Consider the following 236,091-nt stretch of genomic DNA (forward strand, 5'->3'; position numbering starts at 1 on the left):
CATGTACACATGCACAGAGACACATGCACACTCAAAGATAACGTGAACGCCTCCACTTGGGCACCCACCTCCCAGCAGTGGAGCACTACCTCAGACCCCCACAAAGGAGATAACTCCACCTGTTCAATTCCAGTTTTCTGATAAAAATGCTGTCTTTGTGTCACTGTTGTCTTGGCTGTTAAAACACGCGCCCCATGTACAGAAGCCATAGTCCTCGTTGCAGATTGGACTCCTGGCTTCAACACTTTGCTTGCACATCTTCCCCGACTCTACTCCCCACACTTCCTGTCTCTCTTCAGCTTTACTGTCCAGTAAAAAGCGAAATGTCAATAAAGTGAAGAAAAAACTATCCGCTGTAAGAAAGTCTAAAAAGGCCACACAAAAACTTGAACAGGCAGACACGATGTAGAAAAATTTGATGGTCAGATCCTTTGTGTGGGTCTGATCCAAGTTGTTGTTCCTGTGTTTGTGAATATAAAAAGTTTGTAGGAAAGTTCCTTTGTACTTTTTATAACTTGACATTTTTTGTTTTGTTTGGTAAAATTATGTCTTTCATTATTTTTTGTAGTAACTGACATTAAGATGAACAGGTGGCACAACAATTGTGGAAGTAAAAGATCGTTCCCCAGGTTAAACTTATAGGTTCTGTTCCTAGAATCTGTTTGTCAAGTTAGATTCTGAAGGTGAGTTTTTTTTTCCTCTAAGGGTTGAAATGACAAAATGAACAACCACTCTGAGAAACTAAAACCTGAAAATTGACAAATTGATTATATTTGTTCTGGTACAAACTTTTTCACATGAAAGAGACTTAAGAGATGATAAATGAATCTCCTCGTCTGTCTCGTTGCCTCTCTGGAAACTAAATGCTGGTTTTGAGCTGTACTCTGCTTCGGGTGGGTTCTGGCTTTCCAGCAACCGAGCGCACCATTCAATATTCATGCTGTGTGGTGGCATCATGTTTGTTTGTTGTTCTATTTACTGATTCTGTTTTATGTCCTGCTGTGAGACTTGTATTATGCACGCGTGGTCGTTTTATCTCAGCGGCGATTTGCATTTTTTTCACAGGCATTTACAGAACATGGAGGCAGGCAGTGGATAAGAGCATGTGGGCTTCTGACAAACTGCTTATGGCTTCACTTAAAGTATTTCACGAGGAAATGACGCTGTACAGCACAGCTGGAACCATGCTATGGCTGCACTGGAGGTTTTATTCATTAGAGTGTCAACTTTTTGACTTTTAGACTGTTTGGCTGAAAAATTATCTCTGATCTGGTTAACAAACACCTCTTTGGCTGCAGCAGCTGAACACAAAGAGAAAGTTTAGTTTATCTCCACAGAAAGAACAAATTTCTCCTCTGCAGTTTTTGCTTATGAAAACTTTGAAACAACATAACTGGGTTGAAATTAGACAGGGCCATGGGGGAAGCAAAAAGACTGATCAGATTATAGATATGTGATAGGTTACAGTCTCATACAGGCCAACATTTTGTCTGTTTCTGAAACATTCTGCTCAGATTGATCTATTCTGGGTTGGGTTTTTCCATACGGACTGTGTTTGGCTCTCCGAGGGAAATAAAATCACCCCGCAGAGAAATATATGCACTGAACCGTTATCACACTGCCTTCATTGACATTCAGCTTTGCTCCCTAATCTAATTTGAAAGCAGGTTGCCTCGGGCTGGGTTAGTAAGTTTGAAAGCCTTATCAAAGTAATACAAATGGAGATCAGTGGAGGAGAGTGTCCTGATCTTCACTGCATATTGAGCCCTGGAGATTTTTGGTCTGGTTTCTGTTATAATGTCATTATTTTAAAAGAGTATCATGACCCTGAGCTTTGGTTTTTGTTGCACTTCAGCACTTTTTATCCTGACCGTCTCTGTACAGACATGAAACACACAAGCGAGGAGGGGATATTTCTGTCAGGCTACATGAAAATTGGGACATATGTCTTGTCATTTCGTCTCTGGCTGTCCTCATCCACATTTATAGGCAGTGACACAGCTGTCACCTCCATCATACGAGTGTGTGTGCGTGTTTCCGTGTGTGCAGTGATCTTGCTCTTGCCTCCAGGTTTAGTCATCATGCAAGATTATGGCCCACCAATCATTCCTGCTGCCTTCCTGAATGACATTAAGCTGTGTTTGCTGGAGCATTTTCACAAATACAACCCTTCAGTGAATGCAGAACGTGAATGCAGGGTTGGACATACAGGGGTCAGGAGGCTCTGAAGGAGGGCAGAGGGGCCATTGTCTGAGCAGAGGTGGAGGGGCTGTCTCACTGCCTCCTCATGGTGTGGAAATATGACCTGAGGGCTCCTGCCGGCTCCTGTGGGATCACATGTGACAGCAGAGAGCCACCTCCATATAAATCTCCTTCTTTATTGCTCTTTCTCCCTCCCCTTCATCTCTCCCTCTTGCTCAATATGCAGCGTCCTCTGAATGAGATAAAAATAAATCACATGTTTATTGTCTGCCTTTGCCTCACTCCTCCTCCTCCTCTCCCTCAAGTAGTTCAGTGCTTTGCTGTGAAGGTTATAGAGTCACGGGTCTGTTATAGATATATATTTTAAATTATCGCTCTGGACATGACTTTTTGGATAAATTTTCTATTGCATCCAGAAAAGATATAGAAAAATACACAATCCAAGTCAAAGTATTTGTTTTTTTGTACTCAGAATTAAGACTATTTTAAAAATAATTTGTATGCCAGGAAGAAAAAAATCTTTTATTAATGCTAGGTTCTGTTTTAGTTAATTATCCCAGGACTTCATACTGCTGCTGGAGCAAAAAACAAAGTGACATATAAGGAGAAAAACCCTCACTATGTTTCTCCTTGAAATGAATGGGGTGTCTGACCACCAGGTGTCACTCACCTACTTAAAGACTATTACAAAATTGAAACTAAAAGACATTCTCAAAAAGTAATTAATTAGAACACTTACTGCAAATGTTTTGTCTCCAGTGCTAATTGTTTTTCAACAAACATCTCAATGCAGAATAAATTGGGACTAAATATGTTGTTATTTATTTAAAGATAATTATCTTATTTTCTTTTAGCTCACAGCATCTCAAGCCCATTTCTGTGCCCTGATAATGAAACAGAAAACATATTTTCCAGTCCGCCGGGGAAAGATGCTGCTCTTTGACACATCATTAAATTTCATTTATTCGATTCAGTTCACGCCCGTTTGACAACGACTTATGCTGCTTTCAAGTGCACCTCGGAATATACCACTTCAACAGTGGCGGTACGATTTAGCCTACTTGTGCAATATTTTAATTTGTTAAATATTACTAATGCATTACATAACGAGGAGTAGAAGACGGCTGAATGAATTTTTATCATTTTATTATGATGTTATTTTGGGCAAATTTGGGCATAAAAGAAATATATGTCGGAATGGGCGGACGTGCATGTTTATGCTTTCCCGAGCTCTTTAATCTTTCTTAAACTTAAGACTGCAATACTTACATTTAGGGAATGGTGATTTCTTTTTGGCAACTTAATTGTTCCTCCTAAACTTAGGATGACGGTGCTGGTTTTCCTAGTAAAAAGGTTTCTTTGACTGTATTGGCTGAGGACAAGACCTGGTAATTATCTGTTTTGGCCTTCATAAATCAAATTTATTTATTTATCTATTTTAATTAAAGTTTTTTTTCACAAAATCTAAGCTTTACAATGCAACCTTTATAACATGAGAAGAAAGGAGAGTTTATATATATATATATATATATATATATATATATATATATATATATATATATATATATATATATATATATATATATATATATATATATATGTATAATGTTTAATACATCTGTGTAGACTTGAAACTCAAATAAATATGTGTAACAAAGGTGATTGAAGGATTAAAGGAACAAGGCTAATGACTAGCTCATGTTAACTCATGATGTTTTTATTTTTTATCTTTTAATTTTAGATTTTTATTAATCTGAAAAAATAAAAAAAATATGATTAAAATTTAAATTTTATATCAAAGTATCATTTTTTTCATAATGTGACACTCTTTCATAATCTACTACTGTAAAAAATGAAATGTTAAAAAATACTTTAATACATTTGTTTTAATATTTGCGCATTTAAAAATAAAAACTTTTAATGCTTATTGGCAATCTTTCGACTTGTTACTATGTATATAACACCCCCTCGCGTAGTTTCCTCGTTTCCCGACAGCCCCTGAAGGCCCCACACTCCCTCCCCCTCTCCGCTTGTTTCCAGCAGCAGAACAGAAGTAGGGACTAGCATGGCGGTGGGTGCAGTTGGAGTTCCGTTGTCTCTCCTGTTTCCTTTTCATGTTAGGTTTTATTTAAATTTATAGTTGAAGTGTCTTTGTGGTAAACCCTGCACTTCCTGTAAGAAAACATCTATAGGAAGAAAACTTGTTTTTTTGGGCGGGTACTCGGTAGAAGTGGCTTGTAGAGAGCTGGTAGCTTGCTAACTAGCAGAAATTGGGAGATACGAGGCAACAAGAGGAGGAGTCCTGTTTTGGAAGAGGTAAGGTGACTTACATTTAATGGGATATTTATGTGAAATTGTTACTGTTAAATAACGGAAATTTTAAAAGTGTTTCAAAGCATTGCTCAAAGCTTTAAGCCTTAAAAAAAACTTTTAACTACTTAAAGTATGACAGCATTTAAGTAGTTCCCCGCCAGAGCAACTTTTGCTGGTAAACTTTATTCATTTCCACGCTTAAAATTGTCTTTCTACTAAGAAATAAACTACAGAGCTTCATAAAAGTGTAATAAAAGTCTTAAAAGTTTCGCTTCATGTTTTTCATGCTGTTACGTAATATTGACATTTTCTGAGTAACGTTACGCTCCTCTTTAAAAACCCTGAAAATGAGGATTTTATCTCTGAAATGCCCTTTTCAGTGATAAAATCTCACCAAATCGGTGATATGAGGCTGATTTCCTCGCAGTCGTATTGAGACAGTGACCTGATGACACTGTGGGTGAAATTCTTTGCATGTTTCTGCCTCGTAACTACAAATCACAGTCCTCCACTTGCCCCGTTCCTGCAGGTTTTTCTGTTTCTTCACGGCGTGTAAATCCCGCAGGAAGTTCCCGGGTCTAATGATCCAGGATCACAGTCTGCAGGTGTAGTTATCCGTGTCGACTAAATTAGATTAACCTGGAAGTAAATCCGTCAAGGCACACAACAAGACAGTAGTTTTGACTGTCTGTCTGTCACGATGCTGCAGTATTACATGTGTCAGTGAACGCACCAGGGCTGTAAGAAAACATCGATTCACCGGATTCCCTAAAGCGTGATCAATTTTTCATGAATACTTCACATGAGAGACATTATGTTGATTCCTTTGCTCAGATTTCAGATGCAGTTGTGTCTGGTGTTGTGGAGACTGTCATAAAATGCTGAAGCGAATGTTTTATTGCATCAAAATACTCATATTTTATGCATTTGTGCATTATGATATATCCTAGCAGACCATTTGTTACCATGCATTAACATGCACTGATCACAACAGAAAAGCAACATTTTCTCGCCTGAATTTGGCTTTTCAATTTGACATATGGACTTTTATTTCTAGCTGTTTTACTTTTTTAACAACACACAAGATGATAGATGCTCATATTTTACCTATAACACACATTTTTGATGTAGCTTTCTATAAATTCCCTCTACTTATATGAGCTTCCTCTTGTTAAACCACCTTTATTCTACATATCATGTACAGATTGTTGGCCTGACTAGAGCTGAGACGATTCCTCGAATGATTCGAGGTACTCGATTACAAAAAGTACTCGAGTAATTTTCTCCGCCTCGAGGAATCGTTTAATTTTTAAAAAGATCAAAGAGTGGTATTTCAAATAGAGCTGAGGCCATATTAAGAGAGTGTTCAGACCCCTCAAGCTACCTCTTATACAAAATAGCAACTAGCAACAAATCTAGCTTCTTTTCTGGAGTTTGGAGACTAATGGGTCATCCTACGAAACGGGTGCCATTTGATGAGATGTACGAGGCACAAAAAATGTGTCAAAATGTGTTTACAAACTTTGGAGCTACCAAAGCAAGTGCTCTTATTGACATGCTGTATCAGAAAATTCTATTTCTAAAAGAGAAAAAAATCATTTGAAAAATAACTGCTCTTTAACTAAACAAAAATGTATTTTATTCGATTACTCCATTAATCGATGGGATTTTCAGTAGAATACTCGAATACTAAATATTCGATAGCTGCAGCCCCTAGGCCTGACTTTAAGATATTTGGAACTTCCATCTATCTTAATGCTTTAAAGTCACTTAAATATTGTTTTTAGAATACAGTTTAGCTGACCCAATGTTCCCAATGGACTTGAGTGCATGTCAGCTCAGCTCACAGCCCCCAAAACACCCAAGGAATAGTGCAGATGCTCAGGTTTTTAATGTTTATTTACTTTATTTTCTTACTCAGATTAATTTTGGACTGTTTGATTTAGAAAGGAGGGCAGCTCCGTCAAAAATCATGTGAACACTGGAAACAAAAATGTCAGTAACATGTTGCAGATCTTGGATGTTTAATTGTACAACAGTGCAGCTAAAAAGTAAAATACACATGTCGTTGTGACACAATAAGAGTCAGTTTGGCGTCTTTTCCTCTGATGTTTTGAATGAGCGGCTTAAATGAAGCTCCAGCACAGTTTGAGCCTCATGTGATGTCTGCTCTGCTGGGTGCATACCATGACCCATTTCTTTGTTTTCCCTGATGACTCATTTGCATATCTTGACCCCGCTTAAAGCTGATGCAGATGCCATGGCCACAGCCGAGGAATGGGAGTGACATGACGGCCCTGGTCCCCTTTCTGCTGAAGTAGAGGCAGATCACGCAGAGAATGGACGAGTCGGTGTTGTTGGATTTACTCGAGTGCCCTGTTTGCCTGGAGCGCCTGGACGCCTCTGCCAAGGTCCTGCCCTGTCAGCACACCTTCTGCAGACGATGCCTCCAAGGCATCCTGGGCTCACGTGGAGAGCTGCGCTGCCCAGAGTGCCGCACGCTGGTGGAGTGCGCCGTGGATGAACTCCCCAGCAACATCCTCCTGGTGCGCCTGTTGGACGGCATCAAGCAGAGACCTCGCAGGGCTGGTCCTGGGGCTGGGGTCTGCACGAACGGTACGTCGGGAGCCGTGGCCAGGGCGCACAGCAGCGCGAGCAGGGACCAGGGCACCCCAGGAGCGCAGCCGCAGCGGGCTCAGGCTAAGAGCACCCTCGTCCGGGTTAGTATACTCACCATGAGTGGGCATGGATCGGTGAGCATGAATGTGTTTCCCATTGTTAGGGTCAAGCTGAAACAAAACAGAGAAAATCTGTGTGGATTAAAAGCAGCATGTTGCATTACTGGCTCCCTAATCTCACTGTGGATTAACGGTTATCATGGTGATCCCCAGCCAGCCAGTTGACTAGCAGCCCAACATTATAATGGCAGTGATTGAGAGCAGTTAATAGTTGAGCCAACAAATGAGTCTGCTCTGTGTGCCGACTGCAGCTGCGCTTTACTCATGAGAAGGCTTCTCAGTTCTTTCTTAGTCACAGACAATGCTGTGTGCCAAAGTCTTTCCTCGCACTCGAGATCCCTGCAGCAGTGTGGCCTGTGGATGTACGTGAGAGAAGCAGGGTGGGACGACATGGTGGTTGTTTTATCTGCATTACTGAGAGGAGGAGTTGTAAAGTGTGGTGAGAGAAGGGAAAGAAAAAAGTGGAGTGAAGGGAGCCTCGCTTCAGATGAAACAGAGATTATTTTTCTCCACAAAGACTCACAGAACAAGAAAAACAACAGCGACAAATCCTTTTCTGTTTGTTTTTGTTTGTTCAAACTAACACAGGTTGAGTTCAATGAGATTTTAAGGAATCACACGGTGGGATAAGGTGTGAAGGATATTAATGTCTCACATCTGGGAAAGTTAAACTCTGCCTTCTTGGTCTGCCCTTTTCTTCCTAAATCTCCAAACCACAGATGCGTGATCGTGCTAATTTCCTTAAGCTGCTCAGACTTTGGTGTGTGGAGTTTTACTGAAGCTAGATTGTTCACGTTGCTTTGTCAAAAACTCACTTCTCATATCATTCTGCACCAAACTGGTCTTTGTCTGGCTGACAGATTGAATAACTGTGTCGTAAAAACTGGAATGATGCTGCAAAAAGTAACTTAACCCTTGCACTAACTGATGGTAACCACCTGTTTAGTGAAATTCATCAGTTACGACGCCATCTAGAGAATCTGCTTTCATCAGAGGTGCAGGATATGGATCAGGTTTGAGCTGCTGATCTGAAGACAATGTAGTTCTTGTGTTTTCTGCACACCTGAGGGTGAGCAGTGACTCAGGATGCTGCTCCACAGATGCTATTAGCTGGGGAAATCCTTGGTGCGTCATCGAGAGCTGTGAATCCACTGATTTTGTCATCAGTTGCCTCAGCTTTGGGTTGGCTTCAATAAACTCTCTTAAGTTTTTGTTTCCTGCTGAATGAGCTCGACAGCATAACTGTTTTTACTGCTTTTGCTAGTTGTGGCCTCTGCTGCTTTGTTTACCTTTGATACATCGTTGTTGCACTGACGATTTTTCAAGTAACTGTAAGATTGCTTGTGTTCAGACTTGGGAACTTGTTTCCCTCTTCTGTCAATGCTCACAGCACAACATCCACACCAGTGACATCACTGATACTCTCATGTCAGCTTGATGCTATTGCACTTGTTCCTCTCTTTAGCATTAATATGCCTTTGACTGGATAAGAGAGGACAGTGGATTCGAAACCTGGGCCACCTGCGCAAGGGCGAACCTCAAGGGAGTGCAACCTAGACCACCAGGCCATCAGCGCTCCACTTATGTCAGAATTAATGAGCTTGTTCAGAAGTGAAAGAAGCTCTAATGTTTTTTTTTGTAAGATAAAATTGTCTGATTGAAACAATAATTTATTAAAGTCCCTGTGAGAACTTTATAAGTGATGTTGCAAAAGTCTCACCTCCAGGTATATGGCTGATCGTAATCCACAACTTAAAACTAGGTTATCAACGCCAAAATAGATCATTTCTAAATGCTGTAGATTTATGGCATGTTGTGGATTTGTTTTGTTGTAATGTACCTGAACTGGAGCGGAATTGTCAAAAAGAAAAAGGAGGTCAGAGCAGAAGTAGACTAAACAAGAGAGTGATAGAGCACGAGCTAAAACACGAGTTAAGCCGTTTGCAGTTATTCTGCGGTGGTCTGTTCCAACTTGAGAGTCTATCAATAAAAAGAAGAGTGAGGTTATGTTAGCTCTGCTTGGTGAGTTTGGAGTTGGTAGATGAGCTCTGGTAAGACAAAACCAGGATTAGATAATGTTACATGTTACGGACACGTCTCGGAGCACCGGGCTGTGAGGAACACACATTTTTAACACACGTTTCAAACAATAGCTCAAGGGCTGGGGCAATGTGCTGTTCTCCCGATTTGATTCTATTACGATTTTGGGGTCGCTGATTCAATTTAAATTGTGATTCTTCGATCGTACGATTTTTGCGATTTTTAGTTTGCTTTTTTAACACCGGACCACGGGAAAAAGTTAGATAATGATGATAGTTTCTACAGAGCCGTATTTTCCCACACATCATGTGAGTCAGAGAGAGAAACATTTCATGCTCTGCTGGAGAAAAGAGGTAACTTTTTTTCAATCCAGTTTATGAAAAATTTGAATTTGAATTTGAAAAAAAAAATGACAAAAGGAAAAATCCTGATTTATCAAGTTTCATTTTTTTCTTCCACTCCCTATGTAAGGGGTAATAAAATCATTATTTTGTCGCTTTGTATCCTGAGAAAAGTTGTTTTGAACAAAGGAAAGTAGACTTTAAAAAATCTGCTTTGTCTTCGTTTGCTTCAAAACACACACAGAGTCACGTCTTCATGACAGTGGTTGCTTGTGCTCATGGGAAACAGAGTCTTTATCCTGGAAATACACAATTTTTCCAGACAGTCTTCACGGAACCTTTAAGTACGCTCTTCATTGAGCAGAACAATTCCTATTGTGTGTCCCCTTTCTTTACCATCATCCTCTATCTGTTAAATGAAGAAAATCTGTATTGATCCTACGCGCCCCACAGAGATTTTTTATAATGGCGCCCATGAGGATAATATAACAGGTTCACATCAGGAGCAAAGCCATGAATATAACATCATCATCATCATTTTACTTATTTGAAGCTTTGACTGTGCAGAAATCGAGTAATGGAGAGTATTTTAGTGCTACTTCTGTTTACTGCTGCGCATTAAAAACCTGCGAGCACACAAAAATGTAGAAAATGCACCCCCACCTCTCCCTCTTTTTTGAGAACTGGTCTCCACGTAGGGAGGATAGTTGAGATGAAAAGATGTCGAGGTCTTGTGTAGAATTACTGGAATGTCAAAGAGCTGATAATGTGTCTACTTGGCCATGCAGGTACCAAGATCAGAGACCTCGCTGTAAAATCGCTACCGGGGGGACCCGCCTCATTTACCACACTGGTATCACTTCACAGTATCCGTGCTGGTTTCAAAGCTGTTTGTGCCATGTGGAATTTCCCTCGACTCTCAGGAGCCTGTTTGTTGGCGATAAAGAGGTGGACACTTGAAACTGGTGCATTCTTTCACCTCTCTTTTGTGTTTTTCTGGGATTGACAGTCGATTGTAATCCCTCAGTGTAGGCATGTAGGGTAAAATCCTCCCCCATGAAAGTGTTTTGTCTGAGTGTGTAATTGTGGAAAGTGCTCTAAAGCTGTTTCTTTAGTTTCCTTCATTTTTGCAGAAAGCACAAATGGCGTCCCTCGTGTCTTATCTTCACTCCTGAGGCGTTCTGCTGGTGACAGAGAACAAGAAAGGACACGGCTGTGCAGGTGTAACGTTTTTACAACATAAAAGGCAGAGATCAAAGCTGTCACTGATTGCCAGTCTGATCTGTGCTCAGCGCTCCGTGGGGACTGAGCGCTTCACTGCCCCTGGGTGACACCCTCAAGTCCCACTTCTTTATTGTTCACCGCCTGTCACCCTGTTTTTCAGGGGAATTTGGAGGTTTCAAGCAGCTCCTCTGGTGTCGTGCCCTCTGTTCAGGCCGAGCTGCACCTCACAATTCTTATACGACAGGGAGGGGAGGGAGGTGGAGACCGCCTGACAGATGCACAACAGGGTTTTGTCTGGAGCCCCCTCTGATCTTCACGACTGACCGACACGTGTAGAGCGACCAGCAGAGATTGTGTGTGCACGCAAGGCTTCTAGTAAGAGAGGCTGATGAGTGTTAAGTGAAGGCGTCAGGACCAAAAGGGACAAATGTTTCGTGAGTCAGCTTTCTGCCCCCTGCTCTTACTATCTCAGGGCTGCAGCAGTTGTTGGACGCTGTGCTGGCGTTTCTTTGATGAGGTAAACGTAAAGGCTCGTCGTGATTGTTCTGTGGTCGTCTGAACTCTCCACAGTCAGGTCGGTGACTCATCTACATGGTGGTGCTCTGTTACAGAGATGTTATGTCTTCCTCTCTGCCTCGTTGACTCAGACAAAAGGATATTATGCTCACGCAGATTCAGAACAGAAAGCTTGGTGGTATATTTTGTGTGAGAGTGAAGCTGTTGAAGCCGTCTGTGAACCAAAGGTCAGGGTTCAGGAGTCATGACTGCCAGGGGTCGAAGCCAACCATCAAACGTCGAGGTGGGGGGGTTGAGCTGTATTCACACACATGCAAAACTCCTAAAATCTCACTTTTTAAGATCATACAGTCTTATTTTAATCATAATTTCATACTTTTGAAAAGTTAGCTTGAGGGCTCATGTTAAAAATCATTTGTTTGGCTGTAGCACAGTTACTTTATGAGGAATTCATTTGTTTGAGATGAAAAGTTTGTGTATTCTGTGAACTTACAAAGTCAATTCAAAGAGAGAAGTACACACATCGTCATGTAAAATGCAAGTTCACACAAGAACTTTTTGTGACCCCATTAAGGCTAGCAATCTCCTGACATTGCATCAAAAATCTTTACTCTAAAGTGTGTTCAAAAACCTGACCTCCTTCAACAGTCACTGCGTACAATCCATCAATTATTTAGATAATTCCCCACCTCCTCCACAAACTTAAGGAAATAGAAATCAGTCTCATCTTTGGTAAAGTTCCTCTCAGAAGTCTTCAGGACTCTTTAGTTCTGAATCTCTTAGTGCTGCACCTGTTTCACCAAAAACTGGCAATTGTGCTGTCTTTTGTTATTGGAGTGTTTTTATGTTGCCATGGACATTCATTTGCCATTTAATGGCAAACAGAGAATGCCAGAGAACAGTGGTTCTCAAATGGGGGTACGTGTACCCCTGGGGGTACACAAGGGCACTCCAGGGGGTTCGCAAGATTCAAAGATGTATATTCAAAAATAGCAACCAAGCAAAATTCCTTTATCACCATTTATTTAATCAATGTTTGAATCCAATATAAGTTTAAGTTAATAAATTTGGTATTATATCTAATAGACACTATCAATAGATACACATCATAGGGGGTACATCACTGAAAAAAGTACGAGAACCACTGCCCTAGAACTCCCATTGGCCTATTAAATGCCATTTAAACCAAGGGCTGGTGAAACAATTGAAAAAATGAATGTTTTAAAAGTGAGATAATCATCACATGAACTTTTCAGCTTTTTCACTATCATACAATTATTCACAACTGATCCCTAACTTGTAGACCTTATTTGTACATTTTGTTAACACTAGCAAAACCTTTTCCTTTATGCTACCATGCGGCATAATGATTGTGTGTTGATCGATCAGTCAGCCAATCGATCGGTGCCGATTTCCTCATTTTTGGGGAACAGTGATAGGGATGGGTACCTTTCACATTTGAAACAATATCGTACCGATGCCCGGTACCTGGCAATCTGTGTCAGTACTCAACGGTACCACTTTCGGAACTTTTTTGTGTTTATCTGGTAAAAAAATATCAGTTTTTTCAATAATAAAGTATAGATTTTTTTTTCAATTTAATATGTTTATTCTTCAATATATAACCTTGCAAAGCTGTGTTCATGTCCAGCATGGAAAATAACCTACTCTTCCACTCCCTCACAGTCACAAGGATGCGTTTAGGTACCTAAACATGGTACCTTTTGATTTTACATGAATCAATACCCGGTACTTTTGACAGAATTCGGTCGGTACCTGTAAAAGTACCTAATTTGGTACCCATCCCTAATCAGTGATCAGCCCATCCTTACATATGAAACTGATCTTATATACCTCCGGGGAAGGTCTGACAGCCAGCCATTGTTGCTTTTTGCTCTGAGACCTGAAACTCAGGACTCTTTATTGGTTGTTTAAGTTACAACAAAAAGATTTTATTATTTCACAAGTATTGTTCAATGATTTTCAATAAAATAAGATTGGAACATTAAAAGTATATGCTGTCAGTTATAAAAAATAAAAAAAATAAAAATTGATATCGACCCAAATCGGTATTGGCAGGTCAGGCTTTTTAAAGATCAGTGACTGGTGATCTGCCAGATAATTGTGATTGGTGTGCCCCTAGTTGTTAGTTTTATTTACACTTTAGATATCTTTTTAAAAACAAACCCTAATCTCAGAGGGAGTTTTTGGTCTTAATTTGGACTTCACGGCAGAGTGACTGTGCTGTCTTTGTTCAAAATGATCTGCCACTGTTAATTCAGATTTTATGTATTTAAAGTACTAGTGGTATCGGTACTCAGTATCAGTAAGTACTCAAGAGGGAGTATTTGTACTGGTATCTGTCTGAAAAAAGGGGTATCGAACATCCCTTTTGTTAATGTCTTACACTGCTTTGTGCAGACATATTTCAGTTTTGTTTGACCAAGAGTAGTGAGGATTTAGATTTGTGCATGCTGCCTTTTTCTGTTGTATCGTCTCGGATACAAAATGAGTCATAGATCTGATCAGTGCTTAATTTTCCTAAATACAAAGCTGACTGCACCAAAGCTGTTTGACAATTTGCTCTGCTTTTAGTCTGACACATTTTAATGTGTGTAATAATGTTTTCTAATAGTCTTTAATTGACGATAACATCTCCTTTCAGCTGTTTAATAGACATGAGTGTGTGAGTCTTTGTGTGTTTAGTAGATGGGAAATGAGACACTATTCTTTGCTCAGCTCTTGGGGATATAATCAGGCCATTGTCTCTCCTTTGGTAATGAGAGCTTTATTTAAAGAAAGCTGCCTCTCTTTTTATAGGCCTCTAACGTTGATTCCCAGTCCAGCTGCTTTTAATTCTCAAAATCTGTATCATTTCTGAACAGATTGTCCACAAGCAGAAACTAACAGCAGCTTTTTCAGACGGACATTTGAAAAGTTTTTCACCACAAGTTATTTTTGTGTCAAAGTTTGTTCTGTGTTTGGTCGCGTCTCTTTGTTCTCGACTTTTTCTCCGGAAAAGAAGAATGTTGTTTATGGCTTCCTCATGTGGAGGTATCTCATTAAAATTCCTCTGTACCTCCTTCGTCTGAGGTCGATGAGTCACGCTGGCCCTCTTTGATGACATCATACTGTTGTTGAAGTCTCTCCTCTTGGCCGGCTGGCTGACCTCTGCCTGCGCGACACAACCCCATCATTACACCCGCACACTGCCCACACACTGGCAAACACATACTTACTGCTTTCTACTGGGAACTTCTCAAGAAAGAGTCTCAGTCTGTCCATTCCTGCTCTCTCAACACGCTCACGCTTTTCTCTCGCCTCCTCTCCGTTTCCCACGGAGGTCTACAAGTAGCCATGACCTTCTGGACAGTTAGTGTCGGTGGATTTAAGAGCTACCTGTAATTTTCTTTTACAAGCCACTGACACCAGCTGTATTTTTTTCTCATATTTCTGCCATGTAGGCATGTACCTCCTCCCTGTGTGCTGTCTGATCCAGGCTGGAGCCTGTTAAAGGTCTAATGAGATTAGAGTTTATTAGACAGTGAGTCGGCACTGCTCCCTGTTCTCCTCTTGCTGCTGACTCTCGTTCTGGAGAAACAAAACACTTGTTATTTAGTTAAGCTACCTGTGCGTCTGAGTCTCTGCTGGTGCCATGTGTTTTTACTCACTAATCTAATATGCCTTAAGTCAGCTTGTTTGTATTTGTTTTCTGTGCAGTTTTTTCAGTCAGAGATTAGAGTGATATTTTTAAACAAAGTGAATAAAGTATCTCGGAAGAGTGTGGAAGAGATTTACAAGCAGAAAAAAGTTCAGCATTTCATTAGACATATGACCTGTGGCCACCAAATTAGGATTGTTCAAAACATGTTTGCCGTTCCTGGTCTCAAAGTCCCACGTTGCTAGCCTAAACCATCAGCTATCCATCTATTTTCTTTCACCTAGGCAGGTAAAGCAAATTAGCCCCATGTTCCCCTCCCCGGCAACATTTTCCAGCTTTTCCCAGGGGACCCTGAAGTGCTCCTCAGCCAGGTGGGATAAATAATCCCTCCAACAAGCTCCGAACACCCCTGGGCCTCCTCTCTGTTGGACGTGCCTGGAAAACCTCTAAAGGAAAGCATCCATGAGGCATCCTAATCAGATTCCTGAACCATCTTAACCCCAGAACCTTTCGATGTGAAGGAGTAATGGCTTTACTGTGAGCTTCCTCTAGATGTTGAAGCTTTTCACCCTGGCTCTACAGCAGCTGAGTGCAGCCACCCATCAGGAGGGATGCAGATTTTAAGCATTTAGTATGGGTCGATCTTTGTAAAAACAATCCAGCCTCGTTAGTCTTGGAACAAGAAGAGAACTGTAATATAATTTCAATTCTCTGCCTATTTGTTGTTGTTCTTAATAAATATAAATGTGTTCAAATAGACAAATTGGTAGTTCAACCAGGTCAGAGTTACAGAAAATACGCTCAGGTGTTGGTGGTCTGCAGACATACAGGTGCTCCAGCAGCTCCTGTCTTTCAGATTTGTATCCAATGATGGGATCATGTCTGTTGGCTGTTGGCTGTCGTGTATTGCTGTCCCTAAAATGAGCTCATGGTGCAGCCAGTAATCAGTGTCCCTGCTGTGTGCAGCACCTCTTGCCAGTTAGCCAGTTGGAAACATGCTTTCAATCGTAGTATTGTGCTATTTTTAGTTTCATAAGAGTAGCATCACATGAGTACCAGCTAAAAAAGAACAAAAACAAAACGTTTTTCTCACCCTCGTGTTTTAGATAACCCTTATTTCAGCCTCCACCTCAGCCTCTTCAAGGCTCCCTAACCCACAAACCCTCTTCCCTCCGGTTGGTCAGCCCTCTGGAAGCCTGTCGAGGGCAGAGCTATAGGCAGACCTTGGTGTTTGAGGCCCATCGCTCCAACATGAGAGTGGTTCTATAATTAGGGGTACATTTCAGGTAAACAAAAAACAGCTTTTTTGTTTCATATTCAATTTGATTACAAATGAAATACCATAAATGTACTTAATCATTAGCAAGCTTAAGTTTGAATGAATTTTTAAATATATAAGTAACAAAAAAACCTTTGGAGCATAATTTCGTCAACCGTGTTATGGACAAAAGTTGTGACTATAAATCAACATAAATCCATAAAATACTGAATTTAGAGTTATTTGACATTTCTATGCAAGACTACGCTCCCTAGAAATGTCCCTCATCATTTATATCACAGTTTAGCCAAAACTTAGAATTATGGCACAAAAATCACATGTAACACTGTTGACAATACATGGTAACACAGTTGACAGGACAAACCTGTCTCTACAACATTAAACTCTATGATGGGTAACACGGTTAACAGGTAACACCTGTCACCATTTTTTGGCTCTTGTGCTAACTGCAGACCTTAAACATGTCACCACCTGACCTCAATCCCCTCGTCGTTCCGTGCATTTTCTTCACAGTTCTAAAAAAAAATTATCGAAAATGTTGGTAACACAGTTGACGAATAATCAAAGTGCACCATATACAGACAATCATTCTGATGAAATATTGATGAGGAGGAGTTAAAATACAACACTTTCTTCATGGTTCCCACCAAAAAGGATGTGACTTCACTTGATGTAAGTCATGTGACTTTGGAGTAAACTGTAGCTGATTTGTGGGCCTTTTTTCAATGGGTAACACGGTTGACCCTGATTTCTCGGACACACACAAAATGAATTATTTTATCTATATGAATTATTGGAATAGTTTTTGAAACACCTTTGCCATGTTTTAATGATCATTATACAGAAATAATACTGGAAATAATATTCACAAACATGTATTCTAGTGTGAATTTTGAAGAGCAAACTTGATATTTGAATAATCGGACAGCACAAAAACAGCAAATCTCAATACATAATTTGCATTTTTAGCTTAATAAATTATGGAACCTACTCACTTTTTGTATTAAATGAAAGAGAAATATCACCCACATGACCCACTGTAGGATTGGTCATTGTTTGAAACTAATACTTAGTAAAATTGATGAGTATATCCCATGGACATGAAGTATACTCTAAGTATAGGATCACTCATGACATGAACCAGCTTGGAGATCCTTATGTGATGACCTCATCAGTTCAGCAAGTCTCATAAAGATCTTTTGCCATTTTTAGAACAGGCAGCTCTGAGCAGTTTAGATAGATTCAGGAATTTCTACAACATTTAAATATGTTGAGGGTTGAAAATCTGCACACAATTAGTTTGAACATCCAACATTGTTACTTTATATCCATGTTTATTATAATATGAGAAAGCAGAATGCCCCCTCTTTAAAGTTAAAACGCCCCTCTGATAGTTGAATATAATATAAGACTGCAGGTTGTTTGTCAATACCTGATGGAATAACAGAAAATGTGTGTTTGATATTTGATTAATTGTTAAAATCCTTCATCTCTGCTCTCATTCTTTCAGTCTCAACCCAAATCTCTAAACCACAAGTGAGAGTTTGAGCACAGATCGACCACTAAATCAAGAGCTTTGCCTTCAGGCTCTGCTCCCTCTTCACCGCGCCAGTCCAGCTCAGCGCCTGCTTCACTGCTGACACCCCACAGACACCTTTGTCAATGTTTCGATCCAGAACTTTTACAAATCCACAAAAACCAGGGCTCTGGAGAATAAGCCAAGGCTGATACTCCGGCTTTTAAACTTCTCAAGGGTGGCTGATACACCGAGACAACAACTGAATGCTAGAAACTGTTGCTTTGCTGCACTTTTTGACCTATAGTTGCATAAAATACTCTTGGCTGTGTGAGTGATAAGTTGCTACAGTTGACTTCAACTTTTACAGTTCGGAATAAATAAAAGATGTTCATTTTTACAAATCATTTTAACATATATTTCCTGTTGGGCACGTTTAAGAAATTGAATTTAAAAAACTGTGAGTGAATTTGGGTGATATTTAAGCTTACAAGGCTTCTTCCTCTGTTTTTGGTCGTTGAAGTGCCACCATTAAAGAAAGCTGTGTTAAATTGTTTTCGATCTTGGTCCAATGTTTTAGATTCAGGCCATGGAAAAAGGAAGTTCTGGGTCTTTCCTCCTGCGGTCAGTGCTTAAAATATGAACATCCATCCCTGAGGAGTGTAATGATGTTGAGCACAGAAGGTTATGAATCTATTCAAATATTGATTTCCTGTCTGGGCCATCCAGCACTGAGCTGCTGGGTTAGAGGACAGGAGCCTCCAACAGGTCAACAGTCAGTCATCATCCATCACCACTTTCACACCTATTTGCAGTTCTCACATGCCTTACAATTCAAACCATGTTGTAGAAAACATATAGAGAATGAGTAAGTGGCCACTTATGCTGTGGAAAATTACTGTCCCCCTTTTGTGGGTTTCCATAATTCCCAGGGAGAAGTTCAAAAGACTGAATCATGTGATGAAGGTGCAGCCACAGCCCCCTCATTGTGGTGAGACACTGCTCCCCCGGTGAAGGGTGTGTGCCTTTTCTTTGTCTTTGTCAAGATTTTCCAGACTGTCAGAGGAAAGGGTTAACTTGTTGAGCCTAATCTCCTTTTAACCTCTTTCCCCCAGACGGAGGAGGATGTTTTGTGTGAGTGTGTCTCTGAGGAATGCCATGAGTATTCGCAGGTCACTGTTTTTACTCCAAACATCGGGCCTGCCTGATCTCGCCCTGCTTGCCAGCTCACGTTCACCCTCTTCACTTCACCTACTCCAAGTGTCAACATATATTTATGTGTACTTTCTGATTTTTTTGTTGTTAGACATGCAGGAAAAATTGGTCATCTGAAAGGACGTGTCTGTCACAGTCACAGTCTGAAGTTTCGGTGATGATCCTGCGTGCAGTGACGTGTCTGTGCACCTGAAAGCCCCGGGGTGGGCTCAGCTGTAGCAGTCGTATCTTGTTGCAAGGCATCTTTTCATGCTCATCCAAAGGGTTTCCCATCTGGCCGTCATTTTCAGCACAGTTTGGGCTGTCAAGTAATCTGATAATTACATTCAACCTTCTTCTGTGGTGTTTCTAGCAAAGAAGTGTTGGTGTTTGTTGTTATTTCCAGTGTGTTGTACACTGAATTCTGGGTGGTCCTCTCTCTAAAAATGCCACATTTGTCATTAGCCTCCTGCTTCCTCTGTCCATATCTCATCCTCTGCCCCGTCTGTCAGCAAAACAATAGTAACAGAGGACGCCATGACCTTTCTTCACCACCTCTTGTTGCACCTGTGGGGGCCAGTGAATCCTTTCTTTAGCTCCCCTTTAGTTGTGTGGTCCGCTGTTCCTGAGGGAAAATGTTATACCTAAGGCTGGGCGATATGGCCTAAGAATGAAATCTCCAATTTTTTCACAAAAAATTCAATTTATGATTTTTTAACCTTTTTTTTTTTCCTTTAAAGAAAACAATAAGTACAAATGACAGAGATAACTCAAAACCACTTTTTATTTTAATTTTGTCAAAAACTTAATGAAACTAACCTCTATTTGACTCTTGGAATTGAATTTTCAGCTTTTCTTCTGTTTCAGTAACTTCACTTTGTAGTTTTAAAAGAGGCAGACTTATTTACATTCACAGTGAAAGCTGCATCATTTTGTACATTTTGAATTTAAAAATACTGCAAGGAAAAGCGTTTACAGTACTGTTTCAGTGCACTACAGCACTATTCAGTTATATTCTACTTTTAAATGGTTTATAAAAAAAACCACTTTGTTTCTGTCTAGTTTTATTTTTTTAAGGTGAAGCCTGTTTATCCTTTAATTTTAATACAAATATGTAAAAATAAAAGCTATTTATTCAAGTGTGGGCTCACAAAATTTATGCCTCCCTGCATAAATCACTGCCCTGGTTGGGGCACCCCAGTCTAAAAAGTCTTGTCCGCCCCTGTTTAAAAGAGCGCACCTCGATGCTGGTTCATTATGTTGCTCTATTCGTCAGCGGATGGATTTTTGCTGAATGGAGGATTTAGTTGGTGGAACAGAGGGAGTTGCAGGGAAAGACAGAACTCAGCTTTACCCAGGTAAAAGTTTAACAACTTCTCAGTCATGTCTGTCCGAGCAGCGCGCCGCTCTGTGCGATCGCCCATCGTCGTCCCGTCTCCCACCCCGCAGTCTACTTTCACAAATCATGATCCATCCAAATCACCATAAGAGGGGATCTTCTTCGGTAGAGTGAGGATGTTCTGAAAAAAAACGAATGTATATTTCTTTACTGTCTAAATCTCAAAATGATCAGAGTGTTAACTTCGAAGAGCAGCAGGTTTTACGCGTCAATCACATCATCAATAATCTGCAGGTGAACGTAAAGGGTCCCGGCTTTGTAAATGTTTTAGTCAAAGATCTAAACAAACTCCTGAAAAGTGACAGATAGAAAACAGACGATTGGAGAAAACGGATTTGAAAGTTTGCTGACGAGAGGTCTACTCTATATTAACCTCTTTGGGCTGTTGATACGGACCATAAGGAACACGTCTCCGTCAAGGTGCTGGGTGTCAAAGACGCACAAGAACATTTTTATGACATTAAGGTTTCTGTTGTTTTGTTAGTGAACTGTTAAATCACGAGACACACATGCAGAGTCAGCGCTTGCTGCGGTTAAAAAAAAAAAAGAAGGTACGCAACAGCGGGGAGTAAAAAATCAAATTTTTCATTTTACAAATCGTTTACAGGGAAAAATTTGAATTAATCGATATAATCGATGTATCGCCCAGGCCTAGCCTCAAGTGTGAATACAAACCTGTGATTCTGTTAACTTTGTGGCAGCCTTCCTGCTGGAAATGGTGTTGAGTGTTGACACCAAGAAGTTTCACAAACACCTTCAGTGGAATTTATTAGTTTCAGTGTTTTGTCAGCTGTCTGCCAACATGTGTCTCACTGCGTCCCCCCCTCTATTCCCAAGGTGCCCCTCATACCTGCCTGGCCCTTACAGAGCAGTTTGACCTCTCACCCTGTGTTGTGATTGGTGGAGCAGGAGTGGTCATCCACGGGCCGTTTGACTGGTGGCATGTTAAGTGTTCAGTTCCCATCCCTGAGGCGGAATCAGGATTTGCTGGGAGTTTCATTTTCAGTTGTTTGACCTTTGACCCTTAGCCTTATAACTGGGTCTTGATGCATCTTAAAGCAGCAGGCAGCGGCCCCTGGCCCACCTTTAAGCTGCATCACAGTCGTGTAATCCCAGACCTCCTCCTGAGATTAATGATCCTATCAAATACTTCTCGCTTTTTACTCAAATCTCTCTCCTTTCTTCTGTAAGCTGGATGTGTTTGCTGTTCTGATATGAGCGGAGAAGTTTCCTGTTTTTCTTGGAGGCCCAGAGTAGCAGTTAATCTGCATTTGTCCCCTGAGTGACATCTTTGTCCCAGCTGTGAGAGGGAACTAGGTCTACAGAACAAAGTCCAATCCATTGCAGACTATAATTCAAAGCAATTATGTTTATTTTTGTGTATTTGCTCAAATTAGAAGAGTCTGTGTTACTGCCAAGTCTGGTTTCAAAGCTGAAAGAAATCTGTGACAACTTATCCTCTTTTTTTTGTTGTTGTTGTTTGTTTTGTTTATCCCTGATTCTGGTTTTGTGTTTCAAGATTTGAGAACATTTTGTCATCAGAAAGTGTCTGAGTTCTGTTTGAAGACCACATTTTCACCATTTTCTCACTCATAACTTATTAAAACTGAATCCAACCTAATTTAATCCAAGGAGTAATTCTCTGTTTTAATCAAAGACAGTGTTGTAACAGAGACCCCAGCCTCTCTCTGTGTCTGTGTATACGTGGGTGGCTTTAGCGACACTGTTGGTGTCAAACTCCTCAGTCTTTGGAGTCTTTACAACCAGCTCATAGTTCAGCTGACTCCCAGCTGGCTTTTTCTACTAACTAAATGGCCAACAGCACTGGTGACACATCTCACGCCGTAAAAGCAGCTGTTTGAGATACAAGCTCAGTCGTAGTCATGTCTTTTCTCAGGTTTTAGTTTAACTTTGAGGTATCTTATGTCTCATATTTTCAACACAGCTAAAGTATAAAGCAACAATTAAGGGTTCTAATACTTAAAGGCGACACATCATGCTGATCCGGGATTTAATACTTGCATATAAAATAATAAAGTTGAAAACAAGACCTTTTACCCCCTGAATTTTCAAAAAATGAGATATTGCATTTTTTCTGATATCCTAGAACGAGATTTGATGCCTCTGAAAATAGGTCATTGACATTTGGCTTCGAGATTTCGACCTTCATGACGACACGAGGATCCTCTCTTTTTATTGGAGTAATCTGATAAAGCAGCTTCTCCTCTGTGAAGTCAGTTAGTCACACAACCGCCACCGAGGGATACACCCACCAAGAGCAGAGTATAATCCGGTATAAACTATACATGTTACAGTACCGGTTTGACTCACCACACTGAAGTGTCCTGAGATGATCTGTGTCGAGGTGGATTTTCTTCCTCCTGAGCTGCAGAACCGTCCAGGTCTGACTCGGGATCCAATACAAAAGGACGTATCCTACACTCTGCCATTTTATTAGTGCTATCAATGCCTTACAGTGAAGTTTTGGCAAACAGCAAACTCACTCAGTCTGCTCCATTTAATGTGGCGATTTTGTAAATACTGCAATGCTGCAAAAACCGCCCCCTGGCTCTACCTCCTCTGCCCCTCTGATAGAACTGACCAATCAGAGCACAAAGGGCTGTGACGTTGCGAGGTTACTGGAGGTCATTCTCCAAACGGAGCATTTCAACGAGATCTTCAGAATGGCCTAAAATGAGGATATTGAGAAAGCTATTGTGGGGCAATGAAGGAACTAAATGACTTGTACTGAGGGCAGAAATGCTTTACAGGCATCCTAGTCTGGCATAGTGAAAAGGAGAAACAAGCATGATATGTGCCCTTTAACGTACAGATTTTCTTCCAACTGTTACACATTCTTGTGTTGTAGAAGCCCCTGGTCATAACGCTCTATTTAAAAAAGGAACTGGAGATCCTCACAAGACTTGCTGAAATGATGAGGTCATCATGTAAGGATCTCCTGATGAATTTCCTCCCCTGGAAATCAATAAAGTGCTATCTTATCTTGTTATCTTAACAGGTTTATGACACATGTAAGGGGCGGGCCTGAAACACCAAGGTCTGCGAATAGCTCTGCCCCTGACAAGCCTCCTGAGGGCCAGCCAATCAGAGGGAAGGGGGTTTGTGGAGCCCATTATCAGTAACTATTCTACATAAGATGAAATCACACAATCCTTATTGAGTTTGTGTTAACATCACAATTGTTTTTTGGCAAAGAGTCTTTGAACTGGTTTTTCAAACTAAAACGGCAGGATTGTTTCTGTTTGTAAAAAAAAAGGATTCTCCACATTCTCTGATCCAACAAAATAAAGATGTTTCATTATTTCAGCTTTAAGAATTAAAGGGATGCTTCTTACCAGACTTTTCATTAAGAATTTAATATTCAAGTTGTTTTTCAAAGCAACAAAATCCTGATATTTTTTAATAAAGTGAAACTATTTGGAATTTTTTGGAAATTAAATTAAATTTAGACAAGCAAAGGGTTAGAAAATTAGTGATTTGTTGTTTTTTGTATTTGGGAACATTTTTGAAAATTTTTTAAATCCAGCCTCTGAAAACGTGAGTTCTCAGCTCCTCCACATGTGTGGGGTCTCTGTGTCTGACAGTGTGTGATTAATTACTGAAGTGGGCTTGAATAGGGGAGAGCTCTGACAAAGACTCAGGGTCTGGGCTTTTATTCATGATATGCTTTCTGCACAGACATCCCCAACATGCACTGACTCGAGAACTATGTTCACACTCCTCTCCCATAATAACTGCCTGTTGGAAAACGTACTCTGATCCTTGTTATTTGACACAAAAACAGACCAAACCCTCAGTGAGTACAGCCTGACCAAGCCAGGTCAATGTTTGTGTTAATGACTCACAGACTGATTTCAGATCTGTGTGGGCCCTCATGCAGCTCACACCCACAAAAACACAGGTGTGTAGACTGTACACAAACCGATCTGTGCCAACACAATGACGAAATGTCACTGCAGAGCTCTGCCAGCCAGGCAGCCTGTGTTTATCCCCTCCATTGTGGAAAAGGTGTGATCTCTGAGCTCACTGTGTGAAGGGGAGCTCCATTAGCCCTCATGTTTATTGACACCTTGATTAGTTCTGAAGCCACCAGCATCTCTCTCTCCATCCATTCAGCGCTTAATGGTTGAACTGTGTAACCGGAGAGACCACAGTGACCTGGGATGTTTGCACTGTGAGTCTGTGCCAGCAGGACTGTCTTGTAAAATGTCTCAAGTCTTGTGTTTGCCTGTTTGTGGACAGTCAACACCAAGAAATGCATGAGAAGCAGACCAGGGTGTTTAATAAGTTGGTATTTTAATGAAAACTTGCATTTACTAGACAAAACTGAAGAAGGTGTGTTTGTTTAAGTGTTTTTGAAGCTTTCAAAGGCAGCATCCTTCAAAGACTGCATCCTTCTATGGATGCATCTTTGGTATCCTGCTGAGACCACTCAGGCTCAGCTGAAACGCTATGATGAAAGCAGTCTTGAGTGTGTTCTTTGAAGAATGCAGCTTCTGAAATGGGACACAGCTGTCTTTCTGTATGTCACACTTATCTTAAAAAGGGGTATGATCCTTTCCCCCTTTTTTAAACATGGATATAAAGTAGTGATGCAGATTTCAAACCTTTATATATTCATATGTTGTTAGAAATCCCTAAATCTGTCTATAAACTGATCAAAACTGTCTGTTCTAAAAATACCATGAGATCATCTGAAGACTTGATGAAATGATGAGGTCTAGGCTGGATCCCCTTACTGGTTCATGACACATCAGAGGGATGGACCTCAAACACCTAGGTCTGCCCATGGCTCTGCCCTTTTCAGGCCTCTATAGGACTGGCCAATCAGAGGGAAGGGGGTTTAAGTTGACATCTCCTTAAAGTGATTCTCCGGGATGGAACAAGTTGGTTCCTATCACAAGGTTTAGGGCAGAAATTACCCCTACAGCAGTGATTTTGTGCAGCCGAAGCCCAGGGCGCTGACACCAAACACCCCCTCCCTGCTCTTCTGCCGGTTTCCTCTGCACTCAGACGGGGCCATATTTTACTTGACCAAAAACACAAATAAACGGACTCCCACCGAAAAAATCTGATATCAGTCTGCATTCACGCTTTATTCAGAGAATTTTCAGCATGTTGCTTTCACACAAAAACACAGCTAAATAAGGCTCTAGTTCTCATCGTTGTGTAAAACGGTGCTACCTCCGCTGCAGAGCCACAGCTGTGTACAAGGCGGCTTAGTGTATCAGTCCGCGCACACGGCGTGCCAGAGTCTGCTAGGACGAAGAGACACGATGAGAACTAGAGCCTTATTTAGCGGTGTTTTTGTGTGAAAGTAACGCGCTGACAATTCTCTAAATAAAGCGTGAATGCAGACTGATATCAGATTTTTTCGGTGGGAGTCCGTTTATTTGTGTTTTGGTCAAGTAAAATATGGCCCCGTCTGAGTGCAGAGGAAACCGGCAGAGGAGCAGGGAGGGGGTGTTTGGTGTCAGCGCTCTGGGCTTCTGCTGCACAAAAACACTGCTGTAGGGGTAATTTCTGCCCTAAACCTTGTGATAGGACCCAACTTGTTCCATCCCGGAGAATCACTTTAAGGAGATGTCAACTTAAAATAGACAGACAATGAAACAGGGGTTTTCTTCACCAGTGAGAGAAAAATAGAGATTTTTGTTTTAGATTTTAATTGTGTAGAACTGCTCCGGGACACCAGAGCAAAAGTTTATAACCTCAAAAGAAAAGGGATGGTACCCCCTTTTTAAAGGTAATGTCTGCAGGAGTTTTTGTTACTTGTTAGTAAACACAAATTTAAACCAGGCTCCTTCTTGTTGGCTCAGTGCCAGCAGCAGCGCACACCCAGCAACCACCTGTAGCATCACGTTTCTACATGGGAGAGACTCGAGAGCCGTGCACCTGACTTGGCATGTTAGCACAAGCTAATCACAGGTATTTGACACATACCTGGTTAGCGGAAAGCCGAATTGCGTCGCTCTCTGTCCTGCGCTGTTCTCCAAGTGCCTGAAAGCAGGGAAAGTCAAGCCAAGCTTCACTCTCATTTTAAAAAAAGGTTTATCTGTTTGGTGTCTTGTTTTCCTTTGGTTGTATCTACGTCTGCCTCTGTGCTACGTCCACTATTGTAGCTACTCTGATTAGCTTCTTCCATTCACAATCATCAACACACAAAGTCACTTGTAAACTAGGCGCTCTGTGATTGGCTGATGTAACCATGCTCCACACAGAAATGTCCTGATACAACCAAAACATCAGAACATAGGCTGAGGAAGAGGTTGAGACAGACACAGACACTGACGCACATGCATAGAGGCCCGTGACGGTTAAGCAGGAAGAAGCTGAAAGCCTCCAGGGATCTGTCTTATAAGCTGGGTGTTGTGTTTTTGTGCCCTTTCATACTTCTGAAAAACTGAAAGTAAAATTTCTCATTCATCAACGACTCCCCCTCAAAACCTCTGTTATTCTCACTCTGCTGATAGCATAATTTGGCACGACGTGGTTCTGACACTTGACATTCCTTATTGTCAAGTAAAAATCTAATAATCTTCCAAAGCATCAGCCGGAGGCTTTTTAAAAAAGAGGAATGACTCAACCGCCTAAAATGAGAAGCTGCTCAAATAGTGTAGTCCATCATCTGAATGGGGCCCTAATTTTTTGCCAAATATCCTGGGACTTCAGCACTAGTAATCTTTATTTGAGACCAATGCTGCAATAGAGTGTGTTAGCCATAAAATGCACTGTTATTGGTGGCACTGCAGAGCATTTTTTTAAAAGAGAAGTGAAAGTTAGGAACAATGGCAAAGGTTCCTCATATTTTCCCCCTCAGGAAAAACATCCATCCCTGACACAACAGAGAATCCTCCATCATGAGAAGCAGTGTTGTGATTGTCTGAAGATGTATACAGGCACTGCTTCTCCCCAACAACAGATTGATCTTCCCCTGGTCGGGGGTTCTATAGTGCAGAAGATGCATGCTCTCATGTTCAAGTGCAATTTCTTGGCCAAGGCACAAGTGACAGAATTTGATGCAACAGTTCACCTTCATCTCCTCTATTTCTTTGATATTATTATGATGTGTCAGCGTTTTCTGGACTCACCTTTCAGTTTAACTTTGCCGAAGAACAAGAAACTGAAAAACAGAGGGTTCCTTGAGTTGCTTCTTTCTGCTCCCCTTCAGTACCTCAAGCCTCACTTAGCATTCAGCGGAGATAAAGGAAGCTAGCAGCTACATGTTACATCTGGGCTGAGTCGAGGGTGGAATGGACAAACACACTTGGACACTTTCTTGAGGAAGTGAAAAATGGTCAGTGCTGTGCTGGCTCTTCAGTCTGAGAGCAGATGCAGTGTTTGTGCCTTGGCCTTTGGCCAGTTCTGTGTCAATATCCTGGCTCTGTTTGTCCGCTGTAGAGGCGTACAGATACCAGCCAAGGAAAGCAAATCTGCAGTTGCCCACCAGTCTGACTTACAACACTGCACAATTGAATGATAAGGCGGCAAATGAGGATCAGTGAGACATGTAATAACTGGAGAAAGACATGTAAGAGCTTCTGTTGTACGACACTTATTGGAGTTATCTGGTCAGATTTCCTCTGGACTTGCATCTCTCCGCTTGAATCGAAGTCGGCCTGAGTGGAGCCGAGCAGGTGGCTCACCCTGAAAGACTAGGAGGAACAAAAGGCCACAGACACTGCACGCTTTCACCCGCACAGTGGAGAGTAATGTGAGGAAATGCTTAGTATTCAGCTCATATTGACTGGTACTCAATTCTCAGATACTGTGACATTTGTGAACTAATCCCTCTGTAGCTTGGATACAAGCTGACTTCCTCTGCTTCTCCTCTCAGTCCTGATTGTTTATGAGATAACTGACAGGCAGGCTGACCCTGATTTTACCTTCTTGATGCTGAGCTACAGAGTGGCTCTCAGTAGCACTGGATAATTATAGAATCTTACATATTCTCTCTACTGACATTTAGCACAATTCACTGTATAGATTGATCTTGCTGCCTGGATACACTTTATTAAGATCCTCTAGGACACATTTTAAAGGCGCTGGTACCACAGACAGATCCTTCTGTGTGTCCTTCAAAAAGCAGAACGCACCATTCAGGAGAACTATGACAACTTCTAGTTATTTAAAGCTTCTTTTGCTGCATGGCTGAGGAATTTATAGCACACAGTTCAGAAGATCCTTTGTTTTGCATCTTTCACTGCAACGAATGTCAGACAGTTAAACAGAAGTAGGGTAAGATTTATCGTCACACACACACACACAGGACAGCAATATCTTTGAAATTATTAGTATCCCTTTCCCATTGAGTGTCCCCATAGCCGCTGTATGTAGGGATGATAATAAGAAGTGAAAACACAGAATAAAGCCTGTCCTGAGAATATTCTTTAAGGAAGTTAGGGAGGGCTGAGCAGAAATGCTGCCTTGGCTTCTTTTGTCAGCTTTTCTTCAGGGATGTCAAGATGAAAACGTATCGATATTCTTTATAGTTACTGTGAGTTACTCCTGTGATACAAAAATGTCTTCTTCACATTGAAGGCTTTATTGTGTTCCAATATCATTAGCTTCTGAAATCTACATTAGAGTAAGGTGCGTCATCAAGTGCTGCAGATTCTGTAGATTCACAGAGCTTATCAGAGATTATTTTAGCATTGGCTTGTCTCTAAAAATCATTCTGCTGTTTTCAAATGCCTGTTGAGTCGTTTCATTACTCACTGTTCATATTCTTGTGCTCATGCTAGCTGTAGCTCCTACTGCTTCATATTTCTTCTACATCTTCTTTGCTATGATATCTTTTCACATGACTTAAAGTTGTGTTTTGTTAAATCCCATTTTTTGTGGCTTTTTCATAACTCTGAAACAGTGACAAACGTCCACACCAGTGATGCCATTTGAATTCTTTCATCAGGTTGTCGTGACTTTGCTTGTTCTTCCTCTCTGTATTAGGGATGGGCAGTGATTTTCGAATATTTGATAAGTCGTTAACATAAAAAAAAAATTGAATGGTTCATGTGACGATTGCTTTGTCCTGTCTGCAGCAGATTACAGTTTTATGCAGGATGGCAGAGCTGTTATCCCTCATCTTCACATCATCTTCAAAGCAGGTTGAGTTGAGTTGTGCACGGAAAACCATCTAAAATGCACGATTACTTAAAAAAAAAAAAAAAAAAAAACGTGTCCCATTTAGATCATATTTAACTTGACTACTTCAACAAACTGACATAATGAATGGAGATAGACCAGAAATGAAAATGTTGGATGGTTTACAGCCAAAACAAGAACAAGGAGATGTCCAAATTTAGGGATGGGTACCGAATTAGGTAATTTTTTAGGTACTGACCGAATTATGTCAAAAGTACAGGGTATCGATTTGTGTAGAGTCAAAAGGTATCATGTTTAGGTACCTTAACACATCCTTGTGTTAACTCTTCGCCTCTTGAGGCAGAGTAAGCGATTTTCCATGCTGGACATGAACACAGCATTTCAAGGTTACATATAAAGAATATATTTGTTAAATTGTAAACAAAATATATACATATTTTATTATGAAACAAATTGATATTTTTTACAACAAAACACAAAAAAGGACCGAAAATTGGTACCGTTTAGTACCAGTACCAATTGCTAGGTACCGGGCATCAGTACCGTATCGTTTCAAATCGGGATGCACGATATTGGATTTTTGCCGATATCCGATATGCCGATATATCGAAACCCCTTGTGGCCGATACAGATACCGATACCGATACCGATACTGATAATCACAAGTTTGTTTGTTTTTTTCACTGTAAAGAAAGCTAAGTCTATCCTGTACTGGAATTCATATGTTACTCTAATTGTGACGGTCTTATTTGTTTAAGAAACACACATAAAACAAGACAAAAAACATTTGATTTTACCATAAATAAGAAATGTATTATTTTTTCAAACTCAAGACATTCAGTATTGAAATACAGAAAAATAATTTCTTTAGATCACATGAACTTTAAATGTACAATGCATTTTTAAACATAACCAAGTTGCATTTGATTATTTTAGAGCTACTATAACAACCTGGTGACAGACAAAGAGCTCTGCAGTGCAAATAAATGAAGTGCTACATTTTATTTAAGGAGCTTATTTTTCAGATGGAAAACAATAATAATCCTAACTGAATAGCACCTTATCGGCTGTGCATATCGGCAGAGATGTTCACATCTGCAGATACCGATAAACGTGTTTTTAAGCTTTTATCAGCCAATACCGATATTGTGCCAATAATATCGTGCATCCCTAGTTTCAAATGTGAAAGGTACCCATCCCTATCCAAATATGGGTTGGGAAGTGCAGGGAACTCCATCAAAAAAATGAACCAAAAAGAGGTACAGTGCAAACTTTGCAAGGTTAGTTGGGCATAGCACAAGTCATGAACAACTTGTCGATCTTCTAATAATTTTTGAATAATTACAAGCGATTATCGAATAGCTCTTTTGCTTGAAACGCCTATTGCTACTCTGTATGTAACATGGCAGATCACATACAGATACCTACTTTGTCAGAATGTGTAGGCTCAGTGGACTGAGTACCAAGGCTTGTCACTGACTTTCTTTAATGTTCTGAGTCAAATCAGGAAACAACAATGGAAGTACGTCTTGTCAAAGTGTAAGGCGTTCACTTTTCTTTAGCATAGCTTATGCGCTGTTTCTTCTGGCACTTTCTCACTGAAGGGGTTGAACCAACCAGCATCTGCTGTGTCTAATAAAATTACCAGGGACATGTAACTCATACAACCTCACTTCACTTGGGTCATGACTAACGAAATGAATTGCCAAAAAATTGCAGCAAACCATGAAAAATAAAAATTTCAAACTGCCTTTACTAGAAATGTCATGGCTGTATCCCTTATAAATATAAATCTAAAAAACGTGATGATGTGTATTCAAAGTAGGAAGTGATGTGGATTGTAATGTTTTGAATGTTTACGCTTTATACTGGATTTCTGCTGCTAGAAAGGAAGGAAACATTGCAAAAATGTTTAAAAATGCAATATGAAAGTCTAACTTCTCAGATTTCACATGCAAAAGGAATAATGTATCCGTCTTATTGGGCTTCAAATCTACCACCAGCTGAAACTTCATCAGTGCCAGCGCTACCTGAGCTGTAAGGGTTAAACACCAGCTATGACAGCTGTAGATTTTTGTCTACTGCTGATGTTGACTTGATATCAGGAGGGTCTTGAGCTGAACAGTAACAGGCAGGATGTCTCCCTTGTTCATTGTAAATATGTGCAGAGTTCTGTGGCAAAATCATGAAGATGTATTTTCCAACTAAACATCTGTTTTTCTAGGAGGTTTTTTTGGCTTTGTATGCTGTGGTTCAAGCTTCTGTTAACTTAAGCATAGGTTTTGTCTCTCCTTACTTCCAAACGTCCATTAAAACTACAGATTAAAAGGACAAAGGTAAAAAAAAAAGTCTTGTCTGAATGTCTAAGCCACAAAACCGTATCATAAGTTCAGGTTCAGGTTCAGGACGGCAAGTCTCTCTTCCTCCCCCTGTTTCATTTTCTCTTCAGTCTTTTGATCTTGCCCTGTTTCTTTCCCCGTCTCTCCTCTGCTTCCTCCCTCCAACGCTCTCTGACGGCTCTGAAATGTGAGTGGGCTCCTGTGAGAACTGTTGTTGAGCCAAGTGTGTATGAACTGGCACAGAGTTAAAGAGTTGTTCTTGCACTTTTTTAGTCAGACACACTGACTGGGTGATCCCAGGGCCACCCAGAACCAGCCTTCACCCTTCATCCGAGGCCAGCCAGGTAAAGAAAACCAGCCTGTGCTCATGAGGCTGTGTTTGAGATGTGCCAGCTCATGTGCAGGTGGTTTCGTGCAATTGCATTTTCACAGCAGAGCCTAGACATACACCAAAACACACGAGAGCTTCATGAAAACCGCATGTGTGACAACCCTCTAGTGTGTTTTTATGCTCTGCCATAAATCCATACTCGCTTCCTGCTGAAAAGCTTTCTTTCTGATGATTAATCTATAGCTTACCAAGAGCACTCAGCTCAGAAACGTCTTGATTGTACGACCATGTGTTGAATGTTTTTATAGACCCACCACCACCTTGAGACACAAATCTCAATGTTGGTCCTGGTTTCCGCACATGGCAGCCTCATGGGGCCAGCGATCAAAACCTTTTTTCTTGGAGTTTGTACAGTCTAGCAGAAAGATTCCCATGAGCCTCCAGTCTGCACCTACAAGGTCGTGAGCTGGCGTAAAACTGAGGTCAGAGAGTGGTTAGCCTCAGACGTGTTTTATAACGGGCACTCCGGGAAGCTGAGGCCATGGTCTCTTTTAGTGTCTGGTGTTGGCTTCGCCTGTGCTTGACTCGGAAACGTCATTCACAATTTGGGATAACTCTGAGACTGTGGTGTTGTCTTATTGTTTTGTGAAATAGTTCTGAATTTAAGGCTGCGTGTTGAAATAAAAATGACGTCCCTGTATGGGAGGAAATTTAAGAGCATTGTGTTTGCAGTATGTCCAAAAAGTATAAAGATAAAAACCCAGAGAATGACTCAGCCTGTGGAAAATAAAATGTAGAGGATGTGCCAAACTTTCACCCCCTGACGTTTAAATAACGCCGTCACACAGGGACCTTCAGATTAGACGAGCAGCTCTTGTCACAGCAGAGTCTCATGACACAGTTTACTCATCTGGAGCTGTTGTCTCGCTCTCCGTCTGAGACAAAAGAAAAACTCCCTTTCTCTAGTTTCTATGGAAACTCCACACAGGGGCACTTTTTGGGGGGCTATTTATGGTCTCTTGACAGTGTTGTGAATCCTTGGAGAAACAGACATTTAGAATCCAGCCATTAGTGCGCTCTGAGAGAGCAACCACCCTGAGTTAATGGGCTATTGCCTCAAACAGTTACTTTCTCGGTTCTGGAAATGCGCTTGTTTCCTTTCTTGCTTTCAGGCTGGTAACACAATCATGTCTGTGAGCTTAAATATAAGACTGCTGGAGACAGTCAGTCAGGTAGCACATCCTAACACAGACACAGGGAACTTCGGGTCCTGTCACACGGCCCATTTGTACCGTGCCCAACCCTAAAGTCCAGTTCATTCGGCTGCTCCATAGTGTACTCAGGTACGGTATACTTCCTTGGCTTTGACACACTTTGGAGAGGTGTGCTTGGGCATGATACACTTTAGGGCTGAATGATTTTGAAAAAAATAAACTAATTGGGATTAGATTGGGGGGTGTGTCTTCTGCATTATTCACTAAACACAAGCAATAAATCATTCTATAGTTTGACTAACATGACAAAGAATACTGTTAACATACAAACAATTTAGAGCTGAAACGATTCCTCGAATGAGTCGAAGTACTCAATTACAAAAAAATACTTGAGTAATTTTTTCAGCCTGGAGGAATTGTTTAACTTTAAAAAGATCAAAGAGTGGTATTTCAAATAGAGCTGAGGCCATATTAAGAGAGTTTTCAGACCCCTCAAGCTACCTCTTATACAAAATACCAACTAGCAACAAATCTAGCTTATTTTCTGGAGTTTGGAGACTAATGGGTCATTCTACGAAACGGGTGCCATTTGGGTCCGCAACATTTGATGAGATGTACAAGGCACAAAAAATGTGTCAAAGTGTGTTTACAAATTTTGGAGCTACCAAAGCAAGTGCTCTTATTGACATGCTGTATCAGAAAATTCTATTTCTTAAAGAGAAAAAAAAATAATTTGAAAAATAACTGTTCTTTAACTAAACAAAAATGTATTTTATCCGATTACTCGATTAATCGATGGGATTTTCAGTAGAATACTTGAATACTAAAATATTCGATAACTGCAGCCCTAAAACAATTCTTTCCTGTTGGCCAGGCCGACATGTTAAGATGAAATGAGTGAAAATAAGTATATTATTTTCTTGTGTTTAAGGCAGCAGCCAACAGTTCAGTATCAGCATTGACTGAGCAGTGAGCACTACGTTGGACTTGAATACAAACAGTATGACTAAATATTTACTCTGACCTTTTTGAATCCTGCACCTGGTTAAAAAAACTAAAACTAAACTAAAACTAAGCCTTGTTGCAAAAATCACAACTAAATAAAAACTAGAATGCCCGCTCTAAAACTAATTAAAACTCAACTGTAATGGAAAAAAAATGTCAAAACTAACTAAAACTAAACTACAATGAGAAAAACAATGTCAAGAACTAACTAAAACTAAACTATAATCACAAATCCAAAACTATTATAACCTTGTCTATTACAGAGCTAAAATGCAGAGCTAAAACCATTCACACAAATCCTCACACCTTGAGTGCCAGAAAAAAACAAAAGTAGGGAGTGCTTTGAAATTTAAGACTTTCACTGAAACATGTGGAACATGTAGGATTTTGACTTTAGCAGTATGTGTCCATTAAAAGAAGCTGTAGTCTCATCGCATCAGTCACTACGTGGAGACCTGGCCTCAACCATATGCTCCATGTCATCCCAACTCTACACCCTCAACACTGTCTGTCACTCTTCAGCTTTCATATCTAATAAAGGTAGGTAAAAAATAAAAACAACTTTAAAATAAATATTAAAAAACAAAACAACAGAGAAATTAAATATCAAAATGATCAATTGAGGTGAGAACTAGAAGCTAGATTTTAACTCTAAAATACTTTACTACAACCTATCTTAAGGTTTTTCCTAAACCATTCCATCAATGGATAAAATAATCATTGTCCAACTGAAATACTAGATTTGAAAGGAAGTAATTTCACTGGCATAACAAATCTGTATATCTGGTTAAATGATGAGCCAGAGACAATTTTATTCTGAAAAGTAGCCATGTTTTTCACTGGAGCTCCCTCCCTTCTGCCGGCAGAATCTAATAATCAGTATCAATAAAAAACCATGCAACACTCAGCCTTTGTGAAGTGGGAATTATTTATCAACTAGACCACAGTTTGTAGGGAAAGAGAAAGAGAGAGGCAATAAACCAAGCTTTCCAGGATCTTTACTGTACGACAACTAACTGTGCATGTTTGTTTCCCTCACTACATGGAAAATGAGGTCCCACACATTAGTTTACACGCACAGAAACACTGCGAGCAGTCTGGAGGCCAGATGGAAGCTTGGATCACATCAGAGAGGAACAGGAAGTTTTCAGAAACCCTCGAAACTCTCCTCCTGTTCCTCCGCATGTTCGACAGTGTTGCTAGGTCAGTGGAAGCATCTTCTTCATTAGACTAATAAAGGAAAGCCCAGATAGTCCAGAATCAACTCTCATTTTGTCAGCTAACTTCATGCATGTTACTGTTTTTATTTTCTGTGACTGTTAACAGAGAATCACAGAATGTAACTCATAGATGAGTTTCAAAACAACCTTTTTATTGCTCTTCTTTATGAGGTTTTTACTGGGGTCTTTTGACTGGTTATTTTAATCAACATTTAGGAGGCAGCTCAAAACAATAAAATACAAACACAAGCCTCATTTCCTAACATATGTGTATAGCCCGTGTCCACCAAGCAGTCTGGTTTGGATCAGTACTGTTTGATACAGATCAGATCTGTAAAGCTTGATCCTGTTGGAGTTTTCACAGCCAACCGTGCCCCCTCTTGGTAGGCAGCGTGTAAGCCGGATACCGATAGGTGCGTCAGCTACATGATAGCGTGACAGCATAGCAGCACAACACATTGTACCTCACTAACAAATCCAACAAAGAAGTGATGCAACACGAACTGCAGTGTTTGAAGCTTCACCTTCTATAATCTCATCAGTTTGTCTGGCACCCCAACAGAAGAGAATCAAAAAGTGGGGCGATATAGATTGGTTATTCGGGGTCCCAACAAAATGTATTGTATCAAGACTAACCAAACTGAACTGCTTGGTGAAAACAGAGCTTGAGAGACCTTAGATGAGCAATTGGTTGATAAGAAAAGAAGTAAGTTTAAGAGTTTTCCACTGGTTGAGATTAGAGGTGTCCCAGTCCGATATTGATATCGGATATCGGTCTGATATCGGCAAAAAAACAAGTATCAGTATCGTATCGGAATGCATCTAAAATGTCCGATATAAGCAGTTTCTGTTACCCATTGGTTAATAATAAATAGGTCAGTTTTTCCTCATACCTACTGTTGCTGATTACTGTTCTTTGTTTGAATAATATCACTTAATCAAGCCTTTTCCAACATGACAGACATACTACAAAATAAGTAATAAAAGTATGCATGTTTAATGCTGATATCGTATCGGATTGATATCGGTATCGGCCAGTACTCAATGCTGCAGTATCAGTAAGTGAAAATGTAATATCAGGACATCCCTAGTTGAGATAGTTTTAGTCCCCCACTAATGCCTCTTTTTGCCCTAAAAGTGAATTAAATTATTAGCAACCATCTATTTTCTGATTATCTGTAAAAAAGCTTAGTCTGTGTTTATTTCTCACCTTAAAGAGAGTCTATGATTAGAGCTCAGCTGGTAAAGTTTGGCAGTGAGAAAGAAGTTATCACACAGGAGTTATTCTGTTCTGTTCTCATTGCCTGACAATCTGGACCATTACTTGCACAAATGACGCCAAAGCCTATGCACATGTTACAATTTGGAGGTGTAAGCAAGGTTATAAAAGTTTTGCATTTGTCATTATAAATTAGTATTAGTTAGTTTTGACATTTTTTTTTCCATTACAGTTTAGTTTTAAAGGCTATTAATATTGTCAAAAACTATAACTAAGGACATTTTGTCTATAATTTTAGTTAATTTTGGTTAGTTTTGTGAACATAAGATACAGTTTTAGTTTACTTATCGTTTTTGTTTTCTTTTCTAGTTTTTATTAGTTTGAGTTAACTGCAATGTATTTTAAATTTTAGTTTTCGTTTTTAGTTTCGTTTTTGTTAACTACTATAACCTTGGGTATAAGTCAACCTCTCTGGAGACGGTGGTTACATTATAGGGATGGGCATTTTAAGCTAAAGAGCTATCCGATATTCGCTCTTAACAATTTGAAAATTAATTGAAGATTGTGCTGTACCACCCCACCCCGCAAACAGCCGCCGCCACAACCTGCATACATGTACCTGCTTACAGCCTTACTCTATAGCTGTGCATCATTGTTGACAACTTGTGATATGCTGGCCTAACCTTGAAGAGTTTCCACTGTACCTCGTTTTTGTCACGTGAACTATTCGATTTTTTTCTTGTTAATGACTATTCAAATATTTGAAAACCGTTGCCCATCCCTGCTACGTAGATCTATGGTGCAGGGTAAAGAGTTGAACTAAGTACTTATTTCCTCCACCAAGGAGGTTATGTTTTTGGGAGTTTGTCTTTGAACAACATAACTCAAAAAGTAACAAACGGATCTTGATGAAATTTTCAGAAAATGTTCAAAATGGGATAAGGAAGAAGTGATTAAATTTTGGAGGTGATCTGGATCACCGTCTGGATCCAGGATTTTTTTAAAGGATTGTGAGATAGGGCCGTTTTCACCTATATATATATATATATATATATATATATATATATATATATATATATATATATATATATATATTATTACTCCACGATATTACTCCACGATAAATGGTTGAATTGCTTTGCAAAACAATACAAGACAGAGTCACCATAATTTCTGACAGATGTAAAAGAATGATCCAGATCCTGGTAATATTCTGGATACTAAGATCCGTAATATGAAATTTGTACTGGGTCATCATAATTTTCAGCACTGTCAGCTAACAAATTTTCGTACAAACCTGCAACTAACACCAAATTGTAGCAGACAGTCTGCTGAAAGGGAGTATAACATTAAAGTAGGACTAAAGTGTTGGTGACAATCACAACATGCTTGGCGGAGGTCTGCACTCTCTGAGTGCTTTTCTAGTTCACAGTATTCTGAGATTAATTGGGACACCTGCACTCAGGTCATGACACTAGAGCTGTGCCAGGTAACTTTAAACTGTACATCATTGGATGTAGTTACAAATCAATACAGGATCTTGTTACTCTTCATGAAAGATGAACAAAGGAAAGTAGGATTTTAAAAGATCTCCATTTTATCCTTTTTCTTTCAACACAAATAAAACACGTTTTTACTCCAGCAGAACTGTGGGATACATTGTCTTCAACTTAAACAAACCCTAAAGATTTCATCCATCCATAGTGACTTTAAATGAATTTGTGGAAAGGACTAATGAGTGTTTAGGTGGGAACACAGACACATTGTTGGAAACAGAATCACTTACAGGATTGGAGTCTCTGTTGTGGTTTTGTGAACATGAACACTCACAGTTTTGTGTTTGGTCAGTTTTGTCTGAAAAGGTCTCTCTTTCTCCCCGGCTATCGCTCTAATAAGCTTGATATCGCCGCCCTTTGTCTGGCTCTCTTTGTCTGTGGCCCAGTTCCTGCATTTTACGCCAAAAAGCCCTGAGGTTTGTAGACGGTGTGGGGAAGTCTGCTCTACAGTGGTCATTAAAAAAGCCATTAGGAATCAATTTAAACTAATGCTGCTCTAATGGAATCAAGATGGCCTCTGCTACTGGATTCTCCTCTCACATCATGTGTCGGTGTTCATGCCACGATGCTGGTGGCAGTAATCTTTAATAAACAGTGACTTGGTAATGAATCACAAATGTCCTGTGACGACCACCTGGTCACTGTGGCAGATGCTGCTCCCGCCCCCGGTGTCTGACATGTCTGGTCCTGGAGATGTTTGTGGAAGGGCAAACCAGACAGACTCCCCCTCCTCATCCTGCACTCACTGTTTTGGCAGTAGTGCCCCCCTGGCTCATTCTCCGCCTCCTGCAGAGCTCCTGGAGGTATCCATATGGGAGTGGAGTCTGGCACATACAGGGCTGGGATAAAGGTTTATGTCTGCTGTGGTTACACTCTACATGTCGCGAGCTGCTGACGGGGCAGAAGTTGGCGTGATGTTTTCACTGTGCAGACAGGCCGTTGTACAACAGTTCTGCATGTCAGCTGTGTTGTTCGGCCTTAACTGTAATTTCGTCCAGCTGACTGATTCTATAAACCTTGTTTAAGTGCTCCATACCTGACGTAAAGCAGTTTATTTCTTTATTGTTCTCACAGCGTCTCCTGCAAACATAGCTGTGTAAAGTCAAGTTGTTAAAGTCATTATCCCTGTTTGACCCAGTCTTACCTCCACAGCTCTGCATTTCGCATGTGTTTTTATGCACGTCTGCTCGCTGGTTGTTGACATTTGGCTGTGCTGCAGAGCAGAACACTTTGTTAATTCAGTTATAATCCAGTGCTGTGGAAGAGAACACTTTAACAGCCAAATCCCTTTAGCACACAGGTCTAATTGCATTATCTGCAGTACAGGAATAATTGCACACGCACCAGCTGATGCTCCAAACGTCTGTCTTCTCCTCTCACTGGTTTTTATCTCTGTTCCTGTTTGTCTGTCAGCCTCGGACTCACACAGGTACAATAACAGGCTGGACATAAACAGAAACAGAAAAGAGGACAGTTTGGTCTTTATTGTGACAATCTATCCCTGTTGAAGTTTCTTGAGTGCTGTGACCGACTGTCAGCCACTGGCACATGTTGGCCCATCGGTGAGCATCTGAGGCCACACTTTTTGCAGTCTGTTCCACACCACTGGCACCAGTTGGCCCTTCTACGGTTTTTGGCTGATTGAGTTTGTTGAATCTGCAGGGGAACTCATTGTGAGAGAAGTGATTGACACTCTGATGAGAAGATTCAGTGTACAAGAGGAGAAACAAGTGAGGGAGGCAAGAAAACCCCTTTAAAGTTGTGTCACATTAAAGCAGAATCTGTGCTGGGATGTTTTCAGCGTGGGAAGTCTCCTGCTTTGTAGTCTGAACACTTTCGACCAGTATCAGCATGCTTTGGAGTAAGCTGGTAAAAAAAAAACTTTGTATCAAGCAAACCTGTGGTAATCTGACCTTGATCTGTTTACTTATCCCTAATTTATCTTCAAATAAGTGCTGCTAACAAACCGTAGTAGATTAAATTTTTCAGTCTGAGAGACAAATTCTGCTCAAAGCTGTTTTTCAAAATCCAATAAGCGGAGAGATTCCCTGACAACCTGGAATGCTTCAGCGATGATTAATCCTGCCTCTATCAAGCTTTAAAAGTGTTTTCTTCTCCTTGAGGACAAACCCGACAAAGTAAGACTTTTAACTCCTAAAAATCTTTATCATGATGCTAGGTTTTTTTCTGCAAACTCATTACCCATTAATTGAAGCAAATCACAGGATTGATTTTTTTATTTTCAATTTCGGGTTAGTACCACTGAAATAGTCATGAGTAATTCACTCTCTACCATCGATATGAGTGGTTCTTGAAGCATGTAAATGTGCACTCCTTTAGTGGATGCAATCCACCAAGAAAGGAGAAAATTTACAATAGGGGTGGGCGATGTAGCCTCAAAATTATATCATGATATTTTAAGGAAATTTGCAATAATGATATTCATAACGATATGGGAAAAAAACGACCCTCTTATTAGCGGTTGCTGCTTCTGAATAACAGCATTTTTATTGCGCACACAGTATGAAAGACACTTTTCTATCATTTACCACTACACAAGCTTAAAATGTAAACATAGTAAGTAGGTCAGATCCAGAGGAAATCTGTCATTTTTGAGGAGGAAGAGTTAATCTTGGAGGTGAAAAACTTAATAATTCTATACGACAAAACATATTCTTTCTATAAGGACACCAACAGAAAGAAGAAGGCATAGATTGAAGGTGCTGAAGTTTGGGGAGGGTCAGATGAGCTTAACATACTAATTGATTACCATGAGAGTACGTTGTTGTGGGTGGGATTACTGCAGGAACATGTGGTTCTCCTGTGATCTTGTGATCTTGGATAATAACGTAGCTTTCACATCCTCCTCATGTGTCTTCATAGCCTGGTTGTATTCGGCCGTGTGTTTCAGATTTAGGTTGGTGGAACATGTTTGTGGTGTTGCCACTCTTCACGGTATGAGTTCACCTGCGAATATTGTCAAATGACATATTTATATCATCAAAAAAAATATACCGGTATTATTGTTGACAGTATGATAAGGCAGACCCCTAATTTGCAGTATGATGCAAATGTAAATGTGACACAGAAAATAAGGTCTTGGCTGGTATTTGTTTAAAGGGGAGGTATTCTGCTTTATATTCTAAGGATGGATATAAAGAGACAGGCTGGATGTTCATACTAAATGGTTGATAAACCAATTCATGCACTGTTTTAGAAAAGACCAAACCCCTGTGGAAAATCCTGCCTCCATTGAGACCATGGATGATGAAGACTGGATGAGCAGGATTTGTATCGTTTCAAGCTTTGATGAAGAACAATGTTGATAGTAACAACACTTTTATAAGTTAGTCAGAGATGGTTAAACTACTGTGTAGAAATCCTTGGATACATGTGTAAACTGATCAAAATGGTCCATTCTGAGAACAGGAAGAGATCTTCAAGAATTGTCTTCAAGAAGCGGACCTCAAGGACCTGTAAAGCATAAACTAAGCTTAACTGGTTTATGACTAGGGATGGGTACCTTTCACATTTGAAACGATACGGTACCGATGCCCAGTACCTGGCTATCGGTACTGGTACTCAATGGTACCAAGTTTCGGTACTTTTTTGTGTGTATGTGGTAAAAAATATCAATTTGTTTAATAATGAAATATAAAAAAAAAAACATTTTAACAAATGTATTCTTCAATATATAACCTTGCAATGCTGTGTTCATGTCCAGCATAGAAAATCCCCTACTCTTCCACTCCCTCACAGTCACAAGGATGGGTTTAGGTACCTAAACATGGTACCTTTTGGTTGTACATGAATCGATACCCGGTACTTTTGACAGAATTTGGTCGGTACCCATAAAAGTACCTAATTCGGTACCCACCCCTATTTATGACACATTAGAGGGGCAGACCTTGAACAGCAAGGTTTGCACATAGCTCTACCCCAGACAGACCAATCAGAGCTACTGCAGAGACACCAGGGGGACAGTGACAGCCCCCAAAACACACAATATCCCCCTCTCAAATGCAACTTTGAACTGAAATCGAAAAGGAAAAGCTTGACGTTAGCAGACAATGGGTTCAGAGATGGGCGTATCTCTAGACCCGAGTCTCTGATTTCCCTTGTTGAGTGGATGTTAAATACTTCCACCCCCTGCTGGTGTGGAGTTATTTACTTTTATCATGTGCACAAAGTGGATGCTCTTGGTCCATCATCTGTAGCCTTTGCAGATTAGCCACTTGCAACTTCTTGGCCCAGATTCAGTGAAGCAGCAGTTGGTCTTTGTCACTGCCTCTTCAGTTTTGCTGCCTAAAGCTTTAGGCTCATCTTCGCAGAGACAAAGTTTCCACACATGCTTGTTGCAGTGATTTGTGACACCAAAAACAAAGACATAACCCTAAACCCAGCTGTCCTCCTCTTTCTGTGGTTGATGTCACAAATTGTGCACTAAAGTTCCTCTAAGCTTCCTGTCGTACTGTGATGCTGCGGTGGAAGCTTTCAGGTTGCAGATTTTCTTAATACCCAAGCTGGTGTTAACGGGGATGATGTTTCAGTCACAATAATTACAACTCCTTACAAGTATTAAGAGTGCTAATGTGGTGTAAGGGGGAGGTTGTGAAAGCAGTCGTATCTCATTCTCTGTTTATCCAGCTGATAGGAGTAATGACTCATTAAATCCTTAATTATGAGCGGGAAGTCGTTTATCTACTATCTGAGTTGATAGTCCACATGAAGTTGGAGACTTTCTGGCTCCTGGATGGCATCATACTTTGCATGTTCTTGAAAGTATGAGGATGAATAAAGGTGCACTCTAAGATTTTTTTTCCTTTTCTTTGTTTTTCCAGGTCGCAGTAAATGTCGCAGACTTAAAGAAAACAACCCCCTCTGGGATCTACAGACTGTTCTTGGTTGCTCAGAGTTTAAAAGGGTTGTTGTGTCTGTGGCTTTTTCTTCTCTAAATCATTAAAGAGGCCCCAAGTCAGAGAAGTTTTACAAGTCTGATAAAGCAACCAAACAGTGGCTTTTGTAGCCATATAATTAAAACCATAAACCTTTGCCCCTGATGAGAACAAATGAAGAAAAAAAGCTTGTGTGCCCCCCGTCAGACTGGACCTGAGCTGTCTGCTGCTGATGCTTTATGGTGTCTTGAGCTGAACTAAAGATTGGGGGTTTTGTTGAAGAGACTCATGGTGAGATGCTTGTTGGTGTAATCTCTCAGTGCCCTTTGGGGGAGTTCAAAGTGATAAAAGCGTGGAAGATCTGTGTGTGTGTGTGTGTGTGTGTAACTGTGCGGTTGGCAGCTGCGATTAGATTTTTTTTCAGTGGTTGCAGCTCTCGAGCTGTCTTCTGTTTGTTCCTGTCAGCGGCACAGTCTCGTCTCTGTCTCCAGAGGGGGTCTTCAGTCTGGACTAAGGCTGCTCCTACATACAGGTCCACGACAGCCACAACAGCTAAGTCTCCACGGTTGGAAACCGGAAATTAACCCCCCCGAGCCATCACCCATCCCCAGTTTCGCTCTGTCTTGCACACCACCTCAAAGGCCCCCATAGTCCGTCTTGATTTTCTTCCTCCCTCCATGTTAAGTCAAGTGAAACATGGAAATGTACGTCTGCTGACAGCCCCTATTCCGTGAGGCCGGGACATGGAGATCAAAAACAACATGAGAGGGAGGCAGTAACAGTGTGGGACCAAAAAGTATTACGCTGTCTGGGTAGAGATTGTTTGAGGGCTGCCCACAAAATGTCAGCACTCCAATTACAAGCGCAGAAGAAAGCGAGGTGACTCATTTTGTTAGTCGAAGAGCTGTGTTGTTGTACATGGTGCAACACAAGAGCAACAGCTCGGCAAGTTTAAAGTGACAGAAGAAAAAAGCTTTGCATATCTATTTCATAGAACAGGTGCACAGAGGAGTGTGACAGTCAGCGTGTGCTAACTCCAGTAACTCATAAAAGTGTTGTTACTATCAACATTGTTCTTCATCAAAGCTTGAAACGATAGAAATCCTGCTCATCCAGTCTTCATCATCCATGGTCTCAATGGAGGCAGGATTTTCCACAGGGGTTTGTTCTTTTCTAAAACAGTGCATGAATTGGTTTGAGTTAAAACCACAGACCATAACAAATAGATGCGGTCTCTGTGATGCCACCCATTGGTTTTGATCAGCCAAGTTTTGATCTCTGTTGTCGCAAGTCATTGTATTAAAAACGCTGACCTAACTTAGGGACAGCATAACGAGGCAGTGGTAAAGTTTAGTTTATTTTAGTATCTCAAAACTAATTAGAGAGGAACTTGGTTGTGTCTTTTGAGAAATTAGCTAATCAGAAATGAGACTGTATCTGGTTTCTGCAGCTGGCCTCAAGTGGACACTCAGAAATTATAGTCTTTAACACTTCTGCTATTGGCTGCATTGGCTTCGTTTCTCCAGCATGGAGGCAGACGCTTGGGTAAATCCAAGCAGCCACCTCTGCTCTAAGAACATGAGACAATGCTGAAGTGCTAAAATCTTCTGTTTCTTGAGTGTCTTCTTGAGGCTGGCTTCGGAAGTGCTAAAGTCACGTACACACCAAGCCAAAAAAAGCAGTTTTCAAAGCAGAAATTAACCTATTTACAGCCTGGTTCAAAAAACGTCTCCTGTCTGAGTCGCTAATTTTACTATCGGCACCCAATGTACAGGGGGTGAATTTTTTTCTAACTCAGCCATTCAGAGGTTATTAAGGTTGCGAGCTTACCCAATCAGAGGCACAGCTCAGGGTCACGTGACCAACAGGCGCCCTATAGCTGTACACGAAACCTTTGCCACTACCAATATGGCCGCTATAGTCGATGTGCTTCATTTACCGTCCCAGAAACAGACGGGTGATGTCGGGGAGACTATGTCCATGTTTTATACAGTATATGGTGCTGCCCAGCCGACCAATCAAAGGGCTTGTAGTTTGTGTTGTTTCAGTGCATGGTTACCCTTGGAAGGAAGTATAAACCAGGCTATATTTGATAAACTGATGATGTTTCCACCTCATCTGTTTCAGTCTTTGTGACCGGTCTGACACAGGAAATGAAGTTTGATGTATTTTAATTGTTGCTAGTATTTAGGGCTGCAGCTATCGAATATTTTAGTATTCGAGTATTCTACTGAAAATCCCATCGATTTATTGAGTAATCGGATAAAATACATTTTTGTTTAGTTAAAGAGCAGTTATTTTTCAAATGAAAATGTTTCTCTTTAAGAAATAGAATTTTCTGATACAGCATGTCAATAAGAGCACATGTTTTGGTAGCTCCAAAATTTCTAAACACACTTTGACACATTTTTTGTGCCTTGTACATCTCATCAAATGTTGAGGACCCAAATGGCACCCGTTTCGTAGAATGACCCATTAGTCTCCAAACTCCAGAAAAGAAGCTAGATTTGTTGCTAGTTGGTATTTTGTATAAGAGGTAGCTTGAGGGGTCTGAAAGCTCTCTTAATATGGCCTCAGCTCTATTTGAAATACCACTCTTTGATCTTTTTTTAAAGTTAAACAATTCCTCGAGGCGGAGAAAATTACTCGAGTATTTTTTGTAATCGAGTACCTCGAATCATTCGAGGAATCGTTTCAGCTCTACTAGTATTCCTTTCTCTTGAAATGTCATTGGATCTGCGTGTGTCTGTTTTTTCTCGGTAGGGTGTAAAACTCCTACGCTGTGAACATCATTTCTCTTGTTTAACAACAGAAAGCAATCAGAGTTTGTCCATCAGAAGAGTTTTTCACCAGTTAGGTTTACTAGTTTGTTAGTGTTCATTAATGCAGCACAGATAAACAGCTGAACACTGTCCATGGTGCATTACTGGCTGATGTACCAATGTCTGCTGCTATTCTGTTTTTAGGTGCCGAGCCGGGTTTTTGGCCAGGACTCCTCAGGTGTTCATGGTTCTTAAGGTTTAATCCTGTCCACAAAAACAGACGTGGATATAGCAAGAGACAGCAGGGGCTGCAAACAGAGCTACCACTTAGTATCATACTGCCTTGATCTCAAGTTTAAAGATACTATTAAAAACTGGAGGACGTGACACTCATGTGGGCTGATAGATGAAGTTTCAGGTTGTACAGCCAAATCGGACTTTTCATAGAGCTCTTGTTTTTTTCTGTGTCCATCCAAGACTCCTGGAAACTTATAGTCTAAAATGATTTAGTTGAAGGATGTAGGAAGTCCCACCTGGCTCTCAGAGAGGACGTGTTGTTCTTGTACAGTGTGGCGTACGTGCTAGACTGTTGACTGACACCTTTATGAGAGCAGAAGTAGGACTTTAATGTGCAACACTTATTACATAACAAAACTGACTTTGGACACTTTGCTTCAGCTGCAGGTTTTATTGAGTCTTGGCCTCGGTGCACAGACATGCTCTCACAAACTTTGCAATTTCAAGGTGGACAAGCGTGTTATATTTACCATGTAATTAGATCATATTGGTCCTGTGTAAGCCTGAACCTGTTCTGTCATTTGCCACAAAAAATGGCAGAGCTTCAACTTTCATTTGCATTTTCATCACGAAACTCCCTGCCAGGCCTGGGTGGGCTCAAAAGCCCTGTTTTCCTCTGAAAGGAGGCCCAGTTCCAGTGCAGTGTTGCAGGGGGGCTGCAGCTCCCCCTCCTCCCTCCTCCCTCCCTCCCTCCCCACAGGCTGGACCAGCAGAGCCAGGGAACGATTGGCTCTGTGCTTTAGGCTGTGTGATTCTCTGCAGCAGGGTAATGTCACCCTGGCTCACCATCACAGCTCATTCTGTACTTTTATTCTCTGAGCCTTTAAACGGTTCATTAGCCTTTAACAAGACTGCAGAGCCAGCTCCAAACCCTGTGTTAACCCCTCTCTATCTGGATCTTGCTCTTCTCCAGCTCCAGACATTTTTCTCATCTCATCTCTGTCCATACTCCTCATCAACTCTGCAGTTTCACCTCCAGAGTTGAAACCTAGTTTGTGATTCTGATCACTGCCAAAGATGTCTAACAGCACCGGGGATAAATGGTGGGGGGTTGGTTTGGACTGCAGCCTTCTTCACGGACACCCACCCTGAATGGAGTACATTGATGCTTCTCTATCCTGCTACTCCCCCCCCTGCTTGCCCTGTCCCTCTTTCCCGGGATTGTCATTCCCTGAATGGGCCTTTCAGGACTCAAGGCTCGCAGACTGAGATACAAAACCTTCCTCTGCAGATAAAGGGACAGAGCCCTGGGCCTTCTGAAGGCGTTAGTCAGCGAGTCACAACCAGAGGGACTCATCACACTGAAACTGTGAACACACAGCACAAACTCTTTAACCATCAGGAAACAAACAGGGCAGTTTACTCTGCCTGAACTAATGTGGGCCATGAGGAGTTGTTTTTATCACCACAGTTCTAATGAAGCTCTGCAAATCACTTAATCCCTATTTTTCCACTGAAAAAAGTGCAAAGACAACATGTCAGATACATGAATCAAAAGAAATGTTGACAAAATACACATGCTTGGCAAAAGTTGGGCAATTCTTGAACTTTTACAGAACAAAATCAAGGATCATTGAACTGTTTTCTCATGCAGTCTCTCACAGAGCAGTGATCCTGTCTCTGGTCCCATTTTAACTTGAATTTACGACTGAGAGATTCAAGCCTGGTTTACGTTTTTGCAGGGTCTGCTTCGCCCTTTTTGGACACAAAAGCCCCCATGGCCTGACACACGCCAAATTTTATGATGCTGACTGCAAGCTCTGTGTTTGCTCTTCTGATTTCCAGATCACATTCCCTGTATTTACAACTTTTCCAAAACCGCATACATCAGCCACATGATTAATTTCTTCTCCGTCCTTTCATGTAGTTGTTGCTGGCGTGATATATGGCAACATGTATCAGCTCAAATGTATCATCATACACTCAGAATCAGGAGTCAACCCCTAACTTAAAAAAAGCAGGCTTCAAAAAAGCAGGCTCCAACCTCTCTGGAGTGTCCTTTTTAGACCCAGTCATTTTACTAACCTGTCGATGATTAACCTTGTTAGTAGGCAGATTTTCCTCTGATAAATAAATTTTTTTTGGGCACAGGTCAGCTTCTTCAGTGTTTTGTTGTCTCTGTCCCAGCCTTTTTGAGCTGTGTTCCTGGTGTCATTTCATGAGCTTCATACATTTTTGTCACTTAAAAGATTAGATTTAGGCTTTTTTATACTTCTTTTGTATGAATAGAACAGGTTTTCTATACATCCGTATGTTACGGTGACAGTTCAGACAGTTCATACAGTATTAAGTGATAAATCCTTCGATGTTTTGTACACAAACCATTTTTCCCATTATTACAATAATGTTTCTGCTCATAAATTAAGCGATGAAGTCAGTCTTTACATATTTTTAGTTTTTAAACATGATATTTGTCCAGTCAGTCTTTGTTGGAGGATCGGGTTAGAGTTTTTTATGTTTTATAGCCGTTTTGCTAGCTGCTAATTAGGGCTGCACGATTATCGCAATCGCAATGTCAGCACATGCAATTACGTAATCGCAAAAGAGGTTATCGCAATCGCAATGTCAGCACATGCAATTCAGATTTTTCTCCATGATAACCAAGCAAGTCTGCAGACTCATCATGACACAACTTTTTTTAGTAAATCGCAAGCACAATCGCAATCGCAATATTGTCCACCTAATCGCAAATCGCACCTTTTCCCCAAATCATGCAGCACTACTGCTAATATAACCTTTGACAAGAAGGGATGGGTGAATACTGCTACATAGTGGCCGATACCAGCCTTTTTTCAAGGCATCGGTACTCGTGAAGGCTGCCAATATCAGCAGCTGATACTCAACGCAAAAAAATCGTCGAGCAAGTCCTCCTCACCAGTAGTTGCCGCTACTTGCTTGCAGTCAGCGTTGTAACATTTGAAAGAAGGCGTTTGCACTTATTTTAGCTAAATAACCCAGGCTACATTTGAACATTTCCTGTCTTTTACATTTCATAGTGATCAATCTGAAAAACAGCTTGTTGAATTTTAATAAACAAGACCACAGCAAATATGCGTCAGCTTCTGTTCAGACAATATGAATGAACCAGGTAGAGTTAACAGTTAAACAATTTTATTTTGCACTTCAGTTTATTAAAAAAAAAAAAAAACTAAAGCTCTGACAGTTTTAAGTTTTATTTTGCACTTTTGTTTAAAAAGAAACAAAAGGTAAACTCAGAAACAGTTATTTGTGTTTTATTTTGGTCTTAATGGCAGAGTGACCGTGCTGTCTTCATTCAAAATGATCTGTCACTGCTAACTGAAACTTTATGTATCAAAAGTATAAGCAGTATCTGTACTCAGTATCGGTGAGTTCTCAATAGGGAGTACTCGTACTGGTATCTGTCTGAAAAAAAGTGGTATTTACTTTTAACAAGCTATTAACAAGTATTGATCCTTCTTTGACAGGTAAGCAGCAATGTTACCCAGATAGATTGTGGAGAATGACCATTAAACCTGCTCTTACAACCATCCTGAGCAGCGTCCTTACTTTCTGAAGTAGCAGATCTGTCTGTGTTAAAATCTGATGGCTGGACTGGTGTGAATGAGCAGTGCTGCTTTGGAGTTTTTTCTTGAATACTTTCTAGCTCACAGTTCTCTGGCTCTGCTCTGGTACCTCTGTAAAATGGGCCTTTGGTGTGTGATTTATTTTGTTTGAATCAAACTAAGCCTGAACACAAAGAGAAAGCTTAAACCCCAAAGTTGTGTCGGTCATTATTTATTTAATTACTTTTCTTCACTAGACTTTGTTTTCCTTCCTCCATTGTTTCTTTCTTGCTGCTTTTTGTCGATTTCCAATAACTCCTTTAGTTCAGTCATGATTAGAATAAATTTGCAGTTCAGTATTGATTGAAGATGTGTTCTGCCCAAAAATAAGGCAACTTTTTTCTTTAATCCGACGCAAAGACTTGAACAGATTTGGGCTCATGCCAGGAGAAACAAACTTTCATACTCAAGCCTGAAATATTTATGGGCCTGTGTTGCATGAACTTTTCTACAAGGAGAATCTTCTGACCTCCTGAGGTTGAGTCAGAAATGGTTCAACCCTTTTTTAAAGACCATGAAGAAAAATCTTTGGATGTGTTATCTTTGGGATGCACTCCAAAACCCTGAACTCTTACTCACTCTGAAAATCTGTGTTATGTTGCAGTTATTTTGGCATCTTCTCAATCTGCTCGTTGTGTGTATGTCACAGGGAAATGTTTTTATTTTGGGTTCATGCTTCTGAAATAGAGCTCCAGCCAATGTGTGACTTAGCTCACCAGAGAAGAAGGATTTGGTTTCACAGCTGGAACAGAATAATAGTGTTTTTTTCCTACCTGAGGACTCCTGGTGCTGATCTTGGTGGATAGGTCATCATACAGCTGAAAGTGGCAACGATGTGAATCCAGAAACAGTTTTTGACAAGGCAGCTTTGTATATCTCAGAGGCACATTAGGAGTTTTAAATTTATATGTAAAGGTGGATTATTTTGTTTGTTTAACGAACTAAATCAACACAAATGATGCAGCTGTCAAACATTTAGGGTAAAGTGAGGTGAGATAAAGTTTGTACACGTCCATTCTGCCCTCTAACTCCCTCCCTCTGCTTTCAGGGTGTCCCACAGCTCCCTTGTGCCAAAGCGCTCTACAACTACGATGGCAAGGAACCAGGAGACCTCAAGTTCAGCAAAGGCGACATCATCATCCTCCGCCGGCAAGTGGACGAGAACTGGTACCACGGAGAGATGAGCGGCGTGCACGGCTTCTTCCCCACCAACTTTGTCCAGGTCATCAAACCGCTGCCACAGCCGCCACCTCAGTGCAAAGCTCTGTACGACTTTGAGCTCAAAGACAAGGAGGCAGACAAGGACTGCCTGCCTTTCTCCAAGGTGAGACTCTGCAGCACTCACAGCTCTGCTACGTGGTCTCTGTAGTAAAACAAAAATACCTCTCATTACTCTGACACTCTGTCTTCTAGGCACTCATTTTCTGGAGTTATGTCAGGGCTGTTAGCTAAAACACATAGAGGAGTGCTTTATATGTGAGCCAGACGTCTTGATGAACAGCTGTAATTAAGCAGCAGAGAATGAATGTCATACGGAGTGAAGCTTGGCTTAACAACAGTAATCAGGCGGTTATATCTGTCCAGCTGTTTGGGTTAGACTTTGAGCTTTTTGTATCTGTCATCAGTTGTTTATTTGCCACATGAGCAGAACAGAAACAAGCTTACTCAGTAGTTTTCCAAACAGTTAAATGCTTTCGACCTCTCTGTTTTCACTCGAGGGGATGTCCCTTTAATAGAACGTTGTCCCTGCCTCATTATTTCTGTTCAAGGTTTGTTCCTCCAGGATGAGAATCTCTCTTAGCTAGCAGCATCCTTAATTAGCTCCTACCTCATGCAGTGCTCTTCACTTTCTGTCTTGAATTTGCAGGATGATATCCTGACTGTGATCCGCAGAGTGGATGAGAACTGGGCAGAGGGAATGCTGGGAGACAAAATTGGAATTTTTCCCATCTCGTATGTTGAGGTAAGGAAACCAGACGTCAAAATGTCACCAGTCGTCAGGGGTGTTCTTGCAACATGAAAACGGCAGAGATCCTTTGAACTACTTTCCTCACACACCTTGCGAGCTGTGTACCACACTTCTGCTCTTCCTTTTTGAAACATTTCACAGAGCCACTCAAGGCGTCTTTGAAGATTCTGACAGTCACGGTCTCTGGCTCCCTGAGCTCCACAGGTCTCACTTAAAAGCTTTAGGAATAATCCCGACATAAGTATGAAGTAAATCTTTGTCCTTAAAGATGATTTCATTTTCGGTATAAACGCTGTCAGTGGCGGTGTGCCTTCTTTTGTTGCTGTGAATATTATCAAAACCTTTTTCAGCACAAAGAGACTGAGAATAGCGCCGGAGTCCAAATAAGAAGCAGCATTGACGTGTTTTGTTGTCACTCCAAAGAGAAGCTGTGACACTTTTCTTTATTCCTCTCTTTCGTTTTCACTTCTTTTAATATTCATGTATTTATACACCACAGAATAAGGCAGAAACAGAATGCAGGCTGTCTAAAGCTATATAATGTTTGGTTTGTGCACTGCAGGAGCCGCTGAAGCAGAGGCAGAAGCAGCAGAGAATATTTTGATGTCTTCAGAGGAGATGTGGTTTAATATTTCAGCTGCAAATGCAGAACCACCTCCAACATACAGAGCAGCTGAAAATGTTCTGTTAGTTGTGCACAATCACTGAATATCCAGGCCATTGTTTATTATCGCCTCAGGAGCTTTTGCTGCCGTTTCGGTTGTTTATTCTCCAGCTGCCCCTCTGAAAGTTGAAGATAAAAACTTCAGTTGAGATGACCCAGAGTAGACTTTAAATTTGTCAGTCCAATCTCTTCACTTTTTTTATTCAGCATTTTTGTGCACTCAGCAACACAGGAGCAAAACATGTCAGGCTGTAAACTTGGAGCCAAGTCTCAAAATGACCCTACAGTGACCATCGTTCACGAGGCTTTTATCAGGGGTTGAGTTATCCGCAGAGGTCTCCCCTCAGCAAATAGAGCAGCCTGGTGATAAAACTGGCAGAAACACTGAATGAAGTAGTTTCATGTGAGACATCAGGGCTTTTCTGACACTCTGAAGCAGCTGAGGGGCAACAAGGGCGACTGTGCTCTTCTTAAAGCTGCAAGATTTAGGTCACTATCTGAGGAAAAACTTCACTTTGCCCAAAGATTTTTTACCAAAATGACAGTGAGGTGACTTTAACAGAGGGAACAGTCACCTTGAAACACTTTGTGTCCTGCTCACTAGGGACAGATACCTTTCACATTTGAAACGATATGGTCCTGATGCCCGGTGCCTGGCAATCTGGTACTCAACGATACCAATTTTCTGTACTTTTTTGTGTCTATGTGGTAAAAATATGAATTTGATTAACAATAATAAATATATTTTTTGGAATTTAATAGGGATGCACAATATTATCGGCACAATATGGATATCGGCTGATAAAAGCTTAAAAACACGTTTATCGATATCTGCTGATATGAAAATTTCTGTCGATATGCACAGCCGATAAGGTGCTATTCAGTTAGGATTATTGTTATTTTCCATCTGAAAAATAAGCTCCTTAAATAAAATGTAGCACTTCATTTATTTGCACTGCAGAGCTCTGTGTCTGTCACCAGGTTGTTACAGTAGCTCTAAAATAATCAAATGCAACTTGGTTATGTTTAAAAATGCATTGTACATTTAAAGTTCATGTGATCTAAAGAAATTATTTTTCTGTATTTCAATACTGAATGTCTTGAGTTTGAAAAAATTAATACATTTTGTTATTTATGGTAAAATCAAATGTTTTTTGTCTTGTTTTATGTGTGTTTCTTAAACAAATAAGACCATCACAATAAGAGTAACATATAAATTCCAGTACAGGATAGACTTAGCTTTCTTTACAGTGAAAAAAACAAACTAACTTGTGATTATCGGCATCGTTATCGGCCAAAAGGGGTTTTGATATATCGGCATATCGGATATCGGCAAAAATCCAATATTGTGCATCCCTAGAATTTAACATATTTATTCTTTAATATATAACCTTGCAATGCTGTGTTCAAGTCCAGCATGGAAAATCAGCTACTCTTCCATTCCCTCACAGTGACAAGGATGCGTTGAGGTACCTTAACATGGTACCTTTTGATTTTACCTGAATTGGTACTCAGTACTTTTGACAGGATTTGGTCGGTACCTATAATAGTACCTTATTCAGTACCCACCCCTACTGCTCACGGCCATCTTTTATTGAGAAAACATGTCAAACTATTAAAAATTAATTGGGACGTTTGGTGCAGCGATGAAAAACGACAAACAAAAAGATTCTTTGTGATGAAAAGTTAAAGTTAGACATGATCAACAACACAATTCTGAATAGACTTAACTCCTTTACTCATTAAAATGACCTGTTTGTACTAAAAAGATGGTTCTCCGCTTGATATCTGTTTCCCAGTTCTGCGTCTCTGGCTTAAGTGCTGACATGTCAGAGATGAACCTGCACAGGTTTCCTCCTGGATTGGAGTTAAATGCTTTGCTTTTATGTCCTAAGTAGAGGGAGCTGCTCGGGGCGATGTGTGACAGCAAGTGAGAGCACCCTGTGATTAACTCAAACCCTTTAGTGCACCTCCTCTGAATTTTACCTCGCAGTTGCACATTACAGTGCCTGAGAGGGTCCCACAGTCTGCACTTTCAGGCCTGACCTAGAACCATCAGCTCCCCCAGACTGTTTCCTGTGAGGTTAAGATCTCAAAGATCACACTCCCAGTCCCTGTTTTTACTGACTGGATCAGGACAGAGATGCTCCACATCAATCATCTGATGGTGGTGTGAGAGTGACAGTTGTCATTATTGTTTTAATACTCTCAGCTCCGTCACTTCTGCCTATCTGTCTGTTATTTTCACCTTACGACTCTGTTCTCATGGCCCCCCGCCTCTCTTCCTCTCTCACAGTTCAACTCAGCAGCTCGTCAACTTATAGAGTTGGACAAGCCGTCAGACTCCAACGGGGACTCTGGTGAAGGGGCCTCCTCTGGGCCCCAGAGCAACGGCGCTCAGCGGGCAGGGGAGAAGAAGAACAGCAAGAAGCGACATTCCTTCACCTCACTCACCATGTCCCACAAACCCATGCTCGCCCCTCCTCCCCAGAGACACTCCATGGAGATCAGCGGGCCGGTCCTCATCAGCTCCAGCAATCCCACAGCAGCCGCCCGGATCGGAGAGATCAGCGGGGGGCTTTCCTGCAGCGCACCTTCACAGGTAAGATACTCCAGGGGCAGGGACAGCGAGAGCTCTGCACTTACAGCTGTGCTAAAAGAAAACCGTCATATTTTGGAGTCTAAAATGACGTCACATAAGAACACTTGAGGCTCCTGATTTTGGCACTGACAGCTTCAGAGTAACATTGTGAAAAGGGAAACATGTCTGGTAACATTTCAGAGACTGACCTGTTTTTTTCAGAGTATGATAAGATGCTTCTTGTACCCAGATACAGCAGTTACGTTTATCCATAATAAACAAAATCTTTTTGTTGCTCCTGCTCCAGTGTTAGCCAAACTTTACTGGTAGAGTTCTAAATAAAGGCAGTTCAGGGTGGCGGGGGTGGGAGGGGGCGACACACAAACACTAAAGTTCAGTACAAAGAAACCAATACCAATCCAGCAGTCCCAGATAATCTCATTTTACTGTGTGTGATTTGTGTAGAAATCAGAAGTTTGAAAAGAGTGATGAAATGGCTGTTTGTGGTTTACGAAAAACTGGGGGATCTTGTCTGTCATGTTTTTTTTTACACTGAGAATAAAAATCTGAGCCTGTGAGTGTCAAAAAACAACTTTAATCCCGCTGAAGTATGTCAGCCGGGTGTTTCTTTTTTGTCGTCAGTTTGGCTAAAATTGACATGAAATAGACCCCGAGGTTTAAGAATACCAGAGTCCCTCATTCAAATCAGTGAACCAGATGAGTGGCTTCTCTTAACCAGCTAATTTGTCACTATCCTGCTCAGTGGTTCTTAATTGAAGCCGTGTTTACAAAACAAAACAGACACAATACACATTCCACCTTCCTTCTCTCACTTCCCCAATCAGTTTGTTTCTTCTCAGAGGCTCCACTCTCCTTCTGTCTGCAATTAGGCTGACTTCCCTTCTCCCCGTCATACCAAACAGGCCATTGCTCCATCCAAGCGTTTGAAATCAGGGATGCGTGACTCCACTCGTCCGCAAAAACGACTCCAGTTCAACCCTCAAGGTTTCCACACCAATCCTGACATGACAGGAACTCACAGCTGCTTTATGGTCACTAGCTGCTGGAGATCAGAGCTCGACAGACAGAACAAGGGATTTACAAGCGTCCTGCTGCTTTATCTCAATCTGAGGCTTTCTGTGCCTTTAATTAAATGTACAAGTTATAACAGTAGCTGGTTAGAGGCTGTTACCTGTTTTCAGCCTATTTAGAACAACAAATTGCATCATACCCGCTCTGTGGCTGTTTTTAATCTCTAAACAGTATAAAGACATCAGCTCTTCCACAGTTTATAACATAATACTCAGATTTCATGCTTGTTGTCTCACTTCAGAGCTCTGGGACTTTCCTGTTTGTATCTCCGACCGTATCTTTAAATCTCTTTCACTTACTTCTTTCTTGTTTGTTTTCACTCCTTGTTGTTTTTCCCTCTTGAATGTACTCTCTGTGTTGTCCCTGTACAGCAGACTCTCTAAAATGCCATGCTTCAAAACTCCCTATTAGGCTCAATCATTAATCTTTCATCTGTGGAGTGTTTATATGCTTCTCTGTGAAGAGGAGAGCGTTTGTCTGCAGAGCGAGAGGATCTTGAAGTACTTCTTTCTTTTCTCTCCCAGAACATTTTTAACTTTGGCTGCACAGAAGATACAACCTTGTATTTCTTTACCTTAAGTAGTTTCCACACGTCACTGTGAGGAGGCTTTAAGACGAAAATAATCTTATATCTTCACCTCTGAACACATCCTCCCAGCTGTTGGATTAACGGATCTCTGCTGTTTTTAATAAAACACAATAAAGACTCCTCAGGTGCTCGATGCACTGCTCAGTCCTCTCCTCTGCCCCCCTTCACCTTCTACTCATCGTCTCTCCTTCCAAAGCCCAGACAAAAAACAACAAAGGTAATACCCAGCATCCTTTGGGGGTTTGGAACACTGTCTCGTACATGAAAACAACTCCCATTTATTTAAGCATGAGACTGGAGTAGAGGCTGGTGAAAATATGAACTACTTCCAGCACTGATCAATACCAGGATTAGTCTCAGCTTAAATGAGAACACGCTGCTAGTTTTAAGCACAAAATAAAGAATTAAGTTGGTGAAAGTGCACAAGTTTAGGTTGTATCAGTTGTTGCCGAGTAGTCAAATCCAGTTATAACTCTACCAGTTTCATGGTAAAATGCAAATCAAATGTTTATTTATCCCTGAGGGGAACTTCAGGAGTCACAGCAGCAATCAAGAAAACAAAAGTAAGAAAGTGTATAGAAAGTGCAAAAAAGGTCCATAAGAAAATAGATGATGACAGCTTGTCCATCATTCTCCAGTTCAGCCAGCCTCCACCTCCACAGGGTCCAGGACTGAGCTTCTTCAGTCATGCTCCATCTCTGTCTCCTAGATCCTGTCTGTTCACAGCAGGTGAAGCTCTTCCAACGTGGCGTTTGTGTCTGATATTAACTCCGTTAGCCATGTCTGTGAATAGCATGATGCTACTCCGCCCTCTGGTATTCCCTCTGTTGCTGGGTTAGCACAGCTAGCTCGTCCATCTTATTGGCGAAAGATCTTACTTTCCCAATATCGATGGATGGAAGGACAGGTCCATGTCGTCACTTCTTAGCTCACACCTGGAAATCAGCACGTTGTCCTCATCTCCTTCTTCCTCACCTTGTGGGAAGACATCAGGCCTTACACCAGTTAGCATTGACATGCGGCAGGCTGCTAACAGCTGAGTTCACATGTAAACAATGCAGCTATGGTTGCATGTAGGATCTCCAGACAAACACAGGAGAATAAGTAGCAAAAATATCATTGAAGACAAAACCAGTTTGTTGTCCATGAACAGCAATGAACCATACAAAATAAGTAGTTAGTTCAGCTGTACTGCGTGCTCTCATCTTGACAGTGCTGAACTGTATCCATGTCTGACCAGCTGATTGAGAGAAAAAGTCCATATTATTTTATCATGGTTTCAATTCCTGACAAAAAATGACAGATTCAACATTCATCCAGAACTAGCTTTAAAAAAGCAGCTCATCCAATTAAAGAGATAAGTGTTAATAAACACTCTGTCCACAGCCCGTTTCAGCAGGGATTGATCCTCAGAGAGCTGCAGACCAGATTTAACTCCTGGTTATTTTGATAACAGTAATATCAGAATACTTTGAACACATGTTACATACACATGACATTTTCAGCTCATTCAGAGGTGAATTGTTGTTCTGATCACTCAAAAGTTAGAGTTCAACTATGTTAACATTAAAGCAAAGTTCCCACCAGCTCTGAGCAGGAGGTTGATACTTCACACTGAACAGGCCGGGCCGTCAGCACTGGTGTTTGTTTGTTAGCTGTTATTTGTAGTAAGGCTCATTTAGATGAAAATATTTTGCTTGAACTGAAAGTGTAAAGCCTTATTATATGTATGCAGAAAACAAAACTCGCACAGATCCGCTGCTTGCTTTGCAGGGCAGTTTGTGGAGCATTTAAGGGTTTGTGTGTTTTGTGAATTAGACGATGTCTATTTGGCTCATTTGCACAGGTTTTGTGGTACTGTGCCTGAACTGCTGATAAGATTTGCACAGATTGTATTTCAGACGCTTGTGACTAAAACTTTTATCCTGTTAAAGAATCAGATGTCAGTGAGCAGAATATAAAAAAGAGGACATTTTTGCACATTGTAATAGTCAGATAGAAAAGGTTCTATGTCGGGCATGCAAGCTAAACTCTGCACACAAACCAGCTGTTTTCCTGTTCATGTCTGCTCTGTAAGATATTGTTTACATTTGTTTAAGTTTAAGTGATGTTGTCAACATTTTTTCACACCAGGCTAAAAAATTTCAGGAAGAAAGATGAAGGACATTTACTCCAACTAAGAAAAAGAAAAGTATTCAAACCTGCTCTGTAGTTTTATGTTTGAAGCAGCTCTGTCACGTACAGTGTCACCTTTGAGCACACTTTAACATTAATGCTCTCCCCGGCACACCCAGTGCGCGGCTGATAAGGACAGAGTGTAGATCGAATCTGAGGCTGGCGTGCCCTCTGGAAGGTTCACCTTTACAGGCGGCTCTGTCTGGGGCAGTCATGCATGCAGAGCGAGCACCGGCTACAGGGAGATATTGTGTGTCCAACAGTATGGCCTTGTTACTGGGACAGCACCATGACTCACGTGGATAACTGCTTTGAGCAGCCGCCTCTCTTCACATGTCCAATGAAATGCCTGGTTGTGGTCAGCTGGTTTCCTTTATCCAATCAGATCCATAAGACCACCACTGTGGTTATGGCTGAGGCACCAGAGACAGTCCTACATGTATGCAGCACAGTGCTGGATGATTCATTTACATACTCTGTGACAGGAGAGTATTTTTAGAGCCATGTTTATTCTCTATGAGTGAGTGGAGCTCGCCCTTTACATTGGATTCATTGTGGTTTATTTAACAGTCCTCGTTTCCCGTTTGTTGACAGGTTCACATTTGCACAACTGGACTAATTGTGACCCCACCCCCGAGCAGTCCTGTTACTACCGCAACAGTCTTCACATTTCCTTCAGAGACAAGCTACACATCTATCCCTGTGGTAGGTGGAATCCTTTGCAGGTCTTATAAATCTTTAACAAACACAAAACCAGAGCATGTAGAGAAAGGTTTGTCATCAGGAGAGGAATTGATTTAGGCTAACACATGACAGAAAGAGAGAAAATACATCCATCACAAAGTAAAGAAAGGCTTTGCTCACACTGCTGACTCATCTGTGTGTGTGCCTGTGTCATTCTTTTGTATTCTCTGTTACTTTTAGATACCATGTAAATCAATCCCTGGTAATTTTACACTTTTTAAAAGAAAGAAGATTAAAAACTAGAAAAGTACTCAGAGGATGCAGACCTCCATTAAGCATATTGAGATTGTGACACAACACTTAAGTCCTACTTTAATGTTATACTCCCTTTCGGCAGACTGTCTGCTACAATTTGGTGTTAGTTGCAGGTTTGTACGATAATTTGTTGCCTGACAGTGTTGAAAATTATGATGACCCAGTGCACATTTCATATTCTGGATCTTAGTATCCAGAATATTACCAGGATCTGGATCGTACTTTTACATCCGTCATAAATTATGGTGTATGGTTGTATTGTTTTGCAAAGCAATCCAACCATTTATGGTGAAGTTATATACAGGTATTGTGAAAACAGCTCTATTTCATAACGATAAAGAGACTTAGAGAGGAAATGATGAGAGTGAGCTTTACTAATGAAAACAAAGCAGTGAAACAGAGAATTGAGACTTTACATACTGTCAATTTCATGGCGTCTAAGCTCTAAGTACTAAATTAATGCTCTATTTTTCATGCTGTGTTTCTCTTTGCTCTCGTCTCCATCACAGTCATAGCTTGTATGAAGTGTTCACACCAGACCCATATAAGTCACTGACTTGCCTAAATGGCTTCAACTTTTCATGTTTGCTAGCTTGGTTTGTGAGAATAACTAGCTCCACTTGTGAAAACAAAGAAACATGAATCAGGGGAATGAAAGGGGGGGGGGGTTCCTTCAGATGCTACCCCGATCTGTTGTCATCAAACAAGGTTGATCTTGTCTTCTCTGTGAGGTGACACCAGTTGGGCTAATTAGTGGAAGCAGCACAGCCAAATGAACCTCCGCTGGTCCGTTGGCATCACTTAGCAACAACTCGCCTGGACTCTTGCTTTTATATTCACTTGTGCAAATGATCATCCTCGGTATGAATAGAGTTTATTCAGTAACTACACTACTCACTGATACCATCAGAAAGACTGTGTTATTAAATCCCTTGGAAGACGGATAAAGATGCACACATTACATTTGCTAAACACTAACCAATCTAACTTCATTTTAACATCTGGTATTCTTGACAAACCCAGTTTATATCGATTTATTGCACTTTTTTTTTAAACAACATTTTATTAAATTTTGACATGTAATGATAACAAATACAAAATAACATAGACCCCAGCAATTTCAATAATGAATTACTGTACTTTATTATAAAATAGCATAAGATAATAATAAAAACATACAGAGACAGGGCTAAAAATAATGACCAAATAATAATGATAAGAAAAATAATACTAATAAAATAAAAATTGACAACAACAATAACGATAGAATAAAGTAAATTCAAACAAAAACAGAACTGAACTGAAAAGGCGGCAGCAATGGCAACTTAAAGACCTCAAGTTAATACAACTTTTTCATCTTTGAAAAATTCCTAAAAAGGTTTCCAACTTTAACAAACTGTTCTCTTTTCCCTCTATCAATATATGTAAGGCTTTCCAGTTCAAGATATGATCCAATTTCCTTCAACCATAGTTTTACAGAGGGCAACTGCATGCTTTTCCAGAAAAGAGCAATCAGTCTTCTTGCTTGAAGAAGTCCAAAATCAGTTAATACTGATTGTTTCAAATTGACAACAAAAATTTTCGGATATATACCCAGGATACAAAGTTTGGCTTGTAAGGAACATTTTTACCCACCATCTGGGAAATTGCCCCATCACACTTTGCCAAAATGATTGTTCTTTTAAACATTCCCATACACAATGGATCATTGCTCCCTCTTCTCCCTAACACTTAGGGCAAATATCTCAAATATTTGGACAGATCTTAATCAGTTTAACTGGGGTGATATAAGTTCGCATAAACCATTTTTACTGAAGCAATTTCAATCTTTTAGTAATTGTACTTTGTTGTGCCTTTAAGCATGTTGCTTCTGAGTCTTCTTCAAGTATATCCTCCTCAATATCGACTGTCCATGCTTCTAATCTGTCTTTCAATTCAAAAGTTGATACTTCTTCCTACTGTTTTCATTTTTATTTTTCTGATTACCATTTATTTGTATTACTCACTGTTTAACTTTTCATCTACATGAATAAAATAAAGTCATTCATTCATTCAAACCAGTATGACCCACAATGAAACAATATTAATTGTTGATAAAGAATAAATATTGATAAAGATGTTATTAGCCATCACATTTTTTTAAATTTCAGTACAAGACAAAAACAATATTCAAGAAATATGACAAAAACAATCTCATTGGTAAACAAACATTTTAAGTTGTGTGCATTTGTACACTCTGAATATTTTAATGTGGTGTTTTTTGAAGCAGTGCGAAAGAAATTTGATAGCTTTGGCTTCATCAGATCATATGCTTCACTGATTATGCAAGTTTTGTCATTTATGCTCCAGATAGTGTTGGATTAATTCGACATACATTTAAACTGGATTATGTGAGCAGCCAGCTGCCAAAACCAGATTACGGTCACCTCCTGCTGCCAACCACTTTGAGCACACGTGGCTGAATGAGTTCATCAGTGAATGAACCGCAGTCAGCCTTCAGTAGATTCACCTGATTTTTTTTTTTTTTTTACGGGACCAGTTCAGAGAAAAATATTTTATCAGTGATCTCCTTTAAAATGTCAGAGAGTGAGGTTATCAATGCACAGTTGGATTGTTTTTGATCAGACAAGCCGTCTTATGACATTTCCCCAATGATGCCAACATGTAACGTAGTAACTTCAGACTGTGTGAATGAGAAACTATGTTAGTCTGTTGTTCTGTCGTCTGTGTGGAACAAGATACAGTAACTCTATTATCTCTCTGCAAGGGAACAGACTTGAAGATAACATGGATAAATCTTTTAAAGCGGAAATTACCTTGTCCCTGACACACTTCAGCTGTGGGAAAAAAATCCATACAGCTAAAAATGTCCTGAAATACCTTCAGCCCACTCCAATCAGCAGGCATGATTCCTGTCTGTGGATGTGTATGCTCGGGCATTTGGAGTTTTTGAATGAGCAGGAATGTGTACACAAAAGGTTGTGCTCTCCGCTCCACTAGGGAACCCTACATGATGTTTTCGTACAGATGATTTCTCTGGCCTGCAGGCAACCTAATTATCTCAGCTCAAGCGTCGGCACTGAACCAAAACGCACATCGACACTCGCGCGTACACATGGGTCTAAACACATACCACAGGGCAGTCTGAGTGCCACTCGGCTCCAACATTGTGTCATGGAAGCTATTACTCTGCTGCTCTGTGCTGCCAATGTTTGGTTTGGAAAGACTTGTCTCGCTCCTAGGTTTGGGAGTTGTCTTCATTATCCTTCGAACATGTTGTTCACAAAAATGTGCTCAGTTTGACGTTGCTTTACGTTGACAAAGCAGGATTAAGAATATACCGCTGTATGCAGCATGCATCATACATGTTTATTATATACAAGTCTTTGGATTTCTCCTGCAGGTCAGCTCAGCTGATATTAAGGGTCTGTGATGAAGTGATTTATTTTTAATGGCAGCACATATTCCTCTAGAGGCAAATGTGTCTGATTGATCTAATCACAGTTTTGCCGCTGACAGGATCAGATTTTTGTGCAAATTCTCTTGCAGCAGTCATGTGCTGCATGGTGCTGCAAAGCTGTTAGCATACATCAGGTCAACGGTTGCTTGTCAGACGCTGTCCCAGACGCTTCATTTCCATGATTGTAGAGTGCAGAGTGAAGGATTCTGGCCTGAATTTTCAAGGTGTACAAGAAGGAAAAGAAGTCTCAAAGTATCAAAACTCCAGAAACCTTTCTAGTATGAAGAGCAATACTATTCTGAGAATAAAGGATGGGGATTAACAACCCTGAGGGAAATTTGTCTCGGACCAACTATGGCTGCCGTCACAACCTTTACATCCATTAGATTGTTACATTAAAACACAAAAGAGTACAGTTTGACAACGGATAGAAAACAAAGACAAATACCTGCCAGTCCACTGTCACACCAGTAGGTCTTCTCTTCAGATGTCAGAGATGTCAATGCCCAGTTTATAGTCAATGCCCAGTTTATAGTACGCTGTCATCAATCGCTGTCGCCTGCTTCTTTTGGAGAATTATATTTTTACAAGGAGCCTTAGTGAAAAAAATAAAGATACCAGTAAATAACACATCTATAAAAGCAGCTTCAACACAAGAGAGAATAAAAATAAAAAAACAAGATAAAAACATGGCAGTTACATGGCATGACTATAAGCCACAAAAAGAGTAAAAGGGAAATAATTCAGTAGAAACCGTGTGGAAAAACAAGATAAAATCATAAAAAGAGGTTGAGCACTCCTAGAGTTTTTATTCTGACTTCAAGTTTTGTTTTTGTTTGGCAGCAGAGGACCAACAGCTCCTGTTTCCTGTGAGAGTTAGTCAATGAAGTCTGGTAGCTTTGAAGAGTGTGATGTTGCAAATGCTTCTAGTTAAAAAAGAAAAACATCCTAGCATTACAAAAATAGTCTCAGGGATCTGGGGGATCATCTCTGTAGGGATCATGTCTGTTTTGTTGTTGAGCACTTAAAGAGGGGGTATTGTTCTTTTTTTTTAAGGTTTAATTCCTGTCCCTCTGGTACCCCGTTATTTACAGTTCAAAAAAACTCTGATTATCTCATACTTGTGTTTTAGAAAACCTTTATTTGAGCCTCTGTCTGAAACACTTTGTTTTAGCTGCTGTCTCTTTAAGACACCACACCCCCTGACCTGATTGGTCAGCCCCCCAGGGCCTGAGTTTTAGGCACACTTGGTGTTTAAGACCTATCCCTCCAGGAGACCTTTACATGATGACCTCATCATTTCAGCAAGTCTTATGTTATTTTTAGGAACGGTCCATTTTGATCAGTTTACAGATTTAGGGATTTCTACAACAAATTAATATGTAGCGATTTAAAGAATCTGCACGTGTTAAAGTAAAAACATCCAGAATCGTTACTTTTATTCTATGTTTAAACCATAAGAAAGCAGAATACCCCCTCTTTAAAACTCCTAACCATAACAAAGAGGAGAAACACGGCTTGCACACTGCTGAGCTATAATACTGTCATTTAATTCTCCAAGTTAGGGAGCGCACATGCTATTTATCCGCTCTATGTTTTAGATGTGTAATAGTTTATCTAGCACAGCGCTCGTGGGACTCCAATGCCAACCACACTAGATAAGTTAGGTCAGGGAGTCAACATCAGCCACATCTAACCTGCTGATTTAAGTTGGAGCAGTGGAGCCCTGCAGCGTGCGAGCCGTCCTTTTCTTTGTCGTGCTTCGTTTAAAACTCCAACTGGACTCGGCACCTGCCCTCTCAGTTTTGGATGTGCGTGTTTTTCAACTTTTGCAAACTTAAATTTACAATCCCAGCCTGTCAGCGGCAACATCAGGAGTGGACAAACTTTGATTGAGGACAATTCTCTGCAGGGATTACAAGGCAACCATAACAGCATGTTTCATGGGTGCCCACTGAAGCATTTTTCTGGAACGGCTCCAAAACTTTGTGTTCCTATTAATTATTTAGAGCCCAGAAAATGTGAAATGAAGGCCCAGGTTTAAAAACATCTAAATTCCTCTGTAATTATAGTCGTGTAATCCAGTAGCACACTGTTGTAAGAAAATGTCAGGGCTCTTTGAAGAGCGGGCTGTGATCTCCAGCCTCTAGTCGAGAACCAGGGTTTCTTCTGACATTACAGACGATCAAAAAGAGAAAACATGTGAGTCATGCTGAACTCGCTCATGCTTGGTTTGAGGGTTGCTCTGAAGTGTGTCTTCAGACATTTTTTTTTTGTTTCATATGGTCCCAATTAAACGCTGCAGTGGGTTTAACTGTAGCTATGTGTCTCTTAGCAACAAATAAACAGGCAGAAAAGGAAATTCTCAGTTGCCGGGGGAAGTCAGGGACAAGACTCCAATATCTGCCAAACCAGACTCTCCCTTCAGTGTCTGCAAAACCAGAGGGAATATCCCAGATGACAGATGATCTCTCATTCTCTTTTCTTCTTTTGTGGCTCATAAGCAAACTGGTTTCTCTTCTTACGCAACACACACTCTCTTTTTCTGAAGCTTGAGTTTCTTGTTTTTGTCTTTCTGCTTCTGCGTGAGAGGAGCGAAGTGATGAACTGTTGTGCTGTTGTAATTAAATACCGACTAACTACTAACCTGATCTTCTGTTCTTCTTTTACAGGATGCTCTCCCACCACCCCCTCCGCCTCCCCCACAGTCCTCCTCTGATGGCGCAGCGTACTCATTGGCCGGGGGACAGAGACCCTCCCCCAGCATAAGCGACCAAAGTGGGAGACAAAGACCCACAGTGTGAGTTATAAAAACAGTCCCACAGTAAAATATGCAGTCTTCTTAAATGTGCAGTGAAATGTCAGAGTCAGTTTGTGCACCGCTGGCTCAGGGCTCTGATGCAAATGCTGGATCCAGAGGGGGGGTTAGTCTCCGTCTGTCTGTGCCTCCCCACCCCCTTCAGCTGTCAGTGTGAGGCTGCTGAGCATGAGCATGTGCACAGGTGAAGGGGTTATAACCTGTGGAAGACTGTCTCCTGGGTCCTCTCGGAGATCCTCTCCGTTACCCCTGACTCCTGACCCCCCTCACCTTTACCCTCATTACTCCCTTTTAAGACCCCACACACCTGACAAGAATTAGATCCACTCATGCCTGCTCTCCGGCCTTCGTCTGCCGTCATCTGCCTGTGCGTGCATGTCAGACTCCGAGGCATTCATGTTCCCTTCCCCCTGACAACACTGAAATCAGACTGAAAACATCCCAGCGGAGACTGTTCACTATCTTATTGGCTGCCAGTTCCAACTGCCTGCTCAGGCTCTGCTGTAGAGAGATGACCCGCAAATTGTTTTGTCCTCCAGTGCTGATTTTCACTGGGTCAGGGGCCACAGTCCCTGCTGGAGGGTCTCAGAGGAGATGATGACAGATGTACGGCGAGGCTGCGGGATAAATCCAGAACAAATGGCACGCTGTGACAAATTGTAAAACTGCGCTTATTCCACCATATGGGGAGAGAATCCTCATGGGAGCCAGTGTTAGCTACATGTTTTGTGTTTTTTAAACTCCATAGACAGTAGAAAACAGAAGTGAAGCCTAAAGATGAGGTAACCATATTCAAAACACAGACTTCAACTGACTCCTGGCTTACATAGAAACCAGCAAAAGGGTGAAATTAAGCCAGCAAACATCAGACACAACAATCAAACAAAAAGCATGAAGTGAGGTCCTGTAGAAAGTGTCGCCACACATGCAGCCAATCACCAGAGTCGACATATTTATGTGCTCACAGTGTAACTATTCACATGCTTTATGGAAATTAAAGATGTTTTGAGTTTAGTTTTAAAGTAGAGCCAGCTGTGATGGACCTTAGGTCAGCAGTTTTGTTCCAGAGAGAAGGAGCACAGAAACCAAAGGCCCCTTCACTGGACTTTCAACTGATTCTGGGTCCAGTTTAACCCCTTACTGCCTGAATTGATTAACAGTTAAAAAAAGATTGTTTTTATTTGTTTTTGCATTCTTACAGATGTTAAATTGAGTGGAGGTTGTAAATTTGAGTATATTACATACAATAGTTATAACTAAATTATATTTTTATCTATAGACATGAGAAGTTTACCCTCTGACCAATATATTGTGACATAATGGATCTGATATGATCTTTGGTATGTGTAGAATATGAATCAATATGTAATAATGAGATACAAAGGTCATTTCAGCTGCATCAAGATCTGACGGGGCATGTCACAAATTTGCAACAACAGGCATCAAGGGGTTAAAAGACTATTAGGGGCCGTTTACACGACAACTCAAAAGTTTTGTTGCGTTTCAGCCTCGCGTTTACACGGAAACGGAGTTTCAGCCGACCTAAAACGCAAACTTTTGAAAACGGCCTCCGGAGTGGAATTTTTCTGAAACACTCCCGACACCGTTGCCGTGTAAACAGTAAGCCGGCGTTTTCAGTGGAAACGCTGACGTCACACTCCGCCTCGCGCGCATTCAACAGGACAACAGTACCGTTGGTACGATCGTCGCGAACTACCGTGTTGTGCTGTTGCTGCTGAATCTGCTGAATCTGCTGACTGTCTTACAACAAAATAAGCATCTTTTGCTCCACTTTTGAACTTAGTATTCCCCAATACACCAGATGATCGGCTCAACTCTACTTCGGTGGAGATCTCCCAAAAGCTGGTTATGGACAAGACAGTTATGGCACCACCTGCAGGCCTGGCATGCTTACTACAGCGTTTCCAGTCCATCAGCGTTTCCATGTAAACGCCGAATTTTTTTTCACTGCGTTTTAGCGTTTTCAGATGAAACGTTGTCATGTAAACTGGGCCTCAGTTTGTGAGCAAGTCAGAAACATACTCAAGAGCTGGACCACTCAGCGCTTCATGGACTGGTAGAAGAATTTTGAAAGTGATTCTTTGTTGAACCGAGCCAATAAAGTGTTTTCAGACCAGGGTGATGTCTTCAAATTTACACATCAGCAGTTTACAACCTTTAAAACAAGAAGATATTTTTAATAAAGCCCTTGAATTTGGCCATAACACTAACATCCAACCAATGAAGACCTAAAAACTGCAGTTGCTCAAATGTCCACTTGAGGCTGGCTGCAAAAGCTCCAGGAAATAACGTTAACATGTTTACATCCTGAAAGTTGTTTTAGTCCAAGTAGCTCATTTCTTTATCGGCACGTACTGTTGAGGTGTTGTGTTTTTTACAAGTTGTGCATCAGGTGTACAGCTGACTCAGTTGAATTTGGGCACACTTTAGCTCTTACCAAGGAACTCAAAGTCTGCCTCAGCACCTCTGTTTTGCTTAACCAAAGTTTGGTTGTTCAGCATTTCCACAACAATAAGCGTCAAAAGTCTGCTTCAGAAACTGATGACATTATGGGGACTACATCCATGTATTTTAAAGTCTATAGTTTGGAGCCAGCATCAGTTGGACGCTTTAGAAAATGCTTTTATTTTATTTTTTACCTCTGCATTTTCAACAGTAAAGGCTGCAGTTTGTTTAGTTCCTCATTTTTTTTGTGTCCTCTTGTTCCTCATCCAGCTATGTGGCCATGTTCCCCTACACTCCCCGCAAGGAGGATGAGCTGGAGCTGAGGAAGGGAGAGATGTTTCTGGTGCTGGAACGCTGTCAGGACGGCTGGTTCAAGGGCACCTCCATGCACACGGGCAAGATCGGAGTCTTCCCTGGGAACTACATGAGCCCAGTCAGCAGGTCAGTCATTAATTCATGCTGAGTCATTTATTATTGTCAACATGCTGCACACTTATACATGCCTGGTGTCACATTTATTTAGGAATAGATTAATACTTCCATCTATAACACATGTGTTATACAGTTATTAAACTAACCTTATGAAATGGTCTCTCACTGACGATCATCTGAGGTTTACGCATTTTTTTCTTAATTCAATCAAAAATTAAACAGTTTAGTTCACAGAGCAGAGTAGTAGCTCTTTAATGCGGCTAAAAGGCTTCATTTGTTTGCTATTAAGATTACATTCATAGATCTCATTACTGTGTTTATTGCTTTGAAATACACTACATAACTATTGATTAAGTAGCGGAAACCCCTCGTAATGTAATAAAATTCAAACAGCTGGAAAAAACTATATAACCCATGAAAATTGAAGTTTCTCGTGTTTGGCTGCTGGTGGCCAAAGCCTCTTTTGTTTGAGTCATACATGGGTTGACGACATAGTGACGTTGAGATATGGAGACCGCTGAACACACTGATAACATATGACCCGTGACGTGGTTGTGGGAAATTCCTCTTCATAAAACTGTATTAATTCTGAGTTTAAATAGAAACCATGATGGTGAGATCATTGCTTTCGTAACTAGGTTTAATTTTTTTTTTTAATCTTTGTTTTGATGTTGGAATGTGCAAATTTGTTTAAAGTTACCTTATTTTTTAGATAATGCATAGCCATAGGAAAATCGTTCAATCTATTGACATCATTAGCCTTCATGGCCTTATTGATTGTTTACATTATGCCAGAGCTGCCGGACCTTAAGTTGACTGTTTTCCCCAGCTATCTTAGCGTAGCAGGCTTTAAAAGAAAACTCTGATTCAGGATTTTCTGCTTAAAGTTTTACTTAAAAAATGAACACACAAAGAAATGTACGTTACTCTCTCACATGAGATTTCCTTTCAATGCATTCAACTTTGTATACATCTCCTCATTTACCAAAAACAACGGGGAAAAAGTAGTGCTAGCTTGATGCTAACATGTAACAGAAATTGCTTTGATATGCCAGTGGTTAGCATACATCTGTATTTTACAACAGAATTTCAACTCTCATCAAAGAAACACATCATAATGACTCTTTGTAAACAAGACTGAAAACTCCAAATGTCAAAATACTAACAGGCAAGTGTTTTCCAAAATGGATTATTTGAGAAAAAGATTTGTGCAGGCTCATGGCTGACTTTAGCCTAACTACGGCAAGCTTACTGTTCAACTCTAAGCATTGCTATACACACTTCAAGACACTAGAAGTCTATGTACGTCTCGAAATATCCAGATCTAGTGACCAGTTTCATATTTATTTACTCTAACTTCATAAAATGTTGACACAGAAAACCTGAAAAGCTGCTTTTTATACAGAAAAAATTCACAGAAGGAATTCCGTGAAAATTGAGATTGATAAAGAATTTGATTGATAAGCAAAGTTGAAATGGACATTGGTATTAATAAAATATCATCAATACTCATCCATAAATATACATCACAAAAGTGTATAACTTTATCATTTAAGTCTATTGATATAACTTTTGTAACTTAAAACTTAAGTGTAGAGATCCCAGGAACACGTAGCATTTCAGTTTATGCAGAAAGGACATCAATCAAAAGAAATACTTAACACAACTAAGCTTATAGAAATATTCAAAGAAACAACATCACAATAAGCACAAGTATGCACTGCCTGGTCTCACCTCTCTTTATATCATCTCTCCTCAGAACTGCATCTGGCAGCACGCAGCCCAAAGTGGCAATGAGTCTGTGCACTCAGGCGGGCAGAGGGGTCACCATCGTCAGCCCCTCTTCTGCCCCACTTGGTGCAATTGTTCAAGGTCCTGATTTCAACAAACCCCTCGCTGTGTGCTCCAGTGCTGTACCTGCCAACTCCCAGCCTGCAGCTGTGGTCACAGCAGCCCAAACAGCCACGGGTCAGCAGCCAAAAGTCCCTCTGCACGTCAGCTCCCAGATGACTGTGAACCAGGCCCGCAATGCAGTCAGGACGGGTGAGTGTGGCAGGAGGGACATGTCTGAGGCACGACACCCCTGGTTTATGAGAGCGGGTTTTAAATATGTGGTTTTATTGTTGCAGCTGCTTGTCACAGTCAGGACCGACCCACAGCAGCAGTGACACCCATCCAGTCAGCGACACCTGTGGCCTATCTCCCACACCTCGCCGTGTGCTCACAGCCTCCCCCTGGTCCTGCTCAAGGCTGCAGCCGGGCTGGAGTGGCAATGGGCTGTGCTGCTGCCTCTCTGACTCCACCCAACGTCAGCGCTGCATCCCTGGAGGGTGAAGGGTTGAGACCTGTACCTGTGCTCGCAGTGCCAGTGAACAGCTCCGCTCTCAATTCTGCGTCTACTAGTGCAGCTCTCGCCTGTCGACTGGACAAGGAAAACAAGGTTAGGAAAGTATAGGAGCTCAATTCTCAATATAAATAATCAACTTTTTTGTTGTATATGTGCATGCGTCAGCCTGGAGGATCAGCGTTCTCTGAAGAAGTCTCCAGATGGTGTCAGTTGTTGGGAGTTTGATATCTCTGGTGGTTTATCTGAAGAAGCTAATCACACAGGAGAGATTCACAAACAGTAATCAACAGGGGAACTCATGATGCTCACTTTGTTTCTCTTTCCTTCATTTCCAAGCAGACAGTTGCCGTGTTGTTCTTATACTTCTAACCACAGTTTGCAGCCTGTCTGTGCTAAGAGTAGGGATTTCTGCCACCACATCAGTGTCTGACAGTGGTAAAGAAGCAGACAGTATACCTGTCTGCGGTTTCTGGAAATTACTTGTGCCTGTATGCCTCGGGAGTTGTTGCAGTCCTCTAACAGGAAAAAAAATCTGTTACTGCAGAGGGAAAAGAAGAGCCTGCTGAAGCTGCTGTCCAATAAGAAGAAGTCTCGTCCTTCACCACCCTCCTCACCCACCCTGGAGGCGGAGCAGGCTGCCGCTGGAGAGGTGCTACATGGTGCAGTGGGCCCTGAGACCTCCCCTCCCTCTGAGCCGGAACCTGCTGCTGCTGCTGCTGTCGCCTCTGCCTCTTCATCATCATCATCCTCCTCCTCTGCCCCTGAGCCCTCCTCCCATCGGAAGAGCAGCCCTCTTGATGGATGTGCACCCATTGCTCCTCCCCCGCGCCAGCCGTGCTCGTCTCTCTTATCTCAGCAGCATGACGCACGGCCCATCATATGTGAGAGGTACAGAGGCTGAGATCCACGTTTTGATTCACCTTATTTGTAGGAAGTCTAAAAGAGCGCAAACTTTTTTCTCAGTGTGATTATAAAAAAAGTTTAGTGCAATGATGCAACTTAGAGCATTTTTCCATCATTCAGTTAATATCATGAGATTAATCTTTTAACTTGAGCAGAAGTTCACATCAAGTCAAGACTCAGAAGCCCGCACGTGAAGGGTCTCTTGATGTCTTGCATGCAGCATAGATGTTGGAGTTCTAATCAAAAACAAACATCCAATAAGCTCTTGGCAAGACTTCAACAAAGCATCCTGTTTTACTCCTTCCTGATGAGGCTATATTTACTCATTTTATTTAACAGTTTGCTGGAGAGCAAAGTTTCTTCACTTAGCGTCTCCTCAACAATGAGTCAGACTGCTCATGAGAGTAACAGACAGGTGAATGTGATTGCTAACGCTGCACTGCAAAAACTGAAATCTTATCAAGTGTTTTTGTCTTATCTTCAGTAGAAAATTCCTTTTTAGACTCAATACGAGCCACATTCACCTGACCAGTCCAGAAAAATGTCTTGTTTCAAGTTATTTAAAGACAAAAATGAGGTCTGAGTTGCTTGTAACCAGTAAAAAAATCTGCCAATGGAACAAGACAAAAGTTACTTGTATTAAGACATTATTCTAGTCTCAAGGTTATTTTCAAGCTATTTTTTCTTGTTCCATTGGCAGATTTTTTTATTGGTTACAAGCAATTCAAACCTCATTTTTGTACTCTGATAACTTGAAACAAGACATTTTTCTGGATTGATAAGTTGAAAGTGGCTCATATCAAGTATAATAAGACAATTCGTACTTAAAAAAAGACAAAAACACTTGAAAAGATTTCAGTTTTTTGCAGTGTGATGCTGTCTTACTAGGGATTAGTACCTTTCACATTGAAACAATATGGCACTGATGCCCGGTACCTGGCAATCAAAACCAGTTATCAATGGCACCAATTTTTGTTACTTTTGTGTGTTTGTGTGGTAATAAATATTAAACTGTTTAGTGATAAAATCCCTAAGTTTTTTTATTTAACATATATATTTCTCAATTTATTAACTTGCAATGCTGTGTTCATGTCCAGCATGGAAATTCGCCTACTTTTCCACTCCCTGAAGGTTACAAGGATGCGTTTTGGTACCTTACCATGGTACCATTTGATTTTAAATGAATGGGTACTCAGTACTACAAACAGAATTTGGTTGGTACCTATAAAAGTAGGTTAGGTAAAAGGGGGTTGAGGCAGACACTAACACTGACACATATGTATTGAGGCCCAGAAGTGACAATTGAGTAGGATTATTCCACCAAGAATTGACTCTTTTTGGATGATCCTGATCCATTGTAAAAGAAAGCATGAACACCAACCATAATGCACCTGTGATAGACCTATATCAGATGATAATGGTTTACGGGTCTTCAAACTCATCACTTGGTTTCTAATAGCTTAAAGTTGTTTTTAAGTTTAGACAAAGTTCCTGGTGAAATTATTGGAACACATCTTTGGTGATGTTATGCAACCAGGCCCAGCAGTGTTTCCCTTATTGTCTGAAACCGGGTGTTATTTCTGTCTTGTTTACCAATTAAAGCAAATAACACAAGTCCCCCTCAGCGAATAATCTTTTTGCTCTCAGCATAACACTATGAAAGTTTTCTGTGTCAGTCCCTGACTGTGTCTCTGCCCGTCCTCCACAGGTACAGGGTGGTGGTATCGTATCCTCCCCAGAGCGAGGCGGAGCTGGAACTTAAGGAGGGCGACATTGTGTTTGTTCACAGGAAGAGAGAGGACGGCTGGTTCAAAGGCACACTGCAGAGGAACGGCAGGACCGGACTGTTCCCTGGCAGCTTTGTGGACAGCATCTAACACCCATTCACACACACATACGCACACACATAAGTACAGTGAAACACTCTCACCATGACCCTGCTGACTGCTGCTAACCTCTCTACAGTGTGTCATCGCACAGACCAAACCCATCAGCTCTTAGGAGGCTGCTGGGACAGAACCGTGGTGTTGTGAGAGCGCTGCAGAGATGAACTTAACGTGTTAGCATTGAAAGCACAGAGGACAGAGTACGAGGAGAGCACACTACTCATGAACTTTCTCCTTTTTGTTGGTTATTTATATCTTTGTAACAATTCAGCTGTTAAATGTGTGCCTTGTACTGTGTTCCTCACTTTATTGTACATAAGGACACAAAGATGATTAGTCCTAAAACAAGAAGTATGAGCTGTGGATAAAGATATATTACGCATTTTAACTTATTGCATAGATTGGCCTTTTTGTAGGTGGTGCAACACATTATGGGGTTAAGCTGGCAAATGCCTTATGCCATTTATCCGTTACTACTTCTGCTACTTACTTTCCCCCTTTCTGACCGATGAAGGTTTTAACATCTTTTCAGTCCAGGAGTAGGACAGGGCTGGGCATTTTGCTGGAACATCAGTAGAAACACAGAATTTCAGGTTAAGAATCTGTCATTTCATCATTTTTACCTGGACGCCGGCGCTGTGAGCTTAGCTGTAGCTAAAGTTAAATCAGCTCATTGCTGGTTTATTAGGATGCTTTGATTTAGAGAAGGTTGATCGAAAAGTCTCAGTATGAAAAGTGAGTACAAAAAACGCAAGTGTTTCTCTGACTTCTGGAGATGATGAGGGGCTGTGAGCCAAGCTGCTGCTCACAGCAGCTTGCTTCTAGTTTGCTTTCTCAGTTGTAAATTGTTAAAGAATATTCAGCAGCAGCAAAATAATTCCCCTTCTTCGCCAACCACACAGATTAAAACCTGCAAAAGTAAAAATTAGCAAAGCAGTTGTCATAAATATTCAGTGTTTAAAACCTCTGGAGGGGCTGCTAACAGACCTGCAGCTACATGATTAGTACTTCTTCAGCAAGCAAAAGAATTAAGAGGAAATAACCAGCCGCATTTTGCATCCAAAGTCGACCACATCATCTGATTTGATGTCCTAAAGAGGGCATCCTGCTGCCCAGCCCTAATGAGTCAGTCAGATCTCCCAGATCCAAACAAACGAGCAGTGTCGCCATCACTTCTCCTGCGCTGTAGGAAAACCCCTCTGCAGGTCTGATGGCACAGGATTGATCAGCAGCATTGCACAACTCGGAGCATGTGAAAATTGCACACTTAACAAAACATCTCCCCTGGCCTCTCCTCCAGTCGAGAAAGTGCCAAGAACTGTTACCTGCAGCAATCAAATATTTGCATGCGAGTAGCGAAGCCTTGTGCAGGAGATAAATGTGGGCTGGATGTGTGGCAGGACTGTTTGGTAATGCCTTTTTAATATGCTAAAAGCACTCCAGGACAGACTTCACAGTCAGATATTGCTTACTTTGTACCTTCTTTGTATTTACTGACCATGAGTAGCTTCTCTCTCACACCCAGACGTAGCTCTGCATCACGAGGGCGACAAAAACATTTCAGTGACGATGCACAACAGATTCATTTCAGTGTATATTTATGTTTATTTACAACTCCACAGAGGCTGACGGCTGCTGCTGCTCTCAGAGAAACTAACCTGTTTTTGTTTTGTTGTACACTATTACTCATTCCTAATGTGACTTGTGGCAATAAAAACACAGCTAGCTAAAGCACAGAATGTTTGCCTAAAGGAACATATCATGGTGTCACTCCACAGGAGGAGGTGTGTAGTGTAAAGAGACGGTTTTGTGGAAATCTATCTCTTTGACCCCCCTTGTTTTTTTGTTTTTTTTTTGTCCTTGGGTTTCGGCGTACATTTCATCTATACAGGTTATTAAATCTTAAGTGTTGTAAGGACTTGAATCACTGTAGGATGTTATTGTGGTTGGAGGGCTTTGATTTGTAGTTTCGGTGTTTGTTGAACATAAGGACTCAGAAGTTGTAGAATTAATACTCTGGAGGATTAAAGCAGATCAGATTTAATTTATGTGACATTAAATAAATGAATAAATTCTCCAAAAGAAAGAAAAACTGAAGTAATGGGCTGACCCCACAACACTTAATGTGATGTGACTTAATCATCTGATCTTCAGTGAGTCCTCGAGGCTCGAGGGGGGATTTAAACACTTAAAGTTGAGGCAATTTGTCCCAAGAATGAACTTACAGACTGAGTTGGACCCGTAGTTTCCAATTTTTTGAGTCTTTTGATGTTAATTGAGGGGGACCACTGTGTAGCTGACTGCTGGAATATATTGTAGTTTGTTTGAGTGTGGAGGAGGATGGTACAAATCACTGTTAGGGCCTGTTTTTGTCTTTCGTCTTTCTGATTTGATTCTTGTGTAGAATTAACCTGATATGTTGCATCGTTGTCTTGGCAATCACCACACCGACCTCAGGCTCTGTGCTCGACTTTTCCTCTGAGTGTCTTTTCATTTCACTGTTAAGCCTTTAATAGAAACGTCTAACTTAACGCCAACTCAGATGTTACACATTTATGCACTATAACGACATTTCTAATCGTATGTATTGTTCATGCATAGGCTGCACAGTTCTGAAAGCATCAAGCATTTTTTTTAAAGGAGCGTTCTGGTGTTTTTTAAACTTGGGCTACAGATTATGTGGGTGCAAAAAGTTTCTGAACTGCTTCTGAGGATTTTTGTAGGATGTAAAAGCAGCAGAGTTACCCTCAGAGGGCAAACGCACAAGATCAAAAACCTGCATGCTGTTGCCTCTGACAGGCTCAGATTATTGCTTTAACTGTTTGACATCATCACAGAAAAGATCCCACTCTGTTAAACAACCAGACTCCACTAACGAAAGCAGCCTTTGTGCCCTGCAGAGCATGGGACTTGCTGATCTGCCATGGTGATTTGTTAGTTTGTTAAAGCATTTAAGTAGCTTTTATGTTTTAACGGACAAATCAAATACAGTGCAGTATACTTCAAACATGATGTAACAAAGAGGAAAACATCTGATCAAGCCTGAAGTAGAGCAGTACAGTGCAGCAGAGGCTTTTCTAAGTGGAGTTTGGTGGCTTTGATGAACAGCTGATTAACTATTTGGGGAAACAATGTCACGTTGATGACACACACTTAAACTCCTTCATAATATCTGTGCCTGTCAGCAGGAAAACAAGTGATGTGGTGTCACAGCTGCAGGTTTTAGAAACATATTTTGAGCTAATTCAACCTTCAAAGTCATTTAGACTCAAAATGAAAAAATAAAATAAAATAAAACCCAGATTTAAAAAACTGGAACCTCCTTTGACAGTTAATAAAACATATTTTCACTTATTGGGACGGAGGCAACAAATGTTTGCCTGATTCAACACAACAGATTTTCCTCATGCCAAGGTGACTTACTTGATTTTTTTTTCTTCTTTTTGTCTGTAGTTAGTCTGTTGTATGTCTGAAAATGGTGAAACTGAAATCATCTTATTTGGCACAAGTCTCTTATGTGAAAAACATTCTGAAGTATTTGAGGGAATAGCACATTTTGTAAAAATCGCTATAACAATAAAAGCTAATGGTTTCCATAACTCCTTCAGGCTGACTCATTGTTTCATGACTGTAATGAAAAGCTGTTTTCTCTGCTGAATGTCTGTTATGTTGGTCATTTGTTGCCGGGGCAGAAATGTCTAACCGCGGGTTTTGTCCAAGATGTAGACCTTTGATGACAGGACTGAGTAATCGTGTCCTTGTCGAGCTTTCTCTCTTTTTCCTCGCCACAAAGCTGGGATGGCCTGAAACATAAATGCTCTGAGCTAGACTGAAAGTAAACACTCATACCATAAATTAACAATAAACAACACTTATTCCTCATTAAATATGTTTGGAGAAAATCTCGCTACATGTGTTGATAAATGGTCCTTCCTGTACAGGAGCTCCCCCGGTGACTTGCAGCAGAGCTGCGTGTTGTAACGAGAGGTGAGTCTTCCCAGCGTGTTCAGCCGGGGAACACTGACAGGAACTGACAAGCACCCAGAGAGGTCATTGTGCTGCACACGGGTCCCTGTGGAGGATGGGCTACCATGGAGAGAAGTTATTCCAATGTCTGATCATCAGACTACACTGAGCAGAGACAAAAAGATATTTCACAGCCCGTCTTTATCTGTGAAATGACACATTTTCTTCATAAATTATGATCATCCAGTTTGTTTCCATCTGTTTATAGCAGACAGTGAAAGCAGATGCATGTAAGTGCATCTTAAATCTACAACGTGTGTGTAGATAAGAGGCAGTAATATTGGTTGCAAAGGTTGTTCAGAGAAGGTCAGAGATTTCTCAGTGATGTTGGATGCTTTGAGCGTGCCCGCTGGTTCATGTCACTCAATGAAAGGTCAAGTTCTCCTGGAGCTGTGTACTCAATCAGATAACAGATAATAGGTCAGACATTTGGATTCCTTCAATGGGTTCAGGTTGAACTTGTTCTTATGATGTGAAATTCCTCAACTGATAACCAGAAACGGACAGAAGTACATTTTTTTAAAGTGTAGTTTAAAGCTCAGGTAAGGAACTTTATGTTTGTTCTGTTCTTGGCGCCCCCTATGGGCAGAGCAGCCATTGCTGCTTTCACACATATGTTTTGACTCTTATGCCAAGATAATTAAGAATCTGCGCTGAGGAACATGTAAATATAAGCTGTATCAGCTCAATGTGACTCCTCCCCTCACCAGTGGTTTCGGACATTAAAAATAACTTCATAAAAATTGACACTGCTGTTGTTGTTATGGCCTTTTGTTGCTTTTGCAGGTCATACAGAGACATCATTACTAAACAAAGTCCTTTTTATTACAAACTAAAAATCCTTAAAACAAAGACAAGAAATAAAAAATAAAACAGAAACAAACATTTTATTCACTACATACCAGACCTTTCTATGTACAGTATATAATCTTTTCTGATCCTAAAGTGTATTTTCCTTAAAGTTGATTTCCAATATTTTAGATCCATTCTATGTCCTTTTTTTTACACACATAAACTGATTATACAATTACTTTTTAACCTTTTTTGCAGCTAAATGTTAGTCAACCAAATAAACATTTAATCATTTCCAATATCCATAAATATTTACAGGAGGCAATCACGTATAAACCAAAAAATGTCATTACTTATCGTCTCAAATCTTTTTTCTTAATTATACCTCTTATATTTCCACACTTTATTCACTAATTGATCACCAAGTTTTTTAAATTTAATTTTGTTTATTTATTTTACTTTTTAAAGGTTATTCTACAGTTTAAAACCCTTGACGTTCTTTCAATACCTTACACAGTTTCTCTTTTGAACAACACAATGACGCCTTACATAAGAAATACTTTAAAAAATAAACAGTAGTCATGAGTAATATGATGAGCTGGAACCTGCTCTCAGGCATATCCCCTAAAATTTCTTCAGAAAATCCCAGAACAGAAATCTTAAAGGTTAGAGTCCTGCAGTCTGAACTGAAGCTCACTCTGTTTGGTTTGTGCTCAGCTCAGCAGGTCATAAATATCAGAGTTATCTCAGGATACTGAAGTGATAAAAAGGGTTTATATTGTGTGTCTAATTCTGTACGTGCATTTCTAGTCACAGGGCTGTTATGTGTGTGTGCCTATGCATGCATTTGTGTGTTTGTGGATGAGACAGCAAAACACAGTTTTGTTGACAAGAATCATGAAATCACAAAGGTGTGAAAGAGGATAATAATGCCTCGTTGTTCATGGAGCTGATCTGAATACAAATGAAGCTCCGTCCCTGTCTCCGACACACACAATGACAAAGTTTAGTCATTAACACTCATATTGAATAATTCATGCAAATAAAACAGTTAGTGTTGGTGGTGTTTTTCTCTGCTGCAGCATGTGTATGATTCATTCTGTCAGCTTCAGTGTCACAGGTTGGGAATGTGATTGAACGTCAGAGAATCAATCCTGCAGAATGTCACAGCGTGATGGACCGTCCAGGTGCAGGCCGAGGCCACACATTCACATCAACATTACTCACTGTTTCACACCAGTGACAGTTCAGCTGCATGAGAAATATGTTTCCATCAGGAACAGTGATGCATGAAGCAAACAGGAGCAGAGACGGCTGCAATTAACAATCAGTGAGCTATTACAGCACGCAGGATAGGACACTCCGGTCAGGACAAATAATTAATCTTCTTAACTCAAAGAGAACCTATTAATCCTGGAAAATATGAGCTGTATAATAATAACACAGTTCATGTTCGTGTCCTTATATAAAAGCAGTCAAGGAATGTTAATGAGGTATAATAAAGTTACTGCAGACATCAATCATGTTGTATAATGCCACCTGTGACCTTTTAATCATGTATCAGATAGCATGCATATCCAAAGGGTCAGTAATAAACAGCCTGAGAGTTTGACTCCATTAGCCTATTGGTAACTTAAATGTGGGAAATGTCTTTTTTTCTTTTTGTTTGTATTGTTAGTGGTCACTCTTGACATGCTGATATGTACTTTGGTTATTTAATTTTTTCCCCTTGCAAACCAAATATTTCAGTCCTTTAAAGAAGACCACGTTTATTAAAGAGAACAGTTAAAACGTCAATGGATGAAACTGACATTTTGGCAATGCCACGTACATGTAGGCTACATGTTGCTGGAGTTACATGTGCGCCGTCTGTCTGTGCTGCTGTGTGCTCACTGCGCCATCTATCGGCCGTAGAGGAGCAACGCAACAACGGTGGAAAAACAAACATGGCGGCGTCCACGAGCTGCAGCAACTCTGATATTCTGAATGTTGAATAAACTTCTTCACAGGTGAAGAAACCAGGTCTGGCTTATATTATTTCTTATTATTTAGGGTCGGAAAGGAGGTAAGCTGCGGCTAACGTTAGCTTATTGTAGGACTGTTGTTATCTCAGTGTCAGACGAAGAATAAACCAGGTAGAAAATGACCCTTCAACATAAACAGCTGCTTCAAATAACTAAGACAGTTCGTTATCATTACGCACTAATTAAAAAATCTAAGCTACTAAATCCTGTCGTCTTTTATTAGGTAGTTTTTATTCTACTACTACTACTATTTCTGTTACTACTGCTACTATTTCTACTGCTACTACTACTAGTAATAATAAAAATAATTATTGCATATTCATAAAATGATACCGTCATATCAGCAATGGTGGCCTTTAAGGGTTGCAAAAGGATGCTCTTTACACTTCTCCGTCATTTTTTAAAGGCATTCTTCACTGCCTATTTCACATGCCATTGCCCATTTATTTATATGAAGTCAGTTCGTAAATGCTAACGTTTGTATTTGTCAGTTATTTGTCAGGGGGCAGAAAATGTAACTTTTCAGAAACCTGCTGTGGGAAGTTAAGGTTGTGATATTTGGAAATAATCACAACCATTTTATTAAAATTGACTTGACTACATGTAGTCCTCAGGTGGTGCCTTCAATGATCTTGTGCTCTGGGCATCATGCACAGTGCATGAAGAGATGTGACTTCAATGGCCCTGCAGTCAGCAACGTGCTGCTATGTGGTGGAAAAAATGCTCTTATATAAATATCTCCATTATCTAAAGTGAAATCTCCCAGTTGACTTTTTATCCAAACAGCATTTCAACACCCTGACACTCTTCAGTTTAGTCATTACTGACAAAGAAAGCTGCTCATCCTATTTAATATAAGCTACAACCAGCTCTATTTGACACATTTGCTTCTCTTTCATGGTACAGTCCTTCGCTAACATGTTGCTATGCTTCCCTGCAGTGAGGAGTAGGTCATGTCCCGTCTGGCAGTGGTGTGTGGGGGCTCCAGGGGCATTGGGAGGGCTGTATCCCGCCTGCTGGCAGAGAGAGGCTGTAGGGTGGCTGTTGTTTCCAGGAACGAAGAAGCTGCCAGGGCCACTGTGAAATCACTACATGGAGGTAAAGGATTACCAGGTTTCTGCCAATTTCTCTTTCTCTCTTTTTCCAGCTAAAGACTACACAGACACTGCTGGATCACAGCAACCCTTCTCTTTACTAAAGCCTCTTGTAAGGATATGATAGTCTATAAAAAATACTGATGCCTATTTTTGACCTACAAATGTTTTAGCAACTATACGATAAGTATGGGAGCTTTTTTTGGTAACTATTACCTGACAAAACATTTTGTGTGATCTTCAAACCTCAAGTATTGCTCCGTGGCTCTCTTGCTCTTAAAGTCTTGTAGCCCTGATGCTGACCTACAAAACCTCCACATGCTATTACAGAAATAAATCTTTAGGTGGTTTTTGTTTCCTCTCTTCAGCAGACCACATGGCTCTGAGCTGTGACGTGTCCAAAGAACAGGAGGTGCAGAAAGCCTTTGAGACGATCCAGAAGTCCTGTGGTAATATCTCTTATCTTGTGAATGCAGCCGGCATCAACAGGTGAGCATCATGTTATCCTGCAGGACTGAATGGTTAGGCTGACCTGAACCATACCACCTCACGGGTTTGTTTATGTTTAATCAGGGATGCTCTGTTACTGAGGACCAGGCCAGAGGACATGCTGGCTCTGCTGCACACCAACCTGCTGGGCCCCATGCTGACCTGCAGGGCGGCGCTGCGGAGCATGCTGCACACTCAGGGAGCTGCTGTTGTTAATATAGGTATGAAAACTGACAGACTAACAAACTTTATTGATTGCAAAAATGGTGACAGGGAGGACATTATCCCCCAGTTTCCCATGAAATACAAACAAATGCTGATATATTAAAGCAGTACTCATTGAATGTTGAAACTTAAAAACCAAATGCAAACACAGCAAGCTTGTAATAGAGATTTCTGTTAGAGTCTACATTTAGTTTTTATGACTTTTGCTTGAATTTCTTTAATATCTAAGGTTTTTTTTGTTTTATTTACAGGTTAAAAGTCACAAAAAATAACATTGATGAGTTTTCCTTTTTGTTTTTGTCAGGTTACTATGTGTGAACACTGTGATATAGATAGTAGAGATCAACACATTTGATTACCCACTGTGCATCTTATTTCAGGCAGTGTGCGATTTCACAATATTAAGTCTCATTCTTCATTTTTATCCAATTCAGTCTCTGGTCGATGTTAAAAACCCTGGAGGAGATTTCAAATGGGTTTTTTAAGTCAGCTTCCTCTGTGCTATATGGAATGTGCCAGTTTGGCCACTAGATGGCAGTGTACATCAACATTCCCTTTCTTCAAAGCCACTTGGGTTCTGAGAGTGTGTGTCACAATTGCATATTTTCCACCAAGTTTACAGCATATATGTCATGACTGTGTCTTGTTGATACACATTTTAAAAGTTTTGAGGTTCAGAGTGACAGTTTGAATCACCTTTTTGTGTTGCGTCCTGGGAAGCTGCCAGGTTTGCAGGATCTGAGTCCAGTTGTGTCTGGAAAAAAAGCTAAAAAAAAAAAAAAACTAGAAGTTTCATAAAAAGAAGTCAAAGAGTTTAGAGTAATTCATCCAAAGTCTTTGTTAAGTCATTAACAGTGATTATCAGACTGTATAGGGCTGTTAGAAATGGAAAGTTGCTAGTTTTAAGCTAACCATATAAGAAATAACCAATGTAAAGAAGGAAAGGATAAGGTGCTTTATTTCTCAGACATGATATTTATGTCTCAGTTGCAGATTTTATTAATATGACAGAAGAAGTGAACACCAGTTGCTGATTCATTTTTTGACTCTATCGTGCTGTTAAATAGATCAGTGTTTGTATAAATCAGGTTTGATGTCTGAAGTTATCTTTAAGCTGTTTGTTTTAAGCAGCTCCATCCTGACAGTGTTTAATAGTCTGAGTAGTTTGAGTTGATGTGTTTCTGGTGTTTGTAGGCTCTGTCGTTGGCCTGAGAGGGAACGCCGGTCAGTGTGTGTACAGTGCCACTAAAGCTGGTTTAGAGGGCTTCACACGCTCTCTGGCTAAAGAAGTCGCTTCACGTAACATCAGAGTGAACCTGCTGGCTCCAGGTATGTGTTGACTTCCCTCTTGTTCCTCTGTCGCCTCTCCTCTCAGGCATGCTCTTGTATTTATGTTCCTTTCACATCTCTGCCCTCTGTGGCCTCCAGGTTTCATCCGCACTGATATGACCTTGGGGCTGAAGGAGGAGGACAGAGTACGCTCAATCCCTTTGGGAAGATATGGCGAGCCAGATGAGGTCGCTCAGGCTGTCCTCTTCCTTTTGGAGTCTTCCTACGTCACAGGACAGGTGCTGGTGGTGGACGGAGGACTGCAGCTGGCCATGTAGGGACTGAGGCTTTCCTCTGGGCTTATCTCAACACTTAAAACAACTGAGCACAGTGCGGCTGCTGAAGCCTTGCTCTACCTTTTCTGGACCTTTATGTGTCTCGATTAAAGCTGCTGTGATGAGTTCTTATTATGAAACAGACTGAAACACATGAGGAAGACCCACAAAAGCAAACAAGGTCATCAGCACAAGACTGACTTTACCTTCAAGTCTTTTTCACACCTGGAGAAACAGGAAAACTGACATCACGATGAAGATCAAATGTTTTTGTTTTTTGCTGAAGCAGACTGTACAATGAGTGATCTACTTCAGTGGTTCCCAACCCCTGGGCTGCAGACCAGTACCGATCTGTGGGTCAATTGGTACTGGGCCGCACATAAAAAAATAATCAACATACATTATTTCAGTTTGATTTATTATCTGATTCTGGAAGATGTTTTATTTTGAAAAATGACAGGATTCTCTCTGTCATACCCATAAACTGTATATAGAGTGGACAGCGTGGCTCCGCCATTTATCATTGTATGGTTTTGAAGCCAAATGCCCCCGTCAAAGGCGCCACCATTGTAGCAATTGCAGCCAGAGTCTGTGCAGTAGAGGCGATGAGGATTCTGGGAGAATCTGAGTGGAGCTGGGTGACAAAAATAATATATATTTTTTTTCTTTTGAGAATCTAATCACTTCCTGACTCTACCTCCCAACATATTTTACAATCCCCGAAAAAAATACACGAGAACGTAAGCTGTCAATCATCGTTAAACCTTACGTAAAGCCTCGTTTTTAACCTCGTACAACTAATGAAAACAAAACTTTTCAGTAAAAAGAGGTCTTGAATACAAGACAACCAAATAATATCTTCAGATCACCACAACAATCGGACGTGAGAAACATTTCTACGAGGTGTATTAATTTTTTTAAGTTTGACTACAGCCCATCTGGAATGACTGGAGAGCCAGATTTTTTAACCTATACTGCAGCCAGCCACTAGGGGGAGCAGTTTTTGTGGAGACCTCACTTTGATCCGAGCAAGCTGACGTCCAATTTTTTTACAGTCCATGGTCATACCCATTTAAGACTCATTCTTGATACATGTCTGAATTTTTTTACAGAAGCTAGTGAGGAGACAGAAGAACAGTCGGTCCATAAAAATATTATCCGGCATTAAACCATTAGTCCGTGGTGCAATAAGGTTGGGGAGCGCTGATCTATTTGACAGTTAAAGAGGAGGATGGACCGTGTGTCAGCAAAAACGTTGCAGGTACAGGACATGATCAGGAAAGAGGTGATACCCATCACTTTGTTTACAGGGGTCACCAAAAGCACCTGACAACAGCTTAAAGTCACGAAAATGTATATGATAAAGAGGCTTCAGCCGACATTTGAATGAGAGAGGCCCCTAACCAATCAGAAGAGACTTACATTTAGAGGCACTGTCCAGTGTTTTAGACCAGTGTGTATTTTGGAGTTTAAATGACCACCAGGTTACAAAAGTTTGAACTGCCCTGTGTTGTTACGCCAACACTGTAAGAGTCTGCAGCTCATTTGTGATGTTCAAATGTGTTTGGCAAAGTACTTCACTTAAGTTTCTTGTGCCTTGACTGTTACCAAAGGTGTCTAGTAGCACTGAAAGAAGCATCTCACATTTTTCTTCAGGATGAAGAAACTTTTGTAAAAGTCAGCAGAGACTCCACTGATAACTTTATCTCTAGGATCCAGACAGTTGCTGACCCTTTATCCAAAATTACTACTAAAAACACCAAATACAATCTGGGCAGTGGTAGACTGGCAACTCCCATTTTTGTTGCGGTATTTTGGTGGTTTAATGAAAGTTGTGTTATGTCAACAGTACCCTCTGTTTGCTGGTTATTGTTTTCTGTAATATTCTCTGAAGCCTGGAGGAACAGTATAACTCAATCTGAGGCAAGGACAAGAACTTTTAGTGTAGTGGATGTTCCCTCCAAGTTTTCAGTTCCAAATTACAAAATAATTTCAGAAATTTCGAGGTCATGACTTTTCTTGTTCCCAAAATAGAGAAATTCCTCTCCGGAGAGGCCTCATGGTTCACCCGCGGCCTGGTGTGAGATTGTGTGTCATATTTGATATCAGCTGTTTTCTTGTTAAAATCTCAACGCAAAACATAGAAAGAGAGAACAAACTCTCAAACTATCTTTCAGAGCATCTCCGTCCTGAGTCTGTTTGTCATTCTGCTGAGTCACTGCGTCCCACCACAGCAGTCCAGCCCTGATGTTTGTGTGTGTGTGTGTGTGTGTGTGTGTGTGTGTGTGTGTGTGTGTGTGTGTGTGTGTGTGTGTGTGTGTGTGTTTGACACTCGGTCATGACTAACACTGCTGACTCCAGAGTGTCTGGCCCAGTCCGGACCTCTGTATCCCCAGCCCCTAAATTTGATCAGTTGGTCTTTTTCCATGACTGTAAAGCGCCGAGCGTGTTTTTTCCCCTCCCTCCTCCCCTGGGAGACCCCCTCTCACTGACGGCACATTTCCCCCTCCACCAGCGGCCCCCTGAGCCCACCTCTGGAGGGGCCTGTCGTGGGGCCAGCATGCTGTGCTACACCTGGAGGAAATTAGGAGTGGTGGTGGAGGTGGGGGGTATTTTTAGCTCGGGGAATGTTTTGAGTGTCGTGTTACAGCTCAGGACCTGCGGCGTGGACGGACGGGGTCAGAGGTGACTGTCACTGATCGGAGATTGGAAAGGCTGTTTTTTTTGTGTTCCTTTCATTCAAAGATACTCAAGAGAAGAAGACACTTTACCTTCTCTTTGTGTTCATGTGCTTTTACATCCTCTGTGTTTCATTCTGAGGACAGGAAGCAGTGAGACTGTCCTTTGATTAATAATCCTAGAGAAGCTGATGTTGTGATTTTTGGCATCATCTCATTGTTTTAGGAGGAGTCTGCCGGTCTGTAAAAACACCTCACGCTTTCTCTGAAGAGTTTTATTAACTTTCATAACCTAAAATAATATCAGGAGAACAATCCATATACAGGCATTGATTGGCATAGAAATGTGCAAACACAGAAACTGTCGGCTGAAGCCAGACAGGAAAGTCGTCCGTTTTGTCGAGTATTACAGAGGTCATGAAAATAGAAGATATAAATACCTTTTGTTAACTCTTCACCAGCTGAAAGAGAGTATAGTTGTGTTTTATACATCCTGTTTGGCACTGTACAAGTGTCTGAAAATAACATGCAAAGAAAACAGTGTATGGGTTAAACCTACAGGTGAGTTAAGGCTGATGTGGATATATTTATAAAACCTCCTAAAACAGAAATGAGTCTTTCATCTGTGGACAGAAGGCTGCTGATATGATTTATGCCCAGATTGCAGGTAGAGTCTTGGCTTTCATACAAAAACAAAGCGGACAATCTGTGGACGTGTGTGTGACAAAAACACTGAAACCTCAGCGAGAACGTCTCAACTCACACTCCGAAAAATAAACCGTTAAAGAAGAAAACTGCAAAAACGACCCAAAGTCACCAAAGTTATCGAGCTGTCGTCTTCACCGCCGTGGCTGTCTCTCACATCACTGAAACCTGCTTCTCTTTGTCACTATACGTTTTTGTGTCCGTTTCATCTGACCAGCTTTAAAGGGAGAAATTTGTTTTTGGAAACCAAAACCGTTTTTCAAATAAGTGTCTTAGGCCATGTCCACACGTAGCCGGGTACTTTCAAAAACGAATGCCCCCCCTCATTCGGTTTTAAAAATACTTCCGTCCATACGCAGCGGGTAAATCCAAACCCATAGTGGGCTTTATACCATGGTCTGGGTGAATACTCGATTCTGAGTGGCTGCAGGGTGTCCGTTAAAAGACGATAATGGATCATAGACTGTATAAAACAGTAATGGACACCTAGAAAAGAAGTTCGGGTCAAATAGCCCGATGGTTCGAAATTACTGCGCTGGATCAAACAGTAGTTAGTAACCGTGGCAACGGAAACGTAACATTGCCTAGCTAATAGACAGAAGACAAAGGAACTATTTCACGGTTTCCTTCAACCTGTTTGGTGAATTCGATCATTTTGAAGACGGATGCAGAAGGAGAGAAGAGAAGAGAAAAGAATATGAAAAAAAATAAGGAGATGATGACTTTGATTCTTTGAAAAAAATCGCATCATTCTCTGGATACACATACGATAAGAGGTGCACTTGCCCTCTGAAATCACACTTTTTTCACGTAAGATCAGGCAATCATCGCCTAACAACTACGGCCGACCGAGCGAGAAGAAGAAGAGAAGAGCGTGGAAACTAAAATGTGAAGAAGACATGCCTCACAGTGGGTAGAGCGCACCCCGCCCACGTTGAGGCATGCAGACGCGTTTAACCCCGCTCACGTTGAGGCACGCCTCGTTCTGCAGGCTGCAGTCAGGGGTAGTTGGACCGAGCTGCAGGTTCTGTGGCCAGAGGACGTTACCTTAGCAACGTGTCACAACGAACGACATTAAATAGTCCGCTCAGCCGCTTCTTGTTTAAAAGGAATTATTTTAATGGTATAAAAACAACATTAACGTGTTAATAATTGATTAAATATGTATTTCTTTCATAAGTGACCATGGTATAAGCAGGATAATGCCCTCCGAGGTGTCCATTATCAGACATTAATGGACTTCGCAGAAGCAACCGTCGTCGGGCATTATCCCTTACGTATTTTTCAGACGTAAAACCGGTGTCAGCCAACCAGAATGAGCCCCCGTCATTCAGCTGTGACGCTCGAGAACTGAAAACTCCGTTTACCGGCGTCTACATGAAACCATGAAACTGGTGTTTTCCAAAATCTTTACTTTGGCCGGAGTTTTTAGAAAACATCGTTTTTGGTGACGTAAAACAGCGGCTTCGTGTGGACGACCGGCGTAAAAGCATAAAAATATATGCGTTTTCCTAAATACCCGGCTACGTGGACATGGCCTCAACTACCTACAGGTATGACAAGTTGTGGCTCTGCTCCAGCCAGCAGCTTTGAAACAAGCTGTGACGCCGCAAAGCAATGCTGGGGGGAAATCTACGCCCACTAAAATGTCTCGTTTTTGCCGCTGACACACTCAGATTGTTTTATTTAAAGTCCGACAACATTACAGAAACAATCCCTGCAGAGATCGACCTCCTTGTTAAAGAATAACGGGCTCCTTTTCTAACAGAAAACAGCTGTTACATCACTCTCCTCAAAGCCACCAGACTTCATTCACAAAAACAGCATTTTCACCCAGCAACACACGATCAGCTTCATCAGTATTTTTTTATGAGTGTGTCTTTGAGTTTAACAACAAAATTTTGCTCAAATTTAAGGAATCCACTTTCCTTTGTGACACCATGATATTTAAAAGTAGGGTTTAAAAATACCTCACGTCCCCTTTCTGCTTCCCCCTTCAATCATTTCTCTTCACAAACCTTGTTTCCTTTCCTAACATCCCAACATCCTAACGTCCTAACGTAAGGCCCGGCCTTTTCAAACCTCTGCCAGCAAACCCCTGACAATCTTTAGACACCAGCACAGTGCTACACAAGCCCACAACGTAACAACACATTTGTGATCTCCTTCGTCAAAGCCACCGCGCTCTGAGTCATTCAGTCTCCTGTAAAGGAGCAAGGTGCTACGTATAGATACAGTTTTACTCTGTGTATTTCAAATGGCACCACTTAAACATGCATAGTAACTCTATGTTTTATTCTTAAACCTGCTTTTTTGAAATCTTTACAGACATGAAGGCACTTAAAAAGACAACACAGTCTCATGAGAGTTTGTATTTTTCTGAGCAGTCTTTCCTCGTCAATCTTTTTCCAGGTCCAGTTGATAAAATGAAGCTCGTGGAAGAAACTCGATGAATCCGTTATATAAGGGGTTGTGTCAGACTATAAAACAAGCGATAACCACGACTGCACCGGCCCGCTTTGCCCACCCTTCAGTTCTGAGCTGGACAGGTTATATTTGTCTCCGGTGTGCTGGAGCGAGGTGCAGCTGTCAGGTTTTATTTTATTTTGTTGGGTGATGTTGCGCGAATCCTCACGCTGCGTCTTTACAGGTCGTCACTTTCCACCAGGCCACCGGGCAGCGGGGTGGAGTCAGGGAAGAAAGCCGCCTTCACATCAAGGCCTCTCTCTGTCAGTGCGGCGTAGCGGCTGGTGGAGGGACGCACCTTTTTGGGCTTTGGGAGGTTGGGCTGCTGCCACTGAGCTGGGGACGGAGAGGAGGAGGAGGAGGGTTGAAAACATATGCTTTGTTCAATGAGTCATGTGCAGGAAGGAAGAAAAAAATCTGTAAAATTGTAAAAAAAAAAACCAAAAACTAAAAATGTACAAAAAACACAACAGAAATACTTCACTGCTCAGGATAATTCTGTCCATGTAAATAGATTTTTCTTTAAACTCTAAAATTAGGAATCATTTCCTGAAGTACTTCAAAAGTTTTCATAGTTTGCCATCTAGTTCTACTGAAATTATCTCAAACTTTCTTATGCTGCTGTCTTGGCCAGGACTCCCTTGTAAAAGAGATCTTACATCCAAATGGGATTATTTCTGGTAAAATAAAGGTAAAATAAATACAAATATCCATGGGGGGGGGGGGGGGGGGGGGGGGGGGGGGGGGCGGCAGACCATTGACATATCTTTTGGGAGTGCCCAGTGTTAAGACCCTTCTGGATAGAGTTTTATAAGACGTAACAAAGTATGCTTAATATTGACTTTTACAACATTGTTCTTGGGCGGCGTTGATCTTCAGGCTAGGCCTACTGATAAGTACCTGTTTGTCATTTTAAGCTGTGCTTGTAAAAAAGCCATAACAAGGCGTTGGTTTCTTCCTGAACCTCCCACAGTGAAGAAATGGATCGATACAATAAATAATATTTACATCATGAAAGAATGATTTTCTGTTTAAGATTGCAAAGTAGCCCCTGTGATACTCTCTTGTCTCAGCTAACTGTTTGTTTGTTCTGTTTTTTTTTTCATACTATCTGACAAGCATCTCTCTCTCTCCAGAATTGCTTCTGGCTCACTTTGATACACACACATTATCTCCCCCAGGCTGTGAATGGTTTAAAATTTGTAAAAACTGAAAACTGAGGACTGCAACGCATAAAAACACAACTCATCTATAAAAAAATCATTGACTGATCCATATTGCACTTTTTGTTAACCGTGTTTGTAGGTCAATAAAAAGATTGTGACTGAAAACTTACTGTGGACGTCCAGGCGTGCAGTGCTGGAGACGATGCCAGCGTCATTCTTGGCTGACACCGTGTACCAACCAGCGTCTTCTTTCATGGCTGGCTGGATGATCATACACAGGTAGCCACAGTTGTCCTGGTGCATGCTGGGAAAGAAAATTGACACAAGTTAGAGATGCATGGTTATTTACCATCTGTGCTGTCACCCAACTCATCAGAAGTTCACTCCTCTCTGCATTCAATGTTTCACTCACCTGATTCTGTCCGTGTTGTGAGTGAAAGATTCGTTTTCTCTCTTCCAGAAGATCTGAGGGTAAGGAACTCCTGTGACCCGACACTCCAGTCGCACGGGATGACCCTCAGCCACACTCGTGTTCTGCAGCTTCTCCACGAATGAAGGGGCTTTGTGCATCTCTTTGGCTGTGGAGACAGTTTGTTACTGAGGTGTTACCTCGCTCCACATCGTGCAAACACGTCTGCTCAGCTGTTCGTTTCTTTCTGCGTACCTGCAACAATCAGCTCCAGGTTGAAGGAGTTTTGCCCGGCTCGGTTGCTGGCGATGCAGGTGTAAATACCTGCGTCACGACTGGTCACGGGCTCAATAACCAGAGAGTGCACGCCATTTTCCCTCACCAGCATCTTGTGGGCGGAGTCGGGGCGAATGATCTGTCCATTCAGCTGCCAGATGAGGTCAGGAGTGGGCAGGCCGCTCACCTAAAGAACACAGAGCCGGATAAAATGAGCTCAGTGTGTGAATGCTTATATTTAGAGCTTGTTTTCATTGGAGGGAATGAGGCAATCAGCTGCATGTGTGTATCTACTGGGAGTATGAAAACAGGGATGTTTGGTTAATCCCTCTGTGTTGAGTTTTTCTGCACGCTTTGTCATGGGAACAAACTGCATTGAGCAGAGAAACCCGACACCTGCTCCACCCTGCTCACCTGAAAAACATGCCACCGTGGATAAACCAACAACCATATTCACTGTTATCACAAAAAATGCAGGGTCAACTATTTTTGGAAGCTGCGTGGTTCATTTTTAGGAGTTGGGATGTGGAAAGTTTGCAAAGAACCACAAACGATCTGGAAATAAATATTTGCTTTAAATATCTTTGGCATTAACTCCTCTGAGGGAATGGAGACTGGGTTTAATCCCAACCAGCATAAAAAACGTTCTTTTTATAGCTGGTTAATTGTGGGTCTGTTTTAGTTTATTGCATGTACCAGTTTTCAAAGAGTTTCAACAAGCTGGAGGCAAGACAAGGTGACGGAGAAGAGGATAAAGAGCGGGAATAAGGTGAGAGGTGGGGGAGGGAATAAATGGAGAAAAACTTGATCCCACTTAATCCCCGTAAGACGACACCTCAGACGTCTCTGTGCTCTTTTAAGTGTTCACAACACGAGGGAGGAAGTGATGAAACATTTCTTTTATTCCCTGAAGAAAGTGGATCGCGTGTAAAGGGAAATGTTTCTGCGGCAGAGCAGACACGGAGCCTCCCAGAGAGCAGCTCAGACACTGAATTAAAGGGCAGATCTGAAATGGCTTTCTTTATAACTATGATTAACATATTCTCTTTGGTGCTGGCAGTTTTTTCTACAGTCATGTCTTAGTTTGATTCTCAAACCATTTCTTCATCTTTCCCCTTTATCAGAGGATAAAGATCAGAAACTGGGTTCATGTGCAGAACGGGAGCGTTTGATATCATGCAAACTTTTTCATATTCTTAATGCACGACTGCATCTGTATGCTGATGACATTCTGCTTTATTCTCCTGCAGATTATCTGTGTCACATCCTCATACCCTCGATTGTAAGTCTCATTGCTTTAAAACCTCATTCTTACAGCAGCACCTTTGATTATATCTGCCTCTTTCTGGAATTTTGCACTTTTTAATTAATTAATTAATTAGAAACTCTTGCAGATACAGAAGTCTGAATGTGCTGTTCCTACTATTTGTCTCTTTTCTTCTATCTTTCTGCATCTCTCTAACCCTCTCCCAACCCTAGCATGGTCTCAGCAGATGTCTGTCCAACATGAGTCTGGTTCTGCTTGAGGTTTTTGCCTGTTAAAGGAAGTTTGTTCTTGTAGCTGTAACTTGCTAAATGCTGCAAACATTTCTACTCAAGGTGAGTTAGGATATGATTAAATGAGATAAGAACATTTTTCTGCAAATTCTTCTGTATAATCCAAACCTCTTACCTCTTAATATTGTGAATCAACGCTTGTTCCTCTGTGTATTGAACCTTCATCAATCTATTGGTTTAGAGTGTCCCTGTCCATTTTGCCTAAAAATTCTCTAAATGCTCCGAAACTGTGAACAGCTCAAATTTGAGCACTTATCAGATGCAAAATAACTTGAAACACTGATTTCCAAATGTTCCCTGATCAACGTCTTATTAGATTGTTTTTGATCAAACCTTAAAGTAAAACTGTGTCTTTACGCTGACGACACTCTGCTTTATTCTCCTGAGAGTTTTAACTCAAATTTGATCATTTTCTCACTCGACATTGTTCACCTTTGCCTACTGCACAGACTGGACACTAAGGAGCCTTAAGGTGTGTTTTTACCTTGCAGTCCATCCGGCACAGTCGGCCCTCCTGAACGATGAGGTCACCGGGCGCCTGCAGGAAGTGAGGGCGGAAGTGACGCTCCTGGATGTTATCATTCTCATCGCCGCTGTCTCTGGATCTGGATCTGGGCCTGATGGAGAGAAAAGATTTATTGTTTGGGGTTAGGATTTCAATCCTCAAATGTTTTGAAGGATATTTTCCAATTTCCAGTTAGGTTGTTTGAATGCACTGGCTTCGCTTGAGTTTGTCAAAAAGAAAATTTTTCAAAATGATGTGAAACTTTGATCCCTAGGTTATGATACCACATATATCACATCATACCATCAGATATGAAATGATGTCAAACTATTCAGTATTATTAAAGTCTGTATCATACCTTTCGTTTAAGGAGATCCTTCTATAACTTTTCACTTCTTTGCTCCTCTCTATAAATTCTCATTTCTTTGCTCTCTCACCGTTTCTTTTACTCATGACCCTTTCTTTTCTCATCACCTGTCACGTAATCCTTGCACTTCTCTCCCTCCATGATCTCTGAAACCCTCAACAGGACCCAGAGGTGTTCCTGTGACTGCCTCAGCACACTGACATAACCCCTTTACCTGCACATCAACCGCTGCAGGAGAATAAAGAGAGTAGAGGACACTGATTTTTATCTCAGTCTCACCCAAAACATCTCAGAGCTCAGGGAGTGTTCATCTAGATAAGAGACTACAGGTGTTTCATGTGTGTGCTCTCAGAGGAGGCTGTGATGTGTTTTTATCATATCTTGGTTGTGGGTGAATGCACGCTGTATATACAGGGTGATTAGAGCGATGAAAAACAGGACGGCGCAAACAGGTGTTCCCTCTCATTAGTGCTGAGCTTTCTCATTGAAAAGAGCGTACAACAAAGGAAAAACTGTGATTCAGCTCACAGCAAATATTTGAGTAAATAGCAGCTCTGTGGAGCATTTTACACCAGTGTTAAATCTGTGGGAGCGGGTACAGAAGTTGTGCAGATGGTGAACAGCTTGCTGAACATGTGCGCGCCAGCCTGCAGCTCCAGGTTGTAATTAAAACAAACCAAAACCTTTACTCTGCGTTTCCTCTCCCCCTCCTGTCAGTCAGAGAGGTCTCACCTGCGCATGTGTCCAGGTGTTGAACGCTGGCTCCGGCCGCGCTGGTTCACGGCTTGAACCATCATCCTGCCGGTGCAGCTCACTCTGCCCTGTGAGAGAAGGAAGAGACATGAAGAGCAGCAGCTTACGAGGTGTTGACACTCGGAGCAGCAGTCAGACGGCGAGGAGGAAATAAACTGTGAGTGTTGGAGCTGGAGAGCTGCTGGAGAGCCTGAAGCACATGAACTTTTAACACTCATAAGGGCTTTAGTGATTTCCTGTCTCATTCAACGCCCTCTTCCTCTTTAGACTGCAGGCGTTATCTTGATACTCATAATTTCTCGCAAATGGGCTTTGTCAGACGTGCACGCTTTGTTTCTTTTTTTCTCTGGAGTCGTGCACAGACTTCTACTACACTTTTCTGGAGCTGGTTTCCAGCTTCCTCTCTGCGTCCGTCTGCTCACCTCAGGGTTGCCTGCCATGATGGTGTAGTTGCCGTCATCATCCAGCGAGGCTGCGGCGGTGTGCAGGGAGCAGGTTCCATCGGCGTCACGGCTGATCCTGTAGTGCTCGCTCCTCTTGGAGATCTGTTTGCCATCTTTGAACCAATAAACCTGGAAGTGCAAAAATCGGATAAAATCAATCAGACAAGTCGACTTAAAGACTGAATGCTTTCATCCACTGTTCTACAGTTTAATTTAGCAGACGCTTTGTCCAAAGTGACATACAACACAAGCAAGAATTTAGACAGTAGGGAAACCTAGTTAACGCAAACAAACAAAATTCACTAAGAGTTGGGTCTGAGACCTTCTGACTACCCATGAGGACAAAGAGGAGAAAGGTCAGATTAAGTGCCCAAGTGTTCCCTGAACAAATGAGTATTCAGACATCTTTTAAAGTAGAAAAGGACTCTGCAGATGGTACAGAGTTAGGTAACTCATTCCACCATTTGGGCACAACAGAGGAAGAGTCTGGCTAGCGATTTAGAGCTGTGCTGGGCCGGGAGCACCTGGCATCTTTCACAAGCAGAGCTTAGTTGGTCAGAAAGAGTATAGACCATAGACTGTATAAAAAAAAATAAACGTCTGCTTGCTCGGCTTGAAGTGAGGTCTCCACAAAAACTGCTCCCCCTGGTGACTGGCTGCAGTATAGGTTTAAAAATACAGCTTTCCAGCCATTCCAGATGGGCTGTGGTCAAACTTTAAAAAATTAATACACCTCATAAAAATATTTCTCCCGTCTGATTGTTGAGGTGATTTGGAGATATTATCTGGCTGTCTTGTATTCAAGTCCTCTTTTTTCTAAAAAGTTTCGTTTCCATTAGTTATACAAGGTTAAAAACGAGGCTTTATGTAACGATGATTGACAGCTGCCGTTCTTGTGTATTTTTTTTCAGGGATTGTAAAAAATATCGAGAGGTGGAGTCAGGAAAAGATTAGACTCTTGAAAGAAAAAAAAATATTATCACACAGCTCCACTCAGATTCTCCCAGAATCCTTCATCATCTCTACTGCGCAGACTCTGGCTACAAACTGCTACAATGGTGGCGCCTAAGACGGCAGTATTTTGGCTTCAAAACCATACAATGATAAATGGCGGAGCCACACTGTCCACTCTATATACAGTCTATGGTGTAGACCTAGAAGAGGGACCCCAGGTAGACAGGAGCGGTTCTTGTCAATGTTTTGTAAGCCAGAAGAAGAGCTTTGAATTTGATTCGAGCTGCCACTTTATTGTCCTAATGTAGAGCTCACTGTCTTCTTGCTCTTCTATCTTTCTACTTTTCGTTCATTCATCAGTTCATTCTGCAGCCTGTCATCACCGTGTCATTAATGAGGACAGAACCAGGCAGTCAGCCCAGATCACTGCAGAGGGCCTCCCTTATCACAACACAGAGCCTATCTGCACGATATCTGCACCCTCTGTCATCAGCATCACACATCAGCAGCTCCCCAGCACGGACACCAGCATTCTTCAAATATTTTATCACATATTGATAACGTCAAACAATATTTGCTCCTTCAGGGCGGTGACAACCTCCCACCTTTGGTTTGGGGTCTCCGTGGACCTTGCAGGAGAAGGTGACTGGCATTCCCTCAAAGACTTTGTAGTGTTTGAGCTTCTGGTCGAAGGAAGGCGCCACCCCCTGGCCGGCAGAGTCTTCGTCGTGCTGAACATCGTCGTCTGACTCCTCCACTGGGGAACGCTCCAGACGGAACTCAATCTCACTGATGAGGCGCTGCTCAAAGCTGGAGACTTTGTACTCCTACATGAGAAGAGGGGAGAAGGTTTAGAGAAACATTCCTCTAAGTTTGTACAAATACGACCGACTGAAGCAGATCTGAAGCGTGCAGAAAGCTGCCAATAAACCCTGAGTGCCCTTCACTCGATCTTTTACGCACACATTAACCTGTCTTCATTGTCACCCAAACTACCAACTTTCTCCCAATTTCCAGATTTTCTCTGCCCATATGAGCCACCCCTCCTTCCCTCCATCAATCTCTCGTTGCTGCGGCCCCGCTGAGGCACAGAGAACATCTGTGGAGCATCGTGGTCTGATGACACATCACACAGATAATGACAGGCCTCGGGCACAGCTGCGCAACCAGCATTTATCCTGCTAAACTCACTCTGCCGCACGTCAGCGATCACAGAAGAGGCTCATGTAGATCTACAGAGGGATTATCCTGTTATAGCGCCCGAGCAGCTGCAGGAGTGAGACTCTTTAAAAACCATACAAAGTAAAGTTCACGTCGTCTTCTTTTCTTTCTGCTGCTTTAATCTTTGATGCAGAGTGACATGGCACGATGAAAACAAAGACAGAAAAAAGTGAATCCATGCTTGTGTTGCATTCAAGCTTGAATGTTTGAGCCCATCAAACTAATCTGACTCCTTCAAAAACAACAGTAAACGGTGCAGAAGTTTAGCACATGCTCTGTTAGTGTCCCGTTTACCTGACACACCTGCCTGTGAACAGACCACACAGTGAACCCGTAGGATAATGCCTTTTGTTCCCTTATCAGCTGATTCCCAGGCCTAACCCTGGAGCTTGTGTGCAAACTAAAGCAAAGTGGTGTTTTCAAGAGAGTGAGACAAAGAAACAGAGTTTTAAAAAACCTTTTGAGGGAAAGATTCTCTTGCAGGTGACCTGTACGCCTGTTGAGAGAAAAATGGGTTTGATTGTGTGTTAAAGGAGGCTTTATCCTTGTTCCTAAATGTCCCAGTTTGTACTCAGATTTGCTCTTCTTGTGCTGATTGAGAGACTTTAAAGGCTTGTTACATGAAAAAATCTAATGATCTGATTCTGGGTTGAAGGAAATCTGTTCAAGACAAAATATCTGAGTGCAAGAACAAGAGTTTGAGCACAGGTCGAACAAATCTGAGCATCAGAAGGAGCTTTCTCAGCATGAGGACAGGGGTTTGAGGAAAACTCTAAACACAAAGAGAAAAATAACCCATAATGCATTGCTGTCACTGTGCATCAGTGAGTTGATCATATTTGTTCTCAGTATGTTGTGTGATTCAGTGGGTGTTTAATCTCACATGCTCTCAAAACAACGTCTCACCAAAAATGCAACAACACACAAATGATGTCTGATGAACATGTGGCATGAGATGGGATGTACTCTGTCATGCAGTGCCTTGACCAATCATATCACCCTCATGCATACAGCTGACATCACACCGAGGTGGCACGGTGCTCATTTGACTTCATGTGAGAGTTTGAAAACAACTTGTGATGTTCACTGTGACTTGAGTTTTACAAGTTTGTGTTCCCTGTTTGTTTCATGTCTGTGTGTCTCCATCCATCTGCTCTTACCATGTGTTCAGAGTTGTTAGCACTTAATGATAAAACTAAACCTGGAGCTTGAGAAGGATGAATGTTGTCATTATGCAAAAATTTGACATATTAATGTATTTACACCTACACGGATCCTCCTTAAGATAAATAGTTTGTGATTCTGAACCATGTAGTAAAAACAGGCTATCATCATCACTATGTCACACATATTGATAAGTGTCAATAAAACTCAACATGACAGAAATATTTACAACATTTTATCTTTAATCTGACACTGCTCACCTAATATATCCACATTAATCTGTCTTCTTTGGAGCTAAAATTCAATTTAAGTAGGGATGCATGGATATGAAAATTTTGACCAATGCTGATATCTGATATCAATATTGCTGTTATGGCTGATAACCAATATTAACTGATATTTACCGATATTTACCGATATTTACTGATATTTACCGATATTTACAGATACCGATATTGGTTTAAAAATCAGAGTGGCGTGCTGGAGAAAAGACGACCATGGAGAGGATCAAAGGATGGAGTGCCCGAGATGAATGCGATCAAAAAAGTATGTCTGTTTTTTGGATCAAAAATAGAAAAAAAGACATAAAAGAAGAGAGTTCACTCTTCTTAGGTAGCTTTAGTGTTTACGAAGTCATAGAAAACACAATTTTTTGGGTCTTGAAAGATCAAATATGCTCTGAAAATGGCTGGCAGCTAATGAGTATATGATATCGGCTGATACTGATATGTTCAAAAAATGACCAACATCAGCCGATATCAATATTGAAACCGATATATCATGCATCCCTAAAATCAAGCCTTATTTTTTTCACTTCAAAAAAGTGAACCTTTGGTTCTGCTCGAGGTTTCTGTTTGTTCAAGGGAAGTTTTTTTTCTTGAGTTTGTAACTATAAATGCTGCAGAAGTCTACATTGGTGGGTAAAGACGAGATCAGACTCCTTATCTTATCTTGATGTTGGGTTTTGTTAACAATATAAAATGTAGATCTGCTGATCTCAAGCATCTCTGGATCACGTTTGTTGTGATTTGTTGCTGTTTAAAGACTGATTGAAAACTGGAAGATTTTATCATAAAATTTCCGATGATATAGCTTAAATATATTCTCCCTCCTGATGAGGGTTAAACAATGAAAACTTCTGCACAAATTAAATAAAAAAACAGTTTATCATCTCTAAATGATCAACAAACACTGCTTTAAGTAGCTTTTCTTTCTTTATCACTTTCACCGTCCTCTCTTGTGGCTCAGATTGGGACAAATCGGCTCCACAAGCCCTCAGATGTTGTTCCTCCCCAGCATGTCTGCTGCATAAACAGAGCTTTTTATGGAGGCCTCTGGAGGACTGAGCTGTGTTTATACCCTGCTTTCATAACTTGATGTTCCACAGTGTTTACAGGGGCTGAGGGTGGGGATGTGCTCTGATTAAACAGCACATAAAGAAACGCCAGAAGTCATGAGACAGGAATGACAGCAGCTGAGTATCAGTGAACACAACAGAAAGGTGCCTATAGGTGTTGTTTACATGCACTGAGTGATTTATGCGAGGACATGAGCTGGTGTGTGTGTGTGTGTGAGTGTGTGATATCTCCTCAGGTGTGTGGATCCTGATAAAGAGCCAGCGTACCTGTGTGACCGGCTCCTCCTCAGGCTCCTGTGTGTTTAAGACTGTGGCAGCGTTGTCAGCACCCAGCAGTCTGCGAGCCATCTTCTCCTCATAGGTTAACCTCTGGAAGCAGGGATTAATGGGGTCAGCCACGGTTAGTGTGTGAGTTTGCAAAAAACACACATTTATACACACACCATCAGCGAAATTCTGTGTCTAAGCTGTGTGTGTTAAAATGATTTCCTTATTCAGGGAGTAAACATCATGTCTGTATTCAAGCGGGCACTGCACAAAAGCTGGTTTAATGACACTTTTATGGAAAGTTAAACTGTTTCATGAGAAGTTTTATGACTTGTTATGTCAATCCAAAAAACACTCACTCTGGTTTCAGTAACTGAAACACCAAGCGCACATACACACCTGTTGACCATTGCTCATGCGCTCATCTTTAAAGCGCAACTTTCTCTCCAAATCCTGGATGACTGCGTCCTTGGATCCCTGGATGTCGTGGTCGGAGACGGCGCGAGGGGTCCTGGTGCCTGTGGGCTTCTTGGGGAACGCTTTGCTGATGGGGGAGGAAAACAGAAACATTTGTCAGCATTAAAGTGTCTTCTCTGTGACGTAAACATGCTATCTCAGCTACTCTCTGCCCCCCTAATATCCTGCCTTATCTCGACATGTCCAGCTATAGCATTCCACTACGCATCTTATCTCTCACAACCGCAGCAGGAATGCCAGGGTGAGAGGGAGAGCCCATGAAGGGCTAGTGAAAATTTACTGGCAGAGAGTTGAGGGTGGAATGTCCTTTGTGGAGAGAAAAGAGTCAGTTTCTCCCTCTGAGGACAGCCATCAGAGGAGGATTATCTGCACAACAAGAGAATTTATCGGCTGAGCAGCGGGATGAGAAACTGAGTTGAATTCTGACAGCGTACCTTTGTCCATGGTGTATCTAAACTAAGATAATAAAACTTGATTTGACCTCACATACCTTTCACACATAGGTCGATGTGTATATCTTGGTACCATATGCATGCTAGAGCTCCAGCACCTTGACAACACTTGTGTCTGAGTGTGAGGTTTTGTGTGTGTGTTTAAAGGTGCTCCTTTTCCTCTAAACATGCTGTATAAAAATGTAAACATGTCATTTTCCATAGACTTCCTGCCTGCAGCTGGCAGCAGGTTTATCTGACACAGAGTCCAGCGTGTAACCGTAGAACTCATAAAACTTATGTAACCTGCACAGGGATACTCACACAGTCCCGTTCCCTTTAGGGAGGCCCAGCGCGTTGAGTATAGGACTGCCAGGTGAGGAGGGCGTGGAGGGTAGCACTGAGGACAGAAAGCTGGAGGCAGGAGATGGAGGGACAGAGGAGAAGGGCGAGGACATATCTGAATGTGCTGGGGACATGGAGACAGGGAGTGGAGGAGGGGGTGGAGGGGGAGGGAAGTCCTGGGCAGGGCCTGATGGAGAGGACAGGCTGCTGGAGCTGAGGAAAGGTGGAGGTGGAGGCGGGAAGGATGGAGAGCTTGGAGACTCAACGCTGCCAGCTTTTGTGAACGGCGGTATGACGACCCTGCTGAAAGGCTTGTGTGAGGAGGGAGGAGACAGGGGGGAGGACAGGCTGGACCCAGAGGAGCCTGAGGACTGGGTGATGTAGCCCGCTCCGCTACTGGGGCTCTGGGCAGCGATGAACTGCTTGGGCCGGGCGTAGTTGAAGGTGCTGGCCTGCATGGTGGCGCTGCTTTCCAGCTCCTGGAAGGAGGGAGGAGGGGGGAGAGGTGGAGACGGGGGAGCAGGTGGGAGCTCTTCCTGAGGAGGTTGCTGAGGTGGAGGCGGGACTTCCTGGTTTTGCTGTTCTTGTTGCTGCCAGTTGGCTGCTTCCTGCTGCTCCAAGAGAATCTGTTCCTGCAGCAGCTTGAGCTGGGAGGCGTTTCTGTGGAGCAGAGGGGCGAGGATCAGAAACTGAACTTTTCTTCAGGAACTTTCTCTCTTCACGAGGGAACAAAGTAATAAAGTTATAAAAATGTTACAAAATCATGCAGCTGTTTCCAATCCAATGCATGAAACCTTGGCTTGTTTTTGTCCAGCTACAGTCAGAACACAAAGGCTGAAGGCTTTCGCTCAGCAGAAAGGACGGAGAGATGGAGCCTCAACCAGAATGTTTGGGTGCTTATGAAGATAGTCATTATCAAAGACCCAAAGCATGATTTAAGATAATATATTTTTTTCAAATGTCAAATTACAGCTGAGGTTACCTATTACAGATCACATACAGAGCAGCTCTGCAGCTGAGACTTGTAAAACAGGCTGGTCACATCGCTCTGTCTCCCTCATACTGTTAACAGGACCTTCTTAGAGACACCCACACCACAGAGATTACTCTTCTTTGGTTCATCTTTTAATCTGAATAAAAACACCACTTTTATTATGAACTCAAACAAGCAAATGAGACAGAAACTTTTTTTTACCTGAGCAAACAGTCAATAAAGACGTTGCCTTTTTCTGGTCGAGTTTTGAACCATTTAAAGCCTCTGGGAAGAGATTTTGGTTTACAGTGGTTTTAGCACCCCCCTGAGGAGTCTTCAGTTGTCATGTAATAGAATACAACCACCACTAATGCCTATTTAAGACATATATAAAGCAAACAAGATTATTAATATTTAAAGGGTGAGTATTTCTATTCTATTTTTTTTTATGTCAGACCTCACTAGTAGAGGCTAGGCCTTAGGTGATTAACTGAAGCCTGCTAAAACAAACTTTTGCTCATGGTCCGCACAGATGAGAGAGACATGTTGCTGTTTAAAAAGTGCAGAATTAAACTGATCATTAAGAGATGCTAACTAGGGGTGCACCAATATAAAAATTTTGGCCGATACTAATATTGGATATCAATATTGTTGTCATGGATGACATTTAATGATATCGATATTAGTAAAAAAACAAACAAACAAACAAAAAATCAATCTGAGATGATGTGTTGAGGTAGTTCAGAGAGAAAGAGTGGTATAATCATGAGAAAAGATGACCATAGAGAGGATCAAGGGGTGGAGCACCCAGGATGAACGTGATCAGAAAAAGTACTTTTTATCTGTTTTTTGGATTAAGAACAGGAAGAGACATAAAAGAAGAGAGTCCACATCTCTTCTTAGGTAGTTTTGGTGTTTACACAGTCATAGAGAGCAAGACTATTTTTGTCTTGAAAGATTGTTTAAGTTGCTCTGAAAATGGCCCGCAGCTAATGAATAAATATCGGCCGATACCAATGACATATCGGCCGTTACCGATATGTGAAAAAATGACCAACATGCTAACTACAACATACATATAAGGGGAACACCCCCCCAGCAAAAAAATACAATGTCCACAGGGGGCACTAAAATCAACACAAACTTAAAGCATCCTCACAGAAGCTTTAAGTTGTGGTTTTTAACCTAAACGCTCACATTAAATTGATGAAAAGTCAAAAGTATCACCCATCAAGAATCTTTTCTGTGATAAAGTAAAATATGAAATGAAGTTTATGCTGAGTGCTGTCTGACACCTGCCCAGTCTGATTCATAACCAGCTAAAATAATCTGGCAGCTTTAACTTTATTTTGCAACTGGTGGACTCACTCCCTGTTAGTCATTAAAAAGAAAGGAAGTTTAGTGCCTTGCATCGCTTCACTTCTACGCAAGAGCCTGCATCCACACCTTCAACACAGTCTGCGGTCCAGGAAGCATTCAGGAGGAATAAAATATGAAATGAACTTTAGCAGAACAGGGTCAAGAGTGTGATGACAGTTTTCTCTCTGGTCTGAAAGTTAGAGCTTGTGTTGAGTTGACAAACTGTGTGTGTGTGTGTGTGTCCCTCCCTCTTTCTGTGTGTGTGTGTGTGTGTGTATTCTGGGAAGGAAACCACAGCAGCAGCAGCAGCACACACTGATAGGTTATCAGGCTGGAGGCTCTAACAAAGACCTGTTTAACAGTCGGCCTGTTGATAATACATCCAGTATGGTGGAGGACTCAGGAGAGGAGACGCTGTGTGTCACAGTGTAAAGGTCTGTAACAGTGAGCAGTTCAGAGGAGGTCACAGATGATGTTTTTCTATCGGAGTTCGAGGTGTGGCCCTGAACGGCTCTGTGATGAAAGAAAAACAGCATTTGTAAAGTGGTGGTGTCACTGAGCCGAGGATGAAGCTCTGTGTTTTCCCACAGAGGTGCGGTTATCCTTTCTCTCCCCCACAGATCGGCTGATTCACGGTCATGTCACGTCATTGTGGGAGAGAGGAGGGTTGGAAGTTTGTAAAGTCATCAACATTATGATTTTATTTTCTTTAAAACATGACTGAACAATCTCTGAGAGCAGCAGGAGGGTTTCAAAGAGGAATCTCACTTCCCCTCACTGTTTGAGGATCTCCTTGTGAACCAGAAGGAGGAAAAGAGTCTTTGTGAAAAGTTATTAACCCTCAGAGTCCACCGCTATGTGCATGTGAGACTGATGAGCCTGCTCTGAATATATTGGACATCCCAGTGCTGCATGTTGTCAGGAGTCCACCAGGACCAGTTCTCGTGCCCAAATCTTTTCCAGATGTTGAACAATCAGTGGAGTCCGTTGACTATTTTTCATCTGTGAGAAAGCAGAGACCCCTTCTCCTCCCCCTCCTCTTCATCCCCTGTACATATTTCACAAACACCAGTGAGGACTTTACAAAACTGACAGTTGTAGCAAAGTGTAACAAATCCAGCTCACAACCCAACAGCAACATGACTGATTACTCCGTCGTACCCAGTTATTTTGGTCGAATGCTCGTCTCCTGGGGGCTGCACATGCCCGAATAAATAGCTGTTAATTCAAAAACAGTCCATTGCGATCATTCCAGCCTGTCCCAACCAGGTTTTCTCCCCTCAAACCGCAAGAGCACACAATTGATTCAACGTGTGTCCTCCCCTTTGTATACATTTTTTCCTTACATTCTCCAAACGTCTCCTGTTCAGGCCTCTCCACCAAAAGAGTGCTTTTACAGGAATAGTTTGGCAGCTCATGAGGCGCACAGCGCTCTGCTTCCTTTTTTGGCTGTGTTCTGGGAGCGTCGGGGAGAAGCACCCTGCCCGTCTGCTCCAGCAGAGAGGAAACACTCTTAATTTCCTCAGAGCCTCATCTCCCTCAACCCGACGTACGGCTTTACTGCCTGAGCATGAAAGACCTCAGAGACCTCTGGGTTTCTGACACAAGAGATCAGAGTGAGAAAAACAGCTCTGTTTGATACTGGACCTATGGGTTTGGCAGAGGTATATGTATGTAGACCTGGAGCGGGAGGCAGAGTGGATGCTAGGCCACTGTAACTTTGATCACTTCTTTCCCATAAAAGGAACTTCCTGCATAGAGAAACGACATCTCTTTATCATAGCTGCTGTCATGTGACCTGCTGCTTTGCGGACTTCAGCTGATTAATAGCAAAACATCAAGCCTTTATCAGCCATTGTGCTGTAAAATGGACTGAAACTCACAGCATGAGGAACATCCAGACCTCAGGCTGCTTTTAAAGGAACTAAGCCGGTTAGGGTTTGCATTTTTACTCCTGTCTGAGGACAGTGTTATCTGGCACAGGAAAGTGACTTCTCAGTCGTTTCTGAGAAGTAAACACAAAGACACTCGTGCCAAAACAAGATTGTTTAAATGGAAAACATCTGCACCTCAAAGTTCCTGTGCTTTGGTAAAGTAAACCCTCATGAGGAGGATCTTTTAAAGGGAGAAAAAATGTCCTAGAACTGCAGAAAATACCTGCAGAAAAACTCTACTGAGTTAATCAAGTAGAGTTCATGTCAAGCGCAAAAACTAGACATGCACTGATCGATCAGTCGGCCAATCAATCGGTGCCGATTTTTTTGATTTTGGAGGATTGGAGATCGGCCCATCCTTACATATGAAACTGATCTTATATTCCTCCTGGAAGGTTTGGGACCTAAAACTCAGGACACTTTCTTGGTCGTTTAAATTAAAAGATAAAGATTTTATTGTTTCACAGGTATTGTTCAATGATTTTAAATAAAATAAGATTGGAACACTGAAGGTATATGCTGTAGGTATATGCGGCAGGACAGGCTTTTTGAAGATCGGTTGATCTGTGAGCAGCCAGAAAAATGTGATCGGTTCATCCCAACAAAAACTTAACAATAATGAATTTTGTGGTGGTCAGGTAGGAATTTAAACTACGTATGGGACCTAAAACTTGTCAGGAACTAGTTCAGGAACTTGTTTACTGACGTACAGTGTGATGTTAATGTTAATTTTCTTGTCCATTCACACACAAAAATATTCATTTTGCAACCATCAAAGTCGTCCCCTGCTGGCTGTAAGAAGAAATTCAGAATGAAGTCGCTTCAGTTTCACTCCCAAAAGCAAGTGGACACAACATCTTATACTTAGTGTGTGATCACAACATACAAGTTCACAACCAAGCTCTCCATCAGTGTTAAAAAGCTCTCTCAGTCTCTAAACCCGAGCTCACAGATTGAAAGTTTTGCCCACTTCAAACATTTGTCAGTGCATAAAAAGACCAGCTTTTATAATCTGCAGCTGCATGAATACTTTTATGACCCACTCATGGATTTACATCAAGCATAGATCTGGATCCTTCCAGACTCTGTGAACCCTGCAGCCTCAGGCTCTGATCGTCCAGACCACAAAGAGCAGGACAAAACCGCTGTATACGCACGCTGTGTCCAACCCTTTTATCCCAGCTGTGTCCTGCTTAAACCTGACCCACACTCTGGGTAAACCAACAGCTCCAAACGGCCTGAGAAGCAGAGCGGAGCTCCTTCGCTCCCTCTGATTCTCCGTCTCTGTGGCTGAGCCCGGCTGAGCGAGGAGGGAAGTGTTCTCTGTCACCATGTCAACCGCTCCGTGTTTTGCTGCTCTGGTCTGAGCCAACTGGCCCACAGAGCGCTGAGAAAAAACTCTCCATCTCCACTGTCTATCATTCTGCAACACAGCACTGCTCTTATTTCTTTCTCCCTCATTGCCTCTCCTTTTTTACCCCTAATTCTGGTGGTATAAAAAGCCTCAGCAGTAATCTCTTCCCATTTTCGTCCTTCAGAAAATACTTTCCTTGGGCTGGATCCTGTCTGTAATTTTTTTCTAAAAAGGAAGAAGTGTTGAAAAGGCAGAGAAGGATCCTGAGTAACTTTGTCTCCAGTTTCTACATGGAGAAGCTCATTTAACAGATCCAGGAACAGTTCAATCAGTCAGCTTCACCCTGCAGGACGCCGTGAGTCTCCACCAGCAGCATCTTGCTTCAATAAATGCAGACCTCACATCTTAAATAGCCGTGTTTACTCGCTGCAGCTTGTTTGTGCTTCCTGAACAATAATAACCCAGGCTGCGTGAGAAACTCATCCTCTGTTCCACCGAGCAAGCTGTGAGCCATCCACAGGTTTGTCTGCCGTCAGCTCTGCAGCTGCAGGAAGGGATGGAGCCGCTTTATGAGAGCCGGCCAGCTGATGACAGGAAGCGTGCGAGCAGGAGAACAGGAAGTATTTGAGTGTACATAGCCAGTAATGAGGGCTTTCCTTCTGTAAACAACATCATGGGGGGGACTAAAGACGTGCTTGTTCTCTGCAGAGCTCTGAAGGTGTTTATAAACAGAGAGAGTTTCAACGTCTTCCAGGCAGCGCGGGACAGGAACCAGAGCGGGCTTTGGTGGGTGTTCTCTCTGCTTTCAGGCTGAAGGTTCACAGTGTGTTTGCATTACACCTCTGTTGATTTGTTTCTGCAATCACCTGAAGCCTGGTAACAGCCTGACCTCGGTATTGGTAAATGATTGATAACCAAATGGAGCTGAGCTATCACACCTGGAATACAAACACAGCCTCAGAAAGCCTCTCTGACGTCATTAAAACTGAGCTCTACTCGTCCTCTGGAAGATTCATTCACTAAATCATCAAAAGGGTTACACACCTTCTTGTCACACACAGCGAGCTGCATGTTTTCGTTCAGCACCTGGTTCACTGCATTTCCTCACCTGGTTGCATCATCACAACAGTGCGTCACCGTCAACCTGTCGAATGCCCTCGAGCAGGAACGGCAGCAGCGTGAGAGTGACGGAGCCGCTGTCTGAGTGACTCCAGCACTGAGTAATACTTGATCTACGCTAGGTCTGATCAATGTGAAGAAATGTTTTTGTGTCATCTCAGTTGGACGTGTATCATGATGACACAGTGACGCAGGATAATGAGGATTTCTTCACACCAGATGTGTGTGAAGTCTGAGCGATATGGGGGTTTGGAGACAGACACCAACTTTTTAAAAAGTCACACATTGTCGACAAATTATGAAGCTAAAGTAAATCAAAACAAAAATAAACTCTTTCTGAGGGGATTTTGCAAGAACAGGAGTAGGTTAGGTGCTCATTTTTGTACAAATAACTTTATAAAAGATGTTAGGAAGTTGTCAGGTGTTAGAACTATGGTGCCATGTAAATTGCAGATGAAACCATAGACTATAAAAAAAATTGGACGTCTTGCTTGCTCGGCTCAAAAGTGAGGTCTCCACAAAAAATGCTCCCCCTGGTGGCTCGCTGCAGTATAGGTTAAAAAATCCGGCTTTCTAGCCATTCCAGATGGGCTGTAGTCAAACTTTAAAAAATGAATACTCCTCATAGAAATGTTTCTCACATTTGATTGTTGTGGTTATTTGAAGATATCATTTGGCCTTCTTGTATTTAAGTCCTCCGTTTTCTGAAAAGTTTCATTTTCATTTGTGATACGAGGTTAAAAACAAAGCTTTATGTAACGTTTAATGATGATTGACAGCTGCCATTCTTGTGTATTTTTTTCGGGGATTTTAAAATATGTTGGGAGGTCGAGTCAAGAAGTGATTAGACTCTCAAAAGAAAAAAATAATTATTATTTTTGTCACCCAGCTCCACTTAGATTCTCCCAGAATCCCTCACAGTCTCTACTGCGTGGACTCTGGCTGCAATTGCTGCCAATGGCTGCGCCTGTGACGGGTGTATTTTGGCTTCAAAACCGTACAATGATAAATGGCAGAGCCACGCTGACCACTCTATATACAGTCTATGGATGAAACTTATAGCCCTTTTCCACTAGCACTCCTTGGCCCTACTCAATTTGTAGCGTATTTCCACTGGCCTTGTTCCTCCTAGAACAAGCTAGTTTTAGTACCTACTCCACTCTGGTTCGAAGGGAGCTGAGTCGATACTAAAAGATGACGTCACTGACTGCCGTTTACTGATTGGTCAGACAATGTCTTCATCAATGAGTCATGAGCGCAACGCCCAAAACAAGACGGAGAATAAGAGGACGAGAGCCACCCGCCATTTTTAAACAACAACTGCAAGAATGGTGTCCCGTCAAGTTCAGTTTCATTCAGTTTGTGATAAAAAGCAACAAATAAAGCAGCTAGTATACTATTGCCTCCAAGTCCTCCATTGTTTGCGATTGTTGTGTCGCGCTCAAAATGACATGGATGCAGTGTCGCTCAGCTGTTTTATAGCGACCACGCCCCCCAGTGGTCGAAGAACTGGGCTAGTGGAAAACCATTACAACACGAGTAGAGTAGCGCCTGACTCTACTCGTGTAAAGGGCCATTGGTGCTGAAAACCTTGGACTTTGCAAGACAAAGGGCATACTGAAAGTTTATCCAGGCCGTCATTAATTCATATGCTTTGAGAAAAAATAGTTCTAACTGAGGTGCATGTGGATAAAACATATCTGCTTATATTAAAAAAGCATCGCTGGCTCATGATATCAGCTAAACATGGGCTTTAACTTCAAAGTCTCAAAGAGAAGTTGATCAAAAACTATAAAATCCTACATGGAGGAGCCAAAATGTAACATCCTTAAGCTCTGAGTCTCTGTTTGTCTCACACTCTTCACTCTCCGACTCCCCCCTCCTCCTCACGTCTGCCTTCAACAAGTAAAGGAGCCCCAAGTTTCAGTACAACAGGCTGGTTGACCCACTAAAGTAAAGCTGCTGATGCTCACACATTATCCAATATGTTACACTCCTGAAAAGTGGTTTAATCCTCCGTCTGCACCTCCACCATCAGCTGTCCTCAGCCTTTGTTCCTCTGCTGTCCTAAACTCATTTTCTACCTCTCTGGGTCCCCCAGCCCCCTTTACCCCCGATCCCCCCGTTCCCCTCGTTCTCTAATTGCACACACACCACATAAAACAGAACCAGACTGTTTTCCTTTCCCCCCTCGCTTTAAAACAGAGCGTTTTTCTTATTCCAGCCACACCAACAGCTCACGGCTGCCCTACTTTCTTTCTCTTTCTTTTATTTCCCCGCTCTGCTCTGGATCAGGGGCTCGTATTTCATATCCAAGTGTAGGTGAAGAGGGCTCTCTTCAATCAGCGAGGCCTCCTTTTCTCTGTCTACCTCCATCAATCCCTCCCTCTTATCCCCACTCCTCCTCTGCTTTGCTTTCTCTCCCAGCCAGGGTAAGACAAGGAGTGTTTTTTCGTCTTTCTCTAAAGCAAGAATGCTGCAGACATTCTTCCCTGGATTGGAGTGGGAAAGACATTGCCATCAAATGGGATTAGCAGCAGGAGAGAAGGGAGAGGAGGAGGAGGAAGGGGACGGAAGAGGGGAGCAGTGAGCAGAGGATGGCTCAGAAGGAATCGAGTCAGAGAAGGAGTAAGAGCTGAGTAAGACACAAGCTTTCAAACTTACAGACTCTATTGTGATAACTAATCCGTCTGACTCCACCGGGAGCTCTGCAAACAAACCAAACCTCCACGCAAAAACAGAGGAACCACCTTACAGCGCCTCACAGAGATGCTGCTCCTCTTCTTCTCCTTCTTCTTTCTCCCCACAGTCTGAACTCACTACCTTTCCTGAGCCTCTTGCAAATGAATGGGTGCCACACTCAAACCACACACCCTCTCCGAAAACATGTGATTTAAACATTAACATACCGAGCTGTAAACCAGGGAAACATGAGCAAAATGGTCCTTATTCTACCTCAGTCATTTGTCTTTTCTGCTCCACTCCCTCATTTAAGTTAAATGACAAAGTGCTCAGCCTCAGTGCTTCAGAGTAAGAAATATCAAAAGAACTGAAAAGGAAACAAAAGTGTGTAAAAGCGTTTGCTTAAAGTTTTAAAAAGTGATTAAGTTTGAATAAGTTCTCAGTCTTAACAGAAGAAAAGTTTTACCTTCAGTGTTGTGGTGTCTTGGTGATATTTCCCTGCAGGAGAGTGAAGCACTGCTGCTTCGTCAGGTATGAGCAGCATATATAGAGCGCTGAGCAGCCAGACAGTGACAGAGGCAGTCGCTCTCACTCTCCCTCTGCATGAGTCAGTCTGTCTGTGAGCCCCTCCCCTTCACAATAAAGGCTCCCGGCCTGTCTGAAACCAACCCCCTTTCAGAATAAAAGCCTGGCCCTGTACTGTTCTGCGGCTGCAGACCGAGGAACTTCCCCCAGGGAGTCAGGAAACAAAAATAAGAACGGCTTACACAGACTCTGTATATCTCATTACTTTGACTTGTCTTTGTGTCCTCTGTTATAGTGACCCCTCAAAGACAGCTCAACTGAAGAGACGGAAAAGAAGACAGATTAAAGAAATTAATCACCTGAACAATTGTCTTGGTCTCAAGTGACACACATATAATTTGTCTATTGTAAGGTAACAGTTAAAGCAACACCCTTCAGGGAAACAAAATCTACACTCAGTGTACACAGATGTGTTATCTTGACAGGTGGCTATAGTCTCCCAGCAAAGGATATGAAACATCATCCTTTGAAACGGTTCAAACTGTAAAGCAGCTACTGAACAATGAAAGCCATGGAGACAGAGATTTAGTGTCACTACATGTCAAACACTACAGGCTGAAAAAGAGAAGGAGACGGTATCCTGGTAGAAGAGTAAAGAAAATGACTGAAAGGTTGCATCAAAGTTTGGATTGTCAGAATTGGAAAACTTCTTTTGTAATACAATTGATGACTTCTGGATCTTGACCATTTTAAAATTGCGATACAGTTTAAAACACTCGCTAAATGATCCCATACGACCACTACACCACACCACTTAACAGTTAAAGTACGATTCCTCGGACAGTCGATCTCACAGAAGCTCACGTGATAAAATGTGACTTCAGGAGATAAACAAACATCGAGGCCAGTCAAGAGCCTTAGCCAACTGTCCTGGCGTGCGTTTTCTGTCATGCAGCAACAAAACAGAGCAAAAAAATCTGGGTAAAAACGCAACAAGCTGCTCTCTAAAATATGGACTAAAATTTTTATTAATGTCCATCTAACCCTGAAACATTAATATTTCTAAATACACCAAGTGTATAAGTATATGAGTAACAACAATTTGATTTGGTTGCACACAGTATGCATTTGTGTTTTGTTTTTGTTTGTTTTTTTCTCCCTCCACTGGAATTCTTCCTCTTCAAAAGACAAGGAAATGCATTTGTCACAGGAAAATGATAATCATAAAAACTATCAAAAAATATACTTGTAAAAGTTAAAAAAATAAACCACAGTTTCTCAGAGCTTGTGAAAAATTGTAATACATTAAAGCCGAGCTCACAATTGGCTCCGGAACGGTTGCAGTCCAGATACGGTGCGGATTTTCCGCAGGCTGCCACTCACATCAGCTTCAGTTAGAGGCTGCGGCTGGTTCCGGTGCCGGGTGTGGAAAGGGCACTCGCGAGAGTAGAAGCTCACTAGGGTTCACGTTCTTGTCTGGACTTGCGCGAGAGCTTTATTCCTCTAATGTTTATTATTTTTAATAACGTTACTTTTTTCTTTTCTTGTATTATCCTTATAATAGTATGGGATGTGTCATATAAAATGGGATGACTTTCCACTTCAAGGATGAGTCTCTTGTCGTCCCTTGTTGTCAAAATGCGACCTCGCGTCACCGGGTGTGATGTAATGTTTACATTTACTACTAGCGCGACTGTGCTGTCAAAGAAGAGTCAAATTACATTTGTTTGTTCACTGATTTTATTAAAAAAAACAACGGATCTTCACACCATCCTGCAATTCACTTCCTGTATAGCTCGTCATATTTCAATCAGCTTGACGCAGACCCTCTCCGGCGTCCGGAAAAGATAGACTTTTTGCAGATTCTTTCCGTTGTGCTGTTCGGCTCCCGCAACCGGACTCGCACCACGCGGGGCTAATGTGAGCCTACAACAGTGATTTTAATGATACGGATTACATGCAGAAGCCGCACCAGACCCGCACCGGATTCAGTGTGAGCCCGGGGTTAGAGTATCAGCAATTTTTTACATTAAGTGTATGTTCACAGCTCTGTGTGCAATCAAACAAAAAGGCACAAGTGACAACAATTTAACTTTCTGCGCAAGCCTTTTCTGTAGGTTTTACATCATGACGTGTGTCTCTTCGCATATACTCACCTCCATGTGGAATGGAGAATAACTGATCAAGATCCCTAAACACTCGCTGTGAATTTCCCTGCACTGGTTTCGACCTTAAATTAACATGTTCTCAGCTTTTTTTCTCCCAGGAATTTCATGTTTCTCCACCAAAATCTGCAGTTTGGTGTCTACAGCTTTTACCTCTCTATTTCGTGTCAGTGGGCGGAGGTAAAGAGGACGCATGTGACAGGCCGATAAACTCCTGACGCCACATACGTGCCCTCTTTCAGCTATTGGATGAAAATTATGCTTTCAGAAAAGAGACTGCCGCACTTTGAAAAGCAAGAGTCGATCAAATGCAAGACATTGTCTCAATTTGTGGGACATTGGAAAAGTTGTTGAAATGCTGTGTAGTCCCGCACAAAGTGGGTCACCTGGTCACTATAATCACAGGAGAAGGGAAATTGGGTTTGAGTTTATGATCTGAGTTACTTGTTTCAAGTCTTCTTAAAAAAAGTTTGATGTTCACTTTGTAAAAAAATGGTCCTTTTAAGAGTCAGGTAAACCATAAGTTAGGGTATGTTTGGAAGACTTGTATGATTATGCACATTAGAAACCAGACAGGGTGAGCACAACCTTGATGTATAGCAGGGGCTCTTTTGTGATGTCTACTTTACATTGTCCAGTTTATTACCCAGCTACCAACTGAAGATTTAAACATTGCTTTCCCGCTTCCATGTCAATGAATTCATGAGGTTTGACCTGGTGAACGAGACTCCTACAAGAACATTTCTGTCCATGTTCTGCTCTCCTTCTTCTCAAAAGCTTTGTCTTTGACTCACCTTTAAACAGAGATGAGTCATAAGTCTCAGCTTTGATCATTGTTGCTGTTATCTCTACCTGTAATGGTTGAAGTGACTTTGTACAGATCAGCACATTGGAGATGCTCTCACCAGCTTTGTGCCTGTGTCTGGATTGCAGGACAGGATTTTGCTCCTCTTTTTTCCACCACAGATGTTTGGGGTCCGGTAGCTCCTCAGGCTGCTCTAACATCTGTGCCAACCACTAACTGTCATTATTTCCTATCTCTGAGACACTAACTTTTTTACCACGGTGTCAACAAGCAGAGGGGGGATGTCACGGACTACTTTCCAAGGATCAATTTGCTTTATTTTGTAATCAGGTTGTCCTTCGCGTCACTTCAGCTGTTAAGGGTTACTTTCATAAGAGGAGTTTTGACCAATCAGAGTCAAGTATATCTCGCACAGCAGGGTAATAGAAATTAAGAACAGCGTGTTTGGAGCTTGTTTACGACTCATCAAATGTAACATTCCTCTCAGCAGACAAACGTCACCTTTCCAAAACCCAAATTCCAGACTGCGATTTCACACTGTGCTCCACAAACCAGTCGGGGACATCAGCACAGCGCATGATGCAAACACACACTCCTCACAACCACAAAGATCTGGTTTCATTCACTGAATTATGCACACAAATATTCAGTTTCTCAATAAAAGAATTTTTGTGGGATGAAGCAAAAACCTTCATCATTTCTATTTTTGTGTGTAATGTCTCTATTTTTAGAGTTCTTTGGTGCGTGTTTCCTGGCGGCTGGTGAGTCAGTGTGTTGATGGACAGTGGGAGGCCAGGGATAAGGTTCAGGGAGGTGTTGTGTGTGTGTGGAGTTGTAAGGCTGCATGTAACATGTCTGAATGAGGGGAAACAGACAGAGTTATGAGGGGAGGGTCTGCCTGTGAGGGTGCGAGTCATTCCCTGTGAGCTGACTCACAGACACTCTGAGGCGAGTCAGTGTGAATCCTCTTAGCGACAGCAGTGTCATGAGATTAGAGCGTGTGTGTGTGTGTGCGTGTGTGTATTGTTACAACCTCTAATTAACATGTACAAGTGGAAGTGGCCTGACGGGGAGTGTGTCTAAAGGGAAACCCAGCTGATACCACTCATCAACAGCCGGGGACAGACTCTGAGAGGGACCGACCTCACCAGGAAACAATGTGATCCTTCAAGTTAGTGTGTGTGTGTCTGTGTTGTAACTCATATTTATCTGCTGTGTTTCTCTGTGTTTATCATACCAGGGTGATCTTTCCTGGGAAGCACAGGATGCTCTCTACGCGGGGATCACTGAGGCCGGTTACTTTCCATGCTGTCAACTCCCAAGCCTGCTCTCCCTGTCTCTGTCTCTGTCCTCATCTCTCTCTGTGTCTTTTCATCGCTCCCCTTCCCCTCTTCTCACTCCAGCCTCCTCCTGTCTGTGTTATGAAGGTCAGCACCGACAACTCTCTTCCTTATTTGGAAAGTTTCTCCATTCCTTGCAGGTCATTCTAGCTGGAGCGACCAATCCAGTGGTCTGTTGGTCTGGTTTTTCAGCCAATCCTGTGTCTCCCATGTCCTTTTAAGGACTGCCCCTCTATGACTCTGGAGGTTTATGTGAAATTATTTGCTTTTCCTGCTCTCTACTGTCTCTAGTGATTCCAGTTTTCTGTTTATTCTTCCTCTCAAACATCTCCTGCCTCTGTTTCTCTCTTGTTGATGTGCTGGGAATGAAAAACCTCCCCATGAGGGAACAGATCCACAGTTTCACTTCCGTTTTTAATTGGACGTGTGATAATCCTGATGAACCACAAGCACAGTACTCAGTGCGCAGCCCGTGCCATGTGTGTTTCTCAACCATGCATGTGTCTCACTCTCCATAAAACCACCAGCAACACCTCGACAAGAAAGTGATTGTTAATACTTCATTAGCGAGTTCATGACTTGCACCTCGTAAACACAAACACACTGCTGACTGAGAGGAAGCTCTGAGTCACCGCGCAGATATGCGACAAATCCTGGCAGCCACAGCTCTTTGCTTAGCCATGCAGGCAGAATAAAGACACAGCTTCATTCATCACAACGAGCAGCAAAAATGCGTACAGTAGACTCAGTCTAAAACATATAAACCACAAACTCAGTCACTAGCTGCAGCTTCAGACTGTAAACAGGAGATCTGTGTGTGTGTGACAGTGGGAGGCCGATGAGGGCTGCTGGCAACGAGGAGTTTGTTGCCTTCAGTTTGCTGCAGTCCCCTTGACAACAGCCTCACCGGGGTTAAAGAGGTTTGGAGCTACTGCAGAAATCATTTCATCACAGCGGCATGCTGTTATGTCAAAGGTATAGGTCAAGCTGTGCAATTCAGTCCACATTAAAGTGGATTAGACCATTACTCAGTTTTATCACTGTAAGTATGCAGGGCCTGGAAGTGATACACATGATGTCACACATCTGCTCTTAGATCCTTTGTGTGTGTACAGCCTTTATTTGTGTTCATCCCTCAAGCTAAATTTAAGCAAGTGTTCATAATACTGAAACCTGCACTTCTAGGAAAGGCTGTTTGAGAATGGCTTCAAAAGGGAGACAACCCCATGGACACACACTGAAGCTGTACCTGTGGCAGGGTAGGCAGCGACATGAGAGGGGGTCAGGGAATTCATTAGAATATAGAAATACATCACCACCTCTAAATAACAGTATGTATTCATTCATTCTGTTGTTAGGAAGGACAGATACCTCGACAGTTCTCTGCTCTTCAAACACACAGCAGCACGTCCTGCCTTGCCTCCTTCCTTTAGCGTTTGACAACATTTGTCACCCTTTTTTTTTTTTATAAAGATGCCCAAATATAACAACCTGCACTTTTAGATTCTTCTTTCAATATTCAACTACCACAACGGGTGATCCAGGTACGAAGGTATGAACAGGATTATTTATGATTGTGCAGAATGACAACTGAAGAAACCAGCTGCATAAAACTTTTGAAACAGTGCTGTTACAAAACTCATATCCACACAGCAGGCAATTTAATACCAATTTGAAACCCCTCTTGCCTTCAGAACTGTCTTAACTTTCATGGCATAGATTTAACAAGGTGCTGGAAATGTTCCTGAGAGATGTTGCTTCATATTGACATGATAGCTTCTCACAGTTGCTTCAGATAACTTGGCTGAACATCCATGAGGAGAATCCCAAAGGAGCCCTTCTGGACTGAGAACTGGTGACTGTGTAAGCCATTGGAGTACAGTAAACCCATAATCATTCAAGATACCAGTTTGAGATGATTTGGGCTTTGTGACATGGAGCATGGAAGGATCCATCACAAGATGGGTACACAGGAGACAGAAAATGAAGAGAAAGAGGGAGATTAGGTACTTTCATAAGTACCCAAAAACTTCTGTCTAGTACTGAGTACCAGTTCATGCAAAATCAAATGGTACCATGTTGAGGTACCTAAATGCATCCTTGTGACTGTGAGCAGTAGCCGCTGCTGGTCAGTCAAGGAGGGGAAGCTAATTTTTTTCCGGCCTTCATCATAAATTTATTTATTTATTTAAACGTAAATTCTACCCTCCGTGCCAGCTTGCTAGTAGCTGGAGCTGCTACATGAGACTACGACAGGCTGTAAGTGTGAGTGACAGGGGAAGAAGCTCCGCAGCTGTAGCTGTAGCTGCTTATTGGTGAAAAGAGAGAGAATCTTTAAATACAACGCTTGTTGTTTTTAAGAAAGGTAAAGTCGCTGGGGATCAATACAACCTCCTGATCAGTCCAAAACACTAACTGTAGAACTCAGAAGATGCTCCGGTGGAGGGTTATAGTTCAAGATTGCTGACTGGCTCATTTCACCGTCAATCAAAAAGGGATTCGGCCTCAGACAGATCATCCAATCATCATGCAGAAGCCCAGCGCCCAGGCCAGCCCACTGCCTCATAGACCCCCAGAGACGCTGAGCGTCCAATAGGCGGGACAAAGCCCAGCATTTATCCAATGACTGTCCAGTTTCCACAGTGGAACAACCCACACTTCCCCACTGAAGTCAGAAGACGCTGAGCGTCCAACTGTGTTAAAGCGCTGAGACGCTGCGGGGATGAATGAGAAGGAGGTTGAGCCAGTTACCTGTGATAGGTAGCTGATTCTGAACAACAGATGAAGGAATTTAAGCGCATATTTTGTCAATGAAATGTACACATAGCAGAACATATCACCACTTTTTGGGGACATTTTAGGGGAAGCTGAGCTTCCCTTGCAGTCTTAAGCTGCGTTTCCACCAAGAAGTCCGGGTTGGTTCAGTACGGTTTGGGACAGTTAAGTCTGATCCCGTTTGCGTTTCCACAGCAAACTGTGCCCTCTCGTGGTGGGCGGTGTGTAAGCCGGATGCCGGAAGCCGCAGCTGGTAAACAATAGTGCGACGCCGTAGCAGCTTACCCCCGCTATTAAATCCAACAAAGAAGAAAACGCGACACAGTAAACAAAGAGCATGGATGGAAGACATGCAGCATTTCGTCCTCTCTGTGATTGTCATGTAGCTCTCTGTTACAAAGTGCAATCAAGCTTTGTTTCAGAGAAGTCTGTGTGCCGCCAGGAGACATGCAGCCGCTGTCGGGGTAAGTGACGATTCTTTTGACCAATCAGCGGTCTGCAGTGTGTTGCTCCACCTTCCGAGAGCGGATCGGTTCAGTCTGGCACCCGTACGAAAGGGTCCCAAAAAAGTCGGACGGCTCGTCTCGGTTTTTAGGGATCCGTCCCGGGATGAGTCAGCGGAAACGCCGCTAAAAGTGCACCGTACCGAGACGAACCGACCCGGACTGCTTGGTGGAAACGCGGCTTTAGAGCAATCAACACTGACTGTGAGGGAGTGGAAAAGTAGGTGATTTTCCATGCTGGACATGAATACAGCATTACAACTTTAAATATTGAGAAAAAAAAGTGTTAAATTGAAAAACTTCAAGATTTTATAGTAAAACAAATTAATATTCAAAGCCACAGAAACACACACAAACTACCAAAAATTGGTACCATTGAGTACTGATACCAATTGCCAGGTACTGGGCATCAGTACCGTATCATTTTAAATGTGAAAGGTACACATCCCTAGGGAATGCAGCAAAAGAGACGTTTGATTGTGCCACTAGGCCAATAGCGCCCTAGAGGATTTATATCACATAGTCTTCTGGATATAAGCAAGTTGTAAAAATAAAAACACAATCAGCTACTGTATGTGATTTCTCCACAGTCTCTGACACTTCTCCCTTTAAAAACTGTTATGGGCTGATTTCATTTAGAGATGAAACTTCGATTCAAACCCCTGTATTAAGAGTTGGAAGTATGACACTGCTCACTGTAAAGGATGTGTTTCATTGGTTTAAAATCACATGCACACATCTGCACATGCATTCATGCTCACTGCAGATGTGGATTACCTCTTAGATGTTTAATAGTTAAGGTATTTCTCAGAAGTCACAAATCAACAACAAGAAACTCAAACCTCAACCACTTAAGAGCCCTGAACATGGAAACATGTTCGTAAAAAGGAAAGCACAAAGTGAGATCCCGTCGAGTGCAGACGTGTGCCTGTTTCTCATCATCTCAGCTCACTGAGTAAAACTGAACACTTAGCAGTGATGCATAAAAAAGAGAAAGTTCAGCTGACACATTAAAAGCAGTTTGAGGAATGAAATCCGTGCAAGACAGCAATTTGGACTGTCAGAGTGGATTCCTGCTCTTATGAACCAGAGATTAAGCCGTGGAATGGTTGGAGGATAATTGTTGCCTTTGCTGCTTATGTTTTCTGTGTAACACCCACCCACACATCATTCAAGACTGTAATATAATGCTCAACCCTGTTATCATGTTCGATATCAGGCCGGTCACACCTACAACGTGTTGCACTGGCCTCACATTTTTCCCTGTCTCCTCCTTTGTCATGTAGGGTTGTGTAACAGTTTGGGGAAGGAATTTCGTCCCCTGCCTTCATGTCTCACAGCAGCACAGCTGAACTTTTCTGCCAACCTGGGGACATACTGTTCATTATACATTACATGAAAGGAGACAACACAGGACAGCTCATTATTGACCCCATCCCATTCCTCCATGCACACCCAGACACATACATGCATGCATATGCATAATGGCACACATGCAAAGAGACTTCCTATTCTTAAGCATCAAGTCCCAGAGGATCAACATGCAACATGAAATATTTGAGGTAAAAAAGGAGAAGCATCTGAAGAACAAGAATAGCAAAGATGTCTGCACATTTGCCTTATTCCACAAAGCATTAATATGAATGCCAAACTGTCATTACAGCATAGGTCTCTGTTGCTTCACCTGCCATAATGTTGTAAACATTACAACAACAACCAACCACCTGATAGGCAGTGTGGTGGACATGTATAAACAAGATACCATGGGAAATGTAAGTCAAGTCAAGTCAACCTTATACAACTGCATTTAAAAACAACCACTGGGCTTTACTAGGCAAAGGGTGGAAGAAGGGTACTCTCTGGAGAGCTGACTGCGCATGCTGACTCCTTTCTTTGAGGGACAAATGTAAACAAAGTCTTCGTCAGTTCAGCGGTCAGTACAGCCACACAGCGCTGTCTGGAGTGACACAGACTGCAACAGAGGACTATCTCGTAGTGGACCATGATGGAATATTGGTGAAAAACAGGAGTCTTTGGACAATTAATGCAGTTTTAGGAGCGGCGCTGTCTATGCCCCCGACAGCAGTGCTTGGATCAGGAAAGCTTTCTGGGTGAGTATTTTGTTCTACTTCATTCTATAAACAATGTAAAAGCTGTATAAACCGAACTTATCCTTTAAGTAGAATCTGTCTGGAGATTAATGTTCTTATGATGAGGAAACAGCCAAAGAGAAGAGATGACTCTTTTATCATGATAAAAGAATTCAGTGGTTGGTATAATTACGAAATGAAGTGCTTGGAAATTTCTTGAAAAGTTCAGGAGTGCATGTCTGGAGAAGCCTTGTGATAGTCACGTGTGAACAGCTGAACCCCGGAACATGCAACATCTCATCGAGCTGAATTACTGTTTGTTATTAAGTCTCTTCTACTGCATGTCCCATAACCATACATACCCCACCTCACCCAAATATGGTCATCTTTGTCTACAAAGAAACCCAAGATGGTGCTGTAAAAAAATGTCAAATTGAGGCTTTGAGACGGGAGTCCACAAACCAACGGGTGAGTCATGGTAGCCACTCCTGTCATAGAGTTTTCAGCTACACCCTGAGATATGTTTCTGTTTCCCTTCACAACACACACTGACTTAAAGCACAGGGCAACTTTAGCTCGATGTTTTCTGCTTTGTTTGCTTATTACTCAGAGAGTGACCCAAGAAAGCAACGAGACATTCAGTACATGCTTGGTTGTTCTATACCTTGAACAGAAGTCTAATATGGACCCATTCATCAAACTTAACTTAAGAAGGTAACCAAACATTATTTGTGTGTAAAACACAACTTCATAAAACAGTCTATAAAAAGCTCAGCTCTATAGGGACATATAATGAGATGGTCCTGCCTTCTCTTCTGTGGTAAACCTCTGCTTTCTCTCCAAACCTGCGACTTGGATCAAAGCCATCTGGCCAATCAGAGTCTCTCCCCAGAGAATTTCCTTTGATTCTTGTCCTGATGTCTGACATCAACGCCGGGCATCAGACCCAAATACCCACCAACCCTGCTCCCTCTGCCTTCAAGCAGAGAAAAACAGCAGCTCTGCTTTCACAGCTCAGGTCTCCTGCAGTCTCCGCTGCCTGCCAAGTCACACAACCACTTCCTCCATCTCATCAGTCCAGTGTTATTCAAGCTAAAAACATTTCTAACACAGACTTCCCACAAGGTTATTTCTATAATTTAGAACAATTTATTTTAGACTTTTCAATACAGACACATCTCTCCAATACCTACGAACACCAGTGTTTGGATTGTAATATTACTGAATATACCTGTTCCTTTATAAACAGTTGGATACTATGAAAGGCTTAAGTATTTTTTCTGAGATACTGCAGCTCAAGTCTTCAGAAAAGCAGACAAATTCAAGCTCCAGAAATAACATATCAGCACCAGACTCATTCAGGGCTCTCCAGACTGAGCCAGGGTTCTAGAGACAAATTTGGACTTTCATATAAAAACAATAAAAAGCTTACTGATGAGGCTGCCAATATATTTTTACCGAAACAACATAACATATTTTAATATGGTTCTGTATCCCAAGCAGGTTAAATTGTATCAGGGTTTTGACAGATGTGTTGAAGCAGCATTAGCAGGAATTTTGCTTCACCAGTTGAAGGGGGCTGAGCCTGCCACCAAAACATCACTTAACTTGTCTATTTCAAACCTCCACTTGTGCTCATGAGATTTGGGTTGTGACCAAGGATTTGAAGATAAAACAAGATTTGATTTCTCTCTATTGGTGTCTGGGTTCAGCCTTAGAGACAGAGAGAGGGGCTCAGGCACCCAGAGGGTGTTCAGAATAGCCAGTTGTAGTGGATGGAGGCTCCAGTGGCTCATGAATGCCTCCCTTTGGAGGTTTCCAAGACACATCCAACTGAGAGAAGAAGCCAAAATAATCTAAAAAAGGTTAAAATCATGGAGATGTTTGACCTGGAATGGAAACATGGTAAGAGCTAGAAAAAGATGGTTTTGAAATAAATGGATTACTGGATGAATAGATGGATGGAGCAATGCAAGGAAGGATAGAAGGATGGATGAACAGATTTATGGACGGATACATGAACATATGGATGAACGGATGGGTGGATGGATGGATGGATGGATGGATGGATGGATGGATGGATGGATGGATGGATGGATGGATGGATGGATGGAAAGATGGATGGAAAGACGGATATTTGAACAGATGGATGAATCAATGGAAGGATGGATGGATATATGGATGGATGAATAGATGGATGGATGGATGGATGGATGGATGGATGGATGGATGGATGGATGGATATATGAATAGATGATAGATACATGAATATATGATGGATGGATGGATGGATGAATTGATGTGTGGATGGATGGATGATAGATGAATGAATGGATGGATGGATGGATGGATGGATGGATGGATGGATGGATGGATGGATGGATGGATGGATGGTTGAATACATAGACAGAAGGATAGATAGATCGATGAATGGATCGATACATAAACAGTTGGATAGATGGATGGATTGATGATGGATACATAGATGGATGCATGGATGGATTAATGGATGGATATTTGAACAGTTGGATGAAGCAATGGATAGATTGATGGATGGATGGATGAATACATAGACAGTGGAATAAATGGATGGATAAATTGATGGATGGATGGATGGATGGATGGATGGATGGATGGATGGATGGATGGATTGATGGATGGATGGATTGATGGATTGATGGATGGACAGAAGGATAAATGGATGGATAAACTGATGGATACATGGATGGAAGGATGGATGGATGGATGGATGGATGGATGGATGGATGGATGGATGGATGGATGGATGGATGGATGGATGGATGGATAGTAGAACAGAAGGATGAATTGATGGATAGATGGATGAATGGATGGATATTTGAACAGATGGATGAATTGATGGATGGATGGATGGATGGATGGATGGATGGATGGATGGATGGATGGATGGATGGCTGGATGGATGGATGGATGGATGTTTGAACAGATGGATGAATCAATGGATGAATCAACGGATGAATGGATGGACGGATGGATGGATGGATGGATGCATGGATGGATGGATGGATGGATGGATGAATCGATTGAGTGACGGTAGGGTGGATGAATCAATGGATGGATGGGTGGGTTACATGGACTGATGAATGAATGTCTGATCATTGGATGAATTGATGATTGAATGAAATACATGGATGAAGGGATGGTTAATTAATGTACAGACTGATGGACTGATGAATGGATGTATGGATAGATGGGAGAATAATCTATTGAATACACAGAAATGTTACTTTACTTAGAAGTCTTTTACTTTACTTCCGATACTTTGATGTGTGATGTGCTGAAAGTTTTTGTTCAACCAATCATTAATGCTTGAACTCGTTGCTTTATACACACTGATGTACTGTCATCAAAATATTAACCAACCATTAACCTTTCATATAGTTCAGTCAAACACTGTGTTTCTGTAAGTAGAAAACTTTGCTTGTGCCAACACATTTGTATAAAGGGGACACTTACTCCTAATATTAGCATATATTACACAGCAGTCTTGTCTTTGTTCTCAAAGGCGAGACCTGCAGGCCTTAAACTGGGCAATCTGTAAACCCTGTTTATAAAACTCCATCAATACTAATCCCTCTGCCTCTCTGTAAATAAAGTCAAGTAATTTAGCTGCTCCACAATATTGCCTTGTTTAAAAATAGTTTCTACTCTGTCAGTAAAATTTATAGTTTTTCATCACAGAGGTTTGTTAGAAAGTCTCTTTGCTTATTAAACCAAACTACTATAAAATGTAATAAAAAAGAAGGAATGAAGTCACAAACCCAGATCCTGTTCAAAGGGTGCAGGCTTTACTGTGCTCTGCTTCAAAGTGCCATGTGGCTCAAAGAGAAGAAGCAGTATCAGTCTTTCAGTCTTTTTTAGTCTGTCCGTCTGTCTGAACTGGATGTGCCTCACGACAAACAGGATACCATGAACTCACAGATAAGCTGGGGGTCTTCAGGCTGAGAGTGGTCAGTCTCAACTCACACGTTACCTGAGGACACAGAGAGCCGGCTGGCAGACTCATGACCTTTAGTCAACGACAGTGCTGCTGTTTTTATTGTGTAATTTAAAGGGGGAGGTTGAGAAGGGTGGCTTACGCTTTGTAATTACTTCACAGTTGGAAGCAGATTGTTTATGGTTGTAAATTCAGTTGTTATTGCTGATTAATTCTGAGAGAGGCAGCTCTACTGCAGCTTTACAGTCTGATCTGAAGGAGAGGAGAGGTTATTAATCAGATATAGGTCTGTAAATCTCCTTACTGCCGAATGTTCAGTTTAGAAAAAATACTTGCTGTGACATGGGCATTGAAGCTAAACTCAATACAAAAATGGGCTCTGTTTTGTGGTAAAGCTCAGTAACCACAGTAGATGTGATGATGTGAGAAAAATTGTATAGTTCGTCCACGGTACGTCTTTTGTTAATGATCAGCCAACTTTACTTAAATACTGTTAAACAATAGCTTACTTTTGATTTTGAATTTTTGGAGTTCGAATGCAAGGATCTGGTTTTAAAAAAGAAGACAGAAAATATAACAGATCCCAGCTGTTTTGACTCTATTTTCAAAGGTTGGGTCTTTTAAGTCATTCGGAGACTTGTAGAACCATCTCTAGCATGTCAATAGAGGTAAACAAAGCAAAGGAGGGAAAGAAAAGACAGACCATCTATCTGTTCTTTCTCTCCTCCACTATATTCTTATATTGTGAAAACAAAAATCCACTTCATAATAACAAGAAATCCATCCACAAGTTAGTCAGAAATTCCAGCTTGTCTGCAGCAGACATCTGAAAACACAGGTCTATTGAAAATAAAGCCACTCTCTCCGCTGCTCTCTTCTAATAACAGTGACATCCTACCTGATCCCTATAGAGCTCACAGAAAGGTGCTCAGGAAAAAAACAACAGAGCCTCTGTCCTGGGCTGGACACACAGGGGTCAGATAGAAACAATAGGAGCCATCCAGCAAAAGCCTCACAGATCTGTTTACGGCCACAGACAGACCGACATACAGACGGTAGCTGGCAGACCCGCCCTGGCAAACATGATGCCACATTCACACCTACATAAAAGCAGGGGAATGCTTTTGTCCCCTCAAAGGTCTGGGATTCCCCTGTTAACCCTTTCACATGACTGAGACACTACTACTCCCACCTTGTCTCTCCCTCACAGGCCCTTCCTGGCTGCTTCCCTCCCCTCAGGGCTCAGACTCATGTGGACACTCAGGTACTCACAGCTTTGGTTTAGGCTTGGTAGGCAGTGGTGGGCCCTCTTTCCCAGGGGATGGAGACAGTTTGCCTGGGGTTGAAGGCGAGTCTGGTGCCAGCAGGGTCGGACTTGGTGCCTTTACTGGGACATCTGTCACTGGGTCAGACTGGGGCTGAGATGGAGGAGGTGGTGGTGGAGGTGGGGGTGGTGGGGTTGCTGCCTTAGGCGGACTTGGTGGTGCTGGTGGAGCTGAAGGTTGGCCATTCTGTATGGACCCCTTTCCTTTGTCCTCCACCTCTGAGCTCATCTGCACCAGAGGCAGGGCTGAAACACTGGGCCAGATCTCCAGCTCCTTGATTTGGAACGGCTCAGCCCCAGGTGGAGGCGGCAACTTGGGTGGCAGCTCCAGGAGGCTGATTTCTGTGGGAGGGGGAGGTGGGGGGAAGGCTGCTGCATCCTCAAACCCTGAGCTATCTCCAGACATCCCATTACTGGATGAGTCCTCTGATGCTGTAAGACAAAAAAACAAACGGAAAAAAACAATTATGTGACTTTAATGTGGATTTTTTTTCCCCTTTGGCCACCCCACAGATGCAGATTAGACCCACAGGAATGTATCCCAGCTGACGTGATCTAAAGCAGCAGCTGGGTCCAGTCAGGCTGATGAAATTCTTGTTTATTCAGCTCTTCCTTTGGGGTGAGTACTGTACTGTACACACACTGCCCTGTCTGTGTGAATACACAGGATTATTTGTGTCCCTGTGCACTCACACAGAGCTGCTCATTCACTAACACACCTCACCCCCTCTCCTGAGTGGATGACACAATATTTGTGACAAATGGACATTATCATATGGAGATCAAGAGGCCAAACCTGAAAACCTTTAGACTAGCTAGGGTTTAATTAGCTATTGGATTTTTAGTAATTAATCATTGCAGAAAAATGTATCGATATTCATATTCACAAATATGAACGTATAATATATCTAGCAGTCTATGGTTGACACTATGATACATTGACATAATCTCTGTGATGTCACAAGTTGGTTTCTGAAGCAGAGTTTGGAAGCTGACTGCCAGCTGTCCCCATATTAGAAATGCTAACTCAACTTTATTATGACCCAGCAAGTGAGGAGATGAAGTTGAGACAGGCCTTTAGCCTCCGATCTAGCAGCAATATCAAACCTTCTATCAGTCAAGTCAGCTGATATCTTCTTTACCACTGAGTTATAACCATTGAGTGCATTGTTTAAAAAATGAGTTTTTCAGACCAAAACTGTTCCCAGTTTTTTTTTTCTGTTGGAAAGATCCCCTTTTGAAATGTAGTTTCTTGTTTTAGCATTCCTACATTAACTTTATTTAGCAAGGCTTGTTACTGCTTAAGTTATTTTTAGATGTATTTTGCCTGTATTTGTCAGGAAAGCTAACAGGAAGTCCAATCCCTCTATTGGACCCTACACCTCTAACCCACCAACCCACACCCCTAGTGCACAAGGTGAACACAGTTGATTAAAATCCCTGCAGATGACCTGAGGAACTGTGGAAATGCTATCTGGGGACCTTCATGAGGAGACACTAAAGGTAAAGTAAAATGTTAAACTCACAGTAAGAAAATAACACCAAGCTAAAAGAAACAAATAAGAAAAAAAGTATTACAAGATTAAAGCAGTAAAAAAGAAACTATGTAGAACTAAAACTTTAAGAAACAAAAATTAAAAAGCTGAAAGTAACAGTGCAGTAAATAAGAAGATAAATAGTTAGGTTAAGACACATAAAAAAAGATAAATATATATTGAACTAAAAGTTAGGACTTTAAGAAGAGGAAGATCCAAACATAATGAGATAAATCGAAAAATATGTAAAAGTAAAAATAAAACTCAGTGACCCCGCGGAAACTGTGTTCATATATTATAGTCTGTGTTCACATCCTTCAACCACAAGGCTCACCTGTGGATTGCTGCCTGATCTATGCTGATAAAAGCAAGAGTGAAATGAAGAATGTGTATATCCACAGTTCTTATGGATATCAGTGATATTTAGACATCAAGACCTAAGAAAATTGTGCAATAACAGTCAAACATTGAATGTTTGAAAATAAGTGATAGTAACTACATCTTGAATTCAGGCCCACTTTGAGTATCTTTGTGCTTAAACTACTTTTTAATAATCTGGAGCGTCTGTAAACCTGCCAAAACTTTTGACTATCATAGAAACTATGCACTTTTCTTTGATGAGACGACTAAGTGATTGGGGTTCAGTTGATGACTCTGTCTGTGTAGGACCCACCTGCAGTGACAGTAAGGTGGGCTGTGCTGTTCAAGGAGCCGTACATGTTGGAGGCCGTGCAGCAGAACAGACCTCCATCTTCTGGGAAGGCCTCAGCTATCACAAGGGTGCAGATCTCTTCTACAAAAACAAAAATCCAACCATTAAAACACCTTTGATAAGATCCTTAGAGCTCAATTTGCACCTGCAGGATTACAGAGTTGACTTTGATGAACAGTAATCTGCACAGGCATGGAATGTAGTGACATGCTGACACTTGGCTTGTTGTGTAATGACATGTAATGAGACATTAGAGCGATTTTTGACAGACGAGTTATATCATGACAGACATGTCATCTGGACTAGTGAATCATTATTCAGATGCAGACACACTTAGAGCAGCCAGGAAAGACAAACAAGCAAAAACACAGGCCCTCATGTAGAACAGTCAGACAGACACACACGTAGACACCGCAGCGCAGATGTTCAGAGACGTTTGAGTGACTCACAGCCTGAAGGTAACACCTGAAATGACCCCTGAGTCACTGAAGTGTGAAAGAGTCTGACAGAAATGAGCACGTGTGTCATTGTTTATCTGTGATGTTGTTTGTGTTCCTGTGAGTTAGCGTATCATAAGGACTCTCAGACTTTCCCAGGGACTCCCATTGACTTGTACATTGAATAATAAGTGCTCCATGGGACCCAGGGGGAGATTTGTAGTAGTCATAATAAGGTAAAAGGCTGCAGCTGACAATGAAAGCATCAACCTGGGTTTTAGCCTCCAGAAAAAGGTAATGATGATTACTAATCTGATGTACCGACTGTGGTTAGGAACATGAAAGCAGTTTTATAACAGCTAATTGTGTATTAGGAATGAAATGAGGGGGACAAACCTGATTCAGCTGCAGATCGGGGCTCTGCAGAAAGAAAGAAAGACATTTTAGACACTAGCGTAAATCAATCAGATACAGCTGGTTCAACGACCAGTTAAAAGATTGTCTTACTTTTCTGAAGTATCCGGAAATCAGGGGAGTCCAGGATCTCCTCCCCCTGGCGGTACCATCTGACCTGAAGAGGAGGGCTTCCTCGGACCCTGCACTCCAGAACCACCACCTGGCCCTCGGATGCCTGGGCATCCTGCAGCGCCTGCAGGGAGGAGGGATTAAGTAACAGAGTGGTCATGAGGAAAAGGAATGAGTAAGTCAGTAATGATGAGCAAATGAAAAGATTCAGAGCCTGGGAATGAGAGGGATACGCTTCAAAGTTACAGAATTAGATAAATAACAGAGATGAGGAAAGATGACGCACGGTCATAAAACACTATTTGAGGAGACAAGAGGTCAGTGGGCATGGGCGTCTCTTCACAGCTCACAGAAAGATCCTGATTAAATCGGGCCAAACTCAACAAATTGCCCCAGCCAACATCAGGACCCTTTATCGGTAGCAAGAAAAACTTCTTACTGGACTTTTATTCAGCCAATCAGAATTGTAATACGAACAATGGTTGAATGGAGTGCCATGAGGTTGTTTTCATTGACAATGAGAACGGTCCTCTCACGCAACGAACAAGATCCGATTAAAATGGGAGAAAGAATCTGGGCTTGTTATTTCAGAAGAAGATTGGCTGAATATGTGTTCTTTGCAGACCACCTCTACCAGCTTAGGTAGTTTATAACCCCAGAAATAAAACGTATCCAAACAGCGGAGGTCGGTAGGGGTCTATGGTGGAGAAATGCAGACAGCAACTAGCAGACCACTTTCACATATTTTGGAACTGTTCCAAAATCCAATTTTATTGGGGGGAAGAAACTAGGACATTACAAGACATCTTTGATGCTGGGGTTGGCTGCTCATTTTCCACAATCTATCTTCATAACATCCCTACCCACTTTTCAAAAAAAGTTAAGTACCTATTTAAGATTTTATTAGCAGCTTGAAAAAAGCTGTAACACGAAAATGACTGCAACTCGATCCTCCAATGAAGACTGACTGGATCAATATTGTGTCTCAAATTAAAGGTATGGAAAGATTGACTTTCTCACTAAACCTAAGAGCAGAAACTTTTTTGCAAAACTGAGAAAAATTGATAAGACATTGAAGGATTGAACCACTACTGTATGAACTGATTTTTTTTTTAAAGTATTTTCATTAAAAAATTTTTTTAATCATTTTCATAACTGTGACATAAAGATGTATCGAAGACTTTATTATGTTTGAGCTTTACTATTTTACTTATGCTTGTTTGCTTTATCTGGAAAAAAACAACAAAAATATAATCTAAAAAAACAAAATCAATGAGAACGGTCCTCATGATTTACTGGATGGTGTAACATGCAGAGAAGTGTGTTGTGAACTTGTGTTACCATCTCACTTTCCACTTATGTGACCACAAAAGAGCAAGTAAGCTCTAGAGAGCACTTTTGCACCTGACCACACCTCAACATTTATTGTACAATCAGGTCCTCTAATATTTGAAAGAATAGTGTTTCAGAAGTTAGAAAAACATCTGAATAAGAGCTGAAGGACAAAAACTTCTTATTTGTCTCTTCTGCTTGCTTACAGGGTCAGAGACGCATCATTTGCTGTCCTTCAACAAGTGGCTCTCAGTGTCCGTGTAAGTGAACCTGCCTCTTTCCCCCTGTGACAGTGAGTCTTTGGCATGGCTGTATTTTGGGAGCACTGAGAGAGGAATGTACAGGTCTGACAGTGTTTATGTATATTTGTATTGTGTGTTGTGTGGTTGACGTCACCAGCGGGGACCGTTCTCTCACTGAGATGATTAAAGCCCACAGCAGCTTTCTAAGGAGGCGAGCGGAGGTGAAGAAAAACAAATGTCTTTCTGTAACAAAGTGGAAAATGATTTAGGGCCTGACTGGCTCAATGAGAGTGAAAGAGACCTGACCCTTGCGGGTTTGGCAGGGCTGTTTGAAGCTCTGCCTCAGCCCGTCTCAGTCTCGCCATCACAAGACCCACAGCCTGAGAGAGAGGGAGTCAGGGGCTGTTAGGGGAGTGTCAGGGGAGTGTTGAGGAGTCTGAGCTGGAGGAGGAGCACCCATCAAAGTGTGTGTTTTATCTAACCTCCACTGCTGTAAGCCACAGTAATGCAAACTGTTATTATGGGCAGAAAGGAACACAGAGTACATCTGTATTAGAATCTGCAGATGTGCCTGTATCTGCGACTGTTTTCATGGTTCGGCTTTAGTCATGGATAAGGTACTCTTCATTTTACCATAACTACACAGATTGTTCATTTTGTCATTGTTTGTTTGGTAAAAAGCCACAAAGTAATGTTTTCAAAGTCAGAGTGACTTACTTGCTCAAACTCTTGACCCCAAATGTGACAAAGTTCAGCCATAACATGAGCAAACTTTGCATTGTTTAAATGTTAATAATCACTGTTTATGAATTATACATCACTTTACTGAAATCAAATGCACATCTGAGACTGTTCAACAGTTACATATATCTCTGGAGGTGTATTAAAAGTCATGAGACGTCACTGGATCACACTAACTAACTGAAAACAGAAGTTTTCTACCAAGCAGCCTTACTTTTTCATCAACTGTTTGATAAAAAATACTTCAGTGCCAGAAACTTGGGTCTGACTTTTTTTTCTGCATGTGTCAGGTTGGTTTCTATCATAAATCTCACAATTTATCACCGGATTTAGAAAACTTCAATGTCTTCGAAGAGGCAATTTGTGGTACAGCACAGCACACAAACAAATATTAAAAACAGATCAGACACACATGACAAAGATTCAAATAATCCATAACAGCTGTAATGGGCTTTGCAATACCACCACATCAACAGATAGTCATAACAATCCATCTCTGTTTTTGTCAGTGTACTCTTAGGCGAATGCATGTAAATAATTATGTGACAAATATAAATAAATAAAATAACACTGGATGTACTTAATGCTTCCTTGTACCCATAATACACCATCTTAATCCACGGTTTTCTCCTGAAAGCTAATGTATATCACTTTCTGTTTGAAGAAGTTAGCTTTTGTGTAAATGAAGCATCTGTAGTTTATAGGTTATAAAGTTCAAAGAATTTTAAAGATTGATGCTTAACCTTAACCAAGAGCTTTGATGTTAATTTAGACCTAATCTCTTAGATTGTTCTAATCTCTCTTCTCCACAATAACCAGATAATATAAGAGCAACACTTAAATAACAAAGGTTTTAAATGAAAAATATAGTGTGCTAATGGTATTTTGCATTTGCATATTTACTTTAGTGAATACAGGAGGACCTGACACCTCACTGCTGTACAGTGACAGCGGACTCTGCACCTGTAGGAAAATAAAAACAGTTGTAAGTACAGACAGAAAGGTGTCAATAAAGAAACTTTAGAGTATATCTAACTTTGTGCATAAGCTGGTGTGGATAAGCTGTCATATAAGCTGCAGGTTCTTACCCTCTGTGGGGGCTGAGACAGAGACTGGACCAGGGTGGAGCGGTGAGGAAGGACTTCAGCGGTTTTTGGAGATGATGAGCGAATTGTCAGGGACATAGAAGTCGTCTTCTTCTGAACTCTAATGTAAATACAGAATAAATCAGAGCTCACATAAACACACAAAAACGTTGCAATGTCTAGACTCTGGATGCTTTTAGTTAAAATGTTGTGTTTGGATCAAAGAAAATTTTCACCACAGCAACCAAGATGATATCAGTGATCTTGGCTTTCGCATGTAAATAGAGAGGGATCAGGAAGTTGTGCAGATGGAAGCAGATTTAAACAACAGATAGTTATCAAAAACATGCACAGAGTTGCAAAGCATTTAAGAGTTACCGTGGGATTGTTTGCACAAATCTAACAAATCCTAACTCTAATCTTCAATAAAATATAAAAATGTTAAATTGTGATAGGCAAATAATCACAAAACTTGAGATAGAAAAAAATACTGTGCACTGGAGATCCATCACCCCAATTTTGAATGAATTAAAAAGATGCCATTACATTTCACACATGTGTATGGGAAAAAAGGCAAGGAAATGAGGGAGAGAAAACAGGGAGTGAAAGCAGGAAAAGGGTAAAAAGGCCGAGCAGGAGGTTATAAGTGCACTGGACAATCCTGACAGGGTAATTTTTTACCCAATTAACCCTCTGCACTCTCATTATCTGGAGCACAGCCTGTGTACTGGCTCAGGGTTATGGCTCTTTAAGGGCTCTTTAAAGGTCTAGTTAAGGGCAGCGAGCCTGATTAGATGCTGCAGGGTTCAGTTGACCTGTTTAAGGGGTTCACGGTTCATTAGGTCACAAGAGGTCATGCTGAAACACACGTACTGAGGCATGTTTCCTGAACGGGACTTTGACGCAGATCCTTCCCCTTCTGAGTCTGATGATGAAGCTCCTGCAGTTCAAAACACAAGTATCACTGATTACTTCTATGTGACACACTCTTCAACAGTAAGCAAAACGTACAACTTATATACACAAAATAACGTATGAACGCCGTCTTACCTTCAATGTAAACCTCAGCAGAGGTGTTGTCTGCTCCCAGACTGTTGGAAGCCACGCAGGTGTATCGCCCTGTGTCGTCCTCAAAGGCCTCTGTAATCACCAGAGTGTGCAGGTCACCATCCCTCCAGATCTGAATGTCAGGAGAGGTGTGCAGCTCTCGGCCTTCACAGAACCACCTGGATAACGAGAGGAGAAGCCAAACTCTGGTTATTTTACATTTTGGGATAAATGCACAATCTATATTATTTACTTTAACTTACAAGTAAATCTGGTGCCAAAACAAAGGTGATATTTGAATGTTTAATGCAGGGGTGGCTAACCTGTGGCTCGTGAGCCGCATGTGGCTCTTTGCCTTTCGGTGTGCGGCTCTTTGATCCACTCATACAAGTGATGTATTGTTGCAAAAATTGGGACCAGTATTGATCAATACTTGGGTGATGAGATTGATACTTAAGTTTCAGTTTCTTTTCTCTACATGTGCTCCTAACAATCGCTCATGTGCCTATAGATAGATAGATAGATAGATAGATAGATAGATAGATAGATAGATAGATAGATAGATAGATAGATAGATAGATAGATAGATAGATAGATAGATAGATGATGGATGGATGGGATAGATAGATAGATAGATAGATAGATAGATAGATAGATAGATAGATAGATAGATAAATAGATAGATAGAAAAATAGATAGATAGATAGAAAGATAGATAGATAGATAGATAGATAGATAGATAGATAGATAGATAGATAGATAGATAGATAGATAGATAGATAGATAGATAGATAGATAGATAGATAGATAGATAGATAGATAGATAGATTTCTGTCTGAGAGGCAGTGCATTTGAAGAACCACATTTTTGTGGCTCTTTGTAGTACCACAGTAATTTTTGTGGCTCTTGGCCTCTGACACGTTGGCCACCCCTGGTTTAATGCAATGGACTCACACATCTCTCATTAAGGTAAGGTTACTTTAAAGGCTCCTAAACGTACAACTCAATGGTTCACCAAGTCTCCATTGAATTCATAACCATAGCTTCTTGCGGTGCAAAGTCAAGACAGTGCTTTAAAGAAAATAATTGCTTATAAATTGTGTTAAATTTGGCCAAAACTAACATCAAAAAGTTTTAGCATTAGCACTCAGGGGCCAATACACCCAGATGCTTTGCAGAGGGAGCAGCTTAAACTAAGATTCACGTGCGTTCACGTTCCCTTTCAGCTAGATATTATTTCATCTCTTCCCACCACTTGCTAGACACGAAAATTCTCATAAAGCTCAAAGCTGACATTACGGTCCACACGCAACAGAGATCGTTACTGAAATAATCAAATCTTATTGGACAAGCAGGGCCAAAGCTCTTAAATACACCTTTTCCAAATATGATGGAGGCCAGCCAACCTCAATTACATCAATAACTACTCATTCACACATTCACACACCCTCAGGGCACGTCTGGGTTTCCATATCTGCCAAACATCAGCCAGCCTGAGGCTGTGAGACGCAGTGTTACGGGAAGCAGATACACCCTTTCCCTCCTTCCAATCAGAGGTGTGTGTGTGTGTGTGTGTGTGTGTGTGTGTGTGTGTTTGTGTGTGTGTTTGTGTGTGTGTGTGTGTGTGTGTGTGTGTGTGTGTGTGTGTGTGTGTGTGTGTGTGTGTGTGTGTGTGTGTGTCTGGGCAGGCGCTTGAGACATGTCCCACCTCCCTGAGGTCTGTTAACTCCAGCTTTGTTCCCTGATCAGACTCAGACCCAGGAGGGATGAGACAGTCCACAGCACCACACGCTTCCTCTGTTTCATCTCTCCTCACTGAGTGATGATTGAAGGAGGATCCCCGAGCGCTGTTTCACCACATCAAAAACAGGATCAAACAGCAGGGGTCACATCACCAATAACCTAAACACACACATGACACGGCCGCGGTGTTGTGCTTTATAGTGATCCTTGGCCTCCAGCAGTGCTGAGCCATGACACATCAGATCAAGATACCACACTCCTCTGATTTCACCCTGTCATCCAAAGTCCCAAAGGATCTGTGGTCCTAAAACTGAAAGTATCAACCTCTGCATCACCAAAGCATCGATGTCGCACTTTGAGGACCCTGCAGCTGCGATATGCCTTATCCTTAAAGTCATGGTAGTTTGATAAACTCATTGATCACTTTTTACTAATTAAGGAACATTTCACAACAGGAAGTGATTCTACCTGGCTACAAAGGAACTAAAACGCCTTTAAAAGTGTTGGATAGGCAAATGTAGGTCAGTGTGAATGAATTCATGTGATTTTTTAAATTTTAATGGACAATGACCACTACCATGATGTGACCTATGACTAGAGCCCGACCGATATGAGATTTTTGGGGCCGAGGTCAATACTGATTCTGGGGGCAAAAAGAAGCCGATATTCAATATATTGGCTGATATCCGATACATAAAAACAGGATAAACACAGGAGCAGGAGCGACAGAATCTACGCGGAGCAAACATTTTTATAATCGGCTACATTTTGGCCGATGTTGATTAATAAGTGACAGGCTATAATCGGCCTGCCCGATTAATCGGCCTGCCCGATTAATCGGCCTGCCCGATTAATCGGCCTGCCCGATTAATCGGCCTGCCCGATTAATCGGCCTGCCCGATTAATCGGCCTGCCCGATTAATCGGCCTGCCCGATTAATCGGCCTGCCCGATTAATCGGTTGGGCCCTTCCTATGACCACAAAAAAGAAGATGTGGCGCTTTCATTTGAGATTTTTTAAAGACGTTTTGACTCAGTTTGAATTGCTTTTAGAGATTCTGGTGCACAAACAAACCCCTAGATGTGGGTTTTGAGTCTGACCTGGCAACCTGGCTTAAAGCTCCACAGCAGTAGGGGCTGCTGCAACACTAACTTCACTTAATCTGTGATATCCTGGGATTATACTCATCTTATACTCATGCTTTGACAAAGATGCTGAATGTGAATATCTGTGAGTGTGAGCAGAAGGCTGACTCTCTACATACTCTCAACACTCTAATAAAAGACAGGGCACATACTGTAGCCACCTCCTGACCTCTCCATTGACAGGAGGAGGGGCAGGAATTCCCCAAAACGCTGGAAGAACAGCTGCTCTGCCCGCCCAGAGCGCTGACCTGAGGACACCCAGCTATCTCAGAGAGCTCTTATAAAGTTCCCAACATCCTGCTGTTCCGAGACGGACACACTCGAGTATGTCCATCAAAAAGCATGCTAACTCATGTTCCAGAAAGCATCCATCAGCCAAAACATCCAGACAAGGCTTCATTCTCAGGGATTCACACCTCACAGAGAGGGAGCAGACACAGACAGAGAAAGTGAGAACGAGTACATGAACAGGAGGTGAATGAGCGTGAGTCACGCCGGGTCAGACAGGAAAAATTATACGCTCTGTCATTGTTGAGACGGATCCCTCTGAGCGATTCATCAGGAGCAGTGACAGGTGGGACTGCGCAGAGCCTTAACTCTGTCTTTGTTTTCAAGACTCTGAGAGCTGAAGACACTGCATTTCAAGAAAAAACAGGCAAATATACTTGATGAAATGATATGAAGTGGCATTATGAAGCCTGCAGTCTCAGATGTCATGTTGGAAAAACTGACTCCAACTGACTCCAGCTGACTTCTAGTTAGCATAAAGGTGAAGTTAAGGCCAAGTCATCTTGAGAAAAGCTACAAAGCAGCGACCTGTATGTCAAACTAGCTGCACCTCTAATTATCTGAAATTTGCATCTCTGTGACTCTTAAATAAAATAAAAGGGCACAAGTTTTTTACATTTTCTTAGGGGTATCTTAATTTGAGCGGAGCTGTGATGGAGTTACTTTGAGAGTTTGTCAACAGCTCCAAGTGGACACACCATGGACTGCTTTTTTTGCTACTTTACATTGTCTTCATTACTCATGTAAGTTTTGTATTGCAGGAAAAGACTTTTAAAAATTCAGGGAGTGAATGGAGGACACAGGTGGCCTGCAGGTGGATGACAGATTTGAAGCCAAGGTTGGAAGAACCAGTGTTGTGCTTGGGCAAGAGCAGCATATACAGAGCAGAAAAAGGGATGTGAGATAGTGATTATGAGAAATGTTTACTTGACATACTTCAGAAGTAGTTAAATAACATAACAGTCCTTTAAAGATGCTGTGAGGAGGATCTGTTTTAATTGCACTCCTTCGCCACCTTGTGGCCTGGAGTCTCAGCACACTGTAGTAAATTACTTTAAGTGAGCCGTGTGTCTGTTTTGGAATTAAATGGAGATTTAATAGAAAGAAATTTTATTTGTTCAAGACAACTTTTCACTGGATACAACATGCTGAGGTAAGGTATTTATCAGTACCGTAAGGTCGCAATAGGGGTTGAAACATGACATCAAGCAAACGTTGTAGCAGCCGGCTATATGTAGCAACATCCGCAACCTGGTTCTCCAACGTATCTGTAGGCTAACGTGACAAGTAAACACTGTCAGTTTGTAAGTAGTTTAGTAGATGTTTATAGTTAGTGCAGCTGGCAGCCCGCTGCTCTAAGACATGTTTGTAATGTGTAACGTTAGTGAATCCCGGTTATGTCCTGCCAGTAATCTACCAATCAGAGCTAACATAACCTCACTCTTCATTTTATTGATAGACTCTCAAGTTTGAACAGACCACTGCAGAATTACTGCTGACTGTGGGTTGGAATAAACATTAGCACAAGCAGTTTAGCTCTTGTGTCAAAGTGATACAGCCCGAGCTAAAGGCTAATTAGCCTTTAGCTCGGGCTGTGTCACTCTCCTGTTAAGCTTTCTTCTGCTCTTCTGTCTTTTTTCTGTCTGACATTTAGGCTCCTGTTTCCACCATCACTACAAAATTAGTCATAGAAATAGTTTTCAGTAGAGAAAAACACAGATCTCTGTGTTTTATCTCTTCTCACTACTAAACTTTGTCAGCAGGCATGGTGTTGTCATAGAAACCTAGACTAGAGCAATTTAAATAAACCTACAACCAGCAATATTGGTGCTGATAATCTCCTTTTAGAGTGTGGTTTACAATCAGGCATATATCAAGAAGAGAGACTTTTTTGAGATCACTTTCAAACTCCTCACAACCCCTTTAAAGGGTCAGCGCTGGTTTATATCTGACCATGGCCTGTTGCTGCATGTCATCCCTCTGTCTCTTTCCCATTTTATCCACTGTCCTACCATCTAAATGAAGGAGTAAAAGTCTAAAAACAAGCCTGAAAAAATAAGACAATGTATGAATAATCATCCTCCTTCTACTACAGTGTGTTGAACTTGGAGGTCACCATACCAAACTGATTGTACGACAGACCCTCTAAGTACTTCCTCTGTGTTATCGCCTGACAAAGTGAAACAACGGAAACGTCTCGGCTCTATTACAGGAGCAGACGGCGTGTTAAACAATAGGAAACAGATTGTGACATGAGACTAATGAAGATTTGTTCATGGCACGAGCAGGGACACCTTATCCACCATAGTGTCACCCCTCAAGGCAGCAGGTTGTTTCAAACATGAAGCGAAGGTAGCAGCTCTCAGTGCATCAAGCACAAAGAGAGACAAAGAGAGGATGGGACAGCACATGCATTCAGTGTAACAGGACCTCATTATATGAAACAGGCCAAACTATTTGATTCAAAACTGACAGCAGCTGCACAATCGGAATGAAAAGCTGATTGTTTAAGCAAACCAATATGTCTGTGTGGTTTGGAAATCCATTTTTCTGGATTAGAGTCAACTCGCCTGGGTGGCTGCCATGTCTGCCGGGGATTTGTCTGGAAAACTCAGGTTTCTTTTGTTGCTCAAACCTCAGTACTTTCTTTTAAGTCACTCAGTGCATAAATCAAAATGGTTCATTATGAATCTTGAGGCCATATGCTGTAAGATTAATATGGTGAAGTGAACTTTTATTGAGCTGCGTTCAATAAAGAAAACACAGAAAAAAGCTTTTTGCAGCACGTGACATCATTTACTTCAATAATGGGGGATGTAGGAGCTGTTAGAGGTAATGTAAGCGTGTGTAACTATAAGGAACAGAGGCCAGAAAACAGCAGGAGGATATGTTTTCAACAGGGTGGCCTGAATCAGCCCAGACACCATGAAGAGAAACAGGGCTTCTCCATGCAGCATCATGTGAAGTAAACCTAAAATAGAGACGTAATTCAGGCAATCAACCCTGATTCAGTTAAATGGCTTCAGTAGTTTTCCATTCTAGTTATTGCTCAGAGAAAGCCATTCTAGGTGAATCTACATACAGAACTGTGTGCGTGTGTATATGTGTGTATATATATGTGTGTGTGTTTAAAAGAAAGGAAATGTAAATATATGTTGGGCTCAGAACAGAGAACGGGACTCATCTGCTTTGTGCTCCTCTGGGGGTTTACTAAGGAAACAAGAGCCATTCACAACAAGCAAGCACAACAATAAAAGCCTGTATTAATCAACCTTAATGATCTGCTATTATGCATAATTACTGAGAGGACTCATTTAGAGACAGACGGTAATGTTTATTTAATCCTCTCTCTAACTCTGAGGAATGTACTAAACATGAAGCTGGGGGCCTAAACAGCAGGAGGGAGGGGGGCGGGACTTTGTTGAGTCACTTCAGCTGTTTCTTTCATGTCCTTTGGAAAAATTATGGAAAAATTATGGAAAGTTTAAGAGCTCTGCTCCTGAAAGTGATGACTGTTCACACATGCAACTTCACAGTATGATGTTATTCTCTTAGAAGCAAGGGGGACACGGGTCTGAGTCTAGGTAAGGACATATCTTAAAGAGAGGGTATTCAGCTTCCCAATAATCTAATTATGGATCTAAAGAAACAATGCTATATGTTCATACTTAACGTGAGCAGATTTCCAAACTGCTACGTCTTCATTTGTTAAAGAAATCCCCAAATCTGTTTGTCAACTGATCAAAATGGTCTGTTCTTCATGAGACTTGCTGATTTGTCTTTTGGACAAACAATAACAAACAGGAACATGTTATTTTGACATTAAAAAAAAAAAGAATCGATAGATTAAAATCTTTTACTTCTGTTTTTTCAATCATGGTTCTGTGTTTTTTATGTCTTTATAACGTAACTCACTTTAAATTGCTTTGGTGAATTACGTGGGATTAAATATCATCATCAGCATTTACAGGTTTGTCATTGATAATCTCACTTCAGTACAGAGTAAAAAAAAACCCATCAGTTTAAGAATGCCACTAACTTGTATTTGAACAAACTAGTCCTTGGTTTTTCATCTGATTAACTTCAAACTTGGTGTGCATATAGTAGACAAATTGATGATGAGAAGTTATTAAAGGATTTTTGGTAACTCAATGGGTGTGGCCACAAATGACCACCAAAGTTGACGATTTTTAGGAGTCACAAAAACCTTTATAGTTCTCTTGTTCAATGATGTAGCAGGACCAAAATGCACACACATGTTAAGTGTCTCTTGTTGAACACGTCAATATGCTTCATTCTAGCCTAAAGTACAGTGCCCCCAATGTCAACAGGAAGTAATAGGTTTTTCTCTGTGATTAAAAGCTCTTCCTTTTTTCAGATTTTCTTTTAATTTCTGCTCACAAATGTCTTTAATGCCTTCATAAAGCATCACTAATAAGGTCATGTCCGATACTTAAATTTTATGTCTACGGCGTTTAATGAAACTCTGATATCTAGCCATGAAACTGAAACTCAAAGTAACTCTGCCATATAAAGTTTGATCCCCCTCACGGTTCACACACACCATCAAGGTCCATCTCAAAACATTTCTATTACCTTAAATTTGTGCCACTGCAATAGCGCCACCCTCTGGAAATGCATGGTGCTATCTTTCATATACATTGTCAAATTTGTTCCCACTTGTACACATGATCTCACTCCCACTCTGGACTCATCTCCATATGCATCACAGTAATACAACAGCACCACCTTCTGGACTCAAGTCACATTCAGTACAATTAAAATCACCCATGTATGCCCGCTGCAGGGACCACACTTCACGCATACACATGGCTCTTAGCTTAGCCAGATTTTGCTGCACATGCGACGGCCAGGACATGCTCCAATGGGCACACGTCAGGCGAGGGCCCGCTTATCACTGCTAGCAGCTTTAATTCTTTCTTGTTTACATAACTTTGCACAGAATACATTGATGTATTTCTGTTTGGTTATGTTATTAATTTATAATGTTTAGATAAAGTGAACATTAGCATTGTTTATTTATCACTCCTGGACTCACCATGGCTATATGTGACTTTGTTTACTCTAGCTCAAGTAAAGAATGGGAGAATGATCATTCATAATGAACCAATATTTGTCCCCAGTCAGGCATGATCATCCGTCACCTGTAGCAGAAGCTAATACCCAAGAAAGCCCCTCTATGATATTTTTGAATAAGTTGAAGATTTTAAGCCTTTATGACTCAAACTCCTGAAAAGAGTATGAAAGAGAAGTTTTTTGTTAAGTTATTTTTGGGACATTTATGCCTTTAATCAGAAAAGAGAAGACAGCAAGAAAAATGGAACGAGTAGGTAGTGCCACAGGCTGGATTCAAACCTGGGCCACCCATAGGAGCATGAACCTCATGGAGCAGGACCTAGTCCCCTAGGTGACCTGTGCTCCAATAGCAAAGCATTTAGACTAGCTTTTGAACTATGAATAGATAGATTTTTGACACCTGTTTGTTCAGCCTTATAAAAACAGTATTATTTTCTGTCTCTTGGGGCGTAAAAAAGTCTTACATTTGATTTTAAAAAATGTGGAGAAACCCTGTTTTAGACTGAAAGTACAGGTAGGCTACACAAAAATCTAGAGTGTATCAGATTACATCTGATCCCTTTCTTTGTTAAGCACAGCATGGTAACTGTAAAACAGAAACACGTTGACAATTCATGTGTAAGGGAAGCAGGGTGTGTTGGAAAAGCAGTCACTCGACACTTTGAGAAAATTTAGTGAAGGTACAAATTTCTTGGCAGAAAGCAGCTTTACCACCCATTTCCTCCTCACACAATACTATTATAAAACCCAGCTATGCAGAGCATGCATGCTAAAGAGCTTAATATCAATAACCTCACCTCTCCATGCTTCTCCCACCCTACAGGCTCACAGCCAAGATGGTGACTAAACATCCCGCCCTTCCACTGAACCAGCCTGTCAGTGGTGCTCTGAGTAGAGATAGCATGTGAGAGAGAAATTTATACAACTCATTTAAGACAATTGATGCCAGATGATGCTTGGAGAATCATCAGATGGATGGTTTCCGTTTTATGGGGCTCCCTGCCTACACTAACCTTTCACATTCAGAGGTAGAGGAGAGGACGAACCAGTGCCTCCACAGCGCGTCTCCTCGTCTGACCCTGTTGTTATTTGCTGCTGTTGATGGAAAATTTCATGAAGCAAAGCTCAGTTTCACCACAAACCCAAACTAGAGGAGGCCAGAGTACAGAGAAAAAGACAGGAGGAGGGTTCAATCAGAAAAAAATGACCTTCAGAGGATGTAGGAGCGACAAAGAACTGGAAGAAACACACCCACAAGTCAATTACAAATTCAGTATGGCCTGTAACAAATGGGTACACAAGATGTAAACTTCCTGACCCATGTTTGTCTTCGTTTTTACTCCCAAGTTTGCTCGTGGTGTTCAGTTTCGAGGCTGCTGACCACAGAAGGCAACTGAAGTGCAACTGGACAAGAAGAGCGGCACCAGGGCTGTCTTTATCCCTAATTACAAACTACAATACAGGTCAACTGAAACTGCCCAGACTTTATAGCAAGCAGCAATGTTGGTTTTATTATCCAGGACAAAAAAAATCTTCTAATTCATCCAAACTCAAGATGGAGAAGATATTGGGTTTCCTCTTTCCCACGCACGCTGACTGAAACCAGGAGTGTACCTCCATAAGGCTCAGAGAGGTTAAGAAGCACAAAATCATTAAAGCTTTAAATGATGATTTCAACAACAGCACCCCTTTGTTCAGTCGTTTTCCATAATGTATTATACATGAACCTACAGGTATGCAGTGGTCCTAATATTGGCACCACTAAATGTATAATTACTGGTTTAAATAATCCAATCGTTACACTGGGAAGAGTCGAACATGCCAGAAACAGAGAGCTGATATGTTTGAGTGAAAAAGCAGAAAGAGAGCAGATCTTGGTGAACAGAGACATGAACTCATATCACTCAGAGTAGTGTTGACTAATGTTCTCATCTATCCTAGCAGCAGGATGGAAATAGCAGTTCAAACTTCTGTTTGGCTTGTTTTCTATAATGTAATATCTGAAAAATGAAAAGTTGAATCAATCATGTCCACTTCTTGCCCAGGAAGTAATGCTTCTACATTTTTGTTTATTTTTTTCGCTCTTAAAGGGATAGTTCAGTTTTTTTGAAGTGGGGTTGTATGAGCTCTATGTGACCACTAAGGACATTAGATACAGTAGAAAGTTGTCTCCTCTCCCTCAGTAAGACACAAACTGTAATCGATGGTGATGAGGAAATAGACGCTAACAGGGACAGACGGTACCAAATTCAAAGGCTATTTTCTCTGCCTACAAGAACTAAAATCAAAAAGTAATACCACAGTTTAAAAGTACGCTACATAAAATATATTTTAAGTGCATTAAGTCTTCGGAAATATAAACATGTATCCGGACCTAACTAACTGGTCATGTATCCTTCCGCCCAGCACTAGTGTGCTCCGTCCCCCCTCCTCCTTTCAGCTGTAGGGAATGTAAACAAGCTATGCTTCAGGCGCTGGTTGTAGCCTCGTGTAAGTTTGATCAAGTATCGTAATTCTTTTTTTTGTACTCTAAAGATTGTGAGGCAGCGTAGGAAATTCAAAATGAGTGACTATGACAGCGACGATGAAGTTCCATTCACTTTGGAACCAAAAGGATACCTGTATGAACCGGAGCACATAGAGCTGCTACAGATGGTGACTGAAAGGAATACAGAGGAAGTTGAATACAGAGAGAGTTGAATAGTAGGCAATTTTTCCATGAGGACATGAACACAGTATCGTAAGTTTATATATTGAGAAAACGATATGTAAAATTGAAGAACTTTGAGATTAAACTCAAAGAACTTTGAGATTTGAGACAAATTAATATTTAATACCACAGAAACTCACACAACAGTACTGAAAAGTGGTGCCGTTGAGTACCGATATTGGTTGTCAGGTGCTGAGCATGGGTACCTTATCGTTTCAAATGTTAAAGGTACCCATCCCTAGTGGGCACCCTGTAGCTGTGCGTGGTGGGGTAGGCTAAAGGCCTGCCTCTTTATGTCACCCTGACAATGACAAAAGTGGGTTAAGTCAAGCTTTTTCAATGTAGGCTCTGTTTACGACAGGCTTCAAAACTCTGTGTCAGAAACAAATTAGTGACATCAGTAAACTACCTCCATACAACCATGATTTACTTTAGCTATAGCCCCAAGTAGTGGTGGTTGGCTGTGCTACATTTCAGACACAACACATGACCGGCCTTTTGGGCCTACAGTATAAATGGCAATAATTCTTTAAATGACTCCAAATTCTGGTTCAGACATGTGAGGGTGACGTATAATTGTTTAGCCAACTAAAGGAGCACATCCCTCGTCATAGTTTACTCATTTCAATTTATCTAAACAAAAATCCATAATAGCTCAAATGTGAGTGATGTTTATCTTGATGAGCAGTTCTGCCCCTAATCTGACCAGAAATCTGACCAGTGCTGGGGGTCATTCTATCAGTTTGATTTCATATTTCTAAGCATGTTTATTTTCTGTATTGAGCAACAATACACTGATTCTATACAGTTGCATCAGTTTGTTTAACAGTTGTTGTCTGGAGATCAGGAAATATTAACATTCCTTCATTTGTGATGGAGCTGAGTTTAAGCGTTCTGCTACGTGCTTATAAACACATGCAGCAACAACTGTCTTGATTAAAGATGATACATACAGGAATTCAGATTAAAAGAGCAGCAGGAGCCATCTGATGAAGGAGCTTTGTTAATGTAGAGACCAGGATCAGAGGGGTCAGAGGTCAGTGGAATATTCCGGACAGCAGACAGCTGCAGAATGACAGTTGGAGCTCAGACCGGAAGCAACCAAGGAGACGTTTCGCCAAGGAATTTCAACCAATGAGGAGGGGGCAGGATGTACTGTAAAGACCCCTTAATGTTGACCATCAACAGACAGCGTCCAGTGATGCATTACAGGAGAGCAGAGCTCAGAGACGGTGAGCCAAGAAGGCAAATGGCTCAGAATGAATCATCACGAGCAAATGTGGAAACTTAGTTTGTGGGATTTCTTTTAGAAACTATAGCAGAAACTTTATAAAATCATGTGTTCAGTACAATTCCTGCTGTTCAACCATAAAAAGTTAACTTAAATAGTCAAGTCTTTGTGTTAGTGTGTGTGTGTGCCTGCGCGTGTGTGTGTGTGAGAGAGAGAGAGAGAGAGAGAGAGACAGAGAGAAAGGAGACTAAACTAAAATAGTGACAGACATGGGCAGCAGCTGAGCTACAAATGCACACACCTCGGCGCTAACGTGGATGCCTCCAATGCTTGCTCACAATAACACACTTGCAAACACACAGATACATTTACACACACTCAAAACATACACACAACACACACACATGCACACATAAAATTTGTAGTTTTATAGGTGGGCCAAGAGAAGTCGGTAAAAGCAGTGCAGGGAAAGTTCTTCTCAATCATTTCTCTATTTTCATTCACAGGGGAAACATAACTTGTCCATAGACTCATTCAGTCATTAACAGAGATAACAGTCTATGAGATGATGTGTAAGAGAGCATATTTTCTAAAGTAAGGAATATAAGTTAAACGTCATCTGAAAGCCAAAAATCAGAAATCCAACCACATGATTGTTCACCCATCCTGAGTGTGTCCTGGGTCTGCTAATCTACTTTAAAGCCAACATCAAAACTTATCACTTAGTTATACCACACAAAGCCTTTGCTCACACAGACAAACCTTCAGATTGTGACCTACCTGCTCCTCCTTCTGCTCCCTGGGAGTTAAACCAATGTCAGTACAAATATCCTTGATCAGAGGTTTCACGCTGAGCTTCTCTTCCTGACAGCATGACACACACTGAGCGACTGACACTCTCACACCAGGACTGCCACTCTGAGTCACACAGTCAGACACACACACACACACACACACACACACTTACACACACATGCACAAAGCTCGGACTGAGCAGCGGGGTTGAGAGGGAGGGAGCGGCCCCCAAACTGCCAAATTCCACACAAGACAGAAAGACAGGAATTACACATTTAAGATCCATTTAAAAGACAAAAACTGCTTCATTGCTTCCCACACTGAGTGTGTTTGTGTGATTCCAGTGGTCGCTTAAAGTGTGTCTGTTTTCACATCCCTACAACAAGTATAAACCATATGGCCTACATGGGAAAACATGTGATCCCACTTTTTAGGGCTGTGGTATAAACCAAGCGGCAACCTCCAGTCTAAGAATATGAGACAAAGCAGAAGTGCTAAAACCTGCTGTTTCTCCAGTGTCCGCTTGAGTGTGGCTCCAGACGTACCAGAAGTCACATACATACCAAGCCAAAAAAAGGTATTTCAAAGCAGAAATTAACCTATTTACAGCCTGGTTCAAAAAACGTCTCATGTCTGAGTCGCTAATTTCACTATCTGCTGGGTGGGGTGAATTTTTTGCTAACTTGGCCGTTCAGAGGATATTAAGAACCAACAGGCGCCCTATAGCTGTACTCGAAGCCCTTGCTACTACTAATATGGCCGCGATTCCTGATGTGCTCCATTTTCCGTTTTAAGAAACAGACGGGTGACGTCGGGGAGACTACATCCATGTTTTATATAGTCTATGGTATAAACACAAGAGTTCCCAATAGATAAAATAGCTATCACTCACAGTTTTATGCTGAGATACTGTTCTTTATGTTTTGCAATACCTCTGAGTGCAGCATGTCTCTGCTGAATCAAAGATAATCCAAAAAGCAGTTTTTATCAGTAAATGAACACAAACTGAGCCACAGGTAGCTGATAGCTGGCGTGTGCTTCATCTGACTGCATTAAAAATGCTTTTAACCAGGGATTGTTCCAGGGGTCCAACAGGGGCTTCCCTATTGTCTGTGTCACCACAGAGACCTGAAGTCCCACACTGATTGTACAAATCAGGCCAGTGGAGAAATTTATAGACAAGTATGGAGAAAAATTAAATTGCACTACACCTCCAAAACAACAGAGGGCAGTAGGCACTATGGGAGACATGGGCACAATGAAAAAATGTCACCATACAAGGCATCATCATGTGCAACATTATAGCTAGCCTATTAGAATGGAGATGATTAGCTTGTGCTTTCGTATCTTAGCTTGGTGGCACCTTATTGCATCATAAATGGATTAATTAAATCAACGCTTGAAAACCCCAGAAACACTATTAGCAAAATGACAGATTTTAAAAGCTATGGTAGAGAATGTGTTTCATCTTAGTGATATGATGTTAACATAAGACTTTCAGCAGGATGCATGCATTTATCCATTATCATTAAATACTTATCTGATGAGGAGATTTTGAAATAAACTAGGATGAATTCTCAAGATCTTCTTCTCTGTTTAAACAGCTGTTATAAACTTGACATCCACTGTAACATTTAACTGAAGGTCTCCAGTTTACAGGGTCACTCTTTGAACTGTAACGCTAGTGGCTGACAGAGACACAATCAAACTATCAGGCTCAAAGAAGACCATTGTTTTAGGGATGCACGATATTGGATTTTTGCAGATATCCGATATGTCGTTATATCAAAACCCCTTTTGGCCGATACCGGTACCGATACAGATACCGATAATCACAAGTTTGTTTGTTTTTTTCACTGTAAAGAAAGCTAAGTCTATCCTGTACTGGAATTTATATGTTACTCTCATTGTGACGGTCTTATTTGTTTAAGAAACACACATAAAACAGGACAAAAAACATTTGATTTTACCATAAATAAGAAATGTATTATTGTTTCAAACTCAAGACATTCAGTATTGAAATACAGAAAAATAATTTCTTTAGATCACATGAACTTTAAATGTACAATGCATTTTTAAACATAACCAAGTTGCATTTCATTATTTTAGAGCTACTGTAACAACCTGGTGACAGACACAGAGCTCTGCAGTGCAAATAAATGAAGTGCTACATTTTATTTAAGGAGCTTATTTTTCAGATGGAAAATAATAATAATCCTAACTGAATAGCATCTTATCGGCTGTGCCTATCGGCAGAAATTTTCATATCTGCCGACACCGATAAACGTGTTTTTAAGCTTTTATCAGCCGATACCGATATTGGGCCGATAATATCGTGCATCCCTACATTGTTTAGGTGTTTAGGAGCAGCTGGGTGAGATTTCAATGTGGATGGCAGGTAAAATACAATCACAGAGAGTGCTCCACCAATCAGAAACATTCATCATTGCAGGCCCTACCCCCTAGAGCAGGACCTTCTCAGGGGGTAAGATTAACTACCCTGAAACTTAATTTAGACCCTAGTTCTTTTGGTTTAAACACAGAGTTCCTCAAAAAGTCTCTAGTTTCTGAGTAGAGTTCCTGGGGTCCAAAAGCATCTTAAATACTGTGCAAACATGACTTTATCCTCTCAATTGCAACCCCACCCAACAATCAAATTCTGGATGAAAAGTATGGGGAAAGGTTTTTCTTGTGTACTGCTATAAAGTCAAGCTTTGTGATGTGTTTTTTGCACACGCTGATGATGCACAAATGATAAAATTGTGATTCAATTCGGAAATAACTCTTTACCCCAGCTAGCTTCAAACAGGCAAACACCCTCTGACAGACCACCACTATTCACATGTAGATTCATGGGTTTTCTAGCTCTTTCTTTGCAGAATCTGTCTCTCAAACAAACAACGCAGGTTTGCAGCTTCTATATGAGTCCAACCCACAGTCTGCTGACCAACCAAAGCACCACAGTGAACCCTGGGCTCCAGCCAAACGACCCAGTCCCCATGGAAACCTCCGGTGCTCTGTGTGTGCTGCAGGAGCGGGGAGGAAATCCTGAAAATTGAACATGACAGTGGGATGGTGTGTACTACAGTGGCATACAAAAAGAGAGCACATTAAATACTCTGATAAATCCCACATGCCAGAACAGAGCAGGCCACTTATGAAGCCCCGTTAGGCCTGGACAGGAATAGCTCGGTTAAGTCAGGATCTAAATAGACCACTTTGAGTTGGCAGCACCTGGTAAGTAAAAGACAAATGGCTGTGGCTACTGTGAATGTGCGAGCACACACACACACACACCCACACACACACACATATACACAGCTTAAGACTGCAGCACAGTCACAAACTCTCTGCATGTTGAATTTACCCCGGTCAGCAGATGTAAATCCAGTATCTGTGGTGTGTTTGGAGTCAGAGGGTTGATGTATGATACACAGTCCACAGCAGAATGAATGGGTGTGGTGTGTTTGTCTCTCCGCGGGGGCTCCCTTCAGGCTTTAATAGAGCTGGGATATTTTGGTCGCTGTCAATGGAGAGCCTGAGAGCTGACCGCTGGGACAAAGCAGATGGGATTATTTGTGGTGCTTGTTACTAGGTCTGCTCTCTGTCCGTGTCGGAGATGATCCAGTGTAAAAATCAAAGCGCTTAAAGATGACAGGGTGAGGTATGACATGATCTTTTGTGTTAAAGGTGAACAGAGAGTCGATAAGTCTACATCACTACTCTGGAACAGAAAAAGAAGTTTTAAAATAGAGGGTGACAAATCAGGGTCTTACAAACAACTTCTTTAGTTATTATATGACTAGTGGGTTTCTACTTCTTATAACAAGGTGTGAATTTGTAACCAACACAAGGTACTTGTTCTCTGCTGAAACAAATGAGTGTTTGGTCAAGAAACCCACCCCATTTCATCCTCATCCCAATGTTTGAACAGCTTTTTCTAAGTTGGTGTGAACTAAGGATAAACCTTACATAGATTTTAACGCGAGTAAAGGTCTGTATCATGTCTTTACCTGTGTTGAAAGTTATGGGAAAGTGACAGTATTACATTTAGATTACTGCAGGTAACACAATCAAAACAAAAACATCCACCAGCTTGTAAGATCTCCACATTCTCCAGGTTTCTACTCATTAGAATAAATTTGCGACCGAGTGAAACATGAAAAACAGAAAAATAAAGAAAGGAGTCTGGAGAGAGGTGCTAGTAACAGAAAAAGGGAAATGGGAGCTTACAGATTACACAATTTTGTACCAAGCAGTTAACATGTTAACAGTTTAGTTTGTCTTTATTTCATCCATGTTGACACAAAAATATAAGTACAATATAAAAATAAAAAATCTCAATTGAAGAAAAAGGAGAAAAAAGAAGGAAAAAGTCTTACTATAACTGCCATTTCACTCACAAAATGTTTATCATATGATCAGAAAAAAAACAAAAATGTTTAATTCTGCTGTGAAAATTCACTTTTCGACACTGGATTTGACCATAGAAAGTAAAAAAACGGGCATAATCTCAAGACCAAACTGACCCTGATCTAGAATCACTGTGTATTTTTTATAAATAGAAGTTTTAAAAGTCTGAAACCTTGTTTTAAAACATCTAATAAACTAGTCTAAAACTGACATGTCTAAGTATTGTGGTTTTGGATCAGGACCTGGCCCAATGTGGTCTGGAGCTCAGAAAAAAAACAGTAAAAGCTCTCTTTATTGGATTTTCACAAATAGAATTAAGGTTTCACAGAGCTGGAAGGGGATTTTAGACACAGTCAAGGCTTATCTAAGATGACTTATAAACCACATGAACAGTAAGACATTCAAAAGATGGAGAAACAGACGCTCTGCACTGCAGACATGAAATTCACTTAACTTTCCTCAAAACAGCTGAATCAGAGGCTGCGAATTGGAAGCTAACTTAAGTATCGTCTCTTCAAACAACCCTAAAGTTTCCTATCTCAATCACACAATCTGAACTTCAAGGCTCTGTGAGGATTTTATGGGTGATCTTAAAATGCCAGTTAATTCATAATTTCAAGTGGCTGTGAAGACCATCTATAAGAGCTGGTGACGGATAGGAAACAGATAAAAACTCCATTTCCCATGAGCACTTGCACCTTCTGTCATGAGGACATGACTCTTACCAAGGTGTGGATTTGTTTTGACGCAATTGAATGTAAAGTGATTGCTTTTTAACACAACTTTTCTTTGTTTAAGACAACTTTTCCCAGGATGCAAAGCGATGACATAATGTATTTGTACTTAGTAAATTCAGTTTATAGCGTAGTTTAGTAGCTGGCTATACTTAATGGTGCTACTCACAGCAAAGGGTTATTTATGGGCCATGCACTTAATGCACTTGATAAAATAAATAAGTACAGGACCTGAAATATCAACCAGATAGTCTAATTTTTATTCAACTCATTAACAGCTGATAATAACAACCTGACACTTTCTCTGCACTTCAAAATAAGAGCCCCCTGTTTCAAAGGGAAAATCTCAATTTTGATAGACCTTTTTGAAGATGTAACAAAAAGCTTGATTATGGTGAAACTAGTGACTAATTTAATGATGCTATGAGGAGGATCTGTTTTAACTGGACTGCCTTGCCACCTTCTCATGCTCACTGTTGCAAAGATGCAACTTTAACCAGAAGTGTGTTTGTTTAGAAACTAATTTTCTTTGTTCAAGACAACTTTTTACGTGACAAAGAAATGTATTTATCAGTACAGTTACTTAGCGCTGTTGTTTGAAACGTGACAACATGCAAACATTGTAAGTTTGTACTGTACGCCAGTAGCCGGCTAAATGTAGCACTAATAGCAGTCCGGTGCTCTGATGTATATATAGGCTAACATGAAGACAATCAAACTGTCAGTTTGTACAGTAGTTTGTACTGGTTATGCTCTGCCAGTCATCCACCAATCAGAGCTAACGGAACCTCACTCTTCATTTTATTGATATACTCTCAAGTTTGAACAGACCACTGCAGAATAACTGCTGACTGTGGGCTGGAATGGACATTATCAAAAACAGTTTAGCTCATGTTTTAGCTTTTAGCCCAGACTGTATCACTCTCCCGTTTAGCTTTCTTGTGCTCTTCTGTCCTTTTTCTGTCGGACAGTTGGGCTCCTATGTCCACCATCACCACAAAATTAATCACAGAAATCGTTTTTGGAAGAGAAAAACACAGATCTCTCTTCTCATTTCTAAACTTTGTGGTGGTGCCATGGAGACCAAGAAGTGCTATAATCAATTGGGTCCCACTCCACCGGGAAGCTACGATGTATCATTTCGAAATAACCTGTAACCAATAATATTGGCGTTGACTTCTTCAAGATCACTTACAAAATCTTCACAGAAAACTGTGTTTTTTCAGCTGCTGCTTCTTAGGTTCCCCGCTCCATAACCCCTTTTCCTCCGATTGGCCAGCCCTCTTGAGGCCTGTTGGGGGCTGAGGCCTTGGTGTTCGAGGCCCGCCCCTCTTCATTAACCAGTTAGGAGATTCTTGTGTGATGACCTTATCATTTTAGCAAACCTCATAGAGATCACATGCTTTTTTTTTTTATTTTTATTTTTTTTTACAACAATTTACAGACAGATTTGGGGATTTCTACAACATATGAAATCATCATATATTTAGTTTGAACATCCAGCTTTGTTACTTTATATTCCTGTTGAAAAGAGGGAAGTCATAATACCTCCTCTTTAGTTCAATGGATAAAGAGAAAAAAACGAGGGAAAAGGCCACCAAATAATATGCATATCTTATAGTTGTGGATCAATTCTAAGTTACTTGACTGACTTAACATTCAGCTGCATGAAAAGTACTGTGTTTCATATGTCATTAAGTCAGTAAGTCAGTAACCATTTTGAACAACATGGGAAAGTTACACACCTAAAACATGTTAAAAGAATGTCCAGTCGTTTGCCTGTTGATATTAAAGCTAGTGTCTAATTGAACTTCTTTTTTTGCATAAACTTCACATCTTATCTCCCAGCACATGAGCTCTGGTATGTTCTGTACTGGTGCATATAAACAAGATTTCACTGTTTCTCTGGGATAATTAGGCTGAACGTTGCAGGTAACAATCCAAAGAGCTGACCTACAACTCTGAGTTGCGAGGAGCACACACCTTATTACGTCCTGTCTCAGTTGCACAGAGTGTTACAAAGTTGTTTACTCTAAATTATTCAGGATTGTGAAAAAAAAGCGGCACCCATTTGGAGCGATAACATCATGAAAAGCACTGTACTTCCCCTAAGTGGCTATAAAACACTGGATAACAAGAGGAAGGTCTTTTACAGTCTCTGGATGTTCCCGTTAATTACTGAATGACTGACAACAGCCCTTGCTGCTTTGTCTGGTTGGCGACCTCCTGGGGGGAAGAAATTCAAAACCAAAAATGAGGGACATGTGCAGATGGAAACCAAAATATGAGTCAACAAGAATAGAGAGATTCCTCCTTCGAAGCAACACGCTGGGTTTATTAGCATAAAAACAGGTGCACATGCACTCAGAGCAGCACACACAAACACTTCCACAGGCTCACACCAATGCAGAAGCGTTCCCACCACAAACAACCAAACATTCATGTGCACTCAATCAGACACCCACTTCCACATCATAATAACTCACTGTTCAAAAGGTCTTTCAAGGGTCAGTTGACATCACAAAAATGGGTGCATGTTGTCAGGACAACTTCTGTTTTCACTCCAAGGAGACGAAACGACACTAACAAAAACAGAGTCTTTGTCCTCTCATGATGTCATACTGTAAGCGTAATAAATCCTCCCAAACTGCCAAATAAATCCAGCATGAAACCAACAAAAGCAACATCCAGAAGGGCCCTAAATTAAACATATCAGCCATAAGAAATAAATAAAGCCGCATATTTAAAAGCAATAAGAAACCTCTTCTAAAAGGACAGGACAGCTGAAAAACACGATCAGACATCTCCCCATGTCTGAGAGCAGTTTTGTTAAAACTATCCGTGGGTATGACTCTCATATTTCTGACTGGTGTGGGATGAAGGGGTTTTTTTGTTTCTGGAGGAATGTTGGGCCTAATTCAACCAAAATCTTTCCTCAAACATGCAAGCAGCAGTATATATACTCATACTTACTCTGTTAGAGGATGTTTACATCAGATGCTGTGCCTCAGATATCATCAATTTACAATTTTTTACTTCTTCCACAACCACGACCATCGATCTTCCTGCCACCGAGTAATTACAACCAGAGACAAACCACATAACAGTCTGTGTCAGCGCTCATTTTAGGTATGTATCATAACTTTCTGGGAACAACAATTAGCTGGAGTTAATGCAATAGCTGCTGAACCACAAAGCAGATCTGCGGTCACATGTTTTTATGATCGTTCCTCTCGGTCTTTTGTTCGACATTAACAAGCCAGGTGATTTTCAGGCTTTTTATACGAAGGCAGCAGCTCATTTCTGGCCACCTGTTGGCCCGAGCAAATACAACCGAGAGAAAATAAAACACATAATTCCCCCCGTCAACCCACAAACTTTCCACAAACATGCAAACACATAAGCATACAAAGTCTCTGCTTGCATGACAACCTGACCACCTTTCCTGTTGTGTGGGTGAGCACTGCATGTAATCCCAAACCCAAAATCAGAGTTAGTAAATATTGTCATTTCTAAAGTCAGTCTGAGATATTTTCTGAGCTTTTTGCTTACATATTAGGGGTTCAAATAACTAAAAGTAAAAAAAAAGCTTAGGAATTGTTCATGTATGGTCAGCAGGACATGGTGCTGTTTCTGCAAAGAAGTCTCTACTGGAAAATGTCCCAAATCAAAGTATTTTCAATATTTTATTAGGATTTTTCAGGGGTGGTCAACCTGTCGCTCGTGAGCCACATGTGGCTCTTTGCCTTTTGGTGCGTGGCTCTTTGATCCATTCATAAAAAAAAATATATATATAGATATTAGTAGTGGTGTGCTGATCACTCTAAAATATTGATAAACTGATGCCAACAAGATCAGTATGTTTGGGTGTACAGATTGATACCTAAAGGGATAGTTCAGTTTTGCATCCAAGTGTCCGTGGATGTTTCCTCTGTATTCCTTTCAGTCGCCTTCTGTAGCAGCTCCTCTTCTGTGTACTCCGGTTCATACAGGTATCCTTTTGGTTCCAAAGTAAACGTTACTTTAGAGAAGGGGAATTATTGTTTCCCATGAACAAGAATATAAAGTCACAACACAGGATGTTCAAACTAAACCAGTGCAGAAATCCCTGGATCTGTCTGTAAACTGATCAAAATGCACCAGAGCTTCACAAGACTTGATGAAATGATGAGGTCATCACATAAGGATCCTCCTACAGGTTTGTGACACGTTGGAGGGGTCAGCCTGTGTTATTGGACCGGTAGAATAACACTCAGCCTCTGTGTAAACAAAAAAAAATTGTCTAAAATCTCTGAATTCCCCTTAAAGGGTGGATATGGTGAGCAACACAATGATACGATACTTTGCAAACTGAATGCATATTAGCCTGTCCTAACTCTCAGCTAGACCCTGTAATTCTGCGGCGTTGAGGACTGAAAATGATGAGAAATTACGGTAAACTACTGCCAGCATAATACCATAGGAGATAAACGGCTCCACAGGCAGCAGGCCGGCAGTACTGCAGTCAGGGATTGAACTCTGTGACTTATCCTCCACGCTTTGAATTTATAGACTGAAATCTGGGCTCTGATCAGACACACATGAGCCAGACATAGAGCATCTTCCTCAGTCCCTCCTCCTGTTTCCACCGTGTGAAACTGAATCCTGCAGACCCCCCACTCAAACCGTCTCATCAGATGACATCAGGAGAATCAGAGCTGGAGTAAAAGGAGGACAGGTCTGGATATTTTATTTGGGCGATATGCAAAAAACAAACATGGAGAGACGGAGAAGTAAAGATGAATATCTTAAGTCTCCGAGTGAGACAGTTTAATATTCACACAGCTGTTATCCTGTCACATGTACATGGGAAGGAAGACTTGAGCTTGTTTTTATGAGTCCCATTTGACCTCTTGCCTGCTTGTAAAACAGGAATCCCCATACGGACCCAGCTAGATACAAGTCAAACATTTTACAGCTCTTAAGGGGGGTTCAGGTATAAGCTATATATTAAACTTGGACTATTGTCACATACCTGGGATCTAATGGACCTAATCATCATCATATTCCATCACTAATGAGCTGCTTAACAACCTGTAATCCCCAGAGGCAAATGTGCCCAGTGAAAGTATGTCCTCCAAAAGTGTCTGTCCATGGCTCCCAGAGGATCACATTGTTAGTGTTTATGTCTGCAGACATCACAGGAAAGATCCCTACCAAGGCAGGCCTTTCTCATTGAGTTGGATAAATTTCAAAACCAATAACAGCTGTTGTTTCCTCTTTGAGAAAAAAGCATTTTACTCCTTAAAGTGATACTCCGGGATGGAACAAGTTGGGTCCTATCACAAGGTTTAGGGCAAAAATGACCCCTTCAGCAGTGTTTTTGTGCAGCAGAAGCCCAGGGCGCTCACACCAAACACCCCCTCCCTGCTCGTCAGACGGTTTTCCTCTGCACTCAGACGGGGCCATTTTTTACTTGACCAAAAACACAAATAAACGGACTCCCATCGAAAAAATCTGATATCGGTCTGCATTCACGCTTTGTTTAGAGAATTTTCAGCGCGTTACTTTCACAAAAAAACACCACTAAATAAGGCTCTTGTTCTCATCGTGTCATAAAACAGCGCTACCTCTGCTGCAGAGTCACAGCTGGCTACGAGGCGCTCGCTGCTTAGTGTATCAGGCCAGATACAAACAAACACAGGTAGTCTGCCAGGACGAAGAGACGACTCCTAACTGGTTTATGAGATGTTAGAGGAGTGGGCCTCAAACACCAAGGTCTGCCCATAGCCTCTCCTAGACGGGCCTCTAAAGGGTTGGCCAAATCAGAGGGAAAGGGGGTCTGTGGGGGGAAGAGCCGTAAAGAGACAGCAGCTAAAACAAAGTATTAAAAATGGAGGCCCAAGTAAGGGTGTTCCAAGAAAAAAGTGTACCAGAGGGACAGAATTAAAAAAAAAAAAGCGCAACACCACCTCTTCGTCATAAAGACCTCTCTCTGCAGGGATCTTTTCCATGTTGTTGTCAGACTCTTGGAGTAACAGTCTGAGCTTCTCAGTGGCAAAAACAAGCTGTTAGACTACGTTCATTTGCAGTATTTGCCATTAAAGGTTACTTTGCAGGACCAAAAGATTGTTCAAAAGCTAGAAGCAGCAGCATTCCCTTGTAACAACAGCTGAACTTTCTAAAAACCAACAACATACTAAAAGTAGGCACCAGGTTTAAAAAAATTACAGCTATTTCTGAAGTTCAAGAGGAGTTGGTTTCTATTTCTTTGAGGACAGAAACTCTGAAGGCACACTGCACTAAATTCCACCACTTTAATATTGTCAGTCAGAGATATATAATCGAATCGGGCACAACATCAAACACTTTTCTTTGGCAGTCACACAGGAATCCAACGTCCAGGAAAAGTAACAGCTCAAACTATCTCATCAAAAGGCAGATTACTGTAAGCTGAATCTAATGGCCATGCCTTATCAAGCATGATGAAAAGCAGAGAGTCGTTTTAACAGGTGAACAGAGGAATGTAACCCGCTGCTTACTGTTCACAGCCCAGCTGTGGAACAGACCCTGAGGCCCAGATGTCTCAAAGCTACAAACCTTTACTGTAGACGTAGAATGAGAGCGTCTCTGAGGACAACTAGAGGCTTTGCTTTGAGGAATGATCCAGAACTGAAATACACTACTGGGTGATATAAAGTGAAGAGATTAATTTCCCTAAGCTGAATTAATGCGAATTCATTAAAAGTCATTTTATTCCATTTTTTTTAGTCATTTATTCATCTACCCTCATTAAAAGTAAGACTACTAATTAATGCATGCAGCTGTCAGTAGTCTAAGTGTGCTCTCTTTTGTTGCTGCTTTTTGATACCAACATGCACTGGTTGTTTTTCATGTGAGTGAAAATACACATCAACGACCCTCCTAATATATTTGTTATGATATAAGTTTATTTTTTTACTATTTCCCTGAAATGGTAACTTAATTTTTGTCGTTTTCTCAAGATCTCAACTTGAATTCAATCTTAACACTTATCCCAAGAGGTAAAAGGAGCACAAAACAGGCAATAGCCCTATAAAAATCGTATTTCAGAAACATCCCCTCATAAAGTTCTGCTACTACGATTTGACCCCAACATTAAGCCTCCATGTGTCAAACATTGTAGACAAGACATAACAGGGGCGTAGATATCCCACTTTGAACAAGCACTAGGTAAGGGCTGACAGAAATAGACTTAATTTATCTTAATGTGAGCAAAGGCAGCACAGATTGTTGTGGTCCTGCTTATTATAGTAACTGGCTTAGCTCACAAATATATTACATAATCGTCACAAGAAAACAAGCTTTGATCCATCACAACAACCTGATAAACTAATCTGTGACACTGGGAAAAATCCTCTTTGATATTCAGAGATAAGCCAAAATCTTATGGATGTTTGTCCCCATGGGGCTCCCATAGAAAGCAACATCCTCCTGATGTTTTGAGTTCGTTTAGGCCAGCTTTATCTTCCTTTTCATTCCACATCACCACTTTCTAACTCCAAAAACCAACATGAGCCAAGTTTTCACTTCCTTCCCCTCAAAATGACAAAGCTTTTGGTTCCACCTTTCTTGTGAGGCCCAGGAAACTCAAGCAGATGTAAAGTGACAGAGTTCATGTGTCACTGACTGTGCAAGGCTCGCTGAAATTTCTTAATGGTGATGGTGAAGTGTGAGTATGTTTGCCAGTGAGGTCAAGCAGGAGCTGCTGACACTGTGTGAAGGAGATGCTTTCGTACAGACTAAAGATTTATGGACCTTCTTCTGCCCATCCTGCTGTTGAACCGGTCTTGGATTACCGTCCTCCTGCTGCGCATGACTGCTGCCTTTGTCTACTACAGACATGCCTCATATTAAATCTGGTATTCCACTTCTTCAACTGTCACTGATCCACTTATATAACACTCCACAAATCTCATCTCATTTCCCTCTAGTCCTACTGCATCCTGTTTAACTCCCTCTTGTCTGGTTGTAAAACTTTGTTGAAGTTCATTGACCATATCTAGGTCACCTAAAAGCTACAGGCAGACGCAAACATACCTTGTTAGCCCAAAGAATAATACTATTTATTTCTAAGAGCCAAAAAAAAACAGAGACAAATCCTTTTTCATGGTATACAAGATACACCCAGCAGGCACTTAATGTGATTTCAACATGGTGCTGTCTAAGAGCCCAGAATCCTTTCAGCTCTGTGTGTCTAGCCAAAAAAGCTACCATTCAGAGGACAGATATCCTCAATTAGCTGAAATGCATCAACACTTAAATCCAAAGCATAAAAGTGGTACTTGAAGGGAAACTCTGGTTCCTCACTGCTATGGTCAAGTGTTTATGTCAGTTTAACCAGAAACAGCCTACGTTTAACTTTATCTCCAGTTACTTAGTCGACATACTGACAAACAATGACATGCTACCGGGTGCAACCAGTCATATGTGCTTGTTTACATCCAGGTAGTACAGCTTTATAGCAGTGTGTAGGTAGTAAGTAGATCTACAGCCCTGTCTTGGCATGTGGCTGTGTTAAAGCTTGGACACAACATTTAGACACAAGATTTTGGGCCTGCAATTTGTCTAACCAACTTATTTTTCAGAGGCTGACTAGAAAAAGTCAACTACACACGCATGTCTCCAGTTTTTACTAAACCCTGTATATTAGGGAGTAAGGCTGAACAATTAATCGAAGTTAAGTCGACATCGCAATTTAATACATTGCAATTTTCAAATTGCAAAGGCTGCAATTTCACAAAAAAAAGAAAGAAAAGTTTTAAAGTGCATTTAAAAAGTGCAATCCAAAAGTATACATATATCAGTGGTTGTGCCAAAAAGAAGAGAGGATTCATATTAATTTTTCAGATTATTGTTCATACCTGGCCTCTTGTTCTGCAGGACGTTGTTCCTTTCTCTGATTTTATTGAAGGAAATCAGTGATAATTCAATTACACGTCTACAAGGCTGGAAGTTAAATCAATTAGTCAATATTCTACTGTGATTGAAATGGTTAAAGATACATTATTCATATCAATTCATCTCATTTCATCATAACATTTAGGCCTGGCCTACAGGAAAGACTTGTTTATATGTTGATAGTATCCTTTGTTGTGTTGGTCATACTACAGAATGATGTATTGCTTGTGTTAAGTGAATAATGTAGGAGACATACATCCCCCCTAAGACACATTGCCTACTAAATCGCAATCGCAATATTGGTCCAAAAAAAACGCAATTAGATTATTTTCCAAAATTGTTCAGCCCTATTAAGGAGATGTGATGAACCTTTTATTTGAATGTAGTGCCCATGTACTTAACTTCCCTTACAATTCCAGTCAAGATTAGAAGGCAGACAATGAAAGATCACGGACATACTAGATGAATTTTCCCTGATCGATCTAACAGGTTGTGCACCTATAGTTCATTTTACAAATAAGACAAATGGCTCAGTGAGAATTTTGGTCTTGACTTCGATAAGGGTTCAAGGTCAGGAAACTTCTAGACTCTGAGGCTTAGAGGGAAACAGGAAAAGTCTCACCTCGTTGGGTGAAACTTCACACCATGTCTCCATGCCGGCAGGGTGCCAGGGGCCTTCACAGAGGCTTAAAGAGAACAGGACCATTCGTCACGGCTGCCATTAACGTACCGCTGAGGAATATCTCTGACATGCGTCCATCTAGGTGTTTTACTGCAGAGCCCTGAAGTGTATAATCTGGGATCATAGTGTGTTTAAGAGTTATGTAAAGGTTTACAGTCTCTTCAGTAGTGATACAGATTACATTTGAAGCTGTTTTGTCTATCCATGGTTACTGCTGGAAATTTTTTAGCAGCCTGTAGTAAAGGAGCTGAGACGTCCTCAGCCCTTAAACACATCTTTGTACACATATGACACACAGAGTCATGAACACAGATCAGTTATCGGCCTGGTGTGAACTAAGTAATACGTCAAACTGACTGCCTCACATCAACCTGCAAATTCTCCATACTGTGCTGCTGGAGTAGGGGTAGTTAAAGCTCCAGCCCCTTAAATGTTTTCACCTTTTAGGAATGTTAGGCTTCTGGCAAATAGTCCCCATATAGTTTTAATTTTAAGCCTGAGTGCACCCCCACCGTCACTGCAGGCGGCCTCGTTATTTGGAGGTTAAATATGAAATGACATCATGCTTGTAGCATTTCAGAAAAAGCAGGTATAAAAATACCCCTGCTTTTCCTTTTCCCTCCCTCCTGCACAGATCAAATGAGCCCATGAGGGAGAATTTAAAATTATGGCCTTCCTGAAACAGGCCAAACAGTCAGCGTTACAGTCAGGCTGCGTCATGAGTCAGCAGCAGGTCACCTGCTATGACCTCATGCAGAGTCTGTTTCTCACAACGTTGGAGGAAAAGCTACCGCTAACTGGGAGACGATGCAGCTCAAACTACAACAGGCCAGTAATGTAGGTCAAACTAGCATTTTAAACCTGTTCATGCGCCAAGGTAGAAACTGAAATGTCTATGATGTCTGCAGAAAACAACAAGCGAGAAACCAAAATGATGATGGATGATGAGCTCTTTCTGGAAATTAATTCATTAATAAAAAATACATGACAAGCTTTTAGAAAGCATGGCGTGAGTGGGTTTGAGTTTGTCAACTCACACCGGCTGCGTGTTCACTCCGACAAGCTGCATGACTGACAGACAGCTGGAGTCACAGACTGGGAAGATACCATGCCTCGGACTCCATTAATAAGTCTCTCTTCATTCATGTTGGACTCTAAAACCTCAAACCCATTGACTCCTGGTCTGGCTCCCCTCATGTCCGCTTATCGTCGTAGTCAAACTAAATACAAACTGATTTTGACACAGTCTGTTTTATTTTAGAAGTCACTGGGTGTTTTTAGGTTGTTTCTAGTCACTACTTCCTGTCCTGCTTGATCTTGAAACCTATTCAATCCATTTGTCGTAACAGAACGCAGATCCACTGCAGACACATCCGGTCTATTTTAGCCGTCAAACTTCAAGGCCAAACGTGTCCCATTAGAGTTTGATGTTATTCAACACGGCTGTAGAAATATGGGGGATCAGACTTAAGCAAGACCAACTTTTCTAGTAAACAAGCTTTTTACTGAGAAGCTCTTGTATGTTTCATTTAAACACATTTATATATTTTATCATTCTTGTCCTTTTGAAGTTGACTGGCTATCCCTGCTTTTGTTTTGTTTTGTTGCACAGAAGTTAAAAAAAACACTGCTTTTCATAACTGGTGTTGTTAACAAGGTGTCGTTTCAATATCACAAATCCATGATACACATGATAAATAGCTCTGGTTGCAAAGAGCAACAACTTTGATGCTGCACTTGAGCAAAACTTTTTAATAATAGGTTGAAAACACACAAGCTGAGTTGGCAGATGTGCAGATTGTACAAAAACTGACTATTGGACCTGCTACAGGTCTGAGCTCTGTTCCAAGTGCCTTTCTAGTTTCTATTTCTGATTAGCGACAAAAAACATCTACAATCATAAAAGTACATAGCAGTTATAGACCAGAAACAATCCTTCTTTTATTCCCTGCCAATATCAGAGCCGCTAATTTCTGTCTGTTCACTCAGCTGGCAACACGTTAAGACGGAGGTTGAATTTAGTCTTCCTCGGGGTCAAATGCATTTTATTTTAAATGTTTTCTGGGTTCTGTTTTAGCTTAGTGGTTATATCCTGTGTGCCATGTGCAGAGTCCTCCTGGCTGTCCTGGGTTTGACTTCAACCCTCTGCCTTTTCTGCATGTCAGTCCTCTCTTTACTTTTCCACCCTCCAAGACATCTTTAAAAAGGTCATTATTATAACATTTCAATGAAAACAAAGCTAAACACTGTCCTTACTGTGGGCACATACAGAGCATTCATACAGAAACATAGACTATATAAAATATAGATGTAGTCTCTGCAACGTCACTTGTCTGTTCGAGAAACAGTGAAATGAAGCCAATCCACAGATCAGGGTATATGCTGAAATCCTGAGTAGAAATTCTATACCTTTTTAAGACTTTTTTAAAACCTTTCAAAAAGTCTTAAGACCTTATTGCCACTTTAAGTTGTTGTTAGCAACTGCTCTTTGACAGTTGTAGTTAGCATTTTAACATAAATTAGGTAAGCTGAGAAGGAAAAAGCTTGAAAGAATAAATGAAACTAAAGGCAGGTTGATTGATATCCCCAATCTCACAAAAAGTAACAGAAGTTATTTAAGGCCAACTTGAAGGAAAAAAAACAAGAATTTATTTCATCAAAATTTAGGATGTGCTTGAGATTGTGTTTTTTGCTTTCCATCAGTGCTACATACGGACGGCTACTAGACTACTGTACAAACTAAGTTTGTTGTCACATTAGCCTACAGGTATGTTGGGCTGCTAGCGCTACGTATAGCCTGCACCTCACAAAATTACAACTTTGCTTGTTGTCACATTTCAAACAACAGTGCTATGTAACTGCATTGATAAATACCTTATCTCATCGCGTTGTATTCAGTAAAAAGTTTATTTGAACAAAGAAAATTTGTTCCAAAACAACTGAGATCAGGGGAAGCTTTCTCTAAATCTTAAGAATCCAAGAGCCCAGGTCCTCAAAAGTATGAGAAATTGAGAAACTCTTGTGAAACTCTTATGATCTAGGGAGAAATATTTTGCGATGCTAAAGCTTTTTCTAGATCCTCATGCTGGTCTGTGATGAGTGTGACGAGCAGAATGATTGTCTAATTACCAGGTGTAGTTATTTATGAAGGTTCAGACCCTGAAAACATTTTCCAACCAGATGGACAATTTCCGTGGTGGATATATGGAACTGTCTGTCTGGGGTGTCAGGTTAGTTTGTAACAGTCACAAGGAGGAAAATAAATACTCATGGATACGTTTGGAGTCAAAGCTTGAATACCAATGAAATTTAAGACCTCATAACATTATGATTAAGACTTTTTAATACTTTTTAAGGGCCTTCATTTTCCCACAACTGATTTATCAACTTTTAATACTTTTTAAGACCCCGCGGACACCCTGCAGATGCAGCCACATTGGATATGACACAAGCTTTAAGTTTCCTTTCTAACAGCTACAGGGTGCCCGTCAGTCACATGAGCTGAGCTGTGTTACTGATTGGACAATCAGACAGTCTTAATATCTTCTAAACTGCAGCATTGGAAAAAAATTCACCCCCTGTACAGTGTTTGCCAGTAGCAAAATTAGTGTTTAGACCCAAGACATTTTTGAACCAGGCTGTAAATATGTTTTCAATGCCATAAAAGTCAGTTATTTAGCTTAGCGTGTATGTGGCTCCTGGTCTTTCAGCAGCCAGCCTCAAGCGGATCCTCGAACAGCAACTTATAGCACTTCTGCAAAGGCTTCATTGTTCCAAACCAGATGCTGCCCCTTTCATAAAAAGTCGGGGATATTATCTTACAGAAATATTCCCTTTTGTCTATGTGCAGGTAAATACTTCAACACTTAGATGTAGTGATCGTGTCCCTTGACTGAGCCATGCAGGTCTGTTAGGACTTCCCTTTAAAGGAGGAAAAAACACTCCATGTATGCACATTTGTCTGTGTTTTTGCTGGCGTCTTCAAACGTAAGAGAGCGTACTGTATATTTGGCAACAAATTCCATCATCACTATATGGAATGTTGTCTCCTCTTGATGTCGGAGGCACCGCCTTGTGTGGATTTAAGGAAAAATCACTGGCAACCTCTTATTTTCCGAAATTTCCCCTGTGGTTTTGAGCATTCACTCTAACCAAGAAGCCGAGGCAGCTCTCTAACTTCCAGTTTTTTTTAAATTCAACTCCAACTCAAGTTTTGAAGTGCTTGAGCTTGAATTTGCACAACAGGCAGTTAGCAGGGTAATAACATGGAAGAGCATGAGACAAAATGCCGTAAATAGCGCACTGAGCATGCCACAATCGGAGGTGGATTTTCTCTGTCTGCTTTGCGATGTGTTTAAATAGTGAGAAATCAGTCATCAGGAACCCGCAGCGTGTGTGGTGTCCTACACAACCCGACCTCACACCATCAATTTTGTTTGGAAATGCGCTCTTTAACACAAACACACACAATCAAACACTGCCTGCATGAACCTAAAATACGCCAGCATCTATTATTCTCCCCAAACTAGCCTCTTGAAGAAGTAAAAAAAGGCCAAAATGATCTCAGACAGCAAATATGCACAAAGTAGTTCCCACAAGGATGTAACACACACGCAGTCGAATACCAGAGACGCATCATTATAAAATAAGTATTGCATAAAACATTGTGTGTGAGGAGCATGAGAACACGCTGAAGAATACCCTGTGCTCAGCGCCGTTAAGACTCTCCGGCCGAGACAAATTGTGGCTGGCCGCTGAAAGCCGCTCCCAGCACCAAAAACACCAGGAATGTCTCCTCAGCCGGCCGTGCAAAATGCTGGCATCAGCTCAGCACAAACTCATTAGTCTGAGACGACAAGGAAGTGAGGTCAGGAGATGAGGAGGTAAGTCACCTGATTAGACTGGCTGAGCATCAGAAGTGAAGCCCATCGAAGCTAACGCTGTTAAAAAACATCAAACAGCTGCATGTTTGCACACAAAAAGGAAGAGAGAATAAGAGGTTAGCTCACTGGATATGAGAGGAAAAGGTGAACCTGACACCTAACTAACCTGTTAATCTTCCGCTTCAACATATTGAAGAAAAGTGCAAATGAAACTTTGATTAACGGCATTACTTCAGTGAGCTCTTTGTTAGACTTTCAAGACCCACTTAGTCTTCATGCACAAACTTGTGCCATACCAGAACCCAAACTACACAACACTACAACACTGAAATATAAAGTGATAGATTTTTGATATCATACCTGGGCTTTAGGTACTGGTACTGTTTTGGGTAAAAGGCAAAAAATGAATAGATAAAATTATTGAAGTCAATATTTATCTAAACTAGAGCCCGACCGATTCATCGGCCGGGCCGATTATGCCCGTCACCAATTAATCAACATCGACCAAAATGTAGACGATTATAAAAATGTTTGCTCTGCGGAGATTCTGTCACTCCTGTTCCTGTGTGTTGGGCTGTACACTGCCTGAGTGCCTGGCCCCTCCATCCACCATTATCTAATGTAAGATTATAGAACATCGTTTTAACATCGCGGAAGTTGCTTTTTTGGAAGATAAACCGAGATAAATGCTACTGTTAATTCACACGTCCACCATTATCTAATGTAAGACTAAAGAACAACATTTTAATGTTGTGTAAGTTGCTCATTGTGCGTTTACAGTTTGATTTTTTTTTACTAACTGTGTTTACAGTTTGACTTCTTTATTTATTATTGTGTTTACAGCTTGTTCTTATTTATCATTGGTTTTAACTACAGTTCTTATGTTGACAGTTTTATAATTAGTTCCTTGTTTTAAGTTAATAGTGTTCTGTCTCTGTCTTGAATCATATGGGTATTATAATGATTTGTGTTCATATACAGTATATATCCTGTGTATGTCAATGAATTTATTATATATATCAGCTGATATATTGAATATCTGCTTTTTTTTTGCCCCCAGTATCGGTATCGGCATCGGCCCCAAAAATCCCATATCGGTCAGGCTCTAGTTTAAACAGTCAGCCATAACAGGGCTTAAAGGCTTGTAGGGACTGTACTGTATATTGAAACTCTACGAACAACGTGAACAAGAAAGAGGAGACCTATTGAAGCACTCTGCAACACTTGACACGGTCAGTGACGCACTGAAACCTGTTGATTAAATTCTCTGTATGCTTGCATTGCAACAGGAAGCTGTGCAGGTAAGACAATCAGGCATACGAGTGGAGACTGAAAGAGCTAAAACAGAAAACAATGAAGGCTAAGATCACAGAAATTATTGGCTTTTTCTTTTTTCTCCTTCAACTTATATAGAAGGGAATGTACAGACAAAAGCAGATTTTGCTACTATATTTGTGACTGACTCACTACTGATGCTCAGTTTTGTTATAATGTATAATATGCTGCCATCTAGTGTCTGGAATCAACAGTCAACACAGGAGGAGAGCACTGTAACAGTATGTTACAGCACTTATGCCAACAAAATTGAGCTGCTCCCTGGCCAAAGAAAACAATACCTTGGAGAAATCTACAAAAAAATCTCTACATTTTATTTTGCAGTAACAGCTGATTTACTTTTAACAACAAGCGAAAGATCACAAACATAACCTTTAAACCATGCAGAAGTCAGAGAACTCTTGAGCCAGTGGGATTGGCTATTTAGACTCCTTGTGTCATACAGAGATAATGATCCACACCCTGAGAGAAAGTGTAGTAAGACTTTTCGACTGGAAAACTGACCAAAAACCAAGGTGCATGCTTATATTTTTCTGGGCTCAACTCTCCACCTTATAAGCATCAAAACAAAACAACCACTTGTTTTATATCATTGTCTAAGCTGTGAGGCTAAATGTTCTCTTCAGACTTTTTTAAAAAGTTACTCCAAAGAAAGGACTCAAACATCTCCATAATCTGATAATTTCATTTTTCTCGTTAGCGATCTAGTAATCTAATCCACATACACCTCAACAGCCAAGTACAGACTGTTTATCAGTGAAGCAAGTCTGCAACCTGCTCAATGTCGACCCTGCAAAGCACTGCGCAGTTTCTACTCTTCTCCCTAATTCTCTCTGCTTCTGTTCATTTTCTCTGTTATATAACGTAAGCACGGCCTCACTGTCCGAGCTCTCCTGTTCCCCCATGGCTGAACATGCTACACACTTCCTCCATATTCCCCAAAAAGGTGTGGGGAGATGTGGAGCCTGGTGACTGAAAGCGCCTTGTCACTGCATTGCCTGCATGCCTGTGCCTGGCTCCTGTTGGCCTGAAGACTATTTATACAGCCACAGAGGAGGCCCCCTTGCAGCCTGCACAGGAAATACACGTCCAGGAGTGCTGAGTTTGTCATCTGATTACACAAACACAACTTAAAACACTGTAATTAAAACTGCATGAAAGCAAAACTCTCATAGGGTAAATGATGAGGTACTGCGCTCAGATACTAACATTTATAACCAAACAGAGCTTCTCTGAACATATTCAGATTAAAACGGATCATTATGGAAGTAATGTGGACTCAGCTACAAAAAGCTTTTCTACCAGAATAAGTAGAGAGCACAAATGAAGCCCCGACACCTGAAATTCAAATAGATTGTGTCTGTCAGTGCAGGTATGTTCCTATAGTAAACAACAAGCATGTCAACTGAGCTGTGAGGCTAACACATCTAGAAAGAAGAGAGGAGTGTATTTTTAGTATGCTGGTGAACCCGAGCAAATCACCAGGAGCAAGAATAAGAGACAGGCTCTCTGCTTTAACTGGCACAGGTATGAGAGGACAAATGTGCATATGCCGAGTGGAAGTCCCCCTCGCACCAGAAACCAGGTGCTCCGCTTGTCAACACACGGATAACTCTCACCTCCTGGCGGCCTCACCTTATCTCTGACGTCCAGGGCCAGCACGGCTGAATCCTGATGCCTGCTCTGGTTGACATCACTGACGCACGACTGTGATAAAGGTCTGTACGTCAGTGCATTCTCAAAGCATGGTCATATATGATCTTGAAACTTTGAATATAACTTCAAGGGTTGCACTGATATCACCTGACATGACATTTTGCCTCAGCAGGTGAGATTTTTAACACCCTGATGTTTCACTGAAATTATAAAAACAGTTTGCCACAACAAAGTCACACTACATCTTTCAGCCAACAAGAAGCAGAAGTCCTTGACATGCTCAGAGTGATGAAACCTAGTTTCTCCAGCTGAATGAAACCGCAGCAGTCACCATCTGCTAAGGTGTACGATTCATGGTGCGAGAGGACTGAGAGCCTGAGAACAGCTGCTCGATGGCCTTTGTGGTGAGACTGAAACCTACCTGACGAGAGGCGGGGGGTTTCCTGTGACTCTACACTGCAGACGGATGGGGCTTCCTTCTGCCACCTCCTGACTCTTCAGCTTCTGGAGGAAACAGGGGGGAGACAGGGGCCCATCTCTGGTTGGAGCTCCAGAGTTCTGGTACCCTACAGAAGGTGTCGTCCCTGTCGTACCTGCAGGCTGAGGCTCAACATTCACGACTGGATGGCTGAGCTGTGTGTCCTCTTGTTTGGTGGCAGGCACAGGGGGTGCAGAGACTGAGCCCTGGGGGACTGGTCGCTGGCTCCTCGGAGTCAGATAGCCACTATCAGGGGAGGAGGAGTCCTCCTCTACTGGCGGCTCCACCTGTGCAGCACCTTTGAAGATGGATGACAGCTCCTCGATGAATGTGGCCGCTCGGCTGCAGAACTCTGAGGCTGAAGCTGCTCGATCGTTTAGCTCCAGGCCTTCGTGAACCAGTCTGGGTTTATCCTGTTTATAGACTGGGTGGAGGGGTTTGTGGCATACTACCTTCTCCATGGTGGGTTGAGCTTCACTGAACACCTGAGCGGGCTTGCTGAGAGGGGCGCTCTGGCTAGAAGACACATCAACTCCTGTACTTTCATCTGGGCAGGGGGTTTTGGTCAGGTGCTGCAGGAGTGGGCTTTTGCTGAGGTTTTGAGTAGTCTGGGGAGGCACAGGTAAGGTGGGGACGTGTTGGAGAGCCTGCTCCTGGGGTCTAGGATTAGAGGGGCCTGGATCTCCTGATTCCAATGTGCTTCCAAAGGCCTCCCGGGCCAGGTCCAGGCTAAGATTGATCTCATCTGCACTCAAGAAGGCAGTAAGATCAGCAAAGTCCCCACCTCCAGAATCCAGCTCTGTCACCGAGTCCAGGTAAAGTTCCCCATCAGAGGAAGCCTCAGAAAACACCCCACCATCACCCTCCAAAGTCCCGCCTCCTGCCGGGTCCTTCAGCAGCAGAGAGATGGGGAGTGGTTGATTCCAACTCCCGTCCTGCATCCTGAAATACACATCGGCTGTCATTAACCAGCAGTTTACACGCTGAAGACAGCAGCAGAGTTTAGAGTGTACATGAGCTCTCTATCAATAGAAGGAGAAGGAGTCAAGGTTCAGATATAGACCTCACAATACTGGCTTATGTGCTCTGGAAACCATGGCTGGCAGGATGACTCAGACCACTGCTGTCTGGACACAGTTGGCGGGTATTAGCAAAGGCCTTCACTGAGGTCACACTGAACATGACCGGCATTTCTTACTCGCTCTGTGTCTGACAGGACGACTTATCCCATCACTCTGCTCATTACTGTGGCTACTTCACATATTTTAGTCCAAATTAACAGAGAAGTGCAGCTGGGATAAGTATTGCTGTCACAACACAGAGATTTTTTTCTCATATGTGAAATGAAAACAGCTCTTCCTGGTGTTTTCTTCTTTCCTTCACATCTCTATGAATTTACCTTTACTGCCATTCACACTCCTAACATACTTCTTAATCCAGAAATAGATTTTCATCACTGACTGTACATAGATTGGACAGTGTCACTTCATCTTTGACTCAATGTGAGCTTTGAAGCCTTCTCGGACGCCAACTTTTGTGCAGTTGAAGTCAAGAGACGTGGCTGAGAACTGATGTCACACAAATAAAACAAATGTCAAACTTACACATGATAAAACATTACAGATGCCTCAGATGAACATGTTCTTGTGATGGTTTTTAGCAGAAACTCATGGTGTCGGAAAGTTCAATAACTCTGGTGTTGATGTCTGTTACAGTTTTTACTCCACTCTGCAAATCCAGCACAGAATGCTGCAGGAGCCCACAGGTTTTGATCATGATGTCACATAATTACTTTTTGTCAATTAAGCAACTCATTGAAATTAATTTCAAATAAATGAACAATTTGGAACAAATCAGCTTTAAATTAAATTGAACAAACTTTAATGTCTGAGAAATACGTTTTTGATGTGTTTTTTCATTATTTTATTCTTTAGTTGCATGTGAAGCACACCGTGTATACTCTGCACTTATGGAGCAGTGCACAAAATCTTCATGGGTTCCAAATTAAATACTGCAGCTTTGCACTTACAGGAAATCACAATCACATTTCACAACTGTTCACAGGTGTTCTCCTGCTTTTCATAAATTATATTCATCAACCATCATTTAATCTGTTCCTGCCTCTTCCTCTATTTATCCAATATGGCGATCATTGAGAGTGGAAAGTGTCCAAACTCAACTGTTTGACCACTTTAAGTGCGCCACCTGAGAAATCATAGTGCACTGGGTTTTTCCATACAGTCAGTGATCACACTTATGCACTTAAAACATCAAGCATAAGTGCAGACGTACATTATTTAGGACACTGCATGAGTTGATGATCCATACTGCTGCCAATCAGCAGGGTGTGCTGTTAGTTTCTTGGCTTTAACTTGTTACAAACAAAATATATCCATCTTAATACACAGTCTATGTTTTGTTTTTTTGTTTTTTAGTTTACCTGTCACAGCGTTTCTATGATCCTATTTTTTAAAAAATTTTTATTAAAATTTTGCATCAAGCAACTCCACAGTATACATTTCACATTGCGTGTACCCATTGTCCCTGTATTTACAATATGTGTCTCAAAACCATTATCTAAAAGGTACATGAATCAAAAAAATAATGGAACATAACAGCAGCTAACAGTAAACTATGTAATGTTAAGGGGTAGTCATTTCTTCACATTGAAAAAAAACAAGCAGTGGAAATACAATCAGGCAGTAGAAAATGTAGAAAATGCTGCAGTCATTTCCATACTAAATACTTATTGTATTGTCTGTCCATCTGTTTAAAATATGCTCTTCTGTGACAATGTTTCATGAAAGTTCCAGAGAGCACTTTGGCTGTGAGGTCAGACTGTGTTGTTCAGAGGCCCTTTTCTTCAGGCTGCTCTCACTTTCCAGTTTCCTTCTCCATCCATTGTCCTGTCTCTCACTTAAGGCCTAACAACTTCCCTTTAAAGTCACGCTCTGTTGTGAAACTAAAGAGTTAGAAAAAAACATGGCAATGAATCATTCTATTATCCTGCAGCACAGATCTGGAGTGATCTCCCTTCAAACTCTTTTGAAGACTCTTTAGAAACCAATAATTTTGTAATATGTGTAATACTTTGAATGCCTCAATTTTACTAATAGCCTTTTTTTTTTCTTCTTGCAGGAGTCTGATAAATGCATTGTAATTAGGGATGGGTACCTTTCCCATTTGAAATGATACAATACCGATACCTGGTACCTGGCATTCGGTATTGGTACTCAACGCCAGGGCTGAACGATTTTATGATTTCAATTCGATTCACGATTTTCTTCAAGTCAAGCTTTGGGATATTCACATGTAGGACTGAACGATTTTAGGAAAATATCTAATTTTTCTGGTAGATATTGCAATTCACGATTTTTTAATCATCAATAGTGATGATAAATAATCTGTTTTCATTAACTTCTACTACTAAACAGAGGCTTTGTGTTGTTGACCTGCTTACCAGCATTTTTAACATATAGATTGTCTACAAATTTGTAAAACAGAATGTGTATAATACTTGACACAACAGATCCTGAGTCAGTCAGGAGTGCTGCAAAAAATTGCTGCTTTGGCAATCTCAAAATTGCATTGTCCAAAATTGCGATTAAAGCTATATTTTGCATGTTAAATTCTGAAGGAGTATGAGTCCACATTTTCTTCTTAGGGGGTATTTTATGGCTTCAGTTAGAGACAGGGCAGTAGATCGAAAAGGAAACTATGGTGCAGTGCTGCCCACTTTAAGGACCGTGGCCTCTGAAAGTGGAGCAGCTTAACCAGCACCCTATATGTACTTTCTCAGGACAGTTGTGAGGAAAGCAGCGGTTAAGTGGGGCTTGGTGTTGCCTCACAAACAAAAGACTAACCCTAGGGCCTTCACATTTCCAGGAGTTCAGGGATAAGGTCTTTTGTACTATCAGACAGCAATGTTACAGAGGAAGTGTTTGCTGTAAACAAACAGTCCCTTATGATGTTGTTGTTTTGATCTTAAAATATAACCAAATGTTTCTCTGGATTCTCACAATTAGTGATCTGTTTGAGTTCTTACTAATCAAAATGGTTTAATAATGAAGATTTGTCAGATTTCATGTGTTGTTTTTACTCAATTCTAACCTAAGACAAGAATATTTGAGCTCCCCCCGCCCTAAGCTGGATGCTGGGGGAAAATGGCTACCATGCACAACAGTGAATTCAGTTTATTATGAAATTTCATCTATTTCTTTCTTCTTTTTTTCACTAAAGCTGTGTCACTTTTGAATGAGGGATGTCTAAGGTGAGGTCTTGTCACTGTGGTCAAGGACATCTTAAATCACAACCCACAATAACTGCTCATGATCACTCATCTATTTATGTGTATTTATGTTCCCTGATGTATCACTACATGACAGATGCTGGATCAGGAATTAAACATCACCCTCTCTTTTTGACTCGCATCTACAGTAGGTCACTGGCTGTTTTTAAATTAGTCTGATTCTTGTTTGGTCTGTCCTGATCTCTGGAGACGCTGACTCTTGATGTGTAGAATGTTGTGTAGCTGTTTGTGGAGATACATGCATCGTACACGCGGTGACACTCAGAGCCTCATGGCGTCCTGAAGACCAGCTGTTGTTATTTTTAATCCCCTGGGCTATGTTTCACAGCAGCAGCACAATCCACCCACCCAGAGCCAAGGAGAGAGGGCTTTCTGTTGCTACCTTCAAACACACACAGGTACAATTGCACATGCACCGACACACACTGACCACACCGAAACATACGAGAAAAGCAAGGGATATGTCTGACTACAATAACAGGTGGGCTGATTAAATATGAATGTGGAAAATGTTAAAGAGCGAGTGTTAGTGAGACTGACTGACAGAACGTTAACAACTGTCAGTGCGGTCAAAGTTTCCACTTAGTCGTTTTGTCTCTGAGGTTTCAAAGCAGTTTATTCACTTAGATTCATATAAAAACATGTACATTCACCGTATCTGTTATATTTTGTGCATGTTTAAAATGTGAAGCTGTCCTTTGAGTATCAGGAGAGGGATGATACTATGTGAAATAGTTTGTGCGTAAACCTTAGTGAAACAGCTGTACTGTCACATTCAATAGTTCAGGTCACGCTCTCCACTAACAGTTAAAAACCAAACCTGAAATGTTCACAAGACACTTGATAAAGATAAAACCGAGCTTACCTTTAAGTGTGCTATCTGTCCTCCTGGTTTAGTGGTTCCAGGTTTGTCTTGAATAAACCGTAAAAAGAGCCTAAATGAAGCGTCTCTTTCCAGAAGAGCAGCCTTATTGGTCAGACAGTCGGCAGGATCTCTCAGGTTCAGGGTCCAATTGCGTACAGCCTCTGCAGTGGCCTGCTGTCCCATCTGTCCCGGTCCCTAACTGCTCACTGTGTGGGGCTATATTTGGCCCCTGGCTCAGGTTTCACAGCCAGAGTCCTGGCAAGAAGAGAGAGTGTTATGGTAGACCGGGGAACAGAAGGTGGTGGTGAATAAGAATTTGTTAATCAAACACAGTAAACAAGGAAACGCTGCGGCATGCTAAAAATTCTTCATAAAGCAGAACAAAAACAGGCTCAGAAAAGTCAAGTGGGGTTCACACTACATTCAGAAGCTCACAGCGTGCACTGCTGAAAACATGCTCAGATAATGAAAACATATCAGATGTCCCATTGAATACTTCCTTTACTGGCTGGGTTAGTTTAAAGTGTGTAAGAGCCTAAAGGATTTACGATTGTCAGTTCCTGTCCAACGGATACTTTGGAGTCTGTTCACTGATGTCAAGAAATATATGAGACCTTTTTTAAAGAGCATGTCAAACAAAAAAGGGGCTTGAAATTTGAAGCCATCACATAGTTCATTCAACCGGTCTTAACAATCCTTTCATCAGTGTCTGCAGCTCAAAAAATATGAAATGTAATATGCTAGAGGGTGATTATTGGCAAGAACCTCAATACTCGGGTCACGATACGATATCACGTGACATATTGCAATATTCTACATTGTTAACTATTTGACTGAGAACAACTTTTCTATTTAATTGTGTTTGAAATAATGAAAGTCAGATGCAATGTTTCATACTTACTTGAAAACATAAAGTGTGTCAAGTTTGTCAGTTTGAACTGCTGTGACATTAAACTAAAGTTGCAAAATAATGATTAGTTGAAAGACGTGGTCAGTTGGTGAAACCAATGAATGTCACTTGGTGTAACCGATGCAGCCCATAAAAAAAAATCAAGTATTATATCTATATACCAAACACGACAATGATTTTTATTTTTCAGTCTATTGCACTAAAAAAATACATTTAAAATGGTTTTAAACTAACTGGCCCAGATACAGAGAGTAAACATTGATGTTTACGGCATCATAACCAACATCCTCAAGTTGAGGACGTTTACTCTGAGATTATATTCATTATACAGTTTATGGGAAACATACAGAAGAGTAGCTCATTGGTGCCGTCTTCCACAGTGGAGGTGCGGATGACGTTTTTTACCTCCAACTCACCTAAAACCTGAATTTTTATTTCAACAAAAATATCCACATTAAGACTTGAAATATTGAAATTTTATATCTCAGGTCAAAGTATCGCGATATATTGCTGTATTGATATTTTTCACACCTTTAATATGCAACCATATTCATCCAGCAGTGTGTGCTTTTATCTATACTATTTCTAAAAGCCAGTAAACAGACACTGAGATAAACACTTGAACTTATCATGTAAATGGGTCAAACTTGGCTAAACGGACCAGTTCACTGGAGAAACTGGAATCTACACAAGTGTTTATGACTTTTCTCTTTAGAATTTATATGAGGCAAATTCACCTGACAACTCCATAAAAGTCACTTATTTCTCAATCATTAAAAGACAAAAATGATGGCTGAATTACTTGTAAAGACTAGAAAAGTCTGTTGTTGTGGTAAGAAAGATATACTTCTTTAGTTTATTGTATTGAGATTTTTTTTCTCTATTTCAAGAAACTTGAAAAGGCAATTTTTCTTACCATCTTGGCAGTTAAACAAGATTATTTTCCCTTATAAGACGTAAAAACTTCTTGGACAAATAATATCTAATATTTGTCATATTGAGTGAAGATACTTGCTGTAGAAAAAAGTCTTTTGAGTGTTTCTGACCAATCAAATGATTGCAAAGTAGGTGCATTAACCAAATATTAATAAAGAATGCTGCCATGTATGGTACATAAGCTGTTTGGTTTCCCCTGCTGGTGATGGTTTTGAGCTCATAAATGCCGTATTGATAAGGTGTGGTAAAGACTTCTCATGTGACACAGTGAGGTAACAGCAGCTTGTCAGTTCTGCCAATGTGACTGACCTGATGACCCCAGACCACCCACTAACCTGTCAGTATGTTTGCATAAAACAAGCATGGTTTGGTTGAGGCTGCTCTGACCAACAAGTGTCAGTTAGAGGGATATCAGACAGTCAGGGACCATACAGCCCCGCTTGGTCTATTTCTGGGCCACTATCACATTTTGTGCTCCTGGAGCTATTCTGGTTCTCCATCATTCTGCTGATTACAGTCGAGTGTTGGTGATATGTTTGGAAGGAATTTTAGTAATAGCTACCTTCAACACACATCAGTCAATCAGTAATCTTCTAAAACTTGTTTTAATCGTCATCATTTGACAAATAATATAATATTTCCAAAGGTGTTATTTAAAAATAACCGCATAATTTGGTGGTAACTTCCACAACCTACTGACGCGTATCTGAGCTGTGATCTGGGTAAGAATAGTACTAAAGCATTTTCCAACACAGATATTTACTGTGTGGATCCAGTTCAAGACTATTTCTGATTCACAGAATATGTTTACAGGTCGCCTTCATACCATATTTATCTTCAGCATGTGTATTTGTGGATGCCCCAGAGACTGTCTGGATATATATCTGAGAGGGTGTTATTTAGGCCGCAAAGATAAGACAGGCTGTGCAGCTAAGGCTCCTGTACCTATTATTTCAATGGTGGTTTAGCAAACAAATTATTTATTTAATCACAGATGTTCTGCTGCACAAAGTCTGACTAATGATTACCATCAAAACTGCACAAAAACATGTGCATTACAGCTGTCCTATAGTAATGAGAGGGTTATAACAATCCCTTCTCAATCAGGTAATGTAGTTCTCTCTTTTTGAATAGACGTGTCTCAACATGAACTTTTTGAAGCTGACTGTATGGTAGGGGTTAGAAGAAAAAAAATAAAAAATTGATAATTGAGATTGTTTGTTTGAAAATAAAAAATTGGGATTCTTTGTAAAAAAAATTTTTTTTTTTTTCCCAAATTCAAGTTCTTCATTTCAGTTTTTGTTTATAAACTGGATTGGAAAAAAGTTACCACTTTTTTCCAGCAGAGGGTGAATGGTTCTCTCAGACTCATGTGTTGTGCATTTTATGGGAAAATATGGCTCCTGGTACAGTCTGTAGACATTATCACATACATTTATTTTTTTTAACTTTTTAACATGGTCTAGTGTTAAAAAAGCAAACTAAAAATCGTAAATATCAAAGACTCGCAATTTAAATCGAATCAGCAACCCAAAAATCATAACAGAATCTAATCGCAAGAATAGCATATTGTCCCGGCCCTACTGTAAGGCTATGGCAAGTAATTTGCCATAAAATCTTCGATTATTTCATTTTAAATTTAGAATTCACTCATTAAAATGTGAATATTTACAACTAGAGGGCAGTAAGTTTTGGTACCATCTGGTCAAAGTTTGTTTCGGCATAGCATCAGAGAAAAAATTAAAAAATCAAACCCTAAGAATGAGTTCATAATCCTATAAAAAAATAATTACTTTATGGTTGGTGTTGTGCATGCACATAATAATTGCTGGAAGTCAAAGTATCTGTCTTGTCATGTTTGTATCCACTCTTGTACTAGAGAAAACAACTGCCAGAGTCAAATTCCTTGTATGTGCTGCATACTTGGCAATAAAAACCGATTCTGATTCTGATTCTGATTATTATTCACATTAGCTTAACTTTAAGTTCTCAATTTGTTCACTAGAAGACAGTGCAAAGTGGTCCTACTGTAAAATATTATACAAATAGTTTAACCCTATGATTTTCATTTCTCGTCACTTTCAGACCAAAATAAAAGGAAAAATTGAAAATAGAAATATATCATGAGTTTTTTGAGTAAAAAAACGTCAGGAGCGAGCAGGAAAATGCGGTCCAGATATGCAGAGGGCCATAAAGAGAGGTACAGAGCAGGAAAAAAGTAATGAAGAAGAGGCACAGATGTGTGAGGGATGAAGACAAGAGGGTACCTGATTGAGGAAAAAAAGAGACAGATACTGAAGAGACAGGCGATGGGGATGGAGAAGAAAATGGCAACCTTGCGTTTCAGCTAAACCACATGGTATTTTTACCTAGCAAACACTTGTGGCTTCGCGTTTCTACGTGGGAGAAACTCGGGAGCCGTGCACCTGACTTGGCATGTTAGCACCATCCTCAAGCGGATTCTCGACGAACAGCGACTTTTAGCGCTTCCGCATAGGCTTCAATTTTATTAATCGGCTGTTGCCCCTTGGTTAGCACAAGCTGATCACAGGTATTTGGCACATACCTGCTCAGCAGAAAGTCTACAAGCGTCGCCCTTCATCCCATACTGCTCTCCAAGTGACCGAGTGAAAGTCGAGCCAAGCTTCACGGTGATGAAAAAGCATTATCTGTTTGGCGTTTCGCTTCACTTTAGCGGTGTCCATCTTCCTCGTGCAACTTCCACTGCTGTAGCCGCTGAGTTCTTCCACTCGCTCATCAACGCGCAAAGTCACTTGCGCACTGGGCGCTCTGTGATTGGCTGAATCAACCACACTGTCTGCCAAGAAACGTCCCGAAACAACCAAAACATCAATATACAGGTTCGGAAGGGGTTCGTGGCCGTAAGGGACACTGACTTGTATAGAGGCTCATAGGAGACGATTAAGCAGGATTGTTTTTGTAAAACTTTTTTTTTTTTAAGAGAATCCTGCAGACTCTACCTGTATTGTCACAGAATTCGCCAGATTAGAGCTTTGATGCATCCCTCTAACATAATCATGGACTACCCTGGATTTCAACACATAGCTTCTTATTTAATTTTGTACCCATCTGATAACTACGGAGCCCCAGACATGTCATGGTAATAGAAAAAACGTAGTAGCCAATGATGCTAAAAAAATTACGATAACATTCATAGAAATAGATAGTATTGATAAAGAGTTGTTAGATATGTATATTATTCACCAACACCTGCAGGAGCCCTCTGAGTTAAAATTCATACTTTGGCATGTGCTATGTCACAGCAGTAGAATAATCAAGTAAATGGATGGCCGGAGCATGAGCTCCGAGGTTCAAATATCGCTGCGAATGGGATTACATTGGAACTATTTAAAAGCCCCATGCGTCTGAACGCCCAAGGTCCTTCACCAAGAATCTTATGTAGCACAGCACTCTACAGTAATGCGCTGAATTTTCTAACTGACTATCAAACACAATTATTATGCAAACGGAAGACCGAGTAACAGGAGAATGAGTAACGGAAGGTGGCAGTAATGCAACTTCATGGACCAATCTGCGTTAAAACGCAAGAGAAGAAGAAGACCCGGAAGTTTACATCCATCCAGAGCTCTAACCGGAAATACGTCATGCTCACTTGTGCATGCCGCCTAATGTGAAGACAGCAAGACCGAAATCTGAATTGTTGTCTCACAGAGAGCAAGCAGAGTGTTTTGACTGTACCGTATTATGTATTCTCACCCGATAGTTGGCCTTTGTCTGTTTCTAATGTCTTGCACGTTTGGAAAGACCATGGGACTTTATCTACGTTAGCGTCACCAGCTAACAAAACCGCTAGCATTGCAACTAACGTTTACAGCAGAGCAGGAGGTTTGATCTGACAACCAAACAGTAAGTGTCTAGCTTCATGAGTTCATATGAATCGGTATTTTGGAAATTTAATTTCTGCTCCTGTTTCTAATGATAGCAGTATTACATATTTTTTGTATTAAGACTCGTGTGAATCAAGTGAACCTGAACACAAACAACGAAAGTTACAGCTTTTCTTAATGTTCACTTTGTCCTCCTTCCAACGCAGCATCTTGCAATTAACTGTAAGCAACAAATGCCAACTTTAAGATGAAAAAATACGCAAACGTGAAAAGTCTGTATCTTTTGAAATATATTATTCAGAGTCATGCTGGCGTACACATTTAAATATTCAAAAAATTGAGACAGTGATGGATGGATGGATAACTTAGACTTTGTAAACCTCCATGTCCTCAAAGAGACCATTTGTGCTACAGCAAAGAAAAAGCATATTTAAAAACCGAAACAAACAAAAACAGAAATTTCTCAAGTGTTTCAGTCTGAGGTGGCATTGTAAATACATGTGAATATGTTTACTAACAACTGTCATTAAAATTGTATGTGTTGTAATTAGATGTTCTCAGTTCTCAGTTTCAATGGGACATTTACTTTTTGTTTTATGTATATTGTTATGTTACACATGCACATATGCTTTGCTACTTACCTTTATGAGACAAAACAGAAAGCAGAATAAGTATTGAATTACTGGATGTGTGATTATTGATTGTGTGTTTTGCGTGGAATAAGATTACAGATTAACATATAGGGCTTTTGGTAATTAAATGGTAATTGTTCTTTATGTATTTTAAGGGTTTTTCCTTTTTTGTAGCACAGTCATGCCTGCCTTTCGACAAGTGGGAGAGAAGCAGCTTCCTAATCCAATACTGTGCATGTCATGGTCTCCTAAAAGGGATCTTATTGCTCTGGCCAATACAACTGGAGAGGTAGGAATAAAAACTGTCTATACTGTTCAATTATTATATATTTTACGCCGTTATTTTAATTTCTTATTTGTGTTTGTTTAAGTTACTGCTCCATCGCCTGGCTAGTTTCCAGCGCGTTTGGAGCTTACCTCCCGTTGAGTGCACAGGGAAGGAGATATCTGCACTTGCCTGGAGACCTGATGGAAAAAGTAAGAAATTATTGTGAACATCTTCTATTTTTTTTGTTTGTTTGTTTCCATGTATTATTATTATTTTCGGATCCTGTGTGGGGACATCCAGTGTGATATTTTTGTTCTCCTTTAAATCTCCAGTTTTGGCTTTCAGCCTCAGAGACACGAAGCAGGTGGTTTTGTGTGGCGTTGAGAAAGCTGAAATCCTCCACGTGTTTCCAATGCAGAACCCTGTGACATGCATGCACTGGATGGAGGTGACAGAGGAGAGCAGGTATGTATGAGGCTCAGGAATCCAATTCATAGAACTCAAGATGGCTGATTGTCTGCTTGGAGGTAAATATTTGTTGTTGTTATGTCTCAGTGCCCTTGACTCCTTTTACAACTCAGAAGATGAATCCAAGCTTTTTCTTCCCAAACTGCCAACTCTCCCAAAGAGGTAATGATAGTTATAACTGCACATCAGACGAAGAAATATGTCCCACATTTCATTAAAACATGTTTTGACTTCTGTTTGCACTCCAGCTACAGCACAACCTCAAAGATCTTCAGGTGAGGCAACATTATAATGTGTTCCTGTTATCCCTTGTTTTTGTTTTATAGTAGTGATCATATATCTTTATTTTCTTTGCTACAGTGAGGAAAAGTCTGATGAGATAATGAATCTACTTGGAGAAGTCAGGTAAATTAAAGGTCTAAGAGACACACAGATAAATGACATCTGAGTAGTTTACACACAGCCTCTTTTTGTTGAACTTAAACATTTTTGGGAATATCGCTCTGTTTTCTTCCAGACTGAACATTCTTGTTCTTGGGGGAGATTCTGGCTTTGTGGAGCTGTATGCCTATGGGATGTATAAGATAGCTACTCTAACAGGGGTAAGGCTCTTTCACTCAGAGCACTGCCTTTTGCACAAGACTAAAACTCTGTCAGTATGTCTGTGTTTGACCAAACTGGGTGCATAGCTTATAATAGACTCTAAAAATTATAAATGCCAGTTATGATAGATTTGCACAGGGTTAAGGTCCTTGCTCACAAAATAAATCACTAGTGGTCCAAAGGTCAAAGTAGTACCATTGCAAATAGGGATGAACAAATAATCGAATTGAAACCGACATCACAGTGTAATAGAATACAATTTTCAAATTTCAAAGGCTGCCTTTAAAAAAAGACGAGTTTCATGTACACAAACCTGGAGGTAAGATAGGAACTGGTACTGTTTCTTCCTCAAAACCAGCAAAAGTCAATATTCTGTTTTTGTTTTTTCTGGCAAAAGTACCACACATCTGCAAGGCTTGGAGTTAAATCAATCATTCAATATTCTACTGTAATTGTAATAGTTGATTAAAGATATGCCATTCTTACCAATTAATGCATAAGTTCATCTCATTTCATCATAATGTGTAGGCGTGGTCTACATGAAAGAATTGTTTATATGCTGACAGTGTCGTTTGCCCTGTTTGTCAAAGTTTAGAGTGATTTATTTCTTGTTTTTAGTGAATAATGCAGAAGATAAACGTCCCCCCCAAAAAATCACATGCAAAATCGCATTCGAAATATTGGTCCAAAAAAATTGAGATTATTTTCCAAAATCATTCAGCCCTAATTGCAGTGTTTCAGTGATAGGTTCGGAATACTGTAGTGGATTTAGTTTTTTCATGTCCCCCTAAATGTGATTGCTCTCTCCAGGTATCAGGAACCTGTCGCAACTTGAGTCTTTCCAGTGATCTCAAGTCTTTGTCCATTATCACAGAAGTCCGATCTATTGACAACAACCCAGTTATCTGCTACGTCCAGGTCAGTGTGATGATTTGATTTCTAGTTCTTAAACCCTTTCCAACTTTTCTTCTCCCTCTTGGTTTATAAAGTCATCTCTTTCTTCCAGTTGGACACAGGCTTGTTGTCAGACTGCCTGCCTGAGGTAACTAGAATGGCACGGAAGTTCACCCACATCTCTACACTTCTGCAGTATCTGCACCTCTCACTCACCTGTATGTGTGAGGCCTGGGAGGAAATCCTCATGCAGATGGATCTTCGCCTCACTAAGTTTGTTCAGGTCAGTTGCTTTGAGTTTTTAGTTTACAGTAGTTTGTATTTGTAGTTTGTTACTACAATAACAGAGCAGAGCTATTCTTAGTGGACCCTTTTGCTCTTATAGGAGAAGAATACAAGCACTCAGGTCCAAGATGAGTTTTTGGAGCTTCTGCTGTGGGGGCAGTCAAGGTGAGAATAGAGAAGTTCCTGCTGACATATTTGGAGTGTCCTGTAGATAGTGCAAGAATATCTTGTTGTTTTTACCATTGGCTTCTTTCTGTTCCTTTGTAGCCCAGAACTGCAAGCTCTTCTCATGAACCAATTAACTGTCAAGGTAAGAAATCGTCTCCAAGTGCTGTTCAGATAAGATTTCACACATTTGACTGAAAACATTTTTAAACATAGGGCCTGAAGAAGCTCGGCCAGTCCATTGAGTCTTCATATTCCAGCATCCAGAAGCTGGTGATCAGCCACCTGCAGAGGTATGTTCAGCCATATTATTCTCTTTTATTCCACATTCTGCCTGAGCAGCCATTTATAAAGTTCCCCCCTTCTTTCTTTTCTTGCAGTGGCTCAGAGGCTCTGTTGTATCACCTCAGTGAGGTGAAGGGCATGTCTCTGTGGAAGCAGAAGTTTGAGCCCCTCGGCCTGGATTCAGAAGCCATTGAAGGTATTACTTCTTAATCCTGGATGAGTAAACTTCATCCAGGAAAGTTATCATCATCAAAGTTCTTTAATCATCAACAATCATATGTATTTTCTGTTTGCAGGAGCTATCACAGCTGTTGGTTCTTTCTCTTTGAAAGCTAATGAGCTTCTGCAGTGAGTTTTGAAATAATTACCTCCTCCTACTGTTAGCAAAGGTCCTGTGATTGTTTCAGCTGTTTCTGCATGAGCTGCTTTCTCTTTGAATCACCACTTTACAGAGAATAACTTATTCTACTTTATTGTTTAGAGTGATCGACAAGAGTATGAAAAACTTTAAAGCCTTTTTCCGGTGGCTGTATGTAGGTAAGAATAAACTGTGTCTTGTCAATACATATAAATGAGTTTGACTTGTGAATACAGATATAAATGCATTTGTTTTTATTTGTTCATTTATAATGTAGTTTAAATTAATTTTGCGCTCACACTTTGTTTTGTTTCCCTCCAGCTATGCTAAGAATGTGTGAGGAGCATGTACCACCAGAGCTCAACAAAGTAAGCTTTAAAAATAACCTGAAAAAAGAAAATTGTGAGCTCAAAACACTCGTGTAAATTTAATTAACACGCTGATTAATCCCTCAGATGACTCAGAAGGACATCGCCTTTGTTGCTGACTTCCTGTCTGAGCATTTCAGTGAGGTGAGAGATGCATATTGACTCTAAGAAGCTTTTTTAATGTTATTTTTTAACAGTTTCAATATTTTTCAAGTACAACAATTTGAGTTCATACAATTGTCATTTTTTACAGCTCACTGTTTGAACACATCTCTCCATCATTAATTCATGACAGGAGGAAAAGTTTTATTATTATAGTTATGGGACTGAGTACTCAGGGCACTTTACAGGGAAAAATGTAGATCTTGAGAATGACATTATAAAGATTCACGATGAAATTGCAATATTATTTAGTAATATAATAAAAAGAGTCACAATTATGTCAGGAAAAACTCTTTTAGAATAGATTCTGTTTTTTTTTTTGCGCGTTGTTTTCAGAGCAGAGGGTTTTGTGAAGCTGATCCATGTTCACTCTCTGTTCCAACAGAATGAAGAGCTCTTTGACCGTAAAGGGAAATACTTCAACGTAGAGCGTGTTGGTCAGGTGAGTACTTGTGTGACCTCAGGTGTTTCTAACTTAAGTTCCTGTCAAACATTCTGGTTTATCTTTCATGTGGACATTTTCAGTACCTGAAGGACGAGGATGACGACCTTGTGTCTCCGCCGAACACAAAGGGAAACCAGTGGCTGAAGTTTTTACAGGAGAGCACACATCTGAAAGGTGAACTTTCATTTTGACTTTGAGAATGCAGAAAACATTAAATGATTTCTTTATAAAATTGTTTATTTGGATGGATTCAAAACCTTTTATTTTTTTAAAATCCTTTGTAGTAACAGAGGAAATATTTACTTGTTTTTTTCCCAGAGAGCCCTTTGCTATTTCCTTCATATCCCCAAAAGTCTCTGCACTTTGTGAAGAGGATGATGGAGAATGTGATTGAGCAGTGTCTACAGGAGCCAGCAGTAAGTCTATCTTTTACTTTTATTCATTATTAAAGTTTTTATCATGGATGTAAAAATTTGCACTGTGTACTTTGTAAAAGAAGTGCACTTAGCTCCTTTGTTTCTGAAGTGTGGTACACCTGCATTCTCCTGATGGCCAGCAGGGGGCCAACTCAGATCATTACTTCTCACTTGGTTTACTGCATTCGCTTGAATTAAAGTCTTCTTTGATACAACATGATTCTCATCTTGTTAATTATGATAAAATAGAGGATACAGAATCAGAGGGCATAAATCAGTGGGAAACTTTACAGCCACTTTGTCCACTTGGTGCTTATTTTTTTCATGAAGTTTAAATTAAACACTCTGCTATTTTAACAGTGTTTACATTTTGAGTATTATTGAAAGCTTTCCTGCAGCCTCCACACGTATGTTTGCAGTTATATTTTAATTTTATTTCAGGCAAATTTGTATTAATGGGTGTAATAAGGTCATTATACTTTTTAAACACGACTTTTGGATGTGGTATTCAAACATTGTTACTTATTGATTTGTCAAATTTTTTGTTTGTGTGCAGGAAGTAATTGGGAAGTCTGTAAAACAGTCGGTCTTTCTGCCCCTCTACACTGTCCCTGAGAGGTATGATATTATATGTCTATCAATAATTGGCATTGCTTTATTATGCAATTAAATAAATGTGATCAATGTTGTGTTCATTTTATCATGTGTCTTTTCCTTCCAGCTCTGAAAACACTCCTCGACTTTTTGAGCTTCCATCTTTGTATGTAAAAACACAGTGCATTGTTCTTGCTATCTCTGTAGCTCTCCTTTGGTTCATAAATCTAATCCTTTTATTTTATTTTCTTTCCTAAAGATGGAATGACAAGAAAGCCAAAATGCACTACGTTTTGTTCTGCATGCCAGAGATTTCACCATCCAAGCTCTACCTGCTACGCAAACCAACAGACCCAAACAGGTACATTTCTGTCGCTTTGAGAGTGTCATTAGATGTCTTACTTGATAAATCTGATTTTAACCATTTTGCTAATTTTGCACCCACAGACAGATTTCCAACAGTGTCATGTCTATCAACCTCAGCCACCATCTGGAGAATACAGAGGATGATGCTGCTGCAGCCCAGTTTGTGCCTTTATTTGATTTAATAATTTCTTTTTTTTACCAAGTGACAAATTGCAAATATTTTCATTCAAGTAATACATTCAATCTCTTGTTAATTTGTAAAGCCAAAGCAGCCCCATGATAGGCTCTGACACACTGTGCTGTTGATATCATTTAGAGCCAGAGAGTGAGCTGCAGTCTTACGCCCCGTTTCCACCAAGTGGTTCAGTTTGGTTCGTCTCGTCACGGCGTGGCACGCATTTTACAGCGTTTCCACTGACTCATCCCCGGACAGATCCCCAAATAACTGAGACGAGCCGTCCCACTTTTTGGCACCCTTCTGTTGGGGTGCCAGACTAAACAGATCCACTCTCAAAAGGTGGAGCTACAACACTGCAGACCGTTGATTGGTCGAAAGAATCATCACTTACCATGTGACGGTGGCTGCATTTCTCCTTGTGGCACACAGTCTTCTCTGAAACAAAGCTTGATTGCACTTTGTATCAAAGAGCCACAGGTCAATCACAAGAGGATGAAATGCTGGATGTCTTCTTTGGGCTTTATTCACTGTGTCACGTTTTCTTCTTCGCTGAATTTATTAGCAGGGTACACTGCCGCGCTGCTATAGCGTCAGGCTATTATGTTACTGATGCAGCTGTCAGCATCTAGCTTACACGCCGCCTACCACAAGGGTACATGGTTGGCTTTGGAAACACAAACAGGACCAAGCCTAACCGAGCCAACCCATACCAAACCGTACTGATCTGAACTGGACTGCTTGGTGGAAATAGGGTTTTAAAGTCCTACCCCTTTTGGCTTTGTAAAACATATATTTAACTTACTAATGACCCCCATGGATCCCAGTGGTTCAGCATTTCAGCAGAACAGACTGTTTTGCCAGTTTTTAACAGACATATTCAGTTATGGACAATTTAATTACTCTTGTGTAAGTGTTTGTCTCCATTTCTCCTCTACTTTTCAAGATTGGTGCCTGAGGAACCTTATTTTTCCATAGAACTGTCAATCTTCGTATAGCATCAATAACGAAAGTTACCCCTTCAAGATAAATCAACATAAGGACTACCTACTATATCAGAAACCATATTTCAGAAACATTTGTTAATACAGAATATGGCCTTTTGACCTGTACTGCAGCTGGTCAGGAAGGGGGGCTCTAAATGTTTTGGCCTCACTTTTAGGGACATGTCGTGTCATTCATGACTCACCATGATTTCTGTCTTTTTTTTTTTTTTTTTTTTTGTTAGACCAAATTGTGTATACAGCTGCCTGGATGCGCGTTTCTATGATGATGAGATGCTCACTGTGGTCCTCCAAGGATCAGATGAACACAGCAAGAGACGTGTTCTGGCTCAGGTTCCTCTTGCCTCTACAATGAGTTGTGAAAATGAATTCAAATGGAAGCCAAACATGAGGTATGTCTCTACTTGGTAAGAGAACTTGCTCTTTAAGAGGGTCTATTCTAATTGCACAGTTTGAGTCATATTTGAAAAGCTGTAATTGTAAAACATGGGCCTCATTTGACCTGTTTTTGAGGGTCTGAATGACTGGTAGTTTGGAAGTTCACTTTAAGTTTGCTTCATTCAGTAAGCGAGAAGCCACCTGAAATGGCTGAAATGAAATACCTATAGGAAAATCTGCCAAAATGCTTAATTCTTCTCTGCCACTAGCAGGCTTAACTTATTTTGAGTGTCTGACAATATTACAAAAAAAATCCCTGCTGTGATTGACCTTTTCGTTGTGCTAAGCTGCTTTGTTGGACTCTAGACACAGCAGCTTCATTTTTCTTTACAACGCAATTTGATTTGAATTTACCTTACAGAGTATAGTTGTTTCTTAGTCTTTGATACACAGACAGCACTGAAATCTAAAAAAGTGTTTTTTCCTGAGAGAAAATATCCTATTTTACTAAAGATGAGCTACATTAGCCTAACAAGTCCAAAAAATTGTATTTCAAGATACTTTAAGACAAAAGTGACACTTGCTTAAAATCACATGTCACTGTGGTAAGAAAAAACTGCTTGACACGTTGCTTGAATAATGACTTTTTCTGAAAAAATCAGGTGAATGTGTGTGTCATATTAAATCTAAGAAGCCTTTTTTTCTAAAAAGTGAGACAAACACTTGCTTAGATTTCGTTATCAACACTGCTCAAACCACCAAAGTCACAAATGGACAGAAATTAATGGACTGAGGCAACCCCGAGTTACATTACTATTTTCTGTTTACAGGGTCTGGCTGCTTTCAGGAGAGTGATGTTTCTGCTTTAAGAAAGTGTTCACCTCAGTCAGGATTCCTTTTGTAATGTTAAATGAGCTGTCTGAGGCTCCCTAGCAAGAGCAAGCACTTTAAGCACACATACTTTGATCAGACTGATTTGCCTGCAGGGGTTAGCAATTGTGCACAGTTTCACAGGTGTTAGCTGAAGCAATTTGCTGGTTCTCAAAAATGTGCTACCTTTCAGTCATTTAGAGCTAGAAATATTTCAGTATTGGGCTCAGGAGAGAAGAAAGCAGACTTCCTGTTTGGACAGAGTGTCTTCTGTGCAGCCAGATAGCCAGACCTTGTGTTTCAATCCATTTGCCTAATTGCATAACATCAGTCATTAGAGCTCTTTATCTCTGCCATGAAACAGTCTGCCCATTGCCAGATAAGAGCCTTACTACAATACAACAATGTACCGGTAGCTCCTAAATCCTCACTGGTACAAAATGTTTTATTATGAGCAGTACGCGTTAAGGCACAGTGTGAGGCAGCTGCTGCTCAGTAGTAGTTGACTTTCTCTCAGCTGAAAGGTTAACGGTTTGTAGCTCCTGCACTTTACACTATTGACTTTAAACCTAAAATGCTGACAGTATCTGCCATCACTACATTATGAATGTGTGGGCGTGAAGCATGAAAGCACTTTAAAAGGTCATAGTGCTAGCCTCATGTACATACAGTCTATTCACCATTTACCTTATAGTGGTTTGAACTCATGGCTCCAAGTCCACTGAGGTAACCAGAAATCTTATAGATGCATTAAAAATAAGTTTTTTATAGCATAGAAATGTATTTGTCATTGCAACAAGTACAACGAAATTGCAAGTATTATAGTATATTACATTATCATATTGTATATAGTACTGTACACTTGATTAGTTCATTGGGTGTCATAAATTAAAAATGAGGAACAAGTTTGAAAAAATCCAAATTCCCTTAAAGATAATGATTATCTAACCTGTATCATCAGGTTGGACCAGCAGAGCAGCAACATCCCATACCAAAGCCTGGTGTTGGGGAATCAGTGGCGTGAACTGGAGAGCATGAAGGCTCAGTTTGTGGCCGTTAATGGAATCCGCAAAATAGCCTGTGTGGTGAGTGAATGTCTTATCATTTTTATATTTCATGTGGGGGGTTTTGTTTAAAAAAGAACTGTAAAGTAATAACTTTATTCAGAACAGTTCACTTGCTTGTTCTGGTGCTTTTGGCCATGATCAAGGGTCCTGAAGAGGCATCAGTATGACAGTGAGTCATGAGAGTCAGTGAGAGTGACACTATTTTAAAATCAGTTTATGACTCCTCACAGTGCTTGTAGTGAATGTAGTGGATGTAAGCGTTAAGTTTTTCTCTCCTTGCAGTTAAGTGCCAATCTTCGACACATTCGTGTTTTTGAGATGGATGTTGAAGATGAAGATGATGAGGGAGCTGAGTCCCAGAACACGACTGCTGACCAAGACGTGCTGGACTCTACGATGAGCAGCGCAGGGCAGGGAGTAGAAGAACAGGCTGAGACCGAAGATGAAGCTGGAAGGCAAGGAGCTGATGTGCTTCAGGACACTGAGGAGCGTCTAGAGTCAGAGGAAGCACTTGAACTAACTTAGGACTGAAAAAATAGGCCACATAAACATGGGGCAAAGCTCCAGCTTTAGCTTGTTGCAAAATATTTCTTTATGATGCTTTCAAAGTCATGTTTGTGTATGAAAATAAACAGGTTTGTATTGTTTGTTTGTTGTTGTTGTTTTTTTCTAAAACATTTTTTCCCTGTTCTCTTCACATTTGGAGGGAATCGATAGGCCAACATTTTATTCTTATAGCGAAAAAAACTGACTAGTAATACGTTTTTTTTCCTAACAAGTAATAAGTAGATTAATAGCTGGGTGTACCAATGAGTAATGCAGACTTATGTTCAACCTTTGAATCATAAAACAACAAACACTTTTTTGGACTTTGAAAAGGTTTATTTGGTCAAACACCGTTTGATAACTTTAAAATAAAAAGTAAATTTACATCATTTTATAAAAGGAGATATTGTTCTGAATTTGTGACCCATTATTTTTCGTTGTAACAAGCTATAACACAGTAACAGACCCAGTGTTGAAAACAAAAGAATTTTAATCAGACCGGATTTCGCGTTGATCGTCCTTAGCACAGTCTATGGTCCATAGGCTGCACGGTGATAAAGTGTTAAGCACTTACAGTAAGAAGATCATCGGCTTGAATCCCGGTTAGGGCAAAATGTGTCTTTCTGTGTGGAGTTTGCATGTTCTCCCGTACATTCGTGGATTCTCTTGGGATACTCCGGCATACTTGCACAGTCAAAAAGCATGCTCATGTGAGTGTGTCCGTCTGTCTCTGTGTGTTCTCTGTGTCAGCCCTCTCATTGACTGGTCACCAGTCAATGACAGGGCCAGGCCCACTGGAATAGGCACCGATAGAAAATGGATAAATGAATGGGTAGTTGACGCCATAAAAGTGTGCACGTGGAAATAGGTGTTGGTTACGCGCTCGCTCCCGCCTCGACGTGGTGACGTATGCTCTTCGCCGCCTGTTGGTCTTTCACAGTTGGTGACGAGTGTTATGAAAATGGCCTCAACCCTGCCCGTGAGCACAGCAAACCGGAGAAGATGACGGTGTTGATCTGTCTAAGTCGGTATAACACCAAAGTGTCTTCTTTCAACACGTAGAGAAGAGTGAAGTTAACAGAAACCAGGAGACTGTCAGCAGAGAAACGTCTAGAAAAACCACAGACCACTGCATATTTTCGTCGGGCTGAGGAGCCACTATGGAGGATATCAACTCAAATATCAACGCGGACTTGGAGGTGCGGAAGCTTCAAGACTTGGTGAAGAAACTCGAACAGCAAAATGAGCAGCTCCGGAGTAGGTCTACTATGTTGTCGTCGTCAGGAGGGATGTCAGGGAACCATAGACCCCTCAGCGCCGGTTATGACTCTTCGTCCCTGTCAGCGGGGATGGCAGCCGGTCTGGCCGGCTTCCCTGGGGTGGGGTTCGTCGGAACGGGCGGCTACGGTGGGCTGCTGGAGAACAACCGCTCCTTCAGCCCCAGACTGTCTTACGACGGCATTAGCTTTGGGAGGGCGTATGAGTTTGAGGGGGCATCGGCTTCCCCCTCTCTGCCGAGAATGAACTCACTTTATTCAGACACCTCGGGGGGATATATAGATGAAGGGGAAACATCGATCCTTGACGAAGTGGAAATATTAGACCTGGAAGACATGGACTGTCTTCATGAGGACGAGGACAGCTGGTGAGTGTCAGGCTTGTGTTTGGGGGTTTCTAGCTTTTACAGCCGTGTCTGTGTCATCAGTTCTGAGTGTTAATTGTCTGGGCACAGCTGGTTTGTACATCAGCTACTATGAGACAATCGCCTGGCATCAACAGTCTCATTTAGTATCTTTCTAGAAAAAAATCGTTAGGGATATGTGGATATATCTGTGGGAGTTTCAGCTTTATCAGACTTGTTTCTTTAAATTTTGACACCAGTGGCGTGTTCAGAGGGGGCATGGCCACTACAAAGTCCTAAACTATAATCAGATATCCTCTTTAACAGGGGTGACTGGAGGACGTGTTTAAAACAAATAATTGGACTGTGCTGTAAAATACTCCTATTGATTATAACTTTACTTCTTATGTTGGTACTTTTAACTTTAGGATCATGCTTCAGACACCTGTGTCAGTAGATGGCTGTGTGTGAGACAAATTTGACATCAAAAAATACAAGCAAACTCATGCACTTTTGAGTCCTAAAAGAACTAACTGTAGAAGATTTGTATGTTGCTACTCACAAACACACACACAAAGTTTGTCAAGTTAAAAATGTACACAGTATTGTAACATCTGTGGGAAGAAAAAGAGTTGGTAAATTAATGATAATAGTTCACACACACACACACCTATGCATGAATCTGTGTCCAGTTGGGCCCCGAGGTAAACAAAGTCTGGACACACCCCTGGATGAGTGACAGGGTTGTGTTGAGAGATTTCCAGACTTCACAGCCAGTCTGTGTCATCAGTTCTTCACTGAGTGGACACAACTGGTTTGTCCACCACTTGCCATGAGCTGTTAGAAAGCTGGCCTGGTTTTAGTGGTCATAGTACTGAGGTTAACAGATCTAATGCTGTGATGTCTGACCTGGAATGACACTCACCAAACAAGAAACCAGAGTTTCTCTGGGTACCTTCAATCACACACAAAGTCAGCATATGGTTACCTTTTCTACTAACCCATTGAGTTGGTTCCTCTCAGGTTCCCTTAAATCTGCTTTATAGGGAAGTTCCTCTTTAATACTAGAGATAAATGAAGTCATAACTCTTAGTTTGAAGTTAGGAATTTGCATTTAAAGTCAGAATTCGTTGTGTGTGTGTGTGTGTGTGTGTGTGTGATGTATTTTTCATATGTGACCCTAATCCCCCTTTGAAAATGGCAAACACATTAAATTGAGGGATTAAATTCAAGGAACACTTACAGATACAGTACATAATGCATGGGCTGAAAGTCAAGCTTATTATACCTCTTCTTTTTACTCGACAGAGTTCTCCAAGGCAAACGTTTTACTCCCTGGTGTAAACTGTGTAAAACAAACAAGAACTAAACCAGTTCTCCACTTCCTGTACAAATAAACTAGTGTTTCAAGCTTTTCATGATCAGCAATGACCATGTCTTTTTCTGAACTACCTTAGATACAGAAATTTAGCTTCATGTTCCTTTTTGTTCCACAAATTTAACAGGTGTCCTCTCTTTTTATCTCTCTTTATTTGCCTTTGCAGTTTTTTAAACATCTGTTGACCTCAGCTCACACTCTGCTTTCTAATTTTAAACAACCTCTGAACTCAGTGAAGGAGGGAGGCGTCTCACTGACTGAATGATGCTGTTTGGCAGGTCATGTGGGCGACGCCAAGCCTCTTCTGGGACTGCATGATCATAACAGACATGCTTTGTCATAGCACATCTCTATCCATTATGTCATACCTTCCTTACAGACTCGCCAGCAGGCCCCTGAATCTCAAACTCCTAACTGTCAGGACCCTGAATTCCCCGATCATCTGTTGAAGCGTTTTGCTCTTGTGATGTGGCAGATTTGCTTGGCTTGTCCTGGCAGTGATGGCAGGAGATCAGTGTGTGCAGTGAAAACTGAAAGTCCTGCCCAGCAGTCATGTGGGAGAGGTAGCCATGGTTATATTCCTCCTCTGAGTTTCCCATTAGCACAACAGTTGGCAAACATCCACCATCGCTCTGCAGCAGAGTGAGAATAAAGTGTTTGAAATCCTCTCATCATGCAGGAGTAGATGCCATGTCAGCATCAACAAACAGGGATAGCAAACAATGGCCATCAGTAATAGAAAAGAGTCATGTGGAGATTCTTGAGGATGACATCATGCTCTCTTTGTTATCACAATCATCCTGACAGGCCACATGTTCGACATACTCCCGTTTTTAATCCACTCCAGCACATTGTGTTGGTATTATTTCCTCCAGCGCTGAGCAGTTAAGGTTTTTAGGGTTAGGTGGCTTTGCATAGACACACTGTGTAAGTGTAATCCCTGAAACTCGAGAGTATGATTGGATTTGTGCTGCTGTCTAAATCTCTCTCTCTCATTCCAACCCAAGGAAATCCTTCAACACGGCAGAGTCACACACTGAGGGCAGTTTCACGGCAGATGTCAGACATCTAGACTTGCTTGGTGGCCCCATGGAGGAGGAAAGCTGGGTTGTTTTTTTTTACAGAAGCAGCCCCTGGCTGGACATAAACATAATTATGGGCTCTCCATAGGTAGAGCCCTTTTCTTATGTCTTAGGAGGGTTTGGTTGATTGGCGGTTTCCAGGATGATAACTCTATAATAAGCAGCATTCGGGCGTATCTCCTGGTGAATCGTAATCATTTCACTTTCTTGTGCTACAAACAAAGCTAGCTAATACTCGGTTCAGACTCAGCTCATACAAGCGTCTTCCCTCTTTTGCTGGCAGCACTGAGGCTGTGCCAGCGACTGAGCCTTCCACATCAGACGACTTTCAGGCATTGCTCACTCATGCTCAACAGAGCTAGTCTCATTATGCCCTGGCTGTTTGTCAGCCCTGTGGATCAGATTGATATCTGGGATTACTGTGTAGTGCGGAGCTCCTGCCAGCTCCTGTCATAGACTCCTGTAATCCCTGAATTAGCCCTAAACTGGATTTTAGAAGCTGCAGCAGCGCACTACCTTTAAATAGGTGCTTGTCACACACTCTTGCTGCTGCATGTGGACATGACAGGAATCATTTTTGGAGCGTGTGTACAAAGTGGGTATTCTACGCCCCAATCTGAACGTGAATGACGAGCATCGTGTTTGTAAACACTGAAAATCAGGCAGTCCCACATTTCCAGCTTACGTTTCTCTGCACAGGCCGCCTTTGCCTCTAATGTTTGTGCTTTCATCATGAAAGACTTCCACTATGGCTGCAAGATAGCTGACAGCTGCTGACTCAGATTCCTCTTCTCTTCTCTTTTTATGCTTTACCTCAAAGTTGACAACAAACCTACATTTGTAAGAAACAGGAAGAAACACTAAGTTGTAGCTGTTGAAGTTAGTTTGTGAGTGATTCCATAATTAGGGGTACATTTCATTTATACATTAAAGTGAAAAAAAACATGTGCTTTTTTGTTTCATATTCTATTTGATTGGGAATGATATACACGGAATGTACTTAATTCATTAGTTGGCAAGCTCAAGCTCTAATGAATTCTTAAATATTTGGGTAATAAAAAAAAAATTGGAGCACAATTTTTTCAGCCATGTTACAGACAAAAGTTGTAGTTGTAGTTTTAGACAACATTTAAAAGAATTGTGGCACAAAAATCACATGTAACACGGTTGACAGGACAAACGTGTCTCTACGACATTAAATTTTGTAATGGATAACACAGTTGAGATTTTTTCAATTTTTTGTTTTTTTGTGGTAACTGCAGACCGTGAACATGGCCCCATCGAGTAATCAAGTAATCGAGTAATCGGATAAAATACATTTTTGTTTAGTTAAAAAGCAGTTATTTTTCAAATGAAAGTTTTTCTCTTTAAGAAATAGAATTTTCTGATACAGCATGTCAATAAGTGCATTTGCTTTGGTAGCTCCAAAATCTGTAAACACACTTTGACACATTTTTTGTGCCTTGTACATCTCATCAAATGTTGAGGACCCAAATGGCACCCGTTTTGTAGAATGACCCATTAGTCTCCAAACTCCAGAAAAGAAGCTAGATTTGTTGCTAGTTGCTATTTTGTATAAGAGGTAGCTTGAGGGGTTTGAAAACTCTCTTGATATGGCCTCAGCTCTATTTGAAATACCACTCTTTGATCTTTTTTTATATTAAACGATTCCTCGAGGCGGAGAAAATTACTCGAGTAAATTTTGTAATCGAGTACTTCGAATCATTTGAGGAATTTTTTCAGTTCCAATTATTTTATCTATATGAATTCTTAAAGTAATATTTAAACAACTTTGTCATATTTTTATGATTACTTTAAACAAATAATACTGAAAATGATATTCACAAACGCGTATTCTAGTGTGAATTTTGAAGCGCGAACTTGACATTTGAGAAATCGGACAACACAAAAACTGCAAATTCCAATACATAATTTGCATTTTTAGTTAAAAAAATTCTGGAACCTGCTCGCTTTTTGGATTAAATGAAAGTGAAATATCACCCAAATGACCCACTGTAAAATTGGTTGTTTTTTTAAACTAATATTTAGTAAATTGATGAGTTAATCCCAAGGACATGAAGCATACCCCTAGGTATAGAATCACTCTTGTGTTATATTTTTTACTGTGTAACTTTGGCTGCATAATGGAATCTTATTACAAGTACATAATCAATTTATCCTCTAGCTTACATCAAACAGATTAGATATTAGTCTTTGTTTTCCAAAATGCAATTATATTATTATTACTGTTTTTTTGCAAAACACTCAACAGGGATATTTTGAAAGGTCTGAAAAGGTTTGAATTAGATTTTGAAAGTGTAGGGTCATGTGAGGGGTCTTTTATTGTAAATTAAACCACATTTCTCAGTATTTTATCAAATCTACCCAGTCTAGGTAGTGGGGCATGAAATGTTATTACTAGTTTTATGGATTTACTTGCTCATAATAATGGGCTACTTACAAAAACACTCTTTCTTCCACCATACCAGTAATCTGCAAATATTCTCCTCTACAACTAATTTTGATCAAGAAATCCCAAATTGATTGAGCGCTGTCCTGAAGCATAGTGGGAGGGTTTGAGGGTTTCCATGAACACCTCTGACTAAGCATTGAACCTGATGACTTTTGGGCCAGTGACAAAGATTCATTCTGAAAGTTTGCTGCAGCAGCAGGAGCTAAGAGTTTCATTTCCTAATTGCTGGATAAAGACCAGAACACACAGATTGGGGGGAAAAGAATCCTGCAACGGTAAGATTATAGATTAATAAGAAATTAGAGGAAAAGGCCTGAAATGCTTGACTCCTGCAGTGAGGGGATCTGGTTTTGTTGTTCTGCTGTCAGGGTCACTGCAAATGAAGAAGGCTAGTCTGAGTGATTTACCAAAATCTGTCTGTTTATAAGCCTGAAAGTTATCTGTAAGTCACATTTTAACTGCTGTTTTGTTTTTTAGCTGCATCAAATGTTTAATATATAAAAGATCTGAATTAAACCAAATAGTAATTTTCTATCTCAACAAGCACACTCTTCTACGAGTATTTTCTCCTGTGGACTCAACCTGTCCTCATCCTCACAGTTTTCTGTCATAAATCCAGTCCACACACTTCTTATCCCCTCCATTTCCTGTCAGGGCTGCTGGGTCACATCACATATGAGGTATGATAGACACGGGCTGTCAAAGTCAGTTATTGTAAAGCAGACACTCTTCATTCGTGTGATTAATGCTTGTATTTCTGTTATGCACATGCAGGATGTGGCATTAACTGTGCATGCTGTACATGTTATTCCAGGCTCTATGAGGCGAAACTGAACAGCCCCCTGCAGAAAGCCCAGAGTCCTATTGTGTGGTGCCGCCAAGCTCTCGACAACCCGAGTCCTGAGATGGAGTCAGCCAAGCGCTCCCTTATCCACAGACTGGATCTCACCCTGTCAGGTAAACACCAGCAGTAAACATGACACACACAGTCTCAACTTAGCAGCAGCAGAAGCACCAGTAGATAGAATGAAAACAGGAACAAAAGAGTCATACACCAACTTCTTTTTTTGAATGTTTGAGTTCAGATTTAAAAGACAACAGGAGAAAATCCTCACTGTAGATCTGTATTTGAGAAGGGAAACGGTAACGTGTGAGACAGCATACGTGCCCGGGCACAGCAGGGAGACACGTTTACAGCACTGACTCCTCAGGCCAGCATGCCCCGAAATTTGACAGAAATGAGGAGTTTTGTAAAAGCAGCACTGAAAGGGAAACTTTTAGAGACTCAAAACTGCATTTCAAACACCTCACTGATAAGAGTAGTTTGACTTTACTCTGCAGCTCTTTGTTATAATATTTCAAATTGTAAAAAGGCTACAATATGTTTCTTCAATGTGTATTAAATCAACCATTGTGGTCTTAAGAGGAATCAAACAAAGTCAAAATTGAGGTGCCCCCCAGCTTAAGTTTAAGAATGTTGTATTGTCCGACTTCTCTGAGTCTGATCACAACCAAAATAGCAACAAGCGGACAAAGTGCTTCCATGAGGTATGAATGTGTCTTCAACACCTGTTCAGTCTTTCTCCGACAAATGGAGCAGCAAGAATTTTGAACTGTTTTTACTCTCCCCTAACCTCCTCATGGATGAAGTCAGTTCGAAACACTCTTAAGTTAGAGTTTCACCCTGACAGTGACAAGGGGTAACAAACATGAAATGCCAGTAGGCCTGGTTAAAGCTATGGTCTACGATCTGAAACCCAGTTTGGCTGATGAGTCACATTTGAAAAACACATCCTCACTCACCCCTCCCCTCCGTGTTCCAAGATCCCGCCCCCCAGCTCATATGGCCTTCTTCGCCTCCTAACAACACGCCCCCTCTGACAGAGCAAAAAGCCGGCTGAAACAAGACAGTCACCCTCCTTGTAACACACTGTGGTAGCTTTTTCAATTGGACCGGCGCGATCAAAACCATGAATTAGGTGAAGCAGGTCTGGCGTTGCCACTGCCAACTGATCAGAGCAGAGCCAACTGTGAGCGAGGCTTTACCTTTCTCGGCGTGTCTTCACCAGCTGAGTTTACAATGCTAAAGAAAGTAACTTGTGCTAAAATCTATTGACAGAGCCGACCCGTTCCGACCAACAGCGTTCAGTCATTAGCCAGTATAGGCACAGACTAACCAGAGTAGTTCAGCTGACATCTCCCACTGTGGTAAACAAAGTCCTTACCTGTTCAACAGAAACTTAGCTGTCTCAGCATCAGTCTTCAGTCCCAAATCCCTCTGCAGCTTTTTCCACCGGTCGTACATTTCTCTGATATTCAGTCTCTGTTGGCACCTGTATCGCTCATAATTCTTCCTTGCTTCAGCCTTTTCCTTGAAACTTTTTCGATTTCTTCCCTTCCCTGTGGAGGGTAACAGTAACAGCTTCCTGGTTTCAGTCTTCTCTGGCTCTATGGCGCTTCAGTAGCTGAGCAGCTAGCTGATGTGAGAGGGGTAGTGGGGAAGGACGAGGTGGGACCATGGGCATGACGGTGCAGAGCGAGGGAGACAGGGGATTGGATGGGATTGGTCAACTAGTATGCAGCTTTGCAGCGGATATACTGAATGGATTTTTTAAAATTCTTTTTGGGCTTTATATTGTGTAGATTGGACCATAGGATCACAACAGCCTTATAAACGGTGTTATTAAGATGTACAAAGCTTCCAAATCGTACACCATAGCTTTAATATCTACTGCACTGATAGATTAAATTGAAAAAGGCTGTGTTCCAAAGGTCCTTTCTTGTGCTTTTTTTCTTTTTTAAATAAATTTAGGATAAAAGAAATTATTGGTGGTATGAAGTTCTATCTACAAGGACTGAGACAAAGAGCTCATTGCAGAAATGATCCTTCTTCCTTCTTATGATGATTAGTCTTATCACAGAGAGCGTTCAGTGATAGCAGTAAGGATCTGTAATTGATTATTAAAACACTGAACCACAAAATGAATAACTTTGTATCATAAAATTGGCCTCTTCCACTACTTTTCACATTTCAACAAACATGGTGCTGAGACATTAATCATACACGGTGCATTGTGTTATCAAGCCTTCCTCTTTTTAAAGAGGGAAGATGAACTGGTACATGTATCAGTGTTGTCAGTCGTTGTCGGCAGAGGCTGTAGTTTGTGATCCAGCAGTGCAGGAGAGGTGACAGATTTACTGCACAGTGACCTGGATGCAAACTACAAGTTGTGTTGTGATCTGGTAAAAGCTCAGTGGGGCCGTGAGAATCCATTTGAGTGTGTTGTGGGTGGATTTTTGGTATCAAATATTGCATGTTTGGGAAATGTAAACTCAGAGTCTCTTTGTTACACCTTTGAGCAGTGTGTAAAAATGTCATGTTTAATTCAGATTTCATCATAGAGTGCACAAAATATTTATCACTTTACATGATATGATTTGTCTTTGTGCTTAAGGCAAGTCAAGGTACTGACTTATTCATGCTAACATCTGTTAAATTGATTTTCTTTCTCGATTAAATCCTCAAAGTTCCAGATACACACAGATTTCTGTCACACAATCCCCTCGTTCATGGTAAAAACTTCCACCTTAAAGATGTTGATATTTCATTTAATGCCATGAAGTGATTGGATATTTTGTTCAGCTGTGTAGTCATTTTTAATTGGTTTATGTTAGAAGCTGCTTTAAAACTCAAGAGAAGAGCTGTAAACCATTGCTTCTTTGTAAGACCTCTGCAATCCTCTCAGTCGATTAGATTGTGATGCATTACTTTGGATTACAGTTCCCAGCAGTTAATTAACTAGTTAACCCATTAAAGAGGAGGTGTAGTGCTTTGTTTTAGGCTCTGTAGTGTCCCTCTGGTACCCTGTAGTACCTTTACATGATATACAACTAAATTAAAAAAAACACCTTTTTCTCACACTCAGGCTTTATTAACTCCTTGTTTCAGCCTCTGACTGAAATGTTTTATTTTAGCTGCTGTCTCTTTAAGGCTCCCCACTCCACAAACCCCCTTTCTTCTGATTGGCCAGCTCTCTGGAGGCCTGTCAGGGGCAGACCTATTGGCAGACCTTTGTGTTGGTGACCTGCCCCTCTTAAAGTGATACTCTGGGATGGAACAAGTTGGGTCCTATCACAAGGTTTAGAGCTGAAATTACCCCTACAGCAGTGTTTTTGTGCAGCAGAAGCCCAGAGCGCTCCCACCAAACACCCCCTCCCTGCTCGTCAGACAGTTTCCTCTGCACTCAGACAGGGCCATTTTTTACTTGACCAAAAACAAAAATATACGAACTACCACCGAAAATTTTTTATGTCAGTCTGCATTCATGCTTTATTTAGAGAATTTTCAGCGCGTTACTTTCACACAAAAACACCGCTAAATAAGGCTCTAGTTCTCATTGTGTCTCTTCGTCCTGGCAGACTACCTGCGTTTGTTTATATCTGGCACGCGCCGACTGATACACTAAGCGGCGAGCGTCTCGTAGCCAGCTGTGGCTCTGCAGCGGAGGTAGCGCCGTTTTACGACACGATGAGAACTAGAGTCTTATTTAGAGGTGTTTTTGTGTGAAAGTAACGCGCTGAAAATTCTCTAAATAAAGCGTGAATGCAGACTGATGTCAGATTTTTTCGGTGGGAGTCCGTTTATTTGTGTTTTTGGTCAAGTAAGAATTGGCCCCGTCTGAGTGCAGAGGAAACCGGCTGACGAGCAGGGAGGGGGTGTTTGGTGCGAGCGCCCTGGGCTTCTGCTGCACAAAAACACTGCTGTAGGGGTAATTTCTGCCCTAAACCTTGTGATAGGACCCAACTTGTTCCATCCTGGAGTATCACTTTAAGATATCCTGAACCAGTTGGTAGACCTTTATGCAATGACCTCAGTATTTCAGCAAGTCTCATGAAGATCTCGTGCTATTTTGGAATGGACTATTTTGAGTAGTTTACAGACTCACTCAGGGAGTTTTACAACAGATGAACATGTAACTGGTTTAAAATGTGTACAGATTTAGTGCAAACATTCAGCTTTTTTACTTTATATTCATGTTTAAAGATGGGAAAACAAAATACCCTCTCTTTACAGATAAGATCGCTATAAATCCTTTTCATGAATGCTTGTTTGTGAGGGAGATCTGCATTCAGCAGAAACTCAGCGCATAATACTTTACACCAAATAGTTGTGGGGATGACGCCGTTTTATTAAAAACTTTAAACTCTTTAAAACTTTGCAACTAATTTAACAAAATACACTAAGAGATGACCTGTTTAGAAAAGGTAAAATGCCATCACTAGGAGATTTATCCACAATATATTGGCCTGCTCTTCTTTAGTTTGTCATCCTTTGTGCTCTGTCTGCGCCTGTTATCTGAGCTTTGGACTGCCACTAATTATAGTCAGTCCCTCAGTGAGGAGGACGGCCTCAAATCCTCGCAGCTAAACTGAGAGGGGTCACTTCCATTCTAACGGCGGTATGCCCATGTGACAGATCGAGTTGAGCAATGAGCCACTGAAGGTTGTCACTGGCTTGGTTGTGATCATCTCTGCTTCTCTGCTGTGGCGCAATTTGGTAGAGGACACCTGTGAAAACATAATTCAAGAGAGATGAGATCTTACAAGTTTTACAGATCAGATGTGAACAGAGAATGAAGACAGCAGATATTTCTTGAAGGAGAGCAGGACTTGGATTGATAAATCTTATTAAAATGAGGAGTCTACAGTCGTCTACATTGACTTTATTATTAGCACTGTGGCTACTCTAGGTTCTGAAGCCAAAAACACCCACATGTAATATTAATTAAAAAAGTTGCCCAAGATGACCCTCGCAACAAAAGCACACAACCAGTCATGCCTCAGATGGCATGATGAACACACCACTCTGATGATGGTGATATCATCACTGTAGGTGTGGTGAAAGGACGATAACGTCATCCTCCAGGGCCTGAAAAAACCCTCCTGTCACTGACACCACCCAGCCCGCTCCCTGCACCTCTCCCCTCAGATGGCACTGATGTTGTTACCACTTACACACACACAAAAAAGCAGAACAGAAAATAATGCACATCAGTCTGATCTCATGAGTTTGTGGTTTAAACATTTAAATCTAGTCAATGTGGCATCAATAGTTGTTGTTACTGTAGATGGATGTAAAAAAAAATCCTTTCCTGTATGCCTAAAAAAGACTTTTGAAGCGCTACATTCTTAGACACTCACCACAAACACACCCTCATGGCCCCTGGCTACTCTCTTTCACACCCATTTTAACACTGGCATGGAAATCCTGTTGCCATGGTGTCTCTTAAATTTGTGTCAAAGGAATATCCAAAGAAAATAAAATCCTGACTTCACTTTTGGCACATTTTAGCCAGAGCGATCAGGGTCATAGGACTGCCATAAGAAAACAAGAAAAAAAAAAGAAAGAGAAAAGAAAGAAAATATTAAACAGGGTCATTTTAACATTTCATTTTTTCACATGTATTAGTTTATTAAGTCAGAGTGGGTGCTGAATAAGTGCTGTACAACCCAGGCAGACATAACATTGCATTAAAAGCTCAACACAGACTGAAAGACTAAACAGTAACAATCTAAAGCATAAAACCTGAACAGACTTTTGTTTAAGATTTAAAATCTTTGTTTTATCTGTTTATCTTTCCCATTTTACTCAGTATTGTTTTTAATATTTCTTAAGGGGTGAAGCTTTCTATTAACTGGCTTTGTGCTGATCATCCTGCAGCTTGTTTAAATGACAATATCCCATTGGTTGTTAGATCAGCAGAACTATCTTAATTCTTATTACCCGCCTGTTGTTGGTCTAACATTCTGTCAAGACACTTACATAACATCATTTACCTAAATACAACTTTAAAATGTAAAATAATGGAAGTGGGAACATGCAAGCATAAAGACAAGTAATTTTGATGACCTATTAAAGATTCAGTTGTTAATCTTAATCAGAAATGTAAGTGCTCTGATAGCGTTTTACTCTTTGTTTATTCTCTTGAGGAAATGTTTTCTTCATTCATGCTGCAGCTTCACACGTCTTCAGAATTTCTCTGTACGTTCAGGATGAACTTAAGAGTTTTGATCATGACCCGTCCTTTTGTCAGAGCACTCCCTGTTAACTTCATATCCCCAGCTGACGCGCCTTGGTTATATAACTAACAACCGGGAGGAGCCGGTGGAGTCAGAGTTGAGTCAGACAGAACTACTTTCTTCATGTCAGACGAGCCTGATGAACAGTCCCAACACGTGCTTCCAGAACTGAACCGTTTTTCCACAGTGTTGCTTTGACAGCTGTCCTGCGTACGAGACCCAAGAGATCCCAACCAGTCACATGACTGACCAGCGGTATTCCTGCTGCTCAGTTTGTTCATGTTCTCCTCACTTTCCTCCAGCAGTTTATTCACTGAAGCCTCTCTGTGTACTCCTCTCTTGTGATTTGCCTGGAGCTGTTAAAGTCTTTCTTTTGTTTATATCAGAGAAGACCTCGATGCAGAGTGGTGTCTTCCATTTCCTCCTCTGCATTGGATCCCAGCAGGCCTTCATTAAATACCGGGATGTTATGTCCTGGCTTCCTTCAAGGCTTTTTTTCTTTCTGCAAGCTAAACCTGCCCTCAAGTTTCCACTGCTGAAAAGCTAAGGCGGAAAATCCGCTCATACAATCTCAAATTACAGCAATCAATGGCCTCCATCTCAGAGAGTACAGCAGAATGAAATTATCCCTCCCTCTGACTTCTCGCCTTGTTTTAGGACGCTCAGATTTGAGGACACTCTATTTTGGTTGGTCCCTGTGCTGCAGATCCCTTTAAATCAGATAGGTCTGTGTCTTTTCTGGTGACAGTGGGCTTCTGGGGGAGCTTTTTCAGGCCTACTGTTGTCTTACTACTTTGTGAGAACAGTTGAGTACAGAGACCTCAGGGTGGGTTCAGGACTTTGGTCAGAGTCCCACCCAAAATACCCAGAATTCTTTGTTCCTGAGACTTCTAGGTCTCACTTCTAACCAAGGTAATAAAGTGCTTCTTCAACCCATATTCTAAATCAGTGGTTCTCAAATGGGGGTATGCGAGGGCACTCCAGGGGTACGCAAGATTAAAAAATGTAAATTAAAAAAAAATTCAACCAAGAAAAATCCCTTTAACACCATCCATCCATCCATCCATTTTCTATACCGCTTATCCTTTTAGGGTCGCGGGTGGCTGGAGCCTATCCCAGCAATCATTTGGGCGAGAGGCAGGGTACACCCCGGACTGGTCGCCAGTCAATCGCAGGGCTGACACATAGACAGACAACCATGCACGCACACATTCACACCGAGGGACAATTTGGTGTGACCAATTAACCTGGTGAACCTGGTGAACCTGGTGAACCTGGTGAACCTGGTTTTTGGACTGTGGGAGGAAGCCAGAGTACCCGGAGAGAACCCACACATGCACGGGGAGAACATGCAAACTCCACACAGAAAGGCCCACCGGCCGAGGTGGGGATTTGAACCAGTGACCTTCTTGCTGTGAGGCTGCAGCGCTAACCGCTGTGCCACCGTGCAGTCCCTTTAACACAATTTACTTAATTAATGTTTGAATCCAAATAAGTTTAAGTTCTTAAACTGAGTACTTTATCCAATAGACACTAATAGTACAGCGCTGTTTTACATTTTTTTTTCCCAACCAAAACTAATTTGCGCTTGCTAGGGGGTACTTGGTGGAAAAAAATATGTGTCATAGGGGGTATGTCACTGAAAAAAGTTTGAGAACTACTGTCCTAAATGACTGTGATAATTTTGTTATCTGACTGTTAACAAATCTGTTTTCTTACCCAGATCCTGGGTTATATTAGACCCTTATGGTTAATTGAATTTTGAGCAAGGACTGACACCTGGACTCACCTGCATTCTCATTGTATCTTTAAAGAGAGGGTATTCTGCTTTCCAATATTCTAAACATGGATTTAAAATAGCAAAGCTGGATGTTGATTCTAAATATGTGCCCCTTTTTTGAATCTTGACATGTTCATACGTTGAAAAAAATCTGGATCCCTTGCCTCATCAAAATGGTCCGCTCTATAAGGACAGCATGAAACCATCATGAGACCTTGATGAGACTTGCTGAAATGGTGAAGTCTTCACACAAGGATCTCCTAACCGTTTTGTGACACTCCAAGGTCTGCCCATGGCTTCAACCCCTACAAGTCTTCTAGAGGGCTGACCAATCAGAATGAAGGGGGTTTGTGTAAAGAGGAGCCTTAAAGAGACAGCACGGCACATGCATAGCTCATGGTAACAGTAAAATGTTTGGTCAGTGAGATTCTCTGATTGATGGATCAAGTGAGCTGCAGGTATTGCACGTTCACTTTCATTATGTTGATGATTTGAATTTCCAGATGTGCAGACAGTATCTGTCAGAGAATAAGGCTCATTAATGAAGTGTGCTTTCTGATCACAAAAAGATCTCACGCAGTCAGTCCGTTGTCAAATAACAACCGGGTTAAAGTAAAACAGTGTGGAAGACCCAACTCTGACTTTGCTTTGAGTTACTTCTTCAAGTTGTTGTTTGACATTATAAATCCATTTCCCAGTAAAATGGTCTGTATCATGAGATTCAAAAGTCAGGTTTGTGCCATGAGGTACAGACACTTGTTCCTTAACAGGGAAGGTTTCACCGTACTATCGTACATTCTACTCTTACTCAGGAATGCAGATTTGAGTAGGTTTAGGTTTTTAGTAATTGAGACAGTAACGCTGTTATGGTATCTCACAAGACATCCAAATCATAGCGATAAAAACACGAATTGCGATACTATTTTTGACAGCTGGGGGAACTATCTGCGTCTGATCTCTGAAGTTTGACTTCAGTATGTCTCTTTGAATACATCAAACCTTCTTCTTTGACTGTTCTTCATTTACGCCACAAACTTCAAACTTGTTATCAAAACAGGAAATATAATTACCTTGGTATTAGACTGTTAAAAGGTAAAAAAATAAAAAACATGACGTGTAAGAGTTTGAAGGAACAATCTAACTTTCAGAGTGAATAAACGGTCATGGCTGTAAAATTTGACCTCGTAAGGATTCTGTCCTGTTTTGATTAAAATTGTTGAATCATCACATGGACACTAGCATTGTTGGGACCATGAGAAGTTATTCTTACATTTTGTAGATCATAAGCATTGCGAGAGTCTTGACAGTGTGATTCTTCCTCTCCACACTGCACAGACAGTAGAGATGATTAATATTTGTCTTGGAGATCTAAATGTGTTTGTCAGAGGAGTGTTATGTATATTTCTGGCAGTCAGAGGACACAGTGGAAGTTGACAGTTTCAGAAGAAGCTGACTGCTTTGTTTTCAGTTTAATCTTCAGTTTGATGTTGGGGGTCTGTGTCTTTATTTAATCTGTTGATTTGACTTCTCTGAAAAAGGGAAACACATCACCCGTTGTGTGTAACTCCAGACCTACATGTTGCCGTGTTGTTAACATTCCTCAGCAGATGATCCGTGTGGATAGCAGCAGAGTGGACAGGATGGTATTTCCTAAATAATGCAGGAGGACAGAGGGAGTGCTGAGGAGAGTCAGAGAGTGAAAGGAAACAGGAGGAGCTGGTCTTGAAAAGCTTCTTTCCAGTCACCTCCAGCACTCAGCTGTGTAAACAAACAGAGAGATAGAGAGGTAAACAACTGGACGGAGGATCTGTCAGAGTGACCAGCAGCTTGTCCAGAATCAGACCTCATGACTGTGGACTGGAGCCTCTGACTGATGCATGCTGGGTTTCATAGAGAATAGCTTTGTGCTCTGTGTGTGTGCTCTGAATGGTGTGTATTGTTCAGTGAGGATGCAGGAACTGACTCTATCAGGCCCACTCTCAGCATATGGTGTAAGAGACTCCCCCAGACTACCAGCACACTGTGCGGCTTTATGAAGGTCAGGGCCACCAGCTCACACTGCGTCTGTTGTAGTCAAACACTGGGATGGACGAGCAGCTCAAGACTCTTTGACTCTCTGACTCTGTGCGGTGTGAAGATGATTTATGTTAAACACTGGCTGAGAGGGACAATGACTCCTGTAATGGTGACATTTTTTATCTGCCAACTCTTACATGTTTACTCCACCATGTGTCGTTATTGGACATTATCTTAAACTATTCCTCTTATTTTAATCATTTTTTTAGAAGATGAACTCTTGACCAAGCTTATAATAGTTTTGGATTTGTCATTATAGTTTAGTTTTAGTTAGTTTTGACATTTTATTTTCCATTACAGTTTAGTTTTAATTAGTTTTAGAGCGGGCATTCTAGTTTTTATTTAGGTTTGATTTTTGCAACAAGGCTTAGTTTTAGTTTAGTTTTAGTTTTTCATACCTTATTAACCAGGTACAGGATTCAAAAAGGTCAGAGTAAATATTTTGTCATACTGTTTATTTTCAAGCACAACATAGTGCTCACTGCTCAGTCAATGATCATACCGAAATGTTGCCTGCTGCCTTAAACACAAGAAAATTATATAAACTTAGGATAAAAAATATAAGCATAAATTATATAAAATAATGTTGACATAAATTACATAAAATTATTTTAACATAAATAATGAAAAAAATATATAATATGAGCTTCAATAAATAAAAACTTGGACTCTGTAACAATTAAACTATTACAGATGCTCTGATTCATTGCTCCACTATGTTTTGTCGCAGCACAGAGCACAGCCAGTCAGTGCAGTAAACAAGCTCGTCCCTATACGCCGCTATGATGGTGCTGTGCGACACTGACAACTGGAGAAAAATGTCTAAAATTGGTTGGGAAAATGTGTCGGATTAATTTAAATCCTAAAGGCTATGAACATTGTCAAAAACTATAAGAAGAACTACAGATACAAATGTGAGATAACAAGTCTTGTTATGGGCTGGATGTAATTTGCAAATTATTTTTAACCACATGGAAAGGAGTATTCCAATCTCTGGTCTACGTGCGACAAACAAAATAATAATGGGGCATGCATAGAAAAACCGTAAACATCACGTGATTTATCAAAGAGTTTTTCTTTCACTTGTTGGAATAACTCTGTATGGCGTATTTCGTCTGTCCAGTCTTGATATTATGTTCAGTTCTTTCGATGTTTGGACCAAACTTTTGGCAGCAATCCAGTGCTGACTGCTCATCGCCATTTTTAAAACTGAGGAACGTCTCTGGTTGCGTCTTACGTCATATCTGAGCATGTGCTGAAAGAACGCACCCTGACAACTTTCCGTTTGAAGAGATACATGATCCCTCAATCGGTTTGGGGAAAGGAATATTCCACCCCTGTAAAACTGATTGAATGTCCATTTGGATTGGCTCTTTTCTTTTGGAATGAGGTATATACAAAGGTTAAATTCTTTCCGTTTGAGCAAATAAACTGAATGCAAGCGAAATATTTGGGTCCATGTATACGTGGCTTATGTTTCTCTGACTGGACAATAGATACCAGCCAATCAGCTGCAGTCACAGTGCTGATGGACAGCTTGTTTTTTTACTCAGTAACTGATGAAATGTAAAATGAAGTGAAGTTAAAAACTTCCCACAGAAAATCCTTGAGTACAAGTTAAAGTACTGAGAGCAAAAATGTACAAATACATGAAAAAAAACAATCGTTTTCAGTAACTTCAGTAAATGTCTTAAGTTACTCCTAAACTCTTTTCTTCAGGGTTGAAGTCTGAGGAGCAGATCATGACATGGAAAGTAATCAAAGTGTAATGTTTACAACAAATCAAAGATGGCAGACAAAGCAGAGTCCAACAGTGTGATGACTCTGTTGTTCCTGTATATCACTGCTATGTCTTGTTGGATGTATTGATAGCATCTGTAAATGAGTGCGCCACAGGCATGATGAGTGCACCGGTCTCACACCTGCCACATGGAGTAAAGGTCATCTCCTCCTGTCCACTCACTCACAGTGAATGTTCCTGACTTTGACCTGCTGTGTTCACTTATCCACTTAGCTGACCTTTTCCCAAAGTTTTACAAGAAAGCTGAAAGAAAAACAGGGTTAAGTCAGGGTGAAACTCTCGTCTGTTTGTGTTCAAACATGCAGCCCACAAGAGTGTGGAGCATATGTAGAAAACAGAGTGTGTTTTGTTGTTTATTGATCTTTTTAATACTGCGTGTTAACTGCTTCACAGTCCCAACAGTTGTAGGGTAACCTGAGTGTCTGATTCTTTCACTCTGCAGCCAATAAGCGCCGGAGTTTGTACGGGACCCCCTACAACCAGCAAAGTTATGGAAGTCCATACAGCACAAACGCAGCCAACAGCCCATACAGCAGCGGCTTTAACTCCCCCTCCTCAACCCCCGGCAGAGTGCCCATCGTCAGACAGCAGCTAATGCCTGGGAACGCAGGTATCTCTCTGTGGCTCGTAGTCCTGTTTTTTTTCTGTTGTTGATTTCATGAAGTCTAAAAGAATGATTTCCTTCTCAGCGCACCAGCGAAACTCAGCAGCAGAGAGGAACCCTCCTGCTGTGAGCCCGCAGTCGTCAGTGGACAGCGAGCTGAGCACCTCAGAGATGGATGAGGACTCAGTGGGCTCCTCAACTACCTACAAACTTAATGATGTCACTGACGTCCAGATACTTGCACGCATGCAGGAAGAGAGTAGGTCCCTCTGCCCTGTTCATTTTGGAAGCACAGTGTTCACGATGTAATTGTGGTTGTGAATGTGTTCAACAGGTTTGAGACAAGATTACGCCGCAACAGCCTCCAGAAGAAGCTCAGGCTCCTCCTGCCACTCCCTGCGGCGCAGCACCTTTAGTGACCAGGAGTTAGATGCACACAGCCTGGAGGATGAGGAGGAGGCCGTGCACCCAGCCTTCCACCTGCCAGCAAACCGCTTCAGCCCCTCCCCTCGACACTCTCCCCGCGCCTCCCCCAGGAACTCCCCTCGCTCTCGCTCCCCCGCCCGCTCTATCGACTACAGCCACAGCCGCGGCTCGCCTCAGCCCATCATCAGCCGCCTGCAGCAGCCTCGCCACTCTCTGCAGGGCCATGGGCACGACATGCAGACCAACGTGGTGAAGAATGAAGGTACACACAGCTGTGGGGTTGATAATAAGAATAACATATTGGTTTATACAAAACAAAAGACATGAAACTCAACAAGGCAGATGAAAAGAGAGAGAGGGCGCTCACACGGGGGAGGACGAGTTCAGAAGATGGATATGATCACAGACACACTTTGCTTGCACAGATGTTTGTTCACGGTGAAGTTTGGTCACGTGTTCCTAGTAATGATTTATCTTTACATTATGTTCACTGTTGCAGAAAAGCTACGTCGTAGTCTTCCCAACCTCACACGCTCTTCGACAGCAGCGGCGGCTCAGGGCCCAGAGCCCGTCAAGAACAGCCGCAGCTGCGAGTCCAACCTGCAAGTGCCAAACGGTGGCTCCCCTCGACACCAGAACCAGTCTGCGAGTGAGTCCTGCTCCAAACACACAAAACACACAAACCCTCCAGAGTTTAAATGAAAAATTAAAAAATTTAATTCTTTGCACTGCTGATGTTTAGTTTGGTTGGTGTCTTTTTGTTTTGCACCAGTATTTGTTTGGCTCTCCTTCTTTCCTGAACCTTTAGGAACATGACATGCTGGGTAATCTCTTGATTCATTGTGGGAATTCTTTTAATCCTTCTGGCTGCACCAACATCACTCAGAGGACTGTGCTGCTTTGTACCTCCATGGCTTCAGTGTTTGGGGATCCTCTTTGTCTTTGATCATTTCAGTAGTAATATCTTTTATTCACACGCATCCTTCCTTCCTCTTATCGACTCACTTTAACTTTCACTTCAAAGAAACACTTTCCTCCTGCAGATTTAACGTCTGGTACCGGATCCAGAGCGACTAAGCCACACCAACATTGTTTTACATCCTGTGTTGGAGGGTTTTATGCTCTTTAGGAGCTTAGATTCTTACCTCTGTCCATTAAAAGTATGCATTTGATGTAATCTGTTAATGGGAGATAAAGGTAATGGTGTCGTTTCTAATCCAGGAACGGTGCTAATCCCTCTCTGGTAGAGGAGGCAGATCGTGGGTCAAAGGGCAATTCAGCTGGTTCAGAATAGAGTGTTTTCACGTGGCATTATCAACTCGTGTTTGACCATGTTGGAGGCGCTCTCACAACAGAGCGAAATTGAGCTTGCGGATATAAAAATTAAATTATTGCTACATTTTTTGCTGCACTAATTGGTCGGACTGAGAAAAAAAAATTGTATTCCTTGACTACCAGAAACGATGGTAGATCGAGGTGAGGAGTGCAGACATTTGTCCGAAGAACAGAGAATATTGTAGCTAGCTAAGCTCCACCAGAATTTCCAAGGCAATAATCTGTCATTAATCTCAACATTCAAGTCTGTTTACTGCCCATGAGTCTGTTCATTTCCTGTCAGGTAGGTCATGTTCTCTGTCCACCTTAACATCACACTTTAGTAAAAGTAATAAGTAGTAAGAAAAGTTAGGAAGAGGTAATTCACATCAATAAACAATACTTGAGTAAAACTCAGTGTCTTTGAGGGGCTTTTTCAAAGTGCCAGAAAGTTAGCCTTTCCCAAAAGAGCATTATTTATTCCATGGACCCTCTCCCCCATGTAGAATATAGCAGTAATGTCTATGTTTTCATACCTTTGGGTCGATGATGATAAAGATGCCAAGTCCTCGTTTGGGTCTCGCTTATAAGGCATCATTTTTCAGATATCTCTCTTTTTCTTGCTGGCCAAGTCCATCACTATAGGTTTTAGTGTGCTCCGTGTGTTCTTCCACATTGTGGATATGACATCTTAAAAACACATTTTACTGAGCACTACCATCTCTTTCCATTCAATGTTTACATTCAATTACCTCCCCAAAAAAAATCTCCACAGTGAGGTGTGCGATCTTCTGAGCTTTGGCTGAACTCGGCATGTGAGATCTTTAACTCCTGCTTCTGTCGTCGACTTAATTTCACTGTTCAGCATGTGTTACCAAAACGAGCTTCCATTTCTCTGTCAGTGCTCAGACACAGTCGTCAAACCTGACAGCAACACTGACGCTCTTCTCTGACAGCCTGCTGCTTCCCCTCTGAAAGAAAGAAGCGCTAGAGCCCTCTAGTGGCCTCAAACTGCATTTCCAGCTTCATCACTTAAAAAATCCCCTTTTTTCTCCATTGAGACTTAATCAATTCTGACTTCCATGCTGAAATGTCCTGTTTTTCCAGCAGCAGCTCAGCTCCCAAGATACTCGACCCCTTCTCGCTCCTCCCCGAAACCTAAACAGCGTCTTCAAAGCCCAACAGCCCTGCGAGGTAACAGCTTTATCCAAATCAGCAGGAGGCTGTGAGATCAAGCTCTAACACCAACACAATGCACTATTTAAAATAGCTGTGCTGCCTGAGTACTGAAGGAATAGAAAACTGATGCACGTGGAATGTGAAATATTCTTAGCACCAAGGAAACTCTCTGATTAGTTTTAGTTTTCAATTTCTTTTACGGTGTTCTATTAATTTTGCAAGTTTCTGTTTGATGAGATGGAAATAAAAGGAGCATGTGGGTGGAAGCACAGATGAGCATTAGCCTCCCTCCAAACTGAAGGGAACATTTGAAGGATTGATTGTCATGAGGATTGTGCTGAGGACTGTGGGATCAGTCACACAGGCTCAGAAATGTCAGGTCACTTATTGTTGTTGAACCATTTTGGACAGAATCACTGTCACATGGTGCTAAATCAGATCCGTCTGCACAAACAAGGTTTTTCTTCTCTGCCTGGTGGCCGTCTTTCCTTACATTCTGTTACAAAGAGGATGCAAATATCATTGAGCCATTTTACGGTATGAAATTTAGCCCTATAGAATAAACCGGTGTCGTTATTGCCAGATTATTTGACTATCTGCAATTAAAAAAACAGGAGTGTGCTGATTTGCATGACTAAAAAACTAACTGTTTAAACTTTGTCAGCCGCTACTTTGACCTAGAATTGCAAGTTGGTTAAACAACTGCCAAAAATGAGCATCTGAGTTATTAATGCAACCACCCGTCACCAGCCAGGGCTATAGCTCAGGTCCCGTATGCACGTTCAGTCATTAAAGAAATGGGACCATTAGTCCTAACATTCTGCTATTGAACGGCCTGTTTGGCTGCAGCATTAGCCTCATGCAGGACTGCACATAATTAGCCGAACTTATCACACCATGAAAAAGATGCAGGTGCAGATTACGTCATAATTAAGGGGAACCTCCTAGAAAACCCCATCACATAAATTTGAACTGCGCATGTCTACCACTCACAAACAGTAGTGAAGCTGGCGAGCGGTGCGACTGAGACAAGATCGAGAAAAGGTTTAGTCGGGGAAATGGACATTATATTACAAGAATACACAAACAGCTGTTATCCGTGAGTCAATCAGGTCAACAAAGAGAAAGAGAAAGTTTGGCGATCTTGAACAGAGTAAATGCGTGTGGTGTTTCTGAGCACACAGCAGTGGGCTGAAATCAGTGATATGAAAGCTGTTTTGAGGAACAAGCACCGCAGCAATGCCCCAGTACCTCGATGAATAACTCTTAAAGAAGTGTATGAATTCCAATATTTCGCCACACACATCTCGGAAGTACCCAGACGCATTAAATCAAAAAGCGAATCAAACATATAAAACTGTCGGCAGCAAGCCTCACCGGTTTGTCTCCCTTATCTCATCTGTTCACTGAAAAGTCTCCTAAATCTAAAGTTGCTGTATGGCCACACATTGCCACCTTTCCAAAGGATCGTAACTGTAACGTATTGCGCAATGTCTGCATTTGGGCTGGGGCTGTAATCCTGACCTTAGCACCTGTAATGGTGGAGTATACCTCCATTAAAGCAAACGCTCTTTTTGCCCATTAACCTGGCTCATGCATACCACTAATCAACTATTTTGTCACCGTTAGTACAAACTGTTTGTTTTCCCCATTAATGGCTTGTCATGCATACAGGCCCAGGTTAATAGCTTAAGTCATCAAGGCAAAAAACTTTACTACCCTGATATAAGTAGTCCCAGACTTCATCTAGAAGTGTGGTGCAGTTTGTCAGTGCGTTGATCTAGTAAAAGGAGATAAAGTTGTATGTTCGCAGTGTCTACTTGAATGTGCCTATAACCTCTCAACCAGAGCAACAAGGAACCAGCACAGACACACAATGCTAACCTGTGAGAAGGAATGAAGGCTGCTGCTGAGTGTTTCTTACTTTTTGGTGGTTAGTTAGGATTTAAATTACACTTGTGAATTAAGACACTCCTGAACATCCCTAAAACACACACAGCAAAAGACAAACTACTCTAAAAATAAATGAAACTGCCAAACTTTTAGTCATATGAAGCTCAAGCTGGCGATAGGTTCAGTTATCATCAAGTCATTTAATAAAACAATGCATTTTGGGTTCAAGAGGGTGTAAGTTTAGTTTGAGTTTATTTACACTAAAGTAACATACATCTCGAATCTTCTCGGATGTATATTAACCCCTTTTTGTGCAGCCCCCTGATTTTTCTCCTGTTTTTGTTTCCTGATCCTTCTACTGAAATAGCCATAAAGATCCATGATGTTTCATTAGTTTGTATTTGGTAAAAATCCTGATCTGCCAACCTGATTTGACAGCTTTTCATTATCTTCACAGAATTAAGTCAAGTTTTTCTCCCATGTTCTCTGCTCTGCTCTCCATGACCCCCTTTGTTTTTTCATCTGCGCTGTTTGCTGTCAGTGTGTGCAAAACCTGAAGACTGGAGTGTTGCAGATTCACCCAACGCTGTCAGATCACTGTTCGCTGATCACATAAGCTCTCGCAGAATAAAGTCTTATCTTGGTTGAGATTCTTGTATCATCCATGTTCATCAACAATCCGACACTGAGAGCCCCCCCTCTGCTCAGCACCCTCCTCTCAGCTCTGATTAAGGCCTTTGTCTCTGTTGTCTTCGTCTTTGTCTAGTCCCCCTCTCCTGTTGCTTTGGAGAAGAAGGTGATTTCAGTGAGTATTCACTGAGGGTTTACACCTTTTCAGTATTGTGATTGTGGTTCCTCGCCGTGGTCGTATTGATGCCGTGCTCGCTAGTTTGTGCTTTATGTTTGTATCACCTCATTCATCACATCAGGCAGCTGAGTTTCTAGACTTTTCTGTTTGTTTGGATCAAGTTTACTTTGTAGTTCCTAATCCTGCATCCTAACAGGTTTGACTTCATTTGTGAGTTTGTGATGATGTGGTAAATGAAGAGTTACATACTGTATGTCTCCATGTTTGGTAGATGTCTGTTATACAGTATGTGGTCCAGCATCATATTTTCTGCAGCAGATCATGACTTCATGTTAGAGACACAGACAGAAACCTGTGGTAGATTTTCATCAGTGGAGATGATCTGAAGTCATCCTGACTGTGTTCCTCTTCCTCCCGTCTCCAGTCCCCTCTCCCAGTAAGCTGCGGACTCCAGCCACCCCCTCCCCGCTGGCCTTGAGGCAGCCTGTAAAGGCCACATCGAACCCCAACTCTGCCACTTCCACGCCCACCCGCTCTCTGTCCGCTCCACGCAGCGGCCTGCCTCGCCCCAGTGCTCCTGCAGGAGGAGGAGGAGGAGGAGGAGGGATCCCTTTGCCCCGCAGCAAACTGGCCCAGCCTGTGCGCAGGTAAATACTCCTCAGAGTGTTTGTGTCCTCACTGAGCCTTGCTGAACTTCACTCAAGTCTTTCTGCATCTAATGTGGAAAAACTTCCACTAAAATGACTCAGAGGGTCTATTTAAACTGAGCAGGTCAGTAAGTCAAAGATACAAGTCAGAAAGAAACTAATGTAGCTACATCATGAGGTGAGTTTGATGTAAAAAAAAAAAAAAAAAACTAAACAAAACCACAACTGATACAACACCAAATGCACATGAATTACTTCAGTCTCCATTTAATATTCTATTCTTTTTACATTTACTATAAACCAAGGGTGTCCAAGCTTTTAGCAGCTCCATGAGAGTAACACATTAATGCTCTATTCATTAATTATTTCTTGGAGTGATTTCTGTAAAAATCAGTCACTAAGTGTGCTCAAACATACTTGTGCCTGCATCTTATGCTTGGCTCATCGACTGTCTCTTGATACCAGGTGATCTGTGGTCAGTTTTCTGCTGTGTAAACATCAGCAAACTCTGCTTCTTCTGACCAAGGAAAATGTTCTCCGTCAGAATAGAATAGAATAGAATAGAATAGAATAGAATAGAATAGAATAGAACTTTATTGTCATTGTAACAAGTACAACGAAACTGAAGTAACAGCAGCAATTAAGAAAACAAAAGTAAGAAAGTGTATAGAAAGTGCAAAAAGGTCCATAAGAAAATAGATGATGACAGCTTGTCCATCATTGTCCAGTTCAGCCAGCCTCCACCTCCACAGGGTCCAGGACTGAGCTTCTTCAGTCATGCTCCATCTCTGTCTCCTGATCCTGTCTGCTCACAGCAGGTGAAGTTCTTCCAATGTGGCGTTGGTGTCTGATGTTAGCTCTATTATGTCTCCATGTCTGTGAATAGCATAATGCTACTCTGCCTTCTGGTATTCCCTCTGTTGCTGGATTAGCACAGCTAGCTCGTCCATCTTATTGGAGATAGATCTTACGTTCCCAATAATGATGGATGGAAGGACAGGTCCATGTCGTCACTTCTTAGCTCACACCTGAGAACCAGCTCGTCGTCCTCACCTCCTTCTCCTCACCTTGTGGGAAGACATCAGGCCTTACACCAGCTAGCATTGACATGCTACAGGCTGCCAACAGCTGATTTCACATGTAAACAATGCAGCCATGGTTACATGTAGGATCTCCAGACAAACACAGGAGAAAAAGTAGTAAAAATATCACTGAAGACACAAAAAGTTTAGTGTCTATGACAAAAAATGAGCCATACAAAGTAATGATCCACTCCAAATACAAAGATTACAAAAAAGAGACAAAAAATTACAAGAAACGGGCAAAGAAGAGAGAGCTGCTGCAAAAGGCAGCCATAGCAAACAGGGAGGCACCTAGCAACTCCAAGGGGATAAAGGAAAAATATGTTAGGGTTTTATATATGGTAGGCTCAGGATCTGGATTTTGTTAGAATTGTTTATCCTGAAGATAATTTTGACCTACATACAACATTTTTAGCCCAAAATATGCCTTAGCCTAATTTCTAAACAACTTTTATCAACATTTTTTTTCCTTTTTCTGCTTAATTTCATAACTTTAATCTAGTCTTGTGTCCTCTAATGTGTTTTTTGAACGTTCTTATTTTCACATCATGATAAATACATTCATTTGACCCTTGTAGTGTCTTTCTGATTGCTATACATCTACAGTCCTCTGAGGTCAAAATGTATTTTCAGACATTAATTTATTCAATCAATTCTGTGTTACACCTTTAGTCTGACTTCAATCCAACCCATTAAACCCCCCCCCCCCCCCCCCCCCCCCTTTTTTTTAAATTGAGGGCAAATTGACCTTGTTGATATAAAAAAAAAAAAAACCTGTTTTTTGAACAGCCTTCTCTGTAGTATAGTGCTCCTGTCTCCTCATTGTGCTGCCCGTCTTTCTCAGACTAGTATGTAAAAGGACCCACCACCTGTGAGAAAAGACATTTATTGTTGTTATAACTGTTGCTTGACCTCACACATCAAACTTGTGAGATCAAAGATGTTTTGAAAAGCAGTGTTGTTTGGTCTTTTGTTCCTTTGCACCACTTTGTGCTGTGGGGTCATTTTGACCCAGAGGACAATTTCAATTTAATAAAACACCCCTAAGTCAGTCAAACGACTGGAAATTTGCTGTAATAATGAAGAGCATAGTACTGGAGAAGCAGGTAAATTTCAGACCATTTGATGAATAAATAAAATCACATTTGAGAGCCAAAGATTGAGTTTGTGGTCAGATTGACCTCAGGACAACAGAAGGGTTAAAGACGTCAGCTTTAGACCAGTAGGCTTTGCTCAGTCCAAACGTAGTTCAGTGAGATCTTGATAAACTTTAGTTTTGAGAGTGTGTTTCACAGAAAAGGTAAATGTACACATAATTTAGAGCATTTCAATTTCAATTTTTGAATATCTTGCCACAATCAGTCACTAAGTAATAACAAATAGACAGAAATATTCGATGACACACACATATTGCGGGTTTATTGACAGTAAGTCACGCAATGGTTTTATTTCACCCTGATGGCTGCAAAGTAATTTCCTTCTTTATTTGGAATGATAAACTCTACGTTAAACCTCTAAGGTCAGACGTATTGGACTTAGAATAAAACTAGAATGAATGTAAGAGAAAAAAAGTGTAAATATTCCTAATTAAAGCTCACCCTTTAAGCTTCTCCTCTCTTATTTTTCCCTTTCTCAATCCTTTGTTGTGCCAAATAAATTCATCTATGTCTCAAAAGAAAGTCTCTAAAAGGTGACAAATGGTTATTAACCCACTTAATTGTAGAATTTTTTTTTAAGTTTTGTTTAGTTTTTACTCAATAAAAAAAAAGAAACCTTTTCTGCTGCTGTTAAATTTCTGTACATTAGAATGCATGGTTGACTTGACTGATGTTTGATCCTTGATTTTTTTTTTTGCAGATCTCTTCCAGCTCCTCGGTCCTACAGCGGCACAGGGGACAACTGGAGAGAAGGTTGTTACTAAAAAGGGCCAGTAGGGGGCTCCCCAATCAAACTATCAATACAAGGAGGCAGACATTACAACATGGCACTTTATCTTCCTCGAAACCTTTTACAGTGAAGAGAGAAACTATGTCCCACAAATAGGAACAATTCAGAATTTAAAAAGGACAGTGTCCACATCACGTCAAAGAGGACCTCGCATCGTGTCCCGGGTCAGGGTCCGGCTCTGGAGGGGTCAGGCATGTAGTACAGACCAGAAGATGCCAAAGAAACCAGCCCGACTCCAGCTCGCCCAGCAGAGGTCACTCCACCTGCCTTTGTTTGACTGCAATCATCTGTCAGACTCTTGATTTCACCGCTGACCTTTTCCCCCCACACCTCCCCGGTTTTCTTCTGTCACCGCCCTCAGGTCGAAATGTTTCCACACATTTCTCTCTTTATGCTCTGTGTTGGACAGACTGTAGGTGAGCGATCTCTATGATGATGCTGTGCAGGTGAACGTCCCGTAATGTTTGAGAATCGTCGATGTCTTGCAACAGTGAAAAGCACCTCTGTGTGGACATTTAAAGAATCTGTTCAATCAGCCAGAATGTATGCACACGTTTCTTTTGGAAATTATTTATTCAAATTATTTAAAGAAATTTATGTCAAAGCATCCATATCAGTATTTTTGTTTAGAGATTTCAGTTGTTTGAAATGTACGTTTTGAACCTCAACTGCAAGCTAACTCTCCAAAGCCTCTGTTTTGTTTTTCAAAGTGTCAAATCAGAAATGATGAGACAGCTCGGCCAAAGCCTCACTTCTGACCTGTTCAGCAGTTTGCCATGAAAATACCTTTTCATTGAAGTGCTAATTTAAAAACAGAGGGGTAGACTACCAAGTGGAAACACATCTGTTTTTATCCTGAAATTAATGAAGAAAGCTCTTTAAGGCTCTGTTTTGTTACATCACAAAATTATCATACAAGTCTGCGATAAATGATGAAAATAACAATGATCAGACTTTGCCGTGCACCCCTCTGTTTGACCTAAAGTCTGATCTTGATCCAGTAACTGAATGAGACTTAATTGGATTAAAAAGAAAGCTAAACTATTTCTCCCTCTGAAGCCAATGAAGCCCTGAAAGTGACTCATCAACCTCCTGCTACAGATTCATGTCAGTGTAAATCATCCATGCCATAAAAAAGGAAGCTGTCTTGAAGTTTTGCTGGCTTTTACCTCCTGTGCTCTGAATCAAAAGGTGTGTCAGTGTTAAGGAAAGTGTCTGATCATTGGTGTGGTGGCTGTTCTGAAAATAGTGCCTATAATTTAAAGTTTCACTTGAGTTTGAGCATCATTTTTGTTTCTTTCTTTTGCCTTTGTGCCAATTTCTTTTGCCAATAATAATTTCAATTTTGTATCTCTGCTTGATTGATTTGCTTGCCTGTTTGTGTTTTTGTAAATGAAATCAAAACATTTATAATTGCTTTAAAAATGTTTAAAATGCGCCTTCATATTTATAACTGATTACTCTTATTCTGTAAATGAAACTATTTATTAAAGAGAGAGGTGCCTCTGTCAGATTCAGTGGGGAAACTACAGCGAATGTTGCAAAAAGACATGCCACACCTTTTGTGTGAAAGGTTTTTGTTATTGAACTTTTTTTTATACCCACGAACATGACATTCAGTTTCCCGGTGTACAATTCACATTTCAAATAAAAGCTGAAAACTTCTCTGTTCTCACTTTTGTTTTATTTCTCTCTTTCTTTGGAGTAGAGATGTTTTATCGACAGGTTTCTCCTTAAAAAACTCAAATATCAAAAATAAACTGGATCCTCTGCATGTGCTCTGGGCTGACTGTAGTCAGAAGTTACTTGATGATCCAACCAGCAGTCAAACATGAGAACCCGATCAATGGAGAACCAAACCTGGGTATTTAGTCTAAGTATAAGGCATGAAGAATGAGAGCCCGTCAACACGAAATAAGACTACATTACTGAGTGACTGGCTTTTTGAAATGAAAGTCACTGAGTCTTTGAAATGTCAGAAATCAGAAACAAGTCATAAAAATGAAACTGACTTCGAAGGGATGTCAAACGGCTTCTCTTTTACAAAACTGAAGTCTCTCTTGGAAAGTTCCTGTGATGATACTTTTGTTTGAGATGATTTTAGCGCTTTGTCTGTGGACAAAGTGGTGCATTTTATATCTTTGAAAGCAGACACAGGAAGTAACTGAGCCAGTCAACAGTTACCTATGTCCGAACTGCTATTGGTCTGTAGTAGAGCCCGACTGATTAATCATATGGGTATTATAATAATTTGTGTTTATATACAGTATATATCCTGTGTATATCAATGAATTTATTATATATATCAGCCGTTATATCGGATATTGGTTGATATATCAGATATCGGCTGATATATCGGATATCGGCTTTTTTTTTGCCCTCAGTATCGGTATCGGCATCGGCCCCAAAAATCCCATATTGGTTGGGCTCTAGTTTGTAGCCTTTTTGTCTTACACCTGTATAGGTAGTGTGTTTTTTTCCCTTCTCTAGACAGTCAAATGTCACATCTGTCCTGGGTTTTTGCTCTCTTAAATGTATAAGTAGCTTACTGTTGGTTTGGCAAACCTCCCATTGGGACCTTTTTTGAGCCAGGGCACATTTTAACATTAACAAAAAGTCCCATGGCACACCACCAACCAAAAGTATTGTAAAAATAACACTGTAGCCTAATAACAATATAATGTCCTACACTCAAGCACTGCGAAACCTGGGCCTTTTTAGATGAACACAAAGCTGATATTCTGACCTCTTTTACCGCGTCAGAACTGAGCACCTCCTTGGCAATAGCTTTGCAGGCAGGTGGTATTAATGACTCTGTTAGAGTGTGCAACATTTTTGATTTAGCCACAAGTTCAGCAACGTGGTAGCTAGCTTTGAGGGTTTGCTCTTTTGTGGTTTTTCCCACAAAAGGTTGGCCGTTTCACCATGTTTTCAGACAGGCAAACAAAAATGTCCATCTGCTTGTTTTGAAGCATCAGGTGGTTCATTTGGAAATGGCAATACGTTACTTGGGCCCATCGCTCTATTGGATAGCTTTTTGCCACACACCAAGCACGCTGGAGTCACTGCATCCTGGTAAAAGTAAATCCGAAAGAAAGATAGCTTTCACTGTAAAGCCTTGAGTTCATCATCTTTGCCTTCCTTGACTACCTCCCATACTAGAGCCTTCATCAGCGTCTATATTTTGTTCGAACTATTTCTTTTCAAAAATGTCTCCATTACTGTCATGGCTACCCGTCTCATGCGTCACTAAAGCTGAGTATTACGACAGTAGGTTACATGCTGCCTCCAACTGACATAGAAGAAAGTACATTACTTTTAAAAAAACTTGACATGGCATGTTATCAGTATTTTTAAGTGAAACTGGATTATTTCCCACGGTACACTTTACAGTGCACAGAGGTTAAAAAACACTGCACTGAGCAATGGCTGTGGACTTGGAAATAAATTCTTGGGTGCTGGTTTGCTGGAGTCTGCAAAGCAGACAACCCAGATTTGATTCTAAAGTGTGGCCTTTTACCACATATTATTCTCAATCTCTTCTTTCTGCTTTTAGTAGATGTACATAAACCATTAAAGGTGGAAGGGGACATGGACAGTAGGGGTGTGACAAAAAATCGATCCACAGAAGTATCAAGATGTTTTGTTTTAGATTCTTAAATTGCGAATTCGAATTTAAATCCTACATTTTGTTCTTTGTTTATAAGCTTGGTCGGAAAAAATGTACTGCTTCTCTCCAGCAGAGGGGGAAATGTTTCTCCTCCAATATGTAGTAACTTGATGTCCTACAAACTGATTCCCATGTGAGGGGATTTTTGGGGAGAAAATATGGCTCCTGATATAGTCTGTAGACATCATCATCCCTCAACTTTTTCACATGGTCTGTAACTAAAAACTAGTTGCTGTGTTTCTTACCTCTAAGGCTTCCAGGCACCTCTCAGGTCACCGGATTTGGAAACTCTCCTGTTCGTCTTTTCTCATGGTGAGTCTCATAACACCTCAGTCCTTGTTCTGAGTGATGGCTCCCAGAGGTCTGTCTCCAGGTCATGAACATGGGAGGACAGAGGAATGTTGGGAAGCAAATAGATAAGAGGAATTTAAAAAGCTGGACATTTAAAACCATATCGTACATCACATTTAATCTCCACCCGTGTGCTCTTTAGTTTAAAGTAGTTGAGATTTGCCCAACATCAGGCTCGTTGGTGGGTTCAAATCCCTCAAAGCATTACACTTGGATGATTGTAAAAAGCAGAGTCAGAATGGTTGATTCCCCAGTGCTGCACAGACTCCCCTCATATAAAGGGATAATGCAAATTTTTTGATGTTTTGACCTTAAAGCTTCTCTTCTCTTTGAGAGGTTTGATAATGAAATTCTCCTGTAACAGAATATCCACTTACTACTCCACAGTTGTTTGTTATTCAGCAGCAGCACCCACAAAAAAAACCCACGGCCCCACACTTTACAGCTTTTAAAGCGAGGGTGACTCATCGTGTGTTCTCTCCACAGTGAGCTGAAGCATTTACGCACCTGGAGTCACCCGTTGGTTAATGGGGGACACACGGAGTGTCTCCGGGAAGGGGGAGGAGACAAGAGATAGCCTGAGTCACCAAGTGCTGCAAACTGTCCTGTCCCGCCCTGGTCTGAGTGCTCTGGAGGGTGACGTCACAGTGTTCATTTATGGGTGTGAACGTATGTTTTTGTTTTTTTTTTTTGATCGGGCTCATGTATAAAGAGGCATTTCATTCAGAGCATCTTCATCTGTGAGCTGCAGAGACACAAACGGAGACAAAGAGTGAGATTCAGTCACAACACAAAGATCTCCATCTGAGAGCTGACAACAGAGGTGTTAAAAAAGACTGTGCATTATAAATGTTCAAAGTTGTCTTGCTATCTAATGCAAAGCTATAACTCATATGCACCTAAGCTTTTGTTAGGTCAGCTGACTGTGCTTCCAGATTTTGACATGAAATTATTTAATGTTCCATTATTCCCAACTTAATATCTCCTATAATTAATATAAAGGTCAGTAATTACAGGTAACATATCAGTAACATGGTATACTGGCATCTGTCAGGGTGTTAACAGGAAAAACATCCATCAGAGCAGACATGGGTCCTGGTCACAGTGGGTTTAGACCAGATGATCCACGTAAAAAGCACATTTCACAAAAGAAACAGCAGCAGGGACAAAAGAAACATGCAGGCAAATTTTCACACTTTGCTGCACAAACATAAAGATCAGCGCAGTTTGCATTCATGTTGAATCAAGCTCCACAAGCAGCTGCAGCTTCACCTTGGGTCTGCATGCTCTGCAGTTTCATTCCACAAATGCAAAACTGTCGATATGTGATAATTTGATTGATATTTTGGGGACCGTTTCCTTATATGGAGCGGAGCGCGCCATAAAAAGGCCAGCCTGGGCGTTATCGATTGGCCCACCCACCCTCAGTGAAGCCTCAGACCGAGGACAGACTCCCTCCAGCGATGTGCGTCTGTCAGAGAGCCAATCCGTGGCACCAGTCTGCCTCTGTGAGTCTCTTTAAGAAAAGCAGTGCCATGGAACCATCACATCCTCCGTCCTCTCAGTCCTCCGCAGCTTCTTATTAGTGACCGCGCGCGCAAAGGGGATTCATTTTACGCACGAGCCTCGGTCCCTCTGTTGCGCCATGGAGAACTCCAGCCTGTTGGGCGGCGACGCACACAGCGCTGGTTTGTTAGACTTTCTTCTGTTGGACACTCTGAAGAAAGACTCGACGGAGGACACTGCGATGACCGGACTAGCGGCCACAGGTGCGCTCTTCCTGGAGGGCAGCGCGTTCAGGAGTGCCGCCGGAGCCGGAGCTGAATTTATGGCTGTCCCGCCGACGGAATCCCCGCACCTGATGCCCGCCTTTTGGGATTCCCCGCTCAGTCACGGAATCAATGTGTTTGTAGGACTCGTTCTTTGCTTCACTATGCTGGGGCTGGGCTGCACCGTGGATGTGAGCCAGCTCGGGGAACATATCCGCAGACCGATCGGGGTGCTGCTGGCTCTAGTGTGTCAGTTTGTCATCATGCCTTTGGTGGCATTTCTGTTGGCTTTAGCCTTCTCTCTGGATGATGTGGCAGCGATGGCTGTTCTATTATGTGGCTGCTGCCCAGGAGGAAACCTGTCAAATATAATGTCTCTGCTGGTGCATGGAGAGATGAATCTCAGGTACAAAGTTTCTCTGTCTATAGAGAAGTAAAGTTTATCAAATTAGTCGGTAAACATTTGACAGTTTGGGGCGTTTTGCGCGTAATATTCAGCAAATTACGCACGGAGTTAACTTGAATTTTGTCAGACTTTGCGACCGACCTTGATGTTCCACAGGTGTTCTCCAAGCCTGCGAGACACCTTTGTCAAGCTGTACTAAAATAACCCCGCACTTTGGCCAAATTACCTTTGTAAAGCTCTAACAGTGCGCATTTGCTCTTCTCTCTCCAGCATCATAATGACCATATCTTCCACTCTGCTGGCGCTCGTGCTGATGCCGCTGTGTCTGTGGATCTACAGCCGGGCGTGGATCAACACACCTGTGGTTAACCTCATGCCCTTTGGGGCCATCATCCTAACCCTCTGCAGCACCCTCATCCCTATAGGTCTCGGCGTTATGCTGAGGTACCGCTACACCCGGGTGGCTGATATTGTTTTAAAGGTAATTTAGGAGCAAATTTCTCAAAGTTCCATTTTAACTTAAAGCAACAGTGCATCAAGTTAAATAAATTAATTTAGTTTTATTGAGACCCTAACATTTTCTGCAAAGGAGAACCTTTGCGCAAAAGCGCACTGCGTACTTTTCCTTCCCTGTCACAGATGCTGACAGGAGGAAAAGTGACATCAGAGGCACTGTGCCTGGAAGAGCTCCTCCCTCTTATTTCTGATAAAAGCATCACTTAAGGGAGGGCCACATAGGTTACAACAGAGAGAACCTGAAAGCAGGAGAAATGTTCTGATGTGGATTTCTGGGTTTGAACTTTTTAGTCTTAAAATGTTTAACAGAATCATTGTCAGGAATTCAGAAGAGAAAATCAGAGCGTTTTTTTTTTTTTTTGCATTTATAGTCATCATTTATGGTGTGAAGTCAGAATTTAGGAAGCATGAAAAAATATTAAATTCCAGCCTTAAGATATATTATAAAGATTTTGATTTTGAGAAAATAAAGTTATATATCATTTTTGTCATTAATTAGAAACCTGTTCACACATAGAGGCTACTTTTCCTATGTCCTCACCCTGAAACCATCCTGTTTTCCAGGCGTCTCTGTGGTCTCTGCTGATCACTCTAGTGTTGCTCTTCATCCTCACCGGTGCGATGCTGGGGCCAGAACTCTTGTCCACCATCCCACCCTCCGTCTACGTGGTGGCCATCCTCATGCCTCTGTGTGGCTACGCTGCAGGTTACGGCCTGGCCGTCCTCTTCGACCTGCCTCCAAACAGTCGCAGGGCTGTCTCTCTGGAGACCGGATGTCAGAACGTACAGCTGTGCACCGCCATCCTGAAGCTGGCCTTCCCCCCTCAGCTGATGGGAGGGATGTACATGTTCCCTCTGCTGTACGCCCTGTTTCAAGCAGCTGAGGCCGGCATCTTCATCCTGGCTTACAGGATGTACAGGAAGAACGTCCTGCACAAACCAGACCCCATGCGGGACAACGAGGACACAGATATCACATATCAGAGGTTTGAGGACGAGGACTTTGACTCATCTTATGGTGCTGTGACAGTGAGCGACCCAAACACCATCATGCTGGACCCCTGCCCTCCTGATCCAACTCCTGTTTAATGTGCTAGTCATCAAAATCTGAAGCCTCCGGGCGCAGAATGAGACACGCAGGTGGAGTCATCGTTCATATAGGGAAAAAATAGATCACAGGAGGACTACGCTAGAGTATGAAAAGGTGATCTGAAAAACAGGTGCTTCATCTCATTAGCTTCATTTATCCATTTGAATATGATCATAGTCAGACATCATGATTAGGGAATTTCTGATACTAGACCAGGGTTATACCTCTGATACCGCCTTAATCTTTGACTCTGGAATGTCATTGCACTCGTCCAATGATAAATAAGAAATAAATCCCTCTCTGCTGCTCAAAGATTGTTTCTTACACATACAATGTGCAGCTAGGCCCCTTGAGATGGTTCAGATCATCAGGTTTCCTCTGGCTGAAAATGAAAAGTTGTTGTTATAAAGAAGCTTTTGCTCCATGCTTTGGAAGATACATCAGGGGCTGCAAGCTGAGCTGCTGCTGTCAGTGTCTGCTTGCTCTGTGTACGACACGATTCCCACACAGGATGCAAATCCAAAAAAAAAAAAACTCCTCTGAGGTCACCCCATCTCCAAAACACACAGAAAAAAGGAAAAACTTCATAAAACTGTGCTCACTGCTTATCCTTTTTAGCACCTGACAGGTCATCTGTTGATGCTGATAATCCTGTGTTTAGTTTTTATATCAATCATGAGCACATGGTATCAGAACATCTTTAATCATTGTGTTTTAACACATTGCTGTGTTACCTAGAGAGCTATTTTCATCAGCTAATATGTGAATGTGACACAAATCAGTAAATCACACCAACAGAACACAACACATTCACTAATGAACAGTGCTTTAAAGCTATAAGAGTGTGTGTGACTTGAGCCACTTCCAAGGACATTTGTAGACCTGTGACCAGATGACTGAGATCCCATTGAGTATTAGGAGCTAAAGCTCGCCTCCAGTGCTTACACTGAGGGGTAGAATACGGATTTAGATTTGTGGTGGTCTATAAAACTGCTCTGAAAGTGACTCAAGCAAACTTGTTAGTGGTAGAGACCTGAGACAAACATATCAGACTTCCTCATTGCAGTGCCAATCCAGCTCCTGTGCTCCTCAGACAGACCTACGAGTCTGAACTCACTGTACATTATGTGTATATTATAAACAGATGTATGAAGAGAATAAAGTGTGTAAAGAAACTGAGCCAATGCATCCCGTGTCTGTTATTTTGGTTGAAGGAAGAGAAAGGCACACCCACACCTGACCATAATTGTGCGTAATGGTGCGCGTGGTACCTTACTTAACAAGCTACACCTTGCAGGTGTGGTCGGTTGAACAAGATGGCAATGTATGGTGACGAGCCAGTCGACAGCTATTTCTATTCATCTTACAACCCGTACACGGGCAGATACCCACGTAAAGAAGCGGGGTGGAAGTATAAAAATTACCTGTCCCACTATGGAGACTATTCAGAGGCTTTCAACAACCAGCAGCGCGCGCAGCTCAAATCAATCTTATCACAGATCAACCCCAAACTCACCCCGCGGCTCCGGAAGGCCAACACCAAGGATGTAGCGGTGCAGGTGAACCCGAAGAGGGACGCCTCGGTGCAGTGCTCCATCGGCCCGCGGACTCTCCTCGCCATGAAGCAGGACTTTCGGCGAGGCAGGCGGCAGGAGGAGCCCGTGACGCCCGGCAGCCCCAGCGGTGTGCGGTACCCCCGCACACTGGCTGTGTATTCACCCATCGCGTACAGGAGCGTCACCTCGTTCCTGGTGGATGAAAACAACAATAACAAAGGAGCTTCATGTGGTGAGGAGACCGGAGAGCCGCCCGGAGATCCACATGACAACACCGGGAAGGTGAGCGGAGAGGAGAACCGGGCAGCTGGAGAGGGAAAGCCCCAAAAGCTCCCAGACCAGCGCAAAAAGTCAAAGAGCAAACAGCAGGGGAAGAGTGAGCCTGTGCAGGAAACTACAACAGCAGAGGGGTCAAAGGGCAACACGCGCGTGCGCTTTCAGGTGAGTTATGGGCAAAATTAAAAGTCAGTTAGCCATTTATCCCAACATTTACACTGATTTTTGATGAATAAAACACGTTTTCTTGCCGTCTGTCATCAGGAAACTCAGCCTACACATGAAAAACATCAAAATTATTAGCTAGCTACCGATGTAGTGTGTACTTCTGTACTTCCTTTCTTAGCTAGCTCCATGGTAACTACCAAGTTCACTGAAAGAGAGAGAGAGCTAGCATCTAGGCTAACCCTTAAATGCAGCGAGCAGTATCGAGCTAGTAGCAAACTTAAGCTTTGCCCTCTGCAGGATTGAAGTTACATTACACAAAGTAAATAAACCTAATAGTTGAGTTTGATTCTTCAAAGCAACGCACAACTTGCAAAGTTTTGACAACCTTTGAGTGTTTTCAGCCATTATATTTGATCTAGACTCAAAGTAAGCTAGCAATTAGGCTAACAGTGATATTGACCTTTAAAACTTCTAATTTTTAAAATTAATTACAGCCATGTTAGCATAGCTTAATCTCTTCTTTGGCGTTGTGTCCTCAGAGTACTCAAATAATGACTACTCAAATAATGACAAAGTGCTCTGGTGTGGACTTAGTTTTTTGATTGACCTTTTCCTTTCGACCATGTTTTAGAGGCATTAGTATTGGATTAGAGATTAGCAAATTGTGATTTAGACTCTTGAGTAGCATTCTTGTCTGAAATAGGAATATGGAATCACCACATTATTTATATTCTTAACATTAATTCAAATCAGTCTTTATATGTTAGCTTTTAAAACTGTCCACAGTGGTTCCTCTAAGAGGAAATGTTTAGTTTACTCAGAGTCAGGAGTCTTTAGAGTAAATGAAAAAAACTACTATACATGCATTTTAAGGAGAGTGATGAGGCTTACTGACATCCCTTTTTTTACCCCATCAGTTTCTGGAACAGAAGTACGGATATTATCACTGCAAGGCGTGCAACCTGCGGTGGGAGAGTGCCTATGTGTGGTGTGTTCAGGGCACCAACAAGGTGAACACTTTAATTTCTCTATTTCACATTTAATCATTCAATTTATCCTGACAATATTTGCTCTAAACTTGGGGAAGCTTAGAGCAGATTGTTCAGTTGTAGTCCTCGTGGGAAATTGTGAAATTTGGGCAGGCTATGGTAAATGCTAAGCGAAGCATGGTGTGTTGCAGGTGTACTTCAAACAGTACTGCAGGAAATGCGCAAAGGAATTCAACCCATACCGTGTTGAGGACATCACCTGTCACGTAAGCACTTTCACAGCTGTGTAAATAACATGTCTGTTCTGCCGTGACTTATACAAGCCTTTTTCTCCCACCTTAGACCTGCAACAAAGCGCGCTGCTGTTGTGCACTAACACAACGCCATGTTGACCCCAAACGGCCCCACAGACAGGACTTGTGCGGCAGATGCAAAGGCAAGCGGCTCTCCTGTGACAGCACTTTTAGCTTCAAATACATCATCTAAGAGGCATCTCACCTCAACTTTGCCTTGAAACACATCAGAAAATGCCCTGATTGGGGCATCTTCAGCCCAGTGCTCTATATTAACAGATAAAACAATAATGGCATCTTGGATGCTATTGAGATATTTGTTTAAAAACTTTATTTCATGCCTGTTTTGTGTTGTAATGGTAAGCACCAAATGCCAAAGTAATAAACTGCTGACCTGCACTCTGTGCTGATTATTTCTTTTCACTCTGGCTGATCAGCCAGCGTTGGTCCTTTCAGAAGGAGAAATGGAGTAAATGTTATTAAGTTGTTGTTGAAGCCCCTTTAAAACCTGTAAGCTTGAAATGATGGGGTAAAACTAATATGATTTCAGATTATACGTGTTGAGGGGTTTAACCCAACCTTCATTCATAGAGTGTCAAAATAGCATTAAATATTCAGAAATTAATTCCCCACTGACAAAATTTTCTAGCAAGTTAGAACATATGTTGAGATTTTAATTTTGGTACTTCTCGTGTTTGCATGTATAGCAGACAGTTGTAATTCTGTTGTGTGCATTTAATGCTACTTAACGTCAATCCATAAGGAGTCACATAAATGTTTAGAAAGCATTTGTTAGCTCAAATCCTGATCCCAGAAGGAAGTGATGTTTTAGTTTTTTGGAAAGTACTGGTGCAGGAAGAAGCTTGGGGGTAAACATCAGATCAAAATGACAAATGTATTGACTGTCTGTGCATTAAAACCCAAATGATTTCTCAGTAAAGCGTCTTTATTTCATTCATCCATTAAACCTTTGCTTTATCTCTCTCTCAATGACGTCAAACGGTAACTGCAAGGCAATGAATAAAGAGAGGAAAAAAATGCTCATAGGTGCTTGAGAATAAGTGGAGCACAGTTTAGAAGCAGTTATATGCATGCACATAGTGTTTCCCTTTTATGTTTTGAAACTCCTTTGTTCGTAACTAAGCTTAGTGAATGCTGCTCAAGCTGTGGGTTGCACAAAAGCTGCAAGATGTTTCTCCAATTGTTGTGTTTACTCTTGTAACTTTAAACAGTATCCAGTCACTTGAGAAAATGTGATAGTAGCTAATGGACACCTTCAGTAAAAAGGTGAGATACAATGAAGGATATCAGTCAGAGAAATTATAGATGAAAAGTAGCCAATGTTTGTCTTGTCTGATTAATAATAAGGACCAGTTCACTTTATCACACAGGATGCAGTGATGGGTTGAAAAACTGTTACCAGTAATTGATCTAATGGTTAGGATTGATGTTAGTTGGTTTTGGGTTTGTGGTAAGGATTCATGGTGTTGGTAGTGTGGGTTAGTGCTGTTAGGGTTAGGGTTTGTAGCATTAGGTATAGGTTTAGGGTTTGTGCTTTTTCAGGTCAGAGTTAGGGTAAGCTAAATGTCAATTAGGACTTTTAATCCTAAATCAGTATTAAAGAGAATGCATGAAGTTATTGATATGTTAAACTTTAGTTTTTACATTTTGCCTTGTGCTTCATCTGGTAACACTAGGGGTCCATTTCACAAAGCGGGTTTAATGAAAACTCAGTCTATTAACTCTGAAATAGGGGAAACCGGGTTTCCGGTTTCAGAAAGGGAGGTTAATTAAACCTGAGAAAGAGGGGAAACTCATGCCTGTTTCACAAAGAAGTGTAACTAAAACTCTGTGTCTGTTACTCTGGCATCTGAGTCTCTGGATCTAACCTGGCTGGGACAGGTTTTTCTCACTAAACTTTGAGATTTTCTTTGTCTCCGCAGTCTTTCAGAGCCACACGCCATTTCATTTTCTCATTCATTCAGTCAGCAGCAAATTTTGACGTAGATGTGTTTAGCCGTCTGTCATTAAAAAATCGTTTTAAAGGATCAGAGTCGGTAGTTTATCAGGCACAGTGCGTGCTACCAACATCCTTTTGTGAACATTCCGTGGATGAAGATGTTGTGTTTCAATGCAAACAGAAGGTTTGTATAACGTTGAAGATGCTGAGAATTAAAGAAAGGCAACTGTACACAGAGCCCGAACCGGCTTTTACAAATCTTTATGGTTTTCCCTTTCTTTCTGTTGGCTGAGTAGAAGTCTGTGTTAGTTAAATTAGGCTTAGTTATTTAACAGAATGAAATACTGATAAGAAAGCAATTTATGTGTGTGAAAACCGCATCATTTTTGAGATAAAACCACTGCACAGTCAAACAGTCACTTAATATTTACTCAACAATGTGAAGCAAGTCAAAAATGAGTTACCCCCCCACCCCCACCCAATGAGCTTATGCCGAGATTTGACCTGCTTGAACAATATTTTATATTTCTTTCTTAGCTGCTGCTTCAGCTAAGTGTGCTTCAGCCCCATTGGATTGCATCTAAATTAAATGAATTAAACAACTAATTACTATGCAAATATTAATAAGTTTAAATTATTTAATTCAAACAGATTGTCCCGTTATGTTATTGAGATTGCAAAGGACTACATTCAAACTCACACATTGACCCAAGCAGCAATGTTCTCCCATGCTGTCTCCCTCTCTTGCAGCTGCAGCTATGTTGCTCTCTTTTTCTAATAACATGTTCAAACTCTTCATGTGAGCGCATTAAAATTTCTGATTGAATTGGGGTGAAAAATACCTCCTTTCTCCTCTCTGTGGCCATGGTGAATCATTGAATCTGGGCTCAATTGATGATGTTTTTTTAAGGTTGGACTGCACATACTTGACTCCAGGTGAAACTACTCTGAGGTGATGAAACTAACTCCAATCAGTTGTTATAAAACTGAAAACTCAAGAGTTTTCTGTCTCAAATAGATCACCTAAGAGTTCAGAATTAGACTCAGAGTTCATTGAAACTGCTTTGTGAAACGGACCCCAGGAGATTGGGTTGGTGACTTTTACATAAACAAGTGTGCAGTGGAAGCACAAGATCTTTTGGTTTTCTGGATAACAATTATTGTTGTTTTCATATAAAACATGTTATTAAGCTTTGCTCTGACTCTGGTGTTGCAACCCTAACCCTAACACTAACCCTAACCCCAACCCTAAACCTAACCCAAACCCTAACCCTAACACTAACCCCAACCCTAACACTAACCCTAACCCTAACCCTATCCACAACCCTAACCCTAACCCTAACCCTGACCACAACCCTAACCCTAACCCCAACCCTAAACCTAACCCCAACCCAACCCTAACCCTAACACTAACCCCAACCCTAACCCTAACACTAACCCCAACCCTTACCCCAACCCTAACACTAACCCTAACCCTAACCCTATCCACAACCCTATCCCTAACCTTAACCTTAACCTTAACCCTAACCACAACCATAATTGAACCCTAACCCTAACCACAAGCCTGATTTAACCCTAACCATAACCCTAACCCTAACCCTAACCACAAGCCTAATTTAACCCTAACCCTATCTCTGACCACAACCCTAATTTAACCCTAACCTTAACCCTATCCACAACCCTGACCCTAACCGTAACCCTATCCCTAACCCTAACCACAACCCTAATTTAACCCAAACCATAACCCTATCTCTAACCACTACCCTAATTTAACCCTAACCT

General features: G+C 41.2%; 7 protein-coding genes across 15 annotated transcripts; 6 read left to right on the forward strand and 1 right to left on the reverse strand.

Annotated features, from left to right (window-relative positions):
- Window positions 1–4,205: 4,205 nt before the first annotated feature.
- On the forward strand, window positions 4,206–78,133 carry sh3rf1 (SH3 domain containing ring finger 1). 3 transcript variants are annotated; one of them, XM_074668905.1, is made up of 12 exons: window positions 4,206–4,518; window positions 6,762–7,235; window positions 51,032–51,295; window positions 51,839–51,934; window positions 54,901–55,206; window positions 59,636–59,746; window positions 66,173–66,300; window positions 69,055–69,225; window positions 70,976–71,259; window positions 71,346–71,656; window positions 72,108–72,451; window positions 74,175–78,122. In XM_074668905.1, the coding sequence occupies exons 2-12, from the start codon at window positions 6,855–6,857 to the stop codon at window positions 74,341–74,343; spliced, it is 2,565 nt and encodes an 854-aa protein (XP_074525006.1). In that variant the 5' UTR covers window positions 4,206–4,518; window positions 6,762–6,854; the 3' UTR covers window positions 74,344–78,122. The 3 variants fall into 3 exon arrangements, with proteins under 3 accessions (XP_074525006.1, XP_074525005.1, XP_074525007.1); XM_074668904.1 differs by having other exon boundaries at window positions 51,020–51,295; window positions 74,175–78,121; XM_074668906.1 differs by lacking the exon at window positions 59,636–59,746 and having other exon boundaries at window positions 51,020–51,295; window positions 74,175–78,133.
- A 2,919-nt stretch (window positions 78,134–81,052) lies between these two features.
- On the forward strand, window positions 81,053–87,625 carry cbr4 (carbonyl reductase 4). 2 transcript variants are annotated; one of them, XM_074667629.1, is made up of 6 exons: window positions 81,053–81,192; window positions 82,135–82,292; window positions 82,657–82,777; window positions 82,862–82,998; window positions 84,197–84,331; window positions 84,431–87,625. In XM_074667629.1, the coding sequence occupies exons 2-6, from the start codon at window positions 82,148–82,150 to the stop codon at window positions 84,607–84,609; spliced, it is 717 nt and encodes a 238-aa protein (XP_074523730.1). In that variant the 5' UTR covers window positions 81,053–81,192; window positions 82,135–82,147; the 3' UTR covers window positions 84,610–87,625. The 2 variants fall into 2 exon arrangements, with proteins under 2 accessions (XP_074523730.1, XP_074523729.1); XM_074667628.1 differs by having other exon boundaries at window positions 81,054–81,179.
- Window positions 87,594–180,620, reverse strand: palld (palladin, cytoskeletal associated protein). 2 transcript variants are annotated; one of them, XM_074667626.1, is made up of 23 exons: window positions 180,423–180,620; window positions 176,011–176,265; window positions 170,780–171,778; window positions 134,731–134,906; window positions 134,554–134,620; window positions 133,684–133,801; window positions 133,499–133,558; window positions 130,263–130,404; window positions 130,152–130,175; window positions 129,280–129,399; window positions 127,020–127,503; window positions 102,127–102,807; window positions 101,294–101,438; window positions 100,895–100,996; window positions 98,564–98,602; window positions 97,491–97,712; window positions 95,911–96,060; window positions 95,468–95,556; window positions 94,348–94,480; window positions 92,286–92,493; window positions 92,034–92,199; window positions 91,792–91,925; window positions 87,594–90,791 (listed from the first exon to the last, which is right to left on the reverse strand). In XM_074667626.1, the coding sequence occupies exons 3-23, from the start codon at window positions 171,775–171,777 to the stop codon at window positions 90,634–90,636; spliced, it is 4,416 nt and encodes a 1,471-aa protein (XP_074523727.1). In that variant the 5' UTR covers window position 171,778; window positions 176,011–176,265; window positions 180,423–180,620; the 3' UTR covers window positions 87,594–90,633. The 2 variants fall into 2 exon arrangements, with proteins under 2 accessions (XP_074523727.1, XP_074523728.1); XM_074667627.1 differs by lacking the exon at window positions 98,564–98,602.
- Window positions 180,621–181,445: 825 nt separating this feature from the next.
- On the forward strand, window positions 181,446–192,158 carry anapc4 (anaphase promoting complex subunit 4). Of its 3 annotated transcripts, none has more exons than XM_074669091.1 (28): window positions 181,446–181,744; window positions 182,513–182,646; window positions 182,729–182,834; window positions 182,958–183,090; window positions 183,181–183,255; window positions 183,342–183,368; window positions 183,454–183,498; window positions 183,611–183,695; window positions 184,507–184,614; window positions 184,703–184,873; window positions 184,976–185,040; window positions 185,143–185,185; window positions 185,257–185,333; window positions 185,421–185,521; window positions 185,622–185,673; window positions 185,807–185,862; window positions 186,005–186,051; window positions 186,139–186,195; window positions 186,599–186,655; window positions 186,739–186,832; window positions 186,977–187,074; window positions 187,631–187,692; window positions 187,796–187,834; window positions 187,928–188,029; window positions 188,116–188,193; window positions 189,438–189,605; window positions 191,423–191,546; window positions 191,811–192,158. In XM_074669091.1, the coding sequence occupies exons 2-28, from the start codon at window positions 182,539–182,541 to the stop codon at window positions 192,051–192,053; spliced, it is 2,421 nt and encodes an 806-aa protein (XP_074525192.1). In that variant the 5' UTR covers window positions 181,446–181,744; window positions 182,513–182,538; the 3' UTR covers window positions 192,054–192,158. The 3 variants fall into 3 exon arrangements, with proteins under 3 accessions (XP_074525192.1, XP_074525191.1, XP_074525193.1); XM_074669090.1 differs by having other exon boundaries at window positions 182,532–182,646; XM_074669092.1 differs by having other exon boundaries at window positions 182,537–182,646.
- An 829-nt stretch (window positions 192,159–192,987) lies between these two features.
- Window positions 192,988–222,913, forward strand: slain2 (SLAIN motif family, member 2). Of its 3 annotated transcripts, none has more exons than XM_074668099.1 (9): window positions 192,988–193,719; window positions 199,443–199,585; window positions 211,808–211,975; window positions 212,055–212,228; window positions 212,304–212,657; window positions 212,895–213,044; window positions 214,817–214,903; window positions 218,014–218,236; window positions 221,176–222,913. In XM_074668099.1, exons 1-9 carry the CDS (start codon window positions 193,235–193,237, stop codon window positions 221,237–221,239), a joined length of 1,848 nt encoding a protein of 615 aa, XP_074524200.1. In that variant the 5' UTR covers window positions 192,988–193,234; the 3' UTR covers window positions 221,240–222,913. The 3 variants fall into 3 exon arrangements, with proteins under 3 accessions (XP_074524200.1, XP_074524201.1, XP_074524202.1); XM_074668100.1 differs by lacking the exon at window positions 214,817–214,903 and adding an exon at window positions 217,548–217,586; XM_074668101.1 differs by lacking the exon at window positions 214,817–214,903.
- A 3,799-nt stretch (window positions 222,914–226,712) lies between these two features.
- On the forward strand, window positions 226,713–230,226 carry slc10a4 (solute carrier family 10 member 4). Its single transcript, XM_074668484.1, has 3 exons — window positions 226,713–227,461; window positions 227,732–227,942; window positions 228,542–230,226. The coding sequence occupies exons 1-3, from the start codon at window positions 226,932–226,934 to the stop codon at window positions 229,064–229,066; spliced, it is 1,266 nt and encodes a 421-aa protein (XP_074524585.1). The 5' UTR covers window positions 226,713–226,931; the 3' UTR covers window positions 229,067–230,226.
- Window positions 230,227–230,333: 107 nt separating this feature from the next.
- zar1 (zygote arrest 1) lies at window positions 230,334–233,246 on the forward strand. Its single transcript, XM_074668445.1, has 4 exons — window positions 230,334–231,064; window positions 231,985–232,077; window positions 232,248–232,322; window positions 232,399–233,246. The coding sequence occupies exons 1-4, from the start codon at window positions 230,384–230,386 to the stop codon at window positions 232,540–232,542; spliced, it is 993 nt and encodes a 330-aa protein (XP_074524546.1). The 5' UTR covers window positions 230,334–230,383; the 3' UTR covers window positions 232,543–233,246.
- Window positions 233,247–236,091: the final 2,845 nt, after the last annotated feature.

Source organism: Halichoeres trimaculatus, unplaced genomic scaffold (assembly GCF_033239565.1).
Source record: "Halichoeres trimaculatus isolate MK-OKI-2021-1 unplaced genomic scaffold, fHalTri1.1 fHalTri1_scaffold_4, whole genome shotgun sequence".
Taxonomy (NCBI): Eukaryota; Metazoa; Chordata; class Actinopteri; order Labriformes; family Labridae; genus Halichoeres; species Halichoeres trimaculatus.

Coding starts and splice junctions, on each gene's coding strand:
- sh3rf1 (XM_074668904.1), top strand. CDS start 6,855: ATGGACGAGTCGGTGTTGTTGGATTTACTCGAGTGCCCTGTTTGCCTG. Junction 69,226..70,975: donor TACATGAGCCCAGTCAGCAG/GTCAGTCATTAA, acceptor ATCTCTCCTCAG/AACTGCATCTGGCAGCACGC. Junction 71,657..72,107: donor GACTGGACAAGGAAAACAAG/GTTAGGAAAGTA, acceptor CTGTTACTGCAG/AGGGAAAAGAAGAGCCTGCT.
- cbr4 (XM_074667629.1), top strand. CDS start 82,148: ATGTCCCGTCTGGCAGTGGTGTGTGGGGGCTCCAGGGGCATTGGGAGG. Junction 82,293..82,656: donor TGTGAAATCACTACATGGAG/GTAAAGGATTAC, acceptor TCCTCTCTTCAG/CAGACCACATGGCTCTGAGC. Junction 82,778..82,861: donor AATGCAGCCGGCATCAACAG/GTGAGCATCATG, acceptor ATGTTTAATCAG/GGATGCTCTGTTACTGAGGA.
- palld (XM_074667626.1), bottom strand. CDS start 171,777: ATGCAGGACGGGAGTTGGAATCAACCACTCCCCATCTCTCTGCTGCTG. Junction 127,504..129,279: donor CCACCTTACTGTCACTGCAG/GTGGGTCCTACA, acceptor TTTGTCTTACAG/CATCAGAGGACTCATCCAGT. Junction 90,792..91,791: donor TGCACGCCTGGACGTCCACA/GTAAGTTTTCAG, acceptor CTCCGTCCCCAG/CTCAGTGGCAGCAGCCCAAC.
- anapc4 (XM_074669091.1), top strand. CDS start 182,539: ATGCCTGCCTTTCGACAAGTGGGAGAGAAGCAGCTTCCTAATCCAATA. Junction 182,835..182,957: donor CTGGAGACCTGATGGAAAAA/GTAAGAAATTAT, acceptor TTAAATCTCCAG/TTTTGGCTTTCAGCCTCAGA. Junction 187,075..187,630: donor AGTGTCTACAGGAGCCAGCA/GTAAGTCTATCT, acceptor GTTTGTGTGCAG/GAAGTAATTGGGAAGTCTGT.
- slain2 (XM_074668099.1), top strand. CDS start 193,235: ATGGAGGATATCAACTCAAATATCAACGCGGACTTGGAGGTGCGGAAG. Junction 199,586..211,807: donor ACTGGATCTCACCCTGTCAG/GTAAACACCAGC, acceptor TTCACTCTGCAG/CCAATAAGCGCCGGAGTTTG. Junction 213,045..214,816: donor ACACCAGAACCAGTCTGCGA/GTGAGTCCTGCT, acceptor CTGTTTTTCCAG/CAGCAGCTCAGCTCCCAAGA.
- slc10a4 (XM_074668484.1), top strand. CDS start 226,932: ATGGAGAACTCCAGCCTGTTGGGCGGCGACGCACACAGCGCTGGTTTG. Junction 227,462..227,731: donor CATGGAGAGATGAATCTCAG/GTACAAAGTTTC, acceptor TTCTCTCTCCAG/CATCATAATGACCATATCTT. Junction 227,943..228,541: donor TGGCTGATATTGTTTTAAAG/GTAATTTAGGAG, acceptor CCTGTTTTCCAG/GCGTCTCTGTGGTCTCTGCT.
- zar1 (XM_074668445.1), top strand. CDS start 230,384: ATGGCAATGTATGGTGACGAGCCAGTCGACAGCTATTTCTATTCATCT. Junction 231,065..231,984: donor ACACGCGCGTGCGCTTTCAG/GTGAGTTATGGG, acceptor TTACCCCATCAG/TTTCTGGAACAGAAGTACGG. Junction 232,078..232,247: donor GTGTTCAGGGCACCAACAAG/GTGAACACTTTA, acceptor GGTGTGTTGCAG/GTGTACTTCAAACAGTACTG.